Source organism: Anastrepha ludens, chromosome 4, assembly GCF_028408465.1.
Source record: "Anastrepha ludens isolate Willacy chromosome 4, idAnaLude1.1, whole genome shotgun sequence".
Taxonomy (NCBI): domain Eukaryota; kingdom Metazoa; phylum Arthropoda; class Insecta; order Diptera; family Tephritidae; genus Anastrepha; species Anastrepha ludens.
In genome coordinates this window covers 121,487,497-121,743,856 of record NC_071500.1, presented here as the reverse complement: position 1 = coordinate 121,743,856, position 256,360 = coordinate 121,487,497, and the positions used below count along the sequence as shown (strand labels likewise).

General features: G+C 37.4%; 3 protein-coding genes and 1 pseudogene across 3 annotated transcripts; 1 reads left to right on the top strand and 3 right to left on the bottom strand.

Moving 5' to 3' along the window:
• Positions 1-14,342: 14,342 nt before the first annotated feature.
• On the bottom strand, positions 14,343-156,075 carry LOC128861990 (uncharacterized). The gene is made up of 4 exons (XM_054100362.1): positions 155,601-156,075; positions 15,515-17,648; positions 14,910-15,432; positions 14,343-14,855 (listed from the first exon to the last, which is right to left on the bottom strand). The coding sequence occupies exons 1-4, from the start codon at positions 156,073-156,075 to the stop codon at positions 14,343-14,345; spliced, it is 3,645 nt and encodes a 1,214-aa protein (XP_053956337.1).
• A 73,880-nt stretch (positions 156,076-229,955) lies between these two features.
• On the bottom strand, positions 229,956-232,195 carry LOC128862425 (putative odorant receptor 69a). The gene is made up of 5 exons (XM_054101033.1): positions 231,755-232,195; positions 231,259-231,688; positions 230,989-231,187; positions 230,224-230,379; positions 229,956-230,160 (listed from the first exon to the last, which is right to left on the bottom strand). Exons 1-5 carry the CDS (start codon positions 232,155-232,157, stop codon positions 230,107-230,109), a joined length of 1,242 nt encoding a protein of 413 aa, XP_053957008.1. The 5' UTR covers positions 232,158-232,195; the 3' UTR covers positions 229,956-230,106.
• A 13,071-nt stretch (positions 232,196-245,266) lies between these two features.
• On the top strand, positions 245,267-245,358 carry LOC128862638 (small nucleolar RNA U3; annotated as a pseudogene).
• A 29-nt stretch (positions 245,359-245,387) lies between these two features.
• LOC128862424 (putative odorant receptor 69a) lies at positions 245,388-255,612 on the bottom strand. Its single transcript, XM_054101032.1, has 5 exons — positions 254,942-255,612; positions 250,756-251,185; positions 250,489-250,687; positions 245,638-245,793; positions 245,388-245,571 (listed from the first exon to the last, which is right to left on the bottom strand). Exons 1-5 carry the CDS (start codon positions 255,384-255,386, stop codon positions 245,521-245,523), a joined length of 1,281 nt encoding a protein of 426 aa, XP_053957007.1. The 5' UTR covers positions 255,387-255,612; the 3' UTR covers positions 245,388-245,520.
• Positions 255,613-256,360: the final 748 nt, after the last annotated feature.

Here is a 256,360-nt window from a genome sequence, read left to right as displayed (position 1 = left end):
AATTGGTGTGCCCAGTTGGCGTCGGTTAGCACGCGGAAGAAACGAGACTGGCACCTTTTGTTAAACTTGGCCAAAACGGTTATGGCGACAACCAACAAGAAGAAGTTACATCTGCGCTTAACATACTCTTCATTTTCACTATCTGGAGCCAACCAAAAAAAATAAGTTCAGGACTTCATGTATGTAACTTCTGCTTTTCATGACAGTTGGATGAAATCGGGGCAATTGTTGGGTCCATAATTATTAAATGTGTGCATAGCAGTTACCATAAGGAATGTGTGAAAATGTGAATTGACTTCAAAAAGTGAAAAAAAAAACATGAACACGTAAAGTTTCCGGAGATAGCGGCAAGCGTTGGCAGCTGTTGCTGATCGGTGTGCACACGGGGCACAAATTGTCACTGGCCGCACTATGCGCTGGCTGAATTGAAAAATGCGTACGCGTACGCGCAAGGAAATTGCGTTGTTGTGCGTTATATTAATGGAAATTTGCGGCCAAATGGCGCTCAACGCAAAAGCGACTTACTTATTACTTACATACATACAAACGTACTATTACACATCTTTTACTACTTCTACTGCCACTTCTTCCATTACCCCTTGCTGTTGTCATGCACGTTCTGCCATTGTCATCGGTACAACAACAGCAACTGCAAGAACAAAACTCACTCATACTCGTGCATGGCTGTTAATGCTTTATTGTTGTTATTGTTGTGAAATTTTTGTCATCGTTACCCATTTTGCGAGAAAGATTTACGAGTTGTGAGCGATTGGAAGGATGCTAAGGAAGCGTATAAGGACGAAGCATGGAACTGGCCAGGCACGTTGACAGTTGTATGGCACACCGGAATTGCTACGGGGAGTGCACTGAATGTACTCGAATGCAAATGGCATAACTTGAACGTGAATGTTATCGGCACATGCGTGCAATGATAAATGAATGAGGATGTATGTACGTATATATGTATGGAAGGCACAGTTGAAACTTGTGAGGGGCTGTTGTGAAGATAAATTATAAAAAGCACAATATTCAAGATATTGTAAATTTATTGATATACGAATACGGAACTTGCGTTAATAGATTTGCAAATGGTAATATGGCAATAATAAATTCGTTAAAAATAACGTTTTTGTACACACACGTTAGCATAAGTGTATTTATGATGGGAAACATGTTGTGTGATGAGAGTTAAATGTAGATCAAAAGAAAAAATATTAGGCCTTCTATTCGCAATTTCCCCGCTCCCTATCTCTATGCACGATTAACTTGACGAAAAATTTGCATGCGAAAGCAAAAAAAAAGTTATCGAGTAAGATTCGCCGCTATCGAGTATGGTTATAGCTCATTAGGCAGCTCTCTTCCCGCATCGCCGACATATGTATGTGTGTTCATTTGTACCAGTTGCTTCATCTATTCGCCACCTGCTAAGCCTTTTGACTCAAAACTGTTAATTCAACCGCACAAATATGTTAACCTTCTACTAACAGTTTCACAGCCAATATACTTATATAAAACTAGCAAACCCGGCCCCCTTCGCTGGGCACACTAAAATAGAATAGATATGGTTTAGAACAGAAAATATATGATTTTCATATTAAAATTTTTTTTCCACGAACACATAATTTCATTCAGATTTCACATTAAATTCTCAAATTTCGTAAGAAATTATTCACTGTTCCAAAATCCACTCCAAAAAAATTCACAAACCATTTTTACATGTTGCACTTACGTTTTTTCCTTATGGCATCCAAATCAGAAAGAAATATTGACACATTGTAACTCACACTGTCAATTTGACAGATCAGTTCCGCCCCAAGCGTTAAAAAAGTAAGCGACATTATGGCTGGTTCAAAAGAACGCTGTACCCGTTGCCACTGCTCCGAATTACAACCAAACTTTACGAAACCCATTTTCAATACTTACTTAACAATGTGCGTAAGTTTGGTTTAATTCGGTGCAAAGACACGGCGGGTCCACGTTTTGGCATATATTTCGAGACCCTAGTCATCAATAGGTATGAAAATTACCCCGTATTAAAGCACTTATCAACAGCTTTCATTTGATACCCATATTGTACATACACAACCAAAGGTTACCCGGGTCCACGTTTTGGCCTATATCTCGAGACCCCAGTCACGGAGCGGCATGAAAAATACTCTGTTATAAAGCATTCACCAACAGCTTCCATTTGATACCCATATTGTACATACACGTCCGAAGGTTACCCGAGTCCACGTTTTGACCTATATCTCGAGACCCTATCTACCAATAGGTATTCAAACTATACGGAAATCATCTTCAATACCTACTTAACAATGTGTGTAAGTTTGGTTTAATTCGGTTCAAAGACACGGCGGGTCCACGTTTTGGCATATATTTCGAGACCCTAGTCATCAATAGGTATGAAAATTACCCCGTATTAAAGCACTTATCAACAGCTTTCATTTGATATCCATATTGTACAAACACATTCTAGGGTCCACGTTTTGGTTTCTATCTCGAGACCCTAGTCACGGAGCGGATGGAAATACTCTGAACTAAAGCATTCACCAACAGCTTCCATTTGATACCCATATTGTACATACACAACCAAAGGTTACCCGGGTCCACGTTTTGACCTATATCTCGAGACCCTATCTACCAATAGGTATTCAAACTATACGGAAATCATCTTCAATACCTACTTAACAATGTGTGTAAGTTTGGTTTAATTCGGTTCAAAGACACGGCGGGTCCACGTTTTGGCATATATTTCGAGACCCTAGTCATCAATAGGTATGAAAATTACCCCGTATTAAAGCACTTATCAACAGCTTTCATTTGATATCCATATTGTACAAACACATTCTAGGGTCCACGTTTTGGTCTCTATCTCGAGACCCTTGTCACGGAGCGGATGGAAATACTCTGAACTAAAGCATTCACCAACAGCTTCCATTTGTCCACGTTTTGACCTATATCTCGAGACCCTATCTACCAATAGGTATCCAAACTATACGGAAACCATCTTCAATACCTCCTTAACAATGTGTGTAAGTTTGGTTTAATTCGGTGCAAAGACACGGCGGGTCCACGTTTTGGCATATATTTCCAGACCCTAGTCATCAATAGGTATGTAAATTACCCCATATTAAAGCACTTATCAACAGCTTTCATTTGATATCCATATTGTACAAACACATTCTAGGGTCCACGTTTTGGTTTCTATCTCGAGACCCTAGTCACGGAGCGGATGGAAATACTCTGAACTAAAGCATTCACCAACAGCTTCCATTTGATACCCATATTGTACATACACAACCAAAGGTTACCCGGGTCCACGTTTTGGCCTATATCTCGAGACCCCAGTCACGGAGCGGCATGAAAAATACTCTGTACTAAAGCATTCACCAACAGCTTCAATTTGATATCCATATTGTACAAACACATTCTAGGGTCCACGTTTTGGTCTCTATCTCGAGACCCTAGTCACGGAGCGGCTTGAAAAATACGCTGGACTAAAGCATTCACCAACAGCTTCCATTTGATACCCATATTGTACATACACATCCGGAGGTTACCCGGGTCCACGTTTTGACCTATATCTTGAGCCCTATTTCCAAAATAAAATATAATCCGTGTTGCTCGTGGATGATGTAGCTTTCGAATGGTGAAAGAATTTTTAAAATCGGTCCAGTAGTTTTTGAGCCTATTCATTACAAACAAACAAACAAACAAACAAAGTTTTCCTCTTTATAATATTAGTATAGATAATAATTAAAAAAAACGGATGTAGGGTATTTCTACCTGAAACACATATGGTCCATGAGCGTAGAGGGACATTTTTGCTTCTGCACGTTCATGAAACACATGTAGGGATGTGACCTCGAGTCGAAAAAATCGATCATTTAATAATCGATTTTTTTCGTTTCAAGATAAATCGATTTATAAAAAATCGATTTTTGAGGGAATAATCGATTTGTGTGGATATTTCGATTTTTTAATACGAAAAATGCATATTTGATATATAAGTATGAAAAAATATCTAAAAGGACGACTTTAAGATTATAAATACATATTCAAATTAATGATACATATATACATTTTTTAGTACTCTTAAATATTTTATTGCAGTAAAAATAATAATAGGTCTATTTATAAGTTCGTGCGGTTTTACAACAGATGGCGTAACTTGATTATTATTCCATCGATCCACATTTCCAAACATTCATTGGAGAGCTACTGTCGTAAGGCACAAACGTCAGTACAAGTTTTTTATTTGAAGCGTAAACAACAATATTTTTACCACACTTGAAAATGTCGAATTTCGTGCCAAATAATGTGTTTTTGCGGGGAATTCTTCTTCATTATTTTAATATGAAGAAAAAAGCAGCCGAAAGTCATCGTATCTTGGTGGAAGTTTATGGTGAGCATGCTCTATCTGAGCGAACGTGCCAGAAGTGGTTTGCACGCTTTAAAAGTGGTGATTTTGGCTTGGAAGACGAAGAACGCGAGGGTGCGCCGCCAAAGTTCATGGATACCGAATTGGAGGAATTGCTCGATCAAGATCCGGCTCAAACGCAAGAAGAGGTTGCAAAAACTTTGGGAGTTGATCAATCAACCATTTCCAAACGTTTAAAAGCCATGGGAATGATCCGAAAGGTAGGCCATTGGGTGCCGTATGAATTGAAGCCAAGAGACGTTGAACGCCGTTTTATGGCATGCGAACAACTGCTTCAACGGCACAAAAGAAAGGGTTTTTTGCATCGAATTGTGACTGGCGATGAAAAGTGGGTCCATTACGACAATCCAAAACGTCGGGCAACGTATGGATACCCTGGCCATGCTTCAACATCGACGTCGGCGCAGAATATTCATGGCCTGAAGGTTATGCTCTGTATCTGGTGGGACCAGCTGGGTGTTGTGTATTATGAGCTACTGAAACCGAATGAAACGATTACGGGGGATGTCTACCGACGACAATTGATGCGTTTGAGCCGAGCACTGCGAGAAAAACGGCCGCAATACGCCGATAGACACGACAAAGTTATTTTGCAACATGACAATGCTCGGCCACATGTTGCACAAGTGGTCAAAACATACTTAGAAACGCTCAAATGGGATGTCCTACCCCACCCGCTGTATAGTCCAGACCTTGCGCCATCCGATTACTATCTCTTCCGATCGATGCAACATGGCCTGGCTGACCAGCACTTCCGTAATTACGATGAAGTCAAAAAATGGATCGATTCGTGGATTGCGGCAAAACCGACCGAATTTTTCACAAAGGGAATCCGTGAATTGCCAGAAAGATGGGAAAAAGTAGTAGTAAGCGATGGACAATATTTTGAATATTAAATTTGTAACCATTTTACGTCAATAAAGTTTCAAATTTCGAAAAAAAACCGCACGAACTTATTCATAGTCCTATTACAAAACTATAAGAGTACAAAATATAGCAATATAACAAACAAAACTAAGAAAATAAAAGAAAGCTATCTTCAAGCTTTTAGTTTAAGTAATAAAAAAATTCAATTAAATAATTGCCACAAATGTTTTGTATCAATTAACATTCGACTAGAATCAAAATAAAATTAAACGATTAATTTAAGTATTAAATATAACGAGAATTGTTGGGTATGAACATTAAAAAAGAAAAGGAAGCTTCCTCCAAACCTCAAATCAAAATTTATCAGAAACTTAAAAAATTATTGCCATAAATCTTCAGTCAAAGAGTTTAAAAATAATAGTTTTGGTAGTCGCTTTCCTAAAATACGGTTTCGAGTTTTTCTGACAATATTCCCAGCCTTCGAAAATAATCTTTCAGCTGGTGCAGAAGTGGCCATCACTGAGAGGTGTTTCAAAGCTAAGTCTGTTAATTTTGGAAAAGTTCCCTCAGAACTTCTCCATACATCGAGAGGGTCTACTTTAAGATTTGATAATGGCGCTGCGATATATAAATCTATCTCTGTATTTTTTGTCATTGACGTATTAGCAGCCATTATTTTGTTATGGTGTACCTGCCATATATCTTGATCGTCGCTGGCAACTTGTGATGAAACAGATGATCCAAAATCGGTCACCAGTATAGTATCATCATTCCTAGTATTTAAACTTAGGCATCGGTTGGTATAATTAATTGTTTTTGACAAAGATAATGGCTCATCTAAATGAATTTTTTTGAATCTAGGATCCAAAAACGTTGCGACTGAGAAAAGGTGAACTTTCTGTATGTTTTCAAATCTTTTTTTTAGTTCTGTTTGCAATGAATATTTGAATTGATTGGCCAAATCACTGGTTATCGGTATAGCGTCTAACAAAGTTCTCAAGCACTTGATAATAGGTATAGCTTTACTAGCTGTCACATATTTTTCAGCGCTCATTTCTTCGGTAACATTGTGAAAAGGCTTTAAAACTTTTCCAATTTCTTTGAGCACAACGATTTCGTTTGCTTGAAGCATTTGGGGTGCATTCGGATGGTTTATTAAAATAGATCCAATTGTGCTGCTCATTAACACAAAACGTTCAATCATAAATAATTGTGAGTTCCATCTTGTAGACACATCTCCGACCAAATGCTTCAATTTTCCTTCAACAACGCTTTCCTGCATTTGCATCTGTCGCAATTCTTCAGCGCCTACACCACTTTGGTGGAACCAAGTTACGATTTTTCGTACTTTATCCAAAAAAAGTTTAACATCAGAGGAACTCACAGAATTTTCAACTACTAGATTCAACGTATGTGCTAGGCATCGAATATGTTTTGCTCTGCCGAAAGTAATCTCAATAGCTTTAACCATGTTAGCGCCATTGTCTGTAGTAACACTCACAATTTTGTCATGCGACAAACCCCAATCTTCACAAACATTAAGAACCATCTCCGATAAATATTCGCCTGTATGATTGTCATGAAGCGGTTCACATGCGATATTCACCGATTTCATTTCAAAATTTTCTATAAAGTGAACAGTCACGCCTAAAAAACTTCTTAACTGCATATCCTTCCATTCATCTATTGTAAGATAGACGTTTTTAACAGACCGTAATTTTTGTTTAATAAGGGTCTTTTTTTCGTCATATTTAGTATCAATGAGATCTGTGATAGTTTTACGACATGGAACCTTGTACAAAGGAACGATAGTTTTCATTAGCTTTTTGAATCCTGTTCCTTCCACCATATTGTAAGGAAGACTGTCCCGGCATATCATTTCTGCGATGCTGTTTGTTATTTGTTTATTTTTTTCTCCATCTGAGGCATATGCTGAAATTCTTGAAAAAGCCGCTCCGATAGTTGATCTAGCCCGTTTTGGAGTTAACGACGAAGCCTCAGTGTCTGTCAATGGCGAATGCACCAATGAATCATTATGCCTCAAATTGGTAGTATCCTGGACATCAACTTCATGTGAATTCTGCGGTGATAAAAATAAAAACAAAATATAATTTAAAATATTTTAAATAATAACTATTACATCAAATAATGAGTTTTACCTCGTCAGCTTGTAAGACATCAGAATGTTTTCTTTCCATGTGCTGTTTCAAGTTTGTAGTGTTATTGCATGTTTTTAACTCTTTTGGGCAGTATTTACATTTTGCGGTTGCATTTTCCTTCCTTATTGTAAAATACTTGCGCCAGCAGCTTCTGGGTGTTTTAGCAGCGGAAGACATTTTTATGGTTAAACCAATATTTATTTCGACACTTCAAAGCTTCCAAGAAATAAATAAAGGCAGGATCACAATTCATTACATATTTGTACGTAAAGATGGCACTGATTTTTATCGACTTGTTCACATTAGTTAGCTTACTTATCCATTTTATCATCCGTCGCACAGATGGCACTATTTACAAAAATCGATTTAAAATGTGTAATTCATATAATCGATTTATTAAAAATCGATTTTCGCCTTTAATAAAATCGACTACAAAAAATCGATAATAAGAAAAAAAATCGATTAAAGCAAAAATCGATTATTTTTTAACATCCCTAAACACATGTGGTTTATATACCCCCTGACGCACATATAGCTCAGGAACGTATCAGTGCTTATCAGGCGCACGTTTCCTGAACCATATGTGGCTCAGCAGACAGGGAACGTGTTAATTATGTGGGAATTACTAATATAGAACGTGAAAATAGCGTTTTATTTCGCTGTAAAATTGTATGTGCATATAATTACATGGAATTCAGTACATACATAGATACATATGTACACATGTCCGAAATGAAATAATGCGAGCGATTCGTAAATACATACATATATACGTCATCATACGATGTAATTCAACATTAATGAGGTGTGGTGAGATTATCGCTACGCCTGTTGCTTCATTCGGTTGACAGCGAACAAACACACAAACAGCTTTTTTTGGAAAAAGAGCTGCTTTTGTTTAAACAATTTTGGTTAAATAACAAATATATCAATTTTTTTTTTGATGCAGAACGAAAGTAAATATTTCAAAGTTAAACTCTAAGAAAGTTTCATTTTAATTGGTTGATTCGTTTATGATTTATGGCCGTGAAAACAAAAAAATTATGTTTTTTTGCCACATTTTGACCGATTGCCACGCCCCCTTTATATATTTCTTCACATTATATAGATATAAACCTTCCTCTTCAATCAATCTATCTTTAAAAAAAAACCGCATCAAAATCCGTTGCGTAGTTTTAAAGATTTAAGCGTATACGGGGACATAGGGACAGAAAAAGCGACTTTGTTTTATAATATGTAGTGATTAACAGTTTATTTTATACTAACACTGATCCTCTAAAATCAATAACTGTTAACAATCGATATCTCTGTTGTCTTAAACAATGCAAGATAACAGAGAGGCCTTTTTCGCTTGTGCGAACCAGCAACTCGAGACGATTTCGGCCAAATTAGGTAAACAATTAAAGGTACTTTTAAAACATTTATAAACAAACAAGCGAATACAAATTTTATTATTTAACTAGTTTATTCATTTATAAGTGGAAAACAACAAACTTTGACAACTATTACATTCTGTAATTAGTTTTGGTGTGATATTTAGTGAAACAGTAGCCAAGATGCATCCTAGGTTTATCAGGACATGTATCACTGTAATACAAAATTTTTCGCCTACCTCCAGGCGTGTTACAGTTAGATCAAACCCTTTTTGGCTAAGACCATAGTGCCGTAGCAGCGCCCTATTCAAATCACTCAATCAGACTTCAAATTACTCGAGCACTGCAACAATGCTGCTTGAGTTCACACTTGAAATCGGCCAAACGCTGCACGAGTGGAAAGAGTTAAATAACATTAGCAGTATTCCCACTGCGCCTGTTACTTATTGTTTAACTGTAAAATCACTTTTTGAAGTGAAACTTCTTTAGCGGCGGTCTGATATTTGAGCAAGAATGGAGAGTGAATTGGAAAAAATGTAACGTTTAGAGATTTCGTGACGCGAGAGAGAAAAAAAGATACAATGTAGAGAGAAGGAGAAAGAGAGCTATACATTTTCTATGCCTAAGACATAGGCTTCGTTGTAAGACAGAGTATACAGATATATAACATAGAGAGAAAGAGAAGGAGAGCTATACATCATATACATCAGTTTAGGCTATCCGCGTCTCCTGACTACCATATGAAACTGTGTTTGTGATTGGCGTACTGTACATGATAACAACGAATATAGATGTGGCAGACGGCTTGGCAAATGGCGCAGTGGGCAAGTTAGTGCATCTCGAATTTGATGACAATGGAGAAGTCACCGTTGCATGGCTTGAATTTCCGGATTGCTCTTCCACAGGTCAAAAAATCAGAAAAAAAGTAATAATATAATATCATAATACCAGTAAAACAGCGGTACCAATCGGACGACGCACATCAACAATCCCGCTTAGCAACAACAAAACGATTAACGCTAAACGATCACATTTACCATTAGTTTGTGCTTGTGCGACGACCATTCACAAGTCTCAGGGAAGCACGTATTCTGAAGTTGTTTACGAATATGATAAAAAACATTCGCAATCATTAGTTTACGTTGCTTTATCACGAGTCACTTGTATTGAAGGATTATGGATTATAACGAACGGAAATGATTTTAGATTCTACCATGGTCGACGAGCATCAGTCAGTATGTCTCATTTACAGGATGAATTCCGGAGACTATCGTTAAAGACTGGAAACTGTGGATAAACAAATAATCGATTTCATGACTCAGAGAAGAGGGCTATCTGTATATACTCTTAATTGTCAGAGCCTACGAGCACATTCCGCAGATTTAACAGACTCTGCCATCCGCAAATCGAGTATAGTACCTTTGTCCGAAACTTGGTTATACGATAACGAGGATATTAGTATACCGAATTTCAATTGCGTCATCAAATATAAGCGACTAAATGTTAGAGCTGGCGGTGTGGCAATCTACCACAATCAAGATGATAGCGTAAATATCGTGACACCAAACATGGAAATGACTGCAATGACTATTGTCATAGCCGCCATCTATATCTCACCGAACGAAAATCTTGATGTCATAATATATTCCATTCACCGCTCACTACTGGTTTACAGACACGCAGGTGCAAATGCACTTGGAAGAGGCGAAGACAAAATTCCATTGATTCTCGGGGGAGATTTCAACGTAAATTTCGGATCCAATGATTCTTTGCCGTTGATTCAATTTCTTCGAGAAACATTCGGTTTGCCGATAAACAATAAACCTAAAGAATCAACAACAAAATCCGGAACTACACTAGATGCAATTTTCACACGTTATCTAAAAAATATTGAATCACGTACATATATTTCATATTTCAGCTATCACAAACCAATTATATCAGTATTACCAATTGAACCACCAACAGATGATGGCATAATGCATATATGTATTAATAAAATCGAATTTTGGTTACACAAATTGTATACTGTTGTATTTCTTTTGAAATTATCCCTGTCTCCTTCTCTTCCTCTCTTGCTCTCTCTCTCTCTCTTATTCACACTCACTCACACACAGAAGTTTCACTTCTACCACGTGTACGATGCTGCACATGATTTTTTTATCAACCTTAATTAGTCTGGTAAATTGCTTCAGAGCTGATTTAGTTTCATGAAAAAGTGAAAATGCTGAGAGAAAGTGTGAGGTCAAGAATTGTTAAAAGTTTTAAATGCTGTGTGGTTTATTACTTGTAGTTGCTTGAACCTTTCACGACCTTTACTAATCTGTTGAGAAAGTCGTAGATAAGGCACCTAATTCGAGTTCAGCGATTCCGTATTACTTGACAAAAGTGTCGCCAAAATATGTTTTTTTTTCTACCTACAAAGGTAAGGAAAATGTGGAACTTATAAGTCTCAATAGTCGTGAATGGTAAAAATCCATGCAACTTCAATCCATGCATATCCTGCAAAGTCGATAGAAAAATGTTGTGTATACAATAGCCTATCGGTGAATCATCGATTATTATTGCGCATAGATTTATATCGAGTGTTTTCTGCATGGAAACTATCGATATCGATAACTATGGTTTGGCAGCTGAGAATAGCAAGCTGTGTTGATATTTGTTGATATTTCTGTACAGTAAGGTTTGGCAAGTCATAATGAATCGTTTAACGCCAGAACAACGCTTCCAAGTTGTAGAAATTAATTTTAAAAATTGATTAATTAATCTTTTCGCGAATTTCATAGAGCATTTCATTCATTTTATGCGCGGTTTACACGCTGGCAGCATTACCGGTCCTTATTTCTTTCGAAATGAGGAATGAGCTGTGTTACGTTGAATGGCGAGCGCTATCGATCCATGCTGACTGAATTTTTTATTTCCAAAATTAAACATCTAAATATCGACGACATTTGGTTCCAACAAGACGGGGCAAGTAGCCGTACAGCGCGCTTAATAATCAATTTATCGGACAGATCGAATGGTCCACGTAACTCATAGCTGATGCCGGATATCTTATTTTTGCTGAGAACCGTTGACTAACGCTGCTGTGCGATCATTAGAGTAAGTAAGATAGAGATATCAAAGCGACCCAGACCAACAGGGGCAGTCACATTGACCGGGCATTACCTTGAAACGGGACGTAAGAGGTGTGTTGTTTGTTATAAAAAAGACAAGGATCTTCAAACAGATGTCTATTATCCCTTGTCCAAAAATGTATTCTGCTTTACCAATAACCGACATTGTTTTCCAATACACCAGGGATAAGAAATTCTCACTTATAATTATTCCTTTTCTTTCTTTTATTTATTTTATTTTTACATTCCTTTATCGCGAATGAAAAGATTTAGCAAATTTCTTATCGTTTAATTTGGAGCAAGAATAAATTTTCCCGCTACCTATCATTCGCGAACGGCAGAAGCAGAGATATGGTTAGTCTCAGTCAAATATGGTTAGTCCGAAGCCGTATCTTTTTCTGCTTATATTTGGAGCAGGAAAATATCATATGAGTATTATTGTCTATCTCACCGCTCTCAACACCCCTATCTGTGCTGATTAGAACTCAGCAAACCTCTTTCTCCTTACCTGTGTTGCTCTCCTATAATACCCATTCGATTCCTCCCTAAGTGCCATGTGAATCTGTCTTTTAGCGTCCTCTGGTGTGAGTTGAAGACACTTACCTCCTGAAACGGCAAATAACAAATCAGCCTTGCAGCTGCTCCAGGCGAATGTAAAGGGTGTTTTTTTTAGAGGTTAGGTTTTCAAGATGAAATAAAACGTATGTAATTTAATGTTATGGCCAAGAATTTAGCTTTATTATAAAGATAAGGGCTTGCCATTATGTTTTAAAAATGATTTCGGGCAAGTGGCCGCCGCGGCTGGCTCGAATAAATTCCAGCCGAGAGGCCCAATTTTCGACCACTTTTTGCAACAATTGGGGCCGTATGTCAGCAATAACGCGCCGAATATTCTCTTCCAAGACGTCAATCGTCTCGGGCTTATCTGCGTAGACAAGCGACTTCACATAGCCCCACAAGAAATAGTCCAGCGGTGTTATATCGCACGATCTTGAAGGCCACGCCACAGGTCCACGGCGCGAGATAATGCGCTCACCAAAAGTTTCCTTCAATAAATCGATTGTTGCGTTGGCTGTATGGCATGTAGCGCCGTCTTGTTGGAACCAAAGGTCGTCCCCATCAACATCGTCCAATTCAGGCACGAAAAAGTCATTAATCATGGCTCTATAGCGCTCTCCATTGACTGTAACATTATGGCCGGCTTCATTTTTAAAGAAATATGGACCAATGATTCCCTCTGCCCATAGAGCACACCAAACAGTGACTTTTTGAGGATGTAACGGCGTCTCAGCAATGGCTTGTGGATTATGTTCACCCCAAATGCGACAATTTTGCTTATTGACATACCCATTCAACCAAAAGTGAGCTTCATCGCTGAACAAAATTTTCTTGTGGAAATCGAGATCGGTGGCCATCTCGTTTTGGGCCCATTCACCGAACGTGCGACGCGCTTGATGGTCGTTCGGCTTCAATTCTTGCACGAGTTGGATTTTGTAAGCCCGCAAACCAAGATCCTTCCGCAAAATCTTCCATAAAGTGGATGGGCACATCTCCAATTGCTGCGCGCGATGGCGGATGGACTCATTCGGGTCTTCTTCGATACTCTGCTCCACAGCAGCAATAGCGTCTTCGGTGCGCACTGTACGACGTCTCTGAGGATGCGTATTATCCACTAGAGCAAACGTGGTGCGAAACCGATCTATGGTTAATCGAATTAGTGACTCTGATGGACGATTATGTCGACCGAATATTGGACGTAGCGCGCGATGCGTCGCGCGAACCGAACCATTATTTTCGTAATAAATTTGCACGATTTGCAAACGTTGTTCAGGTGTAAGTCTATTCATTATGAAATGGCAAACCAAACTGAGCATAAATCAAGTGACAGCTATCAAAAAGACCATCTACGAAAAAACTAGTGCCAACTTGAAAACCTAACCTCTAAAAACAACACCCTTTATTTCTGCGTGTAGTGCCCGAGTTCGGAACCTATTGTGGACGTGAAACATAAAGTTGCGTGTCCGGATGTACCTAAATATTTGGGTCATGAAAAGGTTCCTCATAAAAAACCGTCCGCCATTCGGAGGCGGCATACAACTGTAGGCCCCTTCATAAATAATAATAATAAGACAGGAAATGCAATGAAATGGCACATTCGCGCATGAACTCCTCATGAATCACTTGTAAAGCAGTGCAACCAACCAACCATTTGTGGGACAAATCCAAGACGCGCGCCAAAAAGTGTGAGAGGAATACGTCTAAACTTTTGAAGAAGAATGTTCGGGCCTATTATGCACTATAAGAGTAATAGTAAATATTAAGAACTGTCCTCACATTTTTTCGGCCTTAATTTTTTATTAATTCCAATTGTTGTTATTTGATTTACTTAGATGTGGCTAAATTTGCGATGCAGCATCTTAAGCAATCTCAAACGTGTGCGTTTCTTTACCACCATCCAATGAGTCCAGCGTTCAAGTAAGAATATTAGGAAGGCCAGTGCCGATAGCATGCCATGCAGGAAAAAACTGCCAAAAACTTGATTAATTGTTAATCCATGGACCGGTTCCTTCTGTGCTCGTTGTATCTCCTCGCGTATTTTGCGTTTTAAATCAAGCTCCCGAGCCCATTTCTCCATATGCCCTGACTCTATAACATGCTGAATAATAGGATTGATTTTGTGCAGCAAATGGTATTTTCTTGGCAATAACATTGCGACCAAATAGATGTAGAGATTCTCATTGCGATCGAAACAGTAAAGCTGATCGCGCTGTATGTGCGGATTGTAGAAAGCATGTTGACGAGAAACAGCGACAGCGATGCTTTCATCAGTGGCAGCACGATTGAGACACTCCTCGATATTGTAGCATATTTCGAAATTTTCACGTATGTATTTGAAAGTCTAGCAAGGGAAGTTCTTAAAAAAGAAACTAATTTAAAAAATTTGTCTACTAACCTCACCATCTTTGTTGAGATGACGCACACTTTCCACACTGCCAGTGACTGTCATACGATTGCGATAAATTTCCTCCACGTGACTGATCTGGTAGGAAGATTTTGGCGTGGTCAATGTACTGACCAGAAAACTCTGATATATATTTATGAACATTATGGCCAGGAAGAAGGCGCTGCCAAAGGTTATGTGTAAAGAATTGGGCAGACGCGATAGGTTTGTCGACTGACTCAGTATAATACCAAGAATGCGTAGGATAGTCACAAAAAAACCACCAAAATGTGTGAGTCGAATTCTTAACAATTTTTGGGCTACAAAAATATTTAGCGAAGTTGCGAGAATAAAGCAAAACGTAAAAATCCAAGTGCTGATGTGAAAGCTTTGTAAAAAGTTAAAGAGATTATATTTGCGTTTAGCTTTGGCGACACACCAAGTGAGATCATCCTGATGGTAGGCTATGGTGCTCGAGACGAACTGACTTATACTTGGATCTTCGTCAATGCCACCCAAAATCATTTCGATGTCTCTGAAAGTAAAGAAGAAAATCACACAAGAGAAAAGAGATACAATTATTTAACACCTTTAAGGCTTTCGTAAGCTTCGCATACCCATCAATAAGTTGTTGGAAGAGATGATAGAGATTACTATTCTCCACCTGCAAATATATAGCAATGTTTAGACGCTCGCCAATAGTCTGCATCAATTGGTACTCAATACCATTTAATTTCATCGTTGGTTCATCGTTCACATCAAACGCGTCTACATCATTGTAGGCATTCAAATCTGTATCTGCGTCGTCAGCATCGCTGTAGTCATCGGTATCGTCATCGCCATCGCCTTCACTTTCCTTTGCACTCTTCTCTGAACTTTCCTCACTGCTTAACTTGTGTGTTTCCACGTCTGCTGGTGTTTCTTCATCGCTTTCGTAAGTAGTAGGATTGGCATGCTCACTGCCGCCACACTCACTGCCTTCCTTGAATATATATGGCTCCCACGGACGATACGCAGCCACGACTGGGCATCCGCTGAGATCTTCAGGGAACTTATCCAAAAATAGCGCTTGATAGAATTCTTGAAGGTAAATTTTCTGGTTGGTAGTATCATTTGAAGTGTATTGCTTGTAATGCCTGAGCTGTTTACATTTGTGCCGCGATCTTTTCTGGCGTTTGTACCTGTTTGATGGGCCTTTTTTGTTTACATTTTGAATAGCTTCTTTACAGCCTTTTTCATTTCGAAATTTCTTGTCAGACCTTAAATTATTGACTTGTTGAACTTTTTTTAGAATTTTTTCATCAACATTATCGCCTAAACCGTGTTCTTCGCCGTGCTCATCTTCATACGCCTTGGTTTTATTGGTTTCTATCACAAATTCTCTTGCCTTTTTACTTTGATATGTAGTTTCGTGATAGCCAGAGCCATCGTCGTAGTTTTCTTTCTTATTTTTTTTCGTTTCCCTTTTTGTGTTTTCCTTACCGTTAATATATTTCACTTTTCCTTCATTTCCGAACTCCTTTGTACTAACAATCTCGTCCCTCTTATTTTTATCTTCATCTTCATATCCATCTCCATCTCCATCTCCATCCCCATCTCCATCTTCGCCTTGTTTTCTATGTGCATTTTCATCATTAAACCCATACCCATTTCTACGAATACTCTCTTCCTCTTTCACTTTCATTTTCACTTTCCCCATCTTCCCTTTTTCTTCTTCTTCACTTTCTCTTTCTTCATTTTCCACTTCTTGGCCCCTGTTTTTACTTTCTTCTCCTTTTCTCCCTCCGTGTTCCTTTCTTTCTATATCTTCTTCAGATTTATTTTCACCTCCTCCATTTCCTTCTTTTTCTTCTTTACTCTCATCCTCTCCATCGTCTTCTCCTTCTTCTTCCCATTCTTCCCCACCTTCTTCATCCCCTACCCCGTATCCTTCTCCATTTGTGTCTACATCTTCACAATCACTTTCATCTCCATTTCCTTCATCTCCATCCTCATCATCTCCGCCTTGATTATCCTCCTCTCCGATTTCTTCATCTCCAACTTCATCGTAATCTTCGTTGTATTTGGTTGTACCCGCATCATAATAATCACAGATATCTAAAGTTTCTATAGCTATTACTCTATTGCCACAATTGTTGTCCGGGTGGTACGGAAACACGGTCTTCCCATAAAATAAACCATTCTCTTCATTTCGTCCGATCACATTCACATTGTAAATTTTCCTACTCATAAAATCTAGCAGTATCTCGATCATTAACTCAGTCATTTCTTCGTCAGTTTCCTCGATCGAAGCCATATAGACTACGAATTGTGCAAGAGGATTCCAATTGATATTAGTTTTCCAGTCCTCAAACACATCTTCCAAGTCACCGTCTTGCAAATTCTCAGTAATAACAAAATAACACTGAGGTTTCTCGTGCAAAATCATAGTAGACGTACTACTCGTAGAAGGTTGGTGTGGATTTTTCACCACAACAGTCCATGGAACGGCAGCTTGTGCATGTATGGCGGTCAAGATACCCTCCTGTATATTTAACGAGGCCGATGTAAAGCTCATGGAGATCAACGAACCTGACAGTGGTTCGGCATTTTGGAAATATTTCTGAAGAAACGCTATGGTGCATTCGATTTGAGACTGATCCGTATCAGAGACTTCAATAAGGTGTATACCAAAACCGAATGCAAACTGTGGCAAATTCGCCAATATGAGAATCAAGCAGTTAACCGTTTGAAGTAACATCGCGCTGAGAGCTGAAAAAACGATTGCGACAGTTTATTAGCGAGGCAGAAAACTGAATGAAAGCGAAGCTACAAAGTAAGAAATTATTGAACGTCAACATTAAGGTTTTGCTTTGTCTGAGTTACAGTCATTGGGGACAAGCATATAATAGATGGATAAAAATTAATTCTTCTGTAAATAGTGACGAAATTATCGCATAACTAATGTACATATATGACGTAATTTTATAAAGGACCTTCCAATAAGAGGTGTTATTTTGTTATTCAAAGAATGGTTTCATTGATTGTGATGCACGTAGCGCCGTCTTGTTGAAAATAAACGTTGTCCAGACCAATACCATCCAATTCCGGCCATACAAAATAGTTATTCATCTCTCGATAGCGCAATCCATTCACCGTAACTGTTGCTCCAGCTTCATTTTCGAAAAAGTAAGGTCCAATGACTCTGCCGGACCATAAATTGCACCAAACAGTCCCACTTTCAGGATAGAGAAGCTTTTCAACAATAACTCTTGGATTTTATGAGCGCAAGATCCAACAATTTTGCTTGTTGACGAAGCCAAGGTGGAAATGGGCCTCATCACTCAAGATGATTTTTCGATGGACTTCCGGATCATTTTCATGCATTTCAACGACCCAATCAGCAAAGACACGACGTTGTTGATGATCGGTCGGGTTGAGTTCTTGTGTTAACTGGACTTTATAGGCCTTAAGACCCAAATCTTTATGCAAAATACGGTGTAATGACGTTTGTGGAATGCCTAATTCGAAAGAACAACGCGGAATGGCCAAACCTGGGTTTTCTTCAACACTTTCGGCTACAACAGCAATATTTTCGGCTGTTCTCGAGCGACGTGCACGGGTTTTATTCTTCACATCACTAACTTGTCCCAACATCTCGAATTTTTTCACCAATTTCTGTATTGCGGTCCGACAAGGTGCTTGACGAGTTTTACGAACCGTCTCTGTCAAATTTTCTCCATTTTTATAGTGAATTTTAATAATTTCAATGCGTTGTTTAAGCGTGAATCGTTCCATTTTTATGAATGGCGTAGTTTCTACTTGTCAAATATCAAAAAATGACAGCTTCAAAAGTGACATCTACCGAAATAGCGGGCTATTCAAAATAATACCTGTTACTGCAAAACCCTTTATTAATGGTAGAAATAAACTTAAAATGTGTACATGACTAGACATTGTCAGAATAGCATCGTGTAGCAGTGCTTCTCATATATGAAAAATTCGACTTGCTTCCTGTAGTTGTAGTAAGTCTGTACTTTGAGTTCTTTACCAGGTGGCTAGAACTTTTTTAAAAGGACTTCTAAGTTTAAGTTAGATTCAGAGTCTAAAAAGTTATTACAAATTTACAAAAGTATTTGATATGGTTCTGATTTAATATGAAAAAAAGAAGAAGAGCCAAATTCAAAAATTAAATTAGAGGCGACTCAAATAACACGGTTCTTAAGCCACAGAGAGACAAATCCGATGACAATATTTAGTGTGACAACTCAGGCAAGGCTTGGTAAGAGTCTTGCCAATACTTGCGATACTCACCGTTACCAATGTGCAAAGCTCCAAAAATTTTCCGCAGAATCTTTCTCTCAAACATCGGATTATCGGATATTGTCATCGTCCAAGCTTTTGCGCCATACGATAGATGCACGTCCTGTGAGCGTGCCTTACGAAGTGCTGGTTTTGTTCGTCGAGAGAGGACTTTACTACTCAATTGCCTACTTAGTCCAAGATAGCACATTTTTTACTTTAAAAACATGACTCCAGTATGTAAACAAACGAGGCATCGCTGAGGGTTTTCAGCCATACTCTTAGAATTGGAGGTAACTACAGTATTACGAGTATGTGGCATTTACTAGAGGCAGATATTAAAAATTCCCAAAACAATTAGTTACGTTCTCAGTTGAGAAATTTTATATCCAGAGCAGTCAAAGGAAAATCCGGTAACGAGGAAAACACCACGCTACCCACTATCTAACCGGTCCAGGCTATATATAACAATGGAATAGTAAAAATTAAGTGCTTAACGTACATATGTATGTACATACATATGTTCTATTAAAATTGTCTCACTATATTTCATGTACAGTAGACTAGAATTTCAATTATCTCGTACACACCCCCGATTATGTTTATGGCTGTGTAAGGACTTGTGGTCGGGAAGGTTTACAACTTACGTAATTAAAATATTAAACTACGATTATGCCATCAATGCTGTTATTAGCGGGGAGGCAGCAAATGCTTATAATAGATATGTGGCATATATAGTATACTTGAGATGGACAAAAGCTGCGAGCGAGTTGCGTGTTTATGTTAATTGCTTTATTGTATTGCGCACATGTCATTTGCTGACGGTAATGCAATACTCACATGCAGAAATTATGCTATTTACATAAGATTACATACATATGTATGTATGGGTAAGGCTTGCCAACTGTCCCTTGATTACCGGCGCACCATTCCGTGAAAATACCTTAGTGAATATCTCTTCTGAATTTACTTTGAAAACTACCGTTGCATGAAAGGTGAACGCATGAAATCAACTACAGAATAAAACCTTAATAGCTGGTAAATTTTGTAGTTGGTAACAAAACAGTTTGTATATATGGATCCATATCTACACCTTCAATCATGAAATACTATTTTTCGCCTACATGCAGCGAAAAATCTTGGCTTTGCTACTCTTTATTACAACTTTGTGACAGTTGCTTCCATATAACGGCAACTCATTAAAATTTTTAGCTTCTATTATTTCTAGCACAAGCGATTAATACTGTTGCCATGCGAAACGGTTATAGGCCCAGTTGTTGGTTTTAAAAGAATCGAGCGACACTTTACTCATATATACTTATATATTTTAACATATATATATTTTTTTTATAAACATAGTTTCATTGAAAAATAGTAAAAGTGTAGTGTATTAAAAATTTATATTGAAAAGGGATTTTTCAATAATGGGTCGTGCAAAGCAGCTAAGGGGGCGTCCATAAATTACGTGAGATGTTTAAGGGGGGCGGGGGGGGGGCGGGTGAAATCTCATCTAATCTTACGTTGGAGAGAGGGGGGGTCTCGGCAAATATCACGCAATTTTTTTCTGATTGAAACAAAAAAATTGTACATGCTTAAGATTTAATCTCAAGCGTAATCGTAGTATGATTAAGATCATTCACTAATTCGTTCAAAAGAAAATAATTACATTCATACTTCGACGTTATACATTACTACTGTCAAACCACCATATTTGTTTTATACCAATAGCTCAATTTAATCTGAATTTGCGGTACAGTGTAGCCCGTCGGTTGTTTTCGCGCCACTATGAGCCGAACGCCCTATCACTCAGGTTGACGTTTGACAATTCCGGACTTTGAAGAACATGACGGAAAATCATTTGCTCCATTTCTAATACGCGTACCGATTGAACCTCTGAATGCCTTCATCAGCACGCCTATTGATCTCTATAGCCCAAGTATACGTGATGATTTAGGGAAAATATACTACAGTACATGCGGTATTTACTTCGCATCTATCACAAGAGCTGCAGAGCACAGGCGAGCAGCTCACATTGCACCAGCTAAGCAAGCGCGTATGTTCCGCAAAGTGCGACCCTCACGGATTGTCACTAGACGAGCTAATGAGTTACTGTGCGCAAGCGTCAACGGCTTAGAGTGGCTAGATTAGAACGAAGTTGAAGGAGCACATGATTTTACTGAAAATCATATGGACATGTTGGTCCCAATAGTCTCTCTTGAAACCGCGCATGATTCTCCATGGACTGAATTAGAGTAGATATTCTTTTTTTAATCGCAGTAGTTACGATTTAAGTCTTCTATTGTTAAATTTTTATTACACTTATAACTCTCAGCAATATTGATTACTAGTCTTAACTAGTCGTAAATAAAAGCACGAAGCAACTTTTTTTTTCTTTTTACAATAACAATCCAACGCGTTTACATAAGAAACTCACATTTTGAAAAATCTCACGTGAGATTGGGGGATGGGGGAGGGGGTTGAATAAAATCTCACGACATCTCACCAGGGGGGGAGGGAGGGTCAGAAAATTGAAAAAAACACCTCACGTAATTTATGGACGCCCCCTAAAGAAAAAAGCATCACGTAAAAGCGCGGGCTTATCATGAAAATGGATTGTCAGCACGTGAAATAGTTGAGAAGGCAAATAAACACAACAATTTAGTGCTGCATTATTTAAAATTAGCTGTAAAATTATGCTATGAAGAAAACTTCTGATAAAAAGCCAATGCTTTCTCAACGAGACTTCAGTTAAATTCGTGGGCTTCCCGTGAATAAAATGCACAGCCTGGCGGCGCTCGGTTAATATCAAGGTTTCTGCAAATTTTAAAAGCCGACGATCACCTTGAGTACGTTAATCACACTCCTAAGTCAATGGTGAATATGCGCCATAAAGGAGCGAGACTTAAATTTGCAGAAAGTACCAGTTTTGGGACGAGGAGTGGCAAAAGGATATATTTTTTGATGAGAAGAAGTTCTGCCTTGGTGGCCCCGACAATTATAAAAAAATATTAGCATGACAAACGGAAAGCGCAAGAAACGCGAATGGCCTCGAAATGTTTGCGGCCGTTCGCTAATTATTTGGGCTGCTAAATCTAAATATGTAATCCGAACTGAGCGTTTACTTCATCTATATCTATATCTATATCTATATCTATATCTATATCTATATCTATATCTATATCTATATCTATATCTATATCTATATCTATATCTATATCTATATCTATATCTATATCTATATCTATATCTATATCTATATCTATATCTATATCTATATCTATATCTATATCTATATCTATATCTATATCTATATCTATATCTATATCTATATCTATATCTATATCTATATCTATATCTATATCTATATCTATATCTATATCTATATCTATATCTATATCTATATCTATATCTATATCTATATCTATATCTATATCTATATCTATATCTATATCTATATCTATATCTATATCTATATCTATATCTATATCTATATCTATATCTATATCTATATCTATATCTATATCTATATCTATATCTATATCTATATCTATATCTATATCTATATCTATATCTATATCTATATCTATATCTATATCTATATCTATATCTATATCTATATCTATATCTATATCTATATCTATATCTATATCTATATCTATATCTATATCTATATCTATATCTATATCTATATCTATATCTATATCTATATCTATATCTATATCTATATCTATATCTATATCTATATCTATATCTATATCTATATCTATATCTATATCTATATCTATATCTATATCTATATCTATATCTATATCTATATCTATATCTATATCTATATCTATATCTATATCTATATCTATATCTATATCTATATCTATATCTATATCTATATCTATATCTATATCTATATCTATATCTATATCTATATCTATATCTATATCTATATCTATATCTATATCTATATCTATATCTATATCTATATCTATATCTATATCTATATCTATATCTATATCTATATCTATATCTATATCTATATCTATATCTATATCTATATCTATATCTATATCTATATCTATATCTATATCTATATCTATATCTATATCTATATCTATATCTATATCTATATCTATATCTATATCTATATCTATATCTATATCTATATCTATATCTATATCTATATCTATATCTATATCTATATCTATATCTATATCTATATCTATATCTATATCTATATCTATATCTATATCTATATCTATATCTATATCTATATCTATATCTATATCTATATCTATATCTATATCTATATCTATATCTATATCTATATCTATATCTATATCTATATCTATATCTATATCTATATCTATATCTATATCTATATCTATATCTATATCTATATCTATATCTATATCTATATCTATATCTATATCTATATCTATATCTATATCTATATCTATATCTATATCTATATCTATATCTATATCTATATCTATATCTATATCTATATCTATATCTATATCTATATCTATATCTATATCTATATCTATATCTATATCTATATCTATATCTATATCTATATCTATATCTATATCTATATCTATATCTATATCTATATCTATATCTATATCTATATCTATATCTATATCTATATCTATATCTATATCTATATCTATATCTATATCTATATCTATATCTATATCTATATCTATATCTATATCTATATATATCTAGAAAAAAACTGGGCCCGGGTAGTTTTACAAGTTTCACTGTGGACGAGTGGAAATGGTTTTCAACGATTTTCGGTAAAATTTTTAACTTCTAGACAACCGCTCCAATGACGGTCAGATTTCATTTTAATATTTATATTTATGTATTACTTTTCACATTTATGCCGTTTTTGTTATTTATTCGAAGGGTTGCATTTCACAGTTTTTGCCAAATGTTAAATGTGGAACTCTGGGTTCGAAATAGGCTTATCAGTGCCTCACTTACAGTTTTCTCCAACTGTGCATTGCAACTATCCGCTAGATTAATTGCTCTACTGCTCTCGTTATTTTAGCTTTGTCTTATTTTCCAAGTTTTGAAGAGAAAATAACAAGCAATTTATAGTGCCAGAAACATTTTGTTTTCAAACCAATCATATTTGATCATATATGATTAATCATGTCTGACAATTCATACACAAATCTGTGCCCAAACCAGTCAGGACTTACAGAATCAAACAGTGGGGTACAGCATCAAATTAAAATTTGGAAATTCTGAAATGCTTCCATTACAAGACCTTGGTAAATGCTTCGTTGTTGTGACGAATGCACAAATTCGTCGGCCTTTAAAAAATCCTCTAATGAAAGAGGACATAAAAAAAGTTAACCAGCAAATACCGAGATCGTCTCAATCACACACCAATGAATTGGCCTTTTCTCTCATGCCATCATTGCGGTTATTTTTTAAGATTGAATAGAAAAACACCGACCCAGCTAATCTAAGAGATACCTATACAATTTTCAATTTGTTCACTAGAAAGTATATTTTACAGGAAAAATACTTCTAATAATTAATTCAATGTCACTTTTTAAATGAATTGAAATATTTGCATAAGTTGTTAGGTAAAAAAATTTTCACAAATGGCCCTCAAGTAGATATTTGCCTATTGAGACAAGAAGCTTGTACAGATTTAATTTATTAAATTTATTTCATATTTTAAGGAAAAGTTGTGAAGTTGACAACCCTAAAAATATATGAATAATTATGTTTACAATATATTATTGATAATATAATATGAGGGAGTTATGTAGTGATTTAAATAATTTGCATATGCTTGCAGTTGTTCGTACTTGTATGAGTGCATATAATAGGTAGACTTGAGTTCGTGTAATAAATAGTAGTTTTTTCTTCAGAAAGCGATTGTGCTTCACACATTCCGTATGAAGAGAAAATAACTGATATAATCATACACGCAGGATGGCAAATAGGCAAATGAGCGTAAAATGTACTTTATATAGGGTTGTTCAATAGGTGCGTTTCAACTTTTTTCCGATAGGGAGGGCGAACGACGCAATATTTTTTATTTTTCGCTTGTCATTTGTAAACTTCATTAGTATACATTTCATCATGGAACGCTACACACTTGAGCAACGATTGCAAATCGTGCAAATTTTTTATGAAAATAATCGTTCTGTTGCTGCTACTTTAAGAGCATTACGGCCATTTTACGGTCCATTTAACAAGCCGTCCCGTTCTCGTCCCGTTTTAGGGTTATGTGAATTCATTGGTCTACAGTAACAAGCCGGCGACGATTTGTGAGCTCAGAGCCAATATTGAACGCGAAATTGTTGGAATTTCGTCCGATTTATGCAAAAGAGTGGTCGAAAATTGGGTTCAACGATTGGACTTCGTAAAACGTGCACGCGGTGGTCACGCAAAAGAAATCGAATTTCATACTTAAATGTATATGTTTAAACTCGATAATAAAAAAAAATTAGTTAAAAAAGTCAAACCGTTTGTATTTTATTCAAAAAAGTTCAAAAGTTGAAGCGCTCTTACTGAAAAACCCTATAGTTAAATAATTGTCTATAGCTCCTGTCCACAGAATTATAACCACCGACTGCTTTCCGTGTTTACTAAGAGAGAGGTGGTCTTGAAGAAAATGTCACTTTCAGTTTTGGAATATGTTAAAAAAGAACTATACGTTTTTAATAAGGCGATTCATAATTAATAGAAAATGGAAGGAAAATAAACAGATGCAATCACAAACTTCGACCAACCGCGTCTACCTCTGTAACACACCTCAGCTGCTACCAGGTCTTGGCAACAGAATTCCTCAAGACCCGTCACGGTGAGATGGGATGATACTATAAGATCGGTCCTAGGTCTACTCGAACTCCTATCATATAGTAACGTGGCCTCTTTCAGCGCACTTAAGCCACAGAGGCGGCCCCTAAAGACCCAGGGCTCTTACACTGTTGTTATGTGGGGTAATGTGTGCAGCTGGGTAAGCCTTCTACTTAGTAGTGTAGTAGCGGCTTTGGAATGCTGCACGTTAATCTGCGTCACCGTCAAGGGACGGTAGCTACAGGAACCGTCCGAGCCAATCATTTGGGAAAGACGTGAAAACTGACAGCCCCAAAGAAGAGACTCAGACGATTGCCGTACCGTGAGCCCATGACATTAACTCGCACCACAAGATCAGCACCTTCCTTTCCTTCCCGGTTTTTGCTCTTGGTGTACGAGAGGACTCGCCAAAGCCTCGTGTTGATGCCCGGATTCCGGGCACGTAGACAGGATAGGACATCCGCCGTAGACAGGTCTGGATCCGGAATCCAGCAGATGACCTTCCTGAGGGGTACACTCTCCTCGCTGTAGACTGCGAAGCGAGTGGTCCCCATGGGGGCACGTTATTGACCACGGTCCTGATCCACTCGAAGTTGGCCAGAGACGCGCACGTCACCTTTATGGTTCCGTCCTTTGTCTCATAGCCCTTCGCGTTGGCTTCAGGACCGGAGGCAATAACCTGACGCATCAGTTGACTTTTGCAGTATTTGATTTCTGCATCCGTCAGCTGATGGTCAGGCCCCAGTTTTCCAATCACAGCCACAGATCGTGGGCTAGCAGCCTTCTCGCTATAAGATGGCTTGGCCGCACCCTTGGATGTGCTTGGGCGAAGGTCCAGCTCCCCATCCTTCACTGACGAAGATTTCGCCGGGCAGACAGCTGTGCTGGACATTTTGTCGAGACGCCGATAGGGACGTGGCTCAGCAGAACCTTTTCCCGCCACATTGACTGGCGCCAAGACCGCGCTCGTACCTTGAGGGTCGTGGCTCGGCCTTTGGCGGCAACCACAAGGCAGGGATTTGTACCGCTTTCAGCCACCGTCCTTCTCCACTTACTTCGACAGCGAGACAATTTGGGGGCGCCCGTGCCCACCGAGGATTCGGTAGCTTCCGTGGGTGTCACTTCCGCTGACCGAGGTCTTTTGGAAGACACAGACGCAGAAGGGCCGGCAGAGCCACATGAGGATTTCTCCCACATGAGCCTTGCCCACCGCTTTCTTCTCTCCCTCCTTGCCACGCTCTTCGATTTCCCGGCTTCTTTGGGAGGTCGTGCAGCCACCGAAGCGCCCTCACAACTCAGGCCCTCCGAAACAGGGAAACATTTCTCAGGCTCTGAAGGAGAGGAGATTGTGATAGCAACCCTCGTCTCCTCCAGGATGCGCTCTCGCTCATAGAGCTGAGAGACTTGGGCAATGGTAGGGGCCTCCAGAATCCATGCCCCTACCGCCGAAGCGGGTGGATTGCCACTTGTGTGGATTCCACCTGGAGTAATAAGTCCATTGTTTTCCATTACCTTTTTGGTTTTTTTCGGCACTCCTCCCTAGCCAGTTTGGTTCGCGGATGGCACCCTGATTCTATGCTAACTTTGAGTCATCATATGAGTGTTGAACCCACCCCATAAGGGAAGGCCACTCGTGTGATGTCAGGGCTTCCCTATCCATCACCTGGGACGCGCCCGATGGGAGATCAGGCAACTCGACACGGGTACTCAGTACGATAATTGGTATAATGCTGATGCAGTAGTTTACAATAGGTACGAAGTAGTTTGGCAAGTTGGAGAAAACGTTTTACTTTACCTGCTATTTCATTTTAAAAATTCTAGGTAAATTATTCGAATTTAAATTTTCTGGCTCACCAGAGCATAAAATCTACTTTATTATTTTTTGAATAATAAATCAATAATGAGCTTAGAATTATTTAATTAAAAGGTAATAAATTTAGATTTATCATAGCCCATCTCTCTGCCTCTGGATTCGTATTGTTACTCACCCATGCATCAGCACATTTGCAAATGCCCGGTAGGGAAAAGCTAAACTAAAAACAGCTAAAAACATTCTAGTTCAGATACTGGCATTTTATAGAAGAAATCATACTACATAGTTCCTTATTGACTAGAAAATATAAGACTCGTCTATGGCAAGGCTACACGACTGGGTCGAACAAAGGACTTAATTAAGATTAAGCAAAAGGCGCTATTTATTAAGTTTACTTCGACAGATTTCTGCAATAAGGAGTCTGCTTCAGCATAGTATACCGGATGGCTCGAAGTGGACAGTCAAGCGGCAATTTGGACCTTGGGATCGCTATTTGTGCTTTCCAAATTAGTCGGGGAATGCCTGATTTCTCTCTCTTGAAAACCTGTGGTCCACAGCTGGAAAGATGGGTCTCGCGTCAACTCAGCGAGCGCTGGGCTAGTGCACAAACGTGCAAAGTCGCGATATCCTTCTGGCCACGGGTAGATCGGAGGCGCTCGAGGGAACTTCTTAGGCTAACAAGGCCGCAGCTCTCGAGTTTGGTAGGTATCCTTACCGGACATTGTCCGTTAGGTGTCCATGTGGTTAGACTTGGTATTGCTGCAAGTCCTTTCTGCAGAAGCTGTCCGGAGGACGAGGTGAAATCATCTCAGCATCTTTTTCTCAACTGCTTTGCTCTCGTCGGGCAAATATTTAGACATTTGGGCTCTCACTTTTTGCTACACCTGTTAAATATCACACACCTGGAGAAATTCATCAGTAGATTGAAGCGGTTAATACGATCGTAAATATCCACTGTTGATCGTCATCCTCTAATCCAAAGTCTCTTCCTTTTCCACCTGTTTGGTTCTTTTCATTCTGCTTTCCCCCGTTGGAATGGAACATATGTTTTTTATAGTCTAGTCTAAACTGTTTAAGACTAGCTGAGATGAAAAGTGAACTGGTTCCCTGCAGGGTGTCTGCATGCCATTTACTTATACGCACACGCTGTCATTTGCATGCATGCATTAGGTAGTAAAGTGGATAATTAAATATTATCACAACTGCCAGTTGACAAGGTGTCATTTCAACTAATGTGCGTTGTCCCGCTGACAAAGCTGTTGAACGCACACACGTACCACATCGCCCTACTAACGGTTGTATGTGTGAGTGCTGTTAAGCACGTCTGTATGGTTATGTCCAAAAACAAATAAAACCACTTAACCCTTTAACAGTCTAGTTTTGATTTGAACAACTTTGTCCACATAGTTCATATTTGTTCTGTGAAGACGAAAACAGTGTTAAATTATTTTGCTTTAAAATTGGATGTGGGGAAATTGTAAATTTTTACCCTTTGTCAACAAATGAAGGCTCTTATATTGATCAAAATTAAGGCATTATATTATCTCGTATATCGCACAGGGGGCATAAGTTCTTATAGCTAAATAATGAAGCTGCCAGACCCACGAATATTGAGGGCTATGAGTAATACCGCATGATAATAAATTACGGTTGTGCTAAACGCTTTATATTACCGATGGTGTTTGATATTCAAACCTGCTATATCCATGAGTGTAGCAAAAAAAGTGAGAACCAAGATGCCTAAATCGTAGCCCCGCCGAATGTAATATAGCTGAGGAGAAGATACAGAGATGATATCATCCTCCAGACGGTTGCTGCAAAAGGGACTCGAAGTAGTGCCATATACCACCACGTGGATATGTAATGGACAATATCCGGATCCGGAAATGAACCCACAAAGCTCGAGGTAGGTTTACTAACCTTGGAAGCGCCCTCGAGCGCGTCCGATTCACTCGCGGCCAGAAGGATCTTACGACCTCTCCAGTTTATGTACTTACTCATCACTTGCTGAGCTGACGCGAATCCAAAATTTTTGTCAAGGCAACTCCAATTATCTCATTTCAAGAATAAGCTACCTTATGGTCCTCTGTCTAGTAAGCTCATTCGTATAGCAGTTTTCAGTAATGACCCTTTGATCAGGTACGCAAAATAGCCTAATTTCAAATTATGCGGCCGAAAGGGTAGTCAGACATTTCGGGCCTGGGGACTTTATTACCGTTTACATTGCTTATCAATCAGCTGCTTCTTTTCCACTTGGAACTTACTACAGTGGTCAAGTAGTCTGAAATTCTGCTTAGTAGTGTAGCTTTCGCAGAATACTCCTCCATTTACCCTTCCGTTCAACTGCGAGCCTTCTGGGAACAAGCTCACCAGGCCCTGTCTTTAAATGCTGTAGGCCAGTCGCTCCTCCCTTGAAGAAATATATGTAAATGAAGAATGTCGGGCTTGGAGGAACTCGAAAAATTTAAAGGATATTGGAATGCCACAGCTAAAGTCAAGCTTGAAGCTTGAGCCTCTCAGTCTGATTGCGATATGTCTAGCGGAAGTTTTGCATGTGATGCCCAGGGGTTCAATGTTAAGCACTACGTTAAGCTCTAGAGTAGGAGTGGTTCTAAGCGCACCACTAATTCAATGAGAGCAGACCTTTGCACTTTCTCCAGCTTCTTAACCGACGTCATCTTCTTCGCCAAATTTCACCAGACGCGAACTTCAATTACCTTTAAATTGGTATTATATAGCCAAAATATAAATCTGGGTAAGAGGCCGCATTTTTTGCCAATAGCGTCTTTGCTGCCATACAAATCAAGGGGTTGCCCTCTTAAAGTTTCCACTTTAGCTTTCTCTCAAGGGTTAGTCTCAGATACTTCGCCCTATCAGATAGCATCATTGAGGAAAGTTAAGCTCTGAGTATCAAAAGAGGATCCACAGGACTTTATTAAAAGCTGCCCAATGTAGAGGGAGGCGCTTACTGCGAACTCTTTCTGAAATAAGGACTCCTCTATAACTCTATGCCTTTAAAGTGAGTGTGTGAAGTGAAAATCGCTTCGAAGAATGTCACACCTTACGTGAAGAGAATCAGCCTTTCATGGTCTTCAGGAAGAAGAATGAAATATTGATTGACCTGGAATTCTTAAGCGATATGTGTGAATGGTTACTAAGCCATTTTTTATCTTTACGACAATTTGCGGATAATTTACATTTCATCTTTCGGTGAGTATACTTGACATACGAATTTAAGAGTTAAGATATTAAAAATATTTGTATATACGTACATCGTCACTCGTCCGATTAGGCTCATCTTTTCCTTTCGTTCGCATCGAGCCCACAACTTCGAATAGGTACAACAACAGCAAATTCTGAGACAATAAAGCCGATACTTACAGCGGCACATTGATTTGTACAGTTGATTTGTACTTAATGATGTACGGCAGGATGTTGCATGAGTTAGAAATGCCAGTATCGAGCTGCCACATGCACGATTCATTCAGTCGAAAGTATTAACAAGAACGGCAATGTAATAGCCATATTTGCAGTCAATTAGGACGAACAATCGCTTCACTTCTGAATCAATAGCAGCAAAGCGCTTACAACACGTTGACGGGTACGGAGGAGTCTTCCCCTAATCGAATTAGTAAAGCGTTTCTAATTTCAGCTTCGATTTGTGCACAAAGGTAAAAAGCGTTGGCCGAAGTATCAGATTGTAATGTAATGCAAGCGGGATATTTATCAAAAGAACATTTAACATCGCTGATATGGGAACAAGAAACATTGTTCTAGGTCTGGAATGCAGCGCTTATTATAACAATTCATAAAAAGATGAAAAATCGAACTGTTAAAACTATCGCGGTATATCGCTTCTCAACAAATAAGCACCCTTTTGGGGTGTTTGGCCGAGCTTCTCCTCCTTATTTGTGGCTTGCGTCTTGATGTTGTTCCACAAATGGAGGGACCTACAGTTTTAAGCCGACTCCGAACGGCAGATATTTTTATGAGGAGCTTTTCCATGGCAGAAATACACTCGGAGGTTTGCCATTGCCTGCCAAGGGGCGACCGCTATTAGAAAAATGTTTTTCTTAATTTTGGTGCTTCACCGAGATTCGCACCTACGTTCTCTCTGTGAATTCTGAATGGTAGTCACGCACCAACCCATTCGACTACGGCGGCCGCCTTACAAGAATAGACTTATAAAAAATGTTGAGAAAGTCCTGCCGGCTTTCACCCGGGTCGATGGACTTCTGATCCAATTTCCACCTTCAAGCAGTCAATGGAAAAATGCTATGAACACAACTGTTTTTTCATATGACATTAACCGACCGACTATACAATTTTAAAAAAGTCCAAATCCCAGAAAAATTTTTTTTTTTTTGTTTGTAACCCTTTATTATTGTTTCTATTTAAACTTAAAATATTAAAAGTTTTTCTTTCTTTTTGGGTTTCAATAATATTTAGAAGCCAATACCACTATATACATTGGTGTAAAAAAATGTAACTCGTTATTTAATTATATAATTTTTCATTCATATTCATAAAAGTGTGACACCATTTAAATCTGCAGGTCAGTTGGTCGTTTGCGTTTAAGTCTCCTCGTCTCGGTTTCCTCTTTTAATGCAAGTTGCCGAATTTCCCTGTTAGAATGTTCTAGTAGTCAATTGTGTGTCCTAAGCTGTTGTTACGTATTTCTTCATGGCCAGTTTTTACTTTAAGGTCTCGATGGATATTATCATTTAGTATATACCATTCTGCTTTTGGTATTATGCGAAGTATCTTATTTTACGTTTATTGTATAATTTTTATATTTGTATTGCTTGCAGTTCCCTAAGACTCTGAGTCATATTTCCATATTGGCGTTATAATTACTTTGCATATTAGTGTCCTATGGGCGGCCGCCGTAGCCGAATGGGTTGGTGCGTGATTACCATTCGGAATTCACAGAGAGATCGTTGGTTCGAATCTCGGTGAAAGCAAAATTAATAAAAACATTTTTCTAATAGCGGTCGCCTCTCGGCAGGCAATGGCAAACCTCCGAGTGTATTTCTGCCATGGAAAAGCTCCTCATAAAAATATCTGCCGTTCGGAGTCGGCTTGTAACTGTAGGTCCCTCCATTTGTGGAACAACATCAAGACGCACACCACAAATAAGAGGAGGAGCTCGGCCAAACACCTAACAGAAGTGTACGAGCCAATCATTTTTTTTTTTTATTAGTGCCCTATTTTCTAATGAGAACGTTGAATTTTTTTCCTAAAAGCCAATTAAATTGTTAAATCCTAGTCTTGATTTCACGGTTTTGTCCAATGTCTAACTTCCAGTTAAGTCTATTGTCTATAACCATATCCAATTATTTTGCCTTTGTGTCGTGCCTAAGAGATAAGGGCATGTAGACAAAAGTTAACGACAATGTAGACTTATACTAAACAAACGTGTTCTAATTTCAACAAATACAGAACTGACGAATTGCTAAGAAAGCCATGAGCAGACATATTCAGAATTACGTCAACAATGACCGATCACTGGCCTTTGGGAGACTATGCCAGGAAGATGGGATGGCCGTACAACGAAAGATGTAGAAGCTGCAATCAAGCAGAATCTATGAAACAGTATTTCGCTATCTGTGTGAGTATACAAATTGGGTTGGTATGAGTAGACAATTTCTTTCCGCATGCAACAAGCCCTTAATATAATAGGTCTATTTATAAGTTCGTGCGGTTTTACAACAGATGGCGAAACTTGATTATTATTCCATCGATCCACATTTCCAAACATTCATTGGAGAGCTACTGTCGTAAGGCACAAACGTCAGTATAAGTTTTTTATTTGAAGCGTAAACAACAATATTTTTACCACACTTGAAAATGTCGAATTTCGTGCCAAATAATGTGTTTTTGCGGGGAATTCTTCTTCATTATTTTAATATGAAGAAAAAAGCAGCCGAAAGTCATCGTATCTTGGTGGAAGTTTATGGTGAGCATGCTCTATCTGAGCGAACGTGCCAGAAGTGGTTTGCACGCTTTAAAAGTGGTGATTTTGGCTTGGAAGACGAAGAACGCGAGGGTGCGCCGCCAAAGTTCATGGATACCGAATTGGAGGAATTGCTCGATCAAGATCCGGCTCAAACGCAAGAAGAGGTTGCAAAAACTTTGGGAGTTGATCAATCAACCATTTCCAAACGTTTAAAAGCCATGGGAATGATCCGAAAGGTAGGCCATTGGGTGCCGTATGAATTGAAGCCAAGAGACGTTGAACGCCGTTTTATGGCATGCGAACAACTGCTTCAACGGCACAAAAGAAAGGGTTTTTTGCATCGAATTGTGACTGGCGATGAAAAGTGGGTCCATTACGACAATCCAAAACGTCGGGCAACGTATGGATACCCTGGCCATGCTTCAACATCGACGTCGGCGCAGAATATTCATGGCCTGAAGGTTATGCTGTGTATCTGGTGGGACCAGCTGGGTGTTGTGTATTATGAGCTACTGAAACCGAATGAAACGATTACGGGGGATGTCTACCGACGACAATTGATGCGTTTGAGCCGAGCACTGCGAGAAAAACGGCCGCAATACGCCGATAGACACGACAAAGTTATTTTGCAACATGACAATGCTCGGCAACATGTTGCACAAGTGGTCAAAACATACTTAGAAACGCTCAAATGGGATGTCCTACCCCACCCGCCGTATAGTCCAGACCTTGCGCCATCCGATTACTATCTCTTCCGATCGATGCAACATGGCCTGGCTGACCAGCACTTCCGTAATTACGATGAAGTCAAAAAATGGATCGATTCGTGGATTGCGGCAAAACCGACCGAATTTTTCACAAAGGGAATCCGTGAATTGCCAGAAAGATGGGAAAAAGTAGTAGTAAGCGATGGACAATATTTTGAATATTAAATTTGTAACCATTTTACGTCAATAAAGTTTCAAATTTCGAAAAAAAACCGCACGAACTTATTCATAGTCCTATTAATAAACAAATGGTGCACCTACAAAGAGCTCTTTATTAACCCATCTAAAACTGCGCTAATGCCGTTCACTAGGAAAAGGAACATCAACATTGAATGCCCTACCCTAAATAAATGGACTCTTCAACTCTCTACAGAAGCGTACTACCTTTAAATCAACCTTGACAAGACGCTCACTTGGAACTCTTATCTTGAGAAAGTTACTGCAAAAGCCACAAAGGCATTATATGCTTGTACAAGACTCAGCCCCAGAATGACTTACTGGACACTCACTACAATTGTTAAACCTATAGTCACCTATGCTTCCATAGCATGGTGGCCCAAAGTTAAGCAACGAAAGGCGGTAAATGATCTCAACAAATTGTACCACCTCATCGGCGTCGGTATAACAGGAGCAATAAAAACATGCCCAACTGACGTATTAGGTGCGGTCCTATGCATACAACCGATTTGTATTTTAAATGAAAAATAAGCACGTTTGAGCGCCTTAAGATTTAAAGGCATCTCCGATCTATAAAGTGGAGATATGAAAGGACATTTAAAGATCTTAAAAGTCTTCCGAAATATTCCTATTCTTTATAAAGTGGATACATTTCTCCTAAACTCATTCTCTTCAGGAACTTCCAAGTTCTTATTAATGAACGTACGGTCTGGACAAATAATTTTATCACCTTCGACCCACGGATCGAAATTAGAAGATGGTAGAACAGAAGCGGGAATCAATGGGTCTAAGTTCCAAAAATTGATACCAATGGGTCTCTACCCAACAATCTTCTAAGCCGAGATACATATCATCGAGATATGTGTGAGGGAATGTCTCCCAACAATCACCTCAAAAATGGCACATAACTGCCATGAATGAAGGATATGAAGGAAATTGAATAGTGGACCTTGAAATATGAAATAGCAAACATGCCTCTAATTAGTCTTGGGTCTTTCTGTGGACTTCCAAAGGGCCACATCAACGAGCTTCTCAGGAGGAGAAAGAAAACGGCTACAGCACCTTGGTGGTACTGCCATGGAAATTATGGAATAATAAACCCCAGAATGTGCTAAAATTGTTAAAAAGCTTTAAAGTATAGGGCACCTCATCAGGCTTTGCCCAATAGATATACCATATTTTGGTCGCAGTGCGCAGTAGTCTCATAATAATAATCTGTGTGAGTGCCCAAGCCTGTGTACTCTACGATATAGAATGCTCGTATAATTCCCGTTGGTTAACTTCAAAGCAAATGTAGAAAAGAAAATAGACAACACAGGCAGATTCATAGTAAATCTCGATGGTTCGACTCTTAAAGGCAGTAGTTCTAAGAGTGGTGCATCAAAATGCCATCTTTTGGGTCTGGGCTCTGTCACTCAGACAAACGTCTAGCAACCAACCAAACATCTAGTAAGCATATCGTTCGGTAAGACTTGGGTTCGCCAGGCTTTTTCTTTCCTTCCGGTAAAAGCACAAGGGTTTGCATCTTCCACCTCTTTGGGTAAGTGCCTTCGTTAAGGCAGTTGCGAATACCGTTAAAAATATGTCTGAACATTTAGCAATACGACGCTTGGAGTTCTCGTTCGGTAACGCAAGGGATGCCATCTACTTCGTGTTGAATGTAGTGTGGCATCTTTGAGGAAAAGCGCCGTAATAATTTTGCGCAATCTCACTGGGAAAGTCATTTTTGGTGTTTGTGCGCTTTTTGTTTTGGATAATACCACTCGCTTTTTTTGGTTTTTTAATACCACTCGCTAAACAGTGCCCTAGGAGTTGTTGCCAGCTTCTTCGCAAAGTTTCTTCAAACTTTCTTGCTTGCTGGTTTTAATAGCTGATTTTAATGACTGCCTTGCTGATCTGAATTTATGAACATTGTCAGCAAAATCGGGTCTCCCTCTACTGCGCTGCATCACACGTCTAGAGCGGTGGCAGCTAGTTTTTCCCGTTCCACCGGAAGCACGAAGAAATGAGTTTACGCATTACTCGCCTGAGCATGGGAGTGTCCCAAGCTTCTCGTGAGAGTGCGCCTTCCCGTCACTCATTTGTCAAATTCGCCAAAAATTTGGTTCCTGTTTGCGGAAGACGCCAGCTTCTGTATTCTCTACATCACGCACCCATTCCCAAAATATTCCGTTCTCGTTTAAAATATCAGCTCCCACACTGGCTGATCCCGAAACCTTCAATTATCATAAATCTTGCGTATATTGAAGTATATCTATCTGCAAATAGTACAGATGAATTTGTATTAATATATTCTTTTATTTGAGTGTGCATAGCAATGATATTCTCGGCAGTACTTACGCAGCCATACACACACACACAGTGAAAAATTCGTTTCTGTGTAATTGGCAGCTGTTGTTGGCAATTTAATTCGATTTCAATTTAATTTTTTCTGCAGTATTGAGCTAATATAAATTTAAATGTAATTTTTAAGAATTTTTTTGGTTTTTCGCGCTACTTTACACGCTGTCCATTTGACATTTGTCCTCTTAAATGATTTATTACGATTTCACACGCGTGTTCCGTCGGAAAATTGATTTTATTGGATAAATGTGAAAATTGATGCGTCACATAAATACATACAAACATACACACATACATATCTACTTTTTTGTGATTAAGTAATGGCTGAATATATTTTTGTATAGTTTCACGCTTGGAAATTAAAATGTTGTATCCAGAGCTTGTTTTTGCAGCTTTTATTATTTATTAATACATCTGTATGCGTGTGTGCGTGAAAATGATTGCAACTTTTTCAATATAAGCTATCGAGTGCACCAATCTGATTAATTGTGTCAGTTTCTGCAGACAGTGATGCAACGTCATCGATCGGTCAACTTCCGGCAGTATTCTTTCATTTCCGCTGCTTCCGCGTGTGAAATCAATTTAATTTTCATCCATACTTCCGTTGCAGTTATTAAATAATGGGAAATTGATGGATGGCGGAGATTGTGCGCACTTCCAAAATTTGCTTTTAATTTATTTACTGAAAGAGATATGCCTTGGTATATGATGAAGAGATTATCTATGACTTTTTTACGGTCAATATTGAGCTTTTTCATAAGGATGAATTTCATTAAAAATTAAATAAAAAAAATAATTCAAAAATTAATTCTTAAATCGGAAACAAGAGTGATGCGAGCAATTATAGACCTATTTCCAAGCTTTCAACTACCTTTAAGTTGCTTGAATGCATATAATGCACGTAAAAGATAAGATGTTTTTGTAGTCAAAAGCTTAGTTTGTCCCAACCAGCACATGGTTTCGTCCCTGGAAGATCGAATGCTTCAGTATTGGCTGTTTTCTAATAAGATTTCATATCAGCCACTCAGAAAGGTTTCCAGGTCGATTTTGTATATATTTCTCTAAAGCTTTTGACAGAGGTTATTGCAAATATTAAAACAAAAACTGAAAAAGGAACTGTAATTAATTTCTTGGATCTATAAAGTGTAAGCTAAGCCAAATCTTGGCAATGGAATATACTGGAATGTCTTCAAGAAAGGGATCTAAATTATTAAAATATTATGAGTACAAATGAAGGTAGGAAGGAAAGTGAAATGGTTGAAGTACCACTCTGGCCCGATGATGCTTCCATTTTCACTTTTAAGTGACTATTAAATCATTCACAAGATGTTTGTATAATTTTTCACAAATGCAAAATCGGCAAGAAATCGGATCTGGTTTTTACTGCAAAATGTCGAACGTACTTAATTACTACCTAAAAAATAGACAAAACTGCACTTAACTGTTGTACACCTTCTTAATATGAAAGAGAAAAGTGATTCAGAAATGGGAAGGATCTCTCCGATCCGCTTGATACCAAACGACTCACTGTCGTGGGACTTCTTTAACCTGAAGCCGGAAAAAATCCTGAAAGCTGCAGAGCTTAATCGCTCGGGAAGCTCCAAAAACCTTCTGCACTTTGCACGTTAGCGACGACGAGTATTTTATGCGGTACCAGCTGGTGGTAGCAGAGAAAGAGGCAAGATCAGGTGAACAGCAATTGGTTTCACTTGGTAGGTCCAACTGGTGCCGGTTACTACGAAAAAGAAAAGACTGATGCGCTTAGTTAAAGTCGACCAAAATCGCGTAAGCGGTTATCGCGCCAATCAAGAATAAGGAACTTGCATGTCTTGCTTCACTCAGGTAAGGTTTCGCCGTTTAAAAAAAGGCACTTGTTCGACAGTTCTGAAAATATCAAACTATTTCCCCCTAATGAGTTTCTTATGGTAGGGCTATGGAACAGTCTAACTTAACTTAATTTCAGTACACTTATACCCAAAAAGAAGTAGACTACCGAATTTAGCATTATAAAGAACACTGAAAGTACAAACTTACACACACACCTACATATATTGCAAAACAAAAGTGGCGAGTAGTAGTTGTAAGGAGCTTATGCCCGCTGACTACTTCGGTCCTTTATCCCCAGCCATTTTGTTGGCAATTGGGCACTGAAATACAGAAGCACTGTTATGTTGCGTGAAAAAGCGCGATTATGCACAGCAACTGATGATGTTGTCAACAAAAAAATTTAAACTTAAAAAAACAAAAATAAAAACCAAATGAACACAAAAAGTGCATAGAGCAACCGTGAAAAGGCCAAAGCATTAGCGAAAAAAGTGAGGTTAAATACGTGTGGGGTTTAAGTGACATCAGGACAGTATTTTCGCGCATTTACGCTACTCTCGCCATTTTTTGTTCGCAAACATTTATTTCCTTTCTACTCTACAGCTGTCGTTAGTGGCACATATGCACCTATATCTCTACTCATACATCCACATGCTTGTTTGTTAAGCTGGCTATTATTATGTGGGTTTCTTTGTTTTGTTGCCGTATTGTTGTAATTTATTATTTCACAGCTGTTAGTTTGCGTTGTTTCGTTTCTTTGCATACCTTGTGGCGCTGCCACATAGGGACATCTCTTGCGCTCCTTGCTCTTTCTATACCTTGGCTTTCGCTACCCTGTCGTGAGGAGAAATATGCGCAAATACCATTAGCAACAACAGCAATGTGTGGTGCGCATAAAGAGCGTAGTGAAAGTGCATAAAATTTGTAAATTAAAATAAAAACAATGCATTGCAGTGATGACAATGAACATAGAAGGAAAGAAAGCATGAGACAAGGATCCACTTAATATTACATATTTGTATGTGTACAGAAATAAATACCTGGTAGGAAGATGGTAGCTGTGAACGAGTGGACTCATGTGTGACTTCGCGATTCCATACTTTAGGCTTAAATGTCGTAGAGAGAAAACCGAAGTACCCAAAAATATAAATAGGATCACTCAAGGTTACCGCAATCCTGTCGACCTGTGTGTTTTTTTTTAGAACAGGATAATTAAAAGGAAGTGGTGGAAATAGATTTGGAGATAGTAAGCATGTTTGCATATTTTCCATTATCTAAATGATGCATTCAATCGATTTCTGTCTGGGAATACAGACAGATAAAAGCACATAATATTCCTTGTGGAAAGCAACTAAATTTTTTAAATAGTCAAATTCAATACCGCGCTCCTGTTAAAATTGACGATGGAAACTGGGCTAAGACAAGCGAGCAAAAAGCGAATCTATTTACGATGCATTTGGAAAAAACCTTCAGCCCAAATGAAGGTATTGATTAAGTAATGTCTATTGGGAACTGCCCTGAGTGCGGTGAAAGTATTACTCCAGTTGCACAAGAAGAAGTTAGTAAGAAAATAAACAAAATGAAGCTTAAAAAGTCCCCTGGATTTTATTTAAAGTCCTTCGTAAACGGCCAAAGTCCGGGTTAGGTTAGGGTGGTAGCCTGTATGTACGACTAACTCACTTAGATCTTACAGGTCCGTTGTAATACCACTGTGCGACACGGAAACCTAATTTATTTTTCTTCGTGGAACCATTGTGTGGATTGCAGGCTTGTGGAATGCTCACCTGTTCCAGAATTTGTCGAAGTTCCCATGATACCTAAGCCTAGTAAATCTCTCAATGATATCTCTGCCACTAGTATTGTCGAAGCTTTTTGAAAAAATTCTTTTAAAAGTCAGTCATTGAAAATAGACGTCTGATTCCCCTTCACCAATTTGGTGTCAGAAAACATCTCCATGGAAAAGAAAAAAGTGTTTCAGCCATTTTTCGTAATGTCCCGCAAGCGGTCGTCGTAACCGAATGAAATGGTGCATGACTACCATTCGGGAGCGCAAAGGTTCGAATCTTCGTGATTGAGACAGCAAATGACAGAAGAAGCTTTTTATAATAGTATTTCTGCCATGAAAATGCTCCTTATAAAAAAGCATTTGCCTTTCAAAGACGGCTTAAAGCTGTAGGTCCCTTTATTTGTGGAACAACATCAAGACGCACATAATAAGTAGGAGGAGGAGCTCGGACAAACACCTGATAGAAGTGTACGCACCAATTATTTATTTATTTTTTAACGCAAGCTTCCAAGTTTGTCACGAAGGACACCTCCAAAAGCTCAAAGGCACCCTGCCAACATAAAGCTAGTACCTCGCAGTCATAGCTGAATGATGAAAATGCAGTTTCGTACCAAAAATATATAAACGCAGGAGTTCCACAGGGAAGTATTTTAGGTCCTCTGCTATATCTCCTGTTTACCCACGACTAACAAATCTAAGCCTAATTTAATAATGATATTTATGCCTCTGAGTTTTGTGTATACGATAAGCATCAACTTGCTGAAATCTTTCTTTATCGGATTCTAAGACAGCACAATGCACCGAATATGTCTCTTCAGTCAGTATAGCCCTTGGCCTTTCGTGTTTTTTTTTTTGGAAAATCATTTATTTTCCTACATGCCATAAGTACCTGTGTATGTACAAGACTTTGTAAGCGCAAACGGTTGGCTATAAATAACAACAATGTTGACATTTTTTAAATTTATAGTTCATTTTTATTTCGTATTTATGCTTTGCGTTTAATGCTTGGCTCATTTTATTTTTGGTATTCCGTTTTCGGTATTTCTTTTGTTTATATGCTTTACATATCTATTCTACATATACTCATTTATTGCTAGTTTGCTCATTCCATGGCGTTTGTTGTTGTGGTTGTCACTGCTGCATTTGATGCTTAAATTTCATCTGGAGAACAGACGAAAGCAGCTGATTACTATGTATGAATAAGTGGGTCACTACTACTTTTGTCATGCTTTTTGCAATTGAACTAATTTAGACACACATACATAAATATGTATATGTATATGTGCGCATCTTTACTAAGGTTGTAAGGTTGTACGGTTTAAGTTAGTAACTCTATTGGAGTTGTGTAACCGAGCTCTTGGAAATAAGTTCTGCGTGAAGCGAGTAAGAAAAATCTAAGGACTGTTATTTAAACATATGCAGAAAAGTATAAGATGGCTTTTTCAACACATCTGCCTGCCTATGGGCGACCGCTCTTAGAATGGTAATCACGCACTAAACCATACGGCAACGGCGGCTGCCTATAAATACTCTGATAATTGACTAAATTGATCGGAATCCTCTGCATCTCAGGAGGAAGTCTTTCCATCTCTCCATATTTCCTGCTTTAATACTTTAATAATTTTACGGCTCCAAGATGGAATCGGGAGTCGGAACAGAGGTTTTATCTACATTAGCAGGCATGCAAATGATTAGGGAACGTGGGGGAGATTTTAACATTTTTCGGATAATCAAGCCGCGATCAAGACACTGACGGTGCCATAATGCAGATCCAAACTAGTCAACTTCTGTAAGGTGGAGATCAAATCTCTTGGGTAGCATTTCTCTGATCATAGAATTGCTGATGAACTTGCCAGGAAGTTGTCAACTGAATTGGTTTCAGACGTCTCCCACCCGGACATCGGCATCCCATTGACTGTTGTTAATAATTTATTTCTCAGAAAAGCGCAGAATAGATAAAGCTCCATTTCTTCATGTGCTATTTCGAAGACAACAGACGACAATAGACATATGATTCAGAAAGTCCTGCGGACTCCACATCATTCAATTTCCAAACACGTAACTATGTTTACCGGTACTGGAAGATTGCCTCACACTCGGAAAAGCTAGGTTTACCATTTAATCCCCATTGCAGAAGCTGTGGGAACTTTTCAGAGAAGGATACTGCTAAGCAATTTCTCTGTAAATGTCAGGGTTTGGTAGCGAGACGATTAAGGCCACTTAGTTGTCTTTTCTTCGACTGCCTGGGGCAGTGCGTCAACCTGAATCCCATCAATTTTCTCCATTACATCAACAGCTGTGCTGGCTGTAGATATCTGCTTATTGAAGGTCCCAAAATTGAATTAAAACGGCGATTTAGTGCTACTTAATAGCACACCCTCGTAAACATTCTCACACAACATGTGGTGCTAAATTTTGGTTCGCTAATCTACATTTGTTCGCAAGCTTCATCAATCTGCAATTTCGTTTAACCCATTTTACGCGCTATTTTTGTTCATCTGCTCAATATTTCACTATTTGCCACCAATTACTGCGAGTATTTAAATATTACGCCATGGAACCGTGTGCATGCTCGCTTCCTTATTTTTTTGTTTGCCCTAAAAGCGGAGCGCCAAATTCATCCATTTGCCAGTTTTCGTTGCTTTTTTTTCGCTTTTTATTTCTATTCTTGTTTTTTTGTTGCCGCGCTTACATAATTGGGTTTCGTTGGCGTGCTACGCGCACTGCTAATTTGAAATGGTCGAATAAGTGCGATTAACTTCATCGCAATGCTGAGGCTTTGCGCGCTGCCTCCCACCTACGTCTGCTTAAAAATCAAACCCATTCGAATAGCAATGAAAACGGCCGTGCCGAAACGGCGAAATGAGGGTATGAGGTGGCTTTTAATTAAAGCGGCCACACATATTTACCACCAGTTAGCCGAAGGTGTAGACTTGTGGAAGTTCTGGCTTTGCAACTACGGCATGAATGCATGTGAGGGAGCGTCTCTACTCACACATTCACACGCAACGAAATGGATTTACTTTATTTGCTCACGCAGCAACTATTTGCTGGGTAATCAAGTGAGTGCCATGAAAATGAACAATTAGGCCTTATGCAGGGAAAGAGTTGAGAAATTGTATCAAAAAACCAGATTCGTACGGCGGTATTAGTTAACGCAGATATGGCGATTGCGAATGATCGAGTGCTATCCGGTTCGTGGGTGTGTTGATGGAGTGCGAAAGTAGGTACGCTTGAATGGCCCAGTGTGTGGCGCGCATAAGCAACAATTTGCTGTAATTAACTGCGGGAAAGAGGACTAAAAAACGTTTGCATGCGCTTTCATTTACTCCTACATACCCACACCTACATACTTAATTGTCATAATTACTCATACGCCCTGGGGTGTGAAACTTTTTCACACAATACGTTCCCCTACCTCTGTGTGGAAAGTAAATCAAAGGCGAAAGGCGTGGCAAATGCTCTATTTTAAATGCATACCCTTCACGTTCCCTGTGAGCATTTTCTCTCTCCCTACCCATGATTTGGGCGCCAAAAATGTATACAAATGAAATTATGTAGCTGTAAGTAAAATAGTAAAATTAAAATAGGGTCATTTAGTGCATATTTTCTCTATGTTCACTCATTTTATTCGCATGTTCCACTATATTTATTCGGCAAATTTAATTTCACACGCGAGTAAGCCACAATGAAATCGTCGACGAGTGTTTGCGCAAAGCGGTTTACGGTAAATGGATCAATTAAAATAGCGGTATTCTGCAATAAGTGGCAAATTAATTAGCAAACACACACACACGCATACACAAATGCGCCAATAACAAAAACTGCAATGGGCACCGGAATATTTTAAATATAAAAGTACTTACTTAGCAAATAATATAAATTTTCGACACATATGGGCATACCTACGACATACATACATATATATACGACTATATAAATATATAGATATTTGGCTCTGTTTGCAATTCCTGCACATCTGCACGTGCCAAATATTTGTGTGGGCGGTATATGCACTTGGCGGGGCTTATTTCATTATATTCACCGGACTTAATTGGATTTTGTCGCTAAATTCTAAATATTGCTCAATTTAGGTGAAACTTTTGTAAATTATATAAGCTTTTGCGTGCACTAATTTGTAATAGTTGAGTTTTTAAATACAAAAATGTGACATTTTGCTTGGGTATCCATTCAATTGCTAAATTGATTAACTCCATAAAAGTTTAGAAAAAAAAATTAAATATTATATGTTGTTTTTTTAAATTCCCTTCAAATGACAAATTCAAAAATACGATGTAGACTGTATTATTGCGAAGGCATCTTTGATCTAACGACATGTAGAAAGTATTAGATGGAATGTACTGGGAGTAATTGCTATTATTGCTACAATTTGTTCGTGATTATTGGAGTTAAGCGATTTGGCAACTGAAAGTGAATTTTTATTTCAAATTCAGTCTTCGAATCAATCTTTTATTACGGAAAAATTCCATTTTTTGAATATATCCTTTATTAAAAACTTTAATAAAAATTAATAATACGAGTAACTATTCTGTTTTTCTTACATAATTCAACGAGTAATATTACTTTGTTTAAATTGAGTTATCATCACTTTAAATGATGCCACCTTCATTGGCTGTTTTTGAGCTCCCACCCTGTCGATTTATCCTTAAAGTTTTATAGTACCCCTGTTTAATAGGAGGCATCAATTTGAACAAGTCCTCATATCCTTCCTCTTTTCTCTCGTCACTATTCTACCTGGTAGATGTAACGAAGGCTACATCACATTTTGAGGATATAGTGGTCTACTTGCTACACTTTTTCGTGTATTTATGGCACTAAAGTCGGTATCTTCGTTAAAGTCATACTTAAATTGTATCAGATGAGATTTCGACTTTTCTAATTTTACCCAATGCATTTTGAGCCAATTTACTAGTATTCCTGTAACTGATACCTTTCTGTTAGTGATAGAATTTTCCAAAGTACTTGTAGAGAAAAAGTCTTGATGCGGTATTTGAACCACAAGAAAAGGTGCTTTCTTTTTACAGGCTTTTTTATATTATACCAATCATCTGGAGAAGACATTCCGCAATTTTTTTTCCTTGAACTTCGATGCTAGAAAATTGTGAATCATTAAGCAAGTAACTGTGCCCACTTTCCAGAAATTTCATTTCAACAGATTCAGTATTTCTGCTCTTTGAAAAGAAAGAAAATACAAATCGAAATATCATATTTTCCGTTTCTTCGAAAATATTGGTTATGAGAATAAGTTTCCGCCCTCGTAAAAGAGGTGCCGCTGCTGATACTACTTTTGTGTTGCTCTAGTAATATACTGGTGATTTGAAGGTGTATATGGGAGATTTCGATCACAGTAGTTGACATTCGTTTGAAGCGTAAAGATCCTTCTTTATCTGACGTCAAATATGTCTAAGTTCGACCCAAAAAAAGCAGCATTTGCGAGAAGTCATGTTTCATTATTACCTTTTAAAGAAAAGTGCAGTTGAAACGTGTTATGTATTGATCAATATTTACGGTAATCACTCCCCATCAAATACAACTTATAAAGAGTGGTGGAGTAGTTTAGACGCTTCTAAAGTAGCAATTTCGACGTGAGTGATAAAGTTCGCGAAGGGGCACCGAAAAAATTCGAAGATACTCAACTACAACGATTATTAGATAAAGACGTATGTCGAATCCTTGATGGTAACGGGAATGTTCCACAAAACAGGTAACTGGGTGCCACGTCAATTGAAGTAGAGGGACTTCGAGAGACGTTTGGTGACTTGTGAGATACTTCTTGAACGGCAGAAAAGAAAAGGTTTTCTGCATCGCATCGTCACTGGCAATGAAAAATGGATCTATTATGATAATCCTAAGCGTCGGAAAAGTTGGAGTCTGCCAGGTGAACCAGGATTATGTTGCGCATATGGTGGGATCAGAAGGGTGTCATCTATTATTAACTACTTAAGCCATCTGAAACCATCACTGCGATCGTTACCGACTGCAGCTAATGCGCTTGAATCGAGCTCTCAAACAAAAGCGGCCGGAATGGGACGGTAGACATGACAAACTGATTTTGCTGCATGACAACGCCAGGTCACACGTTGCTAAATCTACCCAGAAATCTTTAGGGGGGCTGAATTGGAAAATCTTGCCCCACCCACCGTATTCCCCAGACAATGCATCTTCGGATTACCATCTGGAGAGCATCGCAAATTGGCCACATGAATGGATCAAGTCAAAAGAACTCGAATTTTTCGTCAGAGGAATCCGTATGCTGCCTAAAAGAGGGAGTAAAGTTGTAGCTTCTAATGGCACATACTTCACATAATTTTTCCTTGTTCACTCCTCTCAGGAGCATAGGGTCTCGACAAGATTTTTCCATCTTACACGGTTCTGTGCTGTTGTTTTTGCACCGTCCCATGAGATGTCGGCATCTGCTAGTTCGCGCAGCATCGACCTTCTCCAAATCTTTTTTGGTCGACCGCGATCCCTGCTCCCTTGCGGGTTCCAGTCCAGTGCCATTTGCGTGATGCTATCTGGTGGTTTGATTTGTTATAGGATGGGTTCCTCGTTCGTTAATCTCCACAGTGCGTCGTTACTGATGGTGTTTGGCCAGAATATTCTGAAGATGTTGCGGAGGCATTTATTGATGGAGGATTGTAGCCTCTATGTGATGGTGTTAGAGACCAGCCATGTTTCGCTTCCGTCCAACAATATTGTCTTTACGCATGAGCCGAATATTCGTAGTTTAGTGTGCCTGGAGATTTGCGAACTCCCCCATACTGTATGCATTCGCCCGAATGCCGCCCTAGCTTTGTTTAGCCTGCAGTTGACATCTTCATCTGCTCCACCATCTGCCGCGATCATGCAGCCGAGGTAGCAGAAGTATCCGTCAACCCATATATACCTTGCGTTATTCTGGTGAACTCTCATGGCCTTTGCCTTGGCGATGTTGACCTCCAGTCCGACAGTGCGTGCCAGCGCGACTTGTTTGTCCGCCTTCGCTTGCATGTCAGAGAGTTTGTGAGAGAGGAGGCAGATGTCATAGGCGAAGTCCAGGTCCCCAAGATGTCTGGTGAAACTCCATACGATGTCTTTTTTGTGCAGGGTCAGTTGGCTCATGACGTCATCAAGGACGATGGCGAAGAAAAGGGGCGACAGGGGACAACCTTGCCTTACGCCTGCGTTGGTAGTGAAGGGATCGCTGATATTGCCTTTGTGAAGTACTGCCATTTCGGAGCTCTTGTAGCGGGCTTTGATGGGGCGAATTATCTTCGCGAGAACTACCTTTCTACTCAGTGCCAGCCAAATTGCGTAGAGAGAGCGGGGAGCGCCACTCAACTGATTGTTCTACTATAATCTGAAGTGTGTGGGCTTGGACAACACAGCTTCGGTGAGGGCGAAAACCAGCTTGCTCGTCTCTTAAGAAGCGTTCCATATCTTTGAGCCTGCCTTGTACCGAAGTCACGCAGGTCGCCTTTCTTGGGCAGCTTCACTATGATGTCTATTTTTTTCAGGACGGAGGCAGATTTTCATTGTTTCAAACGGCGGTGATGTGAGGGTGAAGAATTTCCGCTGATATTTGCGGGTCGGCCGTTATTAGTTCAGCCATCTTCGCCGGCTGCCTTGTTTGAGCTTCAGCTTCTTAATTGCTGGTTACATCACATAATATCACGTATTATTTAATTGTTTAAATAATTCGTAACTTTGGTTAATGAAGGACGGAAACTTATCCTCATACATTATCCAATAATGTGTGAAAGATCGTGATCTAGGCATTTCATTTTTATCCTTTGAATGCCTTCTTTTTATTTTTGGACTTTGATACACCTTTTTCTTCTCAACTCGTCTCTATAACTGATAAAATAGCCTTCATCTCATTTTTTGATTGCACTTCTAATGACATCGACATGACAGATTTGCAAATATTTTTTCAGATATTAAACATCCACTCCATTTCTGTACCTTAAACCTTTTGTTCTGTTATGCTTTTGGACATTTTGGTACGGCTTCCTTTTTATTCCAGTCGAAGTATTGGCTATGATTTTTTCCTTACTGTAATCAAATGATGAATACGAATTCCTAGAGTATTGAAGAACCATCCGATTCATTATTTTTCTTGCTCAAACAATTATTATTAACATCTTTCATCTTAACGTTATAATGGTTTAATTTTCTCTTAAACAATTCGCAGTAAAATTGAAATTTATAAGAATAACGATACGGAATTCGAGGTCTCATTAAATTCCCGCAGAGCCCGAACACTAGTTGTATTCGACTCAAAATTTGTTCTGAATATCTTGAGATAAAAAGGATAAGAGCTTCGTTAGTTCTCACCGGAATAAGAAAGTTAATGCGTTGCAAGAGAAACACATAATCAATGCCCCCTTGAAGTAAATTAAACACAAAAGAAAGTGATAGAATCGTTCTGCTGTACTCAAGCGACTTTAATCCAATTAATAACAAGCGGAATCTATAAGAAGGATATGGGGCTGAAAATTTTAGAGATCTTAGGGCATAGTTAATAACCATCCTTTGTTTTGAATGGAAGTCTATCTCTAATATTAGCTTCTCGCAGACTTTTTAACTTTGTACTGAAATTCCATTTCCTGATTTTAAATTATTTCTGGATGTTCATACTATGGAAAACGCAGAGGCTTAATTTACCTTTGAGGCATCTGCGCATTCTATCTCTCTTGATACCTCCCGATTGTGCATACACATTCTTTGCTCTAAACCTCAATGTGTGGCCACAGAGAAAATTCAGGAAAATGATTTTTCCCATTTAATACCCAATTACTCGGGAAGGAAGCGCTAACAAATTAAAATAACACAAAATATAAAAATCCAAAAATTAACTTCCTGCGTTCTTAGCACAACTACCGCCTTCTATTACGCTTCTCATCTCTCCAACCACCTTGAAAAATAAATTTATAAGCGCATTGACTTTTATGACTTTATCTCTTTTGGAGCGGCATACAAATTTCCAGCTGCTTCAGCGAGTCATTCTGTTAATACGCTTGAGGCCCAACATATCCGTATTAGGACCGAATAAAGACATTAAATATTTTTAGAACATTTAACCATACTAGCCAAGCAGAGAACAAAAGCAATGTGTTGTAAAAGAAAAAAATCATTGGAGCAACAAAGCCAAAGAGCGCCAAGTCGAACACGAAAAAAAAAATAAAATAAATGGCTTCACTCATAAAAATGCCATAAAACGACAAAAGCATAACACAACAAGCTGATATGAGTCAGTCGAAGGGAGAGCATAGCACATAAGTAACGGTATGCAGAGATTGGAGTGCGGGTTGTGCTTGTATGCATGCCTTGAATACCTTCAATATTAAAACAAAAAAAAAAATCAATGAGAAAAAATAGAGCACCAAGAAACTGTATGGACAGGCTACCTGACGTTGAGCGAGATAAAAGTGAAATGAAACAAAAAGGCGGATGAAGAAAGACAACAAGAAAAAGCGGTTAACATTTGGGGCACTGCCAGTCATTCACAAGCGTAACACACAGACAAGTAAGGGAGAAAAAAAATCACCGATTATTAAATTGCCCCATATTTGAACATTTTGCTGTCAAGTTGATGCGGTGGCCTTAAACAAACAGCAAAAAAGCAAACACGCAAGAACAAAAAAAATGATATGTATGTCATACCTTTATGAAGTGTCCAAAGTGAATGGGAGTACATCAGCTAGCGGAAAGGAGAGCGAGGCAAGTGAAAGTCCCCAGTTGAAGCCGTTCGTATTGAGAAATAATGGTACACCTGTGCACTTGCCTATTTGTGTTTGAGTGCCTTAATATGTATATGTGGTAAATGTCTGTGTACATGTGTGCATATGTGTGGGTGTGCACGTATGCTTGTATTTGCGTACTTGCTGGCGTTGAGCCAATGTCAACGAATGACCAGACAATGACACAAATAATAAACGTCACAAAATACTTGAAACCTACGCGCAAGCTGGCACACATCTTTCTCACATTTTCCTTATTACGAGTGCATATGTACATCCTCCTCTACTTCAAAAGCCACATCCGCGTGCTCAAATATCGTAGCTTTGCTGTTGCATGTAGTTTAAAGTGCGTTTTTACAGCATTTCAGTTCCTTTCGCCATCTCACTCGGCGAAACAAGCACCAGCTGTCGCATTTTTGTTGTGGTTTAAATATTTTTCACATGACTAAATTTTTGTTGCTTTTATTTGATTTTTTGTGACTGCAATTTTTGTTAGTCACGTTTTGACAATAAGTAGCGCTACAATAACCAGAAAGTTTGCTGTAGAAAAAAAGTTTTTGTAGAACAAAAAACATAAAAAAGGGAGGTGCTCCTCCTATGCATGCCAAGTGTACGCTAAGTTATGAAAACCAAAATAAGCGAACATATACATACACATATTCACACGTACAAAACGTATTTTAAAACCAAATCCAAACAAAAAATAAGAAAGAAATAACACAGATTTTGCAAAGTATATTCACAACGGCTTCGCAACTAGACCAAGGCGATGGGCATACTTAAAAGAAGCGGCTAGTAGTTTTTAGTTTTTTTTTCAAACATACAGTGCACCCGCTATTTGATCATCATCATAACATCACGCTTCGGGTGAGACATTGCTCCGTAACAATTCGGCTTCACTTCAGCCGGTCTTCAGCTTTCTTTTGACTTCAGATATGTCCATAGTTCGTATGTCTTTTCCTATGTCATAATAAAAATAAAAAAAATATACAATTAGCGCGTATACTTCTGTTAGTGTACTCTCCTTCTATGATGTTTGTGACGTGTTTCTTGATGTTGTACCACAAATTGAGGGACCTACAGTTTTAAGCCGACTCCGAATGGCAACTGGTTGTTTATGAGGGGCTTTTTCATGGGAGAAATACACTCGGAGGTTTGCAGTTGCCTGCCGAGGGGCGACCGCTATTAGAAAAACTTGTATTCTATGATTTTGCTGTTTCACGCACGGATATTCGAATCTACGCATTGCCGAATGGTTGTCACGCACCAACCTATTCGGCTACGGTGGCCGCCTATGTCATCTCTCCACGTTTTTGTGGCTAACCTCTTCTTCCTTCGCTTTGTGGATTTGTTTCGAAGATCTTTGTACACCTCTGATAAGTGTGTCTAACTCGTCATTATAGCGAATGTGGTAGGTACATTTTTAAGTCATACACGCTGAAATATCTCTCAGAGAATCTTTCTTTCGAAACAAATTTATTGATCGATTTCTTTTAGTTTCAGCACTCAGATTTCGCAACTGTACGTGAGTGTTTTTATATAAAAACAAATTATAATTTTTCAACCAAAACCTTAATATCTACATCCTTGCAGTTTTTATTCAATTTTTTTGTTATTGTAACATAAACATTCCACATATATGCATAGGGAATGCTGCTGGAGCGACAGTGCTTGGCCGGATATAAATTCGGATCGTTCCGATAACGAAGAACCGACTTTATTGAGAACGATCCTATCTGTAGTGTGACTCCTGATGTTGCTTTTAAAAAAGGTTTTTTCTCGTGGTAGAAATGCGCTGGGCGATTAGCCACCTCAGTAGAATTTCTATGATTTTTACAATATTCAATACTAACAAAGCAGTCGATAACCTCCAAAGGTAGCCATGAAGTGCCGCACATCTCTTTAAGAGATGGTGGAGGCATTTCACCTAAAGGTAGCACGGATTCCTGGTCATTGTGACATTGAGGGTAACTGCAGGGCCGATGAACTAGCGAGACTCGGCACCAAGTTTACTGATGAGTAGACAGACAATGACAGACATGTAACCTACTTATTTTTGAGGAAGTTGTAGAAGCAGTGGACGAAAGAAGGCACAATGAAACCATCTGAGCAGAAATACTAGAGAGCTGTGGCCGACTCTCAATACTAAACGCACAGAATCTCTGCTGATTTCCGTTATAACGGATTAGACACGCCCATAGTATGGGCGCGCAATTATATAACTTCTGCCGAATCTGTCTAGGTAGGGAATTGGAAGAGACGACCTCTCACCTCATTGTCCTGCTTTATCCAAAAGTAGATTTACCATTTTAGGTAGACAAATATTTAATGAATTGAAAGATTCATTCTGGTTAATGTACTTTTGAATAGAGCAGGAGAGATAAGGACAAGTTCTATACGCGGCATCGCAAGGGACAATGAGCCTGAGTGTGTCGCACAGTGGGCAACCGCTTCAACCTAACCTACACTACAATATTCAAGTTATCTTATAGAGTTTTTGTTGTTGTAGCGATATTTCTAACCCTCCCTAAAACTTACTGATTCCGCGGAATTGAACTAGACCTCGAAGCCTGTTTGCTGAGTTGGATTACGTGCAAAAATAAAAACTTCATTGTTTGCGGTAAACCTTTTGTATTTTTCAACATAGTTTCCTTTTACGCGTATACGCTTCTACTATAGAAGAATTGAGAATAATCTTTCTCTTAATTTTGCGAAACTTTTGAAACGTGTGCTGAAAGGCAAATCACTCGACTTCCTCTGGCTAAGACTTGGTGTATATTCTTCCAAGAGATGCTACTAACTAAATATAACCTCGGTATGCGCAAGTAGTGGCATCTCTTTGACATTGCAACCTTTCAAGCCGCCCTTGTATAAGATAATTTTGCATATTGCGACATGGTGGATTAGTTTTTCTTTACAAAGATGTTCTCATAAAAGATGAATCTACACTTGCTGATGGTCTTCCCTCTTCTTTGCCTGTTAGCATTTCTATAACATAGTATCTGTCGTCTGAAGGGATACAGACGCTCTGACTCTGAATGTGTTTGATGTGGTACCAGCTGGCGGTAGCAGAGGAAAAGAAAGGCCTCCTCTGCGTTGTAAAAAGACTTGACTTCACTTGGTGTGTCCAACTGGCGCCGGTTAGCACAAGAAAGAAACGACTGGAAACGAAGAAATACTTGGTCAACAAACTAAATTGCAGCATCTGGGGAGGAGAAAAACTTCAAATTCTGAAAAATCATTACATCCACCCAGTTGTATTGTTTGGTGTGGTTTTTGCGCTGGTGGAATACTTGGTCCGTTTTTCTTCGAAGAGGGAAATGAAAGAGCTGCTACTGTCAGTGGGCAAGACTATAGGCAGCTGATTGAAGATATTTGTAACCTGTGCATGAAGTAAGAGGCATAGAAGTTCTTTATTTTCAAGAGGATGGGACCCCAAGACACACGCGGGAAAACATTGCGTTATTGTGATCTATGTTTTCCGGTCTCATAATTTCACGTAACGATGTCACAAACGGGCCACCTTATCATGTGATCTAATTCCACTAGACTCTTTGTGGGGTTTTTTGAGACGTAAAGTCTATGTGAATTAGCCAACAACGATTCCAGAGCTGAAACACAACATTCGGATCGAGATTGCTGGATTCAATGCGATAATGCGTGAGCGAGTACTTGAAAATTTTAGTTGTCATCACTAACGAAATTCTTTAAATCAAAGCTACTAAACAGACAATGCAAATTGATTCTGGACAAAACCATCAGACCAGTCTTATGCTATGGAGCTGAATCGTGGACACTAACTGAAGCAAGTAAAACAAAACTGTAAACCTTCGAACGAAAAATACTCAGAAAATTTTTTGGAAATCAAAGATCACGGTGAGTGTCGTGTAAGGCGGAACGACGAACTAGATTAGCAAAAATGTTATACGAATGGGCGGTGCGAGGGCGCAGAAGAAAGTTATAGAAGCCACAGTATTCGACACTAGAGTAAGATGAAGACTAAGAATAAGATGAGCCGACGAACTAGAGGAGGACATCAATAAACTTTGGATAAGGAATTGGAAAAAATTCGCAAGCGATCGAGATGTATGGAGATCTCAATTGCAGCAGGCCAAAGCTCAAATGTTGGGCGATATTGAACTCGAAGAAAATTTAGTGAGCCTTTGAAGAATTGTGTTTTAATAGAGTTGTGTGGCGAATAAATTGCAAATAATAAGTTGATTTGCTTCAACAAAGTAGATTTGTTTTACCTACAATTAGATGTGACTCACTGTATGTTCAGATGTTGCCACCTATTCTTAAACTGGGCACATTGCCTTTTCTTTCGTTATTTTAGTCTTGCAGTCACGCTAGCAGACTTACATATACTGTTGTTTATTTGTGTAGAATATGTGAAGGCACAAGCTCTAGCGACTCTACATATGTACATACATGCTTATTTGTAAGCTTACTATATATGAAAGTATGCTTTCTTATTAAAGTAACTTTGAAGGCATTTGCTTGTTTTTGATTTCATATGCAACAAATAATACACGAAAATGACAAAAAAATATTTGTGTGCAAAGATTGTATGTAATTAGTTAGTGGTCGGCGCGACCGAATGGATTGGTGCGTGATTGCCATTCGGCCAAATGATAGAGACAGTTCTTTCTAATAGAGAATAGAGTACTATTTCTGCCATGAAAAAGCTCCTCTTAAAAAAGCATCTCCAGGATGAGGACAAGGGTAGGAAGAATACACACCAAGTCTTCACCAGATCGGTCTATTTCTTTGTGTTTGGCATTCGTTTGAATCGAGGAAGTCGAGTGATTTTCCGTTCACCAGCACACATTTCAAAAGTTGTGGTCGCAAAATTATTGGAAATATTGTTCCAACTCGTTTCACATGCCCTCTATTCTTCAGACTTGGCTACCTCGGACTACTATGCGTTCCTCAAACAATTAAGTAGTTTTTACATTTGCAGGAATTTTTCAAACGACCCTCGTACATATGTATATATATACTCTCCGTAAAAATTTTATAAAAAAATATTGTATGCATATAACGTTAATATTTATGAATATGGATCTTTCAAGGATCAACATTGGCGCAGAGAATACTAGTCCAGAGTGCTTGAGGGAGGGTTAACATTTTACAATTTTTGGTAAAAGTGCGAATAGTGTATCTGTAAAGATATGCATAAGACGACTTCAAGCATAATTTCTCTCATCAGACTTCCATACTCGAATTTAAAGAGATTTTTTTGGTAGCACATTTTCACTCTCTAACTCTTTCCTAAATGGACATTTTTGACCCTTCCTCAAAAAAGTTATAATGAAAGTTCATTAAGAGAGGTAGCAAATTTCCACAGAAATTTCAAGCCGATAATTTTACTGGAGGTCACGGGAGACGAAAAACTCAAATGATTTAACAAAGTATGACTCTTGAACGATTTTAGTCTCTGTTGTCATAAATTATTATGGCAAACCTCCTTCCTCATAAAAATATCTGCCGTTCGGAGTCGGCTTGAAACTGTAGGTCCCTCCATTTGTGGAACAACAGACGCACACCACAAATAGGAGAAGGAGCTCGGCCAAACACCCAAAAACGGTGTACGCGCCAATTATAAAAAAAAAAAAAATAAATAATTGGCGCGTACACTTCTGTTAGGTGTTTGGCGCCAATTATATATTATATAAAAATAGGTTGTCAAAAAAGTCTTGTGGTATTTTTATTGAATTTTCAATTGTTCATAAAATTGGTTATAATAATGCGATTTAAGTCAAATATGCGCCGTTTTGTTCGATGACGAGTTCCCAACGAGATGCCATCTTCATAATGGCCCTCTTATAGAAGCTCGCTTCCCTATTGTCAAAAAACTCGGAGAGCCAATTTTCACAGGACTCTCTTGGGGACAACTTCCGACTACCAATCTCGCTCGCCATGGACAGAAATAGGTGGTAATCACTTGGTGCGAGATCCGGACTATACGGTGGATGCAAAAGAACCTCCCATCCGAGCTCCCGGAGTTTCTGGCGCGTCACCAAAGATGTGTATGGCCTGGCGTTGTCCTGATGGAAGACAATTCGGCCTCTGTTGATCAAAGATGGCCTCTTCTGCATGAGTGCTGCATTCAAGCGGTCCAGTTGTTGGCAGTACAGGTCCGAATTGAGCGTTTGGCCCTAGGGGAGCAGCTCATAGTGAATGATTCCCTGTCAATCCCACCAAACACACAGAAGAACCTTCCTGGCCGTCAATCCAGGCTTGGCCACCGTCTGGGCAGCTTCACCGCTTTTTGACCACGACCGTTTACGCTTCACGTTGTCGTAAGTGACCCACTTTTCATCGGCAGTCACCATCCGCTTCAAAAACGGGTCGATTTTGTTGCGATTCAGAAGCGATTCGCATGCATCCATACGGGCAAAAATGTTGTTTTGCGTCAAGTCGTGTGGCACTCATACATCGAGCTTCTTTTTGAATCCAAGCTTCTTCAAATGGTTTATAACGGTTTGATGACTCATGCCCAGCTCTTGGCCGATGCTACGGCTGCTACTATGCCGGTCTCTTTCGATCAATTCAGCGATTTTATCACAATTTTCGACGACAGGCCTTCCGGACCGTGGCGCATCTTCGATCACCTCTGCACCAGAACGAAAACATTGAAACCATCGTTGTGCGGTGGAAATGGATATTGTATATATATATCGACACATTTTATTTAGCTCTTACTCTTATGTTCCTCCTTACATTTGTAATAACAATTATCGATAACACAGAAAAATCAGGGTTGTTTAGCAAAAAGTATATTCATAATTTCGAGAGAGAAATTTCGTAAGGGTACAATCGCTTTTTAAGCTTTTATATAATGATCACGAAAATTAACCTATTCAGAGTGGTCCATCTATTGTTTGACTTTATTCGGCCATAAATTAAAACGATTAAGGGGTTATATACCTTGTGGTCCGGTGAAATTAGCGAAAGTTGGGTTTTTTTTAAAGATATGTAGCAATAATTTTATTGTATAAAAGTTTTTATTATTGGATATTACAATGTTTAAAGAAAAAAAAGGCTTTGTTTGTGTAAAAATATTTAAAAGTGGCGGAGTTATGGCGTTTTCCCCCAAGACCCTTTTTTTGGAAGAGGCTTGCGGTGGACGCGATTCAAGTCCACCAAGTCAACTGAAATCAAAAAATCGAAAAGATTTCATTAGTATAGGGTTATATCTTCTTAGTGAACGATCAATATATTAAATATTTTGATTTTTGTGAAAATAGGAACATGTTTTTAAAAAACTCCACTTCTACAGTCCTAAAATTGGCATTAAAAAATTCATATCTGCAAAATAAAAATTTATACATAAAAAGTTGATCGTTCACTAAGAGGCGACATCAATTACGAACAATTTAAAAAAAAAATTATAAAAATCGGTTGAATACTTTTTTTGCAATCGCGTCCACCGCAAAAGCATTTTTGGAAAAACAGGTTTTTGAGATAATCGCGTTTAAAGTTTCAAGCGCCGCATGAGGCCGTACGCTCAGGACGTGACGACGCACAATTTAAAACGCTGTAACTTTCGATCTATTGCTCAGATCTCTATGAAATTTTTGGAAAATGTTCTCAAGGGATTGTACTTTACGATAAAGAAATAAAATTTATTTTGATTTTTTTGAAAAACACAAGGTATATAACCCCTTAATGCAGATTTCGGCTGGTTTTTCATCAATTCACGCTTAACTTCATCGTTTTGTTCATCTTTCACAGCAGATCTTGAATGACCGCCCCAAATGTCGTTTTCTAAAACTTCCCTACCTTCTTTAACCCTAGAAAGGTAACAATATGACAACGAACGTAAAAGATAACCATACGCTTCAAAGGCGCATGCTTTTCGAAGGTGTCAATTTTATACTAACAATGGATATTTATTTAAGTTAATCTAGTCATTTTAAAGGTTTGGCATTATTCTAAAAATAAAAAGCATTTATATTATATTTTTTTTATATTTTAAGTAATTTTAAACTTAAATCTCTAGACCTCTATGAAAAATTAACAAAAATCAACAGTCTTCGGTTTATGGGAATAAATCCCGTAAGATATCACAAAAAATAGTGTTTTATCCTTACAAACTAATAGGACTATGAATAAGTTCGTTTCGGTTTTACAACAGATGGCGTAACTTGATTATTATTCCATCGATCCACATTTCCAAACATTCATTGGAGAGCTACTGTCGTAAGGCACAAACGTCAGTATAAGTTTTTTATTTGAAGCGTAAACAACAATATTTTTACCACACTTGAAAATGTCGAATTTCGTGCCAAATAATGTGTTTTTGCGGGGAATTCTTCTTCATTATTTTAATATGAAGAAAAAAGCAGCCGAAAGTCATCGTATCTTGGTGGAAGTTTATGGTGAGCATGCTCTATCTGAGCGAACGTGCCAGAAGTGGTTTGCACGCTTTAAAAGTGGTGATTTTGGCTTGGAAGACGAAGAACGCGAGGGTGCGCCGCCAAAGTTCATGGATACCGAATTGGAGGAATTGCTCGATCAAGATCCGGCTCAAACGCAAGAAGAGGTTGCAAAAACTTTGGGAGTTGATCAATCAACCATTTCCAAACGTTTAAAAGCCATGGGAATGATCCGAAAGGTAGGCCATTGGGTGCCGTATGAATTGAAGCCAAGAGACGTTGAACGCCGTTTTATGGCATGCGAACAACTGCTTCAACGGCACAAAAGAAAGGGTTTTTTGCATCGAATTGTGACTGGCGATGAAAAGTGGGTCCATTACGACAATCCAAAACGTCGGGCAACGTATGGATACCCTGGCCATGCTTCAACATCGACGTCGGCGCAGAATATTCATGGCCTGAAGGTTATGCTGTGTATCTGGTGGGACCAGCTGGGTGTTGTGTATTATGAGCTACTGAAACCGAATGAAACGATTACGGGGGATGTCTACCGACGACAATTGATGCGTTTGAGCCGAGCACTGCGAGAAAAACGGCCGCAATACGCCGATAGACACGACAAAGTTATTTTGCAACATGACAATGCTCGGCCACATGTTGCACAAGTGGTCAAAACATACTTAGAAACGCTCAAATGGGATGTCCTACCCCACCCGCCGTATAGTCCAGACCTTGCGCCATCCGATTACTATCTCTTCCGATCGATGCAACATGGCCTGGCTGACCAGCACTTCCGTAATTACGATGAAGTCAAAAAATGGATCGATTCGTGGATTGCGGCAAAACCGACCGAATTTTTCACAAAGGGAATCCGTGAATTGCCAGAAAGATGGGAAAAAGTAGTAGTAAGCGATGGACAATATTTTGAATATTAAATTTGTAACCATTTTACGTCAATAAAGTTTCAAATTTCGAAAAAAAACCGCACGAACTTATTCATAGTCCATTAGTATACTATGATATAATCAGTGTAAAGAAAACTATAATATTATAAACAAATTTTTTAGAGACAGTCATGACAAACATCTTTTTCCATTTGGCAAATGTCATCTTTGACATTCTTTTCTTTTTAGACCTGCAAAGACTGCAATAACGCCTTTTTTTGGCTGAGGGTTCTTCTTCATCATCTGTGGAAGCCTGTACAGCAGATTTTGGAAGAATATTTTCAATGTTGCTTCGCCACGGTGCAGTCAGTTGAGTAGTGAGTTTTTTCAGGAATTCTCTCCGATTCAAAAGCTTATCACGTTTTGTTAGAACATTGTGACAGTAAATGACATATGAATTGATAAATGCTATATTTAGTATGCCATAAAACATGGTCATTGGCCATCTATTCGTTTTTCTCGAACAGGACGATGTTGAGCACATCTGATCAAAAGTGTCAACGCCGCCCTTAGTCTGATTGCAATACATAATTATTTCAGGCTTGCCGGTTGTTGGGTTGATGACACCTTTTTCATCACACGATTATAACAGATAAACCATCTTCGAGGGCTTCGGCTTGTATGACAATAGAGTCAAACATTTACCGTAACAGAACATTGATGTGCCTATTGGTCGAGATCGGGTGTTTTTCAACTCTTCAGGGATCTCGCGTTTATTAGATCTTATAGTGAAAACAAGGGTCAGTTTGTACGGTGCCTGAAGAAGTGAATTTGCGAGAGGTACCAAGGTGAACCAATTATAACAAGTTATGTTGCGATTTGTGCCATGAATAGGTTGAGATAACTCTTTTACATAATATTCTCCCAGCGGCAGTCCATTGGTATTTGTGGCTCTTCTGATACTCGTATATGGCATTGCATTCAACTTATACTGAGTTGCAATATCGCACATCATTATAATTTTGATGCCATATTTATTCGGATTATTGGGAATGTACAGGGCCCGCCATCTATCGTTACGGATTTGAACTAGGTATTATTTGAAGAATGGTAACACTTAGCTGTCATCTGATTTGACAGAAAATTAGTTTTATTCTTCCGCTGAACGAAAATGGTTGTGTATACGCTCAAAGAACGCTGGGAAATATTGCGACATTACTTTGAAAATCATGGTAATGTTGCAGAATGTGTACGAAAATTACGTACGGCAATGGGAAGAAGAAAAGCACCGAATGAAGCGTATGTGCGTTACTTTGCGAAAAAAGTAAGAGAAACTGGGTTGCTTATTGACAAATAAACGCGGGGCCGACTAAAAACCGTGCGTACACCCGTATGCCAACAAACCAGCAACAATTGATGCACTGAAGACCAACATACGCGATGTCATAGATGAAATACAGCCGCATACAACCGAAAATGTGTTGAAAAATTGGACCTATCGTATGGGATGGTGCATGGCTAGCCGAGGCAGCCATATGAATGAAGTTGTGTTCCATCATTAACCGGAAGGATTGCACTTCAAAATAAAAAAACAGTTTGGAAAAATATTGAGTAGTTTCTTTTTTATAGCATTTTTAATTCCGTAAAGTTATATGGCGGACCCTATACATTCTAAATGGACATTTTCCTCGAAATCACAGTAATTGTTCATCGATTGTGACATGCTCTCCCGGTGAATAGATCAGTTTGCATTGAGTTATAGACAGATCCCAAACTTTTCTGACTGGAATAAAAGGATCTTCTTGCCGAATAAGGGGCCGTAAAGACTTTTTATCCATCCTGAGACATCTAATTAGGAAATCAAAACGATCGCTGCACATTACTGCTACATACCTTGTTCCCGAAAAGGAACTATCAAACAGCTCATCAGTTGATAAATGATTATCTTTCATTACTGCACTCAAGCTTAGGATACCAATCAAAGCTCGAAGTTCTGTAGATGTTGTATCTTTGAACGTGCTACTGGTCATGAAGGCGTCACGTTTAACTGAGATTTCAACATTTGTCCACCGAACAATCTCTTCAACTATTTCGTCGGTGATGAACAAATCAAAACATAATAGTCGTTCAAATATTTTTCGACACATACGCACATTTGTGCGTATTATATTGATGGCAGATGTTCTACCATGACTTCGGTCCTTAGTAGTAGACCAGCAATTTCTGTTTTTACCTCTGATCACTCTGCCAGCAGGATCAATTATACGATCGTCACGCTCTGAACTTCCAGCGGGCTCTGAGGGTACAGGCTTTGACAAATATAATCATCCTCGAAGTCGCTCTGCACATTAACTTCGCTCAGATGATTTTCTATTTCGCTGTCACTTTCCTGACGTTCATCCCCTTCACTGTCTTCTTCTCGACACAAAATGGAACATATTTCATCTTCTGCCAGTACCCTTCTACTCGTCATGATAACTGCGTAAAGAATGTTTGCTAAAACGAAAATATATAATATAAACTTTAAAACAGAAAAATTAAAAATATCCAAAAAACCATAAAATAAAAGTTAATCATACGCCTCGCGAGCGCGTCAACTGGCCATAGCCACTGACCTATGGTACTTACAGCATAGACACAACCGTTCCGCGACAGGGTAGATCGACGACTGAGTTGACTGAGAAGGACAAGTTAATACGCGCGCCTCCTAATAAAAAGAGATAACAATATGCTTATTTCGCAGGCGCCTCTGCGACGTAGGTTATCTTTCTAGGGTTAAATCATTTAAGCGAACTCAAAACTAGAGGTACGAGGTAAACTTTAATCAGCAAGAGCTTTTTACCTCATTTAATGCATCTCAGATGCCGTTTTGCCGAAATTAAAACAATTTTTAATATTGGCTCTTTCTTCAAAATTAATTTTTCGACTGATAGTTCAGTAGCTACTGAAATATCTCGAATCCCGTTAAACCAAATGTCATGGCTCAACATCCTTAAGAGTTAGGATTGTACTCATAAAAGATTTAAAAGATGGTGCCACCGGTCGCTGAGATTTGAAGGTCCAGGTATTGTATTAATAAAAGAGCTTTAATTTGAAAATAAGAACGTCTAATTATTTAGAACGCTATCAATTTAGCGCTTAAATCCAAAATTGTTCTTCCCATATATAATCCCTCAGTACGCATATCCCTTAGGGAGTGCTAAATATGTTAAATGACCACCAAACCAGTGCGATATGCTGCTTGTGAATGCTTAGCTACATAAAAGTAGTGCGAATGTGTGTTTGTGTAAGCATTTCGAATGGGCGATGTGGGCGCACGCATTCACACTCCTCTACTTAACTTCGATACCATTTCTGCCAGTTGATTTACATGCGGCTGCGGTCAAAGTCGGCACTGCAGTCGCAAGTCTTCACAATCTGCACAATCTCCTCTATATTATTTCGGCCATTGTTTGTGCCCAGTTGAGACCAACCGACCATTTTGCCACTTTTGCATGGCACACATAATTCAATAAACCTGAAGCTTGGATTTTGTGGTCACCATGCGAAGATGATTGGTAACTGTAGGCGCAACCAATGGAGGGCATATGAAAGCACTTGGGAAGGGTGAAGTGACAAGAAAAGGCGGAGCGAAATGTGCAAAAATCAGTTTCCGCAGTAAGGTCGAATGTAGTTTTGGGCTTGACAGTTTTTCCCGACGTGCGCATATGCGTTTGTACCATATGTGGGCATGTGTGGGTGCATGGTCTAACTCATGTTTGTAAATTGAAGCGGAAAATCTGCCCGCTGGCATAGTAAATTAGCAATTCCTAGCGAATTACATATGCCATTGCCACACTTCATGTGTATGTGTGTGCTGTTTATAATCAAACCTCTTCGGCCACAATGCATTAGTGCTTGCATGGTTCAATTGGTTATACTCGGAGAGCTTCAGATTACTCATTTGTTTTGTTCAACGTAGCCTTTGGTCCCGTGTGCTGTTCTTCCCCTTATTTATATGACTCGCTGACTCCATTGGCATTGATCAACAATATCTATGTGTCTGCCTTAGTTTGAACCTTGGTTGAATTGGCTACGATTTGATAAGTGTAGACGTGGTTCGATGTTCGTATTTGTGAGCGTTTGTCGTAGTGCTCTTGCCTAATTTGACTATTTCCACTGGTATTCGATGAAATGATTGATTGGTTTGTAACCCAATTTCGACTGTTGCCTAATTTGCGGCACAAAGCCGCAAGCCATTGCGTAGTGCTGCCGCAATTGGAATAATATTTCGGCGTTTTGGTGACAATAATGTTAGGTATGAAATAGTGGAAAGAAAGGAAGACAAAGGTGGCGTTATTTTTGAACAGTAAAACTATAAAATTGTAAAATAGCTCCCCTTTGAAAATTATGAAAAATGCATTCCACATGTGATCACGCCAAGGAAACGTGAAATGTAGGGTACATAATTTGTGCAGGGTGGCGTTTCATGTCATACTTTGAAAAACATTAATGCAATTTTCTATGTAGGATAAATTCTAGTTCCGCCAGAGCTTAGAAATTCATCGGATGTGATCTCCATTATGAATCAGGCTTCAAGCACTGGTCTTTACCAGATAAATTATCAACCAATTTACTAAATAAAAAAAGGTAGAAAACCAGCGAAGAACATAAAGATAAAATGACAAACGTATTGAAAGAATGGCAAAATTAGGTAATGGGAGCTATCATGAAATGTTATAAATTGTATATGGGCTTCCCACCCATTATGACGGAGGAAGTACTTCTTGCGGTTAGACGATTTAAAGGCGGAAACCCCCAACCCAAGATCTCGAACATGCAACCACTGTTTTGAATACGGTGTTTTCCCATCCATCTGGAAACGTCAACGACTAGTTCACCCTAGGCAGAAAAGCCACCAGGAGACCCTACTGTATTTCGATCAGTATGTATGCCGGACACGTCGAGAAAAATGTTGTAACACATAATAGTTAAAAGATTAACAACAAAAATCGAAGCAGATGATAATATTTCAGAAACACAGTTTGGTTGTAGGAAGCGGCGGGGGAAGCAAAAGGAAAAGTAAACGATTAGCGGAGTTCGATGAAAAGAGGGCGCAAAAGAGTACTGCTTGATTATTATTACCTTAGAGTTAGTTAAAAACGCGCTCAATACGGCAAATGGGGGAAAAATGCTAAGGCTCTCCGTGGTTTTGAAATTCCAAAATTTATTGTATAATCACCTACTTGGAAGATAGAGTGCTGGTTTTGTAACACGAAGAAAAGCGTCAAAGAATCCAAAGCCACTGAAAGGGGACCACAAGGATCTGTCACAGGTCCTTTCCTCTTGAATCTAATGTACGACGGTATTTTGCGATTCAAATCCTTAAACGAGTAAAAGTCATTGGCTTTGCAGACGACATACTATAGGTATTGCAATCGTAGGTATGTACATAAAGGAGCTGACTGAAGTGATAAACAAAGCAGTTTCACAAATCCAGACAAGGCTGGCTCGGTCCTCGAGGTAGTGTGAATAAAGAGTAGAAAGATACGTGAGGTCGTTAAGGAAGGAAATCGTCTCAAAAGCTGCCCTCAAATGTCTGGGTATTATATTAGTTGGAAGCTGAAAAAATAGCAGCGGCACTATCTTAGCTCATAGGCTGCTGTACGCAAGCGTGGTAAGTAATGTTCTTCGGTATGGGGTACGCTTGCAAAATGAGATCCTTGAACCTCCTCTGCGTAGTGCGCTTCAAATATCCTCAGAGGAAGCAGTGCTTGCAATATCTGGGCTTTGACCAATACATGGATATTTTGGCGAGGGAGATGGCTGAATCCTCTAAAAATAAGGTGAGTAGTCAAGTAGTGAAAGAGCGTTGTTGCCAAAAGAGCAGAGTCGGTGGAGCAATTCATCGAACACACGTTGGACCTACCGCCTTTGTTGGCTCGACATGGACGACATGCGAAAGTGAGTTTCCACCTTACCCATATATTGACAGATTACGAATGCTTCAAATTTTATTTAAATAAATTCGGACATGAAGATGACCCTTAATGCACCTTCTGTGCAAAAGACGTTATTGAAGATACAGAATACTGTTTTTTTGTCTGCCCGAAGTGTGAAACCGATAGGGTTGACTTGAGTAATAAGGAGGGGATGCCGCTTAAGGTTAATAACCTGGTTGATATTATGCTTGAGTCAAAAGTGTGGTCTGCTGTCTGCAATGTAGCAAATGAAATCATAACAAAAATGCATTTTGCTGGAAGAGTCAGAAAGCGAATGGCTTCCTTTTACTCTCAAGGAAAAATCACATCGAGAAAAGGAACAGAAGAAGCCAGAAGGATAATAGTTAAGTAAGTTACAAATATTGCGTATTATTAAGAAAATTCCGTCGACGACTAGTATTCGAACTTGTTAGCCCCTCAAGTGCACTTAGAAAGCGAGGTTCAAATTGTATCTTATAAAAATAAATAACTGGCGCGTTCACTTCTGTAAGGTGTTTGGCCGAGTTCTTCCTTCTATTTGTGTTGTGTGTTTTGACATTTTTCATTTTTGCCTCGCAAAAATAGAGAAGTTGATAAGTAGAAGACGAGATGGTTCCACTTATCATCCACTACAGAGCTACCGCCAAAAGAGCATGAGGATTTTCTAGTTTCACCGCATGTATGTATTTTCCGCCTAAATAACTGTGCTGTGGTTTTCTTCAACTAAGAAACTCTCTCCAACGTCGTTGATCCACCTACGGCCAGAAAAATCTTGTGACTTTGAATGCTATCATTCAGAGTGCGTTGTGTTTACCCGTAACCGGATATCCAAGGATATGCAACGTGCATATAAGCGAATATCCTCGATATTATTTTTGCGCCAGGAATTGTTTTCACTGTAATACTCACCAGACAGCTCATCAGCCACACAGTTTCTTGTAATGCCCTTGCACGAGTATGAGTTTAATAGCGAATTATTTAGATTTTGCCGAAAGCGAAGTCAGGTATGTCGTGAATAATTCCGAATATATAATCAGTGCGTCTATTGACTTGAATATAGTAGCTTAATGAAGAGCAGCTCTCTGCATGATTTCTTCACCGAAATTCCCGAGATTCACTAAATTATCCGCGATTCAGTCTTAAGATGTTCCACCTCATCCAGTCCTTACTTCAGAGATGTGGCTGAGGATGGATCTACCTAGACTTAGGGTAGAGCTACACTGGTAAGTCACTGTAGGGAGACCCCCAAAAGGTGTCAAGTTAGCAAAAGTTACTTTAGTTGTTTGGTTGGCACGATGATATTTAAACGCTGGACGAGGTTTCACTTATAGCCTGATCAAGTATTTGAGCCGTTTTTTTGACTAGTTTGAATTTTAAATCAAGTTGCATTACTCACCTTGCGAAATCCCTGGTACGAGTTCGATTTTAGCCTTAAAATTCGCTACGACTACTATTTTTATGCTGTGTATCTAATTTTTCATTAATAACTAAGGTGATTGTTGGGTTTAAGCATGAGAACGATACGCACTGCACCGAGACAGGAAAGCGCAGATCAGGGGGAGCTTCATTTCGCCGTGTGCTATTTCGCTAAAATCAATTTGGTCACATTACAATAGACGCAGGACTCAGAAAGTCCTTGGGACTCCGCGCCACTTAATTCCCAAGCTCGAAGATGAGCCTTCCGGTCATTGGAAGATCAGCGCACACCCAGAAAAGCTGGGTTTATCATTTAATCCACATTGCATGAGTTGTGGGGACCTTTCAGAGAAGAGGACTATTGAGTATTTTCTTGGTAAATATCTGGGATTGGCAGTCCCACGGTTAATGTCACCTTTCCTCGACATCGTAGGGCAGTGTCCGAGCTTAAATCCTAAATCAATAGTTCCGTCAATCGAAAGAGATGGTTCAAAAATTAAGGTGGGGAGGCTACTTGGCTTGTAGAAAACTTTGTAGATGTTATGCTTGAATCAATAGAAAATTGGTGCGTTGTTTTCTCCATAGCAAACACAATTCTAACTAAGCAGCGTCGCGTGAAATAGCTTCGCAGGAAGTAATACCTAATGGTAGTTACATGGAAGGAGAACAACCGTGCAGGTGTGGGTTTTTAGTACAGTGAGCCGAGATCACACTTTTTGGCTTTGAATGCTTTGTGCCACTTCTACATAAAAAAGGTACTACAGGAAAACGGTTATCTGTCGTTTCGATACATTTTTTAATTGACATTTTTACCCAAAGCTAAAAATTCGAATCACTCATGGCCTTATTATGTTCATGGTATTTAAAATGAAATGTTTTGATCCAAAAGTACTTTTTTCAAAGCAAGTTTATGTTCTCAAAAAATTTATAGATTTTTAATTTCAATAATAAATATTTCACTTTGTGGAATTTATTACAGCTGCAGAAAGCAATTTTTTCGTTGGATACTCAGCAGTTCCTTTGTTATGACTAATTTTTTGCGATAACTTGCTATACTTACATACAAACAACATACTTTCCGCGCTTCAATGCAGTATTAAGTAGAGGATGTAACTACGTTGTTTGTATTTATTTGAAAAGTTAAAAAAAATATTGTATACTGTTGAAATTGTAATGTATAGAAACGTTGCCAGATTGCGTGTAATTTTTGTGTGTGTAAGTGCGCTTGTGTTTGCATACTCCCAGTAGGTGAACGGGGGCTAAAGTTGTAAGTTTGTCACCGATAGGAAAACCTTAGCAGATTGAGCAACAACCTTTGAGAAGTCAACCTTCAAACCCATACTTTGTTGCACAGACCAACGAAACTTGAATTTGGTCTACTCAATGACTAGTCAAACGAGTTTTTTCTTGCCTCTTTTTGTTTTGAAAATGAGAAAAAAGTACCAAGTTAGCTCAGCTCAGAGTTCAATTGCCAGGAAATAAGTTCCCGGGAAAGTAGAGTTGACAGGGAAAGAAAATTTTCCTCAAGCTTATCTATACAGGGTGGTCCATATAGAGTTTGCAATGTGAAAACCAATTTTTTTCAGAATTTTACACCTAAAATAACATTTGTTACGTGCCAGACATTTGGTTTAAGGTTAGACATTCGCAGAATGTGTCGTATTTGGTTTGAGCAAAGTTCGTCAAATGAACTGAAAAAACTTGATTGCAGATGGGCATTTTTACAGAAAAGTAAACTTTGCAGATGAAGCTCTTTTCCAGCTTGGTGGCTACACACATCATTTAGGGTTCCATGCCATTCTAGCCATGTATAGATGCCATTGGATTTCAAGAGGACGCCGCTACTCCGAAGGTACTTCTGCTCTTCATTAAAACTATTTGCCGTTCGAAGTCGGCTTAAACCTATAGGCCCCTCCATTTGTGAAACAACATCAAAACGCACACCACAAATAAGCAAATGAGCTCGGCAAAACACATAACAGTAGTGTACCGCCCAGATATTGATTTATTTATTATTATATCGGTCTTAAATCCGATTTTTATATCGGTCTTAAAGCCGATTTTAATATCGGTTTTATAGCTGAAGTTTCAACTGAAAAAACTAAATCTTTAATACAAACTCGTAATATCAAAAGAACCTAAAAGATGCAGGTTGGAGATTAACCGCCATATGATAGAACAAGTAATGCAATTTAAATATTTGAGTTTAGATGTAGGTATCTAACAATTGAGATATAATATCAGAGGTGCGAGAGAGATGCGCAGACGGGTGCCTGCGAGAAATCGTGTGGAAAAACAAGTACATGAACATGGAAAATACAACAATTGTAAGGCCGATATTGACTTATGGAGCAGAAGTTCGTGCAGAAACATGAAAACGAAACAATTGCTGCGGACTACTGAAATACATGCCGTTAAGGTCATAGCCGGGAAAACTAGACTAGACCATATAACAAACGAGGAGATAAGAACACAGACATAAGAGCCAGAAGACGAGCATGGAACGAACATGTGACAAGAGCCCCTAGCAATCGGTTGATAAAAATAGCTCGAGAAGGGATATCAGAAGGAAGAAGACGACCAAAACGATGGGCAGAAATTTGGATATTTACCTCAGCAGAAAATCAACCACAGCAATGATATGAGATTTATGCAATATATTGTTCGGGAATGTACAACCATTTATGTGTAATATCCCTAAATATTAAAACGTATTTGTAAACTTTAATGTATAAATATGTATGTATCCTAATTGCTGTGTATATCCTAATTGCTGTGTAAAGAAAAACAGGCAAAGCCTATAACAAAAGATTAAGAAGAAGAAAAACATCTTAAAACCGAAACATTCCTATGAAATAGCCGCCTGGTAGTTGAAGCATGATATTGAAGTTGCCTTTGGTGTCGTGGAATGGTGCTTAGAAATAGGATTATAAAATTGTGCTACTGCTTTAATCTTTCCGACAAAAAGCGTTGAAATTGAAAATCGTCGATTTTCAGTTGAAATATCGTTTTAGTAAAAAATCAAATTATTGTTCCAGTCTTCCCTACCGACCTCCACTAATGTTTCATCTTCACAGTTGCCATGTTCCAAACAGAAAATATTATGTAGAATACACCAACTGAATACACCAATTTTAACAATTGAGCTTAAGTCTGTATTTTCCTTGAAATGAAGGAATCGTCTGAATCTTGTTTTAGGTACCTCGAATACATTCTCGGCAATAGTTCTTGTGGAAGAATGTAACAAATTGCTTACAAAGGTTTCTGTGGGAATTGATCATGATACAGAACTTAATAACCCAAGGTAACATAGTGAAAGTTTCTTATAAGATTAAGATTAAAGCTATGCCCCTATATCGTTTCTTAACGTAATCGCAGCGCGTGTAGCTTTTTCCACAATGTCTATGAGTACGTTGGTTAGAGTTCAGCATGAGAGTATACATTGAATGCTTACAGTGAGACTAGCTTATGAGGTGAGAGCTCGATCATGCCACGTGCAATTTGCTGCCAAGATATTTTTATAAATCTCGGCTTGAGACTATACTGATTTGGAAATCTGCAATCTTTTCGTAGTGAGAGGTGCTGAGAGAATACGTCAGATTCTGTTTCTATGCATCTTTCCAATCCATATTTTTAATTTCGTTACCGTTTAGAAAGCTATTTACTCAATCGCTGCTAATAACCATGATTTGGATTCTAAATTGAATTTTTATTCTGTGCAATAAGAAGGAATCGCCTCGGCCAGTCATCCACATCCCACTAGAGGTTATAATCAGGTTAGCGGATACCCAATTTATTTAGTGTGAATTCATTTACTATACTAATTGTCAATCATGACCTACACATTTTTAGAAGCAATACTTTTATGATCTTAATACCTTGGCTAATTGGAGTTCAGTTAATAATTTACTGTTTAGTTCGAAGAAATGTTTTCACATAACTCCTATCTCTAAATAGCCAAATCTCATTAGCCGTTCTACTGTTCAGGAATTCATCGATCTAGGAGTGATGTTTGGTCGGGGTTCACCTTTTTAAATTCGTAAAGCCTACTCTATCTAGTTTTTTTTTGGCACTATGGAAGACACTTTAAAGATCCGTTTACTGGTAAAACTAAGTTAAACCGGATTATGCTTCGCTAAACTGGTATTCGTTCTATACAATTTATTCCTATATAATTGTCAGGGTCCAGTGGAGTTTTAGTCATTTTGCTCTCAATCGTCTTAACTTCTCTGATTCTTTGTCATCCTATAACTTACGTTGTAAGCTTTAAGGCATGCAGTTACTTGAGTCGAGTGTTTCAATTCTTTCGTTTTTGTTTGTTTATAAACTTAGAAGAACTAAGGAACTACTATAAAAGAAAACATTTCTTTGCACATATTATCGCTCCCAGTCGTAGCATAGCGCGGAAATAAATGCTCCCAATATGTCTAATTTCGTTCCAGGTCCCCTGCGCCAGTTTTCTTATGGCTTTCACTGAAAAGCAATTCTTCTTTTCCTGTAGTCTGCTCTACGGGAAGTATGTCCAATCCAATTCCATTTCTATCCTTTAATTTCAATATTGATTGGGCAGCTATCAGTGAGCAAAAGAAGGATAGCATTGGAGATTGGTCTTGGCCAAAAAATGCGGCATATAATCTTAAAACATTTGTTGATAAACATTTGAAGGCGTATGTTTATGTGCTCAGAGATGACCCAAGTTTCAGATCCGATTTTACGCTGGTATTGAAAATTGTAAGTTTTGTTCTTAGTGACAGGAAACGAGAGCGCCACTGTCGGTTTATCTTATGGAATGCAGTGCGTGTTTTATAAATATAAATCTTAAAGTCTCCTTAATTCTGTAAAATATTCTACATCTAGCAGTGAATAGTAGTAGTGTAAAGTTTCCATATAATTATAATCTCAATAAGATACTAGAGCCATTAAAAAATATCCCCTACTGATAACCGTTTCAACTCCGCTCATGGCCATGCTCGTATAATTTTTTTAGCCCATGGTGGATAGCGCTTTGTGAATGGCGTAATATTTGCCAGTTCTTTATGTATCTACCACAACAAATATTTACACTTTTTTTATTAAGTAAACACATTTTATTCGCTTGAAGCTTAAATATAAGGGTTTTAAGTATAGGTACTTACGCGAATATGTGAAAAAGTCAGAAATTGCAGCTGCAATCAAAAAATATTCAATACTTGTTTTCCCCGGGTAAGCGCACAGGGAGTCATTAATTTATGCGCATGTGCATGTAACATATGTTTATGTGTGTGAAAAGCAAATTCGGGTATTAATTTTAAGCCATTGATAATAGAAATGGTTGAAGGTGGCTCACTTGCGGTTAATTAAATTGGAGGTGGAATGTCTTAAATTGTGAGAATATATGGGCACTCGCAACAAAATTTATGAGTACAACTCTGAATTGCACGCTTACCGACCCACTTCAGTTGCTTTTCATATTCGCAACTACGCCCCGCCAATCTGCTCCCATCTTCTGCTTTTTTCCCTTCTCTCGCAGCAAAAAACCAATTACATTTTGTACTTGTCGCCAGCGTATATCGATTGCCACTTCAGAATGCCTGTTGCCGCATTGTTTATAAATTTGTCGTGTTAAATAAATGTACGTGCGTATGGGTACGTACGTGCCACAGCATGTGGCAGAAAAGTCAGCACACAAAACAATATCTGGCGTATTGGCCTTAGCGCCCAGATGTATGCAAACATACACTGGGCATAGACATTTTAGACACGTTTCAAATAAATTTTGTTTGCAAGCAACCATGATTTCTTCAAAATATATTGTGGATGTAAGCAAGTGTACTTGTGGTAGTAATGTGGCAAACACATTCGCAATTTCATATTCGTTTTTATGCTCATATTCTTATGCTGCTAAACTCTCACTGATAGCCTGATACTCGTACCCATAGAAGCTGGTGGCTGGTGTTTTCCGTACAGACAGCCTGTCAAAATTTGTAAGATATGAATAGAATTACTTTGAACCTTCACTTTCAAAAGTTTATTGCTTCCTTTTATTTGGAGCACAAATTGGTCAGAATTGTTGCCTTGGAATGTCTGCGCATACGAACAATCGATTTGCTAGATATTTGTTTACATGGCCTCATGTTGCCTACAACATAATACCAGAATCGAATGCATTAAAAAACTTACAGTTGTACTTGTATATATTAGGGATGACAATCCTGAGACCGCAGAAGTCCTAAAAATCACAGCACTATTTTCGGAATTTGGAATTTTCGGGATTTTGGATTACTCATTACTCTGGGGTAAATCAGAGCAACTGGTCCAAAAAAATCGGTGCAGTCGCGGGAGTTCAGCAATGACTCCGTATTGCGGGCCTGGAGCTGGTAGCGTAGAAAAGAGAGGCCGTGCTTATACGAGTAAGCGCACCGAAGCAAAAAAGGGCTAGGAGGGCTACGATTGGTGAGCACGAAATATTTTCATGTGAATGGTGTACTCGCAAGAATTCTACCTAATATAGGTGGAACGTAAGAAGAGATGAGGCAACTCATATCAACTGTGGTGCAAACATGGCCATACGTCAGAGGTGGCTCGTGCCTACAGACGCAGTACGTTACGTACTGTACGTGCTCATAGACGAAGCGATGTGCGTTGTTGCTAAAAAGATACCAGCTGACATTCATGCGATGGAGCTGTATCATTTATATGGCAGCAGAAAAATTTGGAGAATGAACGCGATCGGAGATCGAATGCCCAAGAAGAGGGGATATGCAAACGCATATCAAATCTTGAAGGGTGGGTGAGTAGGAAGCATGGCGAAATCGATTACTACCTAGCTCAGATACTCACTGGACATGACTGCTTTTTGGAATAAATACACCGTTTCCAGCTGGCTGATTACCTTTTTTGCCCCAGTAGTATGCATATAGATGAGAGCGCGGAACGTAGGGCCTTGCCCTGCAAACGTTTCAGTGCAGAAAGAGCAATGCTGAAGATGACGTTCGAACATCCGCCGACGACAGATGCAGACGCTAGAGCCAAACACTCACTACAGTATCAAACAGAAGACAATACAATAGTTTGTGAGTATCAGACTATTTCACATTCGCCGATGTTTCATTTCCCCCACAACCGCTTTTGTACGCAGTGGGAGGAGTGGATACTATTAATGGCGTAAAGCCTCCATACGCCCACAGGAGCGTACCCTGGACGCAGGATCCTCTTATATCAATAGACTTAAATGCATCTCCACCTTGAAGAAATGCTAAGGTGTGGAACCACACCACTTGCGGCAATCAGGGGAGGAGGAGGAATGTTATAGTTTTAGTGGGAGCATGCTCCACGTACCATTGATGTGACAGCAACTTTCATATGTTTCTAATATTTGGATTTCAATCTGCTTACCAAACAAAAAGAATACAGAACTATCTGATGGAAGTAAATCTGCCTAGCTGACATCTGGCTACAGCAAAACAAAAGAATGAACCCAAAAAGGTTGAAGACTTCAGCAGGCCAAAGCTCGCACAGAGCTGTAGCCCTAAACGATGATTTTGAAATAAAAAATATATTTAAAACCCAGTTGAGTATAATTTATTATATGATTGGACAGCTTCTTGTAATGTAATTTTTTTTAAGCTAAGTTGTGTCAAAATACTGAATATTTAAATCCCAGCACACATTTCGGGATCCCGTAATTGTAATAATGACACCCGAAAATCTTGGGTTAGTACACCTAGAAAAAATTAACATCTTTAGAACAATATATATATATATATATGTATATGTGTGTACCTCTGCACACGTATATGTACGTGTATAAAATAAGTAAGTGACAGGCGACTCACAAAAAAGTGTTTGCCCACTTGCCCACTTTGTTATTGGTACTGTGCATGGCCATGGTCAGTGTTACAATAGAAACAATCGCAAGAACAGGGTCGCGTTGGAAAAAAGTGTCACTATCCAAATTTTGAACACACATTGACTAGCGATATTAAATAGTTTAATAGGGGGAAAACAATGATTTATAATTTATAGTATAGCTGATCTGTCGTTTAAGCCTCTCAAGGGCAATTGAACTAATAGCCACCCACAGGCTTGACTGGCGTTACTTGCTTATGGCAAATTGAATTCAAGAGCAGAAAGATATAGTTTCAGTAGGAAGCAAATTTCTTTATAAGATTTATGAAGGAAGTTGAAAGTTTTTCGAACCAACATACGTTAAGATGACCCCATTTAGACATTTTAGCTCAGTGTTAACAAATAGGTGAAATTTAGTAGTGTTTTTGTAATTGTTTCCGCTTCAGTGACTTGCTTTCTTTCTATTGGATCCGATTTTGAATTTTAGGTTTGGTCAGGTTGTAACGATAGCTCACTAAGGACACACTCAGGCTCATAGCCCAATGCGACGGACCGCATGGGGAACTTGTCCTGATCTCCCTAAAACTAATGAACACTTTTCAAGAACTTTAGTAAATTCCAGGGTGATGATCCCACTCTTTAAAGAATTGTTTACCTAAAGTGGTAAATCTTCGTCTGGATAAAGTAGGACAGTGACAGATCATCTCTTCCTCTTCTTTGTTTATACAGCATTTGTGAAAGAAAAAATTGGCGATGTCCATGATTCAATGACATCATTGGAGTGGTTTAGGAATGCTTCATGATAATCAAAAGCTTTCAAACCCATTAGTTACTTTCCATATTTATGGAGCTCAGCTAAAAATTGAAGATGGTGAGGCTGATATCAGACCGAAAGGACTTCAAATTCGATGCCAAGTAGGATTTGTGAGTGATATCTTATTAGCCTTGATGGGTTTGAACAAATATGCATCACTGTATGAGTGCTAAAGATTCAAAATCCATGGTATTGTACCATTCCCTATTTCGCTAATGAGGGTTTCAATGTTGCCTGGCTATCGCGGCAACAGTTGGGTAAATTCTAAAATATTTATACGTTTTCATATGTGAACTTGCAGGTTGGTCACGTCTCTGATTCTATTGTTATTCCTAAATATAAAATTTCTTTAAATTGAGGATCGTTTTATTTCATGCTTTGAACACATACATGCATACATATTGTGTATATGACCTTGTTGGAGATACAGGCAACATATATATAGGGGTGATGGTCTCTAAGTTATTTCAACAATTGGCTGAATTAAGGAATTGAAAGAAATATAGTTTATATTTTTGTAATACTTCCTAAATAATTCTTTGTTTTCGAGAATTATAATAACTTTAATGCATAAAATATTTTCTCTCTGTTCACAGCAAAATACTTCACTCTGCCAAACACTTACACCCACACTGTAATTGCCTTAACGCATAAATATTCATCTATTCCTTCATATTCCTGTCCTCATATACATGTTCATTTTCATACTCCTTCATATCAGAGCCTATGAGCGTTTTGCTTTTATTTTTGAATCAAAATTTTCAAGTGGGCTGCACCAAGGGCCATCGACCATTTTTTAAATATTATGACAAATAAAATTTTATCTTGCACTTCAAAAAAAAATTCAAACAAATATTATCCTATCAAATGTTGTTCATTTGCCCGGCACATTTTATATAGGCCAAGTCACACCTATCTACAAACAAAGCGTTCTGGGCATCGATTGTCATTGGAAAGGACACAAAATGTGGGCAAGAATTGGCATAAAGAAGCAAAAAGATGACAATGGAAAAGCAATAAAATCAAATGGAATAAAATGAAAAGTTGGGTAGCAAATAAAAATTGTCCATAAAAATTAAAAAAGGATGCAGTGAGATAAAGATATTGGTGCGGTTTCCTAAGGTAATATTTGATGGCTTTTGAGCGATGGCCAAAATATGGGGAAAATATGGGAAAAATGTGAAAATACTACACTTACATACACACAGTATATATACATATATATATGTATGTGCGTAAAATATATTATTGCAGAACTGAATTTGAAATATATGTGCGTATGTATGTATGCAAATATTATGTAGGCAAAGCAATTTCAACCATAAGTGTAAGTACCTTTTTTGCTTTTTGAGTCTGTGCTTGACAGTTGAGGAAAATAAGTGAAAACATTGACCTGTAAGTGTTATTATAAAATTATTGATTTACCTCATAGCCGCAATGCAATAATAAATATCACTCATACGCCACGCAGGCACATTATAAAGTAATATCAATTATTTGTCGGTAAGAATTGGAAATGTGAAAATAACTTTAGTTTGACGTGCTTAAAAGTATAAATTTCTTACCTCAATTTCTATTTAGGAAAATATTTATTTTTTATTTTTTTTTTTAATTGAAGTTTATTCGAAATAAACTATTGCCGTAAAAGTTCATTCCGCTTTCTGAATACAAGTTGCAGAAAGAAGAATAAAAATAGTGTCACAAAAAGAAATTTAGATAAGGGCGTGCATGAAAAAATTATTTCTTTGATAATGTTCTTTCACAAATTTAATTTATTTTATGAAGCTATTGTAGTTTTTTTAATCCAATTCTTTATTGCGATCTGTTTTTTATTTGTTCGATATTCAGTGGTGCAACCATTTACTAATTTTATGATAAACAATAACTTACACTAATTTATTATCATATGAGGTCTTTTGTAGATTTTCTCTTGGGTCTGGTGAAGGTTATGGGATTTGCAATTATTTCTGTGACGAGAGGGTTTGAGTGCGATTTGAGTTGTGTGTTGTGTCATGTGGTATATTTTCTTATTTCTCAATTATTGTGGCTACTTTGAGATCACGATGAATTTGTGCATTTGTGATATAATAATAGGCGTTTAAAATCACTCTGAGTGTTTCCATTAGAATCTTTGAATTCTGATGTGCCCAACAATTGAATGCCACCGTCCATATCGGTTTCAAGATAGCTGAGCTCAAAAGAGCTTACTTTCGAAACAATCATGTGAGTTTCGATATAGTAGCCAATATAGTAAGTCTCTGAGTTTTATTCCCAGAGCCTTACGTTTGGTGAAGATATGGGTTTTGCATGTAAGTTTGCTATCAAAATGCATGCCGATATATTTTATTTGTGACGCTTGTTTGTTTTTGAGCTTAACGGGTGGGCAAGTTTTTCGATTTGGTGTAAAAGCGACTTGAAAACTTCTTCCAGAGAGACTTTCAGCATTCCATCATGGGCTTTTCCTGGCCAGGAGAATTAATATCCTAGTTGAACCTTCCACACATAAGAAGCGAAATTCCTGGGGGCGCTTGTTGCATACTCAACATGCCTCCGGTGAAGGCAGATCAGTAAAATCTACCCTTCATACAATTCTTAACGATATAGAAAAATCCCTATATCAGAAGGAATTCGCAGTAGGCGCCTTTGTCGACATTGAGGGGCTTTTGATAATGTCGTCCTGGAGGCCATCGCTACATCTTTGGATAACCTGGGGTTCGGAGCCGACCTTATCAGGTTTATTTACAGAATGCTTAGCGACAGAATGGTCGTGGCGGAGTAGGGTGGCGTCTCTCTCTGCCGGCAGGTTGATACGGGTATTGGAAGACTCTCTCACCATTACTCAGGGTTGTAATTGTTAATGACTTGCTGGCGGAGCTGGTGAGAAGGAGCTGCAGGGTGATAGTCTACGCGGACGACGTGGCACTAATTGTTAGAGGAAAGTTCGTGCCATAAATACCCTATACGATTTAATGCAGGAATATTTGAAAGTAGTTGTTAGATGGGCAGCGGATTGCGGTGATCGGTGAATTCTCTTAAGATGAAGCTCGTCCTGTTCACGAGAAAATATAAAATGCCCAGAGCTTAACTCCGCTTAATAGGAGGTGTTCCGTTGTTGCTTTCTGACAAGGTGAAGTACCTAGGTTTTGGCCTTGACAGAGTGCTAACGTGGAAGCCCAACATTGAGGAGAAGATAAGGAAGACAACATATGCCGTATATGTATGCAAGGGCGCTACTGGAAAAAGATGGGGCTTCTCGCTTAAAGTTGTATTTTGACCCTATAATACCATTAAAACGAATTTTGTTGTATGGAGTCGTTGTCTGGTGCAATTCAATTTAAAGGATGGCATTGGTGATGAAGTTAGAGAGAGTCTAACTTCTTCTATATACATATAATTGGCACTTTCACTATGTTTAGGTGTTTGGCTGAGCTGCTTCTCCTATTTGTGATGTGCGTCTTGATGTAGTTCCACAGATGGATGCGGCAGATATTTTTATAAGAAGCAGACAGAATTACACTCGGAGGTTTGCCATTGTCTGCCGAGGGGCAACCGCTATTAGAAAAAAAAAACAATTCTTTATTTTGTCTTTCACGGAGTTTCGAACCTACGTTCTCTCCGAATTCCGAATGGTAGTCACGCACCAACCGATTCGGCTACTCCTACTCTAGCGCTTAATGCTATGCTAAATGTGGTACCTGTGGACATTGCAGGCAAAGCTACGTCTACATGTGTCGCAATCGGACTGAGAAGCTTAGGCTAAAAATTTAGGGTTCATCCCTTTGGCGACTGATCAATTTACACCCCTGGTTAGTCTGAGCGGAACATGCTCACCTCAAATTCCTTTATGGTCACGGCTAGCTCAAAGTTGGATGAAAGGGTTGGTGAAGGGTTGGCGAAGCAATTGCTTTAAGGGAGGTTAATATTTACTCCGACAGTCAAGTGGCAATCAGAGCTTTGGGCCCGATGTCAGTGTACTCGAAACTGGTGTGAAAATGTCTGCCTTCCCTTTGGATCGCATCTGAATTATATAGATATAGGGCTCATAGGGACTTGTGAGGTATTTTTTTCTATTTTTCCAGTTACTAGTGTTGTGACCTCTGGTGTAAAGCATTGCTTTGAATTCTTAGAATTTTTTGCATAAAGTTTTCTTGCCCCAATAGTTTCCAAGCTCCAACTATACGACATTTACTGCGTATGTGCTGCAAATTGTTTTCAATTGATATTGTAGGGACCGATTGCACCGATTGATATTGTAGGGATTCTATAATTTTTTCTATATCCGTTGGTATCGATTTTTTGTGTTTTTGGGCTGAAAGTCTTAGTTTCATTAAAACAAGGTTGTGATTGCTCGGCTGGGGCAATCGAAGGTTGAACTTAGTAGTTAGTTAATATGAAGTCTATTGCCGAGCAGAGACCTCTGAAATTGGAAAAGGTATAGTTGTGCTGTTCTTTACGAGCAAAAAAGATATTTGTTATGCAAAGTAGATTTTGTGAACAAAATTATATGAATTGTTCCCCTTATCGTTTAGAGTATCTTCATTAAATCTGGTTTTTATTCCTGGTGTAATGATCGATCTTATTCGTGCACTGAAATCCCCCATTAGCTTCTTATTTGTTTGATACAAATCAAAAGAAAATATTGTCAATAAAAAGATTAGCATTTTTCATACATATTCCTATTAAATATAACATGCATCTGTACGTGTGCGTATGTAGACATTATTTTTGGCTTTTGCAACATTTCGTTGCTAATGCGACTTGCGTTGCTGTTACTTCCTTTCATATTTCGCTGCGCCATTCTTTATATGTGACAAACGGGTGTAGAAAAAAAAACGCACCGTTTCAAATGTCAATTTGCGCTTTGTGATAAATAGTAAAAGAGTCATGAGGCTGTGATACAGAATTGCTTACTCAGCTTTACCCTCTTCAGTGCGGTTTCGTTGACTTTGCTTTGGGTTGTGGTTGCTGCTGGTGCACGAGTTGGCTTGGCAGCTGGTGTCGTTGGCTGGTTGTTTGGTTGCAGTCTTACATGTGTTGTTGGCAAACACTAAACCACAACTCCAAGCTCTGTTTTGCGTTCACAGCCTCCATTCGTTCGTTGTTGTTCAGCGCCTTTGATGTCTGTGGGCTGTTATTTTTTCAGCTTCAATGCAGCCACATATGTATATGTACTTACATGTGTGTATATGTGTGCACGCTTTTGTGACTTTTCACAGCCAGTCAGCAAATTGTCAGCTCGTATTTTCTTTAATCTTCTTTGATACAACAACAATAGAGTCTGGTATACGAATACATCGCATTTTCAATATACACAAATAACAACAATGGCGCCAATGGGAGTGAGAAAGGCAAAGTGTGAAGGAGATGCATAGAGTGTACAAATATTGTGACGGAATACTATATTGGAGAAATAAATAAACAGCATTTCATACAAGGAGGCAGGCAGCAGAAGAATATAAAGGGTGATCAGATTGAAGGTACTTTTTCCAAATAAGTTTTTTCACAGGTCACGCGTGACTACTGGCAAACTAAATACGTAGTTTTTTCAGTATTCATTGATATATCATCATGGAAAGACCTTTGTTTTTTTCTTGTTCATTCCTCTCGGGAACATACGGCCTCGACAAGACTTGTCTTGGGTTGGTTTCGTTACTTTATTTGATTTCTGACAGGGTAGGTGATTAGCCTGCTGCTATCAGTCCTAAGTAGTGGGAATGCCCACCTGTCGTTGCTTAGCAACAACGCCTTTTTATTACTTGGAGCGCCATCTGTGTGGCACATTTTTCTAGCGGAAGGATAACACAGATGGTTGAGGACTGCGCTGAAGTGATGCGTCTACGGTACCGTGTCTGCCCGCTTCCTCTTTGCTGGCGCCACTGATGCAATGTGTAACTGTGTGTTTTTCTTTGTTTTTGCTTGTTTAAACAACCACAATGCAAATAATGCGCTGACTATTGCACGAGAGTAAGGATGGAAAGGATACGTTTTTGGGTTTGAGGAATGAGTTCTTTTCGTTTTTTGTTTTGTGTTTTTTTTAGAAACAGGGAAGTAGGTAAATTAAGGATCGTGCCTTACGTGGTATTCGAACCCATAACCTCTGGAAAGGTAGGCTAGGGCACTTGAGCTAGACTACCGAGGCCTCAACAAAGACCTACGCCACAACACAACGTTTGAAAATCGTGCAACTGTATTACGAAAATCGACGCTCTGTGAAAAATGTTCATCGCGCGCTCAAGCCACCTCATGGTGTACATAACCGTTCAGTGATGAGTCCTACTTTTGGCTCAATGACTATGCCAATGAGTAAATTGGTATATTTGGGGTGAAGAGCAACCCGAAGTCATTCAAGAACAACCATTACATCCATTGGAAACAACCGTGGGGTGGAGGAATCATCGGCCCATATTTCTTCAAAGACGAGGTTGACGCCGATGTTACAGTGAATAGCGAACACTATCGCGCCATGGCACACGACTTTTGGATGTCGGAAATTGAAGCCTATAATTTCCACAACATTTGGTTTCAACAGGGGCGGCGCTACTTGCCACTCGTGAAGCAATGGGTTTACTGCGTTGTCGTTTCGGTGAGCAATTTATCTCTTGTCGAGGGCCAGTGGATTAACCTCGAAGATCGCGTGATATCACACCTTTGGAATTTTATTTGTGGGGCTATGCAAGGTCTAAATGCTTTGTGGATGAACTAGCTTCGATTGAGACATTGAGCGCCAACATTACTGAACTTATTCACGAGATACCGAACGAAGTCAATTTGAATTTTTGTTGTTCCATTTCGATTTATAAGCCGATACCACTAAATTGATCCCCCTTTACTTTTATATGAATGTGAATTCAAGCGATACATTCAGATTTGGTTAAAGACGTTTCCGCATAACTTCCGTCTATTTATGTATATGTATATAGATATGTATGTACATATATATGTATGTCTGTGGCGCATTCAGCTACTTTTTATAAGCTCATTATACACGCACCACCAACTTCCGTTTCAGCTTCACTTCTTCCAACTCCATTCATTATTTCATGCGTTCGATTGATATCTACATACTTATAGCACTCAGTGTTGTGTATTCATAATAAGAAAATGTATATTTCTTTGATTTCAATTTGTTCACAATCAAATGGTAGCAGGAGGAGAAATCAAAGGAAATTTTACAACGAAGAGGAGAACTGCAATAAAACAAAAGCAATGTAGCAAAAGTAGCAGCAGCGCAAATGAGAGGCAAACAAGAAATTGTTTGTGTACCGTGAAATCGATTTGGAATATTTGGGAATTAAAGTAAATAAATAAAATTAAAGTTGCCACTTAAAATAGGTGGAATATTATGAGTAAATACACCGACAAAATAATAATTTTATATTAGATTTGTTTTTGTTTTTTGGAAATACACGTAGTGCTAAACTTGTAGAAGGATACTTAGCTGAATTTTGAGTAATTCTGGGTTGTGTTAAGATGATTGCGAAGAATTTAAAGTGTAGGTATCCAGTAAGTACCACTTTGCAGCCCTGGCTTTTGAAACATACCAACGCTGTTGAAAAAAGAGAATATTGCAAGAACCAAAATGCTTCCAAGGGGTGTATTCACTTCACTATGAAAACCGTACATCTACTCCAATGGTGTTCTCTGCTTCCTATCTATTCGGTGAAAATTATTTTAAGCAACCCCAATCTCCTTGGCCTGGCGGTAGGATTTTATCCCAGTTTAACAATAATGAATGAAAATCAAAACTTACTTGTTTTAAATCAAAATGGAGTTACTTATAGGTCAGCCCATAAGTTCGTGCTTTTTTAAAGGTGGTTTTAAAATTAATAAAAAAGATGTTTAAAGTAATTATTAATCAATAATATATTTTCTTTCATTATTTGCAATGTCTTCCCAACGTTTAGGCAAATTTTTAATTCTCTGCTCAAAAAATTGTTTGTCCTTGGATCCAAAATACGCTTCGACATCCCCTTTTATGGCTTCTATTGAGGAGTAGTTCTTGTTACTCATATGGGATTGAAGTCCACGGAAAAGGTGATAATCACAAGGTGCAATATCCGGAGAGTATGATGGATGCGGCATTAGCCCCCTTTCGAGCTCGTTCAGCTTGCCTTATGTTTGCCTTGCGGTATGAGGCCTTGCGTTGTCGTGGTGAAACAAAATTTTTTGGCTATTATCTAAAGATGGTCGATTTTTTTAAGTGCCTCAATTAGGTTTAATAGCTGATGGGAATAATAATCAGCAGTTATCGTCTGTTTTGGTTCCAGAAGGCCACTTCTAGGGGTCGGTTCTGGTGTTTCATCTTTATCTAACCATTGGCGTTTGCGAACAGGATTATTGTAAAGGACCCATTTTTCATCACCAGTAAGGATGCGGTTCAGAAAACTTTCATTTTCAAGCATTTTCCCAGCTTTGAAACCTTTCCCAACTGAACCAGATGCCTGTGAACTGTTCCATGCGATGAATTTAACCTCTGAGCTTTTATATCGGCTGTGAAATTTGGCTCAGCTTCCACGAGTTCGAGCAAGGCGTCGTAGTTAAAGGCTTCAGGACGACCAGGGCGCGCGGGGCATCCTCCACGTCGCACTTACCACTCCGGAATTTTGAAAACCACTTTTGCGCAGTCCTTGCACTCACGGTTATCCTCTCCGTGAACAGTGTTTTTTTCTGCAGCAGCAGTTGTTGCATTTTTACCACTTTTACAAAAAAAATGCAAAGTATGCCTCTTATACGCATTCGAAGATTCAATTTTATTTTTTAACAATACGCTTCTATCCGCTACTAAAATCACTTGTTGAATGCACAATATTATATATCAAAGAAAATATAAATAGTTCCGTTATATTCCGCGAATAGTTTTTTGTCTGCAAAAATCGTACAAAAGTGAAATTATGGGTAAAATACGCACGGACTTATGGACTGACCATACTTCATCGAATTCCTTTGAGAAATCAAAATATACCGGAACTACTTGATGGTTGATTGATAAAGCCCACACATAAAAATCAGAAAATAGTTAGACTTGTAGCAGTGGATCTAGCAGCTTGATTTTTTAGATTTAACGTAATTTCGTGAAGTTTTTGCCTTTGCTTATCGGCTATAATTTCGATACCTTCACGCACTTATGCTCAAGGGTATTACAATTTTGTTCACAGGTGTTTATCGTTACGAAAGTGGCCCAAGTCAAAATTAAAAAAAATTAAAACTATTTTAAACTAAATTTATTCAATGTAATTTTGACGTTTATCATCAAAAATGACCCATTAGATGGTGGTGGTAATTTCAAAATTATAATAATTATAAAACTGGTCTAAGTTCAAAATTTGAAGAAAATATGTATATAAAAATTACTTGAAAATGGCGCGGGACCTTCTTTGCAAGGAAAATAACCAATACTTTGTTAAGGACCTACAGAAATGTATTTAATACTGAATTTAGCCTTAATTTCCAAGCTCTTTGAAAAGACACATGTCAAAAATGCGATATACTGAACGGAGAAATCGGAGCATGCAAAAATGAAGAAGAGAAGTTACATCTTAGTGAAAGTCATGATGTAAATTTACAAAATGCTGAACGAGCTAGGAACTGTCTTGCAGAGGATCGGAGAAAGCTAAAGGAATTTCCAAGAAATATTACGGCCAACCATTTGATTTGCAAAAGACTTTCTGTTTCAGTAGCCTATTATAGGATAAATATGGACGTACACAACTTGGGTTTCCGCAATTTCGAAACTCTCGAGAATCTCTAAAATGTTTGAATGCATTGCAAAGGACAATATATATTATGCGTCCAAGTCTTAAAATAATCCAAACCAACGTAGTTTTCTAACTAGCCGCTCTACCGCTGTTTTTAGTGAATTCTGTATGCCATCGCCATAAAAAAGTTCGCTCGCTTGGGCTTTCACTTCATCTTTCTGACCTTTTCACTCCACCTCAGATGGTGCGTGGTAAAAATCGATGCAGTTTTAGCGAACCACTTTGTTGCTACATTAGCCGTACCCCAAGGGAGCATTTTAGTGCCACTTTTTTGTAATTTTTCCAATGACATAAGCAAATATTTCTCCTTTTCGAATTTCTTTTAATTTTAGTTAAGGACTCAGTGGATGCTCAAAAGCTTCAACTTGACATGACCAATCTTCGTCGATAGTGCATGAGTTCGCGTCTGTCTTAGAATATTCAAAAACCTTCATTTAACTTTCTTGATTTAGCCACTTCCAATACTGTAATACAAAGTGTAACAGAGTTTAGCGGTCTCGGAGTTTTATTCAATACGAAATTTTCCTGCAGTGGTCACATTAAATTTATTAATTTAAAATCGTTTTTGGTTCTAGGCTTCATTCGCCGCAATACATCTGAATTTTCTGACCCGCATACCTATAAACTACTGTTTACGGCTCCTGTTCCTTTTACGACTCTTTTCTTAAACAGCTGATTTGGATAGTTTTAATTACTGGTCTCCACGATACTGCCACGCGTGCCCTCCTACTAAATAAATATTTATTGGCGTGCTCCAAAAAAAAGAAGCATTATCATAACAATTAATATAAAGCTGCTGGGAATGCAGTGAGGGAGCAATTTTTAATGTACAACATTTTGCATATACTGGAGGAAAATTTTTGAAACACCTCATTTGGTGCGTGCGGGGGAAATTTATCTTGCTAATCACTGTCATTTACCCAATTTGTGATAATTTTAATTTTTCAGCTTTCAAATTTGTCATTTTGACAATTTAAAAAATTTACATATTTATATGCCTATAGAAATGCATGTCGTACTTGTGTACATAGGTACCTACCTACGCTAATTTTCCACGTTTCTGCCACTCAGCGCATTTCATTTTCATTTCTCGCTTTAGTATAAATTCAAAGTTCACTCGGGACAAATAATTCAAATGAAGCTACTTCGCTTCGTGTTTTTCTGTATACAAATATTATTTACAGTTACATTTCATTTCAATCAATGCTAATGTTAAAGTCATGTATATGTTTGTGCATATGTGCGGGTAAGCATGTGTTGGTATGTGTTTCTAAATGAGAGCTCACGTCTGACGAAATGTGTATTCCCGAGTGTTTTGTTTGTTTATCGCAGATAAATATAATAGAAACGCAAACGTAGACAAAACTTCGAAATACTGACAATATGAAAAGCGCACGTTCAGGCAGACATGACGAATTCGCCACATTCAAGTAAAAAAGGCCTAACATGGATACATACATGCATACTTATGTATGCACACGGGTAGTACTTATGAGGGGGCACATTTTGGGGACAAATACCACTAAAATGCGAAGATGATTCATTGAAGATTTTTAGGCTCGTTAACAACTTTTATCGTGTGCTGAAGCTGGCCATCACTAGAGTAATAAAATGAATACATAGAAGAATTACTTAAATTTAGTGGTAAGATGTATCGAGGACTTTTGAAAATCGTGTACTTTTAAAAAGTATTGGCTAATTTATTTTCAATCAGGCAGCCCGTTTTTAAGAGCTGATGCCTTCAATTTGCAAAGAAAGTAACTCAAAAATAATCAATTGAACATAACTTGGCAGCAAAGTAAATAAGAACCATTTTCTTTGGAAGTCGACAAAAAGTATGGCCGGAGCTACAAAACACCTTCCGCTAATTAAAGCCGCAAATGTATAATGGGCCCCAACATCATTGGAAAAAGCAATTATTCTAATTCAACATTTTTAAGATATATTCGAAAAACAAAATAACACATAGACTTCGATTTGACTCATACAACAAGCAATAAAGACGAGGAAATCAACAAAAAAAATGACACTAACAGAGATAAAACAATTAATTTCGACATTAAAAACAACAAATCCCCTGGAAACGAAGTCATTGCGATCCCAAAACGTAATAAAGACTCCACCTTCCCCGGTTGCATCGTCCGACCCATGCGACTGCTGCCGACAATATCAAAAATATTTAAGAAGGTTCCAACAGGTGCACAGAGTCACTCACAAAAATTATAAAGACTTCAACAACAAACAATTATGTGTGGCTGTATATCTCGACGTAGCTAAAGCCTTCGACAAAGTATGGCTCCCTGGATTACTGCACAAACTCCAATCCTGGTTGCCATATGACTACTTTCTAGTGCTAAAAAGTTACATCCACGACAGAAAATTTTATGCTAAATACATTGACGCATATTCACACATTGAAGCTATGGAGCTATGGAGCAGTGTATTAGAACTCACTCTGCATCTCATCAACACCACCGATTTACCGGAACCGTCTTCAGATGGCAGCATGGTTGCGACGTTTGCAGCTGACACTGTACTAATGGCATCTTAGAGACACGTGAATATAGCCCACACAAATTTACAAAACGACCTAAACAAAACAATGTTCAAAACGTGGAATTACACAAACGGGAAGTTAACCATAGACTCATTAAGGATTGGACGACGCGAGTACTGATATAAAAGCATTACAATTGACTCAAAACTAAACTGGAAGAACCTTACAATAAAAAATGACATGAAATTAAAAATCGCTTTCGGTAACTGTATTAGCTGCTAGGACCACGGTCAAAGCTTTCATTGCAAAATAAAACCTTAACACAAAACCTTAGGACAATATCCAATACACAAAACTCTGATATATACCCAACGTTTACATTCACCGAACCTTAAACATCAACTCAGTTGGCGAAGCAATACAAACCGCCAGCGGAAGGCACATAAGCATAGCGATGAGGGAGCTTCCTGTTGAAGAAAAATTCAATAAGAAGAGGCTTAATCGAAATATTTTAAAAATTAATTACATATTCCTTAATGATCCTGAAGAGCAATGGCTCTACAGTGGCCCTTAACTTTCCAAATATCTTAATATGTAATATTTTTTGGAAGCAATAAAAAAATTAAATAAATATTTTAAAAGAAAGGTAATCATACAGCCCATGTTGAGGTTACATGACAATGCTTCTTTAGACAACCACGCACCAGACTCTACAGAGGCCAATGTCCTCACGGGGAAGATCACGGAACTTTGGAAATATAGTACTAACACGTTTATATCGTCATCCATCATATTGCCCATCACATTCGAAAAATTTGTTACCATATATCCTTCCAATACATCAACACTATTTTCAAAAGCTTGATCATAATAAAAAAAGTTGAAATATTTAATAGTAATGGAATAAATAATTTTGATTGAATGATAAATGTTGAAATAAAACCTTTTTATTTTGTTAGTTTTTATTTTATTTCTTGTTTAAGTATTTAAGGCCGGCGGGCCAATTAAAAGGTCAAAAAAATCGACTTTTTTTTCCTGAAATCAATAGCTTAGATATTCAAGAACATGAGACACAAATTTTCAGAGTTAAATTCCAAGTATTTGCAGAGCTACAGAGCCGAGCGTAGTGCGGCGTCGAGCAACCGTGCGCTTATTGTTGTAGTGCTCCGCCCATTGACCATTGACTTTGAAGCGCGTTTTCTCGGCTTTTCATTTTCACGATTTTACCTAATTTATGTACACGATTGCAAAAAAACTAAACGAGCTATCCATTTCATTCAAAATGCGTTATCTTCAGTATTGTTTTCTCTTCTATGTGAACTAAAAAAAACATCCAAAAACTTTTTTTAAGCGACTTTTTTACCCAGTTGAAGAGTTTTTTTTTTCCTTGAAAAAACACTTTTTTTTCTACCTTCCCCAAAAATTCGAATTTTACGTATTTCTCCCAATTTTCTTAGTTCACATCGAAGATAATTACATCAAAATTAATAATCTTTTTTTTTTTGTTTTCAGATGAAAATTGCAAGTTGTATCTTGTACAGAAGTTGGATACTTCAGTGGCAAGGCGCTCTGGGAATCTATTGATAACTCGGCTTACAATATATTGTTGGAGATTGTACAAATTTTTATACACAATATATTAAACTATCCCCAAAACTTCATTTGGCTAATTGTTTTTTTTTCTCATCCTACAACGCTTCGCGAAAACTACTGAATTTAGGACATCTAATTGGCCCGCCGGCCTTAAAAAAAATCATAAAAGAAATTGCTTTGTTTCAATTGAGATCGGGCAGTTAATATTTTGTAAATATAAGATTTTTACTTTTTTTACTTTTACTTTTTACAAATGTAATGCTTATAAGGAACTTGACACTTTAAAGTCTAGTACTGAGTATTTTTTAGTACCCAATTCCAATGCTTTTGAAATTCATGTACAGCCGATTCTTCTGAATACCGAGTACTTACTACTTCAGATATTGAAGCAGCTACTTAAAAAAATAACATAGTGCAGTCGTAATGACAGGTATATCCAATGAAGAATTTGTTTTGTAGCAGGGTTGGGCATTTTGCACTAACATTAAATAGCGCTGTCTCTAAAAGGAGAAGAACTTGATATTAAATTCAGAAACATGTATTGGTTTATGGGTAATCGATCCGCTTTATCCATTTATAATAAAATATTATACTTCTCTACAATCAAATGCTTAAACCAACACCAGCAACATATTGTACTTCAAATCCAAAGGTTCCAAAAAAAAGTTTTGTAATGCGCTACTTACGCACCCTGGTATGCACGCATCAGTGACTTTGAATGCAATCTCAGCATAGAACCAGTTGCCGTCGCAATTAAAAAAAATGCCGTATCTCGTCATGTCACCAGCGAAGCTTCAGCCCTCACCGATCAACACAAATGGTTTAAAAGGTTGAAACGCAATAAGCCGCATCACTTCATGCAGTAATGAACTCCTTTGCAAGTCTTGTGCAAAGCATCATAACATGGATAGTATAATACAGAATCCAGAGAAGATAGTTCGTTAGTTTATTTATTGTTCACTAATTACAATGCAAATGAAAAACAATTTTTTTTTTAGTGGTAGTTTAAATAAGCGTTTCATCATTACTACGTCTTCAGGTATTCAGTGTTTGACTATCCGCTTCTTGCATTAATTAAGGCAAACACTGTTTAATAGCCTTGTCATCGTAACGGTTGCTTGTAACTGCTGAACGGAATTCAAAAATACTCAAAACGTTGCGGCTGTCTGTCAGGTTAAATGCACGATTTTTTTTAATTCTATAATAATTGGTATACGCTTGCCCTTTGATCTATTTAGGCCTAATTTGGAAAATTATTTGAATCTGATTCGAGCCATGCCCAACTTTGCCCATGCTAAAAAAAGCATTTTGCAATTTCTACGACACATGCAAAAATTACGAACTACGCCCTTTAGTAAATTTCTATGCCTTTCGGATACCTATATACCTGTACTCTTGTATGTTAGTTATGCCCTATAGAAAAACTATTAGGTTCTAATTGAATATCACTTGCTTCATTAGCCAGTAGCAGTAGTTTAATAGGAAGAGAGGGTTCTAGGTTCATTATAACTAAGATAGCAAGAATATATTCTTCTTCTTCTTAATGGGTGCGATAACCGCTTATGCGATTTTGGCTGAGTTTAACAAATCACGCCAGCCGATTCTCTCGTGCTAAGCAGCGCCAGTTGGACACACCAAGTCCTTCTCCACCTGATCTGTATAACGTAGAGGAAGCATTCCTCTTCCTCCGCTACCACCACCTGGTACCGCAACGAATACTTTCAGAGCCGGAGCTTTTGTATCCATTCGGATGGCATAACTGAATGTATTAGGTTACATTAAATAATTTGTGTTGATTATTTTGATGAGCAAAATAAATAGGCTTTTTATCTGTAAACTATCGTGATTTCTTTTTTAACTATTGGAAAACGTATTCCTGCTGAAGAAGTTTGTTACTCGTTCTGATATTCCTACAGGTGAATAGATGATGTTATTATTGCCGCTATTTGTGTACCTGACATTAAAACATAAAATACGTAAAATGCCTTTTAGACGTCAGCCTCAAGTGGAGAATAACTCTTGCCAACAGGTGTTACTTTGTGCTCAGTAGGCAATTGAGAAGTAAAGCTCTCTCTCAAAGGACCAAACTAACCCTCTGACAAATGCTCATCACTCCTGACTTTCTGTATGACGCGAAAGCACGGGCGATGTCGAGCTGTATGAGCTATACACGGACATGGACATAGTGACGCGTGTAAAAATACAGAGGCGACGCTGGATTGGCACTGTCATCCATATGAAAGAATTGTCGGTATCGGTAACTCTTGTTTGGCAGCTGAGAGTGGCAAACTATGTTGACATTTCTCTACAGTAGGGTTTGGCAAGCCATTATAAATCGCTTAACGCCAAAACAACGTTTCCAAATTGTGGAAATTTAATTTAAAAAAATAATAAATTCGTTCGCGAAGTTCAAGAGCACTGCCGTCGTCATCGGTCCTTATTTCTTTCGAAATAAGAAAGGAGCTGCCGTTAGGGGGAATTGCAATGCTCGAGCCACCATGACTCCATACGGCCACAATTAGTTTGATCGAATGAACCACGTAACTCGTGGCTGCGGCGGATGTATGCCGGATAACATATTTAAAAAATAAATCCCATGAAATTATCAACAAAATTATAATAAATAAAAATCATTCCAACAATATTTCTGTTTTGTATTATCATTTAAGGCTCTCAAGTTTCAAAAAAAATACCCGGAATAATGGCTTAGAGTTGGTTTCTCAGTTAGATAATAGGAAACTAGGCAGAAGATTCACGAACCAGTTTTGTTTTTGACTAGTTAAATTAGTAATAATTCTTTAAAAAATAATTTTTTTCCTTGAGATTTTTCTGCTGGGTTGAGTAGGCGATTGCGTGCAGTCATTATTTCATGGCCTAGAGTTGGTCTCTCAGTTAGACAACACACGGTTTGTTGTTGTTGTCAATTTGTGTATGTTATTCGCATTTAGCATTGATTTTTGATGTTAAGGTTTTTTTAACACACTTGCACAGCTCAATCAATGTGAACACATACGCGCACACATACACACATAATAGATTACCCTGTATACATTTGTTTGCATTGTTATTATGCCATTGCTGTTATTATCGTTGCCAGAGTATTTGCTTGAGCCTGATTGCTAGGCGCAGATTTGTCATTGTTAAATTGTTTTTGTGTTTTTCATTTAGATCTGGAAATTTCGTGCAACATTCCAGATTAAAATTTAAATCGATACAATTAATTTCCAAATGTGGGCAGACAATTCATGCACAACACAAATTCTTCTCTGTGTGTAAATATGTGGCGGTGTGTATAGGTATGTGGGTCTTTGTCACGTACATATAAATGCACACACATAAACTGATGATATTTTCTAAAATCAGCATTCGCTCATTTAAATTAATATGCGAAAATACGTCAACAGAAAACAAATTTGTTTTTGTATACAAACATATATATGTACATTGTGTGACACGCACGCACACACACAACCTCCATTTGTTAATTTTTTAATTTTGTTAGTGTTAACATTTGTTATACATTTCCCAATTATATTTGGTTGCTGAAATTTAATTGTGTAAACTTGCACCATTACACACACATATTTATATTTCAATTACTTTTCATGCCTTCGGCATAGAATTTTCATATTTAAAATCTTGTCTGAATATTATTGGTTCAAATTGGCCCAGTCAGTTTTGATGTCCTTTGCAAAATAATTAAAACGAACCAGATATTATTTATTCGAAATTTGGCCATGTGCTTCGAGCCAGTAAACATTATTTTGGCATTCGAGTTCTTCAAAGAAACATTTTAGGTTAGATAAAAATTATATAATTCTCGAAAATGTGTATTGTGTGGGTGTCTTTAGCTTTCGTACTATGCGTCTAGAATAAATCAAGAAAAGTAAATATTATTCAACAATGCTGCATAAATGAAGGATATTTTTTTAGAATAGATTTGACACGTGTAATTGGAAATCTCAGCTGTTATTTTAAACCATTAAAAATTTATAGTAGAAAGTTTACTTACATACTTAGCTGGTAACTACAACTGATGGTCGGTCTTGGCCGCTGCCAAAATGTTGCGCCTCTGCATTGACGCCCGTTAGAAATGCCAAGGGTTGTCAGGTCGTGGTCGATGTGGTTTTTCCAACGTAGACGAGGACGTCCTTTTTGCGAGTTTCACCAGCACATTTCGAAAAAATCACCTTTGCTGGAGCGTTATTGTCTATTCGCTGAACGTGACCTAGCCAGCGCAGGCGTTGAATTTTAATGCGACACACTAAGTTCATGTCGGCGTACAGCTCGTAATTCCAACTTATTCGATATGCACAATTCAGGTAAATCGGACCATAGATCTTCCGAAGTATTTTTGCGGAAAGCTCCTAATAACCGCCCATCGGCGTTCGTTAATGTTCAGGGCTCAACGCCATATAGTAAGACCGAGAGGATGAGTGATTGATAGCGCTTTTCAAAGTAGCACCTGTTGGCAAGAAGTATTCTTCGCTGGATCTCTTGGCGGACGTTGTTGAGGGTATTAATATTGGATCCTAGGTAGACAAAGCCCTTGGCTACGCCGAATTCGTAATTGCCCATCGCAACCTGCTGTCCAATAGACGTAGGCTTTTTGTTTGTTGACACAAGGTACATTGTGTTGCGTTCGTTTACCGCCAGACCCACTCGATGGGATTCGTTTTTAGCACTGTGCATCCGAGAAAAGTGCACTGCTTGGCCGCTGAGTAATACCAACAACGTCAATATCATCAGCCTAGGCGAGCAGCCTGATACTTTTATAAAAAATGGTGCCAGAGATGTCGATGGTGGTGGCGCGAATAACCATCACCAAATTGAAAAAAAAAACGCATGGTAAGGAATCGCCTAGTCTGAAAGCCTCCTTCGTTTCAAATATCTTAGAAATATCTTTGCCAATTTTCACTGCGCTGGTGGTCGCTCCAGCGAAAAATTGATATTTCGAACCAAGAAATCAAATCTTTCAACTACCGAAAATGAATTTAAAAGAGTTCATCATCATTCAAAGTGTCACACCTCAGAGTGCGTTAAAGTGTCCTTCACAATATTTCTCCAAAGCGGTCGATCCTAGGCTTCTGCTTCGTAATTAATAATTTCTACATCTTTGAGATTCGTTTTCTACTACGTCTATCTATCGGTTCCTCGGCCTGCCTTTCGCCTTCACGCCCATTAGCTTCCCTGTCATGGCTTGCTTCATGGAACAGTCAGCAGGTGTACAGGTAATGTGACTTAGCCATTTTATGCGCTGTGCTTTGGCAAGCCCCACAGCTGTCTCGTGCTCCTTAGGATCGTTTAGTTACGAATTATACCGGATTCTACAGGTACCGTCATTCGCAGCCAGCAAACTTAAGAGTCCACACTTTACAACTGCGTATATACGTTAAAATTGATGGGATAAGGGGTTTGTACATAGGTAGTCAAAAGCCGAGACTAAGTTTATCTTAGGTGGGTATAATACGCTTAATTGACAACGTCGATGCGATCCTTGACTGCAAGAGTTAAATTAGCGAAGAAGATTTTGTACCTCCGTAAGCCGCCTCGGTTTCAATAAATATTTGCTCTGACTCTCGTTTACAAATGGTTCCAATTTTTTTGAATTTTAAAGAAATTTTCATTTAAATCGTTTGAATTCCTCGCGAGAATAGCGATATCATTAGCGTACTATGGTAATCCTCCTTATAACGACGTCTCAAAAATGATTTTCGAATGTAATTTCAATATTCACCTTTTGATCAATATTATAAACTTTATAACTAACTAGTAAAATAACTCACTGAAAGGCAGGAAGAGAGAATACGAACATTTTAAATAAGATTCCTATAAATTATATTAACGGAATTGTGGATTTTTACAAAACTGGGAAGGGTGCTTGAACATCTTTTTGAACCTACTTTCCATCGACCTTTACGTTATTTCCATCGGTGCTCTAAGTGCAATAAGGTTAAAGGAGGCAAACTCCCAAGCAACATGGTAGCATTTTTAGGTAGTTTACGCCGTATTTCTCTGAACTTTGTACAGATCTCTCTATCCGCAAACTGGAGTTTGAGGGTCGCGCCAGGGCAAGCTTTGCGGACCTTTCAGAGAAGGAGGCGCTTACATGTATGATTTCTGTCGTGGCTGTAAGAATGAGGAGGAGTTGGAAACAATTCAATACAATTTTTGCGCATGCTCAGCTCTAGCCAGAAGCAGGAACCGGTCCTGGAGCCATATGTGAAAATACGAAAACAGTGTTTGCCGGGCTCACTTTCTGAGATTGGATGAAAGCATCAGGAGATGGTAAACCAACGAGAACATCTAATGCCGGGCAAGAAGTAGTCAGAAAAGCTGTGGCTCAGATGGCCACAGTGCGTTGTAGTCTCGATAAGGCCCTCCTGCCTCCCACGACAGCGAGTGTACTCATCCAGACCACTGATGCATAGGTGATAATAGGACTTATCATAGCAATGTAGACCCATAGGACCTTGCTAGGAAAAAGACCCCTGTCGATGACCAGCTCTATCCTAGCAACAAGGTTTTTCAGTGCCGACTCGCAGGATTTTCCACTTTGATGGGCATGCTGAAATGGAGACAGAGGGTGAGTCTTCAGCGACTTCTGACGTGTGCGCAATTCCTCCAGTCGTTCGAGACTTTTCAGCATGAAAGAAGTCATGCTGATGGGTCTAAAGCCTTTGGGGCTGGTGTTGTCGTCTTTTCCAACCTTTGGGATCAAGGCGACCCTCACCATCCTCCAAGAGCGTGTTATGTAGGCCAGTACCAGGCAAGAAGGAAAGATTTTCTTCAGGGCTCTGTCACGGACTCTGCGCCTTCCTTCAGCATGGCAGGATATATACCATTTGGTCCGGGCGACTTGTGGGCGCCAAAAGATTTGATGGAAAATCGAATGGCGGCCTCATTCACTACAGATCTGGCAACGTACTAGTCATGCCGACAAGGTGTAACAGCTCTGATAACCGCCTCTGTCAATAAGGGCTGTTGTCGGCTGACGCTTATCTGATTACCAGGAAAGAGATTCCATCAGTAAGCTGAGTGTCTCACTTTGCTGCTCCGTGAAGGAGCCATCAGATTTCTTAAGTAACCCCAGCTGTGCAGTTGGGTCCCTTTTCAGGATACTAACCAATTTCGCCGTGTCACTCAGAGATTCAATACCGCTGCGGAATTCTCTATATGAGGCTCTTTTCGATTCCCGAATAAGCCTCTTGTTGTTCTTCTGAACATTACCGTATCGCTCCCAGTCCTCAGCAAGGTAAGTCTTGAAGGTCCGGTTTACAAGTTTTCTCGACTAACGCCTCAACGTCTGGAGCTCCCGATTCCACCAAGGAACGGTAGTCCGGTTAGGAAGAGGTCAAATTGGACAGACTGACTCAAAATATTCAGTTAGGGCAGCGTTCAGTTTCTCAACAGCCGCCTCAATGGCCTGTTCTTTTCGAAGTCTTGGTGGCGTCACGTCAAGGTCCCGTAACGCCCCGCTAAACTTCTGCCAGTCTGTTTTTCGGGGTTTCTAGAAGGCAATGGCATTTGTGCCTCCTCGCCACACTGAAGCTCAATGCACCTGTGGTCTGAGCACGAATCTTCGGCAAGGACCCTCCAGTTCTTGATTGACCACCCAAGTTTTGAGTTTGATAGGGTACCTCCTGCCTTCTAGCTGTTACAAGCCTTAGCTGTGAGCCCTTGTCCCAAATAGTCGAAAGCCCCATCCATTGCACTTGCTGCTGCCCCAGATTTTATGCTGGGCATTAGCATCGCTGGTCCAGATTGCGCCGTTCACAAAAACGCACGTGACTAGTGACCTTCCCAGGTGGTGGCCCTTCCAGAGCATCGTAAGGGAAATAAGCAGATGCAATCACACTCTTCGACCATCCCTGTCTACCTCTGTAACACACCTCAGCCGCTACCAGGTCTATGCAACAGAATTGCTCAAAACCCGTCACAGTGAGATGGCACGATACTATAAGACCGGTCCTAGGTCTACTCGAACTCCTGTCATATAATAACGTGGCTCCTTTCAACGTGCTTAAGCCACAGAGGCGGCCCATAAAGACCCAAGGCTCTTGCATTGTTCTTATGTGGGGTAATGTGTGCAGCTGGGTAAACCTTCTACTTAGTAGTGCGGTAGCGGCTTTGGAATGCTGCAAGTTAATCTGCGTTACCGTCAAGGAACGGTAGCTACAGGAACAGTCCGAGCCAATCATTAGGGAACGACGTGAAAACTGATCGGACCAAAGAACAGACTCGGACGGTTCCCGTTCCAAGAGCCCATGACATCAACACAGGCCTCATCCACTCGCCCCATTAGAGCAGCCCCTTCTTTTCATTTCCGGTTTTTGCTCTTGGTGTACGAGAGGACTCGCAAAAGCCTCGTGCTGATTCTGAGCACGTATACAGGACAGGACATCCGCCGTAGTCAGGTCTGGATCCGGAATCCAGCAGGTGGCCTTCCTGAGGGGTACACTTTCTTCGCTGTAGACTGCGAAGCGTGCGGTCCCCATGGGGGGCACGTTATTGACCACGGTCCTGATCCACTCGAAGTTGGCCACAGACGCGCACGTCACCCTTTTAATTAAGAGACTTCATTTGAGTGAAATTTCTTCTCATATGCATGTATAAATTGAGAAAGTCTCTATTTGTGACTAGAGAGTCCTAAGTGAATACCGGTGCAAAACAAGCCTTCCCGTTGTTTACTGGGTTATTACACAAATGTATGTAAAGTGTGTTCGTTTATTTGCACTTGTTGAATTTCGGAACTAGTGCATTTGTATTTAAATAAGTTTATTTATTAATCGAATTCATCTCGAGTAGCCAATTTATTTTGAGCCTATACGCAAATTTAAAGCCCACATTGTCACTCATACGCACTGTATTACCTAGGCTTAAGTGGAAGAGTACATACACAAACACACAGTTGTGCAAATGCGTACATATATTTTCTTATATATTCTTATGCAAGCAAACTCACAGGAAAACTTCGAATATTTAAATACTTGTGCTTTAGAGGCATTCCAAGTAATTTGTAATAATCTTGATTTGTATGATTTTTCAGAATCGTTTGAACTGTTTGAGGTTTTCAATGCACAAGCAAAAGTGCAAGTGTCAATATTTTGAGTACAGAATATTTTGAGAATAGAATATATAATATAAATATTATTGAACTATTAATATTATATTTACTTTTAAATTTCTAAAATAAATAACAGGCGTTCAGGCAAATATTTTACGTTCTTTCGTTATGGCTACGAAGATTTGTAACGCAAACTTTTATAGCTTAAAAACAAACAAACAATAAAATAAAATACAATAATTGGCACGTACACTGCTGTTAGGTATTTCGGCAAGCTCCTCCTCCTATTTGCGTGTGTCTTGATGTTGTTCCACAAATGCAGGGACCATCAATTTGAAGCCGACTCCGAACAAGAGCTATTGATATTTTTAAAAAATTTAAAAATCCTATTAGTTTTGTTATAACCTTTCTATGTTTTAATTAAAATTTCGGAAAAATCGGTTCGAATAGAGACGAAAAATAAGTAATGGAATGTAAAATAAGTAATGGAATGCCAATGGAAATTCCTTCACCGATACAGCAGGAAATTTATTAATCAATATTTTAAGGCCTTCGACGTCAACTCAAGCTTGTGGAAAGTTTCAATGAGTTCCAATCCGCTTATAAAACGGACACTCCAGCTGTTATGATGATTTGTAAGTGGTGTCAAAGATGCCAGACTGAACATTTTTCTGTCGTCCAGTGCCAAAGTCGTCGACCAACGATATAAATGCGGCCCTGGTGAAGCAAAAACTTAGCAGAGACATACGAATGATACTACATAATTAGGCTTGAATATGTACTATGGCAGTAGTGCGAATATTGCGTACTGATTTGCAATACTCAAAGAAATCTACTTAAGGGGTTTCACGAATTTTGAATCAGAGCCAAAAAGAAGCAATTTTTAAATCAAAAACGGAGAGTCTAGCAACTTTAATATGATCGCAGTAGGCAAGGAAAGCTTAGTTTTTAAGTACGATATGGAAACTAAATAGTACATAATAATAAAAGATCAGATCCACGTGCGAAAGCCAGGCAGCAAATGGCAGTAACAGAAGTGATGATCTCGACTTACTTCACCAGAGAAAATAATTGCTGCTATTCCATTAGATTTTTCTCAGATAGTAACTGCTAAATGATGTGCACAAAACGGCTTACCAAGTGTGTACAGAAATTTACTTGAAAATAGGAAAAACGAGGGACTGCGCCTTTAACAGTTACGTAGGTGGCGAGATGCGAGAGATGTCTATATGCTTATGTTGATGGAATAATTCGCTTTAGTTCTAGCGCCTGAAGAAGCTGCACGATAGCGAGTTGCTCTGTCTGACACTTTCGTTGGTAACAAATGCCTCGGATACGTCCGTACTAATTTTGATGTAGCTGGTGCTATTTTTATTGCATTGAGAGTATACTGTATGCAGACATTGATCCATAGAGACATCATCCTTTCGAATTATTAAAAGAGATTTCAAAAAAACTGTAGCGAGTAAAAAGAGTCGAGTGAAAGCTTTTGTTGTGATGTAAAATTCATGTTTTTAAAGAACTTTGCTACAACAAGAGATGATCCGAATCGTTGTAGTCTCCTACCAGCGTACATCTGAAACACTGGAAGTGTCTCTATCATCTATCGCAAGTTGATCGATTTGGCTACGAGTGTTTCAATCATTAGAACGACCAGGAGCTTCAAGTGCTGTTTTTGTGATACAATCTGATGCTGCGGGGTTCTATATTTTTGTTCCTATTCATCTGTTCTGTTCGTTAGCAAACGTTTGGTCATTCGCTGAATTTCTCCATCACTGAAGGCGCTATGCACAATATTAATGTCGTGCATGAGCCGGTCGTTCTAATAAATATAGTCAATTCACTAACGGAAGCTATCCTTGATGCCGTTGTTCCTCATCTCACTCGGAGTTTAATCGCAAATGATAGAATTTCGCTTTGGTGTAGATTAATGGGAGACGCTTGTTTTGAGTGAACAATACTACTTGACGGGGAAGTCACTTGCCTTGACAAGTTTACGACACCGAATTTGAACTCAGCGCAGCTTTAGCAGTTGCCCCAACATACAATTATACTTTTACCTCGCCCCGTTTATCGCCTCCCTAGGGGCTACACATTTCATGTACATGTCTTTAAATCATAGTCCACAAAAATTTGCCACATCGTATTCGAGGTGTTCCTTTTCATTCGAAGCATTTCTACTAGGTGGCCACCAAACCCATTGCACAACCAGTTTCTTGGGTATTTTTTATTTGAGAATATGTTTGCATAACGAGCCATTTACTTGAGATCATAAATACGCTTGCAACCTGCAGGTAGAGAACGCTGTAGACCCTGGTAAGCCTTTTAGCCGAGTACGTCGAAATGACCCCACCAGCGTTTACTTTATCAGTTTACCTCTCTTCACACTGAAGTTCGATATTGTGTGCTACTTGAACTACGCATCCGATTTCGGCCTGTTCCAGGTGAAAGGCAATCCAACACTTGACCTACTTTTGTGGGCTTCAAAAATCAACAGTAATTATTATTGCATTAATTTCCGACTTTGCTTTTGAAAAGTACCAATGTGATTTTTAGCTGCTTCGAATATTTAGAATGCCATTAAACAGTAATCGAATAAATTTCATTAACAAATAAAAAATTTAACGACCTAAACGACATTTACGATTGTGCCATCTGCTAGTACTCGCCGCTGTCTGTTTGGCGGTTGACAAAATTCATAAAGATAATAAGCAGACAACGCCAAGCAGACAGACAAATAACCACCGAAGAGAAGCGGGCAGAGCAAAAACATATTCATAAAAATAGTTGGTCAGAGTTTAATTGCCAACAAAAATATATTAAAAGTTTTTGTAGACAAAGGCATAAACTTTTATACGTTCGCGTAGTATAGACAAACAAGTATGTATGTATGTGTGTATGTATGTCTGTATAAATTCGTGTAAACAAAAGCAGCATTAGGATATGCATGAGTGCAGACATTGCACTTAACAAACAATTAAACACACACACACACTCACATACAAACATATATACACACAGCCATTGAAGTTATTACTAATATAAAGTTTTAATGCGACACCAGAGGGGTGATGCCAGGTGGTGGCGAATGGCGGATGTTGGAATGTACTTGTGAGTGCATGGAAAATGTGCGCTGCAAATTATTGGCATTGCGTCAAAATTTCATTAGAAAAATTTGCAATGAAAGAGAGCATGCGGAAATAATGCGAAAATGGGAAAAGTTTGGCAATATCCAGTGGCAGTGCTTAACAATAGAAGATGTGGAAATTAAATGTTATGAGAAGCTTCTACTTACACACATACATACATATATGCTCAAGGCATAAGCATACGCGCAGGTAGTATGTATTGCATTTAAGTGGCTATGGGGCCTAGTAGGCTTAGAATTGAGCGACAAGATTTCTGATGCATAAGAAAACCGATATGTATCTAATAGTGGATCCCAGTTGTATAAGTCTACATTACTAGCTTTTGAAAATTCGAAAAACTATTCATAAATATATAAGGAAAATATTTGATTATTAATACTACTCGTAATAATACTAAAGCATTACTTACTAAAAATATGAAGACACACAAAATTCCCAGTGCAACAATGGTATTTTTCTGATAGCTTATGAAGAACAAGAAGACACGATTAAGCGGTTCCCTGTGAAGTGACTCAAGTATTTTTGACGGTGTTACCGAAAAATGTTTGAAAAGAATTTCATACATTTAAGATTTATTTCATGTCACAAATTTTGGTATAGAGTTCTTTAAAGTGAAATATTTATCTCTTTTTTAAGTTTTTATATATTTTTTTGTAATTTTTAAACTTTTTTGTTGAAAAATACATGTTTTTGTAATTTTTGAACAATACTTCTCTCATATTTTTCTTATTGTATATATTTCATTAATAGCTGAGCCTATGCTTAGTAATCCCTGGAAGTTTCAAAGCACCATTCCCATAATTTTACGAATTATATTTGAATGCGCAAAATAAGGAAAAATATTAAATTAAATATTAAAAGAGTGTTAAAAACAACCGAAGGTTTCAAAAGCTCTATAGGAAACTTTTCAGGATTGAATAAATCTTAAACGTATAAATCCATCCAAAAAAGAAACTTCAAAATTTTATTTAAGATATTTCAGATTGACCGATTTGTGCCCAATATGCACCTTTTTATTGTAACCGCGAAAATTATGGATTTATTTCCCCAAAATTTGTTTGAATATAACTCGAAAAGTAATGGGAATTCCACAATGAAATGTTTAGGGATTACTGAGCATAGTTTCAACTAAAAATAAAAAGCTGGAAGAAGATTTGAGTGGAGGTGTTTCTCAAAAATTAAAAGAAAATGAAGAAATTCATAAAAAAAAAAAAAAATACTATTTTTTCCGAAAACTAAACATTTTTTTATACAAAAGAGAAGCACCTAGCAAGTGAGGTCACGTTTGTTTTTCCTAAATTTGTTTACAAATACGTGGTCTGGTATAATTGGCTAATGGTAAGCTTTTCGTTCTTTCAATTATTAGCGCAAAATGTCCTAATGCATTACATTATTGCCGATTTGGTGCTTAAGTTAGATGAAAATACACTTGGAGAAATGCTCTATGTAACAGCTATGACCTGGACTACGGGTATCGGAGAAAATGAAACTGAAACAGAAATGTGAACTGAGTGGGCAACGATCGGTGAAGAGATCCTCCGATATAGGCTGGGCAATGAAAGCAACGACGCCTACAAACACAATGTAAATAAAATGTTTGTAAGGCCGCTCATCCCCAGACCCAACTTTCCAAAAGGGAGGGTGAATTGGAGAAGTTTTTTGAAGTCTGCCCAAAACGATTAAAAGTTGTAGAGCCGAGGAAGTAGAAGAATTTATAATGGGTAATTCACCTCGCGCGGCCGTCGCAGCCGAATGGGTTTGTGCGTGACTACCATTCCGAATTCACAGAGAACGTAGGTTCAAATCTCGGTGAAACACCAAAATTAAAAAAAAAAGAAAAACATTTTTCTAATAGCGGTCGCCTCTCGGCAGGCAATGGCAAACCTCCGAGTGTATTTCTCCCATGAAAAAGCTCCTCATAAAAATATCTGCCGTTCGGAGTCGGCTTGAAACTGTAGGTCCCTCCATTTGTGGAACAACATCAAGACCACATACCACAAATAGGAGGAGGAGCTCCACTAAACACCAAAAAAGGGTGCATGCGCCAATTACACGACCTCTTTAAGAGCAACTCATTTAAATTAAGCCCGGCTAAAAAGAAATGTATAATCAAAAAGGAATTTCTCTTAATCTTATAAAGTAATAATATAGAAATTCAACGGAATAACTTGTTTGTGATGTGTAATTTTTGTTGTTACGCTTATGAAACTGTGTCTCATTTTATATCTTAATAGTGCAAATGCACAAGTTACAGTCATCTAGACTTATGCGGTACAGCAATTCTTCATCATCATCCGTTCTTATTATATGACCCAGCCATCTTAACCAGTGCGCTTTGAAGAAACGTATAATTCTTGCTATCTATAAGCTGACCTCGGTTGTCTTTCCACCTTAAACGCCACTCGCCGTGATCTTTGATAATTCCAAAAAAATGTCTGAGTATTTTTCGTTCGAAGGTTTGCAGTTTGTTTTTATCTGCTTCAATTAGTGGCCACGATTCAGCTCCATAGGAAAAGATTAGCCTAAAGACGGTGTTGTAGATAATCAATTTGCATTGCCTGTTTAGTACTTTCGATTTAAAGAGTTTCGTAGTGGCGCGTACGATCTGTTCGCTGCTTGAATTCTCGCATCGATGGTGAGGCTAGTTGAATTGCCTCTACTCAGTTTGAAGCAAAGTAGGTAAAGTATTCCACGTTTTCAAAAGAAAAATCGCCAATTTTCAGTTTGTCTGATGCTGGCTTATTTTGTGTGGACATCATCATCGTTGATTTAAAGGCCAATTCTACCAGCAGCAATTTCAATATCCGCGAAGGCTTTGTATAGGGCGTAGATGTTTTTGCTTACAATTGCTATGCCATCCGCATATGCGAATAATTTGTCCAGTAATTTGTGTGTCACTCATTTCAACGAGCAACATAACATAAGGTTGAAGACTGTTGCTGAGAGCATATCCCCTTGTCCTACTCTATATTTAATTCGGAAGGATTCGGCTCGTAGAATTGTCTTGTATCATAATTTTTGATACAGTTTCCTTCAAAGCCATCATCACTATTTTGATTAGTTTGCCTGGAATTTTACATTTATGAAATACCGGATGGCTACGGTTGATGTTATTAAATGTGTGCAGCCCAATGTTGTGCTCAAAATATTTCTCCATTCATTGTTTGAGATAAAAAATTTCGTCTATTGTTGACCTTCCAGGTCTAAATTCGCATTGATACTCCGGAAGAACTTTTTCTGCGTGGCCTATAAGTTTTTTGTTGGCAATCCTTATGAATATTTTATGCGTCGAGTTAAGAAGGAAAATCTCGCGAAAGATTTTGCAGTTTGCTTTGTGTGGCAATTAAATTCCAGTAATTTGTAACTAAACTCAAAAACTAAATTGTGAACAAAATTATTTCATCGACCTACAGAATAGTCCACATCTAATAAAAAAATGAATCTAATGTTGCTCCGTTGTTGTTAAGTTCGGCATTGCGGTTACAGCTTTCTTGATCTCCTGCACGCCGCGATAATGATTTTTGTGAGAATGGACCTCAGATCTGGACTTGGGAGGTAAGAAAAAGGACGAAATGTCTTTAGAAAAAAACGTGTGTAAGTTCTAGCCGTTCTTGATGAGTTAGGGTTGCACATGAAAAATGCGTGCCCACTTTGAGCCGCTTTAATACGGATATGCTCGCTCTCATGATACGCTCGCTTGAAACATAAGCCAAATGTGCTATCGGTTTCAAGCTTCGAGAGAGCCACAAACCAATTCGAGTAGTACTTCTGCTATAATTGGTTGCCCCATTTTCCTATACTAATCACCGAAATATAACTAAATTCACGAAACTTAATTGCAACATCGCGCAACGTAACCCATCTGTCACCGTAAAACGATGCATAATTCCATTTTCGATGAGTTTTTGAATTTACTCAAATTACCAAAATATATTAATGAATAGTAAATATTATTTTGAATTTCGCTCGTTTGGTTTATTTGAACCACATTAGTAGGCTTATGGTGTGTATTGCATCCATGCACTTTATTATATTAATATTGCATTTACTAATGTCACGTACATGCATTATAAGTACGTTGCGCATACGTATAATAACAGACATGTAGAAGTTGTTGTTATTTTAGTTGAAAGTAATGCCAGGAAAACTTGTTGAGTGCTGGAATAAACAGCTGTGATAGACACTTCCGTGCGCAACGCAAAGTGTTCAGTGGAAAATATGCGATTGAGTTCAAGTACACTTTCATGTGTGAGTGTGGCAATATGTTGATCCGTCAGTGCTTAAAGCACATACATATGTAATATTTGTGTGTATGGAAATGAAATTGTACACCTGCAATTACATTCAGGCGCCGTACTTACCACCGCATGTTAGCATTTAAATTGATTGCAATAACATCTATTGATTGATAAATTATTGCAATAATATCTTATGCGCTTCTGCGTATGCCTAAGCCGGTGTATGTATGCGCTTATGCGGCGTACATTTCCCCTTATCATTTGCATATTTAAAATAATTTACTTGCACACTCACACTCACCCTCACTTTCAATCAACACTCATGCAAATATTCCTCTCTCAATTGAATGAATAAATTTGCATGAAATAACAATGATAGGCATCGATGGAAATACTTAATGGCTTTATACGTTGCGCAACGAAAACAACAACGAAAACAAATACAAAAACAATAATAACGGTTATGACAACGGAAGCCGTTAACAAATGCACCCTGCTGGTAAATTAGTGTTGAAAATGGTATAACACATATTATATGATATTAAGGGTAAAAAATGAAGTTGTAGTGATGGGATTTCCTGTAATGCCAAAGGCAAAAGCAATACAAAGAAATTCCACAAAATAAGCTTCTAAATCAATTTTTTTTATTTTTTTTATTTCCATTATAAATTACGATCTGTTAATATTAACAATAAGTAATTGGTGTTAGGGTTTGGAATTAAAATGTCCCCTCCCTTTGAAAGAGAACATTATTGTCTTTGGTGGTATTTAGTTACAATTTTACTAATATTATATATACATAGTTTTCTACAATTTTATATTATTCTATTTTATTTTATACTAGCAAACCCGGCCCGCTTCGCTGGGCACACTAAAATAGAATAGATATGGTTTAGAACAGAAAAGATATGGTTTTCATATTATTCATTTCTTTATTTTTTATTCAAGAGCTTTGGCATAAACAATATTTTTTGTTTTTCTATTTGTTTTTGAGTAAATATAAAATATAAATTGAAAATCAGGAAAAAAGAAGATTGTTTTTAAATTTCAAATCAACGCAAATGAATAACTAAGATGCAAAGACACGGCGGGCATATATTTTGAGACCCTAGTCATCAATAGGTATGAAAATTACCTCGTATTAAAACACTTATCAACAGCTTTCATTTGATACCCATATTGTACATACACCACCAAAGGTTACCCGGGTCCACGTTTTGACCCATATCTCGAGACCCCAGTCACGGAGCGGCATGAAAAATACTCTGTACTAAAGCATTTACCAACAGCTTCCATTTGATATCCATATTGTACAAACACATTCTAGGGTCCACGTTTTGGTCTCTATCTCGAGACCCTAGTCACGGAGCGGCATGAAAAATACTCTGAACTAAAGCATTCACCGACGATTAGCGAACACATACAAAAAGTTGACTTTATTTTGTATATAAGATTACAGTACGGGCAAGATCTGTGGGTGTTTTGCGCTTTAGTCTTCTTGGTTTAAGTTCCCTTTCCGGTATCAGTCTCATCTCATGGTTTTTGTGCTCTAATAGTCGCAAGATGTGCTTACTGCTGCTTCTTTTTACTGCTTCAGTGACAGTTTCTATGCCGAGGTCGCGGTGAATATCGTCATTTTTTATGTACCAATTTGCGTTTGTGATTGTCCTGAGCATCTTAGATTGACTTCTCTGAATGATTTGAAGGTTTGATTTACTGGCAGTCCCCCAAATTTCTAGTCCGTATGTCCATGTCGGTCTGATTATTGATTTGTATATCATTTGTTTATTAAGTAAGCTTAGGGTTGATTGTTTTCCTAGTAGGCATTAGAATTGTCGGAATTTGTTTTTCGTCTCGTTTCTCTTGTTCAGTATATGTTTTTTTCATGTGAGTTTTGAGTCAATCGTTATGCCTAAGTATTTTGCACTTGAGTGTATTTTTATGTCTTCCCCGTTAATTTGGATTGGATATCTTGCAGATTTTCTCTTCGCGTATATTACATGTTGTGTTTTGTCTTTATTGACCTCAATGCCCCATTTTTCAAACCATTTTGTTGTAGCTGATAGCGTATCTTGCAGTGTTTTTGTTGCTGCTTCTTCATTGTGGTTAGCTGACATTAAAACTGTGTCGTCTGCAAATGTAGCTATCATTGATCCTCGAGTAGTTGGCGTTGGTATATCTGCTGTGTATGCTAAGTATAGTATGGGGCCCAGTACGCTTCCTTCAGGTACCCCAGCAGACGCCGTCAAGATAACAGAGCACTCATTATGAAGAAGTGTCTATCAGTCATGTAGCTTTTAAGGATATTAAATATGTTAAGTGGTAAAATGGTTTTTAGTTTATATAGAAGTCCTTTGTGCCATACTCTGTCAAAAGCTTTCGCGATGCCCAAATACACGGCAATGCAATATTTCTTCTTATCGAAGTCGTCTGTAATTTTGTTGACTACTCTGTGAATCTGTTGCACAGTTGAATGTTGTTTTCGGAAACCGAACTGGTGTGAGGGGATAGCGTATTTTTGTTTTAGAATCGGGGCAATTCTGTCAAGCAGTATTTTTTCAAACAATTTAGAGAGGATGGGCAGCAAGCTAATTGGTCTGTACGAGCTAGCAACAGTGGCGTTCTTGTTTGGCTTGGGGATCGCTATAACTTGTGCAACTTTCCATGCTTTTGGGAAGTATTGTAACCTAATTATTCCGTTGAAGAGGTCTCGTATGTATTTTATTAGAGTATCGGGTAGCTCCTTTAGTATTTTTCCGTTTATGTGGTCATATCCCGGTGTCTTTTTGCCTTTAAATATTTGTAAATATTGTTTTAAAGTGGTCAGCTAATGTTTCAGCCTTTTCTTAGCTTGTTCTAGCCCATGTGTTGGAGTTTGTTTTTATTGGAGGCTTGTGTATGGTTGTTTTAGTGAATTTTTTAGTTGCTTTCCATAGGGAATAGTTGGTAGCTGTAGTTGTTTCGAGGCTGCTAAGGTACTTCTTCAGTTGATTGTCATTATGTTCTTGGAGAATTATTTCAATTAAATCAATTAATTTTTTATTTATTGAGACATTAGCCATTGACTTACAATTCATGCTATTCCACTTAGTTAACAAAACTAACAAATAACATTTTTGCAAAACATTGACATATGATAACAATGGGTTAACCAAAAGGTCAAGTGGTTTGTTCCTCTTCAACCTTCTTGTATTCGTTGCAAAGAGTGGGAGCTTGAACATAGCACACCTACTCTTTTGGAATATTTAGCAGCGAAAGAGTTTAGAGTCGTTGACTGTGTTCACCTGTCGATGTATGTGTATGTTGTCGTTCCTAACAAACCAAGATGCTTTAACAATATTTCGGAGCACCTTATTTTGAAAGCGTTGTATCAGTTCAGCATTACTTTTCGTTGGGTATCTCCACAGCTGCATGCCATAGGTCCATGCTGGTTTTCGACACTCAGATTTGAGATTCTGCCGATAAGCCAATCAAGTTTATTATATTTTATATTCAGCTCAGCTGCTTTAATGTAAGCACGTTCCTCCCATTTCAGCTTGGCCCAAGTCATACCGTCATGCCCTAGTTCTTTGCGCTGCAAGCGTGTGGATGGATATTTTTTTATTTGTAAAGTTCACGTGTACTGACTTTGTTTCATTCAGTCTTATGTTTCACATTTCAGTCCATTGCATTATTTCATCAATCGATTTTTGTAGTATTTGAGGTGAACACTCCCGTTTTCACTAACGGAGAGTATGCACGTTTCGTCTGCAAATATTGCGATGTTGGTGGATTCAGGAACGGGAACATATGAAGTGTACAAAATAGGTCCGAGTATGCTGCCTTGAGCGATATCTGCAATAATTTTCTTGCATACTTTATGCGAAATTACCGATCATTGATATAGGCTTTTCGGAGATCTGTAAACTGCGTCGGAAGTATTGTTTTAAGTTCGTAGATTAGTCCCTCATTTCATAGTTAGTCGAACGACTGTACGACATAGAGTAAAATGGCGGAGAAAACGTATTTTTTCTCTGCTCCTTCTACTGTATTGACTAGCCTTGGTCTATGGTAGAATGATTTTTTTAATCCCAAATTGGTGAGTAGGTATGGCTTCTTTGATAGCGATAATTTCTTTTAAGCGGGTGGCAAATAGCTGCTCAAAAAATTTTCCCAACAATGAAAGTAAGGAGATCGATTGATAAGAGGCTTCATCATTTGCATTTTTTCCAGGTTTGTGAATCATTACAATTTCCATTTTAATGGTATACACTTTCAACGATTTAATACTTTTATTTCATAGGTGTTAGGTTATTTAGAACTTCAGCTTTATAAATCAGATCAAAACTGGGAATTTTCTTTGCTTTCAGCTTAGAGATTCGATAAATTATTTCCAGGGGCATAAATGGTTAAATTTTGCAAGATTCTTGCATAGCAGGAGGTGAGATAAAGTTATAAATTATTTCATGGGGTTGAAGTAAAAGTGGTTAAAGCTGCTTTCAGAAGCTTAGGTTAAATCAGGGTTTCTTTAGGGTGACCATATATTTTGGCGTTCTGAATTGGTCGTTGGTTATAATATTCCAAGAATACAGAAGTACACATCTATGTACTTATACATTAGAACGCTTCCATGTCAAGTAATAAAGGTTTTTAAACAGTGTCGTATATTTTTCCAAAAATTGATTTATTTGTTGGCTTGAGTAAAATAAGAAGTAAATTGAAACAGTTTGGGAAAAATTTTATAATTTTGAGATTTACTCAATATTGAAAATTATGGTTTAGTTCTTTGAAATAAAAAGTTGGTGCATTTAATGTACAATATCTTATGTAATATTCAACCAAAAAGTTATTTTTTTAAGTGTATTTTATCCAAAACTTAAACAATTTTTTTATTTTTCGGAAAAATATAAAATAAATTCTTTATTTATTAGTGTATGCAGATTTTTAATAAAGAAACGTAGAATTCTCTCAACTGAATCGGATTCGTCGACACCCCAAACTTGCGCCCCATAAAACATGATCGACCTTGAGCTCGTTCCATAATTGAAAGTAAGTATTTATATTTATTTATTTGTTTACTTTATTTATTGTCAATTATTTTTTATAATAGCGGTTAACTACTCCATAGGTTGTGGCAAATTTCCTAATACACTTTTGACACGAAAAACTCCCCATAAAAATATGCAATTCGGGTGGGGGGAAAAGGGTAACTCAGTTAGGTTACCGCAAAAGCAAAAAAAAGGAACCTTAAAACCTTAAAAAACACACACAAACTGACGTTATGCATCATTAGTTAGAGTTTTCCTACTGGATGCACTCAAATATATTTATGTATGCATACATCTGTAACTTTATCTGTAACCTAAATATATACATATTCTTATATATGTATGTGTCGGTGTAAAGTTTCAAATACTCTGCCAGCTCGCCCTTCATTTTACTGCCATTCATTTTGCTATATATGAATAACTTCCCTTTCTATTATTAAAACTTGTGCAAAATTCACGAGTATTGGCATGTGTTTGTGTTTTCGTATTTGTTTATTAATAGAACTATGCAAATTTACCCACAAACCAAAGCAAAGTCATTAACAAATTTATGTACTCACATGCATGGAAAAATATACTTGGCTATGAGAATAATTGCGCCTAGAACAACTTAGGTATATTCCCTGGAATGCTTGAAATATCAACTCAGTTTCATGGACAAAAATAATAGCAGAAATAATAATCAGTGTGGCACAGACGCCCGCTGCGCAGTACAGCGAACGTAGACGAAAATGCAAAAATTTAAAATCTTGCAACTTGGACTTTTTGGTATCATTTGAAATCTAAAACTCCAACTAAGAAAAGTTTCTAACCAATTTTTGATAAAATAGATATTGAGCTTTATAAATCCTCTCAAATCACAAGCAGTTTGTACACACCATTTCACTTCCACGCTGAGCATATGAAAGCAGTGCTCTGTATTTTTATAAAGATAATTATGAAGAACGCAAAAATATGTCTCTTGAAAGAAATTAAAACCAAATATTTTTTTTAGTATTAATTAAATCCGTGTTTGAAGATGCTAATACTCCGAAAGTGGGAAAATTTTAACACAAACAAAAACCTATGGTAACTGGTGCGAAAAATCCGATTTCATATTTAAACTTTGCGTGATGCAATACTTTTAGGACTTAACAAACTTCGACGACTCCTTCTATATTTGCCATTGTTTGTATGCAGTTGAAGCACACCTACGCGATCTTTAGAAATATTTCAATTCCAGCGAATCCAAGCAAGACAAACAATGCACAGTAATCGAATGAAGGGCAAAGAAATGCCCAAAAAATGCCTTTCTAGTACAAGATCAGAAATCATTGATTCGGTTGTAACAAAGCCGAACTTGCCGTTACGTGAAGCTGAGAAAGTTTTAAGGAAACGTGTTGTTACTGTAAAGACACACAAATACACGCTTCGATAGAACGTGAAGACTTCACGAACGAAGACTTCAAATTCCGGCGCACATTGAAAAAAAAATTTACCTGGACTAAGACAAGCTCACAACCGAATTTCACAAACGCAATAGTCATTATTAATAGGGTAAGTCTTTCTTTCGAGCGAATAGTTCCATATGTCGGTCTTGATGCACTCCGCATAGTCGACAGCTTCAACGAAGCATCCAGCTAACGTTCGTGTTTGGTGCTGCTTCTCCGAAAAAGGATTTGGCCGTTTATTTGTGTTTACTGCCAATTTGAATGCAGTTTTGATGCATAAAATTTACCAAAAATCAAGCATCGAAGCCGAAGGTGTGTAGAGTGAAAGTAGCAAAATGGGATTGCAATTTTGGATTGCGCTGGTGCTAAACCTATTCAAAATGTTTGGGCAATAATTAAGCAAAAACTCAAAGTAAAACAAATAGGGTGGGTTAAATAGCTACCGAATAGTAACGAATTAGGTTGATTTGGAGTCGATTACCTACCCAACTTGCGTAGAAATTAAGACTCGAAGTTGTGAAGCGATTATAACTAATGATGGTGGCTATATATTGTATTTAATGTATTGCGTATTATAAGCCCATACTATGCAGTTTGTTAGAATCGAATTGATCAGACTTCTATTGGACTGACTGTACTTTCACAATTGAACTATAATACTAGAAGCATATTATTATAATATATACCAATGAACTGTGGGATCATTCCAAATTTCCTTAGAACTTCGCTGCCAACGACTGAATGCTATACACTTCACGTAAACTAGTAGCTCTTTGCTAGACATATTTTTTGTTAGTGATATCGCAAAAACTCTCCTATTTGACCAGCTTTCTGTTCAAAATTTTTCAAAGCACGATTTAGTTTTCATGACTCTTGACTTGCAATTGACCTATGACTGACTATTGACTTTTGATATCCTGACTTTCTATATGTAAGTGGGCTAAAACCATTTTGAAGTAGCTGTAGAGAAAATTAGCTGAGGCTATATTCGGAACTTAATATTGAGTAATGATCGCTTTTTGATCGGTTTATGCCATAGGTATGAGAAAAAAAAAAACCAACGATAAGAAAAGCCATGGTTCTACTATTGAAAATGGAAGAGATACAGAATTTTGGAAAACTATAGCACCTTTAAGACGGCAATAAAACGAAATTCGATATTCTAGAAATAAATCCAGAAAACCCGTTTAAAGCTTCCTTTGAGTAAAGTTTTCCTAAGTTTCGGTTAAAGTCATAAATCTCCGTAAGTTCTTCTCTGATTTCCTTGAAATTTTGCCACAGTATTCAGGAAGTATTGTGCTGTAAAAGTAAGCTATAAAACAAAATAGAACAAATCAATTAGATTAAGTGATCTAAAATATTATGAGCATCAGTTTAGTACTGCGACTGGTTCAAAACAGACGTGGAAAAGAATTCGTGAGATCGGCTTGAGACCTATAAGCAGGTCGGCTTCTGACGACGGATTAATCATGAATCTTGAAAAATCCCAATGCATCGCTATATACAAGACAATTCTCAAGCTTGACGACTATGCAGAAGTCAGACTAAATAAACTGTGATTAAATACGTTGTCCCTGTTGAAAATTTAGCGGTTACATTTAATAGAGCTTTAAGTTTAAATATCTAGTTTTACTTCAGAAGATCGTTATTACTCAAGACCCCAAATATCTCAAAGATCGACTTATATTTTCAAAATCGTGTCATTCGTTAAACTTAGTCCCGATGAAATACAGTGTTCTGGTGACTGCACGTCAATACTTTGTTTGCTATGTCCGTCTTTGGTATAAATTACCGCTAAAAATGAAATGTATAAAAGAGATCTTCCGTTCAGAGACGAATCGCTTCCTAACTATGCCGAATATTGCGAATGTGTTCAAATAATTTGTAAAGTATTACCCCAATCAATTCCTACCTCTACTACTACTACTATCTTTTTAATTTTACTTTGACACCCTCTAAAACTACAACTTGTTTACTACTACTGCAAGAGGAAGCCCTCCTCTATGTTGGAAAGATCAGGTGGAAAGATCACTTGATGTGTGCAATTGGCACCGGTTAGTACAAGAAAGAAACGACTTTTATTTAGCTTTGTTAAACTTGGCCAAAATAGCTTAAGCAGTTATCGCGTCATTCAAGGAAAAGAAGAAGAAGGATCCTCAATCAGCTAGGTCATATTATGCCAATATTGATTGTAGCTACTAGAAGACTGGTGTTTGAAATGTAATTTAGTGATACGATCGAAACAAAAAAAAAAATTAAAAACAAAAAAAACAAAAGAATATTAAAAAAAAAATGTAAAGTATTATAAAAAACAATTTTAAATCAGGAGAGAAGCAGATAATCAGGCTGGAAGCTTTTTGTTTTATTATTTTAAACTTCCAGTTTAGTGCACCAAAATTGATTGCACTATAAAACTCGAATCTCCATTCCTCGGAAAACAATAGCCAATCTCCGAGTGCATTTCCCCAATGAAAAAGCCCCTCATAAAAACCATGTGTCATTCGGAGTCGGCTTAAAACTGTAGGTCCCTCCATTGTTATATTTTGATAAAATTGTTTTAAATTAATTTTCTTAAAAAATTATTACAACTAAATAAGAGACAAATAAATGACCAACACTGGTTAATAAGTGCCTATAGTTATGATTGCGATTTTTCCAACAACTGCCTTTTTTCATGCTTCTGTTCAATTTTATATAAGAAATTTCTATTACTTTCCACCAATTCGCCCCTAGGAGTTTTAAAGTCTCTTGTTGCGCTTTAGTTTATTTGTCTCTTCAATAGAAAACTGAATTTTTATGTTGCTCAGCGACTAAGTTTTCAATTGCTGTTCACGAGCGTACATGCATAGTATGTATATATGTATGTATATGTATATGTGTGTATCCATGTTTGCAACGTTGAATGCGTTGCTCTTGCTGTCAACACTTTGCTACCGAATTGTTTTTGTTTTGCCGTTTTTTCTATGGATCATCGTAAATTTTGGATTGAAAAAACGATGCCACTATATTGCCGTTGATATTTTTCACATGTTTGCGTAAACTCAATGACAGTAAACGCTCTTTGTTGTTGTTGTTCGTAGTTATTGTGAAATGCAATAGAATTTTGTCGGAAAGCCGTATCAACCGCCTGTCGGAGGGCCAATCAACTCGACGGCATATGTCAGACTTGGCAGAAAGATCTCAATAACCAGAGTTTGGCTGGTTTCATTTTCTGTCTAGAAATTTAAATGCCAAAGTTTTTATTTGATATTTTTGGTTCATTGATGGATATTTATGTCACACACTTCAGCTCTATCGTGATGAACATTTTTGTACAAAATACTCGCACTGGTTGTTTATTTATTTAAGACATTCATTGACAATAAATCATAGAACAAGAAGGGCTATGCACCTCAAAGCAGGCCATGGAAACAAACACAGCTCCAAGCAACAACAAAAAGGTGCTCTCACATTTCTCAAGTGATAGAGGAAGAATCTTGCTCCAGACAGCTAACATTTTCATCTTTTACAAAGGAAAAAAACCTTCTCGAGTGCAAAGATTTATTGGTCTACCCAAAATAAGGGCGAATGGAGTGGGTTAATGAACGGTTCAAAATACAACCAAAAGCTGTTTGATTGCCATATGCTCTCAAGACCTCACAACAAAAATTATAGCTAAGGTAATATTTCTTCCTCAGCTAACTTGCATTTTGCCATCATTAAATGTGGCACACGTTGACCTCCAGGAATACACCTCCCTGCCTCTAGCAGATTCCAACTGCTTTGCCCCAGCCCCCGACTACGACCGCTTCTGTTCGCGTGGTAAACATCCGCACCCAAAGCGCAACCCGCAACATAACAAAACTCTGTCCCTTACCACCCCTTAAGACTCCATCTCTCTTCCGCTTACTATAATCTCTAACTCTAATTTATAATCTCTCATATACATGTTTATTACACTCTTCGTAAGATTATATGCTCACCATACTTATAATTTCTTTTGAAATTAAATTTAATTGCAAATCTCAAAACTTCAGGAAGTGCCGATCGGACGAGCGTTATGAGTCGGCCAACGTACACCGTTACTGCATCAACTGTTAGGCTACATCACATACCACTGGCGCCTGTGACTTACGAGATAGCTGTCGACGCTGCGGCCGAGCTCATCATACATACATTACTATATTACATACACCTTCAGAGCGTCGACAAAAAATAGCTGCTAAACCTCTCCCGAGCAGACATAGACCACAACAATTCACTCCAACCGCCATGGGACTATAACTTCGGCCCCATCTAACCGGTCCGTCTGCCAGCGGTGCATCCGTGGGTTGCAAGAGCTAAAAAAATTTAATCGAAATTGAGGTCACCACTTACTCACCACAAGTGAATGGAACGGACTGTGGCACGCGCCAACCAGTTCGGCAAAACATTTTCAATTCGTTCAGTAGTCGTTGTCGTAGTGGCAGAGCGGAAGTTACCCTGAATTTGCAGTATGGACCGTCGCATACGTTTTTTATAAGAAAATCTACAAAAATATATCAAAAAGGTGTTTGTGAAACAAAGGAAACATTTACATGAAATTTCTGCGTTTAATTTGAATTAACTTAAAATATTTTCTCATTTTAATGAATCCCTTATTTTTTGTTTGCCACCTAACATATTATAAACAAGAATACATTATAACTTTCTTTTTTTATAAAAAAAAAAATTAAATAAAATAGATAATATATTAATTTGTAATTTTTATACAAAAAAATATTAAGTAAAATAATAAAAATAAAATATTAAAAAAGCAATATCGAAAATTGTACAGCTTGCTTTTCTATTGTAGTTTCGAGCTCCTTAAGTCTAAATTATTACCTCGCGACCAAAAGTTAAGGATATAAAAATCCGCCCCATACTTGCATAATGTTGCGAACTATGGAGGCTGAAAACTACTGACATTGATCAGCTAATGGCATTTGAAAGAAAAATGTTACCGACCTGTATATGGACCAGTAAGACTGCAAGATGGTAACTATCGAATTAGGTATAATCATTAGCTGGAACTATTAGCAAAAAACAAAACTGTGATAAGATTTAAAAATCACAGATGGTAAGATGACTTGGATATGTGTTTGGAATGCCCAAGGAGAGAACAACTCGAAACTCAGTTGAATTACGCCCTATTGGAGGCTGAAGAAGAGGACACCAAAGAAAGAGGTGGCTCGAAGACGTGGAAGTTGATTTCGAAAAGCTAAACGTGCGGCTGTGGAAGGTGGTGTGGAGGTAGCCTTAGATAGATGGCGCGAGGTTATGAATGAAGCAATGCTTCACCAAAGACTGTGATGCTAAGAGGAAGAAACATATTTGTGCTTTAAATTCAAATCCCCGTAACTTAAAACATGATTTTCAAAAGATCAGTTCGTTGGACGTTCGTACTTGTATGCAGTGCACGTGTACACGTGTAATTGTTGGAAACGTCAAAATATCGATGTTGGTGTCTCTTCAGCAACAGACTCAATATATACCAGTCCTTTTCTAGTTTGCAAACTTAAAACTACCAATTCAAAAAAGGTTATTATTTAAACTTAGAGATAAATAAAGGTCTTTAATGTGGCTTTAATGAACTTATTGAAACGTATTATTAATTTATATTCATGGCAACTCTCCTCTTTCTTGTAGAATAGCATTAAAAAATGAACTGCCAAACATCTTTACCGTTTTTTCAACACACAACCATTTTGAACGCTCGGATTGGGTACCGCGGTTTTTATTAGCTGCATATTTTGTCCAAATATAGCAAAAAAAAAACGAAGACTTCTATGTTCTTTCAATTCAATACATAACAGCTAAATAACACTCACAATCAACGAACTAAGAATAGGATTAGTCAGGTGAATAGATAGGAACATACAAGATGAAGATTAATAGTGGAAATTAGAGTGACAAAGAATTAGTGACAGTTTATTAAATATAATTAAAGTAATCGTGTGTTACCCCTTTGTTTTTACTCCTTCCGATCACAGCCTTGACAGATTCAGGAATTGATTTCCAGAGGGGCAAAGCATTAATAAAGAACAACCTTGATGAAGATAAGTAGGAATACTAGGCTTTTCAGTAAGTTTTGCGGCTCGATAAGAGATAGCTTTGCAATTAGCCTAAATGTTTTTTTATTATGTTGGTACTCTCTTCCTATGAACGTATGTGAAGTTTCATTTCAATCTGTCAATTCATTCTTTGTTTACAAGCCATTTAGTACTGACGTGTCAGAGGATTTTCTACAATGCAAAAAATAAAGTGTTGTACGAGATTCAGCTTATATTCAGGTTTAAAAGTAAAGGAAATTTATCAAAGAATGTTGGGAGAGTATAAGGACTCTTCGCCATTAATTAGTACAATAGAAAGATGGGTTGCTGAATTCAAATGTGGTGGGTTTCAGAAAGCTTTGTGTACAATGCCGCATTCCCCAACAATGGAACAAAAACACATTCGAATGCGACTTTCTCAGCAACATTTAGAACGTTTTCGAACGGATAAAGTGGATTTGATTCATCACTATGGATAAGACTTGGGTTTATTATCATGATTCTTAATCAAAACAAGAGTCCAAAAAGTGGTGTTAACCTGGCTATTCGCCTCCGAAACGAATTCGTTTTCTAGAAAGGTGCTAGCATCTCTTTTTTGGAACGCGAAAAGAATTTTGATAGTGGATTCCTTGCAAACTGGTAAAACATGAAATTCCCAATATAATTGTAGGCTTTTAGACCAGCTGAAGGAAAAAATTCGTGGAATAAACCCAATTTGCAAAAGAAAAAAATCTTTGTCATTTTTGGCATTTTGACTATGACGAAAATTCATGAATGAGAGTTCGAATTGTTGAAGCATCCCCCGCACTTACCTGATTTGGTTACCAGTTACTTCCATCTATTTCCAGACCTAAAAACAATCATGCGTGGAAATCGTTTTTCATCAAATGATGAGGCCATTATAGTTAAGAAAGAATGTTTTACAGCCCTTCTAGATTCTCACTTAAAGAATGGAATTTATAAATTGGAATCTCTTTGAACCAAACATATGGATGTTCAGAGAGACTATACTGAATAATAAAGTGTATTTGAAACCATAAAATTAAGTTTTTCTTATCGAACCGTAAAACTTTATAAAAACCTAGGATATGAAAAAGTTTAAAAACCGAGGGCGCAACATTATGTTACTATACAAAATCCGTAGGTTTATGTTCGTATGAAATTTTTCTCGGATAAAAAAAAATTTATTTTTGTCGTACGGTGTAATGTACTCATTCATATCTGCGTTAAAACTTTTTATTTTCAATCAATATCTGTACTGTAATAAAACCTTTAACATATATAAATATGTATATAATTGGCACTTACACCCGTTTTGGGTGTTTGGCCGAGCTCCTCCTCCTATTTCTGGTGTGCATCTTGATGTTGTTGTACAAATGGAGGGACCTACAGTTTCAAGCCGACTCTGAATGACAGATATTTTTTTCATGGCGGGAGTTCACTCTGAAGTTTGCCATTGCTTGCCGAAGGGCGACCGCTATTAGAAAAATGTTTTTCTTAATTTTGGTGTTTCACGGAGATTCGAACCTACGTTCTCCCAATCCCGAATGGTAGTCACGCACCAACCCATGCGGCTACGGCGGCCGCATTTTTAATATCATACAAGTACAACGTCTGCTTATTTATAACGGGTGATTTTTTAGCTATTATCTTTTTAAACAGTTAGTCTAAACAGCTGACGCACGTTTCGTGTTTTGTTTCACTGTCAAACATCTTCAGTTTGGTCTATAATTGAACCATTAATCGTCTTACAAACGAACAACGCTTGCAAATCATTGAATTTTATTATAAAAATGCGTGTTCTGTTAAGAGAGTTTATCGCGCGAAATATTGCTAATAGTTGATTCACCTACAATACAATATTTGGTGAATCAACGAAATATTGCTTATTCTAAATTTCGTAAATTATTTGCATAAGTGTCGTTGCACTCAGTTCTTTACAAGCTAATTGTGTCGCTTGTGAAATGCGTTAGTGCAATGGCACTTATTTGGTTGGGTATCGAGTTACGATGACCAGTCCACTTCAATTGTATTTTCTTTTGGAGTAGAATGGTTGAGTGACGTAACTCGCGCTTCTACAATTTTATGGTCAGTTTAATCGACCCACTGAAGCGGCTTTTCGAGTTATTGTGACTAAATTTAGAACCAAATTTACATTGTTGGACATCAAACCACCAACACGCTTACGTAGAGAGCGAACTGAAGAAAGTATCGCAGCTGTATCGGCCAGTGTTAATGATGACCATCAATTATCGATTCGTCGCCGTTCGCAGCAATTGGGCCTCTGTTACTCAACAACGTGGAAAATTTTGCGAAAGGATTTAGGTGCGAAGCCTTTCAAATACAGCTGGTGAAAGAATTGAAGCTGAACGACCTACCGCAACGCAGAATTTTTGGTGAATGGGCTCTTGGAAAGTTGGCCGAAGATCCTCATTTTTATCGAAGAATTGTGTTCATTCACGAAGCTCATTTTTGGATCAATGGGTAAGTAAATAAGCAGAATTGTCGATTTTGGAGTGAAGATCAGCCAGAAGAATTGCAAGAGCTACCAATGTATCCAGAAAACGTATCCAGTCACAGTTTGGTGCGGTTTATGGGTTGGAGGTATCATTGGACAGTACTTTTTCAAAGATGCTGCGAATCGTAACGTAACTATGAATGGTGAGCGCTACCGTGAACTGATATCCAACGTTTTTTTGCCCAAAATCCAAGAGCTTGACTTGCATGACATGTGGTTTCAACAAGACGGTGCCACACAGCACGCGTAACAATGGACTTGTTGAGAGGCGAGTTCGGTGAACATTTTATTTCACGTTCGGGACCTGCCAATTGGTCACGCAGATCGTGCGATATAACGCCTTTCGATTATTTTTTGTGGGGCTATGTTAAAGCTCATGTCTATTCAGACAAGCCTGCCTCAATTAACGCATTGGAAGACAACATTAAAGCATTTATATGTGAGACACCGACCGAAATATTGAAAGAGTATGCCAAAATTGGACTAAGCGGATGGACCATTTGAAGCGCAGTCGCGGTCAATATTTGCATGAAATAATCTTCAAACATTAAATTATATGGACTGTACTATTGATTTAAATGAACATTTCATGCATTTTTCTGAATTTTACGTGTGTTTTTTTGGAAAACTTTCCTATACCTCTTAAAAAATCAATCTTTATTTGGCGCTCACAGTAGTTTCTATATATATCAATGTTACTCATACGCCTCGGCGTGATAGGGGAATAAAATACATAATGCAATCACTGCACACTGGAATATAGTGCCATACTGCCGCGGCACAGAAAAATTTAAACCAGAAATAGCACCAAATTTTATGGCTTAAATACAACAAATTATAAGAAGGTGACAACAACTGTGGGAACTGATGAAATAATAACAGCAATTCTGCTGAAATATGATATTTAGAAGCAGTTGAAATGTTGTCATCAGCATGACAATCAACAAGCAGCAAATAAACAATATGCAAAGAGCAGTAAAGCAAATGTTGCATTTACTTATGGCTGTTTGTGTATCCATATGTTTGTATGCGCGCACAATTACATGAATGCATATAATCATTAACGAGCCAAAATAAACAGGACCAACTGAAAATTCACTGACGTCCTTGCACTGCTTTATGCTGGAGTTGTTTTTGTTTATATGTCCCCTAGTGTGCGGGCGCCTGATATTCATTACTTTGCCATTCATTTGCTTTTCTGGTGCAATGAATCATAGAAAATGTATGAAATAGTTTACGCTTATAAAATATGCAGACACACACAGACACATGTATCCACACACACACTTACAAGTACGCACATAAACTTTCATATATTCATTTAGCTTTATTTGCATTTAAATGCATATATGCAGATTTTACATGTGCATAAATTGCATTTGTGGCGGCAACCTAAGCAATTCACCAGCAATTTTATGGTCGCTGTGCTGTGGCTGCACTCCATGCGCAAGTGTGTGGGTTTCGCTAACGTTTACGTACACACGCATGATCAAAATAATAGGTACACCATATTGCGACCAGTTTTGACCACTTTTCTTTCTTCTTCAATTTTCATACATTTTTTATAGGAATATTTTTCATTCAACAACAAATATGATGGAAATAAATTAATGTTGAAAATTGGGTACAGACTTATTTGAATTCGACAAATTTTCATCAAAATTTCAAACTTTTTAATGAGAATTAAAAAACGAATCTTAGAATTGAACACATTTTAACCAAAATTTAAAACTTTTTAATAAGAATTACAAAATAAATCTGGCTAAAGTTTAAGTTCGAATTGATTTCTGATATTTTTCTCCCCAACCGTGTCGTTTTTTCCCCATATAAAAAAAAAATCTGGAATTCGTTAAAAATTGCACAGAAAGAATCAATATCAAGTGAGTAGGACGCTCTCAAATAATAGCATTTTTCCAAGGACATAATTTGAAATTTGCCGAAAACCGCTTCTTTCCCCATGAACGTGTGAATTGTGAATTGTTTCTGCCATTTAGATTCATTTACATATAACAGAATCACCTGCCCTGTACTAGCCCCCGCTCTAGCGGATAGTCTAATAAGTAATCATGCTAACCATAAGAAAAAATTCATTTGAAAAACCACATCTCCTCCTAGAACTCCCCTCACGTCATCATCAGCTGTTTGTGAGAGAATACGGGAAAAAGGAAGTGTACAGAGATGAAATCATAGAACAGAGAGAGATGCATTCATAGACTGCAGTAACTGTAAATTCAGAAGATAGAGTAATGTAGAGAATTGGTGATCTGGCTGCTGAAACGTCAAAGTTGAAACTCTCTATAGCAGCTATTGAAAAAAAAAGAGTTCGCTTGCGTTCATTGACATTGACTTGCCGGCTTTCGGATTAGTTTATGTTCATGAAGGTCTCTCCAAAAAGCTGCGCGAAGTGTTGACATATATCTCTGAGCTTAAGCGGAAAAAGCTGTTAATGTCGGCGTTCTCCGATTGTGTGCGGCATAAGCCAGTTCATGAACCCAGAATAGTGAGCAGCAGAGCAGAAAAAGCTGACGAATTGATTATATGCCTGTCTTATTACTTTCGCTACTAGTTTTAAGTTATGACGCGTTCTTGCACGTTCGAGACTTTTAATCTCCTCCTAACATGACTTGATCAGAAGAGAGAAGTAGTATTGGAAAAAGTTAAAAAAAAGTGGAACCAAAAAAAAATTAAAATAGTAAGGGAATTACAAGCAACAGAGACTAATAACGTCCGTGTTAACTGCTTCAAGCTACTAATAAATTTCATCAGGTGTGTGATATTTAAACCCGCAATATTCATAAGTGTAGCAAAAAAGTGAGAGCCTATACCCTAGCCTAGCTCTTTTCACTACGAGAACAGGGTAGCTGAGAAGAAGATGCTAAGATGATTCCTCTGTATCCTGCAGACAGCTTCAACAGAAGGATCGCGCGACTTTGTACTAGCCCAGCGCTCGTTGAGTTGACGCCAGGCCAATCTTCCAGGTGGATACCACGTTTGAGCTTGATGGGGAACTCCTCGGAGAATACGCCAACACCAACTCTTCCGTCCAGCTTCGATCCATCCATAAACATGTTTGCCATGACCTGTCTCTAAATGTTGCAAGCCGACCACTCCTCCTTTGAGGGAATATAATGGAAAAAGTACCGCTCGGACCCAGCTTGAATGAGCAATGATTCAGTGGATGAACTCAACGTTTTTAAGAATACTAGGGTGTCCGTAAGTTAAGAGTAGTTCATGGCACGAACCCCTCACCTGATTGCGGCATGTACAGTGGCAATTTTGCCTGCAATGTTTACGGGGTGAAAATTCAAAAAGGGAGTGTAGTCAAATCTAGCCACAATATGGCGTACTTATTATTTTGCCTTTGAGTGTATGCGTGTAATTGTATGCGGAATATGCATGTGTTGTTTGTTTATTGCCCGTCACCCTCCGTTAGTTCACATGCTTCGCAGCCATATGTACAAATACATACGTATGTATGCAAGTATGTGAGTGTGTGCATAAGTATCTGCAGAAATGCACACTTGATGCGCATATCATCTGCACCACATCGGCTATAAAACGCATAAACACCATATTCATTTAGCGCTAGCGTTTCCGTGGATTTCATGATAATTTTCATTAAATTTTGCACTTCGTTTGCTAGAGGTTGTTGCCTGCAAAGTTCGCAAGGGAATGCCAACTCAAACAAACACGCATATTTATCGCGCTTCACTTTTCACCTGTTGCTACAGCTGCATGCAAAGTTTCCATGCGTTCTGTATTGTACCCTGGCTGCAGCCTTCGTCTGTGGTAATTCCACTTGTGTTTTGGAACGCGTTGCGCACTGACTAACTACACTACGTTCCGCAAGTTTATTAAACGTTTTTCAATAAATTATTTAAACGCCTTAAGCGAGTTGATGGTGTGGCGTGTTATATTTGATAGTTGTGAGACTAAGTATTAATATGTTCAATTATGCAGTTTACCGAGATCATAGACATTTGTTGACTGCTACTTTTCTTAAGCGTCAGCAGGGGTGCTTCTTCAATTTATGGTATGCATTTCGATATGGTCCTACAAATGAAGAGATCGTAATTCATGCCACTTACGAATGTCAGATGGTTTTCATGAGAAGTTTTTATAGCATAAAGGTAGTCGGAGATTTGTCATTGCCCACTTGTGACCACAGGAAATTTAGGACTAACCGGTACTAACAGAATAGGAATCGCGCAAAGACTTACTCGACTATGGTTGTGCTTCTTAAAATAATCTGGCGTTTCTGAGAGTTTTATCGTTTTATACCCGGGGATGCTGCCAAGTGTAATTGGTAGATATCTGTGAATTCAAAAAGATCTTCAGATAAATTTTAGCAATGCATACTCTCAGTCAGGTTGCTCATTTACCTAACTCATATGGTGAGAAAATTTAAAATTTCGTGTCTCATTGATGGTCTTCTACCTCACTTACGTTTCTTATACATACATACAGGCTGCCTACGGCAGTTGAGGATATGAAGACAGTTTGTGTTGGCAATTTTATCAGTGTTTTATAATCCTCGAATTTCGCTTTAAAGCCTTGTCTGCATCCTGCAATTGCCTGCATTGTTGTGGGCGCATAATTTTATTTTTCTTCTTACTTCGACTCTTTTATTTTGTCAATCCATTTGTATTTTGTACCGCTTCTTCACTCACTTTCCCTCTCTCTGGACTGGAAATAATACTAAAAGGCGAGTGTAAATTATCGTTCTACCATCTGCAGCCTCTCGTTTGCATTGTGATAACCTGTTTCAATTTTTAAAAAGTATCTGCCTCGTCGTAGTTAGTTTTATCGTTTGATTCAGTGGTTTCGTGGTGATATAATGAGATTATAGTGAATTTGATGGCGACGCGAATGGTGTGATTTTGGTAGTGGAGCATATATCCAGGCGTTTGTACATACATTTGTAAGGAGGTTGGGACTGAATTTCATGATAAAAGTTTACACTCCTATTGGGGTGCTTCTTATTTGAGGTAATTTTTTTTTTTTTAGTTTTGTCACGTGCCATACATAGCACACACGATTAATACATAGAAACCGTTAAGTACTCTTTCACATTTTCAAATTAATATTTGATGGTTTCTACCAGTAATTAAATAAATATAATATATAAGTACTTTGTGCTAATAAATATTTATTTGCAATGCCCGGCAAAACAAAACTCGCACGCAATCCTTTTTACAGCGCTTGGAGTATGCACTTATACATACTTATTTAGTTAGTGCGCCGATTTGCCTTTACCTGCCGAGGGCGACAGCTTTTAGAAACAATTTTTTCTGTAATTTGATGTCTTATGCGTGTGTTTCAAGTGCGAACGCTACTGAATGGTAGTCACGCATAGTGCTGCCAGAATTTTGTTTTAAATCTGTAAATTTCCCGAAAAAAACTGCCATTGTGGATAAACGCCATTATGCCCCCGTACTGATAGCAATGCATTACAGGAGTTGCGAAGAAAATAATGACAGCGCAGTAAAGAACAGAGACAAGCAAGTGTCGAAGAGTAGACAGAAGCGTATATGAAGACCGACACTGGCCAGCTTTGCCCTGCAAAGCAATGCTTTAACAGCGGTACCGCAGGGAAAACTTAAAGCTACGGAGGGCGGAGTTAAGGGTTTAGAACGTACGTGTACTGTTTTGCAAGTCCAGCCTAGTAAGATAATAATGACTGTGCGTGGCCCCAAATGAGGTGTACTTTTAGCACGCAGTATGAGTTGTGCAAGCCGTCTTTGTTGACGGTATCTATAGGATTCCCCCTTCGGAAAAAAGCATTACAAATATGCCACAGCGCTGGGAGTCAGAGACGAAATGCAGATGAGCGACGATACTTATCCCAAACATAGATAAATGATATGACAGACAATTCGGTGAGCTGAACTTTTATATTACTCAGATGCTATATAGAAATGGGTATATCCAAGCCAAATAGGGGCATGTGAAACCATTAAATACATTTATGGAGATGCACGCAATGGCGATGTAGATCACATATTCTTAAAATATGTGGGAGAGAAGGATCGCAAAGCTGTCGAAGGCGAGCTAGGACCCTTAAGGGAAGATAACGTAATTGAAAATATGGTAGGAAGCGCAAAAAATTTGCAACTTAATGAGAGGTACATAGAGCAATGCTTGCAAGCCAAAAAGCTTAACATGGACAGAGATGCTTAATTGATATGCTAACTTTAACCGACTTATCTAATTAGAAGATGAGCCAATAGTATGATGCTGGCTCCAAAACTGGAGGCAGGGAGTATGGGAGAGTCAGTCTTTATCAGAACACCTACTTGGATCTTCTCTGCCTTGGATGAAATGCTACCGTAGTTCCGCGGCAGAGGAAACATCCAGGCTAGGAAGAGGAGGGATAGTTTTAGTGGCACACCACTCACGTAGAGATGGCGGCCGCCGTAGCCGAATGGGTTGGTGCGTGATTACCATTCGGAATTCACAGAGAGATCGTTGGTTCGAATCTCGGTGAAAGCAAAATTAATAAAAACATTTTTCTAATAGCGGTCGCCCCTCGGCAGGCAATGGCGAACCTCCGAGTGTATTTCTGCCATGAAAAAGCTCCTCATAAAAATATCTGCCGTTCGGAGTCGGCTTGAAACAGTAGGCCCCTCCATTTATGGAACAACATCAACACGCACACAACAAATAAGAGGAGGAGCTCGGCCCAGCACCTAACAGTAGAGAGCATGGAATGGTGTGAAGACATTTTACACCCTCCCTCCCCGTCAAAAAAAAAAAACAAAGAAATAAAAGAACTTTAAACATAAATAAAAAAAGTAATTCATTTAAAATGAAGTTTACGCTATACTTAACTAAACAAAATAGTTTTTTGAAACAGGAATGTTGAAATTACGTTTCGTTTCAATTAAATTCAGTTTCAATGTTTTGCGTAATTTGTTTTGTTAATTTTTTTAAATATTTGAAAAATATTTATTTTTTTGTTTAAATCTGAAATTTCGGAGGTAATATAAAAAAAGAACTATAAGCCTGTCTAAAAAACTGTAGTTTAGAGTTAAAACTGTGAATCTGTAAAACGCACAAACCCATTCGGTTACGGGTTCTGCACATAGAAATATTGAGGGAAATGAGAGATAATTGAGAGGGTGGATTTTATATCATATACTTATATAAATGCAAAGACTGGTACTTATATAATAAATATAACTTTATAGGAGTTATGCAGAAATGTTGTTTACTCCGGGAGATTATGGAGCTTCTTTCATGTAAGCCTTGTTATCCAACTGCTTAGGTCGGACACTACCGCAGCTTCGCTCTTGGCATGCTGTTGAAGTCTGTGCATGTGTGACTTAGCATACTTCGCGTTCAAGGTGGTTATAGCGAATATAACAAGGACCAATTACGGCACACGTTAATAATTTATTCTGAATTCTTTGAATCTGTAAATCAATATGCAATCAATTACTTTGCTACAATCACAGATCGCTGCTGTCATTTTACTTTATTTGCCCACCGAACTTCGACACCGTTCAACATCAACACATAGCTCATACAGCCCAAAATAAGATAAACATTATTATTTGATTTGAAAAACTCTGTCCCTAATTTGCTCTACATGAAGTTGCCAGACCGCTTGGTATTTATAATTTTCATTTATTTATGAGTATTGCCTATTGTAATTTTTGAATATTGATTATAAGTATATTAGTTTAATTGTACTTTGGTTTTTTATTAAAATATATCTACTTAGCCTATAAGAATCTGTTATATTCATTGGCTTAATAAATAAATAAATAACTATAGCAAAAAGATTTATTGCTCAGTTTTGACAATTTATTTTAATTTTAATAAGTTTCTTTATGAAAATATAGTTCATTCTTCCACCAAAATGGCAACCAAAAAAATGAACTTCGTCCTCCCCCCATTATGGTACGAAATATAATGAACTATCAAAAACTAAGAATCGCAATAAAAAATGTGGTTAAAACTAATTTACTATAAAATTATTAAGCGATGATATTTACAAAATAAATGTTGCACACAGCGACGACTATAGGCCAGAAATATCCTGGGTTTGCACTAAAATAAAGTGATGATAAAAAACCTGCACCCCACTTGTGAACCTGAAGTAATTGTGGCTGACCTAAATGATCAAGGCTTTAATGCTTTAAATGCTGTCAACAAACTAAAATGGAAAATTAACGAAACTTGAATTATGTTTGTTACTTTCAAGTGGAGACATCAGCAAGATATACAATATAAACCATGCCCTCCACTCTCACTCGTCAAAGCATCAAATCTGATTCACCAATGCATAAGTTGTCAAGCATTTGGTCATACCAAGAACTACTGTAATAAAACTCTGAGAAATGTAAAGTGCAGTGGAAAACATAGTACATTTGAATTATTGTCAGATCAAAACTCAAAGTGTTGCAACTGCGGCGAAAACCATCCCGCTAATTACAGGAGATGTATAGGCGCGAAGGAGTTGCCAAAACTGTGTGATAAAAAACAGTAATAAAAAGCGAATGCCGAATCATAAAACAAAGTAATCGATACTCCAAATAAAGTTACTCGATAATCGATATCAAACTAAATAACGAAAACAAAAAAAAAAAAAACAAAATTCAGTAGGCTCAACTTAAGATATGCATTTATAAGTCTTGTTAGTGTAATTAAAGTAAAGTAATTTGACATCTCTCAACTTGATCAGCAAAAATGTCTGCTCTCTGTGTCGCTTTTGGCCCACTTTTTGTTTTAAGGGGTTAGTGGTAGTCAGAGACCCGAAAAAATGATGATTTTCAATAATTTTTTTTGCTAGTCAATTGCTTTATTTTACAAAAATAAAAACATGGCATTAATACATGATGTTTCGACTTGACTTCAGCAAAATTTCAAAAAAAAATTAATACTTGTAAAAGTTATCGCTGTTTTGTGTGGAGCCCGCTTCTCCAGAAGTCCCTTGCGGTGATCATCACAAGTCCCTGAGGATTCATCTAAAATCTAGTATCTAAAATCGGACAAGAGAAATTAGTTTTATTCATAGATAATCTTGTGCCGGATCGAAACTTTTTCTTTAAATTAACAATATGGCGGACTCAGGAAATATTTTTCAGATTTTTAAGAAAAAACCGCCAATTAATTGTTTAAAAAAATCGAAACTTTTGAAGAAAATATGAATATGAAAATATTTTTGAAGAAAATAAGGTTTTCCAGAAAAAGTATAAATTTTATTGAAATCTACCAAGCGGTTTTAAGTTACCGTGATCACAGTTCAAAAAACGTAGTTTTGAGAAAAATGCACTTCAAGCTTTCCTACTTGCTCTCGAACGCTCCGAATGTTGAATAACTCTAAAAGTATTTGTCGGATTAACTTCAAATTTTCACACAATAATAATTTTGAGATATTATACTTTATGAAATTGGAAAAAAACCCAATTTTTTGAAAATTCTGACTACATTAAGGGGTTAGGCTTAATAGGAGAGTTTTGTACAGTTGGCCTATTTGGTTGTTAGAGCACCTCTGAGAATATTGAGTGATTTTTCCCGCTGTTAGTCCCTTAATGTAGTGAGTGCAAGATGAGTTTTTTAGTTTTCTAATTTCCTTAAAAGTTAAGGCACTTTATTGAGTAAAGTTTACAGCCGTCGTCGTTGCCATTTGTTCCTTAATTTTCTTTTTTCAGGTATAATTTTATTTCTTGTTTTTGGTGTTTTATTGAAACGTAACAAAAAATAGCTTAACACTGCATTAGTTTCGAGGTTTGGTTCTTGGTAGTCTTCTTGTTTATATGGCTTCTCTAAGCGCTGAAGCTTCCGGATTTATGTCCTTTTCTACCCTTTTTTCATGCTTTTCAGCATACACAGGTATAATGTCGACAACCTTTTCCACCGACAGATATTTGTGCAGATCGGTATTCTTTATATACCAAAGAGGCGCGGTCTACCTCTGAGCTCCTTACTTTCTTGCCATTTTTGATGTAGCGGTACTTACTCACAATTGAACGCCGTATGCCCATACTGGCTTTAAAACTTGATTGTAAAGAAGTACATAATTTATTTTGTATTGGCAGTTTAGAGTTTATGCCGATCAGCCATATAAGCTTTTTTTATTATTTTATGCCAATTTCGTTTGCTCTTATTTTGACATGTTCCCTCTAGTTTAGCCTCGTGTCCAATGTCATTCCCAAGTATTTAGTGAATTTTGTTGTTCAACACTTTGGTTAAGTTTGTATTTGGAATACTCTCAATCAGCGAACTTGTTTGTTAATGTAGCCCCTCTATGTATAAATTCTATGTCTTCTCTTAGTTTTAAATAAACATAAATGTAATTCAGCTTTGCTGAATCAATTCCTACCTATCAACAACAACATCATCAATGGCAATATTGGCTGCTAATTCATTTTATTTATTTATTATTTATTTCTTGACCCTCACAACCTTTTTGGGGGTTTGGCCGAGCTCCTCCTCTTACTTGTGGTGTGCATTTCAACGTTGTTCCACAAATACAGTTTAAGAAAACTCCGAACGGCAGATATTTTTTTTAGGAAGTTTGCCATTGCCTGCCAAGGGGTGACCGCTATTAGAATACATTTTTCTTCATTTTGGGGTTTAATGGAGATTCAAACCTACGTTCTCCAAATTCCGAATGGTAGTCACGCACCAACCTACACGGCTACGGCAGCCGCCGTAATTCGATTGTGGAAAGAATTAATTTCAATATACACAGCGTAGTTTTCGTTCCTCTTTGTCTTTCAATGGTGCCAAATATAAAACGGAGTATTCCTAAGCTTCTATTGTTCGAACCTTAAGGGAATTTATTTTGCTTTATAAGGTATTCAATAATTAGAATACCTAAATCAAATAATGTTCCATAGCTATTCTACTTTTCGTTGTAAATAGTATGTAAGAAGATTGTGTTCATGCACTAAATAATAACAAATAAAAACAAATTAAGAATAAATAAATAAATATTTGCACAGAAAATCGAGAAAAAAATAATATTGCCAACAAAATTTTTTTTTAGTGTTTATTTAATTGCTATTAAGCAATTTCTTACAGCCTAATCATAGATTAGGGCTCACATTTTCTGTATGAGAAGTGGGTTTTTTACTTTACATTTGCCTACGTGCTGAGGCCATATGAGTACCGTTTTGACATTAATTGTTACCCTGCGTTGTTATTTCAGATCTCTTCTAATTTTCAAGGTACTTTTAAATAAATGTTTTGACTTACACGGTAGCTAATGCTGCCATCTCGAGTAGTGACCTTTCTTCTGTATCCTTTCTTGCTCGGAGGCTTCAAACGATCTTTTTTATTTTTCTTTGTTAATAAATTCAAAACTGGCCGAGGATGGCGTCCTATTGTTCTTCCAATTTTACTTTTGAAAACCTTTTGTTCGTCCAAAGTAAAAATACGCACTTTTTCATAGAGAATAGATTTTTAGTATCAGTGCATATTAGCGAATAAACATTTCTTGGTTTAATTAATTTTGCACATCAGTGCATAATTACAGTGCCTACCTGAATACACAAACAATTTAAAAAATTATTTTAAAGCACTGCGGCCAGAATAGAGGAAGCATGCGATTACTTGAATAAACAGTGGGGTAAGATATTCGTGACCGCCAGTGTATGTAAGTATATTTAAGTCATATAAATACATATCCATTTGACGGTCAATCACTCTGACCTCAATCTCTTGTTCTTGCTAATTGTTATACACATTTCATAATTTTTTTCCTCACGCGTTCTGTTTTTGCTGACATTTCAATTTTCCCTTAATCCCTTAGTCACTTAATCACATACATTTTGTTTAATATTTATGAATCTACAAGTCTCATATTTATTGCGGAATTTATGTACATTTATTTTTACGTACTTGATTAATTTTACTTCGTTTTACTTGCACATTTTTTCAGTTAATTTTGTGAAAATAATTCAATTAAAATTTATGAAGCGTTCAAATGATGAATGGAGCGTGAAAGCAATATTGCGAGAGATGACAGGATTAATAAATTTAAATAAAATACAAGTAGTGGAAGAACTAGTTTTTTAATATGTGTTGCCGTGTTTTGGAGGCCAACAGAGTTTTATGATTGTTGCATGTGTACAGTAGCGAGAAAAACCATTTAGAAGTATTGTTAATTTAGCTTAGAAACTTCTTAGAAAGTGTTGTAATTTTGGTTAAAGAATACAACAATAGCACAGAAAAAGAAACAAAAACTACAAGCAACAAAAGAGAAATAAAGGGCTATTAAAATTCACTATAAAAATGGTGAAAATTTGGCAGTGACGCTTTGTAAAACTCGTGAAGCACCTTGTCCGATCGCAATACAGAAATTGGGGTAAAAATTCGAGCTGTTGGGACAAGTTAGTGATGTGAAGAATAAAGATTTGGGTCTTAAGCCTTATAAAGTCCAGTTCACACAAGAACTCAAGCCGGCCGATCATCAACAACTCTGCTGATTGGGTCGTTGAAATGCATGAACATGATCCGGAATTCCATCGAAAAATCATCTTGAGTGATGAGGCCCATTCCCACCTCGGTGGCTTCGTCAACAAGCAAACTTGTCGTATCTGGGGCTCAGAAAATCCAAAAGTTATTGTTTAAAAGCCTCTCTACCCTCAACGTGTGACTGTTTGGTGTGGTTTATGGTCCGGCGGAGTCATTTTTTTTTTTATGGCCGGAATTGGATAGTATTGATCTGGACATACTCTATTTTCAATAAGACGGCACTACGTGCCACACAAGCAACGAAACCATTGATCTTTACGGGAAAAGGCCTCCAATAAAACCTCTTATTGGAAAACCCTATACATACTTTAAGAAATTAGACTTAGACTCAGATTAGACCAATGCAGTGACGAACAAAAAATTATATTTTGGGATTCTTTTCAGAGAGACAAGAAAATAAATGAGAGTTGTGAAAAAATTAGGCTTAAATATTTTCCTATGTAGTATTAAAGGAAATGGTGGCTGGACGGCTTTTCCTTGACGAAGCATTTTCCGTTGTTTTTGTTTTTTTTTGAAGGACTGTTTTTAATTGATAAAGTTTGGAGATTTTCGTATATGTCCAGGCCTACGAAACTAAGAGTCTTTGAGTTTGTCGCTCTGTATGGAAGCGATATATTGAACACGGCAATGAGCGATATTCAAAGCCTGCAAACATTCGTCAATCTCTGCCTACCCAGGGTTGTGGGCGTTTTCTGGCCAAACACCATCTCCAAAACTGATCTCTGATCTTGTTTGCGGAAACGGGAAAAGTTATATATAGATATAATAAATTTAATTCACGGTCAACAAAAAATTAGTTTCCATTCATGAGTATCAGGCGTGAACACAAAGCGCGTAGAGAAAACTATATCTGAATTAAAAATTTTGAAAAAAGTTCTAGATTTACAAAAACAAAATGTGTATACTATATTTATAAATAGGCAAAAATGTTGGACATTAGATTATGAAAGAAATAATAAACCGTTAAATCATTTTTTTACAGTTATATGTATTTTTAAATTTTTTATTTTTTTACGAGTTTTTTTTTCAAGAGGTTAGACACCTTATAAAAACAACCTAATCGAAAGATGTATATTTCCCAAACTAAATGATTCTCGCACCGCAAGGCTACATTTTTAAGAGGTAGAATCCTCAAGTGATCCAAGTAATATGGACATGGTCGTAATTTTTTCTGAAAAATGGCTTAGTATTATAAGAAGTGAACTGAAAATTATTAAAAAACAAAAAGTAATAATATTGGGACTTATACAATGTTGAAAATTTTGGTACAGAAACTTAAATTTTGGTAAAAAACTTAAGAAATTAAAAAAATTTATTTGAGAAAGAAACGAAACGCTTTAAACAGCCCCAACATTGAATACATCTCAAAATCATCAAATTTTTTCCTAAAGATTTATGCAGGGTTCAAAATTTTTGTATAGAAACTGAAATCAAATACAAAAAAAAATAAAAAAAACCCACAATTAATATAAATTCTTTTGGAAAAGATTTATGCAGGCGGAAAATTTTTGTATAGCAACTGAAATCGAAAAAAAATGAAAATTTTTTAAAAAGAACTGCAGTTGTTTGACTTCAAACAACTACAAAGTTGAACAAATCTCAAAATCATAAAATTTTGTTCTACAGATTTATGCAGTGCGGAAAATTTTTGAGAATGTACTGAAGATAATTCACTTTAAATAACTTCAACACATTGAATGAACCTGAGAACTGTACAATTTTTTTTCAGTTTATTTCTAATTATAATACGCCAATTTTCAGAAAAATTTACCACAATGTCCAAAATACTTGGCTCACTTGACAATCCATTTCGATTCGCTCAGCTGAAGCTTGGCAATATTTTAATTTTTTGTTGTTGTTAATTACCGAGTATACTTCACGTGCTTATCTCCGTTGCAACCTTGGCTAGTCCTAAAACTGCAGCAAAGCTCAAATAAATACACGCCATTTTATTATTTTATTCGACTGGTTCCAAGGTAGGTAATGGTGGTGGTCAAAATAAGCCATAATTAACTTCAAGTCATGTTACTTCACAAAAGCTACAAATTTTAAGCGGTACATATACTAACTGTTAAAAAAACAAAATAAAAGTCGTCTATTAGTCTATAAAAATTAAAAAAATATTTTTTAATTGTAAAATTTGAGAGGCTATAATTATTTTTGAATATTTTTAAATTGGTATTCGGTATTTTCAGAATATAAATTCAAAGGAATGAGATTGTTTGTTATTTTGAAGCCAGTAAACTTTATACCGCTTAATGCGTGAGCGTAAGATGTTTGCGCAAGTTTTTCGATTTACTCTCAACCAATTTTTTTCCTTTCAACTCCATAACAGTTGACGTAATTTTGACCGGCGGGACTTGGTTTTGTAAGCCCCATATAAATACTCGAGCCTGTGATGTGCTTGAAATTGAAATGAAATTTGAAAAGGTCGAGCCAAGGAGCACCAGGAGATTTGGTGGCTCCTAAAACACTCAGGCTAAAAAGACCATTGTATTTAAAGCTCTGGAAAGGGGGTAGATAGTAAAGGAGGGAAGGAGAAAAGTATCAGAGAAAGAGATAGGAAAGAATAGAGACAGAGATAGAGATAGTTAGTCCTGTGAGAATTTTCCAGATTCTTTGGCAAATCTATAAATATCCTCCAGTTTTAGAGAACGAAAGGGGGTAGATAGTAAAGGAGGGAAGGAGAAAAGTATCAGAGAAAGAGATAGGAAAGAATAGAGACAGAGATAGAGATAGTTAGTCCTGTGAGAATTTTCCAGATTCTTCGGTAAATCTATAAATATCCTCCAGTTTTAGAGAACGAATATTACTCATTCTGACAACATCGGAACCCAAAGCTCGTAGCCTTGCTCTAGCAAAGGCAGGACAATCCCAAATAAAGTGTTCAGTGCTATCCGCCTCCTCCAAGCAATACAGGCACATTGGGTCCCCAATGAGCCTTATGGTGGTCATATGCTGACGCCATGGGTTGTGTCCTGTAATGATGTCGACCATCAACCGAATGTCTTTCCTTCTAAGTTTTAGTAGAAAGTTTGACAGTTTTCTGTTTGTCACAAAACACTTTGCAGTTCTGCAGCGTTCCAGATCGGACCATCGCTCTTTATGCCTACATAATCGCTGATTCTATTCTTGATTTCCGCGGAACTGATTTCGATTATTGGCTCTGGCCCCTGTGGGGGCATCGCTGATCCACGGTTGGCCAATTCCTCGGCAATTTCGTTTCCTTGAACACCCGAGTGTCCCGGAACCCATATAAGTACAAGCCTATTTTAACTTGCGACAGAATTAAGCTTCTTCTTACATTCTGGAACAATCTTTGAGGTTTGCTTCGCGTTCTCCAGGGCCTTTAGTGCAGCCTGACTGTCACTGAAGACTCCAATCTGTTTCCCGCTCCATCTCCTCTCGATGATCCATTCGGCTACTTTCAGGATGGCAAAAACTTTGTTTGGAAAACAGTTGCCGTTTCCCCCATAGCATAGCGATACTTATTACTATCGTTTAAGTACCATCCGGCTCCACGCCTTATTTCATTCTTGGACCCATCGGTAAAGAAAATATCCGTCAAACCTCCCTGCATGTATTCTGAATTGCTCCATTGCTCACGCAATGGAAACTGACATCAAATTTCCTTCCAAATGAAACTGTGGGTATCAGGTCATCTTTAGGTGCCCAAAACAGTGGATACTGCTCCGATAGCAATTTAAAGACTACTCTGTGTCCCGAAGTTCCATCTTCGTGCCAGAAGCCATATTTATGGAGTCTACACATTGCTTTTATTGCTTCCTGCTGTATCTTAAGATTCAGGGGGAGCAAATCAAGCATAGCATTTAGGGCATCACCAGAGGTTGTACTCATGGCACCTGTGATGCATAAACATACACTTCTTTTCAGCCTGTATAGTTTCCGGATTGTGGATTTAACCATGCTCCGTCACCACTAGACCACAGAAGCGTAAGTGATGATTAGTCTGATAAGTGCTATGTATATCCATAGGACCACAGCAGGTTTCAGACCCCAGGTTTTACCAAAAGGCTCTACGGCATTGCTGAAAAATCTTCAATGCACGATTCACCTTCAGTGAAACGTGTGTCTCCCAAGTCAGCTTCTTATCCAAGATTACTCCTAGATATCTAACTTCATCGGAAAGGCCAAGTGTCATACCTTTCAGTGTTGGTAGACTGAGACCATCCAATTTCCGTTTTCTCGTAAACAAGACTATGGTTGTTTTGTTCGGATTAACGGAAAGACCTTGTCTCATGCACCAGTCATCGATTTCGACAAGAATCCTCCTTAAGGATTTATCCGATGTTAGCGCACAGACGTCGTCCGCATATGCTTGGACATGAAAACCGAGTTCCTGCATCTCCACTAATAGAGAGTCTACGACGAAGCACCACAGCAGCGGAGAAAGAACACCCCCTTGGGAACATCCTTCCTTGGCCCTAACTATGATTTGTTCGTCACTGCTCCAACCAGCGGTGAACAGCCTCTCAGAGAGCATGGAATACATATGTCCATTTTACAATGGTTTGATTAACTCCATGTCGTTCGGCAGAAGAATGTCCACGATCACGCCTATTGTGTATTCGTGAGCTTCCAGCCCGGCTTCAATCTTGCTAACAAGATCGTGTAAGGCTGATTCACATGATTTTCCACTCTGGTAAGCGTGTTGATTTCTACTAAGTGGACTTCTCGGCAATACCCCCACTCGAATATGTTTCTCCCCCACTCGTTCCAGGCTTTTCAACATGAACGATGTCAAACTGATTGGTCTAAAACTTTTTGCTAGGGAATAGTCATCTTTTCCTGGTTTCGGAATAAATACTACTCTTACGCGTCGCCATTGGGATGGTATATAACCAAATGCAAGACAGGCTGTGAAGATCCTTTTCAGGGCCTCAATCAGCCTGTCTCCTCCTTTTTTAAGCATTGCTGGATATATTCCATCAGGTCCAGGAGGCTTAAAGATCTCAAGGGAAGACAGGGAAAACCTTAACGATTCTTTTGTCACTATCCGACTAGCAATATACCAGCTGTACCTAGAGGTTCCAGCGACGCTACCGTTATTGTTCATGCCACTCTCTACTTCAGAGAGAGTTCTACTACCCGGAAAATGGGTTTCGAGTAGAGCATTAAACGTTGCCATTTGGAAATGGTGTACTAACCATTAGGTTTTCGAATGGAATCCAGGCTTACTGAGCGGTCTAAATGAAAGTCCTTACAAAGTCTCGCTGTTTCCCTCATTTCTTCGACGTTACTGCGAAATTTCTATAGGATTCAAGTTTGGCTTTCCGAACTTTTTTCTTATATTCTCTCTGTGTAAGTCGATGATTAGACCAGTCCTCTTCTGTATGGGACCAAATCGGATGACAGGATAAAATCCAGTAACTTGAGACCTCTGGGGTTGCATTTGCTGCTTTCCCACACAATGCTCTGTGAATTTGCATCACAGCCTACTATTAGCCCCAGATTATTAAATTCTGCATACTTGACCACTTCTCTTAGCTCCCTCGAAGGAGGTGGCTGTAAAGAGTCGTAGGGTAGGTAGGCCGAAAATATGATAGCTTCGACACTGTTGTGATGTGCTTAGTACGAAGTTTTTTCAAAATTCCCTGAAATTTATCCATTTAAATATTTTGTGATGCCAGGATATTCTTATCGCTACAGAAAGCTAAAAAAGGAAGAGAGACGTATTATCCGAAAGGAGAAACGTGAGGCCGAAATACGTGAGTGCGAGGAGCTTGAGATGCTGACCAATAGGAACAACGCCCGAAAATTCTACTAGAAAGTTCGGCGGCTTACAGAAGGTTTTAAGACCGGGGCGTTTTCCTGTAAGAACAAAGATAGCGATCTGGTGACTGACGTACAGAGCAATCTTAAATTATGGAGAGAACACTTCTCGAACCTGTTAAACAGTGACAGCTGCGCATGTCACAGAGAATGTGAAGATCCCGATACCCCAATCGTTGACGACGGAATTTTCGTTCCGCTACCCGATCATGACAAGCGAATGGGTCTGGTGGTGAACGAGGACAAAACAAAGTACCTTCTATCTTCAAACAAACAGTCGGCGCACTCACCTATCGGTACCCACGTCACTGTTGACAGTTATAATTTTGTGGTTGTAAAAGACTTCGTGTATTTAGGAACCAGCATTAACACCGATAACAATGTCAGCTTTGAAATCCAACGCCGAATCTCTCTTGCCAACAAGTGCTACTTTGGACTGAGTAGGCAACTGAGCAGTAAAGTTCTCCCTCGACGAACAAAACTAACACTCTTCAAGGCTCTCATCATGCCCGTCCTAATGTATGGCGCAGAAGCTTGGACGAAGACAACATCCGATGAAGCGACGCTTGGAGTGTTTGAGAAAAAGATTCTGCGGAATTCTGCTTTGCACATTGGCAGCGGCGAATATCGCAGGCGATGGAACGATGAGCTGTATGAGCTTTACGACGACATGGACATAGCGCAGCGAATAAAGATCCAGCGGCTACGTTGGCTGGGTCATGTCGTCCGAATGGATAAAAAACGCACCGGCTTTGAAAGTATTCGATGCGGTAGCAGCGGAAGAAGAAGGACTCCTCTGCGTTCGAAAGATCAGGTGGAGAAGGACTTGGCCTCACTTGGTGTGTCCAACTGGCGCCGGTTAGCACAAGAAAGAAACGACTGGGGCGCTTTGTTAAACTCGGCCAAAATCGCGTAAGCGGTTATAGCGCCAATTAAGAAGAAGAAGAAAGTTATTCTTGAATTCATTGAATTTTGTAGACATTTTTCGCAAGCCAACGATAAACCTTCGAATATTGCCTTAAGGGGTTACATGGGTTTCGTGGGTTCAAAAAATCGATTTTTTTGACTTATTAACTTCTACAATATCTCAAGAATATTATCCAAAATTTTCAAGTCCATGCGAACAATAGTTTCGGAGATACAGCCTTTGGAAGGTGTGCGTTCCGAGCCACTTTTATTGCTACTCAAAACTTTAAACGCGTTTTTCTCGGAACCGTACTTTCAAAGTCGGTTGCCAAATGTTCTCGAAAACTACGCAACCGATCTTGATGAAATTTTACACAGGTGTTCAAGATACAATTTACTCGTGCTGGAACGAAGGATTTTGTTTTTTCAATTGCAACTATTTAAAAAAAAAAAAAAAATGTCAAGCAAATTTGACCGAAATTTTCAGTTTTTGGAGAAATGTGTGCCAAAATTCCAATTTTTACTTTTTTTCTTTGCTTCGTTGAAGCACGAGTTTATGGTCTTAACTAAAACACTTATTTTTGTTTTTTCATTTTCGATGATCCTGTCAGGAGTTATGCTGACAACGAGGACGCACCTTTTTTCGAGGGGTCTCGGGAAATGACATCACAATGGAGGAGTTTAAATTTTGTTTTTTTTCAAAATTTCAGAAATTATTTTTTAAACACTTATCTATAGACAGAAAAAAGTTTGAATTAAATAAATAATTTTTTACATAGAAAAAAGAATATTGAAAATAGATATTTTTTCACCCGACGAAACCCATGTAACCCTTAAACAACTCGGCGCTTTAAACAGTTTCCCACCAAATAAAGACCAGATATTTGCCCTCTAAAGCTCTTGAGGAGTTTAAATTTTGTTTTTTTTCAAAATTTCAGAAATTATTTTTTAAACACTTATCTATAGACAGAAAAAAGTTTGAATTAAATAAATAATTTTTTACATAGAAAAAAGAATATTGAAAATAGATATTTTTTCACCCGACGAAACCCATGTAACCCTTAAACAACTCGGCGCTTTAAACAGTTTCCCACCAAATAAAGACCAGATATTTGCCCTCTAAAGCTCTTGATATTGAGCATAATTGTTTTTGAGGCAAAGTCTTCCGAACTACTAGCACAAATACCAATTCCAAAGTATGCAAATTTTATTGGTGTTTTGTAATTCTATTGAATAAAATTGAATCTCTCGATTACTTTCTTTTTTAATTTTCTGCTTTTATTGCTTTGTACAAAATCCGCTTTATCAATAATAAGACTTGGATCTCTTTTTTTCACATCTGCCAAAATACATTTGGTTTTCAAAATCAAAATCTTCACTTTCTGGCATTGTTACGTATTTGCTATTGTTATTAATTTCACTGGGTTCTCCATCTTCACTTTCCGAAAAACAATCGGCGGTTTTTTCAAAACTGCTTCTGATGTCTGTCTTAGATGCTGACATTATTTTTTAATGGCTATAAATGTTTATATTCTGTTTCATAGTTTCACGTTATTTTTTACATCGCTCGGCTTTTGATATTAATTGCTTTCATTGTTATTATTTGCAATTGCTATTTATTGCTAGCTTTCTTTTTTATATTTTGGCGCACTCAGCGGCCCATGAAGCACATGCAGATTTTCCAATTTTTCTGGTATGGGCCTCCATACTAAATAATCTTATAATACTGCGATATGGGAATTATAAGTTTGTCAACAATACATCCTGTGTTCTAACGCTCCATTTCTACAGCGTGCCTTTTAGCATCCAGATCTTACACATTTTGAAAACTCCGCGTTCTAAGATTCTACATGGCAAAACAAAAAAGGAAAATGTAGACATTTATCATAAAATCATACATTTATCAAAAATATAAGTATCTGCATAAAGCTAACTGTGATATGTTAGACTTTCGTTGAGCAAAGGGCCAATCTTAATATTTAAGACATATTTTTTCAAAAATGTTTTAACTCTACCGACCAAATTTTTATTGTTCTAATATTTGTATGAATTACTAAATATTTAACAAATAATAATTAGGCGGCACTAGCAACAAAGACCTTCGGCTGACTACAAACTATTAATAATAATATACAAGTAATCAAACGAAATTGGAATTAATTATTACATAAAATTGATTAATTTAAATTAATGAAGGAAAATCAACCACAACAATGAACTCAGCAACATCTATTTGTGTGTACTACCAGCTACAGGCTTTCGCATACATATAACTTCTATTTAAGGCGTATTTGCGGCTTTATTTCAGAAATTTGCACAAACAAACGTACCAGTGCTCACTTTTCTATTAAGCACCACTCCTTAAATATGCCTACTAAAATATACTGCTTACACTCACACGTAAACATACATTAGGGTGTTTCCCCTAAAAAAGATGCTGTTCTCCAACGAGTAATCAAATTTTATATACTTGATAGCTTCCACGAAAATATTTTTACACCGGATTATTCGCAAGTTACACAATTTTCAAAATACTTTTAAATATATTATAATTTGGAAAGTCATTTCAAGTTGGTACAAATATCACTGCGAACGATTTTAAATACTATTTTCAAAGTCTACTAAACCAACCGCAATTAACAAAAGACATTTATTACTCAGCTGCGCTATGTAAAGATGAATATCTCGATAAAGATATAACATTTATGGAAGTTGAAAAAACCATTGAAAATGCTAAAATCAATAAAGCACCAGGAGAAGATAGAATACCTTATGAGCTGCTAAAGTTTGCTTCGCCAGAATTTAAGTTGGAGTTAACAAAGGTATACAACATAATTTTTGAGATCGGAAGAATCGATGAAACTTTTGAAAAAACGATAATTTTCCCAATTTTTAAGAAGGGAGATGTAAAGGCAGCCAGTAACTATCGGGGAATATCGTTTATGAATTCTATCGCAAAGGTGTTAATGGGATTGATAAACGCAAGACTTGCAAATTGGGTAGAAAAAAACAACGTGCTCACAGAATTCCAAGCCGGCTTTAGAAGAAACTATTCAACTGTAGATAACATTTATAATCTTGCGTCTATTGTACATCTAAAGTTTCATGAAAATCAAAAAGCTTACGCATATTTTGTTGATTTCAAGGCGGCGTTCGACAGGGTGCCGAGGAGACCGATGATTTATAAACTTTGACAGATGGGAATATCTAGTAAAATAACGAACCTCATAGAAAATATTTACGGTAATACTAGATCTGCGGTTTGGATGGGAAAAGAAGTATCCGACTATTTTGAAACCTGCACTGGTGTGAAACAAGGATGTCTGTTGTCGCCATTATTGTTCATTTTATATCTAAACGATTTGCACGACTATTTAGAAGGTGGACTATTGGTTGAGGGCATGAATATACGTCTTCTCCTTTATGCCGATGATATTGTTCTCCTAGCGGATAACCCTAAAGTCATGCAATCCATGATTAATAACCTGGAGAAATACTGCGCTGAATGGAATATGGAAGTAAACCCAAATAAATCGGAGATGATGGTCTTTAGAAGAGGTGGACGACTTTCCCAGGCTGAAAAATGGTGGTACCAAGGTAAAGAAATTAAATTGGTGGCCGAATATAAATATCTTGGTGTCATTCTCACACCCAAAATGGCATTCGGCAAGCACTTAGAAGCCAGAAATACTTCAGCAAAAGCTAGTATTAATTGCACATGGAACGATTTTTTAGCGAAGCCATTCATTTCATTAAAATCAAAATGGAAGCTGTTCCAAGCGGTATGCAGAGCGATCCAAACCTACGCAGCGCAAGTTTGGGGATATACCTTATTCGATGAGGAAAATAAACTTCAGCGTTACTTTATTAAAAGAGTCCTCAAACTACCCGAGTTCACTCCAAATTATGCAATAACATTAGAAACTAATATAGAAAATAGCCACATGTATTCTTTAGAGTTACACATGAAGTATATCTGGAAAACTATTTATAAATATAATTGTAACAGACTCCCACACAAACTAACACAAGGCATCTTAAATAAAAATGTGTTTTGGCTTAAGCATCTGAACGACATGGGAATGGAGTTCGGACTGAAGTTTGAAGAAAACATCACCTCTATAGACTGGCAAGATCGTTGTGTGCAACTTCTTACCGAAATGAAAGTAAAAGATATCAACATGGCAAGGCAAAAAGTCAAGCGCGAAGCGAATTTGTAAACATTTAGACTACTCAAAAGGGGAATCATATATTAAAGAAGATATGCGGCTAGCTCATATTACGACAATTTTCAAAGCAAGATGTGGTTTACTGAAGCTAAATGCAACTACGTATGGAAATGCTCAGAAAAAATGCACCCTCTGCAATTTAAACGAGGAAGAAAATATGCAGCACTTCTTAGGAAGATGTCCGGTACTGAAGGAGATCAGAATAAAATACCTAAACGCAGCGAAGCTAAATGAAGCAGAAGTAATAGATATACTTAATGGCCACAATTGGAAAATACTAACTTGCTTTATATACTCAGCCTTACGCTATAGAAATTTTCTTATTGCAGAGTTCAATTTTTGATTAATTTTTGAGTTGTGACAGACAACATTGTTATTGCCACAAATTTATTATTTCTTTCTTTATGTATTTATATATTTAAACGAATTATTGTAAAAATTATTGTAATGTAAGATGAAATATTTATAAATAAATAAAGAATTACTACTACTATTATAATTTGGAAAAGGTTGGCAGATTTTTCAAAATATTAGGAACCGTTCTCTCAACTTGCCTCTAAGTTTACATGCCACCTTACCTTGTCGGCAAACGCATTTTCGTTCTCTCAATCACCTATTCAACATTCGTCCTGATATATTCTTTTGGGAAAAAAGAAATCCATTAGTTTCTCGGTAGATGGCTGTAGTGATCGATATCTCGTAAATTATCAATCCAACAATTTAAAGTTTATGCTTGTTGTAAAAAAAAATTCTTGTGCTGTTTAGTTGTGCGTTACAGGGAAGTCAATGGAAGTCAACAAAGAGAAAATTCGGTACATTAAGCAGTTTTTCTTTGGTGTTTATGGTGCAGACACTGACACAGCTAATTACGTGCAATTTTGATTTCGTGGATTCCGTTCAGGCATTTTTGATGTTAAAAAATGTCGAAAATGGTGACATAATCCCAGTGAAGAACCATTTATTGTCTCGGTTAAACAGGCATACTCTGTTCGTAAGGTGAGAAAACGGCTCATAAGGCTTATACATTTGTAACTTCTAAGGGCTTTAAAAACAAGAAAATATTTAATTGGTCTTTGGCCAAACTCCTCCTTCTATTTATGGCGTGCGTCCTCATTTCCACAAATAGAGGGACCTATAGTTCTAAACCGACTCCGAACGGGATATGACTTTTTTATGAGAAGCAAGGTTTTCAATACTTGCCAGGGGGGCTATTGCTATCAGAAAAAACATTTAGTGTTTCATGCACGGAGATTTGAACGTACGCTCTTCCGAATGGTAGTCACGATCCAAACCATTCGGCTACGGTAGCCGCTCTCCGCAAGCCATTTACTAGGGGATAAATTGGAATTTAATTTTTTCCAGAAAAAAATTATTCAAAATATTGTCAATAAAATTTTTACCCAATTTTGCAGACATAGCAGAGCTCATGAACGACCTTGCGTTAAGACATAATATTGCTGTGGAAGCCTAAAATAATTGAAGTCTACAGCTATGCATATGAGATACGCTTGCAAAAAGTGCAGTTTTTACATATTTTTTTTTGTGCTTACTGTGGAACACCTTAATACGCCTACATATTTAGTATGCAAAACTATTCATTTGCCTTCATCAGATTAATCTATTTCGCCGCATAATCAATTATCGCAAATTAAGCAGGTGGCATCGTGCTAACGAAAAAATCTTAGCTGCAAGGTATTTCCGGCGAAACCGCAAGTATTTGTCGGTTTGGCTACGCTTCAACGCGCCCATAAATAGCCACAAACGAAAATATGTGCTTCATTTGGCATTTCCATACCCACTGCATTATAGCCGCATACCCACACGCATACAATTTGCGCATACCTGTCGCAGAAATTAAGTGGAAATTGAGTTGAACTCACTGATATCGGAACTGGTAAAAAATAGACTACGCTCTTAAGTGTCTAAGACATACAGTGGGTAGTCAAGCAGTGCATATTTGCCAAAAATATAATTTACTCCATTTTAAAACAAAACATAAAATATTCAAGGCTTGAAAAACCGCCTGATTTAAACTCTCTAGTATTCTTTTTGCGAACGTTTGAAAACATTAGTTTATGGCGATCCTGTAAATAGTCTTGAAGAGCTGAATCAACGAAATAATAAAAAATGACACCGTTAAGGGAAAAAAGTTTGTATAAAATCAACGGAATTTTTGGCAACATCAAATTTGCACTCTGTTATACTAATGTTAAATAAACTATAAAGATGCATACCAAAAATCCTTCTAGAAATTCATAATATAATAAAATGAGTTTACTTAGATATAAAATGTTACAATAATATGTACTAGTAAGTAAAACGCACAGTTGTAAGCCCTTTCACGTGTCATTTCTGAAGGAAGTCCTCACATTTGTTATAACATTACTTCACCTATCAAAAGCTAAAGGTCGAGAAATATCGATAGCGATAGCTCTAGCAGACCTTTGTTTCATCCAAGCAATGCAGCTACTGGAAATACTAAATTTCTGATTTGTGGTGTTTATCTTGTTATATTTCCGTATTCTACCGCCTCCGAACAGCAAATGGTTTTTATGAGGAGATTTTCTTGGCAGAAATACACTCGCAAGTTTGCCATTGCCTGCCATTGATATTCAAACAAAACCTTTTCTATAATTTGGTGTTTTATGCGCGGAGATTCCAACCTGCGCACTCCCGAATGGTAGTTATGCACCAACCCCTTCGGCTACGGCGGCCCTAAAATTTCAAATTTCAATTTTCTTTTTCTAAATGAAATTGGTTATACCTTTGGAAGCCATGTATCTTAAAAATGTAACAGTAAAGGAACTTACTTATGTATATTTTGCCACTTTCACCAAGACCAGCCAACTACATGGATCTGTACACAAGTGGAAATATCCGGTAAAGATTAGACTTTGTCTACTTTAATGTGGCTGCAGGGCAATCGGCTTAAATATATACTTTTCGAACCTTTGGTTTGGGGTCCCGTTATTCAAAGTTTGGATCTCGAATTTCAATGCTACGTCGCATAAATGTGGTTCTATGAAACAAAAAATCTTTAAATTGTTAAAATAAAAAACATATTGAAAAAACATTAAAATGTTAATACTATATATGAAAATTAATAAAAAGATAAACTAAAATTAATATACAGATATTGAAATAATAGTAGATCATTGTTTAAAGCTTTGGCTTTAAGGACTTGCACTACTGGATGGGCTTGAAAAAAACCTATCTTTTTTGGTAATTTTTTACGACCAGAAGACAAATTATTTAGATGTAGTACTTATAGGAGTGGTTGGGCAGGCATTTAAGATTATTACAAAGAAAAAAAAATGTTCGAGGAAAATATTCCTCTTTAAGGTACTTGACCACCTTGGAAAGCTAAAAAGTACAACATATTCAATAATTTTTTTTTCATGTTCTGTATAATATATTAAAATAAATTTTTTTTTAAATTTTTATTTAGAGCTTATATAATACAAAAAAAAATTGATTTATTAAAATTTCTTTTTTTAACATATATCCAGGAGGCGCCAAAGTCGAGGCCTGAAGAAAATCATGTCTTGCGGCGGACAGTTAATCTTAGAAATGGTAATTCTAAAACAAAAGAGAGAAACAAAATTTTCAAAAGGAAGGTTCCTTGCGTGAGAATTTACCACAAACTGACAAAAAAAAAAAAATAATAAAAAAATGGCGGATGTTTGAAAAAAAGTTAAGAAAACACCCCTGTTTTTCACAATGTTATGCTTAAAAAGCAATACTTTATTAACTTTTTTTTTGCAAAATGTGGTAAATTGGCATACAAAACATCTTAACAAATAAAACAAGACCAAAATCATTAAAATCGGCTAAGCAGTTTCGGAGATAAAGTGTCCGCCATTCGAAAAAAAGTAATTTCTGGAAAAACGCGTTTAAAGTTAAAACTTGCTATTTTCTTTCAGCTGAGTCAGCAAGTAATGAGTGCAAGATGCGCCTGCACATTTTCACTAATTTCACTTTGTTAGAATTCGAATTTAAAAAAACAGTTTCAGGTGATGATTTTTAAAAGTATAAGGATTGAAAAAATGTAAAAAAAAAAAATTTAATTTTTTGAAACTTATAAGGTGGTCAAGTACCTTAAGCGCTTAATTTTCGTCTCGTTTTGTTCGTTTTGCTGACAATCAAATATGTATATGAAATAAAAAAATATTTCAAAGTAGGTAAACAAAGTCCGCATTGCCATACTCAATATGACATATTCGATACTGCACATTTTCTTCCTTGCTGGAGAGAATTGTTAAATGCAAATATTTGCTAGGCATAAAATCCAGTTTTCACTTAAGTGAATTCGAATTCATATAAGTATACCAAAAGGTGCGTGTGTGTGTATCGTTTACAACTACATTCCTGTAAATTATTGTCTGATTTATGCAATTAATTAAAGCGCGCCAATTAAGGTGCTTTCTTTTGATACACCTTAGAAAACTATTCATTACAGTAATATTAGCTATAACCAAATAACCGCAACCACTGCCAGACTTAAGAAAAATAAAAAATTGCTGCTATGCACGCTCATAGCATAGGTATATGCCAGTTATGCCGCACCTCAAATATTCGAGAAAAACCGAACTATAACTAAATAAACGGCAATAACTTCGCACTCGAACTACACTACAGACTTAAATCAGTACGTACATTTTTGCGTAGGCATAAAGTAAACTTGCTTTGTGGAATTACTCAAATACCACCTTGATCAAAAATTTCCCGGAACAGATATATATATATTAGGCCGGGTTGATTTGTGGGGAGGCAAAAATATCGCCCATTGCTCTGTGAAAATCATATTCTAGGGATCAAAATAAGAAACTTTGCCGAAGGAACCATACCTCTAAAACGAATTCTGATGTCCCCCAATTTGGGTCGAACTTTTTAGTTTCTTTTCTCATGTAAAGGCCAAAAATGGTGATATTTTGAAATGATTGTATGGAGAACCCCCCCGAGGAGTTCCAGGGGGTGTGCCACTGGCATAGGTGGATCGGCTGTCCAAAGTTAGTGGGGGTCGGTCATACATTTGGACTCGATTGGAGCACTCTAAATGGGTCAAAGTGGGATTTTTCGTTCGACTCAAATTGGGGGACATCAGAATTCGTTTCAGAGGTATGGTTCTTTCGGCAAAGTTGCTTATTTTGATCCCTAGAATACGATTTTCACAGAGCAATGAGCGATTTTAAATCGACCCGCTCTATATATTATATATTGTATGTATATACAGGGTGCGTCATCTGTGACCTTTTTTCTGCGTTTGTCATCACCTTGTCAAGCGTTTCAGGTTTTATAACGTCGATTTCGGCACGAATGTTTGCCTTAAGCTGGTCAATAGTCTGCAGCTTGTTGGTGTAAGCCTTACCTTTCAGATAACCCTACAAAAAGAAGTCCGGGGGGGTTAAGTCAGGTGATCTGGGGGGCCAGTCGATGTCGCCTCTTTTTGACACTAGACGTCCCGGGAATTTTTGTTGCAGAAATTCAATTGTTGCATTCGCACTGTGGCATGGCGCACCGTCTTGTTGGATCCAGTAACCGTCTATACCTTTCTCACTCATTTGCGGGCAGACATAATGAGCCAACATCCATCGATATCGGTTTCCATCGACCGTTTCGTTTTCTCGGTAAAAATATGGCCAAATGATGGTTTTGGCGCAAATGCCGGCCCAAACTATTACTTTCCGGTCATGCAATGACGTTTTATGGATTTCGTGTGTATTGTCAGTTCCCCAAATGCGCCAATTTTGTTTATTCACGCTGCCAGAGAGTTTAAAATGTGCCTCGTCAGTCATTAAAATTTGCTTCCAAAAATTGGGTTCCTATGAACCATTCGAGCGACTGTTGGCCGTATTCCATGCGACGTTAATGGTCTGTCGGCAAAATTCTTTGTGTCGATTGCACTTTATATCGAAACAAATTTAAATCATCCTTTAAAATGCGCCGCATTGTTGTTTCACTGACGCCAAAATGCTGAGCGCGACGACGATACGACACTGTTAGCTCCTGGGCAACGCTCTCCCTCACTGCTTCAACAAGTGCATTGGCACGTTTTGGTCGTTGATGAACGGTATGTTGACGATCTCCTACTCTCCCATGCTCCAAAAAATACGACACCAAATGACGAATAATGTTGTCAGACGGTGTCTGTTTGCCACGATACTTTTTGCGATACGCGCGTTGAGTTAGAACGATTCGATTTCGATGTATAGTGTCACTTTTTCAGCGCCTTGTTTCAGTGTAAAGCGATCCATGGTTGAAATTGTACTGAATTGACGTATCGAAAACATGTATGTTGAAGTTGATCGGTTGGTAAATGCCAAAGTTACTCAGCGTTTGCATACCGACATAAAATATGGCGCATCCTGTATATACATATACATATATATTATATTTGGGTGTTCCGTTGAAGGTGTTTGGCCGAGCTCCTCCTCTTATTTTTTGTGTGCGTCTTGATGTAGTTCCACAAAATGGAGGGAACTACACTTTCGAGCCGACTCCGAACGGCAGCTATTTTTTTATGAGGAGCTTTTTCATGGCAGAAATATACTTGGAGGTTTGCCGTTGCCTGCCGAGAGGGGACCGCTTTTAAAAAGAACTTTTTCTTAATTTTGATGTTTCACCAAGATTCGAATCTACGTTGTCACGCAAAAACCCATTCGGCTACGGCGGCCGGAATATATTTAGAAAACCAAAATATAAGTTTATTCCTTAAAAGTTATATTATCGCCTTGAAAGTACTTCCCAACAACTGCAACGTAATTATGCCAGTGTTTGATCCAGCTCTCGAAACATTTCTAAAACTCTATTTTTGGTATAGCTTCCAGAGCCGTCTTCGATTTTTTCATTATTTGCTTTCGGCTGTTAAAAGGAGTTCCACGTAGTGTTTTTTTACCTCGATCAAACAGAAAAAAATCGTAGGGAGCCATATAAGTGAATTCGATGGCTGTTGGGTGGTATTCGCTGGACGACGGTACGTTATCATGGTGAAAAATCCTCAAGTTGTTTTCCCACAAAACTTTCTTTTTTGACCTACGGCAAAAAATCATGTAAATACCCTTTTAATCCATAAAAACCGTCGAGCATCGGATGCGTTTTTGACTGAAAACGACGCACAGTGCGGCCGATTCCCAAAAAGCTGGCCAAAAGTCGAAAAAAAAGTTTCTAGATAGAGTGTTTTTGTCTTTCGGTTGGCTACAGTAATGCCTTGAGTAGTGAAACCCGTTCATAGCAACGTCCTGTACCCTAAGTATCCTCTGTATTTTCAGTCGCAACGTGGCCTTCGTTTGAGCATCGTATTACTGTCGATGATTAGTGAAAGTTGTACACATTTGACAGATTTTGTAATGGAGTAAATTGAACAAAACCAAATGGAATCATCTTCGGAAGGTTAGTAAAATACGAGAAATCTTTAGTACATATCAATATCTCGACACAAAATTTTTAGCTGCAGCAATACGTAGATACATTTTTTGCAATCTTATATATAAAATAAAGTCAACTTTTTGTGTGTGTTCGCTAACCGGCCGTGTCTTTGCACCGAATTAAACCAAACTTACACACATTGTTAAGTAGGTATTGAAGATGGTTTACGTATAGTTTGGATGCCTATTGGTGGATAGGGCTCGAGATATAGGTCAAAACGTGGACCCGGGTAACCTTCGGATGTGTATGTACAATATGGGTATCAGATGGAAGCTGTTGGTGAATGCTTTAGTTCAGAGTATTTTTCATGCCGCTCCGTGACTAGGGTCTCGAGATAGAGACCAACACGTGGACCCTAGAATGTGTTTGTACAATATGAATATCAAATTGAAGCTGTTGGTGAATGCTTTAGTACAGAGTATTTTTCATGCCGCTCCGTGACTAGGGTCTCGAGATAGAGACCAACACGTGGACCCTAGAATGCGTTTGTACAATATGGATATCAAATTGAAGCTGTTGGTGAATGCTTTAGTACAGAGTATTTTTTATGCCGCTCCGTGACTAGGGTCTCGAGATAGAGACCAAAACGTGGAGCCTAGAAGGTGTTTGTACAATATGGATATCAAATGGAAGCTGTTGGTGAATGCTTTAGTACAGAGTATTTTTCATGCCGCTCCGTGACTAGGGTCTCGAGATAGAGACCAACACGTGGACCCTAGAATGTGTTTGTACAATATGGATATCAAATTGAAGCTGTTGGTGAATGCTTTAGTACAGAGTATTTTTTAGTCCGCTCCGTGACTAGGGTCTCGAGATAGAGACCAAAACGTGGAGCCTAGAAGGTGTTTGTACAATATGGATATCAAATGGAAGCTGTTGGTGAATGCTTTAGTACAGAGTATTTTTCATGCCGCTCCGTGACTAGGGTCTCGAGATAGAGCCTAGAATGTGTTTGTACAATATGGATATCAGATGGAAGTTGTTGGTGAATGCTTTAGTTCAGAGTATTTTTCATGCCGCTCCGTGACTAGGGTCTCGAGATAGAGACCAAAACGTGGAGCCTAGAATGTGTTTGTACAATATGGATATCAGATGGAAGCTGTTGGTGAATGCTTTAGTTCAGAGTATTTTTCATGCCGCTCCGTGACTAGGGTCTCGATATAGAGACCAAAACGTGGAACCTAGAATGTGTTTGTACAATATGGATATCAAATTGAAGCTGTTGGCGAATGCTTTAGTACAGAGTATTTTTCATGCCGCGCCGTGACTGGGGTCTCGAGATATAGGTCAAAACGTGGACCCGGGTAACCTTTGGTTGTGTATGTACAATATGGGCATCAAATGAAAGCTGTCGATAAGTGCTTTAATACGGGGTAATTTTCATACCTATTGATGACTAGGGTCTCGAAATATATGCTAAAACGTGGACCCGCCGTGTCTTTGCGCCGAATTAAACCAAACTTACACACATTGTTAACACTTGATGATCATGAAAAAAGAAGATTTTTTTTAAATTTCAAATCAACGCAAATGAATAACTAAGAAACAATCGTCAAAAAGAAAAAAGAAATTTCTTATTTTTTCAATTAGCAATCGCTCACGTGCTTATATTTTTCTTATACATTTAGGAATTTTCACGTGTAAATTGGAATTAATTAATGTAAGTTTTCATCAAATTTAGTGGATTTATTTTTTCGGTTCATATGCGATAAACTACGTTGCACCATGAGTGAATCAAATAAAAAAACAAAAAATATAATCCACAAAATTTCAGAATACCATAATTACAATAATGTTTATTACAGTACAAATGCCAAGACAATCGCGTATTCATATTAGTCGCTCGACAAATAACAATAGGCGCATGAGAAATGCTCGGAATAACGCGACATCAGAAGAACGTCAAGAAGAAAATGAAGCAAATCGGCAATGAATGGCACGGTCCAGATCAAATCGACCAAGAGACATCAATTTGAACAAAGCTGCTATGTAACGGAACTAGACTTGTAGTCAAACGACTGATGAATAATGTTATCGAAGCAACTATTTTAATTGGCAAATTCAAGAATGAAGACGTTCTAATACCGAGAATTCCAATGATTCCACCTGAATTGCCATTTGAATTCAAGCGTTTGCAACTGCCCATTCGTTTAGCATTTGCATTAATTATCAATAAATCACAAGGGCAAACTTTAGAAATATGCGGGATGAATTTAGAAGAACCAGTCTTCACCCATGGTCAACTATACGTTGGCTGTTCACGTGTTGGGAAGCCAACAACATTATATATTTACTCAAAGGCAAATAGAAAAACAAAAAATATTGTTTATGCCAAAGCGCTTGAATAAAGAATAAAGAAGTAAATAATATGAACACCATATCCTTTCTGTTCTAAACCATATCTATTCTATTTTAGTGTGCCCAGCGAAGCGGGCCGGGTTTGCTAGTTTTTTTATAAAATTTGAGTTTTCAAACTGTATAGTAATACAACGCCATCATATGCTGCTTTGAAACCTATTAAAGGTTACTCAAAAAATGGTTACTGAATAAAACAAGATTCAGCTGCTACCACTTGCTACCTTGCGACTAGAGTTGGGTATTTCCCGAGAAAATCCCAATCTCGAGAATCGGGATTTCCCGAAATAACGAAAATTTCAATTCTCGAGATGCGGGATTTCCCGAAAATAATTTTTGAGATTTCTCGAGAATTCTCGAAAATTCGGGAAAAATTCCAAAAAATTAAAAAAAAAAATCTAAAACTTACACTGGAGCAATGAATTTCATAAAACATTATTTTTATTTATTTTTATTAAAGTATAAATTACATAAAAAAATATTTGAAAATATTACTATTTCAATTATTGCAAACAAAAAAGTGAAACAAAAATAATTGCAAAAAAATTCAAAACAAAAATAATTCAAGATTATACTTATTAAAATAGGGGAAAAAAGTGATTGTAAACATTATTTCCCAAAATGGTGTTTTAAAAAACACAGACTGTCAATGGCTTCGTCTGACAATCGCGTACGCTTTTTGGACACAAAATTACCCGCTGTAGAAAAATTCCTCTCATTTTGAGTCGATGTTGGCTTAACAGTGTTAAAAGCCCCGATCAGTCTTTCAACATTTTGTGTTTTCTCTCCAGTTTTTTTATATAGTTTTAGCTCGTTTCTAAGCGACGAAAACATTTGGTTCGCCGCATGTTGCGCAATGTCTGCTTTCGGTTTTGAGCATTGCTGAACGTATTTTTCAAGCTGTTTCGCTATATCTTCTTCATCGACGTTGTTGGTTGCAAATACGTCATCATCGTCAGAACTAGACACTGCTTGGTCTTCTTGAATGCTCGTAGAAAATAGACGAACCAAGTAGTTTTCGGCTTCTTTTATCAATTCTGTTTTAGAACAGGTGTGGAAAAATTCAGATTTGTCACTAGAGCTGTTAACTGGATCGTGTAAATATTTAAAGGCCGATAACAAACGGCTAGATCTACGAGCTGTTAAGTTTTTTTTTAGGCTGGATAAGAATTCATTGCCCAATTCGGTGTGCTGATTCTCCAATTTTGTGAACAAAAATTTGAGAATAGAATCCGCAGCAAGTAAGTTCACATTTTGGCGGCTAAGTGCTTCTACAGCAACACGTATAGGTTTAAGAGCATTTATGATATCCTCGCAATACTTTACTTCTGCATCAGTAGTGGCCATAAAATTTAAATTAAGAGTGTCGAGCGCCTTACGAACATGCTTGCTGATGCAAATGTATCTGGCCAGCATAGTTTCCAGGCTATTCCAACGTGTTTTGCAATCCAACAGCAAGAAAAGCTCTTTCTTCTCGACCTCTTTAACATAATTCTGCAAGATGGCATTCCGTACAGGCGAGTTCTTGAATTTCAAAACTATCTTGCGAACCTTTTTTACGATTTCAAATGCAGACTTTATAGTGACCATCTTGTCAGCAACAAATACGATATTGTCGTCCTCGTCATCGGAAGCGTTTTCCGCATTAATGTCGGAAAATGAAGTACTGGCTGCATTGTTTTCATTTTCATCTGAGCCTCTATCATCCGAATCGTGTCCATCGCTCACGTCACTATCGTATATCCTGTTTGCGACTTTTCGTTTCTGGTATATTACCTCCATGACCGCCAAATGTATGCCGTGATTGTAGCAAATCTGTTGATGCGCTGGTGATAGTCTCCCAAATTTGATCATGACACTGGCCCCATCACTTGTAATTGCCACGATGTCGGACTGTAGTTTTATATTGAAGTCTGAAAGCTTTGCATTTACGAGCTCATATACTTTTTCAGCGGGACATGATTCCTGAATGCGAACCAGGCCAAGGTTGTCAGATTGTCCATCGTCATAATATATGTATATGGATGTTCATGTAACGTCGGTTTCGCACGCTTGGCCACTCGTCGATGCTCAAGCTGAACTTACGCTGTGCAGATTTAAAATTTTCAATTTTGATCTTCAAATCGCTTTTTATTTTCGTGCAGTACTTCATAACCAAACCCCGAACAGCTTTGGACACTTTGGAAGATGAAATCCTAAGCGGCTGATACTATTACGAATGAACTCACTTTTTGTTATCGCGTTTATTGGAATTCCATCTTTTGCAGCCAATTTTGTAACAATTTGTTCAAGCGATTCAGGCGAGGAAGAAGTATTGAAAAAGTTGTGAAGAGTTCGGGTCTTCTTGGCTGGTGGCTGTTCTTTTGGAGCCTCATGTTCCCTTCGCTTCATGTTGTGTATCCTCTCCATGTGACGGTGAAGTCCAGATGTTGACGATGACTTGCATTTAATGATTTTATTGCATTTCAAACATGTTGCTTCGTCGTCAAATCACTTGAAAAGCTGCCACACTTGGTCGTATTCGTACTCTGAACTCATGATTTTTAATGCTAAAAATTCAAAATTTGTTTTAAATTTTGTTTTTTAAAGGAAGTAACTAACCGGTACTCACAGTCAACGATACGTCGATTCAAAACTTAAAAATAAGTAATATTTGGACCACAAAATATTTTATTATACGGTGTCTAATTTATACTTAATCAGGTCCCACAAAATGAAATGCACCCGCTCACTACAAAAAATAAATTTACAAACGTCGTCTGTGCAGTTGAAATTGCTTGACTATTTTCAAAGCATTCCTAATTGCTTAACTGCTGCTACATATAAGAAACACATAAAACTAAACTTCATTAGCTTGATGTTACAGTGCTTTCCCTCGACATAGCATAGCAACGCATCTAGCATTTACTCTGTAGTCACCCTAAAACAAAAAAAAAAAACAAACAAACAAATGGAACAGTTATACTGTTGTGGCTTTTCGCATAGCAATTGAAACTATGGTGTGAATTGTATGTGATTCTGCGAAACAGTATGTAGTGTGCGATTCTTTGTAACATAATGGCCGTTACAGTTTGGTGTTTCCAGGTATTAATCATATGTATGTGTATTCTTTTACTTTTGAAAGAATTGTTTTTTCTCTTAATATTTGACCACAAAAATTAAAAAAAAAAAATGGATTTCTCGAGAAATCTTGAAACATTCTCGAGATTCGGGATTTCCCGAAATGCTAAAAATTTCAAATCTCGAGATTCGGGATGGAAAAATATCGAGAATTTCTCGAGAATTCCCGTCGGGAAATTCCCGAAACCCAACTCTACTTGCGACCCCGAAAACATATAAATTAACGTGCATCTTGATTATGTTCTAGAATATACGCTATTTCACGTGAGGGGGTGGCCAATAGGGGTGGAAGGGGGTGGGGGGGTTTTGAATCAATTACTTAATTTTTTGAGTTTTGGCCAGCTTTTAGGGAATCGGCCGCACTGTGCGACGTGGCTTTTTGGTCTCGGTTCATTCGGAGTTCTTCACTCACCCACCTGATGTCTGGAATGCGTGTGGTACTCGTCAACCCTTGTCTCCCTAGTAATGAGGCGTTTGATGAATGATGGGTCGCATTCAGACTTGGAAATCACGTCTTTGGCCATATCAACGTTGTCCACTTTTTGCATGAAATTCAAGTCCTTTGATACCAACTTTGCAGCAACACGGCGCAAACACAAATTATTAACTACGGTCCTGAACGGATCAATAAGCAATACTGAATTCCTCTGTCTGCTCTCTGATGATTAATTTGCAGTTATTAATCAACTTTTTTCACTTTATTGATGTTTTCTTCAGTTTTAAATGTTGACGGCCTGTCACTACGTTCGTCATCCTTGATGGACTCACGATCTCTTCTGAAGCGTTTCTGCAACTCGTAAACTACTTTTTTTTTAGATATTCATTACCGAAATAGTCTCCCCTACAAGATCCAAAAGGTGTATGATCTCACACCAAAGCAGCAACAAGTCAAATTTGAGAGAGCGAAGGAGTTGCTTCGCTTGGCCGAAATTACGAGAAAATGGTTCAAATTGAGCAATTCGTATACTCCCAAAACGATAGGGTTTATTTGACCGACTGTTCATACGAGGCTTTGAATCATCGATTGGCCACCCGCCACAGGTAATGGTCTGGGACGTTGTAACCGCAGATGGGCACTCTCCAATTGATTTCATCGAGCCTGGCGTCAAGGTAAATGCAATTATATTATCGGGAAAGTATTCTGAAGGTTGCTTTGAAGCCGTGGGCAGACAAACACATCGGTGGCAGACCATGGATGTTTCAACAGGGTTCGGCACGTCTCACAAAACTCGAGTGAAACAAGTATGTCTAAAAAACAACGTTCATAACTTCATAACGTCTACACCGTGGCTCTCAAATTGAATATATAATAATAAAAGTAATTTTCCAAACTAAATTTTTGGCCTTTTTAATTGGTTACATTTCGAGTGCCAGACCCTGTAGTGGTAAAAATGGTTGCCGAAACAATTTGTGTTTATATGCGCTTAAACACATGCAAAGGTTGAAAAACCATGTAAACCAAGAAACTGCCGTAGTTAGTGATGGAGCAAACGAACAAGAAAGCTAAGGAGAATTAAATCGCTTGATCTGATGAGTTGTTGATATTTTAAAATGGAATTGGTTACCAAATAAAATTACTTGCTAGTTTAATTAAAACTAGGTGTAATACTATGAAATGTGAATAACACTTCTAACACTTCAAATAAAAAATAAAGAAATTGAAAAAAAAATTTTTTTTTAAATATCGAATATCTCGAAAACGTTAAGTTTCGGACATCACGACATATAAATAATTAATAAGAAATTATCTAAATAATAATGCGCTGAAGTATCTAGGTAGGCCTATACCTATCTCAATTCCTCTAAGCTGTGTTATAAACCATTGTTTGGAAAAAATCAGCTGCCGGAGGACTTAATGCTCATACATAAATATCTGTAGTTTACTCAGTGGCCACTTTGTTATTTCACACTTTTTGCCATTTCCGTCACTTGCATCAGTTTTATGATTTTGCACTATATTTTTTATTTTTTTGCTTTATTTACGTTTGCATTATTCTACTGTTTGATGTTGATTTTATTTTTTCGCGCTGCTGCATATTAATATTTATAAATAGAAGTGTGCCATACCAGCGTAGCGGCTAATCGGATAATAGAGCTATAAAATTCCGTCGTTTAGTTGTTTGTGCAATCGCTAGGAATATTTGCTTTATATTGGCGTTTTTTATTCCTTTATTTACATATTTTTATTACAGCCATTTTTCAGTTATTTTTGTATTGCGGCATTTGAATTATTGTTGCTATTTTCGACTTACAATTCGATTGGCGCTGCGCTTTCTATATTCCAAAGCGTATTCGGTGAAAAAATAAACAAAGTACGCATTTACCAAGAATTGCTGCCAATTTTATTGGTTTTTGTGGCTTTTTTATTTTATGTACCTACTTTGCCTATCGCAAATTTTATTTCGGCTTGCTATTGGCATTAGTAAATATTTGATGTGCAAATGGATTTATATTTTTCCTGTGATCATTTTTGTTTGCGCGCACAGGTAAAACTATTTAGGCGATGTGGACTACAGTGCATTGTGCAAATTTGTAAGCGAATTTTATTTTATTATTTTTTAATTTTTTCCTAGTAAATATAAAATTACATGATTTCTTACACAACACAACAAAAACAACTATACAGCAATGGTTCAATCTGAAAGTTCGTTTCGAGAAGAAAGAGAGCTTAAAATTTTGTTGAATTCAATTCGGACGATAAGTGGCAAAGCCGCTCTAACTCGCTCCAAAAAGAATAAATCATTCCTCCGCAGGTTTTTTTGTGCTCTATAAAAATAAATGGCGTTCTAAAAAGGGACAAGACAATCGAGTACACCACTGATGACATCAAAGTTAAAGTAGAGTGAACGAAAACTCCTTTTATCTTGTAAAGGCTTAAAATTTAGTAAAGCCCATCTTGCAACATACGAAGGAATCGGATCAGTTCAATTAAGCGATCTGAGAACGAAATGACCAAAAATTCTATAGGATTCGTTCAAGTACATTGTTATGGTGGCCTCTATGTTATATCGGGTGTTTTTAAGAGCTTGAGAACTTAAAATGATAATCTAAAGCAGAATTATGTTGGAATACAATATATTTTTTTATTATAATTGGTTGGATAATTTCCGGTATATGTTCCCCGCGGTTACAGGATCAGGGTTCATTCGATCAGTTCGATTTTGGGCTACTTTTTCCAGTAAATCTGTCCGTACGGCGTCAATGGTTGCGTGGATATTGCAAGAAATCGAGTGTTATGTGCGCTGTATGACAAGTTTCGCCAACTTGTTAGAACCAAATGCCATCGATGTTAAGATGATTAATTTTTGGAAACAAAAATTCGGTCAGCAGGGCTCGATAGCGCTCACCATTCTAAGGATCGATGACGACGGCTGTGCTCTACGAACTTCGCGAACAAATTTATTATTAATTTTTTTAAAGTAAATTTCCACAATTTGGAAGCGTTGTTCCAGCGTTAAGCGATTCATGGTGACTTGCCGAGCCTTACTGAACAGAAATGTCAACATAGTTTTTCATTCTCAGCTGTCGAACCATAGTTATCGATATCGATAATTCTCATGCAGTTAAAAAACACCTGATACATATAATAGGTATACAAGGTGGCGTAAAATTAATCCCACTATCGGAAGGTTTATCATTTTTGTAAATGGTGTCGTACGTGTGACAGCTGCTGTGTACAAACAGACACGTAACAGAGCACGTGGAGGCCTAAATAAAGAACTTTGTCACTCAAAAGTATTATTTTTATTTTATTTAGTAAGCAGGAACACAATTTTATGATTACTAACTTCCATATAGGTTCATAAATGCATAGAGTTTAATCTAAGTATGATCTTAAAATGAATAACGAAGGGAGCCGAAGGTGGTTTCAGGATTATTTATTTTTACATACAGTGAAACCTCCCTTGGGTTGCCACTCACCGCCAGCCAACTTTTGTCAGCCCAAGAGAGGTGTCCTTTCAAGGAGAGGATAACCTATTTTAGTACTTTTTAATTTTTTAATTACTTGAATGATATTTCTTATTTAAGGAAAAAATATTGGTTATATCTATCATTAAAAAAAAAAAATTTATATGTATTTTTTCAAAAGTGCATATTTCATTTATGTGCATAAGTGCATATAAAGTTGTAACGAAATTAAAAATAAATATTACTTTTCAATCAATAAACTATTATACATAAAACTAGGTATATTATATTCGCTCTAGCTTTGACTATCATTCGGGAGGGTGTAGGTCCGAATCACCGTGCCTGTCCATCAAATAATAGGAAAAGTTTTTTCTATTAGTGGTCGCCCCTCGGCAGGCAATGGCAAACCTCCAAGTGTATTTCTGCCATGAAGAAACTCCTCAAGAAAACCATTTGCCGTTTGGAGCCTCCTTGAAACTGTAGGGCCCCTAAATTTGCAATACAACATCAAGACGCACGCCACAAATGGGAGGAGAAGCTTGGCCAAACATCTAACGCAAGTGTACGCGCCAATTATTATTATTTATTTGTGTTTGCTTGTGAGTCTTTCCTCTGATAATTTGACTTTGTTTACAGCTAAAGTTTTCTTTGGCAATACTCTGACGAAAAGGACTGTCTAGTCAGCATTATAGAGTGATGAAGCACGGAATTACTGGCTAACCCCGGACAATCAAGTTGTTTTCCTGAAAGCTTCAATAATTTTAATGTTTTCCTTCATACTAAGGTTTAATCTCCCAATCGAAGTACGAATGTATATCTGTTGTAACTGAACACAAATCACTGAGCAAACCAACCGAACGGGTGCATGAAAAAACATCACACTTTTTCCGGGAAGTCCTCTTTTTTAATTTTTTATATTTTTCTGCCTGTGAGGAGCTCGTGTTCGCTCAAGAGAGTTTTTTGTTCGATTTGTCGTGAAAAGAAATCTTAATATATTTTAATAGGAGGTTCGCCTACGTGAAAAATAACTGTCTGCGTCCGGTCAAAAGTGTGCCCGCTTAAGAGAGAGTAATGTGTTCCAAAAATTTATGCTTAAAACTTGACCGCCCAAGGGAGATGCCCGTCTAATAGAGAGTCCATTGTATATAATAATGTAAGTACTAATATAATAAGTAAACAATAATGTTGAAGGTGCGCTTAAAAATTAATACAATAATGCTGGGAAGCACATTAAAATTAATGGCTTTATTTTAAAATTACCCAGACCTGCGATTTCTGAAACACTAGGCGCTGAAAATCATTATTGTAATAGGACTATGAATAAGTTCGTGCGGTTTTACAACAGATGGCGTAACTTGATTATTATTCCATCGATCCACATTTCCAAACATTCATTGGAGAGCTACTGTCGTAAGGCACAAACGTCAGTATAAGTTTTTTATTTGAAGCGTAAACAACAATATTTTTACCACACTTGAAAATGTCGAATTTCGTGCCAAATAATGTGTTTTTGCGGGGAATTCTTCTTCATTATTTTAATATGAAGAAAAAAGCAGCCGAAAGTCATCGTATCTTGGTGGAAGTTTATGGTGAGCATGCTCTATCTGAGCGAACGTGCCAGAAGTGGTTTGCACGCTTTAAAAGTGGTGATTTTGGCTTGGAAGACGAAGAACGCGAGGGTGCGCCGCCAAAGTTCATGGATACCGAATTGGAGGAATTGCTCGATCAAGATCCGGCTCAAACGCAAGAAGAGGTTGCAAAAACTTTGGGAGTTGATCAATCAACCATTTCCAAACGTTTAAAAGCCATGGGAATGATCCGAAGGGTAGGCCATTGGGTGCCGTATGAATTGAAGCCAAGAGACGTTGAACGCCGTTTTATGGCATGCGAACAACTGCTTCAACGGCACAAAAGAAAGGGTTTTTTGCATCGAATTGTGACTGGCGATGAAAAGTGGGTCCATTACGACAATCCAAAACGTCGGGCAACGTATGGATACCCTGGCCATGCTTCAACATCGACGTCGGCGCAGAATATTCATGGCCTGAAGGTTATGCTGTGTATCTGGTGGGACCAGCTGGGTGTTGTGTATTATGAGCTACTGAAACCGAATGAAACGATTACGGGGGATGTCTACCGACGACAATTGATGCGTTTGAGCCGAGCACTGCGAGAAAAACGGCCGCAATACGCCGATAGACACGACAAAGTTATTTTGCAACATGACAATGCTCGGCCACATGTTGCACAAGTGGTCAAAACATACTTAGAAACGCTCAAATGGGATGTCCTACCCCACCCGCCGTATAGTCCAGACCTTGCGCCATCCGATTACTATCTCTTCCGATCGATGCAACATGGCCTGGCTGACCAGCACTTCCGTAATTACGATGAAGTCAAAAAATGGATCGATTCGTGGATTGCGGCAAAACCGACCGAATTTTTCACAAAGGGAATCCGTGAACTGCCAGAAAGATGGGAAAAAGTAGTAGTAAGCGATGGACAATATTTTGAATATTAAATTTGTAATAACTTTATTTTCCTATTTGTTTATTCATAGACTCGTTTATTTGCAATTTAAAAGAAGAATTTATAAAATATTAATTTTTTAAATAGGTTTTCCCGAATGTACTCAAATGGTTCCACATTATTTAAATCTCTTCCAATTAATCCCTATTCTACTACTACTATTTTTGCCTTACTTCCGTTCTTAATACTTTCTCCAGCCTATACTTCTTTACCGCTAGCTGTAATTTTAATTTGAATTTTGATTTTACTGTTAATCCTTATATGTAAACTATTCTTAAGATCAATCATTGTAAAAATAACCTATGGTTCGACTTTTATAATAATAATAATAATAATAATAATACCTGGTGCCTTGGCGGTAATATTATACCAAATTTAAAACACACATGTGTGTTTAGTGATTTTTAAGTCATCATATTTGGGAAAGTTCAGATGGTACTAAACATTTAGTATGAAATAATTTGATAAATGAAATCCGAGGAAAGGGCAGAAACGGCATTGAAAGTGTGTGAGAATGGAAAATAATTTGAAGATAAAATTTTGGCGTATTCCAATATTTCGTAATCATTTTATGACTTAAATCAGTTTACGACTCTATACCAAATCGCTTTTTCTAAGTAATTGTAAAGAAAGGGAGATGCCTTTACATACAATTTCGCACCGCTTTTAACTGTACAGAAGAATGTCATTAGGAAAATATGCAAGCCCAATTCTCGCGAGTATTCCATTAAATTTTTTTTAGAACTCTTCCCCTGAGACATTTAAACTGTTACAATATTTAAAAAAATATTTTTTTATAAGCTCTGGTTACCTGCAAAGCCATTGTTCTATTAACTACTACTTGAGCAACAATACACAAACTTTGGCTCCCGTTTCTGCAGGTTACTTAACAGTCTGCCTGATAAAATACAAACGCAGCCGAAAGTCTCTGCTGCTACGCTGCGTTAGCTTTAGTTTGTTTAATAATTTATTGTTACGCAAGCTTTGTGAAATAAAATAAAAATAAAAAATAGGAGCCATAAGCAAGCGAAGCGCTAGTACTGGATCTTAATCCCTATGAAAGCGAAATATTTAGATACAAATTAAAATCGCATAAATTGTAATTAAATGCCAGCTGGCAATTTCCATCGGGAATAGTACAGTATCCATAAAATTTAATGCAATGCTTTGCAGAAGTGTAAGTGTCGCAGATGAAGAATTTTAAGAGCCCTAAAAAATTCCATGGAATACTGGTGAGAGTTTCCCTTGAATATTTTTGTAATGATATTATCGTGTAATGTTAAAACTGGTGCTAATTCATATGTAGAGGAACCTTGACAACAGCTATGGTAGTGTGGAATGAAAAATATACGCTACCCACCTTTTGTAACATGAGGGTGATAAAAGTAGCGAACCATTGTACGAAAATAATGTTTTAAAGCCGAATTTGCTGAGGCCAGCGGAAATCGCAGTCAATCACAATAAAATAAGTCGCAATCACAATACCAAGGGGCCTAAGGTATTCATTACCTTAATGTACTCAATTTGTAGTTGGGATTGCAAGTACAATTGTGTTTATGGATAATATGCAGTAGACTCGCGGTTGAGGGAACCCCGGATTGAGGGAACTACTCGGTTGAGGGGACCACAAAAACTCTTTCATTGAGTACTCGGTAGAGGGAACCTTCAATCTAATAAATACCGAGTAGACGGAACCTCAAAATTTGTATGCAATTTCAGTTATTGTACAATTATGTTAGAATGCGCATACAAAACAAAATCTGAAATTATACAAAAGCTCGATAAAGGCTTTACATAAAAATCATTGGCTTATCAATATGATGCTACCAAATCGACCATATCACGTATAAAAAATGGCAAAAGAAAGATTTTAAAAGCATCGACAGCGTGCAGCATTAAACGGAAGTCTCTGAAGAAGGGTGAGCTTGCTAATACGGAAACTAAGCTATATAAATGGTTCATCACTCAAAGAAGTCGATATATTCCAATATCTGGAAACCTTATTAAAGAAAAGACTAAAGAACTGCATGCAAAAATTTATGGAAATGGAAGTGGCTTTAACGCAAGTTCGGGCTGGCTAAATGGATTCAAGGCTAGATTTGGAATTAGATTGTTGAAAATTTGCGGTGAAAAACTGTCTTCTGAACAAGAAGCAGTGCCAGCATTCAAGGCAAAATTTTGGCGACTACAAAATGATTTACAGTTGGATGAAATCCAGGTTCACAATGCTGACGAAACCACGATCATTCAGAAATTTTCAGCTTCCGTTGAACTACAGGTGCTCAAAAAGAGCATGGATGACTGCGGACATTTTCGAAGAATGGTTCCACAATTCCTTTGTACGAGTACCAGAGGTAAATTAAATTATTAAATCATATCATAGGTAAATAATAAATTGAACCAAATAATTATTTTTGTTTTTTAGGTTACCACATTCCTAATACACAAGGGTCTACCAGTCAAAGCTGTTTTGATCTTAGATAATGCACCGTGCCATCCAAAACAAGAATTATTAAAAACAGAATGTGGTTAAATTTTTGTTTTATTTATGCCACCAAATGTAACACCCCTTCTCCAGCCGATGAACCAGAATGTAATAAGGTTAACCAAGTTGCACTATAGAACAAATTTATTAAAATCAGCTATTGGTAAAGGCGAAATAGCCGACTTTTAAAAAAAAAATTACTTTGAAAGATGCCATTTGCCTTTTGACCCAAGCATGGCAAAAAGTCGATGCTGACGTTATTAAAAAATGCTGGTGTCCATTACTTGACTATAAAGATCCGATAGACAATGATGAGTGTATCGAGGATGATGTGCCTCTCAGTGTTTTAAGACAGCAGATGCTGATACTGCATTTCCACAGGTAAAAAACATAATCATTACGGTTACACGTGCACTTAACATGCCATAATTTTTTTATTTCAGCCAAACCTAAGTGTCAACGAACTAAGAATATGGACAGGAATAAATGACAATTGCGCTAATAGTACTGAGGGCGTTATCGATGATGTTAATCAACCTGTTGAGGCATCTGATGAGGATGAGGATGAGCATGACGAAATAAACGGCGACAAGTGTACGATAGAGGCAGCTGAAGCCATTAAAATTTTTGACAAAGCAATCCATTGGACCGAACACAATACCAACTCGCACGAACACATCATTTTTCTTTCTTTCGTAAAAAAATCACTGGAAGCTAAGAAAAAACAAAGGACTATATTGGACTTCTTTAAATTATATGTTTTTATTATATGAAATAAATACACTCACTGCACAAACTATGTAACTCTACCTTACATACAACAGTATTAATAAAATATTTATAATCCGCCCACTTCTGTACATGTATAATTTCAATCTCAATTGAAGGGAAAGTCTGGGTTGAGGGGAATAGCCCTTGCTCGAATTAGTTCCCTCAACCCCGAGTCTACTGTAATTTGATTTCCATTATCAGTAAAATATTTACTGTTTATTGGTAGTCAAACTGTAATGCACTCTCATCAGGAAATTTAAATAATATGTACTCAATAAATATTTTTAGTGTTGGCTCATCCTCATTTCCTCAGAAACATATGGCGCACTAAATACAAAAGAGGCAGAACTTAAAAACGAAAATAAAGGTTCAAATTAAAATGTTGTGAAAATATGTACGGTACTATGAACGGGTTGAGATCATCAAGAAGAGATATTATAAAGAAAGTCCACATTGCGTGAAATATAATCTTAAAAAAAATTTATTATGACTATGATATATTAGAAATAAACTATGAATTAATACATTGATTATGTGGTGAAGTATGGAAAGATAGCACCTCAAAAACATTTTTCGATTTCGGAAATGAAATTAATGGTAACATTTTTACGCTTGAATTTCAATTAAATACGTATTGATTTTATGCATATATTTACTTAGTTATATTAACAGACAGTATGGCTTCACTTACTGGGAAAATTATCTTCAGGAAACACTTTTAAACCTGGCCGAAAAGTTGAAACAACAAATTGCCTAAATAAACAACAGACTATTAAAAAGTCTGTGTAAAATATAATACCCCATTTAGTCCTCTGCATCTGTAGTTGACTGTTTTTATTTGCTGGAATTGTAAATCGGTCCAGAACGTCGAAACTGAATGGATTATAAAATACATACATGGCTCACAAAAAAAAATCGCACTATCTTAAATAATTTATTGAATCTAGTGGTTGGGTATTCATTTGTAACTACCAGTACATATTTTCAGTGAAAAGTAAATATAATATTTACTGACAATAAAAATCAATTACGGCCATTTACCAATTACCATTCGAGAGTGCGTAGGTTCGAATCTCCGGGCATAAACATTAAACAATAGAAAACATTTTGCTTAATAGTGGTCTCCTCTCGGCAGGCTATGGCAAACCTACAAGTGAGTTTCTGCCATGAAAAAGTAGCTCATAAAACTGTAGATCCCTTCATTTGTGGAACAGCATCAAGGCGTACGCCACAAAAAGGAGGAGGAGCTCGGCCAATGTATTTTATTTTAATGCAAATACTATAATATACTATCACTATTTTCACTGTAATTTTTCTCAGTAATCAGTAAAAAAATATTTTTAATGCGATTTTTTCACTAATCGGTAAAAGTTTACTGGTACCACGTGGGCTCGAATCTCTAGACTGGCGCTTGTAAGACACCTAGGTACATTGATTATTATTGATTGTTATCACTGAGTTTACCAGAGATTTTGACTTCTTGAGCACTATTCGGTATTTGGGTTTGAATAAACTTTGAACTTTCTTTCCCTTACAAAATAATAATACAAGTAGGCCTACGTTTCTTTTCGGTTGTGGTAGTTTCCGCTTAGATGTCTCCTTTGTGTGGCTATAGAGTAGAGTAGTTGTGTCCAAAAATTCTACGTGCAAGGTGCACTGCACTTTTCAATTCGAAGTGCGTTAAGAATTTGTCCTCGGATGTTGATTTTTTTACAAATTCTGACAGATCTTTTCATTGCAATGCATGTGCAGTTGCTCGGCAAAATTGTACTCGCTCACCGCCTCCCTTCATTGTTCTCCATGAGAGTGTCATTTTTATGTGCGAACAATTCGGCTCCTACAATTAACAAAACCAATGTGCAGTGTAATAGACCAGAAAAACAGAAATCGCTGAAACATACTTTGCCCACTCTAAAAATTTATGAGTTGTATGAGCACACCGAAAGTCTGACCGATGAAAATCAGCTTACACTATTAAAAACCGTCATCAAAGAGATTGCTGCTCTTAGAGCGGAGAACGTACGTGTTTTTACATTGAAGACAAATAGCGCGTAATTTGCAAAATTGAATGCCTGCAGTCTGTCCTTAACTCGTTAAAAAGTACACTTCGCTGTGATCAGCTCGCCTCTGCAATAACTCAGCTCTCAGCTGAATTAAAAGATGTTCGCTTCGAACTTCGCTCAACCATTGACAATAGCAGTGTTGCTAGTATGTAGCCTCTGCCTATCGCTCATGCTGCTATGCCTGCTGCCTTTGGCAAGAGCACGGTTCCTCTCACTTATCCGACGCCGTTATGTCCAGCGTTAAAGGTGTAAATGGTTCGCCGATTGTGGACGCGGCCTTGCGTGCTGTGCCTGTGACATCTGCTAGTAGTGACTCCCTTGATGTTGTTGTACCTAATATTGTAACTAAGGAAGCTTCTGGCATTAGTTAGTTAGTTATTATTATTTATTAGGAAAAATATATAGATAACTGCATATTAAAATATATATATATGTATACATATATAATTGGCGCGTACACCCTTTCTGGGTGTTTGGCCGAGCTCCTCCTCCTATTTGTGGTGTGCGTCTTGATGTTGTTTCACAAATGATGGGACCTACAGTTTCAAGCCGACTCCGTATGGCAGATATTTTTATGAGGAACTTTTTCGTGGCAGAAATACACTCGGATGTTTGGCATTGCCTGCCGAGGGGCGACCGCTATTAGAAAAGTGTTGTTCTTAATTTTGGTGTTTCACCGAGATTCGAACCTACGTTCTTTCTGTGAATTCCGAATGGTAGTCACGCACCAAGCCATTCGGCTATGGCGCCGCCTAGCATATTAAAAAATATAAATTCTCAAAATTTTTATAAAGCATGGTGTTCTTAGCAATTTTCGGTACTTAATAATTAAATGACTTTGCTTAACTCTCTAAAACTAAACGAGTGTGGAATATATGATCGACGGACACAATGTTGCAGAAAATGGGCATGCTTGTTTTGGACTTCCAGTGGGAAGAGTTTGGTGACTTATTTGGTTTTGACTGATCCTTAGACGTGTGGAAATGGATGCTTGTAGATGAGTGATATTGATGGGGTAGAGAAGTTTATCGCGAGTCGGGTTAAGGTTGGAGTATCGATGATGATAATTTCTTCATTCCGTGAGTCTCTTGTAGTAACTTTTTCTTCAAGTCGTTATAATCGTGCCTCATATTGAAAAGTAGGTGCTAATCCAAAGTATTTTGCTGCATTATCTACTTGTTTAAAAAGTTAGTTAAAAAGGATGTTGATACGAATTTATTAAAAAAAATTAATTTTGTGGTGTGTGTTCCGTCATGTTTACTTGATACACTATACACACCACACTTCGGCCAGCTGATGTGAAAGTATGTACATCCTTTTAAATTCTTTCCAAAACACAATCTTTACAACCAGAAAACATAGTGCCTTACAAAAATCGTGAAAATATTATAGTCGATAAGATTATTCGAATCTATTTTCAAAACATTTCTGGTATGCGAACGAAGCGGTGACGTGCAGTTGTTGAGCTCTCAGGCAACTTATGACGCCTTCGTCCTTATTGAGACCTGGCTCAATATCAAATATAATCCTACTTGAGAGATACATTTTCAAGCACGGGATTGCAGTTGAATTAGTAATAAACATTTATAATAATATACATAAAATATTTTAACCTTTTAAAATGTACCTCTACGAATTTTTCGGCCGTGTTCCAATTATTAAAGACATAGGGTTCTATATGTTTTTAAATACCTCTGCAGTTACTGAAATCATAGTATTTAATTTAAGTATAATTTTGAGTCCTAAAATTCTACAGTATACTTTAAACCATAGAAATTGAAAGTTATTTGTATAAACTACTCTTTATAGAAGTTTACTAAAAAAATAAAAAGCCAAATAAAACTGAAAAGGTAACATTAAAAAAAGATGACAACTCATGGGCCCTTCAAAAGAGGAAAAGGTAAAAGCTTCGGCACATTATTTCGACAAAGTTCTGTCAAATGACAAAGAAAAGAAGATCGACAATCAAAATAGCTTCCATTCAAACATAAAAAGACACCCGGATATGGCAAGACAACAGGAAAAGCTTTAGCAGAGCTAGTAACCAACGCATATATATTTTTGCAAACCATTTTTAATGCAATGTTTCGCTTACAATACTTTCCAAACTCTAGAAAGCTGTAGGGATTATTGCATTGCCGAAACCGGGTAAGGATCCAACCAAATCAAAAATTGCTGAATAATCGATTTATCCAAATTCTAGAAAAAAAACATATAATACCGGATCATCATTTTGGGTTCAGAAAAAAACATTCCACTAACCACCAGATCCATACAGTTACTCATAAAATCCAATCAGATTTTCAAAACAATTGTTACCGAGAGGCAGAATATTTCAACGTTGCGAAAACGCTTGACAAAGTGTGGTACATGAGCTTAATTCACAAAGTAAAAACAAAACTACCTTTTGACTAATATTTCATCATAATAAAAAATAGTTTAAAAAAACTAAAAAACACGCTTTTATTGCTAATCGAACTAAAAAGTAGAAAATAAATTTTAATGACAAAGAGACCTATAATGAAGTAATAGCAAATCGAACGATCAGTCATAGTCAACTACCTCGGAACAGAATTATAACAAAAATTAAGATACAAATAGAGTAATTCAAATTAGAGTTAAAAGCGTTACAACCAAATTCACCTTACTTTTTGCCCACAGTAAAAAAAAGAAAATATTAATCCTGGCAATCCCAATAAGGATAATGGAAAACTTTGATCAAATTATTGCATTGTCATCGGTCCTTGATAGGTGTGCAAAATTTCAAGTCGATCAGATTTTTAGAAACCAGTGAAAATTAAGCTCAAAGATTCCGTTACATACATACATATAATACATACATACACACATACATACAACCCGAGCTAATAAAAGTGTGTTAAAAAGCTGTCTAACCGACCGAAATTTCTATGTTAAATATGACAATAGTTGTTCAGATATTCATCACGGAGCGGCTGGAGTTCCGCAAGAAAGCGTTCTAGGACCACTACTGTGTGTTTTGTTCACCGCAGACATACCACCACCTGATGAAACCAATTTATAAATTTTTACGTTCTGAGATGACGCAATACTATTGAAAAACTACAGCGGTACGTAAAGCAGTTAAGGAATAGTTTGGTGACTGGTACCTAAAAGTAAGTGAGAGTAAAACTGTGCAGGTCATATTTTAAAAATGTAGTTCCAATTAAAATAAATGGCGAAATTTTTACAACAGAACCAACTACTACTTACCTGGGAATTGACTTGGACTGAGAACTAAATTGGCATTGCCATACACTTCGACAACTTCATTCGCTTTGTGGACAAAATCTAAGTTTACTATACTGACCAAAATTTTGCTGTGCAAAACAATGATTAAACCAATCTGGTTACATGAACGACAGGTGTGGAGAACGGCTGAAAAGCTCATATAGCAAATATCCAACGACAGCAATCGAAGATTCTTCTAATTTTGGTCATGTCTGACAGATATACGAGAAATGATGACATCCATAGGATGTTTAATATAGCAACAATGCAGAAATCAATAAACATCTAGAAAGGGAATAAAAAACTAAAAGAAGAATGAAAAACTAGAACTCATTCAACGGCCTTATGAATACCATAAAAGAATAAATATTTAAAAATAGTTACACTGTTATTTTATTGTTGTTAAATTGTAACTATCTAAACTGATTATTGTATTGTATATTATTTAAGGGATTAGGGGTAGTCAGAGGCCCGAAAAAGTGATGATTTTTAATAATTTTTTTTTGCTAGTCAATTGCTTTATTTTACAAAAATAAAAACTTAGCATTAATACATCATGTTTCGACTTGACTTTAGCAAAAGTTAAAAAAAAATTAATAGTTGTATTAGGTGCGCAACTAAGTTCTCACTGTTTTGTTGATGAAAATAAAACTTTATTCTGAAAAAATGGTTACCAGTGAATCATTGAGAGTATTGCCCATCTCTGGCTACTACTTTCTTCCATCTTTCTGGTAGATCTCGTATACCGTCGCGGTAAAACTGTTCATCTTTTGAGGCTATCCACGGATCAAGCCATTTTTGATGTCTTCATGTGAATGGAACTGCTGGTCTGCTAGACCACGTGCCGTCGATCGGAACAGGTGATAATCGGAGGGCGCAATATCTGGAGAATATTACTGGTGGGGTAGGATTTCCCATTTCAGTGTTTCCAGGTAGGTTTTAACGGGTTTGGCAAAGTGAGGCCGAGCGTTGTCATGCTGTAGAATCACTTTTTCATGCCTCTCCGCGTATTGCGGCCGCTTCTCGCGCAATGCTCGGTTCAATCGCATAAACTGAAATCGATACCGATCCGCAGTGATGGTTTCGCTTTGTTTTAACAGTTCATAATAAATAACAATAACTTGGTCCCACCAAATATGTACATAGCATAACCTTCGCAACGTGAATATTCGGCCGAGGCGACGACGTAGAAGCATGACCGGGCAGTCCCCATGACTTTCTTTTCTTTAGATTACTGTAATGAATCTATTTTTCATCACCGTCACGATGCGATGAAGAAAACCCTTCCTTTTTTGCCGCTGGAGCAGTTGTTCACAGGCGAAAAAACACCGTTCAACATCCCTTGGTTTTAACTCATAAGGAACCCAAGCCCTCTGCTTCTGAATAATTCCCAAAGTATGCAATCGCTTGCAAATGGATTGGCGGGTAACTCCTAATACTGAAGTAAGCTCTTCTTGTATTTCACACGGATCCTCATTGAGCAATGCCTCCAATTCAGCATCTCCGAAGGTTTTTGGCCTTCCCTCACGCGGACGGTCGTCAACATTAAAATCACCGTCTTTAAATCGACGAAACTAATCTCGGCATATTGTTTCACTTAAAGCAGCATCTCCATAAACTTTGTGTAGCTCTCGATGCGCTTCAGCCGCCGTGTTTTTCGAATGAAAGAGGAAAATCAACACTTCCCGCAAATGACGATTATTCGCCGCAAAATCAGACATTTTCAGAAAGCCAAAAGTATATATATGACACCAATAAAAAATCACTAGTGTGTCGAAACAGTTTGTTTACCATATGTCTAAGCTTGGTTAATAACGTTTAAGTTATGTTAGAATCGACGAGCACACACTGCTGGCGGCATCTACTGACAAACAGCAGGACCTTAGTTGCGCTCCTAATAAAAGTTATCGCTGTTTGTGTGGAGCCCGTTACTCCAGAAGTCCCTTGCGGGGATCATCACAAGTCCTTGTAGATTAATCGGACAAGAGACATTAATTTTATTAATAGATAATCGTATGCCTGATCGAAGCTTTCTTTTTCAAAACTAACAATATGGCGGCCTCAGGAAATATTCTTCAGATTTTCGAGAAAAAAAAACCGGCAATTAATTGTTTAAGAACAAAAAAATCGAAATTTTTAAAGAAAATAAAATCCTTCGATCAGCCACTTTTTATGTTTTTGAAAAGCAGTATAAATTTTATTGAAATCTACCAAGCTGTTTTTAAGTTACAGTGATCACCAGTTCAAAAAACGTAGTTTTGAGAAAAACGCATTTAAAGTTTTGCTACGGAAGACCCGAGCGCTCTTTGTTAATTGTTGAATAACTCGAAATATATTTGTCGGACTTAATTCGAATTTTCACACAGTATTTTCAAAATATTATACTTTAAGAAAATGCAAAAACTTGCCATTTTTTGAACATTCTGACTACCCCTAACCCCTCAAATTACTTTAGTATATTTTAATTTTATCTCTTTTGGCCTGGTACTGGCCATTAAGCGGTGGGGATGGTTTTTTGCCTATTTGGGTTTAACTGGTGAACTTTTTAAATCAAAACAGTCTGGACTTGCAAGATGTTCCTGTACTTCCTACCAAAAAATAGAAGAAAGAATTAGAACGAAGAAAAAATAGAAATAAAGCAATTAAAGTTTAAAATGCCGTTCTCAGCTGAGCGAGTATGATGCAAGTTTATAATTGTTTTTTCAAATATTTTGGAGATGAATGAGAGTGGGGATAGAAGTCTATAATTATAAGTAATTTTCATTAATTAAGTTTTGAAATTTCTAGATTATAAAAAAATGTATTTTGTTTATTTTTGCTTTCAATAAGAAAATTGTTATGTTCCTATTTAAAGCCAATTTACCATGTACAATATATTATTCACAAGAATTATCCAGAGTATTTGTAATTATAGAATAATTGAAGAGCCGAAAGTTGTGAGCAAATTGCAGGATTCGTTTAGTCCAATAAGAAATAATGCTTTTTAGTGCTAATTTTTTTCCGGGTTTCCCAATAATTCAATCAACACTTCAACGCCTACCCCTAAAAGATTTAATAATACAGTTACTATAAAATGGCGCATGACAATGATTTCAGCACGTGACAAGTAACGATATTTCATTTGTGGATAAAGTGTGAATTTTGCGCGTAGGTGTGTATGTGTGTGCTATGGGCTATGAAGAGTATCAGAAAAACGCACACATATGGACGAACACATACATACATCGGAGTAATAACAAAGGATAACAGAGTAATTTACAACGCAATGATTTGTGTAAAATTGAAATTTGCATGTGAGATTTGTATTTTTTTAAACATTCACGTTCGCGTCAAGTACTCCATGAATGAGAAGAAAAAAGTGAATGAATAAATGAGTGAACAGCCAAACGAATGACATTAAAATTGTGCAACCACGAGTTAAATTGGCAATTTAATGCTAACTGCGTGGCTCAAATTAAAAAAAAAAAAAATTAAAAAATAAATAAAATTGAATTGGAGAGCGTGACGGGATGTGGGAGTCGGTTGTAGTGTGGTGGGTTGCAGTGATGAGAGATATTTAAAACGTAATATATTGTGCGGCATTTTCCAAGTTGAAAATATAGTAGCGATTGAATAATACTTTGTAGAAAAGGAAAAAAATGCTTACGTAATAAATGATAAAGATGTGTGCAAACAATATGTAAATGCAGGATTAAATTGAATCATTTTTTCATACAAAATTGTATGTGTTATTATTTTGTTAAGTAAATCTCTTGGTTGTGAAAATTATGTATCGTGTTAATTCAATTAAAATTGCAAATACATTTGAATGAAAAATGTATGATAACGCCTGCTAGTCTATGTGAAAAGAAATTGGTATTAAACATACATAAATTTGCGGAGGCTACAGATGCACACATAGTGAAGTAGTGATTCTCCAAGTTTCCAATTAGTGCTTCCACACTTTAACGGTTATTTACAGCATAACTAAATATATCCAGTCTGAGCAGTTTAAGAACCTTATTGTGTTCTTGACGTCTAAGCCCGCCAGTTGTTGGCCCAGGGCTCAAATTCTCTCCATCCTTAGGGCAGTGCATTCACAGAGGAAATGGAAAATCATTTCTCAACTGTGACTATGTGTGTTGTGAGTGATCCTAATTTTGGCTGCTTGTTCTCCGACTGACCAAAAACCACTTATGAGTGCCGGGAGCCTCCAGGCATCTCGTCGTTTCATGTTTGAAGTTTTAGGTGAGCCATAAGGTTCTGCTAACTTTGCAGTACTTGCGCTTGGAAGGCACTGCAGGCATTAGGAAGACGCACAGATTTTTCAAATCTAAATCTATGAGAATATATACCTGCCCCAACAACACAATCCATTTAGCACCATATTTATAGACTGTAGTGTCGAAGTTATTTAGTTCCATTCCTTCTAAGATGGAAGGAGAGCGGTAAAACTCTTACTGAATGTTTTCATCTGGACCATGCCGTCAGTTCTTTCCGAAATGTACTGAGCTTGAATAGACTGGCATAGCCATACGTTGTTTCCTTCCAGCGGCCCGCTTCATTTAACTTAAACGCACTCATGGTTTCCATCTTTTTGATATGCAGATCTATCATGCGCTTAATCGTTAAGAAAAAACTCAATGCCCTCCCAACATGTCCATTATTCTTAAAAACCGTTGTGATTACACTATTTCCGAAGCGAAGAAGACTGGTGTCCTCGATTTCGTGGGAAGAGCAAAGCTCATATGCGAAAGCAACCACTGTTATTGTCCTGGATACGTAACCTGGACCAGCCGGAGTCCCAAATCTAGTTTTGAAATTGGTTATCACCAATTGGACATCATAGTTTGTGAATCTCCTCAACAATTACGTAGCTGAGGGAACTTTCCCATTAATTTGGAAGAGACAATTACTGGTTTCGCTGCCAAAATCTGGTAGACCTCTTTCTGAACCTTCCAGCTACAGCTTGCCTGAGCGACTCCGCGGGGAAAGCTTTAAAGCGAGTTATATTCAACCACCTCGAGTTAGAGCCGAGGTAGAGGCTCAATTCGGTTTTAGTAAAGGGAGTTCCACTATTCACGCCAGCTAGCTACTCAGCTTTTATTGGGCTCAATAAGCGGTACTTGTTATCTCGAGGAAGCTAAGTAATACTGCTTAATAGTAACCCTGGATATCTAAATGCTTTGAATACGGGAAATTGGTCAACGAGTTTAGACACACTTGATCGTATAGGGGTATCTTTCTATCTAAGAAAGCGAAGCTATTTCCAAGACAGTTTGGTGAAATATAAAATCTCAGCAGGCTTGAAAAATAACATTGTCACAATCGGTGTGTCTCGAGGCTCCGTACTCGGTCCCTTACAATGGAACATTACGCATGACGTGGAGTCCTCTATCTCCAAGAGAAATAAAATATTTCTTTTGCGGACGATATCGCTATAATTGCTACAGTGAAACTTTTAAGCCATATTTGCGATAAAGTCAATGAGACAAAAGAGGTTGCACAGACGTGGCTTCTACAAAATAGACTTCAGCTCCCGGAGCAGAAAACAGTGACTGCGAGATGAATTTCGTGAAGGCCGTCAACACCTGTTGTTATGCCAAGAACAATCGACGCTGTGCGTCAATTGATAACGCAAGATTGTCATATGACATATCGCGAGATAGAGGTGTCTATGGAGAGTAGTGTTTTTAGCACACATTCAATATTGCATGGAGATTTGTTCTCGTTTAATACTGCACAATTTGGCAATTGCCTAAAAAATTACTCGAGTCTATTATTGTAAAAAAATTAAAGAAATGCCGTCGCGGTGATTCAAAGCACGTCCATGACATCGTAACAGGTAACTAATCTTAGATCTATGTATATTAGCTGGCGACAAAGCAGCAATCGACAATATGGATATTCAAGGCGAGCTTCATCCAAGAAAATCAATGCGGAAGAAGCACCTCAAAGCAAATGGTCGCCTGTGTTTTTCGCTACTGTACCATTAGAGAAACTTAAAACAATCAATTCTGAGTGACACCCAACCATTTGTTTGCCAAAAGTTTTCGGGTAATTAAGGAAAGCTAACCGCCAAGGACGAATCAACCTTCAGTAAGACAAGGCGAGCTCTGTTATCGACCAGAGTTTGGGTCATCCATTCTGATTTTTGATTTCTGTTGATGCCTGATGGCTCGTCTTGGAGGCATCCATTTCTGAGTGGCGAAAGTGCTTTAAAATTTGGTTCTACCGAAGGCAGAAGTGTACGAGTATTGATTTCCAAGGAGAAAATTCATTATTGGGCGCAAAATATAACATGAAATGCAACGCTCGTATTTGCTAAGCCTGGTTTTAAGTATTCTACGTAGTCCGACGAAGTTCATGTTTTGGTGAAGATTTCCAATTGGTTCAGATGGGCGAGAGCTTAGTTATTTATAGAAAAGATGGTAGTTGTCCTTGCTTTTTTTGGCAGATGTGTAATACTTTACATTTTGCGGAAAAAACTTGTTGAAAATAAAATGTCCTCATATGTAACAAATTTATTACTTCTTTATATATTTAAGTCTGATACTGAGACGAGAAGAACATGTTGGCATGGCATCAATGAAGTTCTGAGACCGAAGGCCATATTTGAGAAAAATTTGTTGCACTCGATCGATTCTATTGATAGCTTGGTGACTATTTGGTATCCAAATAAAAACTGCATATTCTAAATGAGATTCAACAAATGATGTATAAAGTAACTTGATGGTATAGGGGTCAGAGAAACTAGTGGCATTCCGTCGTTGGCGAAGCCAAATATGAAAAAGATTTTATAGTAATATAATTTATATTATTACAAAAATAGACTTTGTTATAAAAGACAACACCAAGGTCCTTAATCTCGCTAACCCACTGAAGGGCACATGTCGAAATATTGTACCTAGTACGCAAAACGTTAGATATTTTCGTGTAAGCCAGCTGAAAGCACTTGGACAAGTTCAGCGAAAGACCTAATTTCTGGCTGCACAAGTAAAGCCCATCAATATCGGCTTGAATATTAATAATATTCTTTTGAATCTTAATCACTGAGAAGATCTTAAGCATATCAGCAGCATAAGGTCAAAATTTTGCAAATAAGACATTACTTCTGTTATCATTAGTAAATAACAAGAACAAGAGTGGCCCCAAAAAACTTCCTTGCGGAACATCAGAGGTGACAACATCGGGGATAGATGAAATACCAGCAATTTTAAGAACACAACGTGTTTGCACAAATAAGAGTTTATCCATTGCAGGAAAGCTGAATGAAAGCCAAAACAAGCTAATTTTTTTATTAAGACTCCATCAGAAAAGAGTCTTTCGAAGGCTTTCGAAAAGTCAGTGTGCTAAAAATACAGTCGACATGGAAACTATTATTGAAAGAATCAATGCAGTATTCACTAAACACAGCCAGATTAGATGCTGTAGATCTGTTGTAAGCAAACTCCACCTCTTTTAGGCAAATTAAAGATTTAACCACAAAGCTCAGTTTTGCATTGGCTGCGTGGTCAAAAATTTTGGAAATAGTCGAGAGCTTCGGAATGGGCCTATAATTTCTAACGTCATTTTTTTAGCCACTCTTAAAGAAGGGCATAATGAAAGAGAGCTTCCTTGCGTTAATAAAACTTCCCGATGATAAAGATTTGTTGAATATTACTTTTAGGGCACAGACCAATGCTGTACAATTTTTTATCAAAACTGCTGAAAGTCTATAAGTCTAATACCCTCAGGAAGCAGACAAAGAGCTCCAAAGCGTTCAAGGCATAATCTATGCCAGAAGAAAAGTCACACGGTAGATCAAGTTTTTGATTAACAAAAATAGATTTAAAAACTCAGCAAATACTTATAAATTTGCCGCTTCAGTTGAGCTTCTCGCTTGACTATATGCAAAAAGGTGTCGGTGGGAACACTGCCACCACTCCTTCCAGATTGTTTTGGGATTTGACTTAATATTCGATTCTATGTTCTGAATATAGGTATTAAAGGGAGAGTTATTTAAATAGTTTCCTCGGGCGCCATGAAAAGTTGACACTGTTTTGTACCGAAACTAAATTAGAAATTTTGGGAGGCGTGAAATACACGTAATTCATGGAATATTCTCTGGAAGTGAACTTAAAAATTGGTAAGCCGCACTATTCACATGAAACAATTTAAAAAGCTTTTTCTTTCTTATATTTCTTCTTTTCTTATACTAGGTCGTTCAATAAGCTTTGAGGTTCGATAAGAAAAACACAATTTTATGGTTTGGAATACACTTTATTACTCAGTATAGTCTCCCTGAGCATCAATACACTTGTTCCAACGGGATTCCAATTTATGAATTCCATCCTTGAAGTGAGAATCTGGAACGGCTGCAAAATACGCTTCCACAGCTTTTGTGGCCTCATCATTTGATTAAAAACGCTTTCCGCGCATGAATTTTTGTGCTTTCCGCGCATGAATTTTTGTAGGTCTGGAAACAGACAGAAGTCGCTAGTGGCCAAAGCTAGTGGATGCTTCAACAATTTGAACTTTAATTCATGGATTTTAGCCATTGTTAAAATGCTGTTGTGGCACCGATATTAATAGTTTGACAGGTCGACATTATGGATTAATGGATTGTAAACAAAGAATGAATCGACGGATTGAAATGAAACTTCACATTCGGTCATATGAAAATTGTACCAACATTTAAAAAAAAATAGGCTAGTAGCGAACCAAAAACTTATTGAACCAGTGCTACAATATATTAGATATAAATGAACGTTAAAGAAGTTTAACTATTTAAATAAATCTCTCTATAATACCGATACTCACAACATAGAATTCAATATAAAATCAAATTCAAAGCCTTTTAGGAATTACATAAAATACAAGCAAACCCGGCCCGCTTCGCTGGGCACACTAAAATAGAATAGATATGGTTAAAACAGAAAGGATATGGTGTTCATATTATTTACTTCTTTATTCTTTATTCAAGCGCTTTGGCATAAACAATATTTTTTGTTTTTCTATTTGCTTTTGAGTAAATATATAATGTTGTTGGCTTCCCAACACGTGAACAGCCAACGTATAGTTGACCATGGGTGAATACTGGTTCTTCTAAATTCATCCCGCATATTTCTAAAGTTTGTCCTTGTGATTTATTGATAGTTATTGCAAATGCTAAACGAATGGGCAGTTGCAAACGCTTGAATTCAAATGGCAATTCAGGTGGAATCATTGGAATTCTTGGTATTAGAACGTCTTCATTCTTGAATTTGCCAATTAAAATAGTTGCTTGGATAACATTATTCATCAATCGTTTGACTACTTCATTTTGTTCTTGACGTTCTTCTGATGCCGCGTTATTCCGGGCATTTCTCATGCGCCCATTATTATTTGTCGAACGACCAATATGATTACGTGATTGTCTTGACATTTGTACCGTAATAAACATGATTTTGTGGATTATATTTTCGATGCACATGTGTTTAAAAGCCCAAGTCCACATGGTCAGGATTATTTTATTGTGATTTTCTTAAATCATCTCTTTTCTTCTGAAAATTGTTGACAATTTGCATGATAAGACTATTAATTTTTTCATCAAAGTTACGCACTTTTCGTGCTCTTCTTTTGCATCCTTTAACAATTTCTTTTGTTTTTTCACTTTTTTTACCATTTGTTTCACTCATGGTGTATCGTAGCTTATCGCATATGAACCGAAAAAATAAATCCACAAAACATAATTTCATTTGAACATTCGGATTTCATATTAAATTCTCAAATTTCGTAAGAAATTATTCACTGTTCCAAAATCCACTCCAAAAAAATTCACAAAAAATGTTTACACTTTGCACTTACGTCTTCTCCTTATGGCGTCCAAATCAGAAAGAAATATTGACACATTGTAACTCACATTGTCAATTTGACAGTTCAGTTCCGCCCCAAGCGTTAAAAAAGTAAACGACATTATGGCTGGTTCAAAAGAACGCTGTACGCGCTGCCAGTGTTCCGAATTACAACCAAACTTTACGAAACCCATTTTCAATACTTACTTAACAATGTGCGTAAGTTTGGTTTAGTTTGGTGCAAATACACGGCGGGTCCACGTTTTGGCATATATTTCGAGACCCTAGTCATCAATAGGTATGAAAATTACCCCGTATTAAAGCACTTATCCAACTGAAAACGATATTAATGCTCAACATAAGGAAGCTTATATTGAGACTGAACGAAATTCAGAAAACATTAACTTTGAGTTTGGGAAATATCTTGACGTGGGATCGTGGCCAGTATCACTAAATAATTACTTAATCAATCACATCCTCTCTCATGAAATAACATACCTTCAAAATAAAGATCCAGAAAATAAATATCCAGCTTCAACAAAAAAATATAAAGATCAAAATAGATCATTCTCAGACAGATATTTCATTAATGAAATGAAAAACGGCCAATTACTGGAACGACCTTGGTTGTGCTATTCACCCAGTCTTGGGACTATTTTTTGTTCGACTTGCAAACTTTTTTCTAAAACACTTTCTCAATACCCAACGGGATTTTCTGATTGGAAACACATAGGAACGTCTTTAGAAAATCACGAAAATTCTAATGAACATAAACTTTCTATGTTAGCTTGGCTGTCACGAAAAGAAAATAAGTCTGTTGTAGATAAGCAGCTCCAGGATCAATCAAAGAAAGAAACAGAGTACTATCATAATATCATGAAACGGGTTATTGCAGTGATAAAATTTTTGAGTATAAGAGGATTAGCATTTAGAGGTTCCGAAGAAGTATTTGGTACACCAGATAATGGTAATTTCATGGGAGCTCTGGATCTATTGGCAGAGTTTGACCCATTCATTCGGGAACATATTGAACAACGACAGCTGCGACCGAAACCAACAATATCGTACTTATCAAAAACAGTATATGAGGAAGTTACAGATAGTGAAACAAGTTATAAATCAAATAAATAACGACGACACAAAGTATTATTCAATTGTGATGGATTCAACTCCAGATCTGTCTCACAATGACCAACTTGCTATTGTATTACGATACTGTTTTCAGGGAAATGTGTACGAGAGATGTGTCTCATTCATCAAAATTAGTAGTCATTCTGGTTTACACTTATTTAATATTCTACAGGACTTTTTAGAAAAAAATTGGCTGGTACTGGATAACTGTAGGGGATAGTCTTATGACAACGCAGCCAATATGTCGGGTCAGTACAAAGGTGTCCAAGCATTAATTAAACAAAAAAATAAAAGTGCGGAGTATGTACCATGTGCTGCACATTCCCTTAACCTAGTTGGTGAAGAATGTGTTAAAGTTGCAACCGAAATTGTAAATTTTTTTGGAGTGGTGCAAAAAATATATGTTTTCTTTTCATCTTCAACCCACAGGTGGGAATTGTTTCATCGTGAAATGCAACTAAAATTTACGTTAAAAAGTTTAAGCCAAACCAGATGGTCTTGTCATTATGAGGCTGTCAAAGCTTTAAAAAATCATTCTTCTGAAATTATGAAAATTTTAAAAACTTTTAGCGAAAATGAGGATGAGAAAACTGATTTCAGAAAAGAGGCACGAAGTTTATTTAATAAACTGGCGAAACTCTCATTTGCAATTTTGATCACATTTTGCGAAGAAATTTTGGAGAGGTTTCATGTAGTAAATAAAAAAATACAGAGCCCTGGCTTAAATATTTGCGAAGGCACTAAATTAATTGTTTCGTTAAAAGAGTTCGTGTACAACATACGACAGCACTCGGATCAGAAGCTAAAAGAGTACGAAGAGAAAGCTAAAAAATTAAGTACTAGTGTGGAAACATATTACAGCGACGTTTACAAGGGACAGATTACTTCAAAATTTGCCGATAAGTCTACTGCTAAAGTCTCAGTGTGCGGCGCAGAAAAATTTAAAAGAGAGACGCTAAACGTTGCATTGGATAGGCTGATTATGGATTTAAATGAAAGGGGTCAAGTCTATGAGACAACCAGCAAAAAATTTAATTTTTTAATGGAATAAAAACCAGGAAAGCGTGGATCTGGAAAGTGTACGCAATATTGTAAAATATTATTCAGATGACGTAGATGAAAATTTAGTAAATGAATGCATTCAATTAAAATCATATTTACTACAATCTAAATCAGACTGCTACACCTCTTGCAGTGAAATTTATAAGCTTATCTATGAAAGGGAACTTGTTCGTGTATTTCCTAATTGTTACAGCATCTTAAAAACTTTTTTGACGTTGCCCATCACCAGCTGCGAAGCGGAGCGCTTTTTCTCTAGGATGCCATATATTGAAAATAAGTATAGGACAACAATGTCGAACGATCGACTTAAATATTTATCTCTTCTTTCGATAAATTGTGATCTAACAAAGGATTTAGCAGTTGATGAGCAAATAATGGAATTCGCTGCACGAAAATGCAGAAAGATTGATTTGTAATTTAATATTCTTTATTGTCATATTTGTTTTGATAAATAAGTGTTTTTATAAGATGATTTTTTTTCTGATAACTATATACTGCATCACCATAGAAAACAGGGCCTCCGCCCCTGGATACCCATATTGTACAAACACATCCTAGGGTTACCCGGGTCCACGTTTTGGCCCATTTCTCGAGACCCTGGTATCCGATTCTTAAAATTTCAAAACACAAACCATCTACTGAATGGTCCAAACAAAGCCTAAAAGTTGGGTTAAAATCGGTTGAGCCATTCTCCGTAAAGTTCATCACAACGCGAAAAACGGCTGAATTTTTAAATATATGGATAGATAGATAGAAGGAGTAGTGGCAGTGTTCCCATCGGCATCTTTTTTCATAATTGTCAAGTGAGAAGCTCAACTGAAGCGGCAATTTATAAGTATTTGCTAAGTTTTTTAAATCTAATTTTGTTGATGAAGCACTGAATCATCCGTCTGACTTTTACTCTAATCTAAAGTACGCCTTGAACTTTGTAGCTCTTTGTCTTTCTTTTGAGGATATTAGTAATGCTTTATTTAAACTGAAATCTTCCTCTCAAACTAATGCTAATGGACTTTCAGCAGTTTGGATGAAAAATTATATCGCTAGATATATTTTAGAATTTACGTTCATTAATTGGAATTGCAATAAAAGTTGGCAATGGACTTCTTCGTATAATGGCTTTAATTTTGTGAAAGTTGTGGATTTTAAATACCAAGGATGGGGCTTGTATTGAAAATTTAAGTGTAAATTAAATATAGTCACATGAATAATTTATGGAAAAAGTGAAAATGTGGCCAAGTAAAATGAAATGAAACTTTAATCACTACGACATAAAATTAATTCACAAATTAATTAAAGTTAATGAAGAGAATGAGTAGTTGAAGTGCTCAATGAATAGGCGATCGACTAAAGGAAAAAATAACCCATAAAGGGTTTCCCAATAAGAGCGAGTCGATGTAGCTAGGAACCCTTTCTATGAGGTGGATATTTGAGGTGACAATGCATTTTTTTTTAATTTACACTTATGCCGTTATAAATGGATTGCGACGTCATTCAAGTACCCATCACAGGTTAGCCAGAATACGAAAAATACAAATTTCAATGACACTGCTGCATAACTACAACTGAATTTGAGCAATGGCCTGGGCCATGTTGCGTTTAAAGACATTGAGATAGAAAAAAAAGATCAGAAAATTCTAGAAGAAAAGCTTTGTGTGTTCAAATCGCGAAACTTGGGCGGTGAATGAGTTAACGTGTGACTACCATTCGGTAGTGCCTGGGTTTGAAGCCACGGACATGCAACACCGAACGTTACAAAAAGTTGTTTTTAATAGTGGACGCCCCTCGGTAAACAAAGCAAATCCTCCGAGTAATTTTTGCCACGAAAAATCTTTCATAAAAACCATAGAACTGTAAGTTTGTTCATTTGTGGCGAAACATCAAGTCGCACACCGAAAATTGGAGGAGGATCGTGGTGTAAGCATACCTCTCCAAGAGATGTGAGTAACTATAAGCTCAAATCCAGAGGCCAATCTCCTTCAATTTAATTGTACTTTGAGCAGCGATGGAAAGTAAGTGCAAAACGACATTTAGAGCAGCACTGGGACAAGTTCTTTATGCTCCGGTGATGTCAGTGCAAGCAGTCCTTTGCACTGTCATCAGTTTAGAGATAAGCCCTTCCGTAGAGCTTCTCCCCAAGCCAGGCGTCCATAAGTTCAAATTGGCAGGACCACAACGTTGTACATCCAAAGAATGACCTGTGGCGAGAGTCCCCATTTTTTTCCGGACATACATTTGTGGAACTCCAATGAAACTCCAATGGAACTCCAATGGAGTTCGGAGTCAAGTATCACTCCTACATGCTTAACTCCCACTGAAAGTGGCTATTTAATCAGGGAAGTAAAACATATGGAGGCTTTTATTTTCTGGTAATTAACATCCATTTGATCACAATTGACTCTGAGGCCGCAACTGACTCAGGTTAGCCAATGAATTTTCCCGATACTATTCGGACTAAGTGGCGTATGCAACTACCAAATCTAGTGATTTAAGCCCTGAACAAAATGTTTGAATAAAATTACACCAAAAAAGTCCTTATTGGGAAACCCTTTAAGTGTTATTTTTTCCTTTATTTTTCCCTATACATATATAGTATATACATATCAAGCTGAAGCAAAAGTAATTACACTGACCACAGGGTGGATTGGAATCAATACAAAATGAATAAAAAAACAAGCTATCAAGTGTACATTGTAATAATAAAGGGGGAAAAAATGAAACCAAAAACAAAAGTCAACAGAATTTCAGCAGCAGCAAAAATTAAAATATTTCCAATACACAAGTGCTGTGTAGTAACAACGGAAACATGCAACAGTCAACACTCCGCTCCGCATACAACATGCAACATGTACCATATTTTCTTTCGTCACTTTACAAGCAGTGCGGAATGGGCGTGCCAGGGCGATTAATTGTAATGCAAATGAAGTAATTTAAATAAATGCGACGAACACATAATGAGCTGGCAAGTAGGCGAGAGGACGCGTGTGGTGCGTGGAGCGAGTGGTAATGAGACGAAGTTATTGTTGTTTTGTTGTTCTCGTGCTTGTATTGCCAATTGAACCGTTTATCAATTGCGCGTGAAATCGTGTAGTAAGCAAAAGTGGAAAATATTTATTACTTTTAAACTCCGATGCTTTGCTGTTCAAGGCTGCGTTGCGGGTGCTTTTGTTTTTTTGCGAAAACACTTGAGTTCAGCGTGACCGCTCGGTGCTTCGCAATAAATGCACTTGGGATCGCTTACCTTGCCCATATAGTTATATCCTAAAGTATCCGGTGGCTTGAGAGGATCTGAGCTCAGAAGTAATTAATTTCCCCGAAGGTCTTTTGGGCCCATTTTCATATTGATAGAATGATTTTCGCAGTTTAACAGCCACTCGGTTTAGTATCCCATCGGCTTTGCCACCGCAGCATGGTTTTTCCTCTCCGTTCCTTGAAGTTAGTGATGACATGTTGCTTCTTCGATTACCACTCTTCCATTCAGCCTCGGGCCATGAGATCGACGGGTATCTCCACGCTGATCACAAAGACTGCTGCGCATCTTTGAGTACCGCTGTTCCTTGCACAGCATTCCGTAGTTTGCGCTTGGCTTTGCAGTTTAGCGCATCTTCCCACACTTCACTATCGTGCAGAAGAATTGAGTTTGTGGCCACCTTCTGCTATTGCCTTCTGCCGCTCTGTGCTGCGAGTGATTAAGGAAATTTTTGGAAATGACAAAAAAAATTATTTGAGAGTTTTGGGCGCCGATGGTTCTTCTCTGAAAGGGCCTGTTGAGACGGAAGCCTTCTAGGTAAAATTTGATATTAAGTTATATATATGATAATGTTAATATACTAAAATCGTAATACAACCAAAAGAAGCCCGCCTATGAGTTACATGGCCCATTCGATCTTTTCAATTTTTGACTAATTTTCCCAATGATTGCTAAGCGCGCTGTAAGGTAAGTTACGCCGACTTGTTGGAGCCAAAGTCGAAAATGTTTATCTGATTAATTTTTGGAAAAAAGTCAGGTCCAATGGTTTCAGTTTTTCCCTGAGTTGTATTTTATAAGCACGTAAACCCATTGGCTGCCGTACTCAAATCTCTGGCTTACGTCTCGCTCTAACAAGATTGTAGCGGAGGATATTCCGGAAGTGTGGCGTGATAGTCATTTTATCCCTTTCTGCAAAAACAAAAGCGATGTGAGTCCTTGACGCCCGCACTAGAAGTATCGCTAAGATCACCCACAAACCGTTTGGTTTCGTCAGCGGGAAGTCGAATGTTGATGGTATCCACATTCTTCGCACCGTCATAGAAAAATACCGCCTAAATACAGAAAATCTGTTTGGAGTCTTTACTGACGGAGTGCCTCGAGATCTCGCTTGGACGGCATTAAGAAAGCACCTGTTCCTGGGAACCTTCCTTAAACACGCAGTTACACCTGCCATCAAAGAACAACCCAGGTAAAATGTGCGAATGGGCTGATCTAAAGCTTCAATATTAATGTCTTTAACCTGGTGACGGACTCCCTTGCACGGACTCCATACTCGCACGAGAAAAAGGCATCTTCCACGAAAATCTGAACCGGTGGGTTACCGTCCTTGAATTGAATGGGCTGCGAGTGAGTGTCACAAAAACCGAATCATCCGACTTTCATTTTACCACAAAACCGTTGACAGCTTAAATTCTTATGTTCGCATATTACCGAAGGTGGCACATTCGAGTGGGAAATTTACCACCGAGTTTATTGCGCATGGCAAAGCTGGACAGCAGCCTCTGGTATCCTGTGCGACAGAATCAATAGTAATAGTAATAGCAATAGCAATAGCAACATCAATAGCAATAGTCATTGTGATAGCAGTAGCAAAACAATAGGAATAGTAATCTAGGGAAAATCAAAATTATTGAATGCTTTCGCTACTTCACAGTTTTGTTATTTTACTAGCGATTTTCATAATATTAACAGTTTGAGGAACACTGCAGAATTTTCTATTTATCGCACTATCTTGTGTCAAAAGTTTTAGCAAAATCGGAGCAAAATTGAGTAATAACACTTTTATCATCCAGGGAAAATCAAAATCATTGTATGCTCTCGCTGCTTGATAGTTTTGGTGTTTTACCACCGAGTTGCTTAATTTTGACAGTTTGAGAAGCACTGGAAAAGTGACTATTTTGTGTCAAAAGTTTTATCATAATCAGAGAACAGAATCAGAACCCTCCGGTACCAAATTCCACAAAAGCATGATCAGGCGGGCAATGACATATGCGCCTGAGTGCTGGGCTGTGCCACATAAACTAGAGCTGAAACTGCACGCGGCAGAAATACGGATGCTGAGGTGGGCTGCCGGCGTTACACTGCTGCACAAGATTCAAAACACCTTTATTGATGGTAGCAATAAAGTTGCCCGGATCAGTACTAATCTCCAAGAAAACCGCCTACGCTGGTACGGTCATTTAATGTGAAGACTAGAGCATCACGCAATTAGGCCAGTGTTGCAAGTGGAGCTAGCGAGGAGAGGGCCAGGCAAACCACCAAAAATCAGGAAAGCCACCATTGAAAACGACATGTGATGCAGAAAATTCAGCGAAGAGACAACTCTGGACCGCTTTGCAAAAGGAGAGCAGATCCGAAATAGGAAAAGGCTTAGAGGAGAAGAAGTTAAGATCGTTAAGTAAAGTTTTCTACATAGTCGAAGGACAAGGCAAACCAGTTGAGAATGACGATGAGCCGACATTCCGGCGTCTTTTTCAATACTTCCCTCTATGAACACAGTGAACGTATTTTTTGTTTTTCAAGGCCAATTTCTTCAATGTGGAAGCGTTTTTTTGGCTTTAAACTGAAAAGAAATGTCAACACAGTTTGCCATTCTCAGCTGTCAAACCATATGTAATGATATCAGTAGTTCCTATGCAGCTGAAAAAACACCCGATACATGGCATAAGGTTTTCGCTATCTTAAATCCATTTTTTTAATTCTGCAACTCCTCCGTAATACTCGTAAGTATGTGACATTTTCTTTCCAGATTACAAACACGTGCTTGTGGAGCACTGAAATTACGATTTGCTTTTCATTCCACCCCCCAAAAGATCGGATTTATGTGAAAACCAAAGCGTATTAGCAGTCGAAAGTTAGTACAATAATAATAAATTTTCCCAAACGACAATTTTATTTATATTTGATGTAGATAAAATGCGAATACTGTGAAAATTTCGAAATTCGAGTAGTAGAAGTAGCGCCAGCAATGACTAATTGAGTTCTATTGTAGCATTGTATCTCAATTTCAGCGCATTTTTAGTGTTGTTCGATACTCGAACGTGTGCGAAGCGCTATTTTGTGCCATTCACCGACACGTTGGCAAAATATGCGTTCTAAATGATTTAATTAAAACTGGATGCACATTTAGGTGCATAGTATTTTTGTTGTGCTGACCACTGAGAGCCGCTCGACACGAATTGTTTGTTGCAATTGGAGACAAACCACATAACACTCGTGCACGCTCTTCAACTAAATTAATGTGTAGATCACAATGTTGCGCCTATAATTATGCAAAAATCTGAAATATGCGCCAGTACGGTTCATTGTTGTTACTCATACGCCATGCACTGCATACGGTTTGCTCTACATAAATTTTCATTTTAATTTTTGTTCGAAAATTAGAGTGTTGAGAATTTGTTGGCTGCTGGTATGGTGTGTTAGTTAAATTGTCAGCCATGTGACAAAGTAGGTACTAAATGTTTTTGGGGGTTAATGGGGTTTTGCGGCTGTAGCTGTTGGTGGTTGCCGTTCCTACTTTTTATATGCGACTGACCACTTCAATTACGAGTATTCTGATTGAATTCCGAAAATAATAACGTGCTTTGCCGCTGCAAATAATCTGCTTCAGATACAAATATTGCAGTGTGAAATGCCAGCTATAGCGAAAATTGTGGCGTTCAGCGGCAAGTTGGGTGGTTGCGCGCGAACGGCTGTCTTCACATGCAGATAACCAAATAGTCAGCTACTAACCACCAAGCGATATTACAACTATAACCGGCAACACAACATTACTTTCCATGAATCACATTTTTGCGTTATTTTGGGTTCAGCGCGCAAACGTGAACATTTTTGACTTCTATGCGCTTTTTTGATTGGAAAAAAAAATGTAGTATTTTAAAAAATATTATTTGGAAAAGTATTACAAAAAATAGAGCAACAAACGCCGGATTACGGAATTGCTGAAATATCGAAATATATCGCTATAAAAGTTGTAAATAATTGAATTATTCTAATGCTTTAATGCGAACTGCTGAACTCAGATTAAGTTAATACTCGATTGTTTTTTGTGAATGTCGATATCGCGTGCCTTATGGTATACCAAATAGTGTGATTTAATTTGCTGGCAGAGTAGAAAATATGTGTTGATTAAAAATATATTAAATCATTTAATATATTGAAAAAGTGGCTGGGAATATTTCTCTATTTGCGGGAGAAATACTGACAATTTAGTGAATTACAGGATTTTTGAAGATTTTTATCAAACATTTTTCATTGTTAAATAAATCCAATAATACGTGGATTATTCAATTTTTTTTAAATGTACAAATTTTTTATTTAATGAAAGTAATGTTTAACAATAAGTAATAAATTATTGAATCCAGTTTATGTGATTTAGTCGAAATTCTGGAATTATGCGCTGTTGGTTGAATGCTGCTTTTCAAAAGGCTGGTGGATTTCTGTTTCATAAGAGCGACATTTGCCAGCGTGTTGGGGTAATTACTTAATTAATAGCTCGTTTTTCATAAATGGGAGAAAAGATGCGACTTTGACGACCCTATCCACGAAGGTATTTAAGGTATACTTAAAATTATTTATTATTATATTATATTAAGTTTTCTAAGTGATAAGAAAAGTCTTTGCCTTTGGATGACATGCCTTTTTGACATAAAAATAACTTGAGCTCCGTTATTCGTTTGAAATTCATTGACTGATTGCTGCAAATATGATCTGGCCGTTTCATAGACACAGGAGCAATGTGAATAAAATATGCAGGATATAGCTTGCGTTTTATTCAACAAGAATATTAAGACTAAATTGCAATATTAGCTTAAATCTAAAGAAGAACTTAACAGAATGAAATATTAGATATCAATAACATTGCTGTTAAAGATAGAATAACAGAGCCGTTAATGTAAATCGCCTGAGAAATTTGTCTCTGTTGCCTCACGTACACGGCAAATCTGGCGCTGCTTTGGCACACAGTTTATTAGCCTCATGGTGAAAAGTTCTGAATACTTTGGTGATGTGGCCAACCTCCCACCGCTAAGCGGTTTTCAGTGAAATGGAAGAAATCAGCTAATTTGCGATGCGTAATATAAGAAAAAATCAATACAGCCGCCACTCTTGTTACTTTGCTGTCTTCTGAATCGTAGATGACTAGATGCGAAGCTCTCTCGTTTTGTGTGACAGAGCGCCCAGGAACTCATTTCAATAATTGACAGCATTGCCAAACTCTGCGCCGACAATCAAAATGGCGGGCTGCCAGAAATAAGGCACCAAAAATAACTCCTGAAAACCTGTTTTTTGTCTTCACTACTTTTGTGTTTAAATTTTGAATAAATTCATTTAAATCTCAATTTTTGAATTTTTTGCTTATTTATGTATTTTGTCAAACTTGGAAATAGCGGACAACAACTGAAGGCATTTGCTGACGATTTGGCTGATAATTCCTAGGGCGGATAGTCCCCGCCAGTCCATTTTGGTCCGCTCAAAAGAGGTGTCCGCTCAAGGGCATGGTAGCTCACTTTCAGCTTGAAACTTCATTCCAAGCCGTTTCGTTTGAGAAAGTTTCATTAGATTTTTGGGTACTACTCCCAGTGTCAGTATGAAAGGGTGATCAGATTGGCGGTACTACGCGTGACTACTGTCAAACCAAATACATAATTTTTTCCAGTATTCAATGGCATTTCATCCTGGAAAGACTTACACCCCAACAACATTTACAAATCGTACAATTGTATAACGAACATCGATGCTCCGTGAAAAGTGTTCATCGCGCACTCAGGTCAATTTATGGTGTTCAGAGATGAGGCTTAATGGACAAATCAATAGGAAAAGTTGCTATATTTTGAGCTGAAGAGCAACACGAAGCCGTTACATCCATTGAAAACAACCGTTTGGTGCGGTCTATGGGCTGGAGGAATCATCGGCCCATTTTCTTCAAAGACGAGTCTGGCCCCATTGTAGCAGTGAATGGCGAGCGCTAGCGATCCATGATAAACGACTTTTTGATGTCGGTAAATGAAGCCCGTTGGGACCAGTTAATTGGCCACGAAGATCGTGTGATATCACTCCCTTGGACTTTTTTTTGTAGGGGTATCTAAAGTCTAAATGCTGTGTGGATAAACCAGTTTCGGTTGAGGCATTAGAAGCCAACATTACTAAAGTTAATCACGAGATACCGACCGAAGTCCTCCAGCGAATCATTCAAAATTGGTGTTTACGGATGAGCCAGTACGCAGTCGTGGCCAACATTTGAAAGGATTGTCTTCAAAAAAAAAAAAATAAATATCATGAATGGTTCTATACAAAAATAACGAGGATTGTCCAATCAATTTGATTTTCGCTGTTTTATTTCAAAACCCGACACCTCTAAATTGATCACCCTTTATTATAAGCAATAGTTTCAACGTTTTAGTCGCTAACTAAATCGTATCCGAAATCTAGGTTTTCGGTCCATGTATTTTTATTTATTGTTATAAATTCATCATAATTTGAATTAGAATTCCCAAGGATTTTTGATGACTCAAATAACGCAGTCGGCGTTTGCTAGCGGCAAGTCATCTATGGGCTCGAATTGAGTTCGCACCTTTCTACTTTTGTCAAATCTTCTTTTTTGGAAACAGTTTTTTATGGTCTCCGTTCGAACCTTGCAAACATCTTACGAAATGTATTGCCCCTAAGGCATTTAAAGTTTTTTTACTCGAGTCAGTCCCTAAGCTGACCAAGATATGCTTAACTTGAAAGTTTCGATAATAAATTTTAAAATTTCGAATAACTCATTGATCTAAAGGCTGTTAGACTGAAGTCGTAAGATTTGGTAGAAGGCTACGTTAGGTTAGGATAAATGGCTGCTCTTATTAGGGCCCATTAGGACAAATATTCAAAATTCGGCCACTGTGATACCATGCGGGGGTAGGACGGGAAAGGAGAAGGAAAAAAAACCAGACAGGCGGAAAAAGGAAGAAGGGGCTTGGGAGATGACGACCAACATTGACTATTTACTTTCGTATAAACCGCTTCAAGCTACTGATGAATTTCATCAAGTGTGTGGTACTTAAGTGGTACAGTATCCGCAGGTGTAGCGAAAAAGTGAGAGCCCAGATGCTTAAATCTTTGCTCGATGGGAGCAGGACAACTGAGAAGAAGGTGTTGAGATGATTCCACCTCGTCCTCCAGACAGTTTCTGCAGAAAAGAGTTGAGGCAATCCCAAGTCTCACCGCATGGATACCTGACGGGCAATGTCCGGCTCGGATACCTACCAAATTCGAGAGCTCTGTTAGTCTTAGAAGTTTCCCGAGCGCCCCCGTTCTACCCGTGGCCAGAAGGATCTCACGACTTTGCACATTTGCGCACTAACCCACCACAGGTTCTCAAGGGAACCCTTGTAGGTAGAAAAATCATTTTGATACTCTTCAAACCTACATCACGGGAGTGCGATGCTACGTTGCCAAGAATAATAATATTTTTCTGTTTTGCAACTGCATTTTTATTAAGCCTTTTCATTAATAATTTGCCTCCACAGTTAGTCAATTTTTTTAAAGATAAAGTTTTGTTTGGCATGGCTCTGCAGAAAAGGGCTGTCTCGTCAGCATTATACAGTGATGACATTATACCAAATGTGTGGAATTACTGGCTAATTCGCGGACAGAAAAATTGTTTGTCTCATCAACTTTAATAATTTCAAGTTTCTCCTCCACACTAAGGTTTGATTGGAGGTTCACGTCAATGAAGGATTTTGTGTAAAGTTTATGAAAAATAACTGTCCGCGTACGGCTAATAGAGAGTCTACTCGAGAGAGGGATACTAATTTGTTGCGAAATTGACTCTTAAAACTTGGTTTAGGAACACATGTCCATCCAAGGGAGATGTCCGTCTAATAGAGGTGTCCGTTAGAAGAGGTTTTACTGTAATGTGGTAATATTCTTTTGCGCTCCGAAGTCGTTTCCACATAGTTGTGCCAGCTATACAGAGTTGTACCCATTCAGATATTATTTTTGATTCATCAAATTCAAAGCTTTTGAAATTCAATAAAAGTTTGCAGTTGAACTCTTTTGAAAAATTCATATAAAAAGTTCTAACACTTCAAATTTAGGGGTGAACCTCTGCAACTTTTCGGTAGGTATGCCGAACGACCCGGACTGGTGTGCACCTAAGCATGCAAAAATGCACAAATAAATTGTTTCACATTTTAATGATTAATTAAATAATAACAGCAATCTTATGTGAAAATTTGCTTGAAACATTTAAGATTAAAAAAAATATTTCCTTCATTTACGATGGATACAAAGGAGTTTTCATGAATTGTTCGTAACAAAAAAAAAAAAAGTTCTCCTCATTTACGATGACGATGTGCGGGAAAGACAAGAGGTGAGAGTGTCAGCCCCCGAAAATTCAAATGAGCACAAAGCCATCAATCAAATCATAAATTGCAAAACGCGAAAATGAATGCGTCAAAGTAGCAAAAGCGACCGCCAACTGAGGCATTCAAATCAGAAGAAGAAACTGCCATAGGGTAGGCAGGCCATCGCTGTGTCACGCAGGGGGGCATTGATGTTTGAGTACTGTCACTAATGACACACTAACACAATGACACAGTGACTGCTGTAGCACGCACACACGCACACGAGTGTGTAGCAAAATATCATAACTGCAGTTAAATACCAGCGGAAGCTTGGTGAAAAAAAGAGTATGAAAATGTGTGCTTGTGTTTGGGTATGCGTGTGTTTTCGTTTCTATTTCCGTTCTATGGACATTCGTCTACTTCCGTTGCACTGCATATTTCTGTCTACACTCCCCGCTACACTGTTTATCCTCGCCCGGACGGAGACGACTTTAAATTGCATTTACTTAGAAGGCCATTCGCCGTGGAGTTCAGTTTTCTTTTGTTGTATTTGCGCGTTTGCTTTGGCAACTTTTGTCGTCTGTCGTCTGCCACTCGTCACTTTGTTTGACTCTTCGCCTGCCTACATTTGAAAATTGCGTGTCGGCGGCTATCGTAATTTCGTTTGACCTGGCTTTTGCTTTCACTGACTTTTTTGACGAATGCCGTGATTACTTCTTTGTTAGTGGGTTTTTGTTGCTGTTGGCATTTGGCTGTTGACTGTTCGAGTGCCACACAAAAGAAGACTGATTGTGTTACGCGCTGCTATAATTGCTGTTGCCATTTGAGGTCGCCATCGTCCAATTAGTTTCTGCTACTTCTCGCGCCTATTCCTGTTCCTCTGTGATGTGCGAAAATTTGCAATGCCAGGCACTGTTGAAGTCAACAGTTTTCTTTGGTGTGGCGACACTTTCGTGCAGGACCCGCCTCGCCGCTCGACAATTTTCTTAATTAGCTACAGCTATTCCTTGCTTTTATTGTTAATGCCGCTTGATTTAAATTGCGGATTATGTGATGAATTTAAAGTGATTTTTGTTCTCTCGTTTTTCCTTTTAATTTTATAGTGCTGCTTATTTTTATTGTTGAAAATAATCTGCTCCATTCCCACAGCCATTTTCGGGGGTGGTGTTATTTCAACACAAAATAAAAGTACTAAAAAGTTTTGATAACCTAAATAAGTTTTAAATTATTAACTGCTAGATATTTGTGCTTCGATCTTTGCCAGGGATGTTGGAGGATAGGGCAGTCCATCCATGTATTATATAAATATATACACGGAGGGCAAGGTGAGCGGAGGTTCATATATCGAACATCTGGGTATCTATTTTCAAGGACAAAGTGGGCGAAGGTGCGTATTTTGAGCATCTAGATATCTCTTTTCGTTTTCGACTTCTCGACTGTTGTAGTACTTTTTGAGCTGAACTGATGGCAATAATTAGGGCCGTGACATTTGTACAGTCTGATGCGATACCTGGAGATGATATATATTTTCACCGACAGCCTGGTGGCGATAAAATCCCTCACAAAGCGTCGACAACCTTCAGCCATGAAATATTTCATAACTCTGAACGAGATGGCTGAGTTGTTTCGCCCGAATGTAATATGGACTCCTGGCCATTGGAAGATTAAATTGTATGGTAGATGAACTACCGACAACTGCATAGGAAATATATGGAAAATTACACGAAACTAAGAATAACAAATGAAAGATGGCATAAGGAACTCAACTGCTGAATCGCCCGACAATAGTGACCGATGATGATAAGACAAGAATATCAGGCTTATAGTCATTAGTAATAGCCTCAATAGCGTAGCTTTAAGTACGAGTAATTCATGAGTATTAAATTAAAAAAAAGTTGTAAGAAGCAGCAATAACCCAACTTCTACAGACATAGAATTGAAAATGTTAGCTTACAATGCACATGGCTTGGAAGCAAATCGATTTTCTCAATTTTTTTTACATATTTAGAGGTTTTAATTTAAGATGGAAATAAAGATATACGTTTTAGAAGAGCAACAGGAAGGCCCATGTATGGGGTAAAGAGCAACGTGGAAAAGCTGAAATTGACATTTCATTTAAAGAATTAGATGGAACGGACTATATTGAAGTTAAATCAAGGACAGGCATCTGCAGAGTTTTTCGAAGCTTTTTGAGGGAAGTAGTCTGATTTAATGATTTCGGGTGCAATAACAAAATAGTAAGTGATATGAACGTAAGAATAGGGCAGGAACAGAAATATATCAACGAGTTAGTGAGAATGGAATTTACAGCAGGTTGCGAGACTAAAAATTCAAAGGACTGCGCTGGTATTGGAATCGTGAAAAGATTTATGCAACTTTGTAGGACAAATGGAATTATAATTTTGAATGGAGAGACAAAAGAAGATCAGGAAAGAAACTTGACGTTCGTCGGCTTAATGGGTTGTTCAGTGAACGATATCACGATGTCAAGAATATCTTTGCATAGTGAAGAAAAATTTAAAATTTCAACAGCAAATAAAAAAGTAAACAAAAAATGTATACACACATTCCATTACTGCACTTGTCTACGACTATTAGACATCAACAGTTATTAAATAAACACACACATTACAAAAACAACAACAAGAAAAGAAGTTTACTCTATTTAAAAAGTGTCAAAAAAATCTTTGCATAACTGATGGAAACAACAAAAAATGCAGTTATTTTTCGCGAATTTCATTCATTTGGGTTTTTTTGTAAATGGTATGGCATGTGAAAGGTGAAAGAAAGTATTTAGTTATAAAGTGATTGTCTGCAGTGCTACAAGTGATCTCAGATTTGAATAAAAAAAATGCCAGGAAAACGAGTTTCAAAAAATATTATTCCATTAGTGTATTTCAATCACTACAAAGGCGAATCAGAAAGAGAAATCGCAGATATGTTCTCCCTCAAAATTAGAACTGTATATAATATAATAGACCGTGCTGAAAATGAAGAAAGACTTGAGTTGAAAGGATCTACAGGCAGACCAAAAAACGTGACGCAGCGAATTGGTCGTAAAATTATTAAAACTATTTATAATAGCCCGCAAAGCAGTACAAGAGCATTAGCTCTTCAAGTGAAAAAGACTACGGGTTAAGAGTTGCTCATGAAACTGTTCGAAAAGTGTTGCAAAAACACAAATATTCTTCAAGAGTGGTTAGGAAAAAACCTCTGTTATCAGCACAAAAAATTGATAAAAGATTGCGATTTGCCACCGAGCACATATCACTTCCCACAGAGTAATGGGATGACGTTATTTTCTCAGATGACACGAAAATGATGCTCTACTACCATGATGGATCCCAGAGAGTTTGGTTGGCAAGTGGGATCCATATGACAATCGTTCTAGGCTTGGTATTAAAAAAATGTAAAAATTCATTAACTGCTCTAAGTGCAACTTTCATTTCAAGTTTCAACTCCTAAATCGTTTGTTGATAGTTAGCCTAATTTTTATTTCTAACAACACCCAACAAAATATATTCCAAAATCTTAACTGCTAAGCGACTATTTGACAGAAATGGTTCCACCATAAGGCCGATAGAAAGTGGAAAAAAGGTCGAATATACGTCGAAAATAGGTTTGGATGTGTGGTAGGTAGCGGTGCCCTCTTGAAACCACATAACATTTAAATACATTTATCAGCCTATTAAAATTGGAGTAAAAAAAACAGTTTGTTCTAAATATCTGAGTTGCAGGAAATGCTGCTAATAATAACGGACCAAGAATGATTTCCTGAGACACGCTAGATGAGGCAACGAAGAGTTGTGATTTGATATTGACCAATTCCCTGAGATAGGCTTTTAACTCAAAAAGGGAATTCGGGGGAAGGCTTTTGATAATTTTTTCAGCAGTAAAGTCACTAGAAACATCAGAGTATTGAATCTGCCCATCTCTTATTAGGAAAGTTTTCTTCTGGCTCTATTTATGCTTATTATTACGCAGTTTGAAATTGAAATCTATGGTAGTAATTTCTCTCTCAGGCTTGTGCTTATTTGCTACAAAATGCTAAAAAATTTATTTTAATTGCTCTTTTTCTATAAAAATGAACTAAATGTATGATATTGCATTCTGTTCAGTTTTAAGAGTAGAGAGTTATTAAATATATTTTTTTGTATAGCCAAACCAGTTCTTAAAGTCTTTAAATTTAGGCGGAATCGGTACAGATCAAAAGAATTATGCACCCCACTAAAATGCAAGTAACTTCAAATGTGGCTACCAAAGTACAGTGACTGGTAGTTTAACCTTTCATTACAATAATAAATTGCATTATCGGGAAAACCATGGCAAACTTGGAGCGTACAGTTTAAAAAGTTGCATTTTTAAAGGTATACTTAAAATATTTTGCCATTTTAAAATTGCTAGTTAATGTGCGAATAATCTTTAGTGCAAAATGATCAAGTGAATAAAAAATTAACTTTGTTAAAACAAAAGACTAAGGAAGGGAAATCTCAAGTTCAGATCGCCAAATTGGTGGGATGTTCGCGGTGCTCAGCCGAATATACTATTAAGTGATTTGCTGAGACAAAATCCCACTATAATAAATCAAAAGGTGAAAGAAAACGCGTCACTAGGGAATGAGAAGACCAAAAACTTATACGCGAATTTCCAAAGAATCGTAAAAAATCCTCGTTTTCCCTTGTCGGAAGAAATTGAAAAATTCGTTTGTATTCAAACAGCTAGAAGGAGGTTTCTGACCCTAAAAAAACAGAAAAAATATCGGAAAAAGCGTTTGGAATTGGCTCTACAATAACAACATTTTGCGGAGTAAGATTGGTAGAGTGCTCTCTGATCTGATGGATCGAACTTCGAAATAAGCTTAGTTTTAAAATATCTACAACTATAGCTTCCTACTCTTGTCAAATTTCAAGGAAATATCACAAATCTTATAAACCAGTTTTTTTCCTTTTTACAGGTATTTGAAGCGCCTGGTGTGACCTTGGTGAGGATTATGCGACACCCACCCAAGCATGGGGGAGGCAGTATTATGATCTGGGGCCGTATGGCTGCTGATGGTGTTGCAAAATGTTCATTTGCGGGGGTCGCACGGACAGTCAAAAGCACATAAACCTATTTAGAACAGTATTTTTGCCTTCATTAACGCGCATTTTCGACGACATTAATTTAGATGGAGTTCAATTCCAACAAGGCAATGCTTTTTATCACAACTCAGCAACTACGATGCCTTGTTTTGCTAGATTGGCCAGCACAGTCTCCAGATCTAAACCCCGTTGGGCACATGTGGGTTATTTGAAAATGTACGATAAAGGAACATAACATAGGAACAGCCCTCAAAAATGATTTAATTCACGAGTAGAGCCCCATAAGTACAGCCGAATATGCAAAGCATGTACGCAGCATGCCTCAGAAGGTTCCTGCTGTTACCAAATCCGAGGGTGGACCTACTAAATATTAATATTCTTAACACTAATTTCTTGCCTATGCCTACCGAGGGTCGACCGCTAAAAAATCATTTCTATCATTTGGTGGTTTCGAACCCATGCATTACCGCATAGTAGTCACTTTCCAACTCATTCGGCTTCAGCAGCCGCCGTAGAGTAGTGGATCATAATTTCAGATGGACAGAGGGGCTCGAAGTCGAATGTTCCAATACTACATTTTACAACGAATTAAAACAAAAGCATAAATCAAGAACCAAAACTATTTTTCTTGAACTTTTATTTTTAAAACTTATCAGTTGGTTGAATCTGAACAAATAGTGAACAGTACACATAATTAGCGTTGTTTCTGCATTCCAAAAAAATAAATTTGTGCATCTGAAATAAAGAGAAAATGCGCAACATCGTCGAAGAAAAGAACTAAAAGAAAACAACTGAAATTTATTAAGCTATAAAACTGCATACCAAAAATGTTGCTAAAAATTCAAATAAAACCCGCGGAATCGGTATGAAAAGTTTTTGGAATTTTCTTACTGTTTATGTAAAATTTGTAAAGGGGATTTATGAAGAGGTCTCACAAATAGGATTGCCCGTGTACAGTTGCTTACGCGAGTGATATCCGAGGGTTTAGTGTTATTATATAGGAGTGAAACAATGCCCCTTGGGGCATCCCCACCTAGGGAAAATAGGTTCGCCCTACTTTCCCCTGGTGTTCATAGCAAGCGTAAAAAACCCAACAAAACGCGAGAATCATACCCCGAACTACCTCCAATTGTTTTTGCGAAAACAGACGATCCTAAATTTATTGTGATAAAATCAAGTGAAGAAAAAAAACCAATATCCAATTATTCCTGCTTTGCAGTGCACAAAGCTATATTAGCTATCAGCAAGGACATAATTTCCATTTCTGAGTTGCGCGATGGAAGCCTCTTAGTGCTTACTAAGAATAAAAAAATCGCTGAGAAATTCATGTCTTCAAAACTTCTTCCCGGTATATGTTTAATTAATGTAACTTATCAAACAAATTTAAACTGTGTGAAAGGCACCATATTTGCCCCTTTCTTAAACAACCTAACCGATTCAGAAATCGTTGATGGCTTAAAAATGCATGGCGTGATCGCTGCATACAAATTCCAAAAGAAGTCACAAGACACTCTAATTCCAACTGGCGCAATACTTCTATCATTCGACAGCTGCTCTCTGCCAGAAAAAATAGACGTCGCCTGGAGGAAAGTTTCTGTTCGTCCATATTATCCAAACCCAATGCGATGTAAGTCATGCCAATTACTTGGTCATACTTTAAAATACTGCAAAAATCCTTCCACCTGCGCCATATGCAGCCTACCACCACATGTAGGGTCCGAATGTTCTAGAACAATGTGCGCAAACTGCGCTGGCGACCACCCATCATTTGCAAGCAACTGCCCAAAGTTCGTACAAGCTAAAGAAATACTAAAAATTAAAACAATAAATAAATGCAGTATGCGCGAAGCAGCAAAAAAATATAATGCCTCCACCACCTCTAAACCCTCCGCCTCAACATTTTCTCAAATCATCGCAAGCACTTCTTCTGCAAAAAGCACAGTCATGCAAAGCAAAGAATTGACAACTACCAATAATTCGACAACAACCCAGTCTCCTCTTGCCACCGTCTCCACTAATTCCTCCTATCCCACATATTCTCAAATAACCGCAAACACAGCTCCCTCAACCAAAAATTCAATTATACAAACACCTAAAGAATCGATAGCAACACAAAATTCAATATCATCCCATTCTTCTACTTCTATAGCTTCTACTACCTCTTTCATTCCCTTAACACACCCTCCTCTAAAAACCAGCTTCTCAGCTGACTCTATCGCAAAAACAAGTACAAAGAACGATAATCCCCCTTTGTATTCATTTCCAAATTCGAACAATATAAATTCAACAGTTTTCAACATTCTTAATACGAGTACTAAACCAATTTATACTAACAACTATGATTCCGTTTCTCAGACACAGCTCACCTCAGATGATGATGACGAAATGTCTACTGTCTCAGTTCTCACTAAGACAAATGACATTTCACCACGCGTCAGCTCAGATTAACCTTCTCAGACAACTCGCTCAGCTCTGCCTCGCAGAACTTTGATACGTAGTCAAGTCTTGCTTAATCTTTCTCTCTACTTATATCACTTTCCTTTCTTTCTATCCTTATGTTCTCAATTATACAATGGAATATCAATGGCTATTTCAACAACTATATTCACCTTGAAATCCTCATCAATTCTTACTCACCTGCAATTATTCTCTTAAGCGAAACTCACCTTCCTCACAATTACGCACCACATACACCAAGGAAATATATTGGTTACTTTCACAATTTGCCCAGTATTAATACAAATAAACAAGGCACTGCGATACTAATTAGGCGCAATATTCCACACAAACAAATATCAATCGTATCAAATGTATCTTCCATAGCGCTAGAAGTTGACTTGCCTAAAAAAATTGGTATTGTCGGCCTATATATCCACCCTACACAACGCATTGTTTCGAGTGATATCTTAGGAATCATAAGACAACTTCCTTCTGATTTAATTATGGGCGGGGATTTCAATGCTTGGAGTACAATTTGGGGTTCCGCGTATACCAACTCAAGAGGCGAATGTATCGAAGATGTTTTAATGTCCTCAAACCTTATATGTCTAAATGACGGATCTGCAACACACTTCTCCACCCGGAATTCCTTCACTACTGTCGATCTAACTTTGTGTTCTGCTTCGATTGCACCACTATGCTCATGGCAAGTCTCTAACTCTCTTCACGGTAGCGATCATTATCCGATCACCATCCAACTAAATGCCCAAACCCAATCCACATTTAAGTCAAACGCTAAGTTCATTCTAGAATCAGCCGATTGGGCGAAATTTAGCACTAAATGTATTAATTTGTGTGAAACTTTACGTGCTTCTAGCAACGTCAACCAAGAGGCAGCCAATATTTCAAAAATTATTCGAACAGCAGCACATCACACTATACCACAAACTTCACCAAAAAGCAGTAAGAAAAGGATTCCTTGGTGGAACTCTCAATTATCCCAACTTCGTGAAAACAAACAGAATAAATGGCACGAATACAAACGCTTTCGCACTATTTCAAACTTGGTAAGCTACAAAAAGGCAAATGCTCTTTTTAAGCGCGCCGCCAAAAATGCCAAGCGTAAGAAGTTCGAAGAGTTAACGGCTAGCATAAATCCTAACACTAAGCCCCGAAAAATATGGCATGATATTAAAATGCTCACTGGTTCAGGTAAGCAAATTACTTTCGCCCACATTAACTCCACAAATGGCGTTATCAACTCTCCACTCGAAATAGCCAATTATTTTGCCTCCTTCTACGCTTCTAACTCAAACGACGCCAGCTTTTCAAGCAACTTTTGCTCGGCAAAATACAACTGTCTAAACGACCAAGCAAACATTATAAACAATTTATCACCTGCTGCCAGGACAATCGAATCGAAAATCACTATTAATGAATTGGAGTTCGCGCTCTCTACCGTGAAAGGTAAAACTCCTGGGCTTGATCGAATTTCTTATCCTATGATTCAAAATTTACCCAGTTGCATGAAATACAGACTAACTAATTTGTATAACCAAATCCTAAATTACGGCTTTTACCCTCAAGCGTGGAAAACTTCCTATATCGTACCAATTTTGAAACCCAATAAACCTCCCACATCTGTTGAAAGCTATAGGCCCATCTCTCTGTTATCATGCCTGGGTAAACTAATGGAAAAACTGGTTGCAAATAGGTTGATGTGGTATATTAAGAACAACAAAGTTATTAGTTCTAACCAGGTAGCATATAAAAAAGGCAGTGGCACAATTGATGCTCTTTTGCACCTTGACTATGTCGTCACAAACACACTCTCGTCAAGAAACCATGTTTCACTTCTAGCAATCGATTTGGAGAAGGCTTTCGACCGAATTGGAGTGCATATCATTTTGAAACAATTAACTAAGTTGAAGGTTGGTTCCAAAATTATAAACTTTGTTAAAAGCTTTCTCACTAACAGAAAATGCAGAGTGAGAATAAACGGTTTTGCCTCAATTATTGTAAATCTAGAGAATGGAACGCCACAAGGGTCTCCACTCTCCGCGCTTCTTTTTATAATAGCGTTCGATGAAATTGCCAAGCTGTCAGCGAACTATCCCAGTATAGAATGTCAGCTCTACGCCGACGATGTTTTCTTTTTCACGAAAAATGCTAATCTTCTTTCAGTCTCGCGTATTTTCGAAAGCATTCTCCGAGACATAATGACATGGTCCTCAACCTCAGGCACATCAATTTCTTTCGAAAAATCTAAAACTTTGCACATTTGCAAAAAATCTAGTTGCTCTGGGTTGCCAACACAATTTTTTGGCCATTCCATAATGCCAGTAAAAGAAATAAAAATTCTAGGTGTAATTATAGACTCTAAGTATAAATTTAAAAAACATTGTAAATACATAAAAGACTGTATTATGACACGGTTAAATATAATTAAATACCTATCTTCTAAGAAATCTTTTGTACATCCGTCTTCACTTGTTCATGCATGCAGAGCACTCATCCTATCAAAAATCGATTACGGCCTTCCTATATACGGAAACGCAGATAAACGTTCAATTAGCCAAATATCATCGCCTTATCACTCTGCGATACGCAGGAGCATTAGAGCGTTCCCAACTACACCACTTCGAAACTTGTTTGCGGAAACAGGTTTGCCAAGGATTCCAGATCGGATCGAAGACAGTACTCATAAACTTTTACCAAAACTACTTTTCACCTACAATGTCAATCTTATTAAAGATTTCAGAAACGCATCTTTAAGAAAGAGGAGTCCTAAAATTACGGCGGTTGTAGCCAAATGTTTGAGCTTGCAAAGAAGACTTGAACTGCCGGGTACCCTTCGCTACCGCACAGCTGAAACGCAACCTCCATGGACGATACGCAATATTCCATTTGCTATTAACACGCTGCAGCGACCAAAAGAACATACAGCGAAGGAAATTTACAAAGCACTGTTTACATCCGAAAAAGAAAAGTACTCCAAACAGGGATGGAATTTTATATTCACAGATGGATCAAAAACTCAAACCTCAACATCTTTTGCCGTCACAAAGGAAAACGGGGACACGATCAAACATGGTTTTTTGCACCCAATATGCTCTGCTTTTACAGCAGAAACAGCGGCATTGTTAGAAGCCTCCATTTATGCCAAACAAATTAAAGGCAAAATAATTATATGCACAGACAGCCAATCATGCATCAATGCCATCGGTTGTCCAACACACGATCAAACTCATATAAATACAATTAGAAATATTCTCATAAGCTATCCAAACAAAATTAAGCTAATGTGGGTTCCAGGACATTCGGGGATTACCGGCAATGAAAACGCTGATGCCGCAGCTAGAAGCGTTTCTAATCTACCGTCAATGCTTCATAAATACTACTCTAAAAGTGACATCCTCCTAGAGATTACAAAACAACGGCGCATTTATCTGTTAGATAACTGGAAAAACTACCAACACCACTACGCTTTCTTAAATCCATCTAGATCAAAGATATCACTTCCTTCCGATCTGCCATTAAAAGTTCTCAAACCGTACTCGCGCCTACGCCAGGGCCACACTATTCTCACACATGCACACCTCCTCCAACGTACGCTGCCAGCCGATTGCCCCTTTTGTGACGAAACCGCAACCTTAGATCATATTCTACAATCTTGTCGAAATCTACACACCTCCAGACAACAATTCTTTGGATCCTCTCCTGCACTGGATTTTCTTAAAGAGCCATCTGCAAGCAATATACTGACTGTCTACAAATTTCTAAAAGCCAACGACTTGTTAAGACGGATCTAACATGTACCTTTGTTTATTTTATTTAGTTATAAGCTTGTAAATATGATAATTACTTAACGTTAGACCTTATTTAAAGTACATTTACATTTTTTGTTATCTGACAGCCGATGGTCCATGCTGCTAGTGCTGCTGCCTTCTTATATTTGTATAACTTGTTATTATACAAATTTAATAATAATAATAATAATAATAAAGGATTGCCAAAGTTAACAAAATTCATTAATTCCTCAGGTTGGTTCAGAGAAAACTGTGGAATGTAAGGGATGAGCTCCAGTAGTATCCCAATGAGATTATTCATGGCAAAGGGTATCGGCTGACAGCTACTTAAATTGACCTAATCTAACTAGGTAAGGTTATATGCAAAAATAAAGAAAATTCAAAAAAGTACAAAATAAGAATAGTTACAGCTAGTCAAAATATTGATGTGACATAATTTTACCGCGAAATGCATTCAATTGCACTTGGAATGCTCACATTTCTTTGAATATCTTTAAAAGCATGTGCTTTTTTTAGATGTGCACCGGTGACAATTTAACAGTTTTTTTGAAAAGTTTCTTTATCGGCCGAATAGCTATTGTCTACTAATTTAGTAAGCGGGATCTGATGCATCCGGTTAAGAAGTGCAGTGCGTTTATGATTTTGCGCTACAGTGCGTAGTATGCCCAGTTTTTTTTCGTTAGGTGGTTACAAATAATCTCTAAAAGAAAAAAAGATACGAAAACACAATTAAATAGCAGATGCTGGTTAAAGAAATAGCAGCTTATCTGGGCCAGAGTATCCCTTAGGTGTGAATAAGAAACTATAAAAAAGTGGTAACCTAATGATTACTTTTTTTAATCAATTTACTTCAGCTAAAATATTATTTTGTAAATTATTGTGCGTAAGTTCGAGTCTCCGTGCATGAAACCCTCAAATGACAGAAGAAGTTGTTTATAATTGCGATCGCCCCTCGTCAGGTAATGGCAAGCCTACGAGTGTATTTCTGCCATTAAAAAACTTATCCTAAAAAATACCACCCGTTCGGAGTCGACTTGAAACTGTAGGCCCCTCCTTTTGTGGAACAACATAAAGACGCACGCCACAAATGGTAGGAGGAGCTCGGCCAAACACCCACCCAAAAAGGGTGTACGCGCCAATTACTTATTTAACTTTTTTAATTTATGGTTTTATTTTCCAATTACAATACTAAACAAGCATCATTAAATACGCTTAACCGAATGCTCTAAAAAATCATTGTAGCAATGAAACAGACTTTGATCAAACATCCCGCAAGAATATCTTTTGTTATTGTTTTGTTTTTATGTGAAATAGATATTTAATAACTGATAAGCAAAATTAATAGCGCAAATTAATTACTGTTAAAATTTATACAGCGAGTAACTATTATTTTTTTCTAAACAATTATTATAATTATAATAATTTATTGATTTTTTTGGACTTTATTGTAATTTCATTAAAAATCGATAATTTAAAAAATTGTAATTGTAGCTGAAAATTCTCATATTGTCTGTGTGAACTTAGTCCTGCTTGTTATAAATTAAGTCCATTATATATGAAATTATAATACTTTTTTTAGCTTAATTAAAAATTTATTTAAGCATGTAAATATTAAACTTTTTTTATAATTTTCTATCGAAATGGTCACCATTTGCTTTTAAGCAAAGTCATTCAGCTATTGCAACACGCACGGTTTCCATGGATGACGTCGGGGCTCGAATCAAAGATTGGTTTTTTAGCCACTGCTGGTGGTTTTGCCTTATGGGCTTGAGCGGAATCTTGCTGGAAGCTCCAACGCACACCACTCAAGACAGTACTGTTCAACTGCTTCACCACGCGTTCTACGCTACGACCCATTTTTCGTGAAGAGATACCTTTACCAGACACTCACCACCAAAACATTATGGAGGCTGGATGGTGGCCACGCTGAATCCTTGGAGCAATACTTTTTGCGTCTTTAGAAGTTTTGTCGTTTTGCTTATTGAAAACTTCTTCTTCGATGACTGCATGCCACCGAGGAAGTTGCTTGCATCTGCCGAGTCTAATTTTCTTCAAGCGCGTTGTCAAAAGATGACCAGTTGAGCGACAGAAGACTTTCATATGGGGATCATGTCTAATTAGTCCTGATGTAAATCTGGTCGATACATTCATTTCCCTGGACATAATTTTCTGTTTTCTAAGGGGATTTCTACGAATTATTTCCCGAACGGCTTTTATGGCTGCATTGGTTCGAACCATGCGAGGACGACCATTTTTTTTTCTGCTTGTCACCTCCGACATTTGGGAAAATCGATTGAACGTGCGGTAAACAAACACTCTTGAAATATTTTTTTTTCAGCAATCACTGCAAGGTGAATTTCCTAAGCTTCCCACTCCATTGTTAACGAATGAAATTTTCCACGAAACTGAGAATTTTTTATGAATAGACGATTCGTACGAAAAAAAGCAAAGATAAGGGAACTTTTTTTTGGGAATTTGTTCGCCGTGTGCATTGGAAAATTTGTCACAGAATTGCTTGTAAGACTAAGTAAACTGTAGCAAATTCGTAGCAAAGCTACTTCATTACGAATGTTCAATATTAAAATAAATTTAAATTTTCTCCGATCAGGGTTTGTGATTTTAGAACCTTAAGTCTAAGTTCAGTATACAGCAAAAACTGTTCTTACCCAGCACTTTTAAGTAATCAACAGGTTTAGTGAGCACGATTTTTTTAGCACAGTTTTGTCATTTGTAGAGCCACTAATCTATAAGTGGTTCCTGACTCCGCTGCGCATGGAAAAATGTGCAGTCCAGTGCAGTTTTTGTGTCAAAGGTATAAACAACCGTTAATTACTCAATCGTATTTGCAAGGAATAGGATTTGCTTCCTGAAGGGTGGTTTGTTTCCATAGTGCATGAAAATTATTTAGCATACGACTGAGCGCAGTAAGATGATTGGTTTATTGAAGAGAATGTTCGTTGGTAAAGTATCTCTGCGCAATGAAAAAAATATACTGTTTGTCAAGGAAGTGTTTTGGCATCTACTAATCTAGCGAAATTTAGAAAGCTTATTAGAAAATATGTATTTTTCAATCCTTAGGTTTATTTGACAACTATAAGTAACTTCTAAACCAGTAGTTCAAAATAAAATTACGCAGCTTAAAAATAACGCATAAATAAACAGCAAAAGGTAAAAGCATTTTCACATTTGAAGTTAATAGCTTTAAGTTGTAAGTTCTAAAAAGTGAATTGCGAATCTGTACTTTGTGTGACCAACCCGAGCATCTACTAAACCTTGTAGTCTGCTTCTGATAGAATAAACCAATTTGTGAATATCATAGTCCTGGGGTATTTTGTTCCATTCCTCAAAAAAATTTTTTGAGTTCTGCTCGCCCTTTTTTGTAACTTTTGAAACTTTTTATTTATATATGCCCACAAATTTTCTATTGAATTAATATCCGAGCTTTACGCTGGTGTATCCCTTATTGAATATATATATACATAATTGGCGCGTACATCCTTTTTGGGTGTTTGACCAAGCTTCTCCTCCTATTTGTGGTGAGCGTCTTGACGTTGTTCCACAAATAGAGGGACCTACAGTTTCAAGCCGACTCCGAACGGCAGATATTTTTATGAGGAGCTTTTTCAATGCAGAAATACTCTGGGAGGTTTGCCATAGCCTGCCGAGGGGTGGCCGCAATTAGAAAAATGTTTTTCTTAATTTTGGTGTTTCACCGAGATTCGAGCCAACGTTCTCTCTGTGAATTCCCAATGGTAGTCACGCACGAACCCATTCGGCTACAGTGGCCTCCTTGAATATTTTACAGTAATAAAAATAAGTCACCTTCTGACCATATGAACTTAATGGTTTGGAAGGTCCTCCGAATCACCCATTCTCTTATTGGATATGCATCCTCACTTTTTTTTGTATTTTACTTTGTGTTTGTATATTTGTTTTTGCTTGATTTGGTGAACTCAAAAGGTTTAGCGTTACTGGTAACTAGGTAAGTTAATGAAATTATTTAGAAGGGTTCTCCAAATTCAATTATTTTATAGTTAAAGAAGTGCAAACGTCTTGAATATTTTTGTATTTAAGAATAAATCAGAGCAACTTTAGTGTAAGTTAGTGCAATGATCATCGGATGCCAGCGGTAAATTTCTGCCGAATGAGTTTAAGGTTTTGCTAATGATGCCCATACCCGTTTTAAATTTTTGTGAAAGCATTTTTATATTCTGGTGAGTGGTGACAGCAACGGAGTTTACAAAGCAGATAAATATTTCGAATGCAGTATGTAGTACTCAAGAATACTAGTGTAAACCAGCAAGTCGTCGTGAGCGTTGCAAACAGTGTTTGCAGCAATACCAACGAAAACATTGATATCTGCTCTCGCTATTGTTCTGAGCTTGAACAGATGAGTAGTAGAGCAGGTAGCGCAAAACGTGCGATCAACTGTTTTGTTGCGCTCCAAAATAGTTTCGCTACTGTTAGCAGCTTAGAGCAATACTAAAAAGGGCTCTCTGTTGGAGTAGTAGCAAACAACCATGATGGAAAGAATAATGAGATGGCGCCTATCGTGGTCCCGTTACTTTGCGCTCAGCGAATTTGACAACTAGTTACGTGATTTTAGCTCCAGTATGGCCAGATTACCATTTTCGTAACTTGATTTAGCATTTTTGTTTTGTTATTTAGTCTTGGAGTTTTAGTTCTTTCTTCATGACATTTTTCTAGCTGTTCTAATTAAAATGTCATGTTTATAATTTTGTAAAATATACATTTTTTAATAATTATTTAAAGAATTCACTCAGTTTTATTTAGCTTTACTTTTTTTCAACATCTGGTGACATTGCCCGCGATTGCAGGTGTTGTTGGTGTTCTTCTGCTTTCGGCAGTCAAATCTCTCTCTCGCTACTGCAGTGTTGCCTAGCTTTGGATATAAAAACGCACTAAAATGCCCATTCAAAGAAAATAACCCAACAAATTTTTATTGAATCACTTAAAGAGCTTTGTATGCGTGACAAATTGTCTTTAAAATGTGCGTTTTTTTAAATAAATGCTTAAGTAAAAATATGCTTATGTACAATTTAATTTATGAGTTTTTTTTGTTAAGGGAACGACTTTTTTGCTATATTTGGAGTTATATAACTAGACAAGGTACTCTTTTTGTAAAAATGTCAGTATGGTTTCTTTAGAATTTTCTGGTATTTTGTTGTTTATTTTTACAATGAATATAACTCTTAATGTCCTATGTCTCACTAAGGATTGATGACCGGAAGAAACGATTACACCTCTATGGTTTTAATTCGCATTTAATAAATTCAAAGGCTTTTTAAAATGTGTAAAAAGGTTTTCAATCTTAAGAAGAGTTGAGAGGCATTTAATATTTTTGCATAACCTTAAATGGAGCCAAAAATTAAATTTGCACTTTCAAATTATCAAATTTTATAAGAGTAAAAAAATTTTCATTAGCACTAAAATCTTTTCAGAGTGACCTTTTTTAACCTTTTTTTGTTTAATAATATAGTTTGGTTTTTAACTTAAAGTCTCGGTAGCTTTAAATTAAAAAAAAGAAACAAACACGAAGCTTCAAAATTTTCGCATTTTCGGTATACAAAAGTACTAAATTTATTGCGAAGAGCAAATGGTTGGCAATACTGCACAACTCAGCAAACGTGACGTCACGTACTCTCTGATGGGCGCAATCTTCTTTCTATCATTCTTGGCAAACAACTTGAGCGGTCGTAGCGCTTCTTGTGAAAGTATTCATGTGTGCCTCAGGTACTGCTACTGCTCCTGCTTCTGCTTCTGTTGCTCTGCTTCTACTCACATAGTTGTTATTCGGGCACCGTTAATTTTTGTTTTGTTGAATGCATTTTTTGTGCGTTTTTGCTGTGCTACATTAAAAATATAACCTATAAATTATGTAATGCAGGTTGTTGGTATGGCTGAATACAACTTGAAATTATCACGAATAATCATTTATCACCACTTAGGTTATTAAATTTGAGAATAAATTCCTAATCGAGTTGGACAATAAAGCAAGCCGGAAAAAAGCTGCTTTTGAAAGGAAACTCCAAGAAGAAAAGAGGTACATAGAAGAAGACGAAGAGGTATAACTTCCAGTATTGCAGATCAATGGCAATTGCTACTTCTGCTTTTTGATTAACGAGCTAAGCAACTTTGGCCTAGCTTTCAACCAACTAATTTTTCCTACTCTTTACTACAAATGAAGATACTAAATTTCAAGTGCCCAGCTTACAAGACGCTTCTACAAGTATTCCTAAACCACAAACGGGCAGACATTTTTTTTATTTTTGTACTTTGTATACCTCTTTTTTGGTATTCTAATTGGTAGAATGCCCCGGCTTACTTTTTTGCTTAAAAGCTTTTTAATTGCTTTGCGCATTTGCGTTTTGGCCTAGCATTGCTCTCCAAAATTTTTTGTGGCGTTTCATTTGCTTTTAGAGCCACCTTTAATGGCAAGCGTTTTTGTGACTTAATTTTACATTTTTTTTGGCCTGAAATTTTTTGTTTATAAATTTTCTTCTTCGACATGGCAAAGAAGATAACTCCTGCCTTTTTTCAAAAACTTCGCTACCTCTCTGCCCTCCTCGCTAACGCAAGCAATCGAAATAGACAATCTCATTGTCTGCCAATTAATTACGTTGTCACCTTCACGGTGACTGCGTCGTCGCGTGATGCTAATGAACAAGTGGAAAGCGGCAAATGGCGTCAGCACCTGCGAGTGCCGAAAGAGGGTGATAAACAAGGGGATAAAACACGCAATCATACAACATGGAAAGGGGTGGAAAAAGGTCAGCAACAATACTTTTAAATAATCTGTTTTTTTTACTAAAGCAAGCTAACACTACCCATTCATTATTTTTGCCTTTTCTGCCTTTTTTTGTAGGCAGCTAACATTTTTACGCGCCCTCTACTCCATTATTTCACACTAACGTACTTAATTGTAATTATGCAGGACTTGAAAATACATTTGGTATATCATTTTATTACTTAGAAGGCAGAGGTGGATATTTATGGCAGTAACTTTCACAGGTTGTATTTTTCAACCCTCCATATGCATATATCGCCACTGTCTAACCCACCGTGTTTGGCTTTATTGTAATTCCGCCTCCCACCCATTCCAGTTTTTACTGTTGTCAGTTTTGCATTGACATTGTTTTGCGGTTCGGTGACATTTTCATCCATTCATCAAGTTGATAGGGTGGCTTTAGCTAACTGATATTGTATTTTTGGTTTGGGCTATTATCATCGAGGTTAGCAAGGCTTTGGGTAGATGAAAACTCACTTTTGCAAATTAATTTAATGCGAGTTAGGGGCACGAGTGACATAAAAACAATGGTTATTAGATATGTCATATTAAAGAGGAACAACAATTCAAACATAAATACATACACTGCGTTACATACCTTTACCACGGGAACTTATTCACAAGTTTTTGCCACTTATTTAGTTACCATTTCATTGTAATATATTCTTTTTAGGAAAATATAATTCATTGTCCTATAAAAATCACATGAATCCAAGTTTAAAACTTTGTGCAAATTTAAAAAAAAATTCGACTGTTTAGAATCTTTGATAATACAATTTTATAGCCCATAGAATTTGGTATAATAGAGGAAAAATTTGTATTACGCTGCTGAATACCACTCAAAAAGTTCTAGCTTTCATTATCGTCAACCGTATTTTCTCCATCCTTAACGCCAGGCTTAGAACTGAGCAAAATGACTTCAGAACTCAAAGCTGAGTGGCCTGGAAAGACAAGGCTCGTGCACATGGAGACAACGGTGGCATAACCTCTAACCTTCCGGTTGTTTGCCGACACTATAGTAATTGATGACGTTGACGTGTCAACTATTTGGGCAGTGTGATAGCGCAGGATGGCGGCGCAGATACTAAGGATGTTTAACAAAAGCATCAAATCAGTTCTTCTGTACGGCGCAGGAACATGGACTGATACGATCTGCAATAAATTCCTCGTTTTTATTAACAAACACCTACCCATAATCCACTAGTTTTCTGCCAAACACTATTTCAAATGAAGACTTCTTCGCGCTCACAAAGAGTATGCCCATTAACTCAGAAATCAAAAGGAGAAAAAGGATCTGAACTGGCCACACGCTTCGAAAGGCAACACCAATATTGCGAGAATGGCGTTCGAATGGAATCCACAAGGGAAAGGAGCGCGTGGTCGACCAAAGAGTTATGCATATGACAGAAAATATTGAAAGAGGCTAGTATCCGCCATATGCTTTGACTAGAAGCGGAACATTTGTAAATTTGTACACTAATTTTGAACTACACATTGTAATTATTATAATTAGGAGCTATGACTTTGAAAAGCTTCAAAGAATAAATAATGGTAATAAAGTGAAGTTTGAAGACTATATTGAAGATGAAACAATAAAACTAACAACATATAATCAAAAAGCTGCTTGGATAAGTACACCAGCGGATAAATACACACAATAATCTTGAAAAACGATATCCGAAAGAAATTTTAGGAATACTAGTCGAAAAACGGAAAGTAAGAAAGAAACTAAGAAGGAGTGCCTTCCAAGGAATTTGAATTAAAAAGATTGAGAAAATTGCTCAGACACAAATCACAGGAGCAACAAATACGTTCGAAGCACTCACAAATATATATTATTCACAAAAAAAAAAAAAACACACTTCCTGTGGAAAGCGATGACATGCTTGAAGCGATCAATTCAGCATAATCCACCATTCAAACAAGACAGTGGCATCCAAACGGGAGCTTAAAGCGATAGAGAGAGAGCTGACATGTTTGCCAATCATCTGCAAAAAATGTTTTAACCACACAAAAAACTATACATTTCACTTTACCATCAACTGTACAGGAGTTCGATGGAATAGAGCATTTCATTGTAGAGGAAATGCTAACGAAATCTGCGAGTTCAAATTAATGAAGAGTCCAGGCTTTGATGTAATAGCCGCCGAAGTTTTGAGAAACATAACGAGGAAGACGGTAGGGAAATTTACTTTGATCATGAACGCATAAAAAGTATATTTTCCTTCTATTCCTGTATGAAACATAGGGCCTCACATACCTAGAGTGTAATTATATACCGTTGCAATGGAAAGTACCGGAAATAATAATGATGATATGGGGCTATGTCTGCTACATCGGTTAGAAATGCTGTATCAAGAGTGCGCAGCCTTCTCATAGCTAGGCTTTCACACTCACATAAAAGGTGTCTGACTGTTTCCTCTTCTTCTGTATTAAGGCAGCTTCTAGAGAAATCGAAGTACTGGAGTCCTAACCTTCTAGCGTGGCTGCCTATTAAACAATGACCAGTTAATACACCTATCATTTTTCTTATAGATTCTCTGTTGAATCTTAGCAAGATCTTCGAACGACCGCTGTTCCAGTTCGGACATGTCTGTCTGCTTAGTTCGCATGTTGTGAGGTTTTGCCAGCTCGTATTTACATTTTTGATGGTTTCCCTGTCTATAAGTAATTTACAAGTGGCTATGGGCATGGGTATCAGCAATTTATCCGGTTCGAGATCGAGCGTCTCAGCCGCCTTACAGTTTCCTGCAATATTCCTGTGGCCTGGTACCCAGATAAGGTGCACCTTGTAGCACTTAGATACGTCATCTAGTAGTTTAAAACATTCTAGAACTTTTTTTGACGAGTGTGTTTTTGATTCAAGCGCTTTTATTGCTGCTTGACTGTCCGAGTAAATGAAGACTTCATTTGTGGATAATACTCTCGTTTTTATTTCTTTAAGTCCCTCTTTTATGGCAGTGACTTCCGCCTGAAATACACTGCAAAGATCAGGTAAGCGAAATGATTGGCATACTCTGAGTTTATCGGAGTAGACCCCTCCACCTACTTTTTTGTCCAGTTTTGAGCCATCTGTGTAGATGTTTAAGTCATTTTTTTTAACAATAAGCCCGTTATCCCATTCCTCTTTGGAAGGAAATACTGTGACAAAGGATTTATTAAAATTGATGTCCTTGGTCTTACAGAAATCCGTTGTGCTGGGAATGCAGGGGAATTGTTCTAAAATTGAAGGGTGTCCTCTTTGGTTCGTTCTGAGTAGGCCGATTGCTCCTAGTCTGAGAGTTGCTTTGGCAGCTGTTTGCTTACCGTATTACTCTATTGGTAAAATGTTAAGCATAATATTTAGTGCATCTGTGGGTGTGGTTCTGAGGGCCCCGCAGATGCAAAGATTGGCCATTCTTTGTAGCTTCAATGGTTAATTGGCACAATTTCTGAGATGTGAACTTAAATAAAATTCCTAATTTAAAACCGAGTGCCAAAACCAATGTGGATCTATGGTTTTTAATTATAGGGATGTACCACAAAGACCAACATTGATGTTATGCAGCGTTTCCAAAAGAAAGCAATCAGGGGAATCATTAAAGCTCCTTGGTATGAGCGTAACTTAATTCATTTGTCTTAAAAGGTGTTTGCGCTGACTTGATCCGATTTTATTCAGAATTGAAAACAGCGACACAAAAATGACACCATTCCTTTTCGAAATGGAATCGTAATAAAGAAAAAGCTGGAGGCTATGATAGTAAAATAAGTGAGAAGATCTTAAACTCGACTTCCATCCTGTTACTCATGGATTTTGGGGCGTGCATTTCTAGTTTATTCCACAACTCAATTTTCTAATTTCATTTCTGTTGCTTTTATTGCTTATCAAATCTCACGATAATATGTACATTACCCTCCACTTCAGTTGCATTACGAATCATGGAAAATGTTACAAATTGCGGTTAAAGAAATATCATTGAGTTGCTGTTGGCTATAAAGAGAAAACCGAAGAACCAAAGCGTCAGAAGTTTACGAATTTCATAAATTTTTCGTTCACTTTGGAAGATTTTGATGCTTTTGGATGTGAAGAAAACAAAAGTTGAGAGTTACAACAACACAAATTACACATGTAAAAGTATGTGAGCAATAAAGCAAGTTAAAGAAACTTCCAAGTTAATTTTCTGTGAAAGTTTTAACGGTAATAATCGCTGTTACAAGTAGTAAGCCGAAGGCGATGCTTAATGGAAGTTAATGTCCAAACTGGGAGGCGAAATAGTACAGCAACTAAAGAGCAAAACACAAAATAATTTTTGCTTGCTTTAACAAAATAGTGCATCGTTACTCGTACTAAGGATAACAACAACTCAGGGAATATAAAAACTCTCAGCTGATTTAAAGCTATGAGCATGAGAGCAATCATTTTTTTGTTTATATTGATATCTCTGCACCAATACACGCAGCTGGCGGTTTGACTGAGTTTTCGTTAACATAAAATATCTCAGCAGTTTGCCGAGTGTGTAAATAAAACTAATGAGTTTTCACTATTTTCTTCTCCATTCTTTTCAAATATTGGTATCACTCGTGTTTGAGTTAAAAAAATTATGATGCTTTGCTTTTTAAGTGATTTCTTTTTAATTGTCTTTACTCTTTGCCATAGCTCAGTGTGCGTTTAGATGCAATTTTTTTCCGCGGTGCCTTGGAGCTTCACTTTTTTCAAAGTTGCGATACAGTAACAGCATTTAGCGAAATGTCCTTTAAATCCAAGAAGGCTGCATCTAATAAAAAGTCAGCTGTAAAAAAAGCTACATTAGCTGGCAAAAAGTAAATAATTTACAGTATTTGTGAGTTACAATGTAAATTCAACAGAAATCTGCAGGTAGATAAAGTCAGACGTAATAGGATGTTTACTTATCCAGAGCGGTGTTGGTTTTGAAAGCGAATTTTAATAACCGAGTCGATAAACTATTCCCTGATTAATTTGCGGTAGACAAATATTTAATGGGTTGTAGTTTATTTACTTTTAACCTCTGGAAATATACTGTTAGCTGTATTTTAGCAGCGCCGATTTTACTCTTTGAATTCATGCCTCATTCAAGACCTCAGTGGTTGGTGCGCACCGAATGTATGCAGATCTAAAAGTACTTTCGCGTATAGTCAATGTCAAAAGAACGTGCACGCCATATATTGAAAAGTCTAGGACACTATAATAGTCATTAAAAGCAATTATTTCAACATCCAAATCGCTTTCTTTCAGAGGCCGATTTCTAGACCACATTGCCATTACTGCTCTAAACGAAAATCACTCCTTATAGAAATGGAATTAAAAAAGAAAAAAATTTACCTTTGACAAAACTAAGCTAAATGTGTATGTAAATACTTACATACATACTATCAGCGGTATGGGAAAGTGTACACTACGTATTGATAGGCTTTTACTATTTGTTTATTTATATTTTAATTTTAATTAATTTTATATACAAATATGTTTAATACTAATACAAAATCATATAAAGCAGCTAATTAACTAACTAATAATACACTAACTAATTTTTATGAATTTGCTACTTTTTTGCATTCTTACTACTTTATTTTTAATTTATGTCGTTTTCTGAAGCCCAACATAGTTTTCCCATACATTTTTTTCTTTAGAACACTAAGGCCATTTCAGATAAAAAATGCATTTTAAATTCGGGTAAAATTTACTCCAGTGTATCTGCCGTTCGGAGTCGGATTGAAACTGTAGACCCCTCCTTTTGTGGAACAACATCAAGATGCACACCACAAATAGGAGGAGGAGCTTGGCCAAACACCCAAAAAGGGTGTACGCGCCAAATTATATATATATATGCGAGTATATATTGTTAACGTCAAAAAAAAAAAGTATGTCTACCGAAGGTTAAAGAAAGCGTTATCTCCTTTGGTTTCTCAACTGTCTGATAGAGATAAGTTTTCGCAAAACTGGAGGAAAATACAGTTTCTAGTTTACAAACTTTTTATATACAATAAGTAATGGCTTTAAGACAAGCCAGGTGACTTTAAATTACATCTTATTCATTCATTTCCTTTCTCTCTAATTCCCTTCAAAACTGACAAAAATTTTTCATTTACATACGAGGAGTGCAAATTAACTCCAGAGGACCTACCACTTCGTCGTTGTTATGCCTAGAAAGATGTAGAAGTATGCCTAGAAAGATGAATCTTTTCCTTTGAAGTCCATGCACGATAGTATTGTATTTTATGCATCTTTTTCGTGGCGTCGTGTTAAATTGGCGCCTGTTATTACAATTTTTATAGAAATCTGGTGAGATACTCAGCACTTTTAAAATATGTTATAAGTCGAGTTGTACAATAAAATTTCCGGTTCGATAAGAAAAACACAATTTGATGGTTTGAAATACACTTTATTATTCAGTATAGTCTCCTTGAACATGAATACACCTGTTCCATCGGGATTACAATTTATGAATTCCATCCTTGAAGTCAGAATCTTCAAAATACGCTTCTACAGCTTTTGTGACTGCACCATTTGATGAAAAATGCGTTCCATGCATGAATGTTTCTAGGTGGAACTCCCTTGGGGACAAATCCAACAATTCGAACTTTAATTCATGCATTTTATCATTGTCAAAACACTCTTGTGACACGGTTGCTGAGAAAGTCACATTCGAATGTATTTTTGTTCCATTGTTGGCGAATACGGCACTCATTGTGAAAACTCATTCTGAAACCCAAAACTTCAGTGGAAATATTGCTAAAACTGGCCAATGGGATGCCTAGCGCTCTATTACTCTTGACGATTTTCCAATACGATGTATTTTGTACGTATTCTTGTATTTTTTCTATGGGTTCTGGTATTGTTGCTCATTGTTTTTTGATTTATTAAAAAAAAAAATTACTTGTAAATAAAGCCTCAAGAGAAATTTACTTAAGATTTTAAGTTTTTAAACTTTTACTCTAACATTTTTTTTAATTTCTATTTATTTATTTTTTGCCATCAAATCTACATATATCTAAACACATACGGAGTCTCTTCCTGCATTATTTTTTACCTTCCTCAATTCATCTATTTAATTTGGATATTAGGATTTGATTATGAAATGCAAATTTAAAAATATTCAGCGGAAATAGTAGTACATTTATTACGCAGACATTTTTTAAATAAATTCAATTAATTTAATGCTCATGGCTTATCATGATATTTTATCAATGTATAAATGCACACGGGATGTGAAATTTATTTTTCTATTTTTTATTTATTGAATTAAAAATTAGACAGCCAAGTATTACTATAAATAAATGTATTCTTTTTTTGCAAAATATGTTTTATTTTTTTACTAATATACTATACTACAGCTATATTAAATATTTCTATATGAATAAATTCCGGATTCCGGCGAGCCCGAAAAAACAATTGGTACGACGAGGAATGTCATGCTGCCGCAGAAAAAAAGGATGCCGCCTATAGAGCCACGCTGCGATCGGGCGCAACGCGAGCGAGCGTGAGTGCGAAGAGCTTGAGATGCTGGCCAACAGGAACAACGCCCGAAGATTCTACCAGAAAGTTCGGCGGCTTACAGAAGGTTTCAAGACCGGGGCGTTTTCCTGTAAGAACAAAGACGGCGAACTGGTGACTGACGTACAGAGCAATCTTAAATTATGGAGGGAACACTTCTCGAACTTATTAAACAGTGACAGCTGCGCATGTCACAGAGAATGTGAAGATCCCGATACCCCAATCGTCGACGACGGAATTGACGTTCCGCTACCCGACCATGACGAGGTGAGAATAGCGATAACGCGGCAAGAACAACAAAGCCGCGGGCGCCGACGGACTGTAGGCTGAGCTATTCAAATATGGCGGCGAGGAGCTGGTAAGGTGCATGCATCAGCTCCTATGCAAAATTTGGTCGGCTGAATGCATGCCTGCCGATTGGAATTTAAGTGCGGTCTGCCCAATCCATAAGAAGGGCGATCCTGCAATTTGTGCCAATTACCGCGGGATTAGTCTTCTAAATATCGCCTATAAGGTTCTAGCGAGCGTATTGTGTGAAAGGCAGAAGCCAACCGTCAACCAACTGATTGGACCTTATCAGTGTGGCTTCAGACCTGGAAAGTCTACCATCGACCAAATATTCTCAATACGCCAAATCTTGGAAAAGACCCATGAAAGGAGAATCGACACACACCATCTTTTCGTCGATTTCAAAGCTGCATTCGACAGTACGGAAAGGAGTTACCTGTATGCCGCGATGTCTGAATTTGGTATCCCCGCAAAACTAATACGGCTATGTAAGATGACGTTGCTCAACACCAGCAGCTCCGTCAGAATTGGGAAGGACCTTTCCGAGCCGTTTGATACCAAACGAGGTTTCAGACAGGGTGACTCGCTGTCATGTGGCTTCTTTAACCTGATGTTGGAGAGCATCGTACGAGCCGCAGAACTTAATCGCTCACGCACAATTTTTTATAAGAGCGTACAATTGCTGGCGTATGCCGATGATATTGACATCATCGGCCTTAACAACCGCGCTGTTAGTTCTGCCTTCTCCAAACTGGACAAAGAGGCAAAGCGAATGGGTCTGGTGATGAACGAGGACAAAACGAAGTACCTCCTGTCTTCAAACAAACAGTCGGCGCACTCGCGTATCGGCACCCACGTCACTGTAGACACTTCTAATTTCGAGGTTGTAAAAGACTTCGTCTATTTAGGAACCAGCATTAACACCGATAACAATGTCAGCCTTGAAATCCAACGGAGAATCTCTCTTGCCAACAAGTGCTACTTTGGACTAAGTAGGCAACTGAGCAGTAAAGTCCTCTCTCGACGAACAAAACTAACACTCTACAAGACTCTCATCATGCCCGTCCTAACGTATGGCGCAGAAGCTTGGACGATGACAACAACCGATGAAGCGACGCTTGGAGTGTTCGAGAGAAAGATTCTGCGTAAGATTTTTGGACCTTTGCACGTTGGCAACGGCGAATATCGCAGACGATGGAACGATGAGCTGTATGAGCTTTACGACGACATAGACATAGTGCAGCGAATAAAGATCCAGCGGCTACGTTGGCTGGGTCATGTCGTCCGAATGGATACAAACGCTCCGGCTTTGAAAGTATTCGATACGGTACCAGCTGGTGGTAGCAGAGGAAGAGGGCGGCCTCCTCTGCGTTGGAAAGATCAGGTGGAGAAGGACTTGGCTTCGCTTGGTGTGTCCAACTGGCGCCGGTTAGCACGAGAAAGAAACGACTGGCGCGCTTTGTTAAACTCGGCCAAAATCGCGTAAGCGGTTATAGCGCCAATTAAGAAGAAAGAATATGAATAAAACTCGTGCCTGTAAATGCCTTACGGAATAATCGTACATGTGGATGCTATATTGGCCTTGGTAGGCGTTTGGTGTGAGAGGGTCACAACGAAATTAAGTGGTTAGGGGTAGTTAGAGTTTTCAAAGAATTAGATTTTCTTTACATTTTCTTAAAGTAGAACATCTTAAAAATATTGTGTGAAATCTTGAGGTGAATCTGACAAATACTTTTCAAGTTTTGCAACAAGTAACAAAGGGCGCTCCCGAGCGTTAGAGAGCGAGTAGTTAGCAGTAGCTGCACGTATGAAAGTGGCAGATAAGCGCTTTAACGATAACACCCGGGAAGGTGGAATGCTACGTAGGCAACAGCATATCGATATTTTGGAAGCTGCTATGGCGGCTGAAGCACTATTATATGACCCAGGAATAGATGACACCGTGTATTTAATTAAATAATTCATATAACTCTACATAAATCGATAGCAAAACTTAAATAACTTTTTTCTTCAAAAATTTTGATTTTTTAAACAATCAACTCGCGGTTTTTTCTCGAAAACCTGAAAAATATTTCCTAAGGTCGCCATATTGTTAATTTAAAAACAAAGCTGCGATCAGGCACAATATTATGTATTCATAAAACCAATTTCTCTTGTCCGATTCATTTTATATGAATCCACAAGGACTTGTGATGATCACTGCAAGGGACTATTGGAGAAAGGGGCTCCACACAAACACCGATAACTTTTGCAATCATTAATTTTTTTTTTTTAATTTTACTAAAGTTAAGTCAAAACATGATGCATTAATGCTATGTTTTTACTTTTGTAAAGCAAAAGAAAAATATTGAGAGTCATCATTTTTTCGGGCCTCTGACTACCCCTAACCCTTCACAAAATATCGTGAAAATCAGTTTTAAACCTTCGCTAATCCAGTAAAAATAAATAAGTTTGTTTTGCAATGAGATACTTTTTATATATAAAAAAGCTTCACAAACATTTTTTAGGACTTTGACAGTAACTATTTGTGATATGTTAACTTTACATTTTACTTTTTTCAGACAATTGGCACTACAGGTTTTGCCAAACTTAGTCATGGAGCGTTACTCAGTTGACCTCAGTTAAAAATCAGCCAAGCGTTTTATGAAAATGGTCATTGTTCAAGAAGTGCCATTCGTGCCTTATGTCAGTGCGTCATCATCAGCGATGAGACATATTTTCACCTAAATGGATACAATATTAAGTAACACTACCTGAGCTGGCGAAGTCTTGGCACAGTACTTCTTCGAAAATGATGCCGCTTGCGCTATTACGGTGAAAGTTATTGTGGTAAGATATTAAACTTTTTATGCCCTAAATTAAATAAGATGAACATGAAAAATTTGTGGTTTCAAAAGCATGGTGACAATTGCCACACATCGTATGAATCAATGGGATCATTTCAGCAGTTTCCAGGACGCATTATATCAAGAAACAACAAGATGAAACGGCCACCGAGATCTTCTTTGTCATCGCTCATCACTATACCAGTAACATCTAGACAACTAACAACTTCTCCAAACAGAAAATAATGGTGCAGTATTACGTCAGTAACACACTTTTTAACACACCCACAAACAAAAATTCACACTTGGTTAAAGTCTCGTTTGGCTTCGAATGCTACTGTTTCTGCGTATTTTTTGTATCCTTTCACTTTATACATCTTCATAAATATTTTGTGGGCTTACACTAAGTGAAATAGCTACATGGGACACTGGATACAATTTTTTTTTAATAAAATAATCAGAGGTTAAATATTTTTTACTTATTGGCAGAAGGGATGAAAACAAACTTAATATAAAACATGTTAACATTTTATTTTATTGTAAAAATGTAATAATTTATAAGCGCGTAAAAGGAAATACTTAGATATAGATGGGATGGAACACATTTAAAATTATATCTTAATAAAACAATATAAAACAATTTTTGTATGCTTATATTGTATATCTTCCGTTATTTATTGTAACTACTCGTCGTGGCATAAAATTTACGAGTAACTGGAGGACGCTGAGGAGGGTTTTAGCCCATTCCTATTAAATAGCTTTTTTAAGGTCTAATAGGCTAATAAACTGGCGTCCGCCTTTATAAACTTTCTTCTTAAGAATAATCCAGGGGTTCTGTATTGGGTTTAGGTCTGGACTAAGTGCGGGCCACTTCAGCACAGGAATATTTTTGGACGCGAAAAAGTCATTTGTACGCTCAACACTGTGGATTGGCGAATTGTTCCGTTGATTCGTCCAAATCTCACCATGTAATTCTTCGGCTAAATTCAATAAAATATTATCCAAGACCGCTACGTAATTTACAGCGTTTTTCTTATGCGAAATAAAAGAAACTGGGGTCTGACCACGGTAGATATAAGCACCCCAGATAATAAGAGAGCCACCGTGAAAGTTTCAGGAATAACGCGTTTAGCGTAGCTCGCGAATATCTGACCAACATTTCTGACAACAATCACGTCCATTAAGATTACATTTTTTTCATCGCTAAAAATTATGGATCACCATTCTTCATCCCAGAACTCATGATTGCCGGCGAATTCGAGTCTAGCTGCCTTATGGCGTGGTGCAAGTGTCGGTTTAGCCGGTCTATTTTAATATATTAAATTCGAATCCTCACTGAAAAATCTTCTCTTCGTAACATTGAGAGAAAGTTCACATCTAATTTGGTTAGGGGTGATGTTTTTATTGACACCCAGCCATCTTATCTTTTTCTTACACCCGTTGTCAATCTTAAGCTTTGGATCAGTTCCTTTAATATTTCCATATCCTTTAAGAATTTTCAAAAAGTTGTAGATGGTACATTCATTTCGATTTACTTTTAGCGCTACAATATTTTGCAAACTGAGACTCCCGATTCACTATAAGCAAGAATACTATCGCGCTCCTCGGTAGATAGCTGCGTTCCTCTTGGCATAGTATCCTAAAAAGTTATTTGCCTCGCATGAAAATTACTTATTTGCTAATGTAAACTACTCAACTTACCTTAAGGAATCTTTTAAATCGTGAAATGGGTATACAAATATCACGAAATTGCCACAGCAAAAAATAAAATCTTAACGAAAATACTTTTTCTTCATAAATATTTCGTTTAAGACAAAGCAAAATACAAATTAATTTACAGTCTGTGTCAGAAACATATACATATGAAGTGTTACCTATTCAAAACACCATAACTTTTTTGTGTGAAATTAGTTTTTATTGATTTCAAAGACAAAATTGTTCAAAAATTATTACAATTTTAACATATATTCACTTTAGCTCCATATGACCATCTTTTGCCTTGACTATAGCCTTCAAACGATCAAAAAATGAGTTGCATGCTGCACGAATGTGATCTTGAGGTATTTTGGCCCATTCTCGTGTAATCGCTTTTTTCAGCGCATCCATACTGGCAAATTTTTTAGACCTCTCCTTGCCCTCGAAAATGGACCAGATGGAATAGTCCATCGAATTTGCGTCTGGCGAATTCGAAAGCCATTTTATGGACGAAATGAAGTGTGGAACATGATTTTCTAACCATTCTTGGTTCACACGAACTTTATGAGACGGTGCCGAGTCCTGTTGGAACGTCCATGGTCTACGACCGAAATGTTTGCGTTTCCACGGCTCTAAAGCGGTTTCGAAAACATTTTTCCAATAATAAGTCGCATTCACTTTGACACCAGGCTCAATAAAAACGATTGGAGAGCGTCCATCAGCGGTCACTGCGGCCCAAACCATTACTTGCGATGGGAAATTACTTCAAGGTCAAGTAAACACGATCGTTTTGAGTGTTTATAAACTGCTCAATTGGGAATTTTTTTCATCAGAAAACACAATGTTAGGAAATTCCCCACGTTCGTGCAAGCGCAACAATTCCTTTGCTCTTTCGCACTGAACTTTGTTTTGCTGGTGTGAAAGATCGTGTGCTTTTTGGAACTTGTAAGCCTTGACCTTTAGCTCATTTTTCAATATGCGCCGAATGCTGTCTTGCGATATTTTCAGTTCATTGGCCATTTTTCTTCCACTTCGACGTGGATTTCGATCAAGTCGAGCTTTCACTTTCCGAACCGTTTCTGGCGTTGTTGCGTTATTTTTGGTCCACCTCCATAGCGTTTTGCAATGCTACCAGTATCATTGTAACGTTTTTTAGTGCGATACACAAACATTTTATTCACTTTGAGGTGACTGAGCTCACGAACAATGACTGGTTGTGATTTTCCAGCCAAATATAACGCAATCACACTATTACGTTTGAATTCCATCACAGAAAAAAAAAATTCAACGAAACTGAGACGCAAATGCTTTTGATGGCTTATAAACAATATATTGAACAGTCATTAGAACAATTTTGATCTTGATGTTATGAGCTGTTTTACCGATACAAGCAGTGTAAGGTTGGTAACACTTCATATCGTTCACCCTGTATATTTAAAGTTTTTTGCATGAAAATATGTACAAAACTACGAGTCGCAATTACTCAATAAGCTGTGTAGTCTTCATCTTTGTCGAGAATAGCTTGGCTCATCTTCATGCTTTGAACCAGCTTTTCTACGCAGCTCGCCGACAAACAGGACTAGATTTTGCGAACTTGACGCACGAATGGCTTTAAATCATGGACTGGCCTTCTGGCAAGATGCATTTTCACAGTTCGACACATATTTTCCACGGGGTTGGCGTCTGGGGACTGGGAAAGCCAGTCCAATACTGTGACACCATTTGCTTGTTTTGTTGTTTCTCAGTGTGTTTTCCTGAGAGAAGTGGTTTTCATGATGTGGGATGGTAGGATATGTTCACCTACTTTTGTCGACGTTGGATGGTGTTGATATTCACATATATTCCCTTTTTAGCAAGAACTGATCGTGCTTGGTGTAGTCACAAAGAAGGGCCACGCTTAAGAGGTTGGACTATCACTTTATTCTGCTTTTTTGTCGTCACTCGCTTCAAGCCGCGCTCGGAAAAGTGATCAACTTTTTTGTACACTTTATACCGGTGATTCCACATCACAACAAACTTTTTTGATTTTTCAATTACTTTTGCAGCCGCGGCGTAAGATGATTTCGGCCCTTTCCAGTGCGTGCATAAAAATACCGTCTCAAAACGCTTCGCGTACTTTTCACTCATTTTTGCTTGGTTGCGTTACGGGAATGTTTCGAACGACACTAACCTGAGGTAGCACTGGTGTCGTAGCCCTTGAGTGGACTATTATGCAGCAACAAACAGAACGAAATATATCTTGAAGGTACAAGAAAAAAACCGATTCTCTTCTTCTGCATAAGAAGGAACTCAAGAAAATATTTGCAACTATTTTAGAAGAAAAATTTTGAAGTTGGTTTGCCCTATATATCTATTTCGCTCAGTGTAGTTCTTAGGCACAAAATATTATGTTGAAAATTCAAATTTGTAATGGTGTGCCATCGACTTTGACCTTCAATTGCAGTTTGACCTACTTCGTGCAGGCTGTGAATAGGTCCGCCGTAGATTTAGTGTGGGACAGATGGAGGTCTTGCAGTGAAAAAGCGAGATAGTCGTTCACTTTTGGACACAAACATCGATATCATTGCCGGTAGAAATACACTTGGAGTTTTTCCTTTGTACATAGCCCAGTTTATAGGGAATCCTTGACTTCCCACAAGATTGCGAAAATAATGTTACGAACTTGCAACACGAAAACAACCAAGTTTATTTTATCACTCCCAGGGAAGGAATCTAAAAGATGGGTTGGAGTACGGACGGGACATTGTCTCATTCCATATCACGCAGATAAAATGGTGTTGTTCTTATGGTAACTTTTATAACTTTTTATAACCTGTATAACCTTTGCCCCTGCCATGTTCTAAACAGAAATCATTATAACTGCCTGGGATCGTTATACTTTTCATCTTTGAAGGATATTGCTGACAAAAGTTTAAACTCTTTGTTAAAACTTGCCAAGACATGTATCACGAACTATGTTTACCACGACTCCAACAACACTGGTATCACCATGGACCCTTGAAGCCCATGTGAGATCTATTCAGACCAGCCAGATTTTCCTAACCTAACCTTGCCATTGCCTGCCGAAGGGTGACGGCTATTAGAAAAAAAAGTTTTCCGTCACTTGGTGTATCATGTCCGGAGATTCGTTCCTATGCACTTCCGAATGGTAACCACACATCAACCTATTCGACTACGGCGCCAGCATTTGATATTAAAAAAATTCTTTCTAATGTTTGAGGGAGCTTCGGAATATGATTTGCTTGCTTTATCCTTATGTCTCGAGAGTATCTACCGCACGGGTAACGTGAGACGCAAGAGTAGATTGCTATTCCTATTCCACGTACCGGAATGACTCTGGTTTTACCCGCCCAAGGGCTGTGGCAGAATAAACTAGGCCTGCTTAGTGCGCTAAACTTCACCCCTCCAAAAGTTATTTTGACGGAATGATCGGAAGTGTTTGGTATATATATGACCAATTGTCACTTATGCAGTTATAACCATTCCAATTTTGGCAGATAAAGCGTTTCGATTGTATGAATATACAGTACATATTTACTTTTTTTATGAAGTACTCGATACTTTTTGAATACCAAAATTCTTTCAAGAACAATACAAATTTATTTACTTGGTTTTACCACGAACAAGAATTTATTTAGTATGGATGGCTATTTTAGTGCAACAAAATATTTGCATCTGAGTGCTGGTGTTAGCTAAAGTGTTTTTTTTCTGCTGTTATTTATACTAAAGCTTTAAAACATTTATCTTCGCGTGCTATTTTTTCATTTGCCCATAGCTTGGAAAAATGTAAACAGGCTATATGATGACCTTAGAATCTTGAAAATGAAGAATTGGTAATTATTTTGGAACTATTTAATAAAAATGCTTATCAAGTCTACCGTGGTGAATGTTGGCATTGAAACTGTGGCGAATTTGTATGCTCTCAAAACAACTGGTACGCGGCAACGCATAATAAAGAAAAGTATCATTTTCCGATAAGCCAGATTACCATCATACCAATTTCCATAGAATGCGGCACCTACGAGCTTGTTGCTCTAAGGAAAAATTAAAAGGCATTATTTTAGATATTTAGATCATAAGTTAAAAAAATGAAGCACTGAAAGGATCTTTCAACTGTCAGTGACCTAGTGCGATTGACAAGCTGCACCCAAGGTAGTACACAGAGAAAAGGGGTGGTGAAAAGAGTTGAGAAGCTCTGCTTAATAACACACCGTTATTCGCCTGAGCGAATTTGGCAGAATCATCGTCTGACGTCACTTGGGATGTGTTCACTAAAAACTGATACTGTTTTGGCCTCATGCGAAAAAAATCAACACAATGTCACTTCGGTGCCATCTGAAAAACGACTGATTGGACGAGTGTGTGAATACTATAAAGTACGCGTGAAATGGTCGGGCAGAATTCGGCTGCCGAATCACCTATGACGTAGCAGCGTAAGTTCCCGTCATAATTTTCTTTTTCACCATAGCTAATGATCAAACCTTTTAAATCTATCATCCGTGAAGAAAATGGATGCCGATTGGTAGACTATAAAGGTTTTTGCTGTCAGCCAGAAGCTTTTGAGGAAAAAGTGGTGCAGGTACATCTATGCACTGTCGTAAATTTGTTTAATTTTTGATCTTCAAATGGCAAAATTCACTTACCACGTCGGTTAGCTCGCTGCCCGTATAACAGATAAAAAACGTGAATAAAATAAATGCCAGCAAACCAACGCAGTATTTGAAAGCATGCACCAAACTGATCATCACCATGGAGAAACCCATCAGGCAAATTGCTACAGCTGAAGTGAAAAAGTTTACCAGAAATGAGATACTGAAGATATCATTGATCTCCCTGGCATAGCTGTGTGGGTGAAACACAAAAAAAATTATTAATTTCTACTAAATATATTTGTAGTTTACCTGCAGCCTCACCTGAGTAGCTTATCGTGATAATTAATCAAATACTTTAGTTCCTCATTAGCATTAGCAGCACCTGCATCGATCGTCTCCAGTGCCATGGCTAAGTAATCGAAATGCAGTTGTAGCTGCGTAGTGAAAAAGCAGAGAATGAATTCGGCGGCCATGATGAAGGCGACACCGGTTAATGATGACTGCATTTGACAGATATAGGCCGCTAGGAAGGCAATGAACGAGTGAGTGTTATGATTGTTTTGCCATGGATACCAGGTATTAGACTGATAGTGATACTTCAATTCTACGTCCGGTGTCAACCACTCGTACAGGTATTCCACAATGGGTAGAGAATTGTAGTAGGCCCATGCAAACATGTAAGAAATGGTGGTGTACTTCATGAGCAGATTTGATTTCGCGGCGAAGTGCTCAATTCGATGTGGAATTTTGACTGAAAAGAAACATTAAATCGAAATAATACGAAAAAACAAAGAGCAGACAGCTCTTTCATACAAACCCCCTCTTAAGCGTTTTGCACATTTGGCGCGCCTTTGGGCGTATGTCGTCGGGAACAGCAGTTGGAAATCATCCAATAGGACGACAATGCGTCCTCCATGCCAATACAGCACGCACATATTGCAAGCTCCCACCATTGTCAGCCCCATGATGGAACCAGTTTCTGTGATTTGCCGAATGAAGGACTCGGTGCTGCTTTCGTTGGGCATGAAAAGATAAATCAACATACCAAAATTCTGGTACACCAAATTTAGCGCGCCAAATATGAAGAGTGCGCGTCTAAGCCACATTATGTGATAACTGTACGAGCGGGCGCCACTCCAAGCAAACGGGTTGGACCAGGCTAGATTTAAAGCCAAGTTTGGATACTTTAAGAAGTCCTGCAGAGTGTAGATGCGTAACATTTTGATTAGCTTGCACGATTAGATTTAGTTTTTATTTTGCTAGCTTGCTGGACTGAGCGCAATGTTCGAAGTACACAGATTTTAGAAACCATGTTGTGTTTCTTAAAAGAATTTTCCTTTTATATGCACAGTTATTTTAAGTGACCTTGGGACAATAATTTTCTTCGTTTATGTAATTGGGTAATTTTTTTTAACCCCTTAGCAGGTACGAGATTGCATGTATTAGGATGGGGAGACAGGATAGGCGAGTCTAGCGCGATTGCAATGATTGAAAAACGATATAGTTTTGAATAAAATATGAAGTATAAAACGAACGATGTGCACTGCTTAGCCGAGTTCCACTAATGTTCTTATACTTGCCGCAGCCACTATTAATTCGTGTTGCTACGATTTATTTTAGTATACACCCAGTAATAAAGTTTTGAGCACACCGCTATTTTTCAAAATAAAAATATAGATCATAATACAATAATAATTTTATTATATATATATGAAATATATTATATTATACACACGAGTTTATAATAATAACACAAAGTTCCCAAACTTTGAAAATTGTGTTTCAAAAGTGTTTGAAAATGTAATCAAAACTTTCAACTTTTTAATTGGAATTTGCTCATATAAATATTAGTATTAGTGAAGTAGTAAAATAAGGAATATAGCAACATCTGCAACTTAGACAATTTCAACCTAAATAAAACTATCTGGCTTAAACCAGTGTCAACACCTCAAACGAGATTACCTTTTTATGTACAATAGTATTTTAAGTATTGACCTTATTAAAGTTAATTCTTTTTTTAAAAAGCTGGGCAACATACTGCACCTTTTTTTTATTAGTGAGTCACCACGTGCCTTTATCGTTGTCGCTACAGTTTCTTGATTTCAGATCTGCCAGTGAAAATAGTAGCAAGTCTTTCGGTTTTCATAGCGCAGACTTTAACTCTTTAAACTCTGATATCTTGGATATAGATTGGACCCCAACCTTTTGTGTTAAAAGTGGATCTGAGTACTTTGAAGCCTTCCTTTTTAATTTATCTGAAACATTTCACAAACACCTTTCCCTTCTTCCTGCTCGGATACATAAAATACCGTGGCATACAAAAAACCTTAAAAAAAAAATCAAAACGAACAAAAATTATTCTTTAATCTATACCAAAACACAAATAGCACTACATTTAAAGGTAAGTATGAATATTAAATGAATCAAAGTTTTCGCAAATTTATTCACGTCGAATTTGTTGAAGTGTCTGACACCCCTTTCAATATTAATGTTCCACGATCAGTTGAAATTAGTTCGATGTCATTAATGGCGTTTCTGCTCTTCAATCGTCATTGAAAATTGACTTGAGTGGTACTTCTACATTTTTTATTAAAAAATCCATGCCATTAAATCTGGAAATAGTAACGATGTTAGAAATTAGAGATTACAGTTACCAATCTCGTGGTATTTTCCCAATAGTCTATCTCTGTACTTAAGAGTAGTTGTCAAGTCGACACTATATATACAGACTTTTCAAAGGCCTTTGACACAATCTCACACAATATCTCTGATGATCTAAAACAGTTTCGTAAAGCAACTTGCCAATCGGATGATTCTTTAGTACAGCATGGCTTAAGGGGTTACATACAGAATTTACAAAAAATCAATTTTTTTACAATATTTCAAAAGCATAGTGTCTTGAAAATATACTGTGAAATTTTCATGCTGAAATTCTAAATATTATAGCTTCTACAGCCCATTAACAAGGTAGAGAGCGGTTCGCGCGGTCCTCAAACCTTAAACTCGTATTTCTCGAAACTACTTTCTCCGGACGGTCTGCATGATAACTCATACAGTTTTTAATACTTTTTGATTTTTTATATACTACTTTTTGTAAAGAAACATTTTTTTTTTTTTATTATTTTATTACTATTGCAATCTAGTTAACAAAACTAATAAGCAATTCATTTTACATATATTTAATTAAATTAAAACATCTCAAGTAAAGATAAAATTTTATGAAAAGAGATCATGCGGTTTCGTCCTTTTTAATCTTCTCGTGAGGTCATCAGTTACAAGTAGTTTGGCTGCTTCATTATTGATGTGCTGCTGAAGTCTCTCTTTAAGATTATTTGCGAATTTTTTTATGATATCCGTAATGGTAAGATATTAAGATCTTTATGTAGATTGCAATTACGAATGTACCACGGCGCTCTAACGATGTCGCGTAATACTTTATTTTGGAATCGTTGAATGATGTTTTTGGTGCTTTCGCTGGTGCAGCCCCAGAGCTGTATGCCATATGACCACACTGGTTTCAGTATTTGGTTGTATAAAAGTATTTTGTTATAAATAGAGAGTTTAGAATGTCGGCCTAACAGCCAATACATTTTCTTGTATTTAAGAATTAACTCCTCGTGTTTTTTCTTGACACGTGCTTTCCATCTCAGCCTAGCATCTAAGGTCATTCCTAGATATTTTGCCGTATTTGCATGCGGTATTGCCGTATTATTGTTAAATATTGGGTAATAATTTATATTTCTATTAGTGAAGTCAACATGCACAGACTTGGTTTCGTTTAACTTGACACGCCATTTTTTGGTCCGATTTTGAATTGCATTTACTGATGCTTGTAACTTCTGAATTGCTTCTAAGTGTTTTTCATCAGTTGCTAATACTGCAGTATCATCGGCAAATGTTGCAGTTGTTGTATTGCTGCATGTGGGTTTATCGTTAGTATACAAGAGATACAAAACTGGCCCGAGTACACTGCCTTGCGGGACACCTGCATTAAAATCTTTCAGTTCTGAATAGACATCTGCTTGCTTTATTCTAAAGTATCTGCTCGTTAAGTAGGATTTTAAAATGTTTGAGTACTGGATTGGTAGAACTGCTTGAAGTTTATGGATTAGTCCCTCATGCCATACTTTATCAAAAGCTTGCGATACATCCAGGAATAATGCAGAACAGATTTGTTTTTCTTTCAGTGATTTTTCAATTACATGAGTAATGCAGAATACATTTTTTAGTAAAATTTAAACAATGCATAGAATTTCTTTATATTTATTTCTATTGTTATCCTTCTAAAAACAGTTTTTCTTTTAGCGCATTTTTGGCGTTGTGGGACGTAAGTAACCTCTTAAACAACCTTCTCGCTTAGAGTGTTCAAAATAAGCTTTCACTTAATGTAAAGAAATGTTTTCATATCACGTTTGCAAAAACTCTGGATGTCATTCCTTCCCCTTATACTTTATCAAATGTTGTTCTGCCTAAATTTAAACAGTTTTCTGATTTAGGCGTGACATTCAACTCCGGTTTTATTATGTTAAAACCGGTGTAAATTATGTTAATCAGTAAAATTTTACATAACTGCCTAGTTCGTTCTAAGCTCGATTATGCGTCTGTGGTTTGGAATTCAAATTATTCCTCTCATTCAAATACATTTGAGAGGGTACAACGAAATTTTATTGGATTCTCTCTGCAGCCTCTTCATTTCTATGATCCGCCTACACCCTGCAGTGCTATAGTGCATGATAATGCTAATAAATCTGCAGCTCTTTGCCAATAGACGTACCCTTCAGGCATTGGTGTATATTACTGCAGACTACTCGACCTAGATTTCGCTATGTCACGATTCATTTTCCATTCGAGAACTACTTCCCCTGCTCATAATAGCTCTCTTTTGGTCTAGCATGTAAGAATTGTGTTTATTTAAATATATCTCTCTAGTCTGTACGGTTCTTGCAATAATAGACATAAATAAAAAAATAAATGAATTTTGATGGCTATGCAGTTTTATAGCTCATTGCATTTTAGTAAAATGTGTTTGCCAATTTTTTCGGTTAGATGAAACGGTTTTCCTGCCATACAAGGTCCATGCACGAATTCTTTTATATGGAAGAAACAACGTTTTTGGAAATACAAAATTTTATTTGTTTCCTCGAAATGAAAAAAAAAATCAATTTGGTTTCTCGCATACCGACAAATATATTTGAGTCCTTCATCATCTAACCAAAATTTGTTGAGTGATACATTTACAACTGCTGATCCATTGAGTCCTGTGTTACGCACTTAACAAATATTTGGAATTTCCGAGCAGTTTTCATACTACATATATAAATAAACTACTTTTAAAACAAAGAAAAAAAGAAATAAGACAAAGCTTTGGAGAGTTTTAACTTTATTGGTTAGTCTGCACAAAATCTAAACTTCATATACTGAAGAAGCCTTTGTTATATAAAACAACGATTAAACCAAACTGGTTATAAAGACTGCAGGTCTGGGGAAAAATCCAACGACAACAAACGAAGATTCTTCGAATTTTGACAGATACACAAGAAATGATGTCCTACCTAGGACTTTAAATATAGCAACAGTAGACGAAACAATCAAAACGATAACAACAAGGCACTTTGCCACAATACATAAACACAATTAGGCAGAAATCAGCAGACTTCGAGAAAGTGAGAGAAAAACTAAACTACGTCTAATAAGTACTTGACCGAGGTCACTTGCCATACAAGAACAAATATGTAAAAATAGTTAAACTGTTATTTTATTGTTTTTAAATTGTAATTATGTAAACTGATTATTGTATTGTAGATTATTTAAACTTTGTATTATTTTAATTATTATTATTGCATTTAAATTTTTTTCATTTATTTTTATCGCTTTTGGCACTGACCATTATATGGATATAAAAGTCAACATAAGGATGTATAAAATAAATGGGGAGAGAAAAAGAAAGATGTGTCTGTTTTTAAAGTTTTCTGTGCATTTTGGCACAGCTTACGGCAAAATATGTGCTATGTTCGGTTACGTTGCAATCGCTGTTCGCTATGGGACACACTCAGGATCATAGCCCATAAAGTACTTTATTCTGCGAAAGGTGTCGTAGGAATTACTAATGTTTACCTCTTTAGGAATATTGACAGAAGTTATATTTTTATTTCTATTATTTACCTATTTTTCTTCAACCATTAGAGGGTTAAGGATATTCACATACTTATGAACGCTTTGTTAAGTTATTCTCTTTGCTGATGCTTTTTTTCCGTTTAACGAACAAATTAGCTAATATGCAATTTCTCGTAGCAGAGTAATTGCGGAAAATTATAGCGACAAAATGACGAAATTGATATTTTAAGTAAGCAAGTTAAGTAGTTGGTATTTAGGTATTCAACTTGTTATTGGATTTTGAAGCCCACTAATTTCTGCTTTTAGTCTAAAAATGCCATTCAATTTAATAGATCTATAAATAGGAAAGAAAAAAACGATTGTGGCTTACATTGAATAAAACACATTTGAATTTACTCTAATTCTACATATTCTACAGCGTCGAAGTATAGACTTAAGTTTATAGTTTCTTCTGTGTTTAGAAGCACTAATTACGATTTTATGGAGACTAGAGTTCGGCAAATATAGTAGTGTGGGTATCAGTTGGATCGTTGTGTCGTATATCCTATCCCTCAATGAAGGTAAACCAGTTTCGCCTAAAATGCATTTCACGGGTGATGTTGGGAATGCGTTTATGCTACGTCGAAGCGCAGCATGATGTATAGGTTCCAGTTGTTTGATATTTGTGTTTGCACACCAGCCAAAAATGGGGAGCCCATAGTCGATCTTGGAGAGTATAATAGCTTTTGTCTCTTGCAGAGGCTCTTTCTAAGGCTAGTACATTGCTATTTAAAACTAAGCTTATTGTCGAACCATATATCTAAAATCTTTAAGTTACTGACAGATTCAATTATGGTATTATCAAAAACTAGTTGAGGATATATACTTTTTTTCTTTTTGCAAATATGTAATATTTTGCATTTTGGTATGGAGATAGATACCCCAGTTTCTACTCCCATTTTTTAAACTCTGTAAGTACTTTATGGAAGGTTTCGTTAACCGCTTGTAAATCTTTCAAACTAGTATCAACAATGGCATCATCCGCATACAGTGTGAATTTGATGCTTTTAATATTTAATTAAATATCCGTGAGTTTGTCGAAATCAATAATAAATAAAACTACTGATAGAGGAGAGCCTTGGGGTATACCATTTTGAAGAGGGAATGTATTCGAAAAAACGTTATTTACCCGGACTCAAAACTGTCGATGAGTCATAAAAGCTTTTACTATTTTAAAAGCTTTCGGACCAATCTTCCATGATGCAAGTTGGCTTAAAGCCGTATGCACATCTACACGATCAAAAGCTTTCTCGAAATCAATAATCAGAATTGTGGCATGGTTGAATAAGCGAGTCCATTGTACTATGCTTATTCTTAAAGGCGGTTTGGTTATGTTTGATAAGATTATTTTTTGTTACAAACCAGATCAGCCGTTTAGCAATAATTTTTGAAACGCTTTGCTAAGACAAGAAAGCAAACAAATGGGTCTGTAGGACGGAGGTAAGCATTTAGGTTTACTTGGTTTGATGATAGGGATACTAGTGGCTACACGCCAAAGACGTGGATATGAAGCGTTGGAGAAGATAGCGTTATAAGGAGAAAATAACCTTTTTTTTGCTGCTACCGGCAAATTAGAGAGCATTGGATACGATATACGATCCATGCCAGGAGTCTTGCCTTTGGCATGTTTAAGTGCTGCTTCCAATTCACAAAACTCTATTTTGTTTTCCACATATTTTGCTGACTGCGACAAATTTTCCGGGTTGTAAGGCATGGAATACCAATACTCTTTTTCTGTGATGTATTTGCGAGAAAAATTATTATCCTCAGAAAGTTCAAACCAAAAATTGGCGAAGGTGGTTGCTATATCTTCGCAGTTTGTGAGCAGCGTATTGTTTGATAGGATAAATGTAATGGGGACACGAGGGATAAGTGTGAGTCGCCTGACGTCTGACCAAATCATTTTAGGCGCAGACAATGATGAGATTTTTGAGGTAAAAATCTGGAAACTTTTCCTCTTAGCGATTTTAGCCGCTCTTTTGAAAATAGCACTTGAAATTTTATAGGACATTAGATTAGTATTTGACATGTTTCTTTTGAAAATTTTCCACTGTTCAATTTTTTGGGATCGAAGTCGTTTTAGGTTCTGGTTCCACCAGATAGGTGCATTATTATACACCTTTTGTTTGCTTTGGGGAATGGACTTACCATATTTGCTGCAGAGCGTGTTAGCTTTGTAATAATGTAAGTTTCCTGGTTAATATTTTGTACAGGTAAGTTATTCAAGTTATTTGTTATTTCTGATTGAAATTTATCCCACTTGGCGAAGTCGTTTTTGAACTTCGGGAGGTGGTTATATTTTACTGTGTGAATATTGGTTTGAACAGTTATCGAACTAGGAAATTGGTCGCTTCCGTAGAGGTCAGAGTATACTTTCCATTCAATTCTAAGTGAAATTTGTGGAGAGGATAGAGTAATATCTACGTTTGTAAAGGAAGTGTGTGTTGAAAAGTGGGTTGGCGAACCATTATTGAGTATGGTCAAATTATGATTTACTACGAAATTTTCAATTAATATACCCCTTTTGTTTGTTTTGCGGGCGCCCCAATGTGAGCTCCACGCATTGAAATCTCCTGCCCACAAGAGAGTTGCAGGTAGTTGGAGAAATAAATCTCTAAGCTCAGTTTCGTTGAAAACTTGCGAAGGATATATGTATTTGCTATACATAGTGTATGATTTAATTTTAATTCCAAAGCTATTGTAGATAAGGTAGATGTTACATTTATAATCTCGTGCGGAATGGACTTTTTTAAGAGTATACCGACACCTTGTTTGTTGGTTATGACTCTCTTCAAATTAGAAAAATAACCAATATGTATATTGCTTCGGATAGGAAAAATTACAGTTGGGTGAGGTAGGAATGTGTGTCTCTTGAATACAGATTACATCTGGGGGTCTCTCTGATAAGCAATTGAAGCTCATGATAATTATTGACATACCCGTTTATGTTCCACTGAACTATTTTTAACGTCATTATATAATAAAAGAGAAGCAGATGTAGATATGTATTCAAATTTCATTATGTACAGTGAGCCAAAAAGTTTAAGTACACCTGAAATTTTAGAAAATTATCAATAAAAACTCCATCATACAATCTAAAAATAAAATTTATTCTTCGAAATATATATATTTAAAGGTTAAAGAACACAAAATAAGCCTTTTCATGGGTTACGAACTTAAAACATAGAAATAGCTATACAAACATGAAAAAAAGTCCTGAGCGCACGTCAAATAAGTTTTCGTACATTTAACCGAAAATATTAAAAACATTTGAAAATTTTTATAGGTTAAGTGTTATTAGTATTTCGTTGGCCCTCCCCCGGCATCGATAACTGCTTGTAAGCGCTGCCGCATGCTCTTCACTAAGTTTCCGGTATCATTTTGGGTTATTTTCATCCACTCAGTCGATAAAGCCTTCTTTAGGGATTCCTTCGAAGTAACATAATTGTGTGTTTACGTATTCGTTTTTCGAGCAGATCTCAGATGTGCTCGATAGGATTTAGATCTGGGGACTGCGGCGGTGTATGTAGTTGCTTGCAGTTATATAGAAGCCACTCTCTGACCAAATATGACGTGTGTTTCGGGTCATTGTCTTGTTGAAACAAGAACCCATTTTTTTCAAAACCCAATTGTGTCGCACTCGTCTCAAGATTTTCTCTCAGGATTTTTAGGTAGAGGTGCTTATCCATTACATTGTCAACAAACACAAGCTTTCCAACACCAGCTTCTGCCATACAGCCCCAAACCATAATGTTACCGCCACCGTGTTTCACTGTGGGTACCAAATTTTTCACTTTCATCTGCTCATTTGGTTTTCTCCAAACTTTTACGGCTCCATCTGGACCAAACAAATTATATTTAGACTCATCACTAAAAATTACGTTGCTCCAAAATGATTCGGGCTTGTTCAAATAGTCTTTAGCGAAGGTAATCCTTTTTTTATATTTACTTTAGATATAAAAGGCTATTTACGGGGTGTTCGACCATTGTACCCAGCCTTATGGAGTACATTTCGAACAGTTTGTGGGTGGACGCTTATTCCAACGCTTTGCTGCACCTCTTCCTGTATTTCCACAGCAGATTTTCTGGGATTAGACCTTATTGAATCTAAGATTCGGCGCTCGTCTCTCTGTGAGAGTTTTTTTGGCCGGCCGGATCGCGGCTTTGGCCGAATATCTCCAGAGTTTATATAAGAATTAATTACTCCTTGCACGCTGGAATGGGATTTACCGATAATTTTGCCGATTTCACGCAAAGATTTTTTTTCTAAATATAATTTTATAATCACTTAACGCAAATCGACTGATATTTCACACCCGCGACCCATCATATACGTTAACTGCCACCATAAACACAAAACTATTAATAGTTATATTTACCATTTGCATCAAAATACTATCAACTATGATCATTTGAGCGATAATAAGAAATAACGGAGAAAAACCGTAAGTTTTGGAAAAAGAAACAACGAAAAAATAACAACGTAGGTAAATTTTTTTGGCTGTTTTAGCTCTCTCTCTCTCCTTTACGACAATTATTCTTCAACTCACAACAGTGAGAGAGGTGAAACTAAGTTAACAATATTCTCTTTTTACCCTACATGCCAAAAGTTTATGTTTATATTTAAAAATAAAAATTATTTTAGTAAATTTTGAAACAAAACTTAAGTGTACTTAAACTTTTTTGACTCACTGTATGTATGTATATGAGGTTTTGGATATTTGTTACATTTCGTCTTCTGTCGTAATTCTATTTTGAGTAGCGGAGAGTGCTTGCGAAAGATTAGGGAGAGGATCATAGAGAGTTTGGAACTGTGAAGGATGAGAGTAAGCTATGGTTTTAGAAGAAAGTTGATTTGTGGTAAATTTGGCGTCAATTTCGTTAAGCTTAGTAAAATTATATGCGATATTAGAGCTTGGGGAGTAAGAAGGCAACTTGCATTCATTAGTATTTATTGCTGAGGGAACATTTATGAGTAATGAGGGATTTGTTGTTGGGGAGTTTGGAAAGTTAGTACGATCAATAAGAGAGGATATGTTAAAAGAGTTATTGGAATTTTCAGTTGTTTTTGCTTGATATTGTATTTTTATTGCTTTCATTTGAATTGAAAGCTATGGCAGCGTGTGAGCTATTAGGAGAATTTATAATGGTTTGCTGTTGTTTATGAAGTTTGATGGCTTCGCGCATTGAAAATTTATTTATAGTTTTAATTTTTACGATTTCTTTAGCCTGTAAGAATTTAGTACATTCTTTGGAGGAGGAGCGATGTTCTTGGGAACAATTAGCACAAAAAATGCGACTACAATCAGATGGTGAATGGGGGGAAAAGGGCGCAACTATCGCAAAGGGGAGTACGAGCACCAAGCAATGTCAATTTTACCGGGCAAATTATATAGATTGAAAGTTAGCAATAGAACTCCGGAGTGGCGAAAATTTCCGTAAATTTTTTTTTGGAATTTATAGGCTGCTACAACTTCTTCAGAGCTAAGTTCACTAACAATTTCGTATTCCGGGACGTTATTTAGAAATGGAGCGAATATTGAGCCTTTCACGTGGTTGAGTGATTCGTGTAGGGTTGCTGATATGGCACATATATTCCCTAGTTGCTTTATATTTCTGAATTTGTCGTCGATTATACTATTTTTTACTAGAAGTAGTAATTTTCCATCTCGTAGAGAGGATATGGAGTGAACTTGGCTGCTAATTTGCTGAATAGCACGATGTATGGCAAAACATGAAAAGGAAGAAAGGGGTTTAGATGAATCTGTGGAATCAATAACCACACATTTTGGATCATCCACTTTGGTTTTGGGAAGAAAAGGGAAATCTGTTAACGGCACACTTATAGAAGGTTTACGCTTCTTTTTCTTTCGGGGTCCGGTATCGAGTAGTGCGAAGCGGTTAGCCTCGATGTTTCCTGGCCTCGGGGCCATAGTTCATGTTTGCGTTTACGAGAACTAAACTATGCTTTAATACGAATACGCGAGAAGAAAGAGAAAAAACAACAAAACTCGAAAGGCGAAGTGAGAATACAAAAATTATCAAACGAAACTCCGTATGCGAAAAACAAACGTCTTATCGGCGCGAGAGTTAGTCGATGACCTGCTTTAAATTAAATTAGCTTTATTTGCATTTACTTTATATTAGACCATAGGGATAGTAAGTTCCCCACAGGGGTGTAGTCTAAGGTATTCTTGCAAGACCACTCGAAATATAATGCCTAACTGTTGAAAACGTCGAGGTATCGATGCTGAAGGTTGTTTAGCAACATTTTGTGCTACAGCTGCAACATTCTCAACAGAGCGTTCAGTTTTTGGCTTACCAGTCCTTTTGTTTCCTTAATATAATCAGATTCTTTAAATTTCTTCTCCAATCTTTGAATTTTCCACTCATTCGGGCGATTATTTCTACAAAAAACATTACGAATTTTGCGATATGTTGTTCTTGAAGATCGACCATTTTCATAATACATTTTGTCAAAAATATATCGGGAATTGTAGTGTCGCAGAGTTTCAGCGTGATCTGTCAATTAGCTTATTTTTGACATTTAATTATATCAGTCAACCGCAGGTGTGCTTTGCGATTTTCACTATGGGTATGGTAAAAATATCGAACAAAGATGCCGACTCGTTGAAAATGTTGCAGTAAACCTATGGCGAGTGTGCTTTATCAAAAACACGAGTGGTACAAAGCTTTTGCAAAGGACCGAGAAGTCGTGGAAGATTTTCCCCGATCTGGTCACCCATCAACGTCTTCAACGGATGAAAATGTCGACAAAGTCAAGGAAATGGTGCTAGAAACCCATCATTTAAGTTTGAGGAAGAGTTGAATTTCTTTCAAAAAATTCATCAGGAGAAGGTGGCTGCAGACATGCTTGAACAAGTCAATTCGGATCCAACGTTTATCTAGCGCATCATAACAGGTGACGAGACGTGGGTATATGAGTTTGATATGCAAACCAGTCAACTGGCGGCTAAATGGCGCTATCCACATGAGCCAAAACCCTAAAAACCACGACAAAGTCGGTCAAAAGTGAAAGTCATGCAATCAATCAATCAATCAATGGAATTATTCATTACTTACATCTAGACGTTCCTTTATAAAATCTATTCATACTTCCATTCAGAATGTAATGTGGATGTCTAGTTAAGATTTGATAGAGTTTGAAATATCACGTATAAAACTCATGGTATGGTTCGGATCCGACTAAGATTGGCTGCGCCAACATTCAAAATGGAAGTAGTTAGACGTGCTTTCACCTGAATTCTTTGAGCGTGTTTAAAAAAACTGTTTTTCTTTATTACTTCAGTGGTTCGAACCCATCATTTTATGCCGCTGGCGGGAAAACTAGAATAAACTGAAGAATTTTGGATACAGACATCATAGAAGATAGAACATAGGTTTGTTTTTGGGCAATTATTCTAGAACGTAACACTTCTAGTTCGTCACATTTGGTGATGGCCCCAAACTATCGAAAATTTTATGCAGCGGCGGAAAATTTACAATTCCTAGGACAACGGCGGGAAGAACTTAACAGTCGTTTACATGACCATGATTTAAGGTTCATGGAACTACTTTGGTACTGGTGTATTCCCCAGGAGGATATTAATAACTTGTACCACCAGTGTAGAGTAGACACACGCCAAATACATTTTTTCTGTCATATGATACCTCAGTTCAAAGCAAAACCATAGCTCACTGTCAAGTAAGTCAGCCTAAGCAAAATTTTATTGTATAGTATTATTTTGAATTTATAATTTTGTTATTGATTTTACTTGTAACTATGTTTAGTTGTAATTATGTATTTTATTGATGACAAAAAGAAAATATAAAATGAAGCCATTCTATCAGAAGGCGGGCAATTGAGTCTTAGCCTGGTAGTTGGAAGGCAGTCATTTGCCCTAACTAAATAAAGCAAAAAATCTTTTATTTAAAAGGAACCTTTAGTCGGCAGGTTTGCTCTAAAGCTCTTCCCCGATAATAAAGACTTTTCATGGCGAACCTTTAGTCGGCAGGTTTGCTCTAAAGCTCTTCCCCGATAATAAAGACTTTTCATGGCGAACCTTTAGTCGGCAGGTTTGCTCTAAAGCTCTTCCCCGATAATAAAGACTTTTCACCAGAGTCTTCGCCTACAAAGTATCTCCATCACACAAATCAAACATAGGTTAGGTTAGGTTAGGCTATACTTCACAGGATCATTTCTGTAGTCAGTCTTCATTTACTTTCAATGCAAATCAAACACAAATTATGCCAATTTTTGTGAGTAGTTCCCCGTTTTGCATAAACATAAATTTATTGAATGAGTGTTCTACATATTTCTCTACTGAAAAGTGACTTCTGTTACTTAGCATAAAAAGCGTTTTTATATTAAATATTTAGCATGTTGTTGCATAACCAGCTTTTCTCTATTCGAAATTAACAATTTTTGCTCTAGTCCAAAGCTCCAAAAGCTGTGAACAGCTGATAAGATAACTTCAAGATCTGTGAAGAAAAAAATTAATTGGTTAAGAAAAATTTAATTGTAGATCTTCTATTATTCACTCTTACCCTCATATAAGTCTCCATAGAGATCACCGTATAACCATAGGCTTGATACTCGCAAGGTCTGCTGGTGCGCATAATGAAGAAGATAATCATGCGACGATATTCGACTGATCCCTCATACCAATTGCTGTAATACAGCGCTGTACTCAATTTTTCAGTCTAAAAATAATGTTTCGAAAATACATCAAAAGCGTAAGTCTTATATTTCAGTAATAATTCAAATCATGGTGTGGAAGATATTAAATTTTAGAAAACTTCACAAATGTGCTAAGCTCCCGTTTGTTTTGAAATGTGCTTGAAAATGTATTTGAGACATTTCCCAACTGGTGGTTTGCTCGCCACTTATTCGTATTTATATATAATTCGTTCAACACCCTCTTTGGGACCCACAAAAAAAAAGGACCTACAATTTTAAGTCGCCTCCGAAGGTGTAGTTTTTAAAGGAATGCTTTCATGGCAGAAATATACTTGCTGGTTTGCCATTGTCTGCCGAGGGGCGACCGCTATCAGAAAAACACTTTTTCTATCATGTATCATCATATGTTTCATGTTCGGGGTTTCGAATCAGGGCACTAAAAGCCATTCAGGTAGAGTGGTAAGCCGAACTGGTGCAATTAAAGCGCTAGAAAATAACTTTTAAATACATAAAATACTGTGGCTTAAGTTGGTTTGGAAGCGATGCCGAGATGAGCATTACAAGAAGTTCCCGTTGAAGTACACAAGATTGCATGTAAGTATGTGAAAACCCTTTTTGTTGGCATTGTATCAAATTTGGTCCTTTGGAATTAGCTAAGTTTCTATGTATAAACCTTTACGAATAAGGCATTGATTGCCAATTAGGCGTTGAATCTTTTCGCTACTATATTTACTAAACGGCTTTATAAGAATAAGCCTCTGATACTTTGAAATTTTGTAAGGTAGACACTTTTTAGGACTTTAGGAGTTTATAAGTCGACTTTTTCCACCAATTTGTGTTGTTTGTATTTCTATTGTTCTATAAAAAGAGGAACCCAATAATAATAGAGGAACCTGGAAGTTAGCTAATGCCTTTCGAAGGGGACCGTTGTTAGAAAATGCTATTCATCCCTTCGTTTTTAGTTAGCGTTACCGTCGGTTTGGCGATTTCCATATCTGAACGTTACTTCGTCTTAAACTAGAGTGCTTAGTTGGGTTTAATTGATGGCCCGCTTATATCAGTTCGTTGTCGTGTTTATCCTGAAGTCTGGGAGGAGCTTTGTAGTCAATTTTTAAGCTATTTACCGTCGAGCTAGAGACGTAAAGGTTTGAAGACAGTTCTGCAGTTCCATTAGATTGGATTTGAATAAATATTCCAACTTTGTATAAGTTATGGTAAAAGAGACTTAAAAATGATGTTTTGAAGCTGCTGTCTAATACTACAGAAAAACTGTGCTTTAAAACAGAATTAAGGGGTTAACTTTGCACTGAGAGTTTGTTTTTGCATTCAATATTTTGATCGCAAGCTCAATATTTTACGATGAGCTTGCGAATACTTTTGCTCGAAGCAACAACATATCTATTTAGCAACAGCTGCGTAGACGCGTAGAATTGCTGTTATTAATGCAATTCTAAAAAAAAACAAAAACAAAAAAAAAAAAAAAAAAAAAACGCGAATCAAGGTACATTAAATTCCCACCAAAACGTGCAACTACCAAAACCAACAACAATCCTGATTCACATAAGAGCTGGCAGCGGCCTCTTGAACGGAATTCGAGTGATAGTAAGGCTTTAAGCTGCATTTAAGGCATTTAGCTGCTACCTCATCAATACAGCGTTTACTTGGCCTCCCTTGTCCTCTGCCTCCAATAGGTAGTCTATTAAACGCAATGTTGAAAGCTCTGTTTTTGGGCATTCTGTACATCCATCCATAACCATCTTATTCTTTGATTCTTACTGAAACGTATCACATTTTCATGATGTATCAACGCCTCGTCATTATATCTGATCCTTTATGATCCATCAGCTAGTTGAAAGCGACCATACAGGTATACTTAGTCTTGCCATAAATTCTGCGATACATTTTTTCAATCCATATAGCCGGAACGAATTCCCAGAAAAAAGTTCCGCTATTTTTACTTTTCTTCGTATGCATTGTCTACTCATAAATCATTTTCAGTTTCGTGGCAAATTTCGCTTGCTCACAATCGAGTTGGGAGCTAAGGAAAATCGCATTGCAGTGATTGCATTACAAAAGTGAGGTAAAAGTGCAAGTGAGATTTACGAATTGCTGAAAAAAATTAATACTTCGAAGATATTTGTTTACCGCACGATCAAACCCACACGGGTTTTTCCAAACGTCTGAAGTGACAGACAGAAAAATAAGTGTAAATATAATAATAAGTACATATAAAGCAGTAAATCATGTCCAGGGAAATGAATGTATCGACCAGATCTATGTCAAGACTAATTGTAGATGAGCCCCACATGAAATCCTTCCGTCGGTCAACTGGTCATCTTTTGTCAACGCGTTTGAAGAAAATTAGGCTCGACAGATGCAAGCAACTTCCTCGGTGGCACGCGGTCATCGGCCATGAAAATATCCCTTTCACAGATGAGCAAATTTCCACTAACGAAGAAGTTTTCAATAAGCAAAACGACCAAATCTATGCCAAAACTTCTAAAGACGCAAAAAATGTTGTTCCCTGGGTTCTGCGTGGCCATCATCCAGCCTCCGTAATCGTTTGGTGAGGCGAGTCTTGTAAAGACGATACATCTTATCATTTCTGCGAATGAGGGGTTAAGACCGGGGCAAAAGTGTACCAGAAGGATATCAATAGTTGAGCATTACTCCCTTCAGTGGAGAGCGTCGGCTCTTCCAGTAAGATTTCGCTCCAGCCCATAAGGCAAAAACCACCCAGCAGTGACTAAAAAATAATATTCCTGGTTTCATAGCCGCAGAAGATTGGCCGTCTGGAAGTCCAGATCTGAATCCATTGGAGAACATGACCTATTAGAGGCCTCACAGAAATTTGAAGAGTATCAAACAATCTTTGGTTCGAGAAGCGACGTCAATATCCGTGCTGCAATAGCTGAATGGCCTAGTCGTTTGAAGGCTTGAGTAAAAGCAATGAAAATTATTATTTTTTTAATATTTACATGATTAAATAAAACTAACTTCATTAAAAAAAGTATTAAAATTGTATATCTATAGCGGACTTAACTTGTAACAGAACTTGTGCCAGGACTAAGTATTTTTCTTAGTGCCTTTCTTTCAAATCTCAGTATTTGGGGGATGTCTGCTGCCTTAAATATCCATACCTCGCTGCTGGGTGTGAGTATGAGATCACTAGTGCTTCATACATTTTCATTTCATTTTAAACTTTTTTTTTAGTTTTATTCCTTCTTTCTCTCGATTACAGCATTTATCGCCTAACTGGTTTTTGAACAGTTTAACAACTGAAGCCAAGTGGTAGAAATTGGATTTTCTTACCCCGATCAGAACTTCATTGCTTTAGTCAATTCATGATGCTTTCCTGGAATCATCAATTGTATAAGTAGTTTTAGGAATAAATAACAATCACATCGTATCAAATTAGCGGAACGAGATGAAGAGTACAGCGAAATCCTTTTGTTTTTTGCCAAAAATTCACTCCCAACTCTTGACCGATGAATCGATTTTATGGACATCAACCAACTTGTGCGGGACAAATCAAGAAGTGAGCTTGCGAAGACTCACTAAAGGAAAATTACTATAGATTCGGTGGCATTTGGATAATTTTTACTGACAATTGTCTGTTAGTTTAGTTTTCCAATTTTTTTCTGGAAATACCGAAACGAACGAAATCACTGATGCCACTCGTATATTTGTGTACAGCATTGACAACTATCACTATGTTTTTATTGAAGAATTTGGGTGCGGTAAACGATTTACGAAGTTTAATACGAGTACGAAGTGAATTGCGGCTCTTTGGTTGAAACAAATTTTGCCATCGCAGTGAAAAACACAAATCCTAACAAAGACGATCGATACACGGCGACACTATTTCACACTAGGGGGGATTTTAGTATACATATAAATAGTATTTGAACTCAGCCTGCTGCGGCCGTCGTAGTCAAATGGCTTGGTGCGTGACTACCACTCGTGAATGCGTAGGGTCTAAACTCTGTGCATGAAACGCCAAATGATAGAAAAAGTTTTTTCTCGACATGTGAAACCTCCAAGTTTATTTCTACTATGAAAACGCTTCTCATAAAAAATCATGTGCCTTTCGGAGGCGACATTAAATTGTCCCTCGATTTATGGAACAACATCAAGACGCATGCTAGAAATAGGAGGAGGAGCTCGGCCAAGCACCTAACGGAAGTGTTAAAAATAATTTATTAGGTGTTCATCTATCAGTTTTCCTTTAGAATCCATTGAGGTATCTTAGGCAGGTATCTTAGGCAGCCTTGGCTTTTAAGTTAGGATAACGCGACTGTTGGCCAATTTGGGCCAGTCAAATTGAGTACATGCTTCAATCTAATAGAAGAAGGTAAAAAATAAGGTAAAAAGCTTTTTAAGGTATTTTTCTCTTTTAATCTCGCCAGCCATAAAGAATTACTTTCATTGGCGTTACGTTTACCTTTGCTGCCAACTGATTAGGATCAGCTAATTTCGTCCACGATCTTTGTTCTATTTGTCTCTAATATTTGGAAATTTTATAGAGAACTATTTCGGTAAAGCCCAGTATTTTTTTAAGCAATCTGAGTCATATTCTTCCTTGTGCTACAATAAAAGATTAAATTTGACAAAAATTTAGGGAAATATGGTTTTGACATAGGTACAAGTACAATTAGGGAATTTTAGTAATTTTTTCCCTTTAGGTATCCGCTTAAGAGAGAGTACACTGTACTTACCACAGTGGTAAGCTCATCGCCATTTTTGCAGAATACGTAGGTGTTTATTAAGAAGAACGAGACGCCAGCTGAATACATTACCGCCCGAGAAAAACTGATCATAATCATAGTCAAGCCCATTAAAGAAATTGCAATGGTGGCAACAATCAGGTCCAGCGTGAAAGTAAGATTGAATATGTCATTGATATCCTTACAAAGGCTGGAGTGAAAGTAAAAGATACACCTTTTATTGTAAAATTAAATAGTTAGTATCCAAGCGTTACTCACCGCAACAAATGATTGTGATAGTTGATGAGCCTCTTCAATTGTTTCAAGGCATCTGGAGCGCTTGCGTCCAACGTCTCCAAAGCACTGGCCAAATAATCAAAATGCAATTTCATTTGCGTAGTGAGAAAAAGAATGAGAAATATCCCGCACATTACGAAGCCGGCGCCAGCGTACTCTGCAGCCGATTGTACGAAAAAAGACATTACGAAGCCAATGAAGGTGGAGTGTTTGTTCTGATTGTGAAACGGATACCAGGCATTCGTTTGAGCTGTGTACGTAATACTTTGGTTCGGGGAGAACATTTCGTAGATAAGTTGCACCACCGGCACTAAATTGTAGTAAGTGTATGAAAACGTAAAGTAACGGGCGAGGCGTCCCATCAAAGTGCGTGACTTTTGGTCATAGTAGGTGAAGCGGTAACAACCACCAGCTGAAAGTAATGAAGAATTGCAAAATCAAAATAAATCAGTTACACTGAAGGACTTAAGTCTACATACAGCAGCATATTTTCTTATTCCCCAAAAGGTATACAATAATTGAAAAAACTTTGTAAAAATATAACAATTTAATTACAATAAAAAAATGAACAAGACAACAAAAAAGCGGTATGACAAAGGTCTACATCCAACTGCTTTGGTTCATTGAAGTTAAGCAAGCATTGAAAAATTAGCTGTAATGTACCGTTATTCAAAAATTTCAGTTGATAAATCGTCGCTCCTCTTACATACAATTGTTTATTTCGTGGTTTGTCGCTGGTGTTGTGAAGTGGATAAAACAACTAGATCGAAAAAAGGAATATCTCCTGATTTAAGAAAATTTGTGGTTGGGCAAAGAAAAGAAAATATACTCGAATCTTACGGCGAAATTGCAGAAATAGTAAATTTAAGTCAAAAAATGGTAAAATGTTGTCAAAAGTTACATAGAGACTAATTCGTATGAAAAGAAAAAGCAAAGCGGCCGCCCAAAAAAGTTGTCCAGAATAGTTTTAGGCTCCATTTTGAAAGAAGTCAACGAAAATCCGAGACTTGGAGCTCCGAAATTCGTCCAACATATCATCGAGACATCCGGAAAAAGTATTCATCTAAGAACTATTAAGAGATATCTTAATTGGACAGTAGGACACCACGTAAAAGGCACCTGATTTTAGACAAAATCCGTCGCCTTCGGCTTGAGGTTGAATGGACACATATTCGCAGGGGAAAGGAGTTTTGGTCTAAGTTTTACAAATTAATAAAAAAAATATTGAACAGTATATGTGGGGGGTTTAATTACTATTTATGATATCAAATGCTATAATCTTCCTCCCTACAGAAATTTCAAGCTCTATTGGAGTATATTACCAGGTTTGTAAGATGATAATCCAATCTAAAATTCCCTTTTTAGAATTCCTGTGATGACTCTAAAATTACTCTTATTCAATTCTATACAATCTTCAAATCGGTTTAAGTTAAATCCACCTATCATTGCTTTTGATGGTGTTAAGCTCGATAAATTGTGCCGGTATGATCTCCTTTGCCTTCCCCTGTACTCCCTGAATAAAAGACTGGGAGTTATTTTTTCTTAGGCCACAAAATGGCTCTGACCTACAAATGGGGACACCGCTTCCTCGCTTCCTGTATTTGCCATTTCATTCTCAGTATTTTTTGTGTGCACTGGACCCTAAAAAATACAGTACTTTTTTGTGCGATTTTTTGTTTATTATGCGGTCGAGATCGAAAACTGTTTAGCTACAGGAAAAATTCATCAGCTGAATAAAAGAAAAGTAACCATCGTGCATAATTTTTAGAGAAACAAAAAACTAATTTTTTGACTAATTAACATTAAGACAGGAATTCGTTTAGCTGATTAAAAAAGGAGAGGACTAAACGTCTTCACTTTCAAGAGCGAACTTTAAGGCTTACTTTCCTTGCCTTAAATGGGCTGCCAATCGACCCCGTGAGCAGTCTAATCACAAATTTTATTTCTATTTAGCACCTTTCTACGACTAGCAAGCATTGGCAGATTGATGAACGTTAAAATACTCTTGTAATATGGTAGATCATATCGAGTTTTACCTAAATTTCTTAAGGCAACATACAACTTTCTTTTCAATAGGTTCTAGTCCATACATGTAAATTTGGGAATATTGTGTTTGAATAAGATTCAAGACCCCGGGAATGAAACACGAATTGATAGAAACAGTTTTTCTTGATCTTTAGCAGACAATGGCAAACATCCGAGTGTATTTCTTCCATGAAAAAGCTGCACGCATAAAAACCATCTGCCGTTCGGAGAAAGCGCAAAACTCTAAGTTCCTCCATTTGTGGAGTATTTCGACCACCCCTTTTATAAATGCTAGGCTAACTAGGTTTATTAGCAGTAGCCTTAAGATAACAGTTTGAAACAGAAAAGCGAATATGTATCATAATATTGAAAGTAATTCATGAGTAGACAAATTCATAAGAAATACTTACACTGACACTCCTATAAATTACAAGTTATGATAATTACAATAAAAAAAATTCCAACTAGGTAACCGGGCTAACCTAGTAATAAACCAGATTCTCGTCAAACTTGGGAATAGCGGACCGAATCTGACGACTTAGCTGTTATAATCTAGGGTAGGTGTCCACAAACAATGAGAGAAATACTCACAAGGACGCTTAGAGAGATCTACAAATGGATTGGACGGAAATAGACGGACTGCAAGTAATTCCAGACAAGACAGACTTAGAATTCTTTACAAGGAAGTATAAGATTCAAAGCTGGTCTCCTCCGAGGCTAAGAGGAGTAGAGTTAACACCACTCGATACGTAGGCATCAGTGACAGCGTCTTGTGTTGTGGATAGCAAATTGTCGTGTGAATTAAATGTGGAGGAAAGAGCAAAGAAAACCTAGACTGCCTTAAACGCATGCAGAAGAATGCTTGGTAAGACTTGAGGCTTATCTACTCGAATCATAGATTGGATATACAAGGATCAAGGATACAAGGCGGTAATTAGACCAAAAATGGTTTATGGTGCGCGAGTATGGTGGACTGCGTGAGCTAAAATGACGTCCATTAGAAGAGTGGATCACGTGAAAGGATTGCAGGAATATGTGTTATCGGCGCTATGAGTACAACTCCATCAGAAGCAATAGGAAAAATTTGCAAGTGGCATCCAATCAAACTAGTAGTAAGAAATTCAGCCAAAAGATTTGCTCTAAGACTGAAGATATCAGGACAATTCTCGCAGAGGCTTTTGGGCCACAGTAGCTTTCAGGATTCAAACGAAAAGCTGCAATCTATGCAGCAACAAAAGCAGCTGGATTAGCTCTGGAATCAACTCTTTTGAATACTCGGACAAATATTTCTCTTGATGAACAAGCGGCTATTAAAACAATTATGGCTCGTTGCACTAACTCGGAATGTGTTCAACAACGCAGGTCCAAAATAGAGGATCTCTGCGGAAATGGCAGGTTACTATTTACTGGATACTAGGACACGAAGGAATGGAAGGGAATGAGAGAGCCGATGAGCGCGCTAAGGTAGGTATTTGCTTGCCGGGATTGAGCACGTCAAACATATGCTTTCTGAAAACGGAACTGAATGAGGAATTAGCTTTGGACATGTAGCCGATATGGGAACACTCAATCGCGTGCAAAACTGCCAAAATTATGATAAAGACTTCTAAATTACATACAGAGTGATAAAATGACACTCTCTAGAAAATACTGCAAAACATTGGTTGGAGTACTGAGGATACACTGTACACTGTCTCACCCAACAACACGCAACCACAATGATATTAGTCCAGAGTGATGCATGCAACGAAGCGAATGCTAAGGGTACTTTGGAACATCTCCTCTACCACTGCCTTGCTCTTTGTGGAACCCGTAAAATGCGCCTAGGATCAAGGTATTTTTCATCCTGGAAGGATATTGCTGACTAATGACTAAAGTAGTAATTCGACTCCAAGTACATATCACTGGTAACACAGTGGACCCTAGAGTTCTAAGTGAGATCTATTTACAGATCAGCCAGCACTACCTAATCTAGTCGGTGTACATAAATTTCGATTCCACTCCAACTCACGGCTTCCTTGCTACCAGGCTTCTGTTAACTTAATATCTTCATTCTTGCTTCAGACACTTTACCATAATACTTTTGGTTTGCCACCTTAACGCAAAGAACTAACTTTTCATTCAAAATTTGACATCAACTTACTTCCTCTTTTCAGCTCAGTTTTGTAATCATTGGCCTCAGCCAGCTTTGTTTGTATAGTTGCGCTAGGAAATAACTCCTTTAGCTCTTCCAACACACGGCCGATGTCATCACGACGCCAAAAAATATTCCACATTTTATAAAGTCCAGAAGAAAAAAAACACATTAAGGCGAGCGCCTCAAACAAGTCCGATTCACCACTTTCATTAGACTCCGTTTCGAGTGAGTTATGTGTCACATATAAATTGAAAAATAGTGCCAGAACTTGAGCCGCCAAAGTACTTGTGATAAATATGTATATTAAGCGCTTCATTTGTAACCCATATGAGGGCTGGTGGCGATGCTGGTTGCCGCTCCAAACGAAGGGTTCGAAAAATGTCCACTTGAAGGCCAGTTCGGGGTATTCCAGAAAATTTTGCAATTTGTAAATTCGAAATGTCATTTTCATTATTTTTGAAGTGGTTTTGCAATTGATTTTCTCCTATTTGCATACAAGCCCCAAGCAAAAAGGAATGCTTTACCAGTTTTTGGTATCCAAGTGAATTTATTTTGGTCTTTGGCTGCCTTTGATGAATGTGATTTTTAGGTTTTTGGCTTTTGCAAATGCCACTTCACTTTATTCCTTTGTAGAATTATACAAGTACTTTTATGTTTGCTTTCCTCTTGCGAGCTATTCAATCAGACGACAATAAAGCCAACAATTCCAAGTATTTTGCATTTGCTGCACTTGCAATTCCTTTTATATGCAGGAACTGTTGTGCAGCAACAAAATGGGTGTCGACGCTTTTGTTTTGTGGCTTTGTTTGTGACTGTGTGTATGCATGGCTTTTGTTGTATGCAATATTGTAGGAAAAGTTTGTGGTTTTCGGTGGATTGATTTAATTTGCAATATTTTAATTGCAGCTTGAGTGCGCGTAATATGGGCGGCAACGAAACACAAGGGGATAGGTTGGCATTATTTCGTCTTGTGCTTGCTAAGAATTTTTTGTGTTTTGTGTGGTTTTCCTAATTGCTTAACGAGCTCCAGCTGGACTTTCGATTGGTTAGCCCTGATTACTTGTTAATAATTTATATTCCAAATATACCTTCTATTCCAAAAAAAGTGAGTTTTTGGTAAAAAAGAACTTATGACCGGATCTTTTGGAAATATTTTCAAGTTTAAATGTGACCAATTCCGTCACTTAGATCACTTGAGCAAGCATTTTGGACATTGTCGCACATTTTTCGGATAATTGGAGTATAATAAGAACTTAAAAGAAAAAAAAAAAATTAAAAAAAAATCGCAAAAAAAGTTTATAATCTGTATACAATAATATATTTTTTTATTTTTTAGTGTAAAATATGCTCATAAAGCATTTTTTTAACACATTTGCTTAAAACTTTTACAAATTTTTTGTCTGTTATTTTTTAAAAACACTTTTC

Coding starts and splice junctions, on each gene's coding strand:
- LOC128861990 (XM_054100362.1), bottom strand. CDS start 156,075: ATGATCAAATTTGGGAGACTATCACCAGCGCATCAACAGATTTGCTAC. Junction 15,433..15,514: donor TTCCAACAACTTATTGATGG/GTATGCGAAGCT, acceptor CTTTACTTTCAG/AGACATCGAAATGATTTTGG. Junction 14,856..14,909: donor ATCTCAACAAAGATGGTGAG/GTTAGTAGACAA, acceptor TTCCCTTGCTAG/ACTTTCAAATACATACGTGA.
- LOC128862425 (XM_054101033.1), bottom strand. CDS start 232,157: ATGTTACGCATCTACACTCTGCAGGACTTCTTAAAGTATCCAAACTTG. Junction 231,689..231,754: donor TGCAAAACGCTTAAGAGGGG/GTTTGTATGAAA, acceptor GTTTCTTTTCAG/TCAAAATTCCACATCGAATT. Junction 230,380..230,988: donor GCAGCGAGCTAACCGACGTG/GTAAGTGAATTT, acceptor ATTTTTCCTTAG/AGCAACAAGCTCGTAGGTGC.
- LOC128862424 (XM_054101032.1), bottom strand. CDS start 255,386: ATGAAAATGACATTTCGAATTTACAAATTGCAAAATTTTCTGGAATAC. Junction 251,186..254,941: donor AACTGAGCTGAAAAGAGGAA/GTAAGTTGATGT, acceptor CATTACTTTCAG/CTGGTGGTTGTTACCGCTTC. Junction 245,794..250,488: donor GCGATGAGCTTACCACTGTG/GTAAGTACAGTG, acceptor CATTATTTTTAG/ACTGAAAAATTGAGTACAGC.